The sequence below is a fragment of the Abramis brama genome, assembly GCF_963993115.1.
Source record: "Abramis brama genome assembly, chromosome: 21".
Taxonomy (NCBI): Eukaryota; Metazoa; Chordata; class Actinopteri; order Cypriniformes; family Leuciscidae; genus Abramis; species Abramis brama.
The window spans coordinates 29,384,972-29,673,329 of NC_139983.1; the positions used below are offsets into that span (position 1 = coordinate 29,384,972).

Below are 288,358 nucleotides of genomic sequence, written 5' to 3' on the forward strand. Positions count from 1 at the left end.
AGAAACCTGATTTTTAAATCCTTTGCATTTAACTTATATAAAACCATACAAATCTTATGAATTATATCATTTCTTATAGATTTCCCAGATTTCATGCTTTCTAAAGCTGAATAACTATCAGATATAATCACTGAGTTATTTAAATCATTTCCCTCTACCCATTCCAAGGCTAACAAAATTGCAACCAGCTCTGTTGTGTATACGGATAAATTATCTGTTATTCTTTCCTGACATATTACCCCATTCGTTGGACTATATACTGCTGACCCAGCATGTCCTGTCTTTGGATCTTTGGAACCGTCTGTAAAAATGAATGTATATTCAGAAAAATGCATATCCAGATAATATTTAACAATATCCCTCACTGCTACTTCCTTTGATTTATTTTTGATTTCCTTATGAAGGCCTAAATCTACATCTGGTATAGGGAAAAACCATGGAGGAATAGGAGGGACTGAAATTGTTGAACAATACTGTAACTTATGTAACCCTATATTCTCAGCTTTCACATCACCAATCCACCCAAAACTTCTGAAATTGGACTTACTATGTTCCCAGCAGTCTTTTAAGATAGCTTTAGCTGGATGGCTATCAACTTGTCCCTTCACATTAACCCAATATGCTAACATCAGTTGTACCCTTCTGATCCTCAAAGGCATCTCACCCATTTCCACTTGCATAGAAGACACTGGGGATGTTTTAAAAGAACCACTACATATCCTTAGAGCCTGAGCTTGCATGACATCCAATGCTTTGATATTAGACTCTGCTGATGACATATATGCTATACATCCATAATCAAAGACAGACCTCATTAGTGCCCAATATATATTTTGTAAAGATGCCCTGCTTGCTCCCCATGCTTGTCCTGATAGACAGCGTAGTATATTAACAATCTTTTTACATTTATTAACCATTTTTTCCAAATGAATCTTCCATGTCAATTTTTCATCAAACCACATCCCAAGAAACCTAATAATCTTCTTTTGCTCCAGAGGCTGACTATACAATTTTAAGGATACAGGTGTAATCTTATGCTTTTTTGAAAAACATATGACTTGTGTTTTAGACACTGATAATCTAAATCCCCATTTATTTGTCCATTTTTCCACTTCATTAATTGCATCTTGCATTTTTGATTTAACATAAGATTCATTACGGCCACGAAACCATAATGCTCCATCATCAGCATACAATGATTTCCCAATTTTATGGTCAATATTTGAAAATATATCATTAATCATAATGTTGAATAATAATGGGCTACATACACTCCCTTGTGGAGTTCCATTCTCAACTGTATATACCTCAGAGAATTCTGCACCTACTCTTACCTGTATTTTCCTATTAAACAAAAAATCCAAAATCCAATTATATACTTTACCACCAATTCCTAATTGTTGTAATTTAATTAATAACCCTTCTTTCCAAAGCATATCATATGCTTTCTCAACATCAAAAAATACTGCTATTACCACCTCCCTATTAGTCTGAGCTTTCCTAATATCTGATTCTAAACATAATAATGAATCCATTGTACTTCGGCCCTTACGAAACCCACTCTGATATGGGGAAAAAAGGTCATTGCTATCTAAATAATGAGTCATTCTATCTGTAATTATTCTTTCCATTATTTTACACAACTGCGATGTTAAAGCAATTGGTCTATAACTAGACGGGTCAGATGGATTTTTCCCTGGCTTTAAAATAGGTACTATAATCGCATGTTTCCACACTGATGGAAGCTGACCAATTTCCCAAATTTTATTAAAAAATTCTAGTACTATTTTTAGTGTCTCATCTGTCATATTTGCTACCATTTTATAACATACCATGTCTTTTCCTGGAGTAGTTTGTTTTGCATTAAAGACTGCTTTTTTCAACTCAAACATATTTAAAGGTTCGTCTAATGGATTTCCTGAATGTTCTTTCTTTTCTAAAACATCTGGGAAACTTTCTAACACTTTCCTTCTGTTCACTTGCGCTTCCTTAGTAAGGTTCTCAGAACTATGCACTTTCCTAAATGTTTGAGCTAAAACTTCAGCCTTTTCTAAATTATTAACTGCCACTTTATCACCACTATTTAATACAGGTAATTCATAATTCCTTCTAACTCCTCCCATCCTCCTTATCATTCCCCATATATCAGATAACTTCACATCCCTTCCTATACTATTACAGAATTTCCTCCAAAAATTTCGCTTTTGTGTCTTAATTGTTTTCCTTACTACTGCCTGCTTTCTTTTATACTCTATCAAAGCATCTTGAGAATGATATTTCTTAACAAATTTAAAAGCTTTGTTTCTTGCTTTAACTGCTTTACTGCACTCATCATTCCACCATGGTACATTCTTACATTTCCTATTTCCTTTACTTTTAGGTATTGTTTCCTCAGCTGACAATATTATTTCATTTACTAATGCATTATTAAACTCATTTATTTCTATTTCTTTAATCTCATTAAGTTTTAGACATTTTGCTGCACAAATGATCTGAAAAATTTCCCAATTTGCATTCTCTATTTTCCACCTTGGAATGTTCCTAATCCTTTCTTGACATGTCCCTAATCCAACTTGAATTAGAATAGGGAAATGATCACTACCTATTGTAGTTTCCTTATCTACATTCCATGTACTAATACCTGCTATTACACTGGACACAAATGTTAAATCAAGTACTGATTCAGTATTATTTATACTGTTAAACCGTGTTCCCTCACCATTGTTGAGACATACCAACCATTTATCATCAATATATTCTTCTAAAACTAAACCATTTGCATCTGTACTATTGCTTCCCCATAACGTATTGTGTGCATTAAAATCCCCACACCATATTACCTCATTGGTTGGTGATCCCACAATATTTTCCAAAATACTACCCTCTATTTTCCCACAAGGATTATAATAATTGATTACATCTATAGAACCTTTACTAGTCCATATCCTTATCGTAATTGATTCATTATTTTCATTTATATTTATAATTTCATAACTTAAACCATTTTGTATGAAAGTTACTAATCCTCCCCCTCTACCATTCTCTCTATCTCTTCTGACTGCTGAATATCCTTTAATAGTAAAATCTAACTCTGATTTCAACCATGTTTCTTGCACACATATTATATTAGGTTTCTCTTTTACCTCATCTAAATATTTCTTAAACTCTTGGCCGTTTGCTATAAGACTTCTAGCATTCCATTGTAGTATGCCTACATTTATCACCATTTAATCTATACCAGCATTGTGCTGGGTAGACTGAGTGTCTGTACTTAAGTTATCCCGAACTGTTTCCCAAACCATTCCTTTTATCCCCAAGTATTTTTCAGCTGCTTTCACAATAATTTTAATCCTTTCAGTACGACTCGTTGTCTGTGCAGAACAGTTGATAATTTCAACCATAAAAATCACAAAATCATGTTTGCTGACAACTAAATTGTCTTTTCTTATCTTTCCATCCTCATCATTTATTATTTCATTTCCAATGCCCTCATTTTGATTTGGCATTACATTCACTCTGGGGACCAACTTTACTGCTTCAGAGTAGCTAATACCTTCAGTTACCTTAATTCGTTGTACCTCTTTGGCTCTTTTACTAAATTCACATCCCTGATATGCTGCACTGTGCTCCCCTCCACAATTGCAGCATTGATTGCGAACTTTGTCACATTCATCATAATCATGATCTCCTCCACACTTACTACACCTCTTCTTTCCTTTGCATACAGCCGCGATATGCCCAAACCGTTGACATTTATAACATCGAAGTGGTGGAGGGATGTACAACTTAACCACATAACTCATAAAACCAATGAAAACCTTATCTGGTAACGTTTCCCCTTCAAACGTAAGCATAACTGACAAGCTGTCACAAATGTCTCCAAATCTCTTAGTTTTAAGTCTTTTGGCTTCACATACTTTAACGTGCTTAATGTTTGCTACTATAGCATCTGTCTGTACATTTACCGGAATGCCAGTAATGACTCCTCTAACTAACTTTTTGTCATTAGCCTTTGTACATTGTACAATTTTGCCATGAATTTTACTCATCTTAACTGCTTTTTTGAGTTGTTCTTCACTTTTACAAAACACCAGTAGTTGTCCATTTCTTAATATTTTTGCACTCCTTACCTCTCCAATTTCTTTACTTAGACCTTTTGTAAGTTGTATCGGATTCCACTCTCTGAACGTGGTACCTTCTTGCCCTAACTTAACAAATACCTTATATTGTTCCCCACCATCCTTTAAAGAAGCACTCTCACCACAATCAGATGTATTATTCTTTTTCTTTTTACTTTGATTTATATTCCACTCTTCGTTACCCTCGCTGTCTTCCAACTCTCCAGTGCTCCCCATCTCTCCTGTCTCACTTCCTACTCCGTCACTTCCTTCCTCCATCTCCTGACCATTCCCAGCCCAGCTGTTGCCATCCACCTGACACGGAGTTAGTTTCCGTTTGCGCTGACGTCCACCCGCCATTCCCTCGCCTCGTAGCCTGTACGAGCAGTCAAAGAAACGCTCACTTTATCTACTAAATTTGTGTCATTATGTCGTTTTAAAACATTTTAAATCCTGCATTATCTTTTCATATGGTATTTTCATACACGGTTATATATTCATTTAGATTTTTTTTTTACCTGCAAGTTGCTCTTTAAGGTAAGAACAGTCGAGCAATTTTGCTGATCTCATATGACTCTAATATCCATATAGACGGCGTTTTTCTACATTTTCCCACAGAAAGAAACTGAATGCTGAGAATGGCTGCACTGCTAACACACATCTGTCTGTTGGCATACTGGGTGGAGGTCACGTGGGCAAACAGCTGGCAAAGCTTTTCCTGCATTCATCCGACCTCAAGCCATGCAACATCAACATCTCAACTAAAAGACCTGAGACCTTAGGTTAGTGAGTATAGTATAGATGTACAGTTATGTTCCACACAGTTATTTTGGTGGAGGGAAACGATACTTTTTTTAGTTTCTTTCAACATTATTTGTTCTTCAGACATTGCTCTTTAAAAGTATCAGCTGTATGTAAAGTGACCCACATTTGGTTTTTCACCACTGAAAATGTGTACAATTTAACTATTTACTCACTGAGATCCTTATACATACATAAATGTGTGTGTGTGCACACATTTATACAATTTATATTTAAATATAATGATAATATATACACACACTGTCACACATATATTATATAAACAAAAACATTTATGTTAGATGCAATTAATCGCGATTAATTTAATAAATGTAGCCGTTGTGAGCATAAGAGGCAAAAATTCTTATACTGACCCCAAACTTTTTGCAGCCTAAATGCATTTTTTTATTAAAAGACTGTAGAAATTCATCTAGTTGCATATATTCTGTTCCCTAAATTATTAAAAGATGTCAATGAAACATAGTGCACAAATATCTTTAGTAGGAATTCTTTTATTTGTGAATCATTTTTTTTACATTTTTTATTTTCATAGCTGCTTAACTACACATGAATCAGTTCTCATAGTCCTTACAACGCTGTGTGGCTGAACTGATCTGTGAGTGTGTTGATCTGTAGGATGGTGCACAAACACATGTGAAGGTCCAGCGCCTGCGACCCGCTGGCGTCCTCTTGTCAGGGTGATTACTGATGCAGTCAGGAGCAGTTTCCACTCTAATGCTTCACATCTCCCGAGTCTGGTTGTCATTAAGATTAAAATCAGACCTGGTTTTACATCTGACGTTGTGGGACTGGTGCGCCCAAATCGTTAAGCCTGTATTTTCATCAAGGTCTACTGGTTAATACTGTCTTTTCTTTCATTGATCCACAGGGGAAATTTCAAACTTTGGCGTTGAGTGTTACTTTGACAACATTAGACTGGCTAAACGGGCAGGCTTGCTCTTCCTCTGTGTCTTGCCCTCTCATCTTCCTCAAGTATGCTCAGACATTCGCTGCCATCTGTCTTCAGACTGTCTTGTGTACAGTTTCACCTCAGCAGTGCCATTGAACAGGTACTTCAGATTATTAGCTTTATTTCGAATAATACCCACCCACTGTTATTCATTATGGAATAAGTCAAATTTCCCGTGCTTTGATATCTGTTTGTTGATTGAATCTCTGCCAGATTTTGGTTATAGAGTGCAGCAGTCGCTTCCGGAAGTGGACAGCCCTATTTGTTTCTGCTGAAGAAGTAGATAAAATAATCGTGTTGGAACAGCTGAATTCCTGGTGAAAAACTACATTACCCATGATGCTGTACAGAAAATTACATCAGTCAGAGAGTTGAAAGAAGATCTCTTTAGCTCCGCCCACTCCCATGAAGCACTGCGAATGACGTCGATCTCTCTACGCTCTCAAAATACTGAAATGTTTGTGTATGCATATTTTGCAATAAACTTAAAACATATTGTTTTTATACATATAATCAAAATTCGTAAATGATTAGTTTTATATTTCTCCATATTTTTAAATTCTATTACGCTGTTCGCAATGCTTCATGGGATTGTAGTTTTTTCCCTCACTAAAGCTGTTAAGTACCTATGTCTTTTTGTCCAATTTTTTAAAAAGTTTTGCTTCATAAATATCAAAGTTTGAAGTGTTTGGATTCACCTCGTAGCTGATTGGCTTGGTATATGGCTTATAACTCTTTAACGAAGACTCTTTTAAAATCCCTATTGGAAAAACGAATGGAAAAGATACTTCCGGAACCAGCACCTGAAAAAGGGAGAGGGAACTGTTGCACTCTATACTTCCAGAACTTAGATTTTGAGGGAAACTTACAATAAAACATTTCTGTGTTAGTTATTTTTCTTTTTTCTTTTTTTTTAAATAAATGTATTTCTATTTTATTGCAAAATTATTATTTTATGTAAATATTAATTTATTGACCTTCACATGTAGCCACAATATGTCACACAATAGTTAAGCATCAGCTTATCATCTTCTCAAATCTTTTTTTTTTTTTTTTCAGGCTCGCCATGCTTCTTGAACACAGTTTTATTATTAAACCTCAGTATGAGTTTGTGGTTTGTGATGATGTCACTACAATTTGGCTCCTCCACAATCAAGTGTCCGCAGCTTTAAAGCACAAGGAAGTGCTTTCGGCATCACTTCCTCTTTCAATGAATGGTGTGTAAAAACTAGGAGTATCCTTGACAATACATTTGTATTTCCCCCTTTAAAATGTTTATACCCATCTGTCATTTTTACAGACATTAATATATGAAGACATAAGTAATATTATTTATATTATTATAATTGTTATAAATATTAACATATTTACATGAACCAGTCAAAAATCTGTCTTATTTAAATATATAAAATAGTAATATCCAAGTAAATATTTAAAAAACGTAAAAAATGTTATAGAAAAAAAAATATGAGATGGGAGGAAAAATTATATTTGCATTCTCTCGCAAACATTTGTTTCCACAAAAATATTAACTGTTTACAACATTGATAGTAATAAGAAATGTTTCTTGAGCATTAAATCAGCATATTATAATGATTTCTGAAGGATCATGTGACACTGAAGACTGGAGTAATGATGCTGAAAATTCAGCTTTGCATCACAGGAATAAATTAAAATTTAAAATGTAATAAAATAAAAAAATAGTTATTTTAAATTGTAATAATATTTCACAATATTACAGTTTTTACTGTATTTTTAATCAAATAAATACATCCTTGGTGAGCACTGACTTGGTGACTTGTTACAGTGTAATTATACATTTAAGTACTCCGTAATATTAATTTACATGTACTTACTATAAGGTTAGGGTTTAGTTTAGGGTTATTTGCATGTAACTATGCATAATTTACTGTTAACACTGTAGTAGTAAATGTAACATATGTAACATGTCAGCATACTTTTTATTTCCCCTCAAATGATGTCTGTATCCATCTGTCATGTGAAGTCAATAGCGTGTGGTTTTCATATGGCGTGCTGTAAGAGTCCATTAAGTAAACGTTGAGTGTTTGCTGAAGGTGGGCTGTTCCTGGATCAGAGATGGGTATCAGCTGTGCTCTACGCTCTCCTCAACATGTGCTCGGCTGCCAAACTGGGGTCCGGAAAGACTCTTCTCCTGCTAAATGAGCTGTTTGAGACCGCTGTTTCAACAAAGACATTTACTTATCACAGTTTTGTAAATTCACCCAGCGCATCTGATCCCAATAAACCCGAAGAGTGAGTCTAGAGCTTTTTTTAATTCTGTGTTATTTTAGTTTAATTAGTTAAATATAGCTTTTATTTGTACACTTTCATGCTAACTTTAGTTTAATTTTTTGTTCTTTTATTATGTGCTTTTGTCATTTTATTCTTTTTTTTTTCTTTTTTAAATATTGCTGTTTAGATTTGATTTATTTTTATTTCAGTTTTAGTTTAATTTTTGTTTTTCTTCATTATCAATTAGTGCTTCACCTTATTTCAGTTTATTGTCAAGGCAACACTTCTAATATTCATTTAGTTTAATAACAACCCTTTTCCATAGTAGTTGATTGATATTCATATTGACTATTATATAAACCAAGTTTTATCATTTCGTTCATAACATATTGTCTCTGTTGTTTTACAGCCTTTTTCCGTGGATCAATTTGGTCGACGCACAAACTAAAGACACTCCATTGACTGATTTGGTGTTGAGAAATAAAGGTTTGCGAGACTGCATTTCAGTCATGTACTACAATGTATTTTCAAACCTAGCAGAAGGATAGGACGTGCTTTTGTTCACTGAGACAAATCAATTCAATTGTGCAACATTTTAGTTTCAGTGTGTAAATTCCCGTGTTCATGTTCAGTCTGTTTATAATTAACCAACTGTATGTGCAGATGTGTGCAAGTCTCTAAAAGAAGTGCTAATTAAACTCAGGGGAGAAGTTAGTATGTCAGCTCAGCTGAATCCCTGCTGCGTTACTGCTATATTTGTGTTTTATCCTCTGCAGACTTTTGCCACACAAGGCCAAATTTTCAAGTACATTTCAATGTGCCAAGATAACTAGAAAAAGGCAAATCAAGGAAATATTGACTAGAGCTAATAAACAATAGAGCTGTTCACTTATCTCACAAAACATGTAATGCTACCAATGTAAAATAAATATATATATTTTTGTATTTAAATTTTTTATTTTGTAGAGTGATTCAGAGGTACACTATGTAACTTGTTTTGTTCATAATTAACCAAATTTACATAAAGCAATGCATCATCAGTCCTTCTTCCAAAACGTGTTTTTGTCTTACCCTGATTCACTATGGGAAGCCTGTTATAAGTGTTTATATTTTAGACCTGTCGATATGGTTTTCTCCGGCTATTTTGGCGTGTGTATGGTGTGGTTAGTTGTCACAATGAGCACCATCCCTACTGTGAAGCATGGGGGTGGTAGCATCATGCTTTGGGGGTGTTTTTCTGCACATGGGACAGGGCGACTGCACTGTATTAAGGAGAGGATGACCGGGGCCATGTATTGCGAGATTTTGGGGAACAACCTCCTTCCCTCAGTTAGAGCATTGAAGATGGGTCGAGGCTGGGTCTTCCAACATGACAATGACCCGAAGCACACAGCCAGGATAACCAAGGAGTGGCTCTGTAAGAAGCATATCAAGGTTCTGGCGTGGCCTAGCCAGTCTCCAGACCTAAACCCAATAGAGAATCTTTGGAGGGAGCTCAAACTCCATGTTTCTCAGCGACAGCCCAGAAACCTGACTGATCTAGAGAAGATCTGTGTGGAGGAGTGGGCCAAAATCCCTCCTGCAGTGTGTGCAAACCTGGTGAAAAACTACAGGAAACGTTTGACCTCTGTAATTGCAAACAAAGGCTACTGTACCAAATATTAACATTGATTTTCTCAGGTGTTCAAATACTTATTTGCAGCTGTGTCATATAAATAAACAGTTAAAAAATCATACAAAAAAAAAAAAAAAAAAGATTGTGACAGAGCTTGTAATAAAACAAGAATCAACATTGGCTTGGCTTTTCAGAGATGGCGAGAAGTGAGGGATTTGAAGTGTTGCAAAGCGACGCGGAGATGGTGTTTTTATTACTCAACAGGTGAGTGAGGTGTTTTATTGAACAGATAAATTAGCATATGTAGCTGTCTAACAGTTTATTGTAAAGCATCATCTACTGTGAAGGGTCATTTCATTATGGTTGTTGTGGCGCTGTGCTTGAATTTATTTTCAAGTGTTTATTAATGGGTAAAGCTACAGTAATGTCTTCATCTTGAGATCTTTTCCATCTAAACTGGTTATCGTATCGAACCATATTCGAATAGTCTCGCAGGACAACAAAACTATTCTTCCACAAAATGCATGCAGTCTTGTTTTTAACCACTAGAGGACCGTTAATGTGACAGTAAGAATAATAATAGAAAAGGATGACAGATTAATATATATTTTAATAATGTCATATAAGCATAGGTACTGTAGTACTAAATATCAGCTTGGCTGCTATTAAGTGTGGCAGTACAGCTGAACCATTCATGCTGGTATTCAGTACTGCAGCACTCTGTGATATTGCTTTAACACAAAAAGTTATAAAAACAAGTAATTAAGTTAATTACTATTAAGTTAAATTAATAGTAAAATATGCAGACAAAAATAATTTTGAATCTTCTCCGCCAATGAAAATTGTTTGGAGTGATACAAACAGTGCTGATACAGTCCCAGTGCTGTTTACTAAATATCAGCTCATTTGGAACGCCACAATTCCAATCAATATATATATATGTGTGTGTGAATATATATATATATATATATATATATATATATATATATATATATATATATATATATAGATAGATAGATAGATATAAAATGTATGCATATATATATAATGTATGCATATATATATATATATATATATATATATATAATGTATGCATAAATATATATATATATATATATATATATATATATATATACTTAACTATACTAACTATAATTATTTATATAGTCTATATAATAGAAATAATAGAATAGAAAGTACAGTATAATATAATAGAAATAACAGTATTTATTAAAAACAGAAATAATTTAAAACATAAATGTATTTGCTGTCACATTTAATCAATTTAATGCATCCTTGCTTAATAAAAGTAAATTCCTCATTTCTTTTAAAATATTCTAGCAAACTTTCTAATAGCATTTTTAGCACAATTTTCCAACGGACAAAATTGCGATTGTTAACTCATGATTTCTGTTCTGTCTGTGCGCACCAATCTTGCACTTCTATCTCCTCCTCAACCAGACCACGACTTCGGGTTTTCGGCATTATGTTAAGGAAGGTCTAATCTCGGGAACGCACACACAAAAAAAAAAACAAAAAAAAAAAACATAAAAAGATTTACTATCTCTTAGTGTTGTGATCCCATGACGTCAGAAAATTGCGCTAAAACACTCACTGAGTTTTTATTACTTGTTTATATACTGTTTACAGTCGTATTTTTTCATAGGACTTTTATTATATATTTGTCTGTGTCTGGCAGCCAGTGAGAAAAGACTTGTCTCTTCTGCCTTCACACACAGTACGTATTTACAAATGAACGGACTTCCTGGGGCGTTAAACGTTATTTGTCAAGCAAGCAACACTGTTGCTTCCACAGCATCACAGGGTCGCCGGAGGTAAGAGCATGAACATATATTATGAAACAATACTGTACGTGTGGGTTTACCACACACGGTGGGTTTGATTTGAATGCAAATGCGGTTTATGCTGTTTTTTGTCTTCTGCTGAGATTGATGATTTAATGGCGAATGACACTTTAGTTACGCGACGTGTCAAAACTGTTGCTGTGATTCGTATAAATGTCAGTTAATGACGATTACATATTAATGTAGTTCAAACAGCCTTACTTATATTGACAGATGTCTATATGTATTGTTAAAAACCCAATTTTATTTGTTCTTGTAGATTTTGTTTCATTTTTTAATGAAGTTCATTGAAAGACAGTTCGTCAGCTGAAAAACTCTTACCTGTTTCAGGTGAGTTTTTTATTAGGTATTGTGATGAATATGATGATTTATGTATGTCATGTTTTTTTGTGCTCTAGAGATGGAGAAACTAGAGACATCAGAGCTTCAATCTAGACTCTCATCCCTGTCTGTTTCTTCTTTCCCTGGTATAACGTCAAAAAACTGTGAAACAAACCTTTTAAACAGGTGTGTGCATGTTTATATGAGTTTAAAAAAAAATGTTATTTTAGGGTTCAAGGGTATTTAAACCTCATCCTTCTCACTGTCAATTTGAAGTCTTCAAAGCACAGACCTTTCCCGGACAGTAATCCAACCGGACAACCAAAGCAAAATGGACGATAACAGCAACAACAAAGAATCTCCACAGTCTACTGAGGTATATTGCATTCAAGCCTGTCCGATGTATATATAAATAAGTGAGCTTTAGTGCTGTATGATTGTATGTATCGTGCTGTTGTCAATAGGAGCCCAGCGCATCTCTGGGGAAGGCAGAAGCGGGTGACACACAGGAGAGCAGCACTTCACACTCAGGGGAGAAAAAAGGTTAGCACATCCCCTATAGAGAGGTGAAGCTCAGCACAGGAAAGCTTCTCATTATGTTTCATCATTGCCCCTCGAGAAGGAAGCTGTCAGAAAAAAGAATGTTTATGATGTTTGTAGTGTGCTATTTATAACCTTAAAAAACTATACCACACATGTCATTTTTAAAGTCAACATGCAATCAAAATTGACAATTCTTTTTTTTTTATGGAACATTGCCGTTTTTATTATAAATTATTTATTCTTGCACATCATTATTGTTTAAAGAGGTCATAATATGCCTTGATTTTGTTTTTGGGGTCTACTAGAATAGGTTTTAATGCTCGTTTGTTCTAAAAACACATTATTTTACACATATTTTACATTGTCCGTCAGAAACGCTCTGTTTAGTTCCTGTCTCAATGAAGCTCCTCCTTCTTGAAAGCGCAATGTGCTCTGATTGGTTAGCTTGAGCAGTGTGTTGTGATTGGTCAGCCGCTTCCAGGGTGTTTCGGAAATATCACACCCCTTACCGTAGGGCTGGGCGATATGGCAAAACAAAAATCGAGTTGTTTTTTTTTTCAAAACGATTGACCAATTCACGATTTCGATTTTTTATTTTTTATTATTTTGTATTTATTTTTTTTATGTTTAACTGGTCAACTACAATATGATTAAAGTAAAATTCTCTTTATTAACCATCTTGTTAAAAAAGTTCTATTCCACGCCTGAAATGATCAACATGGTGTAAATGTAAAATAAATATCTTTGCAGAGAATATGAATGAAATATGAAGGCAAATATTGTACAAACTTATCTTAAACATATCCTATATACTCAGGAATAATATAAAAAAGATATGTATTTCTCAGCCAATAACACCAGTAATAGGCTATTATTAACAGTAAATTCTTTGTAAAAACAGAAAATAACAGCACCCTTCAGCCTGTCACCATCATGCAAAGATGAAATATCAAACATACAGTAGTAGTTCTTTACAGGTTTTTGCATTCCATTGCGAACGTTTGGCAAAACGTGTTTGGCTGTTGCACTCATGTCTAGTTTTTTTCAACGCAAAAAATCTATATATAACATGCTTTACCTGAATAAGCATATGTGCATTTTCTTCCAATTCACCATAGGGCAGGCGATCATGTGACTACTTTGTGCTGTATGGTATGCTTTTTTTTTTAAATAGCATGCAGTGTACAGTATATAGGCCAGGTCTTATAGTATGCAGTACAAAAGTTGTTTTATATAGCACATAAGTTCAGACTCTGATTGCATAAACCATGTTAAAAGCTGCCTTAAAAGATATTGATATATAATATAAACAGATATATGCACTCATGACTACTCAATACATTTTTTTATTAATATATATTTACAATTAGCTGAAGTTATACTAATTAACTATTAATTGGTGGAGGAATTTTTATCATTATAATTATTATTAATAGCAACAGCAACGTTATGGGTTCGATTCCCAGGGAATGCATGAACTTATAAAATGTATACCTTGAATGCAAGTTGTTTTGGATAAGCGTCTGCCAAATGCATAAATTATTATTATTATTATACATTTGGCAATGGCTTTATTCAAATCGACTCACATTGCATTCAAAGTATACATTTAATTAGTTAATGCATTCCCTGGGAATCGAACCCATGACCTTGCTGTTGCTACTAATAATAATGATAATAATAATAATATTATTATTATAAAAACAACAGCGGTGATAATAATACAATTAATTAAATCATTGTTTATTTAAATTAGTTTGCCTTTATCACATTGCTGTTGTACATAGTTAATAAAAACAATAAGCAATTTAAGGTCTTGCATTTAAGTAAATTGTTTTAGAATTAAGTTGTTGCCAGGTGAACCAATGTGCAGTCATGCAGCAACATTATTGTGCAATAATGCAATGAAATCATTTTTATTAATGTATACATTTAAATAATTCAAATGCAAAAATATTAAACATTTTCAATAAATATACAGTACATATAATTTTTTTTAATTTCTTTAAAAAGTATCCAGGTAATGAGAATTTTGGGGGAAATGTGCTTTATTTGTACTAAAAATAAAGACATAAAAATAGACTTTTCTTGTTTTCTTATGATTTTGAGCTGATATAAATACATGCACTACTGTGCAAATATTCCCAAGGTGTTAAATGAAAGAACATTCATTGATCGGTCACTTCTCTCTTTGCAGCTCTTCCTCCGATGAAGCCGGCCTCCACGTGGACCTCTGTGGCAGTGAAGGAGCTGAAGACTAAGCTGCGTCAAGAGAAGGACAGCGTGGTGACGGTATATCGCGGAGACATTATGACCGTCCACGTACCCGTTGTTCCTGAGGCCAAGCGAGTGTGCTGGGAGTTTGCCACAGATGGCTATGACATTGGCTTTGGGGTTTACTTCGACTGGTCACCAGTCACTAACCGAGCCATTACCGTCCACATTAGCGAATCCAGTGACGATGAGGATGAAGATGACGAGCTGGAAGGTGAGGGAGTACTTCCTGTCCTGTTTCAGTGCTGTATTTGAGTCCTTAATACGGTTACGTTCACACACAATACGGTTATTAACTCACATCTGTACGTTTTCAGGACTCACAACCTCATTCTCTGAAAACCTGTGCTGTGTGAACATTTATGCGTTTGGCAGACGCTTTTATCCAAAGCGACTTACATTGCATTTCAAGGTTCACACATTCACATTCTTAACAATTAACATAATGAACCGTTATGTTTTTATTATCTTAGAATGAGCCACTTCTATCTACATACACTGCGGGTCCCCTTACATTGAAATGGCCATTTTGCGCCGACAAGTTTCTACAGTGGCCCTAAACGGACAAAGCCCTACAGAGCGCGTTTCGTCACTATGTTGTTCTTCGTGCAAAGAAGCTAGCTAAAGTCAGCGGATACAACACTGACACAATGATGAACAAGTAACAATAATATTCATATCGTAACATATCGTTTTACTGTATAATAAAGTAAACATAATTTCTTAATTTATGTTTGTAAAGAAACCTCGTTGTTTAACTGGCTATTCTCTGCTGTCTCAGACATGACATCACTTCCTGTCGGCCGCCGGTGCAATTCACAACCTCAACACTAGATGGCCCTAAAAATCACACACTGCACCTTTAAGCAACCTCCCCCCAATTTTCATCTCATTATTTGATATTATTATTATTATTATATGAGAAAAATTTATAGGCATACATTCAAAATTGATATACACTATCGTTCAAAAGTTTGGGGTCAGTAAGTGTACGGAAATTGTTTAATTTAGCAAGGATTCATTACATTTATCAATTTTACATTGTTACAATTTTTTTTTTTTTAAATGCTGTTCAAATACTGAAAAAATGTATCAGTTTTCAGAAAAATATTAAGCAGCACAGCATTTTTTTCAACATTGATTATAATAAGAAATGTTCTTTGAGCAGCAAATCAGCATATTCGAATGATTTCTGAAGGATCATGTGACACTGAAGACTGGAGTAATGATGCCGAAAATTCAGCTTTGCATCACAGGAATAAATTCCATTTAAAAATATATTCAAATAGAAAATGGTTATTTAAAATTGTAATAATATTTCAAAATATTACTATTTTTACTGTATTTTTAATCAAACAAATGCAGCCTCCAGGAGCATAAGATACTTTCCAAAAGATTTACTTTACAAAACTGTACAAGGCTTAAAATAAGGAGGAAAACTCCAGTGACAAATGGACAATTGTTTTGTCAAACAGGCCCTGTGGTTCCAGGAGATGTTGAGAAGGGCTCGAAATCAGTTAACAACTCGAACTTGGGAGAGATCCTGCCTGTGTACCGTCAGGACAGTCATCTGGCAGTGCAGGGCGGCAGCCACGAGTTCCCAGGAGACGGCACATACCAGCTGAAGTTTGACAACTCGTACTCGCTCTGGCGGAATAAGACTCTGTTCTACAGAGTTTACTACAGTGCCTGAGGAATCAAGTGCTATTTAAAAAAAAAAAAAATCATCGTATGTATTCAATCACTGTATAATTCTTGCTATTGTTGATTTGTGCTTTTCGTTGTATCCAAGCCCTATCATAGATCAAAAATTTGCTTTGAAATATATATATATATATATATGGCTTTAAAATGTTACGTGCAAGATTATATATTTCATATAAAAGGTCCATATATGTTTTATAATTGTATTGTCTGACACCACAACAGAACTGTGGCATCACATATCAGGAACTACAGAGTAACTAATCAGGGAAAGTATATGGGTGGTGAACCAGGTCGAAAGCTTTTCACACAATTCTACACATTTCAAAGGCAAACAAAGACAGTGAGAAAGTCAATGCAGGTGACGTGGCAGAAGTCACTGTTGATTCAGGTAATGATATACGTGTTTTTGTTTGTTTGTTTAGTTGGTTGGTTTCTTGCTGTTTTATGTCTAATATAATATTACATAGACCTGCATTGAGCAGCATCAGACACTATTTCTTACATACTGCTAATACTGAGTCTCGGCCAGAAAGACACTGGAAGCCACAGCTAGTTAAAATGTATTTGAAACCTCATATATGTTTTTATTGTAGTTGCTTACTCTAGTAAGATGGCAATCACATCAGTCACCAAATGGTTAAAGCCTGCTTGTTTGCAACTTTAAACCATTTCCTGCCACAAAAGCTAATTTGTTGCATAACTGATCCAATATTTACACGTCCCAGGCTCTCATCTGGCGTGATTAAGGGTTGTCTGAGATCTGTATAGACACAATGCAGATGGCCTGTTGAAGACGTTTTATTTACATTTATGCCTCTTTTCCAAGGCGTCTATAAAACTACTTATAGTATATAGGTTTCATGATTCAGATAAGTTCATTGGAAGAGCTTTCTTGCTTATATCACGTGCAATATGTCACGATAAGCGCTGCCAGCAGGAATAGCGTTTAGTTTCCTTGACGACTTCTTGATTATGAATACCAAATCAGCTGCAAACATTTCTTTTTGTACCTTAAATTATTTGCATGTCTTATGAGAATATTGCATTGTGCTGCTGAGGTAGGCTACTTTATTCTGCCAATGTGCTTTTCTGCTCGTCTACCTTTTAGTATGACATGTATATGATATATGTTTATCATCCTTTTCTTGTTTTTCGTTCGTTGTTTCATTTGCTGTGTGTTCACAATAAACGTTGAGGTGAATTCAGTTTGCTGCCTGTTACATATCCAGACTCGTGGTTCCTTCCTGGTCTTCTGATAATACACTGCACTTCCTTGAGAGTAGCCATAAAAAGTGCTTTTTCAGCATTAAAAATGTTATGTTCTTGAACGGCCACATGCACCATTTCCCCTTAAATGAAGATTAATGTACTGAGTCATATCACCATTAGAACGAAGTGCCATTCTTTCTTATTTTAGATAGAGGGCGCTGTTAGACTGACATAAAGACAACATTACAATCCTAATTTAAATCATTCGACTTTCTGCAAGGCCATTGTTTATATTTTTTTATATTTATTTAATATTGTTTGATTATGATTTAATATAATTATAAATCAGATATTAATATTATATCTAATTGCTCTTTTTATAAATAAATAACTTGGACAATTATAAACAAATTCAGGATTACATTTAGTGAAAATTACCATGAGCCCATGGGTTGATAATTTATTTATATATAAAAATATTTATTTCGCTGTCAATGATTATTCCTTTTTAATTACATATCTTAATGTATTTTCTTATGCTGTCACTCCATAATCAAACATTTTTAGTATAAGAAATGAATAAATAGGCCTAGGTCCCATGTTTATTTTTGTTTTAAACATTTTCTTATTTATTTTGTTATCAGGATTTTTCATTTTTTATTTACTTTCACAAAATGTATTAGGCCTACTGGCTTTTTGTAGGTTATTAATTAGGTCTCTTGTTTATTTTTTTTCTAAAATTTTCTAAAATTTTGTATTTATTTTGCTATTCATGATTATCCATTCATTAGCTATACATACATTTTAATATATATATATATATATATATATATATATGTGTATGTATCTAGTGGTTTGAGTCTGAGACAGGCGCATTACAAAAAAAAAAATAAAAAAAAATAATAATAATAATAATATATATATATATATATATATATATATATATATATATATATACAGTATTTGCTTGTTCATAGGCCTAATGATTGTTTGCAGAGCTGTCAGTCCATAATAATCAAGAGGTGTGTTCGACTTGAAGCGGCGCTGCTTTCTTACTTTGGTATCAAAGTACCGCGAGAGCGATTCGAAAGCACACGGAGCCGTATGCTCTCGCGGTACTTTGGTGTCATCCACCGATCGGTCACACCTGTGGCGCGTGTGGGACAGGAGGTGATATATACAGCAGAGGTTGCGCGTGACAGGCTGCTGCTGTCTGCAAGCCTCACACCGAGAGCACTGGAGGAGTTTGACCGAATCTGAATCAACAGTATGGGCAAAGTTCACTTTTATGCCGTCTGGTCCTTACGTGAAGCACCTCGTCAGTTTATACGGTGGGCGCTTTCATTTGATCCACTATATGACCTAATATTAATGTTTTATATGCAGCAGGTTGCAATTAAACAAACATGAAGGGGTTTAGGGTGTCACAATTTTACAGCAATGACTATTTCTCAGGGTAGAAATCTTTTCATTACAAAAAAGTAGCTAAATATGTCCATCATTACTGATTAAAGGGATAGTTCACCAAAAAATGAAAATTCTGACACTTAGTCATCCTCAAGTTGTTCCAAACCTGTATGAATTAATTTTTTCTGCTGAACACAAAATATATTTAGAAGAATAACGGTAACCAAGCAGTTGATGGGCCCCATTGACTTCCATAGTATTGTTTTTCTATAGCCTATATGGAAGTCAATGGGGCCCATCAACTGTTACCAACATTCTTCAAAATATCTTTTGTGTTCAGCAGAAGAAAGGAGGAAGCAACATCAAAAATCCCTGTCACTCACATGATCACACTAATTGCAAACCACAACCATCCAACAATTCAATCAGTTCCCCATGGACAATATCAAGTCCTGCCCATTCGAATATAGTAAACAGTAGGGACAAAAAAGACGATCACAACTTCTGTTTTTTGCCGACTTTAATTATATAGTTGACACGTTTTTTATACAATAGTTAGTATAATTGTGGATCTATTCTAGCCCTTGTGACACCTCCCTGTATGATTTTCATATTTTCTTTAATTTATCCCATTTAGAAATGTCAACCGTACGATGTACCAGGTTCAGATGCCGTTACCTTTACCGAAGCAGCTGATAGTATTTGGTTTAGGGGAATGGTCATCCTTCTCCAGTGACACAGAGATCTCTGTGGAGGTTCAGCTGGGTCCAGAGGTCAAATCACAGGTCATTGGGACTCTTTCACCTCACTCCAGGCAAGTACAGTGAACATTCTCATTATAGGAGTGCCCTGCAGTAAATCAAATTGGTCTAAATCCATCCCGATGTTATTGTTAAAAGTATTAAAAATAGTTTTCAAAAAATGAAATAGAGGTATTGAAAAAAAATCGGATGAAAAACTTAACTTATGACACTAAAAAAATGTGGCATTTTGGCCATGGAAACTAAGTGAAATAGTTCTAAAATGACTAAAACTGGGGGGGAAAAAAGAGAAAGAATTATAGCTACATAGAAATATAAACAAAAACAAAAATAATGGAATTGACAAAAGCACATACATTTTCTAAAACTTCAAATGAAAACTGACATTTTTAAAAGCGAACTCAATAAGTTAGGCAATAAAAAAACACACCAAGTGCCCCGCTACTGGGACACTGACAGTTTATCAGTTTATCTGACAGAAACTTTATCTGTGAAGGTGTCTGATCTGGCAGGGAGTCTGGACTCCTGAACTCCTCACTGAAGCCACACAGAGAGGCAGGAGAGGAGTGTATGCCAAAGTCTTGCTCAGCATCACTGGACAGGTATTTAAACTCTTCTCTCACTGATGCAGATTGTCTTGTTTTTTGCCTTTCTCATCCATCCTTTACAAACTTCTTAGATGATGTTAACCATATATTATAATCAATATGTCGAGATCCTGATCAAATTTACGTCGAAACGATGATGAGCTCTGGACATTTTTACTCAATATGGATTAATGTAACAGCCAATCACACAGCAGAAATAAATATGACATAAGCCAGTCAGTGCATGTCGCTAATACGTGATTTCTGCGCGTCTCTGTGTGAATGAACGGTGCGGTTTCGTCTGATACACACACCCACACACGTGACGCTCATTTTCTGCATCTCAATACATGAGGACATGAACTTCATCTCCAGAACATCTTCATCTCACAAGCGTTTCACTGTTGCATTTGAGGAAAACTACTGTCAAATACACACTGAAACTGAAACTAAACCTGAAAAATCTTCACGACAAACCGTCAAAATAGAAGTTCGGTTTAACTTCAAGAAATTATGACTATATATCGTGACTAAATATATCACTACTGTATACCAAAATGTACCTCTCAAAGTAATAATAATATTTCTAAAGAATATCATACAGCCAAGATAATTTTTCATCCATGTTTTAAATTTATAAAGTTCTGGGCCCGTATTCATAAAGATTCTAAGAATCCTCTCAGAAAACTCTTAATTTAGCTTAAAAACTTTTACGTAGGAGTCTTAGCTTAAGAGCAATTCGGGACCGATCTGAGAGCAACTCTGAGTAAGGAAAAGACAAAAACTTTTATCTTAGTAAGGAGGCGGGGTTGACCCCGTTGCTATGTATGACACTATCTTTTGACGACTGTGATTGGTTGGTTGACCAAGAAGGAAAAAAAGAGTGATTTTAAGTATAGGGTCTATTCTAAGCCTTCACTTTGAAATGACATGCGTAATTTTTCCTATTTGACCGTTCTCACACACACACACACACACACACATTATATATGTGTATATAAATCCTTTTTTTTTTATTTACCATGCTGTTAATTTCCTATAAGGTATTTGATTGGCTTAGAATGATAAAAATTGTTCCACTCTTTCCAATTACACTGATTACTGGCATGTCTATTTAAGTGGTGGTTTGAATGTTGGTTTGAATGTATCAAACATGGAATTTTCCCAGTTGCCAAATATCGTAATGTAGTGATTACTTTCATTTCTGGCGGAGATGTTAGCGTGTCTCTAATAAGATCAGTCACAGACATGATCCCTGCACGATCTAATATATAGCTTCTTATTAACTCACTGTCATCCATTGTCTGCAACACATTTCTTCTTCTTCGTCTTTCTGTCATTTTCTCCTCTGCTAAAGAAACTCTTAAGCCTCTTAAAAGTCCTCATCCGTGCTCCTAACAATTTTGAACTTAAGACCTCTTTTAAGGGTTAAGATGCTTTCTGAATGACTTTTTTCTTTACTAGGATTTTTTCTTTAATTTTAAGAGTAAACGCCCACATTTCTAAGAATTTTCTTAGAATTTTGTTACTAGGAGCTACTCTTTGCATTAAGATTCTTTATGAATACGGGCCCTGTTGTGCAGCATCTTATTTGACAAAAAATAAAAATGCAATGTTTTGTTGTAAATTAATTGTTATATTTCAATTTTATTACATTAAGGTAGGGACACACACACCAAACCGACGCCAAAGAACTAGCGCTGATGAAAGCCGCCTGCATCGGGGGAAAAGCTGCACTTGAACACACCGAGAGAACTACAGCCGGCTGTCAGCTAGAATGCGCGTTCTGCGCCTGCGTGTAAATGAGACAACTGTCTATTTCTGCAGATATATTCGTCTATATTCGTCATTCAAAAAGGGAAACCGGCGCTGCAGATACACAAACCACAAACAAAGCAGTGTGTGCTTACTCTTTTGAATATCAGTCCTGCTAAACACTTTCTTTATTCCACTCCGCTCTTGTTAATATTGACATTCGCCAAGGAACACTCAGGTAAGATGACGTAACATTAGAACAGCCTTCTATCTGTACCGTTTTGACTTTGCTCACTGTTTTGCTATTATTCTCGTGCACTGACTCGTTCACTAAGCTGAATAGCCGATCAGAGTTCTCTCTCTCACCGACGACGATTCAGCCGGAAAAAAGACTTAGTTGGCTGACACACAAAAACTGCCGGTCGGCTTGGTGTGTCCCAGGCTTTAAAAGCATGATTAAATTTAGTTTATATAAATTTATATTAAATCGTAAAACACAGAATCCCCCCCAAAAATAAAATTGATTTGCTGAGCCATTTCAAGTTTTGCTGATTATACTTTCTATTCTTTTTTCCGCCTGCGGTAACTCTGAATGAAACGTCACTTCATCATTGTGTATCAGACATCGACACCTTGAATTGCACTTGTTCAGTCAAAGATTCAATTATTGTTGCGCAGAAAAAATATACTTGCATTGTTACACAGCACACCTCGGGTTGTTAGCGATCCTATACTATTTTTACAAAAAATGAATGGGAAAATGGGCATTCTTTTATTATTATTTTTTTTATAATGAATTGATTGAGGAATACTAAGAAGGCTGATGTCTAACTTTAAAAAATGATTGAGGAGGAGGGTAGTGAATGACGTCCCGGGCCACTTAAGACCCAAGGAATGCATTTTAGGGTTAAAGGTAAATGAATATCGTGATAAATATCGATATCATATGATATTTTTGGCCATGTCGCCCAGCCCTATTTGAAGGTGAGATCCAGTTTTATCAGCAGCACTCCACGAGTGAGGAGGAAACATCTAGCGCTGAGCCACTCCTCCAATCCCTCCAGCACCCTTCTCAGCAGCGGAGAGAGTCATGATGTGAGTCATGCTTTACTGAAGACTTAGGAGAAATGATCCATTCATTGTTCTTCAGTGGATTACAAGGTCATTTCTAACTGAACCAGTCATCAGATTTGTAAGTCATGACTTCACAAATACACAAAAGAATGACTTCTTGTGTTCTATGAAGATCACCCAGAGATCACCTCCCGAGGGAAGCGTCAGCTGTGCGGAGCTGGGCAAAAGCCAAATGGAGACACGGGAAAACACTCTGCTCAATGTTCAGGGTGTGTGGCCAATGGTAAGGAAGGAGTCATCCTCAAACTAGCTCTAAAGCAAGTAGATCATCTCCAGGCAGCGAGAGAGTCTCAAATGTTTAAACTTACTGTGTCTTTGTGTGGTTTTTAAGGATAAAACTCCAAGACGCTCCATTATAGGAATAAAGGGGAATGTTTGGAGTTCTGAAGAACCGGAAAGCCCTTGGGATCCAAACCAAGTTTCAAGCCCGAAGAAACGCAAACTTTGTAAAATGTCTGCAATAGATTTAGAGGACGAGACGACCATCAAACGTGTGAAGAGTTGCAGGGCTGGTAAAGGCTCATTCCTCTGCTCAAATGAAAAATCACTATTTATTTACACACTTGGAATTTTTAATGTTACATTGTGATAGTTTGGCATAGTTTATATTTTTATTACATAAACTATAAATCTTTTGTATCACAATGAGAAACCAAATGCGTGTAATATTTTGAAATACTATAATATGTTGACATTTTGAAAAGAAAATGACATGTTTAACTGTCAATAGTTACTGGTGTTTGCCAAGGTTATCTATTGCCCATAAAATAAAAATTATGTAATTTTCTAATCTTTTGATTTTTATTTGATTTTTCAATTCCCATGTAATTGATAGAAAGTGACCATGAGAATGGCCTCAGTGCTAACATGGCATTAAAATCTCAAAACCCCAAACCCTAAAGTGTTTTATTTATTTCTCAGACTGTCCATCAAAGCGCTGGAGCCACGCAATGTGTCTGAGTGATCCTGAAACGGCCATTCTGATTGGTGGAGAGGCTGATGACCAGGCCAAATGTAAAGACTCTATATGGAAACTGGAGATTGGTACGTTAAACAGTAAATCTATCGACGTACCAGTAATTTTTTTTCCTTTTTTTTTTTTTACAAATATGCATTGTGTAATTAATGTAAGCATTATTATTATATGGAATTATTAACTTATTATTTCTAAATTAACTATACAAGTTTCTTACCACAAAGGGAAGAATTTAGAAATTAATTTTCTTTAACTTTAATTTTAAGTTTAGATTAATTGAAGAATATATATATATATATATATATATATATATATATAAAAAATAAATAAAAAAAATTATATATATAATTTGTATAAATATTATTGTATACAATTATTAATTAATTCAATATTTATTTAAATATTTATTCAATAAATTAAATTGTTTCATACTAATAACTGCAATGTACCTTTAACATGCCTTTAATGGTAATAATTCTCAGACAATGATTTCTGGTTCCCCATGGACGTCGCATCATCTGAGGTCAGTCCACCAAGCTCACAAGGTCACTCTGCAACCTTTGACCCTGAGTCTAAAGTCATCTATGTGTACGGTGGTCTGAGAGACGGCCAGCGGTACAGTGATATTTATGTACTGGACACTATAACATGGAAGTGGAAGCTTGTTTCTGTGAGCATTGGATCATTTATTTCAGTAATAACAGGCAATTCTTTTAGGATTTGTGTATGTGTTGTGTAACGTAATCATTTGGTTTCTGCATACTGTGTGTCACCTTTGGGTTCGGATAGGCAAAGGGAAATATCCCGTCATTGGCATACCACAGTGGCACAGTCTATAAGAAGGAGTTGTATGTATTTGGAGGGATGCAGCCCAGCCGATGTCCTGAAGGCAAGGAGTGCAGTAACGCATTATACATCTTCAACCCAGAACATGGTCTGTGGTATCAGCCGATTGTGGAGGGTGACCGTCCTCTGCCCAGGTTTGGGTAAGGAGTTAACCTTCTCTTTTTCTTTCTTCCTAATCTTCATAAAAGTAGTCTATACAACATTCAGTGACTTGGGAACCTATGGAAGCTTGTTTCCGTCATGGAATAAAACATAAAAAAGGTAATTTTGACTTCTCACAATTTTGAGTTTCTTGCAACGGCGAGTTTGTATCTTATTTATACGTCACAGTCAGAATTGCAAGGTATAAACTTGCAATTACAAGTTATAAAGTCTGAGTAGTGCGAAATAAATGTAGAAAAATTGTGAGATAAAGTTTATTTCTCGGTATTTTGACTTTATAACTCACAATTGCAAAAAGTCCACACATTTTTGAGAAGTCCCAATAACCTTTTTTTTTTTTTTTTTTTTTTTCATTCTGTGGTGGAAACAAGCTTCCACGGGAACTGGATCAGTCTGATTTATCCTACTTTTTCCACATACAGTATGCTCACATAAAGCGATATACTACAGTATATCTCAACTGCCTGATTGTTTATATAGCAGCAAAATACATCGCTAGGCAATAATGTAGTTTATATTTTGCGGCGATATAAACAATCGAGCTGTTGAGATTTGCTATAGACCTCAGTCAGGTTAGACGCCATATTGAATTAAAAGGGATAGTTCACCCAAAAATTTAAATTGTAATCATTTACTCACTCTCAAGTTGTTTCAAACCGGTATGAGTTTCTTTCTTCGGAAGTCAGTGGCTGCCGTCAACTGTCTGGTTGCCAACATTCTTCACAATATATTTTGTTTTCAACAGAAGAAACTCACTCATACAGGTTTAGAAAAACTTGAGGGTGAGTAAATGACAGAATAACATTTTTTTTGGGTGAAGTAAGTTTTTAGCCTAAGATTTTAGTCCATTTATTTGAACTATAATTTGTCCTAATTGTTTGTTGATGTTTATATCAGGCACTCCAACACATTGCTGTCCAACAAGATGATCATTTTTGGTGGGAGAAAAACCGCGACCTACCTCAACGATCTTCACATCCTGGATCTCGGTAATGACCCGGAGCACATGGGTATCTTCTGGTATTCACTGTCTGCTGTTGTTCATATTATCCCAGTCTCGAATACAAAGTATTTTCTTTCTTGTGGAAAAGGCTTCATGGAATACACTGCTGTGAAGTACGAAAACATGCCACCATTGGCTCGTGGGTAAGACTTTAAATTATGAAGGCTCTTCAGACCATCACAACTTATTTTTAAAGAACTTTAGAATACGTTCATAATGAAGAATTTTTAAATGGTTCAAAAGGGAATTTTACTTACTTTAACTGAGTATGCTTGTGTGCTGTGCATGTGTATTGAAGTGAAGACTGAAGTTTTTTTTTCTACTTGATTCAACTGCAGGTTTCACGCTGCTCTACCCGTGTCTGACAACAGGGTGCTGATCAGCGGAGGCTGCAGTGCTATAGGAGCCCTACAGGACCTCCATCTCTTTAACATAGGTCTGTCATTCCCTAACTGACTACATGAAGTACTATACAAATATCTACACTGCCCGGCCAAAAAAAAAAAAGTCACTGTTTGGATCACTGTTGACTCTTCAGTCAAGATCTTGTATTGACAATGCAAGAGTCTTGCACTCTGTAAAGTCTCCTCCAGCACATCCCAAAGACTTTCAATGAATTTAAGGTGCCAATTCATGTGTGAAAATGATCTTCATGCTCCCTCACAATCATTCTGTCACAGTTTGAGCCTGATGAATCTTGACATTGTCATCCTGGAATATTGCCATGATGTGTCTTCATACATGGTGGTTTAAGAAATGAAAAGCTACACACTCCATCAATTAGGGTTAGAAGAACTGTTGCCAAACATATAACATGCTAGAAACATAATAATCACTGCAATACTGATCCAATCATAGACTTAAGTATTTGCATATTTAAATCCAAACAGCGATTTTTGTTTTTTTTTAGGCTGGGCAGTGTATATCTAATTAACATTTAAATAACTAAAAGTACCAACCAACTTGTGAATTGGTTTTAAAACTATGCTGATGGGCTTTTTTTTTTTAAAGGTACACTATAGTGGTAAAAAAACTGCATTTTGCAGAAGAACATTGTTTTGTTTGTGCTTCATTTCGTGACTCTGCGGATGAATATGGTTTTTCTACCGCTCATAAAACATTCAGTACTAGGCTTAAGAGATATAATCAATTTAGATGGAGAGGATCTCAAGCTGACTAGCTGAAGACGATACTGCAACTTTACCCATTAAAGGGTTAGTTCACCCAAAAATTGAAATTCTGTCAGTAATCACTCACCCTCGTGTTGTTCCAAACCTGTAAGACTTTCGTTCATCTTCGGAACACAAATTAAGATGTTTTTGATGAAATCTGAGAGCTGGCTCACTCCTCCATAGGCTTCTATGGGATAGAAACTTGCCGGCCCAGAAAGTTAAAGACATTGTGAAAGTAGTCCAAGTGACTACAGTGGCTCAACCATAAGTTTATCAAGCGACGAAAATACTTTTTGTGCGCAAACAACTTTATTCAACTATTAATTTTTGTCTGTGTGGGCCTGAGTGCATTAACGTAGTGTAACAGCGCAGCGCTTCTGTGTTGTACGTCACACGCATCACACACATGACCAGCGTCGGCCAATAGTGAGTCTACGTGGTGACGTACAACACAGAAGCGCTGCGCTGTAACACTACGTGAATTCATTCAGGCCCACACCGACAAAAAATAATAGTTGAATAAAGTCGTTATTGTTGTTTTTTGCGCGCAAAAAGCATTCTCGTCGCTTGATAAACTTATGGTTGAGCCACTGTAGTCGCTTGGACTATTTGAACAATGTCTTTACTAACTTTTCTGGGCCGGCAATTTTCTATCCCATAGAAGCCTATGGAGGAGTGATCCAGTTCTCAGATTTAATCGAAAATATCTTAATTTGTGTTCCAAAGATGAACAAAATCCTTACGGGGTTGGAACAAAATGAGGGTGAGTAATTACTGACAGAATTATTATTTTTGGGTGAACTATATATATACAGTACCAATCAAAGGTTTGGAAACATTACTATTTTTAATGTTTTTGAAAGAAGTCTCTTATGCTCATCAAGCCTGCAGTTAAAAAAAACACAAAAAAACCCCCAGTAATATTATGAAATATTATTACAATTTAAAATAATGGTTCTCTTTTTTTCTCTTTTCTCTATTTTAAAATGTAATTTATTTTTGTGATGCAAAGCTGAATTTTCATCAGCAAGTACTCCAGTCTTTGGTGTCTTATGATCCTTCAGAAATCATTCTAATATGATAATTTGATACTCAGTTATTATCAATGATGGAAACAGTTGTGCTGTTTAATATATTTTTTTGGAATACTTTTTTCAGGATTCATTGAGTAAAACGTTAACAGCATTTATTCATAAAAACAGCATTTATTCAAAATAAAAACATTTCTAACAATATAAATCGTTACCATCACCTTTTATCAATTTAACGCATCCTTGTTGAATTAAAGTACTAATTTCTTTTAAAAAAAATAGTTATTGTTCCCAAACTTTTGAACGGTAGTGTATATTGTTACAAAAGATTTCTATTCTAAATAAATACAGTTCTTTTTAACTTTTTATTCATCAAATAATCCTGAAAAAAGTATCTCAGGTTATAAAAAAAAATATTAAGCAGCAGAACTGTTTCCAACATTGATCATAAATCATCATATTAGAATGATTTCTGAAGGATCATAAGACACCAAAGACTGGAGTACTTGCTGATGAAAATTCAGCTTTGCATCACAAAAATAAATTACATTTTAAAGTATATTAAAAAAAGAGAACCATTATTTTAAATTGTAATAATATTTCATAATATTACTGTTTTTTTTTTGTTTTGTTTTTTTTTAACTGCAGGCTTGATGAGCATATGAGACTTCTTTCAAAAACATTAAAAATAATGTTTCCAAACTTTTGACTGGTATTCAAAGCTAACAGACATGGACCAAATGTCCCAAATCATTGATTGGTTCTTTACAAGGCTTTACCATTATTAGTCTGAAAGGTTTGATCTAAAAGGATGCGTGTTTGCAGATACCAGCTCCTGGACATCAGTGGTGTCCCCATTGCTTTGCTCTAAGCCTCGCGCAGGCCACAGTCTGATAAGCCTGGCTTGTACGAAGGCTTTATCTTCAGACCCGAGGGATGCGAGGGATCGGCGTCATGGCAACCGCCTCTCTCACCAGTGTAACATCCTAGTGTTTGGAGGGTCCGACTGTTCAGGAACATTTTATAATGACACCATTAAATGCACGGTTGAACTCCGAGTTTAGGATCACGGACTACAGGATTTTTTTTTCTTCTAAGAAATGAATGTAAAAAATTGGAATATAAGAAGCACTTTTATCATTCGTTTTTTTTAAACGGTGCATTGTTGCAGTTTTAGCATGAACAGCTGTTTTACAGCTACTGTTTTTATAATCTCCTTCAAAGCAAGCAAAGGCTTCATTCTCACTTACATGTGTAGTTCAGATTTGTATTTAGTACATTCAGAGACTCAATGTATTTTTGTGCAATAAATGTTTTCTCTTATTTTGCACGTATTTTACACGTTTTCACGTTTGTATTTTTGTCCACTTTGTACGTTTGACATTGTACTCACACATTTTCCTTTAAGTCACTGGCATGTACAGCTCATCTCTTGTTGATGGATGTCTGAAAGTTACTAAAAGCAAATCTAGACTTTTCACCAAAGCAATAAATGCAATACTTTGCGAAAAAACAATCTGAACTGTCTTAACTTTTTAATGAAGAGTCTCACAACTGTTTATCAAAGCGATTTATTGATTTCATTATGGACCATTAGAAAGTTATGCCTGCAAATCATCAGGCGTATCAGGCTGATGTGAGGGATGACTGGCTTTGAAAGCATCGATCTCAATTAAGGTCTGGTTTAATCGTCTGATAGTAGGGAACTGGGACATATCCACCTTGAACCTAAAGGATGGTAGAATTTACATTAATGTTTGTGTTTAGCAAAACTCTAAAGTGCAACAGTGCCCGCACACTTTTTTAGTGGCATTGGTCCAGGAAGTATTTTTTCCCATTAATTTCTCCCATAGAGATTAAAAAAATAATAATCTTTCCAAGTCCATCAGCAGCTACGAGTTGAATAAGAAACATTACACACTTTGATTTGAAGCAAAAAAAAAAAAAATCAGATAAGATGGGTACAAGATAGTTTTACCAGCTTTAGTGAGGTAAAGAACTACAATCCCATGAAGCATTGTGAACAGCATAATCAAATTAAAAATGAGGCAAGGGAGGCAGTGCCTCAAATAATTGGATGAGAAAATAAAACCTAAAAATAAAACCATGCATTTATTACAATATGGCGTGAATGAAAAGACTAATTAAAAGGCAAGTAAACCACTGCAAAAATAGCAGTGATATCACGTCAAAATCAAACTTGAAATGGACTAAAACATGATTACTGTGGGGTTTTCTTAGTGATCAATCCGCTGGGTGAAATTAAAGGTTGATCTTCGTCTGTGAGCAGTGTTTACTGAGCTAGATGACCGATGAACATGAGTTGACTTAAAAAGAACAGCTGAACATCATTTCACAAATAAAATGTTTAAATTGTTTCTGCCTCTAGTTATTATTTTAGATGTAATAATGCTTAAAAACACTAACTTGAGATTAATACTTGGTTTTAATAAATAGAACATTAATAACATTGTAAATGTAAAAATACAAAACAGAATTGTATTTGGTGTCTTTTGAATGTAATTTTTAACCAGGAAAATTTGACAACATTCAATGTAACTGGGACATGAATTTATGTTTGATTTAAAATTTGCCACATCATATATATATATATATATATATATATATATATATATATATATAAAAAATGATATATATATATATATATATATATATATATATATATATATATATATATATATATATAAAAAATGATATATATATATATATATATATAATGATATATATATATATATATAATATATTTTACGCTTATTGCAAAATATGTATGTATATATATATATATATATATATATATATATATATATATATATATATATATATATTTTTTTTTTTTTTTTTTATATTTGTTTATTTGTAAATAAGTGTTTTGAGAGCATAGGAAGACTGTTTTATAGAGGTTACATCATTTTTTCACAGTGCTTCATGGGAAAGAGCTCTTTTGGTACGTTTTGCTTGTTTCAACTGTCTGATTGGAGCAGTTTTCTATACAAGCATCATGGTTAATGGTAGTTTTTCACCACGAATTCTGCTGTTAAACATGATTATTTTAAAACTAAGTTGAAATAATGCAGGCTAACGGCTTCAGCAGAAGCAAATAGTAGCTCACAGTAGGGCTGTCTTTAAAGGTTTATCATTTATCATTAAAAATCATTTTCCCTATGGAGAAACTGACTGGAGTTTTTACTTCCGGAACCCGACCGCTGCAATCTATAATGTTAGCTTTAAAGAGACATGTTTTACCTTTCAGCGTTGTAGACTTGAGGCACGAGACAAATATCTGCCATGGATATCTAGAGGATGAACAGTGTTAATTACTAGGGCTGTGAAATGATTAATCGTGATTAATCGCATCCAAAATAAAAGTTTGTGTTCACATAATATATGTGTGTGTACTGTGCATAATTATTTTGTATATATAAATACACACACATGCATGTATATATTTAAGAAATATTTGCTTAAATATACTGTATATATAATTTGTATTATATATAAATATTTTATGTATAAATAAAAAAAAATCTTAAATATATATACATGCATGTGTATTTATATATACAAAATAATTATGCACAGTACACACACATATATTATGTGAACACAAACTTTTATTTTGGATGCGATTAATTGCGATTAATCGTTTCACAGCCCTAGTAATAACGCCATGATATCAAAGCACATTAAAGTTGAATTTATGATTCTCATTCATCACTGTTTAAAAGTGTGGATGAGAAGATTTAAATAATAATAATACTTTGATTCAGCTAGTATAAATTATATTTAAACATATTAAAACAGAAAACAGGTATTTTAAATTGTAATTATGTCACAATATTATGGACAACATTACACAGTATTTTTAATCAAATAAATGCAGCCTTGGTGAGCATAAGAGACTTCTTACAAAAACATTAAAAATCTTACCAACCCCAAAGATTTAAATATATCATATACTGTGATTTCTTTTGATTACATTTGGTAAAGTATTATTACCTCATCACCCACACAGTATTTTCCTGCTGTCTGCTTCAGGATAGGCTCCAGAGCTTCAAATAACACACACAATAACATTCCATTATACAATTAAAGCAATTAGTTAGCATGTTAGGACAGTAACTGGATCAAAGTTAAAAACAAATAACCTGGGGCCTGTACCATGAAGCCGGTTTAAGTGGCTAGCCAGGTGTGTTTCAGTTTAGTTAGCGCCAACCCTGGGTTTTAGGCACCATGAAAGTGGTTTGGCTTTTAGCAGTGTTCATCGCCATAGTAACTCACGCTCCACGGCTAACCTGGTCCGGGGCAGGCTATGTTCCAGGTAAGAGGTTGCAAAACGAACTTGGACCAATCAGCTGTGAGCAAATTGACACATGACTGATGCGATAGTCACTCCACCTGTTTCCACTCCAAATTAAAGGTCACTACATAGCAAATGATTTTTAAAGACAAAATCGTCAGGCTTTTAGTAATGCTTATTTAGAATAATAAATTTGTGTGATTTAGATATTATTTATGTAATTATTATACCCTTAATTGATCACATGTACAATTTTAGTTTAATTTTACGCAGAGTTTAAATGAATAAATACAGTACAGGTCAAAAATTACTATTTTTAATGTTTTTGAAAGAAGTTTCTTCTGCTCATCAAGCCTGCATTTATTTGATCAAAAATACAGGGGAAAAAAAGTAATATTGTGATATATTATTACAATTTAAAATAATTGGTTTTCAATTTATTATACTTTAAATGATCATTTATTTCTGTGATGCAAAGCTGAATTTTCAGGATCATTACTCCAGTCTATCACATGATCCTTTAGAAATCATTCTAATATGATGATTCATTATCAAAGTTGGAAACAGTTCTGCTGCTTAATATTTTTTCATAACCTGTGATACTTTTTTAGGATACTTTGATGAATAAAAAGTAAAAAAAAAAAAAAAAAAAAAAAGCAATTTTTTTAAAAATAGAAATCTTTTGTAACAACATTACACTACTGGTCAGTAATTTGGGGTCAGTAATTTTTTCCTTCTTTCTTTGAAATAAATCAATACTTTTATTCAGCAAGGATGTGTTAAATTGATAAAAAGTGATAGTAAAGAAGATTTATATTATTAGAATTTTTTTTTTTTTTTTTTTGAATAAATGCAGTTCTTTTTAACCTTTTATTCATCAAATATATTAGGCAGCAGAACTGTTTCCAACACTCATAATAAATCAGAATATTAGAATGATTTCTAAAGGATCATGTGATAGACTGGATGTCACATGTGACACTGAAGACTGGAGTAATGATGCTGAAAATTCAGCTTTGCATCACAGGAATAAATTATTTTTTAAAGTATATTCAAATAGAAAACTATTATTTTAAGTTGTAATAATATTTCACAATATTACTGTTTTTTTCTGTATTTTTGATCAAATAAACATAGCCTTGATAAGCATTAGAGACTTCTTTCAAAAATATAAAAAAACGTAATGTTTCCAAACTTTTGACCTGTACTGTATATAAAGGTAATATAAATACGCTTTAGAATCAATATGACGCAATAAAATGACTACATGTTCAATTCTCTCTATACCTTTATCAACTGTACAAACTAACTTCACAACTTTTACTTGCACTGATATACAGTAGCGAGACTTTTTCTTTTAGTCCTCTTCCATAGACAGCTATTTTCTTCTTGCTGTGTAAATTTGTTTAAATTCGTAATATTTAAATACTTTTATTTAATAAGTGAATTGCGCTGCTTCTCTCGCGAGAAATTAATTTCAGTGAGTTTTGAATGAGTTTCACTCTTTCTCAGCATGTGATTGGCTGTTCGCTACTGATGTCACTCCTAAACTGCTAAACTCAGGATCAAAGCCGGAGTTGACAGAGAAAGTTGATGATCAGCATCATGGTACCAACAAAGCCTGGTTGGACTGGTTTGGTTTTGTCAACTCGAAACTAATCCTGCAACCCTGAGTTTGTTCAACTGCCATCATGGTACAGGCCCCTGACGGTTTATATGACAGCAAGAAGATGTCACTGCATTTAAAAGTCCTTCATGAAAAAACTCACCCTCGAATCCTCGGTTGATGAAATGTTGAGCCCACTGTACCTTCTCTGCTCCAATTTTCTGGATCACATACAGATTCTGAAATATAGCATCATTAAAAATAATGGGTCACTGAGGTTTTTAATGTAATGTTTGACTGACATTCTCTAAATAAAGCACTGATGCAAAAACAAAATTAACTTTTCAATGTGATTGGACATGATTTTTACCTCACGGATGATAAAATGAGCGGAAACTTTTTGTTAAAGGAGCGACCTGGTAGTGATGGAAATATTATAGGGAATTGGGGTTGGTCTCTCTTTATTTATTTATTATTTTTACAAATGTGCACCTTTAAAGTCACTGAAATCAAAATGAACCATTCTTATTTTTCAATGGAATATTACAGTATTTATAATGAATGATTTATCCATCCACATCATCAAAATAACTTCCCCTCCCTCTTGCAGCATCTCTTCTGTTCTCTGATGACACGTTTACTGGCGTGAGGGCGGGATCAACCTGTCACTCATATGACATCACAGCAATAAACCACAACCATCCAATCAAAATGAACAAAATCAAGCCCCGCCCTACATTTTTTCTTGTTCAAAAAGCCGTTTCACTCAGATATACTTCACAATAGAGAAGAAAAACGTCCGTTTCATGCCGACTTTAAAAATGATGTCATGTCTCTCACCTGGAGGGGCTGGATCCCTGATGCGATGATGTCACAAATGATGCGGACGTGAGCTCGCTGCTTTGGGTCTGCAGGCAGGAGGCGGGGCTGTGGCCGAGTTTCCTCAATGTACTGGATAATGGCCAACTGTGATGTTAAATAACAAATCAATGTTAACATAAAATCATGTCATTTCTGTGTGCTACAAAGCAGGAGAAGCCATGTTCTCACCGACTGAGACAAGGTGATGCCATCGATGGTGACTGCAGGAACTTGCTGCATTGGATTTATTGCCTTGAACTGATCTGTGAGCTTGTGAAGAAGATTACTCAGTTAAGAGAACTGAGTTAGTGCCAACATGTATTGTTATAAATCAGAGGCTTTCAATCTTTTAGAGGCCAAGAACCACCATATATGATCATCCTAAAATTGAATCTAATTTCCAACATTTACTTATTTATTTAAAACACATCCAATCTATATGAATCTAATTTGTATTATTTATTTTAATTCAATTTTAATTTCTTCATTTTAATATATTTATTTAATTCTTTTAATATTTTTTATTTATTTAATTTTTCTCTAAAATTCTCCACGGACCACCTAGCACTCCCTTGCGGTCCCCGGACCCCAGTTTGAAAGCCTCTGTATAGATAACGCTAGATAAATATTAACAATCCAGAGCAGAGATTTCTGCAGTATACCTGTTGCCCACCATCCTTGATGAGATTCACTGGTTTTTGCTCATATTCAATGCCTTTCAGTGCAAACGCTAGGAATATTTAAAAACACATTAGAGCAAACCAACATTTGAAATATGCAGAAATAGATTCAAGTAATAGAATTACCTGATGTCTTCAAGACTCACCTATCCGGACTCTCCAAGAGCAAGAACTCCTATAGTATCCATAAAGAACAGGCTAGAACATTAAAAAAAAAAAACAGCAGTCAAATAATGCATTATAAACAATGACTTAATTTAAGATAAGCAACAACATACACCTTCGCTTGTGTCTCCATGGTATTCATATATCAGTTCTGCAACTACTGAAACTATGCAAGAAAAAAACTACTACTACTTGGTCAACCAATGAGATGCAGCACCAAAAATCCTCCTCCTGGCTGAGGTTTTTGTGACTAAGCAGCAACTTCAATGGACTTCGGAAGACATCTGGAAATGTGTGTGCGTTTAGATGTCTATCATCTCCCATCTGCAATAATATTCTCCAAGCATACGGGATTTGTGCGTTTACCTTGATTACACGTGCAGCTGATGCACTCATATTAGATTGTTGGTCCCTGAAAAGAAAGGACTTTGTTTGAGAATCATTTATTGATGCTGGGTGGGTTCACAAACAGTCCTTCTTATGAACCGATTCTTTTTGAGGATTCATTCTGACCGATTCGTGAACCGTTTAGGATGAATTCTTTTTTTACTGTCAACGATTTTTGGAATCATTCCTATAAAATATATTAAAAATCCACATTATTATTTCTTATATTGGAAGTCATTGTTTTGAGGAATCAGTCGAACCGATTCGCGAACCATTTTAAGATGACTTTTTTTGGAGAATAAAATGAAATGTGGGAACAAAGCTGTTAACGATTATTGTAACCATTCATATGAAATATATTTATAAAAAAATACCATTATTATTTCTTATATTGGAAGTTATATTCTTATTTGTGTTAGCAATCATTTTAACAAAAGTGTTTGAACAATAACAAACAAACATGCAACATGATCTAATAAAATCCAAACAGTTACAACACCAAACACCAAAAAATTAACTAAAAATGCCGAGCTGCATGACTCAAGTAAATCGTTTTTAAATATAAAAAAATAACCGTTCGAACGAACCGAATCCTAAAACGATTCAAACTCCTCGATGCACATTGTAGTTCAAAACAATGCATTTATTTGATTTTGCCCTCAGAATAGAAAATACTTCATCGAGCAAAGTGGCGTGTAGTAAATAAAATGTATCAAAAATGAAGATTAAAAATAACGTAGTTAAAAAAATTGTCGAATCACGTAAATTTGTCACGTCTTTCTTTTATGCAATTAACTGACAGGTTTAATACCCTATCACTTTCTAGTCAACAGAGCTCTAGCCTCAACAAACGCGCACTGCTATTGGTGCATCATCTTTTATGTCTAACCAATAGATTTTATGAATTTAGGGGGAGTATTTGGATTCGGCATATAATTGGCTATTTGAAGACTATGTCCCGCCCATTCTTAAAGTGACAGTAGGAAAGGCGATTCCCCTGCAGGCTGCAGGTCTCGGCGGTGCACGACACGTCCTCTGGCGGGGGTTGAACGCACATTGGGGGGTGAATACAACATTAATCTACGAATTCCATCATGGCAGCGACCTTAGTGCGTTCCCTTGTAAAGAAGAGGGTAAGAAACACAAAAAGCATTGCATTTTTTTTAACAACCATGCAAGTAGTATGAGTTTGACGTAACGCAACATCAACTTAGCGGTCAAACACCACGAGCAGACACTTTGTAGCCACCCTGAAAGCAGTTCTATATATAATGCACTAAAAATGGCAAGAAGTTTGTCGCCTAATCGCCACAAAGTTATGACCTTTATTCCTATCAAATAATATAATTTCGCAACAGTTCACTTGGTCATTTGTGCATATGCACAAAGTTCATATGTATGCGCCAAGTGCTACTCGTGTTATCACAGTTCTAGAAAGCATTTGACTTCATGCATTAATCCTTGTTTAAGTTTGAGCTACAGTGAGTCTAAATCAATCATATTTGCTGCAGTCAGAAAAGCAGCTTCTCTGTATTTAAAGAAATATATTTAAAAGCTTAAAAGCTACATAACCCATTCGTTTTATTTCAATGCTGATCTGTGCTTTCTATGAATCAGGTTACGTGTAAGAGAGGTGCACTGCAGTTTTACTGTATATGAGGTTTAATATACTGACTGACATTATCAAATGAAGTTATCTTCCCAGAGACAATAGTGTAAATTAATGAAATACTATTCTGCAGGTTCCTCTTCAGGTGGGACGCATGTGCTACTCCTCCTCCTCTGTGGTAAGTTCATTGGGTATGTGAGCACATATCTGTGCAAAGGGGCTCAAAAGAAACAAGTGGATTAATAGAACATTTGTCTAATATGTCAAATGCATTGCAGTCTAACAAGTAGCGACCATGAGAGCCAAGCAGGCAATTTGATTATGGAAATATTGCTCATATATCTTATCGTTCTAGGTCTTCAACCTATAGTAGTGTTTGATAAGCCTTTAACCTGTAGACAATGTAAACTTTGCCTCATCATTTAGAAGACCACCTCACTTGTACTGAACCTTGTACTAACGAACACTCTGTACGACTCAGATCTGACAGTGACTTGAGAAATCAGTCTTTCATTCTAGACTTTTATTTCCCTCTATTGAGAGGAATAACACTAAATATTATGTGTAAAGGCTGGAATACACTACAGTACGCTCTTAAAAATAATGTTTCCAAAAGGGTATTTTATTGCTATGCAATAGAAGAAGAAAAAAATTAGTGTAAAGAACATTTAAAAAAAATCTAAAGACATTTTTTTTTGCCACTATAAAGAACATTTTGTTTTTGTGGATGTCAGTGCCAATAAAGAACCTTTATTTTTAAGAGTGTAGATGACGTAAAAAAAAGATTTTAAAACACTAGGCATCATACAGTTGCTGTAAATGATTACAGAGAAAAACTGGACAACTGAGGATCACACACTCCAGACTTTGAAGACGTTCATAACAAACCCATGCAGAAACATGCGTTTCGTTGCTTGGAGATGCATGACAAATGAAAACAATACATTCTAACATCAGCTTCAAATATCAAAATGTTTGATATCCTTTGCTGGATGGAATCATAGTCTGAAGTTATAAAGTCGAAGTCTGAGCGATTACCCGTGAAATCATTTAACTCAGATCTGTAGACTGACTCTGACTTTCAGCAACTAGCATCAAGTCCTCCAGACTGTAAATAAATCAGGGCAGAAATTAGTTACACTTTATTTCGATGGTCCACTTTAGACATTCTACTAATGAAAGTAATTTGCAACTACATGTCAGCTAACTCTAATTAGAGTATTAGTATACTGTTAGGTTTGGGTTAGTAGAATATGTAGTTGCAAAGTTATTTATAGTGAGTGTAATGTCTGTTGGGGAGCATCAAAATAAAGTGTTAGCAGACATTAAGCAGACAGTCTACTAATACTCTAATGACTGCTAGATGACATGTAGTTGCAAAGTTACTGATAGTTTGTATGTCTAAAGTGGTCCATCGAAATAGTGTTACCCAAAAATGAGTCAAAAGTCATGTAGTGTATTCCAGCCTTAAGCTATTTTCTCGTCTCTCACTTAAAAAAACAAAACAAGCAAAACATACTAGTGTTGCTGCATCAAACCATTATTTTTATAACTATGTTTTTGTTTTTATAAGTTGTGTTTTATGTTTGCTTTTTACACATACTTTTCTCTGTGTCCTTCCTCAGCCTACCACCAAGTTGTTCATTGATGGAAAATTTGTAGAATCCAAGAGTCCAGAATGGTTGGACATTCACAATCCTGTAAGTTCATACTGTACTAACAGAGACGTCTAATGATTTTGCTGAATTTACACTGGAAGAGATAATGTACTACACCAGTTTAACGGATTACATTCTTCGAACACACTTAGGCCAAGTTAAAACCTATTAGATTAATGTGTTTTAATCACATGTGGCTAAACTACACTGCACCTGCACTACTTACTCATACCAGCGGTCAGTATATACTACAGATTCACTGATATTGTTTGGTGTTTTCATGGTTTTGAAAAGTATTAACTGAGTATTACCACAATTTGGCTTGAGCTTTGGTCTAATCTGCTTTACACAGTAGTAAACAGATGCTAATAACAATTGCTTTTTTGCATTTACACTCTATATTCTAGAAACTCTGAATAATATCTCATTAGAGCAGGTTTTTTAGATCTAATTCTTGTATAATTCGATTGCTATTGTAGATTTAAAAACACAAGTACAAACATAGTCTGACTTCACAACATACATTATGAAATTATAAAGAAAATGAATAAAGAAAAATAAAACTAAAAAATAACACTAAATAGTACATTTTTAGTCTTCACTATGAATGAGTGAATCTCGTGTTACAAAATAATAGTTGTTTTTCGGTGTTATTTTAATGTTTGTAACAGCAAGAAAGCACAACCTTTAACCAAGCAGAATGACCTACTGTATCAGCACTTTGCAGAAAAATGGGCACAAGTCATTATTTACAGATGCAATGTCTCCGAGATTGAATTATAATGCTCGTGCTCTCCTCAGGCCACCAACGAGGTCATTGGTCGAGTGCCTAAGGCCACACAAGAGGAGATGTTGGCCGCCGCGGACTCGTGCTCACGGGCGTACCATACCTGGTCCGAAACGTCCATCCTGGCCCGCCAGCAGCTCTTCCTTCGCTATCAGCAGCTCATTAAAGACAATATTGTAAGTGATTGCTGCTCATCCTCAACCCCTTTGTTTTGATTTCCAGTTCTGTTTTCAGTAACTGGATTATAGTTTAATTGAATTATGCAAATGGTTACTGATAGTGACAATTGATAGTCCTTTATTGATTTGTAATGTGAATAATTGAAATATAGAGCTTTGAAGGGGGGTATTGTGATTATTATTTTGATTAATCGTTCTGCCCTACTGCTAAATGTATAATATGTGATTTGATTTGTGTTTCAGAAAGAGCTGGCCAAGTTGATAACCCTGGAGCAGGGTAAAACCCTGGCTGATGCTGAGGGCGATGTGTTCAGAGGACTGCGTGAGTCTCTTGTGACAATTCTTGAGTAAAATCTCTGTTTGCTAATTCCTGTCTGAATGTTTTAGTTAAGTCTGTAGAACATTAAAAGGCATATTGGGTGTTATTTTCAACCTAATGACCATACCGCAGCCACTACAGACAATCATTTTGACTCATCCTTTATGATATGTTTAGCAAACATGATGCGTTTACAGTAAACAGCCTTATGAAGGAGGCTTAAGCACTGCAAATGTGTGATGGAATACACTGTGAGTGTGTCCAGATATGTCCAGGCTTGTTATTTTTGCGGATCCTAATTGTCAATAGCTGTTTCCATCCACCTATTTTTATGCGCATTTTGGGATATTGCATAAAAAAATGCTGGATGAAAACGCAAAATGCGCTAAACATCAAAAAATGTTTTGTTTTTACACCACATGGTACAAGTCGTATTTCTCAGAAAATGACGAGTTTACACATTGTGAATAAGTTCTACAAGCACGTGAAGGCTTTTTACAGTTACGATTTACAACATGGTGTGAATGCACATCTAGCTCCAACAACCCTAATGAAACACACCTGAACCCAGCTAATCAAGGTCTTCAGGATTTATCAGAAACTTTGTTTTGGAGCTGGTTGAAGATTCTCTCTGCAAGATGATAGGGATATTAGGAATTATATTCGTAATACATAAGAAGTTTCCCTGTCTAACAAAGCACTCCCAACTCAAAGGACAATTAATACTTTATTTTTGGATAAGGCATAAGATAATTCTTAAAATAAGCATAATTGTTTGCTGACCCCAAACCTTTTGAACGATAGTGTAAGCTTCTCATTTCTGCTTCTAAACCTTCCTGATGTTTGCATGCTAAGCTTCCATCATAAATACATTTACTATAAAGATGTTTCCTTTTCTGTTATACACACTGAGAAATAAAACCAACATATCACATGACATAATAGTCATAATGTTGAAAAAAACTGTGATATTCCATTTTTAGTAGGGCTGGGTGAAAATATCGATTTCTCCATTTTAATCGATTCTCATTTTTACGAACCAATTTCGATTCTTAAATCCCAAGAATCGATTAGGCTAGTCATCCTGTTTTCAGTTGATGAATGAATGGAACATTGTAGCGCATCCCATCAAATAAATCACAATAATCTTTGTGCTTTGTTACTATTGATATGAAACAAAGTCTCAGATTTCAAATTACGTCCATTTTCTTACGAAATTTAAAAACATAAATACTATTTTGGCGCTGTGGCGTGAGATCGCTCTGCCTCAGCTCTAGAGAAGCACATGATCTTCTCTTCTGCCTTAATAACACCAGTTACAGTGCGAAATAAACATGAATGAGCATCTGAAAGTGTGTTAAAAGGTAGAGTACAACTTATCGAAATCCATATCATGTCACATGGAATCGCTCAGTGTTTCAACCGTGGAAAGACGTCAGTAAACAATGTCATGTAACGTCACATTTACCTCAGAAAAACCATATCCAGTGACCATAAACTCATTAGTCAGCTAGAAAAATTAACTCTAGAGAGGAGCATTTTGCTAAATATATGCACCATATTACATATTCATTATAATTTTTAATGTTCTTCAATATTTAATGCATGTTTGAGTAAATCTGGCAAGTTTTTATGACAGCCACCATTTAAATGTTTATATTTCATTTAACTTTATTATTATGAAAATAAATAAGTTTAATTTAAGTGTTTGTATACAAATCAGTTATTTTTTACCTTCAGTATTATAGAAGGCTACAACTGACTCCCAGAGTTTACAGCATTAGTTTAGAGATTTGTTTTCCTTGAGAAAATTTGCCATGTATTATACCTGATATCCAAAATAATCAATATTGAATCGCATCGAATCAGAATCAAAATCGAATCGAATTGCAAGCTTGTGTAAAATTTGTGTCAATACCCAGCCCTAATTTTTAGTGCTGTAGATGAGGTGTTGTTGGCTGTTTGCACATTTTGTTTGTGTGCCTTCACATTATTTACTCTATTTGTTGATCTTGCAGAGGTGGTGGAGCACACCTGTAGTATCACATCTCTTATGCTGGGTGAGACCCTCCCCTCTATCACTAAAGACATGGACACGTACACATATCGCTTGCCCATTGGCGTATGTGCCGGTATCGCCCCCTTCAATTTCCCTGCCATGATTCCTCTGTGGATGTTCCCAATGGGCATGGTGTGCGGGAACACCTATTTAATGAAGCCCTCAGAGAGAGTGCCTGGCTGCACCATGTTGCTGGCCAAACTGCTGCAGGACGCCGGCGCTCCAGATGGGACGTTAAACATAATCCACGGACAGCATGACGGTACAGAAAACTGCGCAGAAGGATTACAATTTGGCCGCATTATGATCTAGATTATGTGTGCAGATAACTAAATTATTTATTTTTTTCATGTGTTTTTATAGCTGTGAACTTCATCTGTGACCATCCCGCCATCAAAGCCATCAGTTTCGTCGGCTCCAACCAGGCTGGCGAGTACATCTATGAGAGAGGCTCCAAAAATGGCAAGAGAGTGCAGAGCAACATGGTTGGTTTTGAAGTTAATGCATTTCACAGAAAACCATATTGCATGTGACAGTTCATTTACGAACAACAAAACCATACTCAAGCATCCTCTCCAAAAGTCTTAACTTCTTTAAAGAGGCATTCAGTAGTTCTTTAGCTAGCATTAGGTTCTTTGAATTCATTGGTTTTATGTTAAATTACACAAGCTATGTTTCCATCATCCTATTTTTATGCGGATTTTGGGATATCGCATCAAAAATGCTGAATGGAAACGCCACGATGCACATAAAAATAGGATACTTTTTTTTTTTTTTCGATAAGAAGACGTGTGTAAACTATGATGGAAACACATTTACTAAATAAATCCCTCAATGCGCAACAAAAAAAATAGCGTGACTTTGCCTCAACAGTGGATGTGATTGGATAACTGGACTAACCAGCGGATCAGTTTTATTGTACAGCATCTCACGTGTTGATTTGATCATTCTGAAATTCCTGAGCCAAAGTCTGTCATCAGAATGATTTGGGTTAATTCTCTCCCAAAAGCGTCTGGATTCCCAAACACCAGCATCCGAACGCAAGATAACATGACAGCGACTATTGCATTTCGTTTGCACGCTCTGAGCCATTTATGATGATGGAGGAAAATAGAGCCAGTATCTTCACCGATTGCAGCAACGTTCATTTTTATTACAGATATTTTGCACCAGTTTCCCAGAAAGTGATGATTTTGTTCTCTTGAACGCACGGTGCGGAAATGTTTTATTCCAAACTGCTGAATGCATCTTTAAAAGGAATAAATAATGAATGAATTAATGAATTTAATTCAATCCATGTTGTTTCAAATCCATATTACTTAGTTCCAGGGAATATGAAATGTGAGGTTTTTTTAAAGAATATCCTGGTCGAAACTTTCCAATATGATGAAAGTGAATGAACAAATATTTTGTTGAAAAATAAATTATTCACATCCTATCCGTTCTCTGTCTTTATCGGTCTAAATCAGGGATGGGCAACTTCAGTCCAGGAGGGCCACTGTCCTGCAGAGTTTAGCTAAAATCAAACAAACCTGAACAAGCTAATCAAGGGCTGTGCTCGAAATCATCCCCTATACCCTCATTCACTATTCCCTACATTACTCCACTAATATAGTCCACTTGAGGGAGGAAATTAATGAGAGCACTCGATAACGTCCATTTGCAGTTTCGGACACCACAACAAATGGCTGTCCCCTTAAATAGTGCCCTATTAAGGGTATAGGGGGCGATTTCGGACACAGCTGAAAGCTGTAGGCTAAACTCTGCCGGACCGAAGTTGCCCATCCCTGGTCTAAATGATCGGTTGGTTCCATTGGAGAAGAATTTGTCAGTCAATAACAACTTGGAATACATTGCAGTGCATGAAGCCGTATGGACCATTTTTTTGTTGTATCGTTATGGTGTCTTTGCACCCTTTTTGAAGCTTGATAGCTTTCATATGCGCTTTCATTATATAGAAAAGAGTGGCCAGGATTCTTCCATTAAAAGAAGGGGAGGGGAGTAATTGACTAAAAGCAGTGATGCAACCTTCACGAGCAGCTGTATCTCAGCACAACCGTAATGGCCAGATGATGGCAGCATTTGGTTACAAATGAATCTTCACCATTCTGGTTCATTCCTAACCTCTAGAATGAGGCTGCAATTTTAGTCTGACTCAAAATTTGGGAAGGAAATTTTAGATTACCCCTTTTTCAGACTTTATTGCTTTGACAATTCGCATGACTGACTCACAGATGATGCACAGCAGTGAATTAAGTTAAACTGTAGAAATGTATAAGTTAGCAGTTTACAGATGCCTTGGATTTATCACTGCAGATACACTTCCTTTTTTGAAACCCTATAACAATCCCCTCCACTACCACAATCCTTTTCATTTCTTTGCAGTTTTGCAAATGAACTTGAATTTTACATTTCTTATGCCAGATGTTGTTTACCAGATGTTGAATCTTATGCCAATCTAAAGCTATTCAAGATGGTAAACAGTGTTTTTTTTGCATTTTTCCCTCACTTGTACTTCGCCCATTTCCAATTGTGCTAGTGCTAGAGTTTGTATTTTGATAAAGCTGTAGAGCTGCTTCTTCTGTCCACCAGGGGGCAAAGAATCACGGTGTGGTGATGCCTGATGCCAACAAAGAGAACACACTCAACCAGTTGGTCGGTGCTGCTTTTGGAGCAGCAGGTCAGAGATGCATGGCACTTTCCACTGCAATCCTCATAGGAGAAGCCCAGAACTGGTTGCCTGAGCTGGTTGAACGTGCAAAGGGTCTCCGTGTCAATGCAGGTACTTGAGCTTTATTATATTCCTCAATTCTGATCCTGGTGTACCCCAGTATGTCTCACAAATCTGACACCCAATTTAGGCGTGGAGCACAGTGTCCTAATCAGACACAACACGATAAAGCCCAAAATGCACTCTGCTTGTCTGCATTCGGGAACAGTGCACATGATGTAATCATCATCAGCATAGTCCGCTGATGTTTGCACATGCTATTCGCATCCCGCCTGACAACTGCACTTGCAATAATTGAATACCACTAGGTTAGGTGAATGCACCTAATGTGTCCGTTTGCACGTGCAGTGGAATATACTATGAAAGTTTTGTTCGGTCTCTTTCTGGTGGAATGATCTTCCCAACCCTAGCCTGACAGCCGAATCCCTGACAATGCTCATCTCTTCCGTGAGCGCTTAACTGCATCCTGGAGAAAACAAGTTCTACTTCTATGCTTTTACTATTCTTTATTCCTTCCTTATTCTAGCTTTTACTATTCTGAACAAAACTTCGTTTTACTAGCATTTCTCATGTTTATTGCCCCTTTAAGATGAATCACTTGTTGTATTCCTCATTTGTAAGCCGCTTTGGATAACGGTGTCTGTTAAAATGAATGTAAATGTGAAAGATTTGCATGTTCAACTGTGTGTGAGAAGGAGCAGAATGCGGAAAAAAACCCCGAAATGGACAAAAGGATTGTCAATCTAGGCTTTGTCACTTATAATTTTGGACCAATGAGATTTTGTTGCAAACATTAAATTTGTTCTGATTGGCTGTGGTTCTGTTGGGTCCCATAATATAATATTTTAAAGGTTTTGTTTTGTTTTTTCATGCCAGTTAGAATACATGATAATGAATATTGACCAATTGACCCTTCGCTAAGCCACGCCCGAAAACCGCCACAGGCCAATCGTGGCTTAGCAACCGTAACTAGGCGCGGGAGGTCTGGCAAGCTTTCGAGCGAGAGGGAAATATGCCGCTTTGTGCGTATGGATTGTGCAAATCTGATACCCGGTATCCTAAAAGTTTGGACGGGGTGGTGGATTTTGTTCCCTTCCCAAAACCTAAAACCCAAGGGGAGAAATGCCGGGCGTCATCTTCATTTATATAGCGCTTTTAACAATGTAGATTGTTCTAAAGCAGCTTTACATTGATAATAGGAAATTGAAAGTAAAGTGTTTTGGCTTTATAGCAGCTCTAGAATAAAGTTATTGTCCAGCTCGTGGATCAAGCAGTGTGATCAAGACGGAGGCAAGACGGAGGCTCACTGACATAATTTAACGTTACTTAAAAATATAGTTCAGCATTTTGTTAATCGACGGCCAAACTAGTAACGTTACCCCAATCAGATCGCGACTCTCCCGGTGTTAGTTCTAGTAAAAGTAAAAGGTAGTTAGTAAAAGGAGGGAACAACACGGGGCTTGCCGGAGATCTCCAAGGAAAAGGTTGGTATGCAAACTTAATCAGTTCATAACAGTAAGTTAGTCCGACGTGTGAGCAGTAGCGTTAGCCTGGCGCGCTAAAAATACAAGCGGGAGAATGTTATCATTGCAAAGTGGTCAGGCTAATGTCGTGTGTTTATTCCACAATACATATGGATAAGCTGTTTGTTTTATAAATATTAGAATATTTTAAAATTTCAGTTACCCTGCTGGGCATGCACATAGCTGTTCCTCAAATTTGTGCGTTTCCCATTTGAATGGTCGGCTGCTGCTTGCGCTTGGACCTAACGCTTTAACTACAATTTTGATGAAATTATTCTCTAATCGTTTGCATATTATGTCGTGGATATAGCCCTCGAATGCATACTGCAGTACTGCACTCTCATATTTTCACCTGTTCGGCAAAAATGACTAATTATCTCCTTGGGAATGTCTGAAACCAGTGCATTCATACTGTAATAGACGTGCCAGGCGCAAAAGCTTGACAGGCGTAGCAACAGTAACTAAGGAGGGCGGGGCTTAGCGAAGGGTCAATTCCGTTTTTTGCGTTTCCAGTCAGGTTTACAGGTGTAAACGGGGTCTAAAAACATTTTAAGCTTGTCCACTTTCGACCACTTCCAGAGGTAGTCGAAAACTCATTCGACCGGATTGCTTTCATATTGTAAACGCTCATGTGGTCGAATGTGTTTCGAATGTGTGGCTGATGTGAACAGCCACAAAAGATGCCTACTCTCTGCCTACTGACCTTATGCGTAAACATTATGGGAAGCGCGCTAGCCAGACGGGATTTAAACTTTGTCGGCTGAAGGCCCAAATTTGGTTTGAAGATGAAAAACATACCAAGCACAATGTTCTCTCATCATTCCTGATTTCTAACACACACTCATAGCGTTCAGCATCGTCTTGCGGCTGTCAGAGCAGAAACGAAAATAAATTGCATGAGCTTATTGCGCCCATTAGATCGAAAGATCTTAAAAAGCCCATTCATTTACCCGCCCATAGACCCTCTCCTTGAAGAAATCAGGACAGAAGTGGTTGAAAGTGGACAAAAGACGGATTTAAACACCAGTTGTAAACGGGTATGTGTCTCCCTCGTCTACTTGTGATCCGATCAACCAAAGCATATCTTAATACCAGGTGTAAACGGGGCCTATGATAGACCGTACCATAAATGTCACCTTAGAATATTTTTTCCTGATATTTATTGAATAAAGTCTCTCTTCCACAGTTTCACTGTTTTTTTTTTTCTCTGAATTTTTTGCTCTATCCCTCTTTTTTAGTCTTTTTGTAGACCACCCATGCCTTCATGACCACACCTCTCCCTGAGCAACTTAAAACATGTTCAGCTCACCCAGAGGAGAGACGCACTATTTTTCTTGGTCATGCCACAAAGATGAAGCACATTTTGTGGTATAAAGGGGACCAGAAATTAGTATGGGCCGATCAAATGTTTGAAAAAAAGTTTTGTAATCAGAGGAACTAAACCGCAGCAGCTATTCTGAAACCTTAAAACAGCCCTCTAAGACAAATGGCCTTAGGGTATCTAAAATTGTGTGTGTGGCTGTGTGTTTATTCATATGTGTGTGCATGTATGCGTGTGCAAGTGCATTTGGATATGTCAGTGTTTGCCAGTCCCTTTGGTTATAACCCAGTAAAAAAGGGCAAATTAAAGGAAAGTCATCCTCTTCATCCATCTATTCAGCGAAAATCAACAAAACGACACAGAAACCCTTTCTCCAGCATTATGGATGTCTAAACTTCTGGTTAACCAAGTAAATTGTTGTTTGGAAGGGAAACCGCAACATTTTCTGCAAACTATCCACCTAAATCATCTTCACTACAGTAATGATTCAGCAAATGAGTGCATCTCGGTTGTGCGCTGAATTGTTAACATATGAATTCACACGGTTTTGTGGTCATCAGATTTCTGCTCATTCATTATGTAATGAATAGTGTGTTCATTCAGCTTTCGTTTCAAAGTGCCACATGTGATGACAGTTAAAACTAAAAACATGTTAACAAAAATCTAATTATTATCAGATATGGCTGTGGTTTGGGTATGTTTTGCAAAAAAACATACTGTAAGGTTTCTATTCTGTAAGGTGACCAGCCCGGAGCTGATGTGGGACCTCTCATCTCGCCTCAGGCCAAAGAGCGAGTGAACAGCCTTATTCAGAGTGGTGTGGATGAGGGCGCCAAGTTGCTGCTTGATGGCAGGAATGTGAAGGTCAAGGGTTACGAAAACGGAAACTTCGTAGGACCAACCATCATTAGCAATGTTACGGTAAGAACCACTATTTGCGCATGTTCATCCCACTTATTCATGTTGCTCCAAACCTGTATGCCTTTCTTCTTTGGAACATAAAAGAAGATATTGTGCAGAATGTTTTGGTGTTTTTTTTTATATTTACAATGAAAGTTAATGGGGTTTAGAGTCGTTTTGGACCTCATTAGCCACGTTTCCACTGTCGGTCCAGTGCGAGCCAGGGCTTTAAACGGGTGTTGTATCTAATAGCCTCGAGCCAGTAGCACCGGGCCCAAAATCTGCTGCTTTTCCACTGTCGGGCCAGAAGCCCCACAGCGCTTCACTAAAACATGCCCGTAACACGCCACTCTGGAACTACGTCACACTAACCCATCTTTTCACCTAAAAATGGAAGTTTTATCAGAAAACTAATCAGAAAGAAATCACTGGAAACAGCGTATCGCAAAAACGAACATGATAAAAGCGTTTGCTGGCATTTTTGTTGTTTACTTGAATATTTAAAATCCAAGCATTGATGTTTTACCACAGGTTTACAATAAAAAGTGATACGATGATCATAATCAATTAAATTTGTCAAAATTGCATATTAGTCACACAGAAATAAATTACCGTTAGGTCTATTTCACAAAAGAAAGAGGACACATATGATAGTTCGGTATAAAGAGACGAGACGTAGGCTACTGACAGATAAAATTAAAACATGATTGTGATAGCCATTATGATTTGTCTGATTTCTTCAAGTGTTCGCTATGTTTACTATGGTAATGGTTATAGCGTGCACAGACTTTTGCATCGCGTATAAATATACAATGCGACGAGCAGGGCCAATAACCTTGAGCCACAAGGCCAAAATCAAGCTGTGTTATCCACTGTCAGGCCAGTAGCCCTGCAGCGCTACCCTAAAACCCGTCTTAACACGCCTCTGTAGAACAGCGTTACACAACCTCACCAATTCACCAGCATGGGGTAGCTAGCTGACTGAAAACTAGCTAGATCACAAAAAAATTAACATGACAAAAGAGTCCAGCATTGGTATTTGACCATTATTCACAATAAAAATGTTACATTGACAGTTATTTATTAATTTGTGCGCATTAATCATGTTGAATTATACTGCATTTATCGTTATTGCACATAAAAAGAGACACGTAATAGCCTACTTATACAGTTGACACTGCTTCCAATTATTTGTGATCAAAGGAATGCACAAAACTCTGTTAAGGCTTTTAAGTCCAAAGGCACGATTATAATCGTATATGCTTTGTCTAAGTTCTTCAAGCGGTCTCTGGTATTCCCCATGTTCATAGCTTTTGGCCCGGCAGTGGAAACGCAGCTATTGACTTTCATTATATGGGCAAAAACTGTTTGTAGCATGTAGGTGGTTAAATCCCTACTAAAGCCGCTTTCCGACCAAGTAGTTACAGGAACTTGGTTCTAGGAACTGTCCACTTCTAAACAGTTCTAAGAACTACTCTCCCCCAAACTCGGTTTTGCTGTTTGCGTTCGCACTGGCCAAGTGGCCATAGGAACTGGTAGGAGGGGTAAGGGAGTGACGCAAGCACGGTGACTTTTATTTTGACGGTGCGACGGACCTTTATTTTGGCGGCGCTGAGAACGCCAGAGCAAACAATGATTATCTGTGTTTATTAGTTAGCGATCTGTCTAACAGTACTGTTTAATATGTTATTAGATTGAACTGTTATAGAAAGTAGACAGTATATGAAAAAAAGGTTATTAGCCTATGCCGTGTGGTTGATGTCCAGTGTTGCTAGCTGGGCAGATAAACATAATCATGTTTGGCTTGGTCCCCTCAAAGTTGCGTTGGATTTTCTCTTCAGCATAAAGGTTTAGAGACCCATCTATCACTGTTTTCCATGTTTGTATAGTTAGTTTATGGAGTAAATATATAGGCTATAATCTGTGTGTTTACATTCTAGCCGTTTTAAAAATGGCAGGTGCTGGTGCTCCGCGTGCGTTCGGTCAATCAGCGAACACTAACGTCACGGGTAGTTCCTATAGTGCTGGTTTAGACCCTACTCTGAAGTAGGACCTAAATTAGTTCCTCCAAATGGAGTTCCTAGAACTAAAAACGTTCCCAGTTCGTGCGGTGCGAACACGCCGACATCCGGGTACTAAGTTTAGCCAATAGTTCTAGGAACTGTGAAAAGGTTCCTCCGGTCGGAAAGCGGCTTAAGTTAGAACATGTCAATAGGATGCAAAGGCTATGTAATGTTATACACCTGCTGTTTGTGCAACCTCAATTTCAGACTGACATGAAGTGCTACACAGAGGAGATATTTGGACCTGTATTGGTGGTTGTGGGGGCTGACAGCTTGGATGAAGCCATCAAAATGGTCAATAAGAACCCATATGGCAACGGAACTGCCATCTTCACCACCAACGGTGCCGCAGCACGTAAATACACCCATGAAGTTGATGTTGGTCAGGTGAGATCTCTTTCAATATTGACAATATTTCAATATTTCTTTCAATAATGGGTTTATAATACACATTGAGATGCATCAAACTGTCTCAATTGAATTGCAGCCTAAACACAAGAGATATCCCATTAAGAAACTGGATTGCAGCCTAAACACGAGAAATATCCCATTGTGAAACTCTGGTTTTAGAGTTTATGCTTATTGGGTTGAACTGGTTCTTTTTTGGACTGCAGGGAATGGGAATGCTTGTATTAATGCAATTGTGAGAAAAAGAATTGTGGTATATCAGTATCTAATTATATACACCCATCCCTACTAGTTATTCCACCATGATAGTGCCATTTAAACACTGTTGAAACAGTATCTGTGTGACCTGAGATGGGTGCATGCAAGAGTCAGAACTTTGAGAGACCTCTGGACGTCTGGAAAACTCCCTCCTTATAGACAGTGTAGACATGTTAATGTTCAGTTGTGTCGTATTGGGCACCTCCATATGTCAAGTAGACTCTTGACAAGACCATTGTAGGTAAAGAGTCCCAGGCACACACCTCTAGAGTCAATATTAGAATGTGAAGTAAATGAAATGTGTAAAATCCCCTTGGCGCCACTCCTCGACCGTTTCATATGCAAGTGTTGTCTCTTTAGCTGCCATAAGTAACACAAGGCCTTCTTTTAAAAATGTATGTAAAACCTTCCTGAACTTACCTTGTTTGCCACATATTTTAAAATGTACAAAATACAGCGGCTACCACAAAACATGCACACTACAAATAGTACACAGCAAATATGTGCTTTTTATTCAAACCAGCACTATGCCAAAATATTTAGCTGGTAGAGGTCTGAGTCTGAAATTAAACTCAAAAGGGATCCCTTGCAACCTGTTGATTATGCAAAAAACAGCCCCCTTTTACCCCGTTTGTTTGCCAGTGGCGAGCCGCTGTGCCGTGTGTTTGCGATTCACATGCTGGAGTACACGGCACGGGCCATGTGCTGAGCTGGCCTCTCAATCCCCTCACACAAGAACCTCCTTTTGCCTTTTTTTCTCTCCGTCCACTCCCTCACGAGTCACCTTCGGCCAGAAGGCTCAAATTGTGCAACCGCATTAAAAAAAAAACTCTGCCAGTTTCCAGCCTCACCCCATCCCAAAAACAAAATGTTTTGTTTAGTTATTCTCTGCATCCATTACTTTTCTCAGCTGGTACACAAACAAATGATTGTGGCTTTCAGTTGTGTGTCGACTGCCTCGTCAACTCTTTCAATAGAATGAGCTGATTGTTCCACACTTTCCATACACAGTTGTTGAAGCCCTACAGTAGCTTGTTCCCAAAGCAAAGATGTGCATGGGTGTTTCTTCAACTTCAGGCACTTTTATGTGTCAATAACCATTTAAAGTTCATCAATTATGAAACTAGTTAAATTCAGCTATAAGCAGCTCTACAGAAGACAGTAGTGTATTTATTCAGTGTTGATTCAGTTTAGTTCAATAAGTGTTGAGTTTGGAAAATTCATCAGTCGAATCAGCTATAATGCAACTCTGCAGAAAACAGTGGTTTCATTGTCCAGCTCAATTCAGTTCTAGTTTTGTTCTCATCCAGTATTGTCAGTGCAGTCAAATGGATAATGCAGTATGACTGAATACTATAAGGGTGTGTTCACACTTGGCATGTTTGGTTTGATTTCAACGAACCCTGGTGCAATTACTGTTAGTGCGGTTCATTTGAATAAGTCTGAACGCTGCCATCTGAACCCTGGTGCACCAAACAAGCAGACATCGCTGAAAAGATGGGTCTCGTCCGCTTCCAAACCAACTCTGATGCGGTTCGACTGAAATATGAACGCAACATGGACTAAAGACATGTAAACTAACCAAAAATAGGACATGATGTCACAAGATGTGACCCTAAAAAGGACAGAATGCTCAAGCATACATGTTTTTTCTCGTCATAGTCGGTACAGGCATCAGAACCGCGTCTCCTTGCAGCAGATCTTTGTTTGTGTGTGATGGAGGGATTCCTGCCACTTTTGACTCCTTTACACATTTTATAAGCTCTTCACGAGTTCTCAGCTGGTCAAAATACCATCATATGTCAGCTACGCACATACAACGAGTGCATTTAGCCCAGAACACAGTAAGTTCTGTCATGAAATATACATAATAAAAGCCAACCAATCAGGTTGTGAACATATCCCTATGTCTTTAGGTTCGGTGTTAAAATACCAATGTAAACGCTTTTTTTTTTTTCGTCCAGACCAAACGAACCAAGCAAACCGAACTACAAGTGTGAACATACCATAAGTGTTGTTTAAACCTCAACTAAGCAAGCCAGAGGTGACAGTGGCAAGGAACCCAAACTCCATCAGTTGACCGAAATGGAGAACAAAACCTTGGGAGAAACCAGGCTCAGTCAGGAGGAGGCTAGTTCTTCTCTGGCCAAATAAACAAACATGATGTGATTTATGATTCCAGGCTTCGTCACAAGTCAGATTGTGGATAGATATCGTCAAGCCATCATTAGGTGGGAGCTGTAGTCTGTCCGGCAGGGCTGCAGTTTTGCCTGTAGTGGACGAATAGCACATCAATGACTGCAGGCATGACGAAACTGCGTTGTGGTCCTAGCAGGTCCTGGCATGGCGGGTTTATAGCTGGCCATCTGGGTCTGTGCTGAGGAGTCTGTGATTGTGTGTATTCAGGATACAGAAAAAGGCTGGCTATGAAATTTGCGAAAAAAAGGAGTCGGCCATTTTGTTCCAAAAATGTAATTTCCATTACAGAAAGCTATTAAACTTTGAAAATTACACTGTGGAGGGAATTTACTTTACTTTTAGAAAAAATTACAATTCTTTGAAACAAGCATGTTAGACGTTAGCAGATTTTTAAGAAAGTTTAGGGTTCTTTTTACAATCCACAAGGCAGATATTCTCACAGTGGAAGAAACCCATGTCAGAAAAAAGAAACGAAATCCACTGGGATGATTATCCTGTTTTCGCTTGCTATCTAGTAAAGGTTAACACTACATTTAAACTGTAGTTATGTTAAACTCCTATTTCTGGACTTTAATTGCTACATTGACATTGAAGCGCAGTAGGCAAGCTCTTCAGTACACACTGGAAAGGTTGAAGCTACACTTGTATGGTGAGATTTCTAATTTTACATTGAGCAGGGAGACGAACGTGAAGAGGTAATGTATAGAATTTACAAACCGTCACTCCCACATGGTGTCTAGCGACGTGAGGAAAGCATACAGCTTTCTGCGGCAGACAAAAATGCATTTGCGTCTGACGGGTATGCTGTTGTCTTAACTGTCATCAGGGTGTGAGTGTGTCAGATATGTGAGATGCAGTGAACATGACTGCTCAAGAGGGCAAACACAGCTGACCTCTGAGACGTCTGTTAATATGCTGCTCCTCTTACAGATTGGAGTTAATGTACCAATCCCCGTCCCACTGCCCATGTTTTCATTCACCGGTTCCAGAGGCTCCTTCAGGGGGGACACAAACTTCTATGGAAAGCAAGTAAGTATTCATCACTGGATATATATACACTATATAAATATACACTGGATATATATTTCAAACACTTAAAGTCAAGTAAACAGCCTGTAATAAAATAATAATAATCAAACTACAAGCAATAGCACAAATAAAGACCATAGAGCAAAGATGCTAATTAAATAAACTGTGCTTTTCAGGTAGATCTAACAGTACTTGGATACAAATTAGGCAGATTAGGTACAGAAATTGAATCAAATGTAAAATAACTGCATAGTCTTCACTGTATAATTAAATAAAGATGCTTCCTTATTAAAGTTACAAAAGTTATTCAGTCAAAAGCATTGAATGATTTTTTTGTTTCTTTTGCAGTGAGTCTGTTGTATGATTAACATTAAACACAGGAATATTAGGCTGCTGTCACTTTAAGACAATGCATAGATGCAATATACTGATACTGTTACACATGCGTTTTCTTTCTCAACTGTTTACGTTTACTTAGGACATAACCAACTATGTTTACTAGGATATTTGCCAAGATGGGAATTTTAACATAATTTTGTGCGGAATTGTCTGTCAAGCGCAAGAAGACGTAAAAGAGAGCTTCGTATGTACAGTCCGAGTATAGCGTGTGAGTTATCTTTTGCGTCTTCTTGCGTTTAACCCCTTTAAATTAATCAGATGGTAGAAAAGTAGAACATTTGACAAGAAACAGTTTTTTAAATAAAACACAGAAAAGACTCATTTCAATTATACAAAATAAACAAAACAAAAAAATTGAGACATTGAGAAGAGACATTTGTTTCTGCCTTGATTGGTCACGTCATATCTTCCCCAGATGTCAAATGAACCATTTAAAATCTGTTCACATGTTGACATGGTCCATTTGGTTTACCATGTTTTGTCTCCAGAGTTTGGCTTTAAAATTTGTTTTGGTATAAAATTTCATCAGCTGTAGTTTGTCATAAAACTATGACTGACATGTTTTGACACAAGTGGTTTATTGCTTTCGCCAGCATACGTTTGCCAGCCACCTGCCATTTCTCATGTGATGTCATTGTCATTTTGGGAGGGTATTAAAAAGATGACTAATCTTGAGTCATTGTTTAGTCTTAAGTATTTTGGTATTCTTTCCATCACAGGGCATTCAGTTCTACACACAGATCAAAACTGTTACCTCACAGTGGAAGGCAGAAGATGCTACGCTGAAGTCCCCTGCCGTGACAATGCCAACAATGGGACGTTAAGTGTTGATCACCTGTATAAATTATGCCCTGCCCCCCAAAATCTTCAAAACCTCAAGTTTTAACTACTGAACATTGATATTTTCAAAATAAATTGACCTTTTCTCTGCTAAAATGTTCTATGTAGTTAAATAATTCCAAAAAATGTGATTTTTCTTTTTCTTCTTCCACTCTTTGATAATTAAAAAAAAAATCAAATAAATGTAGCTCATTTTGCTCTTTAATTGTATAAAACATCTTACATCTGTCAAATGGTTGGCAGTTTCTTACCCTGATATAGAAGAAGTTTCTATGTTTCATAAGAGAATGACTCCACATTCAACAGTAAATTTAGTTTGAGTGTTGACAAGCTGTATTAAGTCTACAAAAAAAGGTTAAGTGCTACAATATCTAATATCTGTAGCTAACTGGCTTTTCTGAACTGTTCAACTAGTATTATCTCTGGTTATGAATGTCTATATACATATGCAAAATTTGTGAACTGTTGATGAATAGAAGACTGTTTTAGGCTGTTTGCCTCAATAAAAAAAAGACAATGAATTTGTTCTTGTTGAAGTTATTTATTTTTAGTAGCACTTGCTAAGGTAAAGCCGGATGCACACTATGATTTATAATAGTCCTTTATGTTGCTTGTCAAACTGTACGAACATGATTCCTGCTGGATGCCATGTCACACTGTAGGATCTCAGTTGTCATAATGTCAGACTCTATGACATTCAAAAACGGACGCATGCAAGAAGACTCGTCCAGAGTTTTACATTATCAATCTGTGACGTGTTCAGTGACGTGAGCTTCTATGAGGATGCTTCAGATGTGTAGAAAGGAACCTTCAGTTAACATGCGGGAAAGAAATGGTGGCTAGCAAACAAAAACAGTCTCTTGCGTTCATTTTGATATTGGCCTTTCTTGAAAAGAAAACTGTATAAAATGAAGATGGTGGAGCATGTGGAGACACACTGCAGCATTGCACCTCAACTTCTGACACTGCCAGAATTTAGTTGGAGGTAAAATTTTATTGCAATGGCCATCAATCGGCTGTCTGCGAACATGCTAAACTAGTGATAAAAGACTTTGGCCTAGGATCATAGGAATCTGTTAGGATTCACCAAATTTGTCTCAGACAGCCAAAATCGTACAGTGTAAATCCGGCTTCAGTTTCACTACATATCCATAAGTATTAAATTTAACTTATGTACTTATTCAACTTTAAACTTGAAAAATTGGTGGAAAATCATCTGCAAATTAGGTGGGCAAATGAAGTCAGAGGTGATGAGTTGTGTTTCCTGGGTTATAGAGGTCTTATGATGCGATTCCTTAACATTCCGGTTTGGGAGACAGCACTCTGCAGCACGCCATTAATTATGGTGAACCAGCACAGGGAAGATGCAAAGCTGAGATAAATTACTCTAGATCTTCTTCTTACAGCTTGGCTGCTCTGTCTGCTAAACAACCAACCTCATATGGAGTAAATCTTGGAGATGCTTTGTAATTTGCATGGCGTCCTCTGGCATGCTAGTGTCTAACCCTGGCACCCTTGGAAAAAGCTGACAAAGCCAAGAGATGGGTTGGTTTCTTATGTGGTGGAAGAAAAAATGCAGAGACGACATAAAACATTTTTAACATTTATACACTACCTGGGTGTTACTATGAAGCTAATTCCACTGGATACTAAACGTTTGCTCCCAGTACGTACATTTCAAATGGCTGATCCTAAAGAAACATTTTACATTGTTTGCAACTTGATAAATAACTAAAGCATCAGTGACATGCTTTAATTGACCAAAGTCTAGCACAGCAGAGATGAAAATTCCAAACTGGTATGGCTTGCTTTCTTCTGTAAAATACACAAAGAGAGAAGATATTTTGAAAGTAGGGACCCTATTGAGGGTGTGCGTGAATAATGCCAGTTCTGGGTAAACTATCACTTTAAAAGTACATTTTTAAAAACTGAACCCGGTTATCTGAAGGTTACCACAAAGTAGTGTGATATAATCTGTAAATTATGCCTCTGCAAACTTAACCCACAGAGAACCAACCTAGAAAAGTAGTTCCAGCTCAACAACTTCATAGCTTAATAAAAAACATGTCTTGTACTAAATAATTCATGTAAGTGCTACTACGAGCACGAACTACGAGCTTCACATATCTGCTTTTAAACCATTTGTCCCACTGACCTGCTAAGCTTCCACAGCTACACAGTCCAGTATGACAGTAAATGCTTTTTCCGTTCATTTTTACAAGCTGAGGGATGAGTCAAAATTCTTTTCTTAGGTAATCATCAGCATGCCACAAATGCTGGCCACTGAATATTCTTTGGGTATGCCAGTGTCCGCAACACAAATGCGAGCATGATCTAATTGCGCTACCCTGCTTTCTCTAGATATCTACAAATAAGTTGAAAGCACAAAATGTGCATGTGAAGCTAAGTGGCATGTTCAAACTCAGCATGCAGATGTTTCTTGCGGTGAGTTATGTCAAGGCCAGTGCAGCCGTATTTTTACCCTTGACTCCTGGTTTTGTATAACTCCTCATCTATTTAGCTGAATGTACTGTCAAAGCCAATTTTGCATCATGTTGCCATCGCATTTACCCTGAAAAGAGAGGGGTACTTGAAGAGAACCCAACTCCGGGAGTTAAACTTACAAACGACTGTGATATGCATATTTTAAAAAGAGATTCCCAGGTAACACTTCTCATCAAGAAGCCTTGCTCTTTCAATTTTTATGTTTTCCATTAAACAATTGCATTGCATGTGGTACCACTAAGCTCCGTTTTCCCATGTCGGACCCAAACTTTGGAATGATCTCCTGCTTTCTATAAGGTCAGTAAAGTCACTACCGAAATTTAAGGCCATGTTCACTAGCAAGGACCACGCCACAACTATGTATAATTAGCTTTATGGAATGAAGACGGGTTGAAAGGGATGGGGGAAATGATGTTATGGTTCTCCGTCTGGCTGATCAGGGAGTCTAGTCCAGGGAGACTCAGAGTGGGGGCTTCGTCTCGGTAGGTAGTAAGCTGGGTTACTTGAAGACCCCCCTGGATGCAGCCTGTGGAAGTAAAACGGGGGATGTTAGAAATTGGGGGTGGGGGGATTGGGGTCGGGGGGAAGTGGGATGGATGGATGGATGAGTTGGAAGGGGAGGGCTGGGTAGGGTCGAGAAACTGAGACAAATGGTGCGGTGAAGGTGGGTTCAGTGTAAATATACAGACGGCGAACGAGCTGATTAGTTGAGGCGTGGCCTTGCTCCCGAACCTCAGTTAACTTGTTAACTACATTTAAAAGCACATCTGCTAAAATCTTCCTGGGCATCTTCATGATGGGTGTTTGATCATTATCTTGTCTGTTCTGTGCGTTTCCACATTTATTTTTTTATTTTTTTATTTCTTTCTTTCTCTGTACTCCTCTTATTTGTGTGTTTTATTGGTGATTGTGAAGCACCTTGGGCAACTGCTGTTGCATTAAATGTGCTATATAAATAAACAAATGAAATAGAATGAAACTAAGCTGACCGTTAATTTTGTCGTCTTCCCAAATGGCAGGTAGCTCCCTGGTCTACGTATAACTTTGCTGCCATGTAATCTTCATTTTTGTTTCTGAGTCTATATGCAAATGGTCTCCATCATCTTCGTTAGTTAGCCATGTTTATTTAAATCTTCATCTGAAATTGCACAGAGTAATATGTCTAAATTCACAGTATTTATATAACAGTAGACAAAAGGCACCTGGATGATTGTTTGCACTGAGATTCTGATATAAGTGTGTGCAATATAAGATATAAGATCAATATAAGATCTGATATAAGATATCCAGTGGACAATTTAATATCCCATAAGGCCACCTGAGAAGATTTGTGATTGGAAGTGACACAACGCAACCAACATTGATACTGCAGGTCACATGATAATGACAGTGTGACTAATGTAGTATTACGTTCATACTATACACATTTATACTACACAGCAGTCGAGACCCACCTCCAAGAAAGTTTTTGACATCTTCCTATTTAACACACTTACAAGCTTACTCAAAAGAAGTACCTACGATTTCAGACGGAGCCATATTCATCACTACGACACGCATCCTTTGTTCACACAGACACATTTTAGCAATGTATTATCACTAGGGTCTAAAGCTGTGATTGTATTTTCTGGTATTCCGGCTTTGCTTGTATTCACACTGAATAATTTCCAGCAATTTGCACCAAAAAAATCCAGGATTAAAACTCTGGCTGAATGCACTTGTGTTGAATCCTTAACACAATCACAAAATGCACACAGCTGGAAAAATATGTGGACTAGGAGTATTGTCAGTGGTTCTGCAAAATGTTGATGCGTAACAAACTGAAATGTAAGCACAGAAAATGATGGACTTGGACACACATGACTATATTTAAAGCTAATCTTAAGCAAGCTGTTTGTGAATAAAATTTCACCCTGTAAAAAAATATTTTCCACCAGCACCAGCTGCAGACAGCTCATTTGAGATGAGGTGCAATGACTGCCAGGACATTTTTGAATTGCTTAAAGTTTATCCTCCTCCTCATATAGTCACAAAATTGTCTACATTTATGGTAATCTCTAAAAATCCATGGTACCAAATTTTGCTATGCCTTTGCCAGGGTGTCTGCTCCTGAAGGGCCACCTTAGCTCCAGCCCTAATTAAACATAAATAAAACCTGAACCAGCTAAAATTGGTCCTCCAAGAGTGGGATTAGACACCCCTGTTCTAAGGTATATATACACCACTGTGTCTATGGCCCTGTTTACACCTGAAATTAAGATGAGTTTTAGTTGATCGGATCACAAGTAGACGAGGGAGACACATACCCGTTTCTTTTGTCCACTTTCAACCACTTCTGTCCTGATATCTTCGAGGGGAGGGTCTATAGGAGGCTAAATGTATGAGCTTTTTTTTCTCAGATCTTTCGATCTAATGGACAAAATAAGCTTGTGTAATTTACATAATAAACGAACACAGGGACGACAGAAAACAGAACGGAGAGCAGCAGCTTTCGTTTCTGCTCTGACAGCCGCTAGAACACACCGAACGCTATGAGTGTGTGTTAGAAATCAGGAATGGTGAGAGAACATTGTGCTTGGTACATTTTCATCTTCAAACTAATATTAGGTCGTGTTCGGACAAAGTTTAAATCCCGTCTCACTAGCAGCTTCAGTGTTCACGTGTTAGGTCAGTAAGCGGAGAGTAGATGGTCTTTAAGCTGTTTGAACGCATTCGAACACATGAGCGTTTACACTGCGAAAGCAATCCGGTCGAATGCCGGTTTCATCTACCTGTAGAAGTGGTCGAAAGTGGACAAGCTCAAAACATTTTAGACCCCATTTACACCTGTATTTAGCGCCGTCCACTTGTGATCCGATCAACAAAAAAACATCTTAATACCTGGTATAAACAAAATGTAAGTCTCTGATATTTCCACTGTTTTAACTACCTGCCAGTAATAGTTCTGATCATTTAGAAATGTAATGCACACCTCTCTGCAACCTTATGCATTTGCAGTTGTAATAGCAATACTTGCATTAGCAAGCAAACCATTTTAAATAACTTAGGTTGCATGGAAGCAGAATGTCTAGGCTCTTTCAAGTTCTGGGAACAAGTTTATAATAATATATTATATATTTTGGTTTGTGTGTAGGGTATTCATATCTCAGATCGAAGCGTGTGCTTGGTACCAGTGTGTCCACAATTACCATCTCCCACATTTGCATTTCCCAGCAAAAGGTCCAAGGGCAACAAAGGGATTAGAGAACTGTCGGCTTGGAAAGCAAGAGCTTGGGTAAGAGTGCCAAGCGCCAGGCCACAGAGACAGAAGACTGCCTCCTACTGTGGAGGTGAAGGGAAAAAGCTACCACAAGCAAAACAAATACACAGGACGGTGCAAATAAATACCTTGGGAGGGAATGCCGTATGCTGTGCCCACCAGAGATCAGGAACTTCCTGAATAAGAACATTTAGTGAAGTATCGCTGTAGGCTACATCTATAAATAAGTTTGCTGTAGCTTCAACAGGTTTGTTTTTGGCACCAAGAGGACTTCCCATTCTGTGGAACATATTTAAAAAATGCACACGTTTCATTCCAATTCATTTTCCTTCAATGGACATCAGGAAGGTGTCTGGTCAAACAAACCCTATGTTAGAAAACGTTGGAAATAGAGCTTGCACACCAAACTCATGGAAAGAATACCTGTTATAGGGCACAGCTTGTGCTTCCAGGTAGTGTGTGTTCTTATTTTTCAATTAATGGAAACTTAAATATTTATTGAAGTTCATTCAATGTTCATTTCAAAACAAAAACAGAAATGTAAGCTATACCTGCAGCCTTTAGAGCCACTGTGGCTCTTTTCATATATTTAACAAATTAGCATGTGCAGACAAAACGCTCTAATGTTAGCAATTGGCGATGGTTTGCTAGCAGTTTTTTTCGAAGCGCATTTATGCACTTTTAGGAATATATTTGATTCATGTATTTGTTATATTATATTGTTATATTGTTTTTGTCAATGAAATAAAAAAAATTGCCTTCCCAGTCAAGCATTTATCTAGCCTGGAAATCCAGACCCAAATATGAAAGATTACGGGTCTGGCATTGAGTAATGAAAATCGCCCCAACTCGAGGGGCGGCACCAAGCATGCATTTGAAAATCTCACTGAACGCAATTGGATAACACTACGACCAATCACTGTCGTGATTGCGCTGTCACTTGCGATGCCGTCATCTGTTTAGCTCGCCTCTGGCCCGCCTATATCAGATACACCGATGTGATTGGTGCAGCACGGCTACAAGGGCATAGTTAATGAGCATCATTACTCAATGCCAGAGTAACTCGCTTAACAAATTCAAATTGTGCTCTCGCGAGAACTCTGGATTTCCAGGGTAGCATTTATCTGCATTTTGGACTCAAATCTCATTTTGGATTTTAATCTCATTTCAGTGATTAAATTCAGCATTGTAACCCAAAATTTGCATAAAAATTACATTTTTGTTTTCTCTGGATGGAATAACATTCACAAACTTGGTGAATCCTGCAAAATAACATATATATGAGAAAGGAAATAGGGTCAATTTTGATTTAATGTTGACTAATGCCAGGTCACTGAGCGAGGAAATTTGCAAATCATCCATCTTAATTACCTTGGGCACTGCGAAATGTGTCAGAGGCGAGACCAGATGATGCAAAATTGCCATGGAACTCCCACAAACTGCGTTTACATCCCACTAAGTTACAATTCTGGGGCATTGGGCTGGTCTTGGCTCTGCTTAAGTCTGACTCATCTAATTGAATTAGGCTAACCTCAAGTGCTAGGTTTGGGGAAGCAGGTGAAGGATTGCCCCGTGGAAATACTCCAAATCTCCCTGGCAAGAGGCTTCCACCCATTTCCACATAAGTGAACTAGATAGGTGTTTTGCTGACATGGCTTAGGTGAACTAATCACGTTAAACTAACATGGTTCTTAGTGGCTATGAAAAGCTAAACACAATGACATTTACTATCATAATCAAACGCATGCCAGTGCTTCCCACACTGTGTTTGGAGAACAGTCCCATCCGGTCAAGGTAATCACTGGTTTAGGTGATGTATACCGTCTCCAAGGGGGAAAATATAGAATGTCACAATAATAACCTTTTTTTTTTTTTAAACATAGGTTATTTATTTTCATTTACTGTATGACAGTGCAGTTTGATGTGTAAAATTAGCCTATAATTGGAAAGAGGGTAGAATAGTGGACTGTAAAGTGCTAGCTGGGCGATCTTCACTGCTTCCTTCTGTAAGCAAATTTCTATACAAAGACACCATTTTTGCAGTGTTTTTTTTTTCTCTTCAAAAACCCACTCTTTTTTTTTTTTTCACTCGAGCTGCACTAGACTGTCTCCACAAGTTTATTTTCGAGAAGAGGTGTTCTATCACGTATTAAATGAAGGCTGAGTAGAAAGGGCTAAAATAATGCTACTATTATATGACATTTCTATGGGTGTCTAAAAAGTGGATGTTTCAAAGGTTGTTATTTTTTGTTGTTCTTTAAGCTTTCCTGCTGTTGTGCATTACCAGAAACTAAGGCGGTCAGGTTTTGGGACTGACAACCGCATTTCCTTACAGGTGTGAGTCTCAGCAAGAACCAATGAGGTTCATTCTCATGTTACGCAGCACATTTGAACTCCATCAAGAACCAATGAGGTTCACTCTCGTGTTACGCAGCACGTTTGAGCTTCATCAAGAACCAATGAGGTTCATTCTCGTGTTACGCAGCACGTTTGAGCTTCATCAAGAACCAATGAGGTTCACTCTCGTGTTACGCAGCACGTTTGAGCTTCATCAAGAACCAATGAGGTTCACTCTCGTGTTACGCAGCACATTTGAACTCCATCAAGAACCAATGAGGTTCACTCTCGTGTTACGCAGCACGTTTGAGCTTCATCAAGAACCAATGAGGTTCACTCTCGTGTTACGCAGCACATTTGAACTCCATCAAGAACCAATGAGGTTCACTCTCGTGTTACGCAGCACGTTTGAGCTTCATCAAGAACCAATGAGGTTCATTCTTGTGTTCCGCAGCACGTTTGAGCTTCATCAAGAACCAATGAGGTTCATTCTTGTGTTCCGCAGCACGTTTGAGCTTCTGTGAGAACCAATGAGGTTCATTCTCGTGTTACGCAACACGTTTGAGCTTCATCAAGAACCAATTAGGTTCACTCTCATGTTACGCAGCACGTTTGAGCTTCTGCGAGTACCAATGAGGTTCATTCTCGTGTTACGCAGCACGTTTGAGCTTCATTAAGAACCAATGAGGTTCATTCTCGTGTTACGCAGCACATTTGAGCTTCATCAAGAACCAATTAGGTTCATTCTTGTGTTACGCAGCACGTTTGAGCTTCATCAAGAACCAATGAGGTTCACTCTCGTGTTACGCAGCACGTTTGAGCTTCTGCAAGAACCAATGAGGTTCATTCTCGTGTTCTGCAGCACGTTTGAGCTTCATCAAGAACCAATGAGGTTCATTCTCGTGTTCCGCAGCACGTTTGAGCTTCATCAAGAACCAATGAGGTTCACTCTCGTGTTACGCAGCACGTTTGAGCTTCATCAAGAACCAATGAGGTTCACTCACGTGTTACGCAGCACATTTGAACTCCATCAAGAACCAATGAGGTTCACTCTCGTGTTACGCAGCACGTTTGAGCTTCATCAAGAACCAATGAGGTTCATTCTTGTGTTCCGCAGCACGTTTGAGCTTCTGTGAGAACCAATGAGGTTCATTCTCGTGTTACGCAACACGTTTGAGCTTCATCAAGAACCAATTAGGTTCATTCTCGTGTTACGCAGCACGTTTGAGCTTCTGCGAGTACCAATGAGGTTCATTCTCGTGTTACGCAGCACATTTGAGCTTCATCAAGAACCAATGAGGTTCATTCTCGTGTTACGCAGCACATTTGAGCTTCATCAAGAACCAATTAGGTTCATTCTCATGTTACGCAGCACGTTTGAGCTTCTGCGAGTACCAATGAGGTTCATTCTCGTGTTACGCAGCACATTTGAGCTTCATCAAGAACCAATGAGGTTCATTCTCGTGTTACGCAGCACATTTGAGCTTCATCAAGAACCAATTAGGTTCATTCTCGTGTTACGCAGCACGTTTGAGCTTCTGTGAGAACCAATGAGGTTCATTCTCGTGTTACGCAACACGTTTGAGCTTCATCAAGAACCAATTAGGTTCACTCTCATGTTACGCAGCACGTTTGAGCTTCTGCGAGTACCAATGAGGTTCATTCTCGTGTTACGCAGCACATTTGAGCTTCATCAAGAACCAATGAGGTTCATTCTCGTGTTACGCAGCACATTTGAGCTTCATCAAGAACCAATTAGGTTCATTCTCGTGTTACGCAGCACGTTTGAGCTTCATCAAGAACCAATGAGGTTCACTCTCGTGTTACGCAGCACATTTGAGCTTCATCAAGAACCAATTAGGTTCATTCTCGTGTTATGCAGCACGTTTGAGCTTCATCAAGAACCAATGAGGTTCACTCTCGTGTTACGCAGCACGTTTGAGCTTCATTAAGAACCAATGAGGTTCATTCTCGTGTTACGCAGCACATTTGAGCTTCATCAAGAACCAATTAGGTTCATTCTCGTGTTACGCAGCACGTTTGAGCTTCATCAAGAACCAATGAGGTTCACTCTCGTGTTACGCAGCACGTTTGAGCTTCTGCAAGAACCAATGAGGTTCATTCTCGTGTTCAGCAGCACATTTGAGCTTCATCAAGAACCAATGAGGTTCATTCTCGTGTTCTGCAGCACGTTTGAGCTTCATCAAGAACCAATGAGGTTCATTCTCGTGTTCCGCAGCACGTTTGAGCTTCATCAAGAACCAATGAGGTTCACTCTCGTGTTACGCAGCACGTTTGAGCTTCATCAAGAACCAATGAGGTTCATTCTCGTGTTCCGCAGCACGTTTGAGCTTCATCAAGAACCAATGAGGTTCACTCTCGTGTTACGCAGCACGTTTGAGCTTCATCAAGAACCAATGAGGTTCACTCACGTGTTACGCAGCACATTTGAACTCCATCAAGAACCAATGAGGTTCACTCTCGTGTTACGCAGCACGTTTGAGCTTCATCAAGAACCAATGAGGTTCATTCTTGTGTTCCGCAGCACGTTTGAGCTTCTGTGAGAACCAATGAGGTTCATTCTCGTGTTACGCAACACGTTTGAGCTTCATCAAGAACCAATTAGGTTCACTCTCATGTTACGCAGCACGTTTGAGCTTCTGCGAGTACCAATGAGGTTCATTCTCGTGTTACGCAGCACATTTGAGCTTCATCAAGAACCAATTAGGTTCATTCTCATGTTACGCAGCACGTTTGAGCTTCATCAAGAACCAATGAGGTTCACTCTCGTGTTACGCAGCACATTTGAGCTTCATCAAGAACCAATTAGGTTCATTCTCGTGTTACGCAGCACGTTTGAGCTTCATCAAGAACCAATGAGGTTCACTCTCGTGTTACGCAGCACGTTTGAGCTTCATTAAGAACCAATGAGGTTCATTCTCGTGTTACGCAGCACATTTGAGCTTCATCAAGAACCAATTAGGTTAATTCTCGTGTTACGCAGCACGTTTGAGCTTCATCAAGAACCAATGAGGTTCACTCTCGTGTTACGCAGCACGTTTGAGCTTCTGCAAGAACCAATGAGGTTCACTCTCGTGTTCAGCAGCACGTTTGAGCTCCATCAAGAACCAATGAGGTTCATTCTCGTGTTACGCAGCACGTTTGAGCTTCTGCAAGAACCAATGAGGTTCATTCTCGTGTTCAGCAGCACGTTTGAGCTCCATCAAGAACCAATGAGGTTCATTCTCGTGTTACGTAGCACGTTTGAGCTTCATCAAGAACCAATGAGGTTCACTCTCGTGTTACGCAGCACATTTGAGCTTCATCAAGAACCAATTAGGTTCATTCTCGTGTTACGCAGCACGTTTGAGCTTCATCAAGAACCAATGAGGTTCACTCTCGTGTTACGCAGCACGTTTGAGCTTCATTAAGAACCAATGAGGTTCATTCTCGTGTTACGCAGCACGTTTGAGCTTCATCAAGAACCAATGAGGTTCACTCTCATGTTACGCAGCACGTTTGAGCTTCATTAAGAACCAATGAGGTTCATTCTCGTGTTACGCAGCACGTTTGAGCTTCATCAAGAACCAATGAGGTTCACTCTCGTGTTACGCAGCACGTTTGAGCTTCATTAAGAACCAATGAGGTTCATTCTCGTGTTACGCAGCACATTTGAGCTTCATCAAGAACCAATTAGGTTCATTCTCGTGTTACGCAGCACGTTTGAGCTTCATCAAGAACCAATGAGGTTCACTCTCGTGTTACGCAGCACGTTTGAGCTTCTGCAAGAACCAATGAGGTTCATTCTCGTGTTCAGCAGCACGTTTGAGCTCCATCAAGAACCAATGAGGTTCATTCTCGTGTTACGTAGCACATTTGAGCTTCATCAAGAACCAATTAGGTTCATTCTCGTGTTACGCAGCACGTTTGAGCTTCATCAAGAACCAATGAGGTTCACTCTCGTGTTACGCAGCACGTTTGAGCTTCATCAAGAACCAATGAGGTTCACTCTCGTGTTACGCAGCACGTTTGAGCTTCTGCAAGAACCAATGAGGTTCATTCTCGTGTTCCGCAGCACGTTTGAGCTTCATCAAGAACCAATGAGGTTCACTCTCGTGTTCCGCAGCACGTTTGAGCTTCATCAAGAACCAATGAGGTTCACTCTCGTGTTACGCAGCACGTTTGAGCTTCAGCAAGAACCAATATTTGTTCTCGTGCGTCAAGCAGGTTCGGTTGAGCTTCTGTTTATGTTCACTGGTCAATGTTTATATGTGAATAAAAGCCTAAATTAAATCTATTCATCATATTAAGCGATCGAATCTCTTCTGTTCTGAAAACTCAGTTCATATGGATAGTTTTACGATCTCTTTATGAACTTTTTGAAGTGTCAAAGTGGTAGTTTTAACTTTTGGGTGAACTAACCCTTTAACGTGTTTAAAGCTTAATTTTTCGTCAGAGACTAATTTGCAGTCTACTGCTACGCAGTTGCGAAGTCCCCTTGTTTAAGCAGCAATGAACATGTGGCGCTAACAGAGACACTAACGCACACATATTTTTACATTAAATAATACATTTCATTTCATATCGTATACCCCCAGAACACTTGTAATATACGACAAGTATATTTAGACATGATACTTTAGCATCTTTTTTTTTCTTTTTTTTAAACTCCTTTTGTGGTCCATAAAAGAAAGAAGGACATAGGGCATTAGAACAACACCAGGGTGAATTTATTATTTAATTTTCATTTTAGGGTGGACTATCCCTTTAAGGACTCAATACAGGACTAACAACCGTATTCTTTTGCTGCGTGAACAAACATTTATTTGTTCACTGCTAATATGGAAAAGACCTTGAGGGTTTATTGCCTTTTCTGTCCATGCAGAACTTACAGTATAACTTTGCTGTAGTCTTTATTTATGTAACTTCAAGCTCAATGACAGTGTACGTTAGTGCAGTGTCATCTAACAGTTAGTCATTACAGCAAATATGGAGTTCTCTTTCCTGTTCCAGAACCAAAACGTTTAAAAGAAAATGTTTGAGAACAGAATGTAATTCTACAAAGCCAGTACCGCAACCTAAAGGGTTACTGGGATAAGTACAAAGTCTGACCTATGGCCTTTTCCTGTGATTCTGGGCAGAGAAAAGATAGTTCTTCAATAGCAAAATACCAGCTACCGATTCTATAATTAAAGACCTTATATTCTGTGCTTTATATTTTATTGACCACATTTAATGAACAACACTTAAAATTTCAGTTTAGAACTTTTACTGGAGTAAATTAAGTTTCCGCTGACTGGATCATCACTTTTATCACAGATTCATTCTGTTTTTGTTTTATTTTTCACATTCCTTTTTGTTCCATGAACAGTGTATAAAAAGGGACTGGAAACCTTCCAAAAATGTTAATCATAATAGATTTTTTTGGTAACACTTTATTTTCGATGGTCCACTTTAGACATTCTACTAACTATCAGTAACTTTGCAACTCCATGTCAACTAACTCTCAATTGAGTATTAGTAGACTGTCTGCTTAATATCTGCCAACACTTTATTTTGATGGTCCACTTTATACATTCCTCTGACTATAAGTAACTTTGCAACTGCATGTCAACTTATTCTACTAACTGGAACCAACAGTGTACTAACAGTCTACTAACACTCTAGTTAGTTGACATGTAGTTGCAAAGTTACTTATAGTTAGTTGAATGTATAAACTGGACCATCAAAATAAAGTGTTAACGATTTCTTACACTTTTGCAAAAATTTCAGTAACTTTCCAAAAATGTTGATAATTTATATAATAACAGGTCAATTTTTTTCCTGTAATTAATTGTGATTAATTGCCCCTAATATTAAAATTTCAAATATATTTTTATATTGTAATACATATTTTCACATTGAATCTCCAAATAAATGTAGAAACAATAAAGTATACAGTATAATCGAAAGCCATCAGTAACATTTAAAATATTATATAAAATGAACAGATTGATAAATGTAACATTTAAATGTATAAAACAAAATGTGATTATTTGTGGTATATGATGTTATTTCATAAGAAATGTTACTTTCTTCGTAGCAGGAAAAAATTGTGGGACCGAGCTAAATAAAATTTGTTGAGTAAAACTGAATTCAAAAACATAATTCAGACAGAATACCCATTATTAAAGAGCAGTCAACCATCAATCAAAATAATCTTTTTTTTTTTTTTTATGTGTGTGTTTTGGTTTGAAACACTGACACAAATTGAATCATAGCTGCCACTGTCTTAAGGTTTTGACCGTACTGTCAAACTGAATTAGGAGATGAATCTCCACATCAAAGGTCAATTATTCTGTGGTTGAATTTCATGCCTTTCTCTCTTCCTTTGCCTTTTCTAATTGCTGTCAAAAATGGCTGGGTCACAAGAGACACAGCTGGAAAATCCTTGATGAAATAACAGTTTGGCTGACTGAATTTCACCCTGTTTTTAGTCACATGTCAGACAACTTCACTTGTTAAAAAAAAGCAGACACTCACGTTCTATCGTTTTGTTTCCATTATCTAAGCTCTCTCTCAAATGTTTTATCACATAACGTGAATGCCAAAGGAAGTGGGCCTGGAAATGACATCTGAGCCCACCACAACAATACATTTACCAGGATTTTGCTAAATTGGCAAATATGAAATTTCCACGAGTGTCTAAAAAGGGGTGTTTTAAGGTTGTCCAGACCAAGCTTCTTGTTTTCTCTCTGCTGAACACTTATTGGGACCCATTTTTACCAGTATGAAGTAAGGGATGGTAAATGAAAAACAGCTGTTGACCAAAACAGCTCATTTTCAAACTTTAAAACGTGTGGTGTGATGTTACACTTCAATGAGCATTTGCAATGCATTTCATGATTGAAATACTGGGTTCATAAAACGCTTGCCTCAGCATAATAATAACTTTAGGGTTCAAGTTTCTTTGTGAGTTTTCTTTTGTAATTTGCCAGTTGCCACCACCAGCTCATTGGACACGTGAGGGACACAAAAACTAAAAAACTAAAAATGATGTTCATAATGTAATTCAATGTTGGCAAACATTGTCACTGAACATTCATGCTGAAACAAATAAATATAAAGCAAACTGAACAGGGAACATTCTCCGGTGACAGGATTATGGACATGTGGGTATTGAAGAATCTTTGGTCTCATTATTTTTTAGATGTGTTTTGAGTTTTTACTATGACAAATGCAACATCTCTTGAGTTTCATGTACAAGTGGAAAAAATAAACAGGCATTATTACGCACTTTATCTATGGGGAAAAACATGCAAGTTCCATGTGAAAATATGTGTATCATAACAGTTTTGGGGAAGCTGCTAAAATGTATTAAAGAAGGTCATTAGTGTTCATGTATAATGGTGAGTTTTGTAACTTGACAAGCAGTTTTATGCCTGCTACAGACTTCGATTTCGGCAATACTATAAGATCATTACAAATCATACTGTACGACATAGATCTAATAAACTTGGGTATGACATGTATGTAGACTGACTGTACGATGTTGACACCGTTGTTGACAAGTTAATATAGAAGAATAAAACACCATCACCATATGCTAGTGGTAAACAAATAGAGCAAGATAAATCACACTTTGGCAATTGAGGTTTTTATGTGCGCTGAAAATAAGAGAAGTAAGCGAAAGAGGAGAATATGGACACGGCCATTTCTAAGGAAAAGAAGCCAACTTGGCATGCCTATTTTGTAAATGGAGCTTGAGGTAAGTAGTTTTAAGTTTTAGCACCCGTCGCTTTGATCAATTATCGCAGGCTATCTTTGGTCGCAAGACCGCAACAACAGCAGTCTTTGAACCTCTCTCACTGTACGACGTTTAGGAGCCACGACCACAGAAATCACCACGATTGGTCATTTTTCATCTGGGACAGCCCAAAATCATACAATGTGTACCAGGCATAAGAAACAATTATATTTTGTTGTAGTTTACTGATTTATTTCTTTGCTGACAGTGCTGCTTAGTCTTTAGATAGAATCTTATTTTGATATTCATTCAATCAAAAGAGATTGGTTGTCATCACCCTATGATTTCATTTGAAAAACTGTTCAGTCTGTGGGGACTTGTGTATAAAAAAGGGGGTCACGGAATGGTCGGCACTCTGTTGTTTGCAACACTAGGGTGTAGCCTTCAGAAACCAAAGAATTGAGCGGTAACCGAGGCTGCATAAGGTTATGTAAGCAAAAGGGGTTCACTTCCAGTTCTTCTAGAGGAGAGCAGCTTCAGCCAGTGATTGACATACCATTGAGCCACCAAACAAATTTAAGATAAAAGCCAGTATTGCATAAGATTTGGATTAGCCACAAAACTTAAACAAAATTGCAGTTGACTTAGCAGATTCTCAAGGGCCACGCTTCTAAAAAAAAAAACAATGTAAACATAGCACAGAATCATTTTGAATCCATCCAGCAGCACCACCCTCGCATTGCATGCCTTGTACTCAAGTTATTTGCCGGCTTCCCAGCCGGTCATTTCTGTTCCGTTTTTGATGAAGCTGGAGTGTATCCATAAAACATTCCACAGGCAGAAAAAGGCTAAAGAACATATGTCAAAATGTCAGGGTGTAGCTACTATAACCTTATGGCGGCTCTTGGCTTTAAGTTCGTCTATGTTGTTGGGCAACTAAATATAAAGCTAATTGCTATGACAGAGATGAAAGAAGAGACACCCCTCTCCCACACCCCCCATATACAGCTGTCATTATCATCAAATCTGTCATTACAAGAATTGGTCTCTTCATTACGAGTTCTTGGGCCGGACACCTTTCACTGGGGTTGTACCTTTTCAAAAGATAAACTTTTGTTTCTTTTAGGTACTAATATGCAGCTTTAAGTTACCAATATGCACCCTTTAGTTACAAAAGTATATCTAAAAGGTATCACCAATTGTAAATAAAAATCTAAAACAATTTTAAGTGAAAGATGGGTGTTTTGATTGCCAAATAAAATTAATTTACATGTACATTCTATACTGGATCTTGTGTGAACATGTGACTTGCTAATGCACACAGGAGGGATTTTTCATCAAAACTGATTGTTGAAATTGGAAAATGACAATGAGTTAGTGTAAAAGCGAGTCACAGTGTACCGCCATTGTATTGAAATATCCAACATTCATTAAATGATCTACTTTTGCGTTTTGTAGAAGAATTAATACATGAGGATAAGTAAATGATGACATTTTTATTTTTGGGTGAACTATTACTTTAAAAAGCAATGCATATTCCATAAGGAATAACACATTCAGTTCATTTGCGCATGATCAAACCTCACAATTTTGTTGTCATATTTTTGTTTTATGCACTATAAAAGTACCCTATTGTTTTGTAACTCTGTTATAATTTAGATTAAAGAATGCATTGCGCATTCTACTGGGCTGGCAACGAATTATTCTAAATTATTATTGTTTCGTTGTGGCAAAACATGTTTCAGTCAACACTGCACAAATGGTTTGGATTGCGTCTGGCTTTGGCGCTCATCATGGCTTATTTTTTATTGCATCAGTCAAACATTGTACTGTAATTGCCCTGCTTTATGCCATAAATACTGTTTATGATGTATGTGATAATTCCATGCATGTACAGACTGCCTTGTCAGTAATTGTCTCAGATATGTGTGAACATAAGTGCTTATTTAGAGACCAAAAAAAAACAACAGCTGAGGGTGCTCTTAACAGCAGATGTAACAGTCACCATATTGTGGAGTGGTGCCATATAGACCTGTCCAGCCTGAAGGACAGAAATCCTCATGAAGCATCACAGCCTGCATATTTTTTATGACACTTGCAAGCCAGCCACCTATTAAATTAGTTCATAGATGCACTATACTGTTGCTATGGCACGGTTCAAAGTGTTAAAACGGTTGAAACTTGTCAGAAGTCAATATGAGGGCCTGCACATGCATGCTTGGCACGGGAGAAAAGACCATAATGGGGTACCGCAATTTGAAAAAAGAAGAAAAAGAGGAAAGAAAGTGTAATATTTTTAGTTCCAAATTACAACGTTGGAACTGTTGCTTTGCTCAGCCGACTGTCCGGGGACTGGAATGGCATGATGGGAGCGCAGCCACTGCCAAACTCCACCCAGGTCCCCTCCCTCCTTCCCTCTGCCCTCTCTGTGCTTCTCATCTCCCCTCGAGGCACTAAAATCGCAGACCTGGCTCCACCGCCCCTTATTTCTCCTTTTCCCTGTCCCTCAGCTGGGTCTCACCGGCAGTGGCAATGAAAGCCATTCTTAACTCGACGTGCGGTGAACCACTTTCATTAGTTGCAAGTGAAAGAGAAAAAGACATGTCATCGTAATGCAACCCTTCCATCGGGCCTGAATTTTTTAGGATTGCACAACAATTCATTAAAGCAACCCTCCTTGATGTGAGACCAAGGTTCACAGAGTCGAGAAAATCCCTCTATAACCCTTCTGTTCAGTTCATATGAGATTTTCAATGGTGTCTGCTCCTGCACACAGGATCTGAACCCTACATGTTTTTTTCTGTCAAAACCAATAAAGAAGAAATAAAGAAGCTTTGCAAAAGCTTCTTCCACCAAAGAAAATGCAATCCCTCATACGCTTTCTCTCTGCATAGTCCTAAAATATCTTCTTGCCTGGCTACAAGTCTTTGAAAATAAATTGAAAAGAAAATAATTTAGCCAATTTAGTCATTTACCTCTGAAACTGTAAAGTGTTTTGTGTCTAAAATGTGACCCTACGTGTCCTGAGTACAGGATCTTCCACTACTCTGTGGGCACTGAAAGTACACAGACACAGAAGTTTACCATCTGCCGTGCCAAAATACCTGGCAACTGATGTGAAAACAACACAAGAATCATTTGTCTACCCTATGCTTGAGCTCTGAAGTTTAATGATAATAATGCCATTTTATATCCTTGCCACAAACTCCTTCAATAAATTAGATAATGTCTACATCTCTTTACACCTCTTTTAAAGCGAGCAACGGAGGGAAAAGCCCTATTTTAGAAATTACGAGACAAATAACTCAAATTAACTACATGTAACACAGAATCTCAAGATCCCAGTTAAACGGTGGTTTAAGATTCTTTAGAAGCCAGTTCATGATATAACTACTATTCTTGGAAAGGAAACTGGCTTGCAGCAATTGGAAGCTTTTGCATGAGTAGGTTTTAATGCTTGTTAGGAGAAAGAAAAAGTGGTGAAGTAACAAGACTGGCCGTAAGTAGAAAGTAAAGCTGTAAGTTTTAATTAAGTACACCCATAAAATGTATTTTTAAACCAATGCATTTACTCCTAGCAATCCAACTGGTTTGAAGTCTTAATATATACTCTCTTTTGTTCTTCTGGAGACATTTTAGCAGCATCTAAGCCACTTCAGATGATGGGGGAGGGTATTGCCAATTTGAACGCCTTGCACGTAATTGACGAGAAAGAAACAACACTCTTTAGCAGGTATTCCATGTCCATTTTTTATAAGTAAGGGGAGGGGATGGTGGAGGATGGATTTCAGAGGGCTTGCTATGGAGAGGCTCAGGATTGGTGGATGCCGTTGTTTGGCATGGCCCCCTGCCAAGAACTTATGTCTTTATATACTGTAAACAGATGACCGACCAGTCCCGAGTGTGTCTCTGTGTTCACCCTCTCTTTCTGGGCTCTCTCCATCTTCTCTTTCTGCCCTTCTTCATCTTTTCTGTAGACTTTCGCTGCATCTGCACACCCTTCAAGACTTTCAACAAGACCGGGCAAAAACAGCAAACACATCCTCCTCCATAAAAACTCTTGAGTCACTTTTCGACAAACCGCCAGTCAAGCCTTCAGCTGTTTGTAGTGTCGGCGTGGGAGAAAGAAACCATGTCTCAGCAGATGTTGCTCTTGACGGTGGTGTCCATGTGGCTTTTTGCCGGGTACTTTCTGGCAGAGGCAACATATTCCAACCACCATATGCACAACCGCTATCGTGCGTTCAATTACCATACCAACATGGACAATCAGCTTCCTCCAGAGGTACCTGTGGTGAAGGAAGCAGTGGCCCCTCGTCCGGTCAACTTCAGTCGCACCTTTTATGGGATCATGTTTGATGCTGGCAGCACCGGCACCCGTATCCACATTTACAGGTTCATTCAAAAAGACCCAGGTAAGTCTCTCCATGTCCTTTCGCCATATCCCCTTTTTACGCACTAAATGAGCTCTGCAGATCCCCAGGTTACCTACTTGCTCCTCTTGTAGCCAGAGTTTCAATATTTTCCTCTCCAGATGTGTTGCTCTGATTGTCCTGACTCACATCCATGCTTTGGTGTAGCTTAGACCATGAACTCAGAATGATCTTGAAGAGTCCCGCCTTGCACACTCTGTGAACGGCTGCCCTCTTCATTTCTCTCTTTCTCTCTCTCTCTCTCTCTCTCTCTTTCTCTTGATTTCTTTCTTACTGCATCCCTCTCAGGAGCCTGTGGCTCATAGCACGTCTGCTTACTGTGTCTGTGTTTGCCGTGGTTTATTCACTGCATGGTGTGAAGGCAAACAGAAACACAGGGGTGGGAAGAGGAAAGAGGGATGGAGAACGATGGGTAATAAGCAGCTGCAGTTTCATTTAATAAATTGCAACCCTGAGCAATATGTTAAAGATTATGGGTTTGAGCTGATAATGCAGTAATCGGTTCCCCAAAACACCCATCAAATGGAGACATGGCATCACTCCTGATGAGGTAAACTCTGAGCCTTGAGAAACTCTTAATTTGCCTGTCTGGAAAAATCTTGGTGGTCGCCATTTGTGGTAAACATACAATAACCAAAAGTCTCTGCTCATGCACAATAACCTTTTAAGAGATGGAGTCAAGTTGCCCACAGTCCATCGCTAATGTGCACCTTCTAATAGCATACGTCTTCAATTGTCCCCTCTGACATTTCTGTCTGTCTCTGTGTCCCACAGCGATGCTTCCAGTGCTTGACAATGAGATGTTCCATGCCGTGAAGCCTGGATTGTCAGCGTATGCAGATATGCCTGAAGTGGTAAGCCACTAACTTTCTTATAACATCAGGGAAAGTTATTTCTATTACATTCTAATGTCTTTGACTTTTTCCAGTCTTGTCTGTGCAGTGCAGATGGAGAAAGCATATATATATATATATATATATTTCCACTGAAGATAACTCAGCACTATGGAATTATAGACTGTGCAATGATTCTTTACTTTAGTTTGTGACCACACAGTAATTTCTCTTTTTGCAGATGTACTTTTTGCAGATGTTCTAATAAATAAAACTGTTTTATGCCAGTATTCTACTGATGGGTTTTTCTCCCCATGATCAACTATGTAGCCATGAGCCAAGGACATTGAAATGGTTAATTATTCTGCTCTCCATTGAAAGACCTTGTAGCTGGTAGACAAACAAGATGCCAGTTCAGCCTTTTATAGATCATATTATGTTACAGGACAGGGCTAGGATGGTTCCTTTGAGTTCTCTTTGAGGAACTGTGGTGTATTTGCAATAATATGTACATTTTTTCCATTTGCTAGGGGGGAGAAACCCTTAGGCAACTGCTGAAGGTGGCAAAGAAGACGATTCCCAAAGAGGAATGGATACAAACACCTGTGGTTCTGAAAGCCACTGCCGGCTTGCGCCTGCTGCCTCAAGAAAAAGCCAAAGCCCTGTTGGATGAGGTAAGGCTTCCTCTCTTTCTCAGACAATTTGGTAGAGAAACCAACCATCCCAAAGGGATGCAAACCACGTTGTGTGCGAGACAGAGAGAAAGAAAGACAGGAAACGTAAGAGAGAAGAGAAACCAATACTGTGCAAAAGCAGCTGTTCTGAGGCTGTCTGGAGTTAAAGGAACCCAAATGCCTTTTGAATTATCGTATTCAATGCCACCACACCAGCCGCACTTGTGGTTTCTAGCTTGCCCAGTTTCAGACAATTTTGCCCAAGATTGATTCAGTGCGCTTCCCGTTGACTCCAGATAAAAAGAGCCGGCTTGAATATTTATGTTGTAACAACCAAATGGTTTCTTTTCTTTTTTTTATGGTGCACACTACAGAGGAACACATGAGTCATGAACTCTTAGATTTCATTACATTGTAGAGTTGAAATTGTACACTATGGTTAATACATGTAAATTCTGGTTTGTGTCCTTAGGTCAAAGAAGTTTTTGACGACTCTCCTTTCTTTGTGCCAAACAACAGTATCACCATAATGAATGGCACCAATGAAGGTACTATAACTTTTCTCTCTTTAACATATCCAAGATAATGAAGCACAAATGTAAATTAAACCCATGATGCAATGCACAGACTTTGAAACATCCCTTTTACCCCAGCTTTCCTGTGTCTGTTATTGTGATAGCGACCTGAGTATTTAATATAGCTGTCTGGATTAAACCTTGTCTGGAAGCCTCCCACGCGCAATATAAAATAATCCTCCACATTTTTTAATTTAAGTTGACATTCGTTTCACGCAAACCCAGACATTCGCATACTTGTCCGGTGGTTTTATGAGGTGTGACTAATTTCACATCTCAGACATGTTTAATTACCTGGGCTGTTCTTTGATGGCCCCAACATAAGATGTATACTTTCTATGAAGACATTAGTGACAAAAACCTTAATAATGAACATGCAGTACTGTATTTACTGAATATGTCTATAAAAAAAAAACACTTGCAGGTGTCAGATATCAAACTGTTTCAAATGTTAAATAATGTCTGAGTGGTGACTGGTGTTTACCATATTATTTAGAGTTAAAACTTGATTTTTAGTATTCAAATTATGCATCTCAGTAACATGGATTCTCTATCTTACAGGGGTATTGGCATGGGTTACAGTAAACTTCCTCACAGGTAAAGTATTGCTAAAAATATGTTTTTCATGGATTTGGATGACTGATATTAAAGTTAATTTTACACAAGTTTATTATACTTTTGTATTGCAGGTCATTTGTATGCTAAAACAAAGAAAACTGTTGGGATCCTGGATTTGGGTGGAGGTTCAACTCAGATTACGTTCCTTCCTAAATTAAAGGTATAAAGATAAGACAAAAGTTGGCATACTGGCTAATATGTTTCAGTATTACACTGCCTTACATTGACACTGTTTTCTTTCACAGAAAACTGTGCTGTCTGCTCCTCCAGACTACATTGCCAAAATCAATATGTTCAACAAGACTTATGAGCTGTATACTCACAGGTCAGATAACTTGATGAAACAATAGTTATGTTGTCCCTTTTCAGACAAAGACAAACAATATGCAACAATTTGCATATTCATCGTTTTTACTCTTTTTCCCATTTGCAGTTACCTTGGAAATGGATTAATGGCTGGCAGACTGGCAACTCTTGGTGCTCTTGGTGCTGATGGTAAATATTAATGTTTTTTTGTTTGTTTGTTTACTTTATGTTTTATAATTGATGATTAATATATTTTCTCACAATGTTCAACCTTCAGGACTTGACTGGAAAGTTTTCAGAAGTTCTTGTTTGCCAAAAAAATTCAGAGAAGACTGGAGCTTTGGTGACAACACCTACAAAGTCAGTGGAACCCCAGATGGTGAGTGACCTCAGATTAAGAATAGAATAAAGTTAGAATGAATCAATGTACTTTTTTTGCATACTACAAGTATTATTGTGATCAATTCATTGTCATACTCCAAAGTTGAACAGAGACTGCTTTTCACGATTCAATACATTTTCAATAGATAAAGTCTTACAATACATATCTAGTCCTTTTTTATTTTCTATATCCTGTTACACAAAAATGTCACACTCACATTGACTTCAAGCTTCCATTTATGAGTCAGAATATAACAGAATTTAAAATCAATTTGATTTTACCTTAGTTAACTTATCTGGGGGTTTTCCTCTATATTTACCGTCATTTCTGGCTCCACAGAAATACTAAAATGAACATTGTATCAAAGCAGAGAGAAAATAGTTCACTCAACACTCTTGATTCAACACTCTCATAGGAATATAAAAATTAAACTAGTTCAGTTACGGGCTTGACATTTAGCCTGCCCCTTTCTCCCTTCAGCAATGTTGTAGTGCAGATTTACCAGTTATGATGGGCCTTGTTAAGCAGTCCATATGGTTTCCAACTGGTAGAAATGACCAACCAGTTCCAGCTCCAGGTCATATGAAAGCTGCCTATTTGGAGCTTCCTGGGAGGAAATCTTTCCCTGGAGTATTTGAGAGAAAGGACAAAGTTAGGTTTATGATAAAGGGCAGTGAGGTAAAACTGCAACTGCAATTTACGAGATCTCAGTAACAGGAGTATAAATACATTTGGTCCTTTATTTCCAGGTTATGCAGGGTACAAGTTGTGCTACCAAGAGGTGACGCGAGTGGTGAGAGGAATTGTGCACCAGCCCTTTGAGGTCAAGGGAAGCAGCGTCTTCTATGCCTTTTCCCATTACTATGACAGAGCTGTGGATACCGGTCTCATTGGTGAGTAGGATTACATTAGGGATAAGGGTCAATGTTACGGAATGTCTACACATGCATCGTCTTTAAAAATTATGCTGAACAAACATGTATTGTCTCAATCCTTTAGACGGATCTCGTGGTGGTACTGTGGAAGTCAGGGATTTCAAAAAAAAAGCCAAAGAAGGTAAGACCTTGGACATTCTCCCAATCTCCAATGAACACTCGGGTCAAAGTCTTGCCGCACACATTGCACAAACATAAACCCTTGGTGCTTATTTGCATTTGAGGTTCTCGACAATCACACTGGCTTCACAAAATGATAGCTCTGCCACCACATAAACATAGGTTGCGCCTCTCCCACACAAATACTTCTACCTTCTTTTGTAACTCTCCAACCCGCTATCTCAGCTTTTCCATGCCCTTTGCGTAGAAGATTATGTTATGAGTTCTTGTACAGAATGTGACGCATACGTCAGTTTGAGACCTGAAACTGATTCATAGAATATGGCTCACGTGGAAGATTGTGTCAAACAGTAAATGTCCACAGAGAAGATTTATCACTAGGGGGAATGAGTTGGCGCCTTATGTAAGGCGTTTATTTGTACACTGACACTGTCGCATGGTCCCGATGAACCACATTTGGCACATTGGTTATCCCAATGGCAGCAGCCCTGTGGGTACTCCCTCCTCCCTGACCGTGAGACAACACCTAATGCCCAATATCTAACTGGAGGCAGGCAGGACTTAATGTCCCACTCTGTGTGGGAACACTTGCTTGGCATGTCTCATGGTTTGGAGCACGATCAGCACACGTGTATAAAATTATTCTTTTGTTCTTCCCCTCTTCCCAAACTTTCACAAGTCACCTTGTCAGCTGGAGGAAAAACAAAACATTGGGAAGACCTGTTTCACAAAGATGTGCTAGACGGTTGTAGCAAACACAGTGCTGGTGCCTCAATGTCTTACGTAATTTTCCCCAGACTCTGACACACAGTAGCCTGACAATCAACAGTCTGTCCTCACTAGATAGTGTATACACTATGCTTATCTCATGTGGGAGTCTTTTAGTCTTTTAATCCTGTCTTTATGTATTTTTATTGCCCAATTCTACACTCACAGAGTTACAAAATGTTTACATTGTCTGTGCAAAACTCATTGCCATTTGCAAAGGTTTTCAAAGTAGTTATTAGTTCTAGGGTGTTCTGGGTACTGGGTAGTACTTTTTACTCAACAAGCCACCCAATTTGAGGAATAACTCATACAAACCGTGTGGGAGGATAAATGCGTCAAGGTTTAATACTAAGGCTTAAGCGTTTTTGCTTAAAATCCTTAACTGTATGAGCAATCGTTGCAGCTTCCCATAGCAAGCACAGCTAATTATAGTTATTTTCTTTTTCTTAATCAAGTGTGCAACAAGATGACTAAATACCGCCCAATCAGCCCCTTTTTGTGCATGGACATGACCTACATCACATGCCTACTGAAAGAGGGATTCGGCTTCAAGGATAGCACTGTTCTGCAGGTGAGGCTGAAATATTAAAACAACAATTTAAAAATGGGAAACTCCTGTGAAGCTTGAACAAATTTACAGGAAATACACTATGCAGGAGATCTCAAACCTGTTTTCTGTACATTTTTGATAGTGCCTAATTAAAGTGCCAAGAACATTCCTTGGCGGCACAATTTTAGTCATAGATTAATGATCTTCTTTTTCTTCACAGCTCACCAAAAAGGTGAATAACGTGGAGACAAGCTGGGCACTCGGCGCCATCTTTGATCATTTCCACAATCTCAACATTCATTAAATCCTGCAGTTTTGTGGATACCAGCATAAAGGGGGAGCACATGGGGCAAGCAGGGGGGAAATCTCACCTGGTCAAGCAGTCTCCCCCCTTCCTCCTCCCCTAAAACTCTTAAGTGGGTTTCAGATCTGTCCTGCACTGCAGCCCTGTATCTCAACACTCTCCTTCCTCACCAACTAAACACCCAAAGAACTGTTCACAAAGAAATCACTATATTTTTGTAAAGATGGCCAGGCCAGTCTGCTATTTCTACTGTATGTTTACATTTTTTTTTCAGCTGTCGTCTTAGACCCATTCAAAGCTCTTGATTCATGCTGTTGTGCAGGGTATTGTGCAGTGTGATGCATGTAAAACTATTGCGTTGAGTAGTGTAGCTTCTGTAGCTTCTTCTACAGTTATCTGTTATTAGTAGTGCTTGCACAGTAGTGTAGTGCTGTTTTAGGTTATGGTGAATTATATTGAAATTTCCATGTAGTGGCACGTAACACTTTAACGTAGCTGGAAGAGCTACAGCCATCGGTCAATGTTTTAGTTTGGGATCTAAACTTAAACTGGGGATGATTGGACAGGTGCGGATCAGAACAAATCAAATATAGTCACTTTACATGGGCACATGAATGCTGTTTTACATATTAATGAATAATGCATGTATTTACACGTATCTGTTTGAATGGTAAAGAGGTTTCCATAGCTGAGTTGTAGAGCTGAGGTGGAAGCTTTTCAGATAGATATCATTTTTGGTGAAATTCTATAGGTGCTTTTTTTAACCGAGGTCTAACCAACCATGGTTTTTAACACTGAATGGCATGCAGTTTAATACACTTGCACTGCAGCCATCATCAAATTCAAAAGGTATACAAATGCTTACATGGCTAAATCCTAGTATAAATGGTCTACTAAAATATAACTCAAATGACTACTGGTCAGAGGTTATTAAAGTAGATATTATTCATTACTGTATTTAAACAGTTATTTTTACAACAACATGCAAACAGAGTTTAGAGAACCTTCAACCTCTTTTATGTCTTTAAACTTGGGTTAGTTATTGTGGATGGTTTTAGGTAGTTTTAAGGGGTCATAATGTGGAACAACGTTAAAAAGTTGCTGCTGTGTATGCACAGATGCTCAGTTGTAATTGGGCAAAATTAAGTCAGATTTTGTTCAACGTGACAGGTGCATACTGCTGACAGATTTAGGACCAGTGTCAGAAAGTAAGTCTTTGCTCACTTGGCAGTGTCATGTTAAGTGCGTTTTGTGAATTATTGTACAAATATTTATTACATGGATACTTGCTGAATATGCTGTGTGACGTTGTTGCATTTCTTAATCCATCAGCTTCAGTATACCTTTATATGTCGGTTTTCTACGACTGTATATATCAGTAATTTACTCTTTTTTTTTTTACCAATTGTGTGTCATAGTTCAACATGACATGGGATTATCATGTATGCTTCACCATTTTAAGTGGTATTCTCTACAGCAAATGCTATAAATATGCTTTCCAAATCAATGTTGTGTATATTGTACATGTATGAATAAAACATGAATAAAAATCTGTTGTTGAATACATTTAACCAACAAACTTGATCTTTTGGATCATCAAGTAACTTATATAAATTCAACTTGAAGTATTCTTGAACTACTGATATTTCTCTTTATTATTCTCTCAGTGTATAGTTACAGTGTAGAATGATAATGAATGTAATGAAAATAAAAACTTGATGTTCGTGTGTATCAGAAACTAAATCATATCATAGACGATTATTGTTGCTTACCTACTAGCAGTGAGTTGAATGCGTCTCCTTGTTTAACAAAATTGAAAGTTCCCATGATTTAAACATCCAAAAACAGTTCTGTAGTGTAGGCGATTCAAATGCGCACCATTTCTGAAAATACCCCCCCTGTGTGACAATCATCGTGAGTGTTCGTGAATTGTCGCGAGTTAAAGGGTTAACTTAATTAAATAAACGGTTGCTAATGCGATCTGAAATGCGAACATTTATTCGTCGACATTAGTTTATGACTTAGGACATTAGATCCCCAGTCAATTTAAAAGGTAAGTTTATGAGATACATTTTCATCAGCTTGTAAATACTTCCCACCAGAGTTCTGTTGTACAAGAAAAGAGGCCTTACAAATGCATCCTTTTGTGTGTGTGTGAAAATCTTTTAATATGTCATGGCTCTAAAATCTATATTAACAACCAAGAAGAGTGACATTGTACATAGAAAATATTTATCGAAAATTGATGTTCTTCCTAATCATAAATTAGCATTTTGGCATTTTCTTTTAAGTTTTTGACAAGCCTAAACATTCTTAGGGATGATATACGTTTCCTATACAAGGAAAGCATGATTTTCCTTGAAATTACATAATTATTTTAAAAACATGCCTTTATTTATCCTTCACAACTTTAATACCATTCAATGGGCCATTTTTATAGTATGAAAGTAACAGTCTGAGAAATTTGGTAGAGCATATTTACATGTTCAAGAAGGCAGAGCAGTAGGAGTTATATCTTATATAACATTGTCATATGGGTAATTGGAAACAATGGCATAAAAATGTTTCCCACATAGACAGAGGAATAAAATATAATTTATTAATTTACACTTATGAACAGAATCTTCATAATAACAGAGATCCAGCAAATATCCAGTGTGCACCAAGTGTTTTACTTGCTGGCGTAAGCCATGATCTGTTCCTGTGGGTACAAGAAAAAAATATATAATACAGGTAAGTGACATTCAGGAAAGCAATATTTATAAGCAACAAGTGATGTTTCATCGTCTAAATGAGGGAAATGCAGATCTTTCCCGTTTTTGAACATGAAGGGTGACACAAGTCCTCCTTACATTGTGAGCCACACACACACTAGGCTGTAACGTTTATAATAGAATCACAGAATGTGGGAGATATCCCTCAAGGCTTAAGACAAGTTCCAACCTCTGGTTGGAATCGCTTAGTAAAGGAATGAAGCCATTTCATAAGAGTGGCCTGTAATAAAAGGAGTGTGAAAACACAAGCCAACACCACCATGCACAGCCCTGCAACCCCACCCACACACTTTGGGTAACAGTAAATTTAGGGCTAAACATAGCCATAGTAGTAGCTCCTGACCATGTAAATTACAGGCACGGATAAGAGTAGAAAGGCATGTAATCAGAGGACAAGCTGGGGGGAGGGGGGATAGAAAGGGGAAGAAGTCAGAAGAAGAGTGAAAGAGGGAGCAAAAGTTGGAGAGGTGAAAAAAGGCTGGAAGTACAACAAAGCGAAGAGAGAGGCACGGATGACAGAAAGGAACGAGAACACGAGAGGAACGCCACAGAGCTGAAGAAAAGAACAAGATCCTAAGTAAAGGAATACAATGGAGGAAGGGAACAAATTGTACAATAATTTCAGACCAAGAAATAAAAATAACATTTTGAAGAATTTGTGGGAAGAAAAAGAGATGTGATCATACTTTAAGTGGTGGCAGTGCATTGGTAGCCTGAAGGCCGAAGGTTCTCAGTAGAACCATTGGGGCAGCATTAGAGGAATACATCCTCTTCATGAGGTCAATGGCTGCCATCATGGGAAGATTGTGTCGCTGACGTTCAGTCTCATACTCCAACAGATGCTGCATGGCTCCTAGAGGTCAAGGATCAGCAGTTAAACCATTTGCATTTGAAGTACAACTTCTTTCTTTTTTTCTTAAAAAGTTGACCTTTCTGTGATCAATTTGGTACTTGTTGCCATTCTGGAGATTTTCCTGATTAAAATACAATGTTTACCATATGGATGAATATAGAAAATGTCAGTTACTGCTCTTTTTAGATATTTGATTTTCTGAGAAACTGATGTCAACAATTCCTCATAAGATTTCCATTTGTGGCTACAAAGACATTTATTAGCAGTTCTTGGCAGGAGTGACTAGCAAAACACTATACACTGCTCCAGGACAACCAGTTCTTTTTTACTAAAGACCACCCCCAATACAAGGAAATGGAAAAGAGCTTATGAAAACCCACAGATAGCTCCACTGGGCTCTTCTGAACCAAAAGTATGATACTTCAGGTATGAAATAAGACCTAAATATACATAGAGCAGAATTCCAAACCAACAAAAGGCCTTCATGTTTCTTTGTCACGTTTCTTCAACGTGAGGTAGTTCTTCACAATATAGCTGATAAAATTTATGAGTTTTTGATTATGCTTTTCGAAAAAGCACATTAGATGATTTTATCTAATCCTTATTAGATAAAAATATTTGATGTGTATATTTGAAAATTGTCACACAAGTACAAATCCGGTGTGCACATACATTCGACTTGCTTCTGATGTTGGAACACTTACCAAGGTCTTTTCCATTATACGCTGCTTGGCTAAGTATTTGTGTGAGATAGGCCACATCGCCAAAGCCTAGATTGGCACCTTGGCCTGCTAATGGATGGACTCTATGTGCAGCATCTCTGAAATTAGAAAGATCAGGAAATATAGAGAAGAAACCTCAAGAGTCGGTAGCCATATTTAACAGGACTGGCCAAAGCTGCTGAAATTTCCTCCATGTGGCCTCTATTTTACCTTAGATCCAATGTAATATCTCCAATAAAAGCAAACCTAAATACATCATCACATAGGTTTAACGTCTCAGACAACCACATAAAGATTATGGCTGAACTATAAACCTAACATATAGAGCGCATTTACATGCACTTTCTTAACCCGATTATGCTTAAGGCGACAATGCATGTGGAAATGCAAACGTGTTAATCCAGTTTCCTTTATCGCAGGTCAGAATAGAATAGTCAGATACACGAATTAGTACATTTTGTTGCCACTAGTGGGGAATAAGCTGATTATTTAATAAAGTCTTCTAAATGTGGCTGGGTTATATTAGTTTGCATGTATTTCAATGAACTGATTTTTGAAGGTTATCAGCGTATTGGTATACATGTAAACATGCTCATTGAGAGATATCTCCTTTACCTATAAATAGGACTGCACTTATGGATAAATCCTTAAATTCTGAAAAACAAATAGTCAAAACCTAAAGTTGGTTAATGCACTAACTTTGCAAACATACCCTATGAGTGCCACTCGGTGGCGGATGTATTCTGTGGCATGACCCATGCCTAGCGGGAACATAACCCGGCTCTTTGGGCCAATGCCTGCAACGCTTGGTGGAAGCTGACGTGCAGAGCCGCTGTCAGGCATCAGGACAGATAGAGCCGTCCGGAACACAGAGCCGGCAGTCTCCACCAGCTCAGAATGGTTCTCATTACTCCACTGAACAGAGTGAAACAGAGAAGAGAACAGCAGTCAATGGCAACAGAGGAAAGATACGTGTAAGAATCTCTATTCATAATATATTTGTTAAGCTCAAACTTAATGGAAAGATGAGTGAAGAGAAGTGGAGAGGCCAATTAAAGGAAAATAGAAAATCATTGACTTATGCTAATGTCATTTAAAATCCAAATCATGACTTTGTTTTTTCTATCTAACATGTAAAAGGATGAATTTTGAAGCACTTCTGAATGCTGGAAGTGGAACTTCTCAAAAAAGGACTAAAGATAGCACCATAAAAGTAATCCATACGAGTCATGTGCTCTAATCCAAGCAGGTTTGAGAAATCATTCAGAGTCCTATATTATAAAAAACGCAGCCAATTGATTTGCAGTTAATTTTTTTTTTTTTTTTTTTACTGTCCCACTGAAATCTGAAGTTATCTCATCTCATTATTTGACAGGGTGCTGTAAATGACAGTAGGGATTGTTTTCCAAAAATCTGCCCAAATTCTGCCTCAAAATGAACATTTGTTAATAAAACTGTAAAAGAACCAGAAATGAATTTGGAATCAGAATCTTTACATTCCTTTACGATTCACATCGAAATTCGTTTGAGCACCACAGAAGGGGAAGATTTTCACATAAAAAAGAAGAAAAATTCTTAAAACGGTGTAGAACAGCCTGAAGCAAGCTTTAGAGCAGTATTTTTTAACTAGGGAGCTGAAAACTGTAATCACTCAATTAATTGTTAATTACTATATCGACACTCCCAGTTTCACAGTCCTGTCATAATTACAGCAAAAATAGTGGAGGAAATATCTTACCCTATATTAGGAGGTCTTTGAATATTACTTTGGACAATGGAAGGCCTTCGGGTCAAAAAGGTTGAGAAGTACTGCTTTAGAGGACTTGGAATAGAGTACATGATTTGTATGGACTACATTTCTTGACACTTTTATAGTCTGTTTTTTTCTTGGATCATGACAGACCCTGGTCACTGTTGCTTTTTATTGTATGGGAAAGAGCTGTGTAAAGATCCTTCAGTGGAACACCGCAATTTTGAAAATAGTCATATGGGTTTAGAATAACATGAAGGCAAGTAAATTATGACATAATTTTCATTTAACGCCATCTTCATCTTGACATCTAAAGGTAAACTATACCTTCTTCATTTTGTGCATTCAAAGCAGTCTTAAAAGACAAGGTATTTTAACAGAGATGCAAAAAGCATGCCTAATTAAAGTAAAATGCCGACCAGGCCACAAATTTGAGTTTGGTCTGCAGAAAAAACATTCTGTGGAGTAATGACCAACGCTGGCAAACCTTGGGCTTAATTAGCAAACCAGTTCTGATGGCAAGCGTGACTCAGATGCAAAGGCCTGTGACCAGTAAGGCCAGTAAAAATAGCCAGCTTGGGAAAAGAGGAGTTTCTTTGATGGAAACACAAACAAAAAGAAAAAAAGGGTGTGAGGGTTTGATGGGTCAATTTAAGGGCATTCAGCCGAAATGAAGAGAATGCAGAGCAATGATATGACATGACATTTCAATCAAAAACCACTGCTTTATTACGTTATTCTACATACGGAAATTAACTTTTGTCGAGAAATCTTGCAATAGCACAGCACAGTAAGCTGTTCGGTTTAAGGTGGTGAACCACAAGTGTGAAAAACAGGGTTAGTGTTTACTTACAAATGCAGAGTTAATGGCATCCACAAAGCTCTCCTCATCCAGCTGTAGAAGTTCTTCAGCATGCTGATGACTGGTGGACCAGACCAGCGAGCTCTCACTGTCTGACAACTGCACAGCAGACACATATACACCACGTCTGGGCATGAAATGCATTTTCCATTTGACCACTAAGCGATATCATGACGAGCCAATAAAACAAATCAAGCACAACTGACATCATTTACAAGTAAAATAAACACAAGTTTAGCTCACAGGAAGCATCGCAATGGGGCCAGTTGGGAGGAACCTCTGCCAGGCCACGTTATTTTCTGTAGGCTGAAAAACAACAATGCAAATACATTTTTCTTCCGTAATGTGGCATGTGAATTCAAATAGGTTGACAAGTACACAATAAGACGCAATATGATTTGAACTTCAAACTGGAGGATCATCATACCTCAGACAAATGCAGAACAGCGACGACTGCTGACTGATCGTAATTCCATTTGACCGTGGGGATGCCCGCCTCTCTCCGCACCATTGAATTCGGCCCGTCGGCACCAATCTGAAAGAGCCAATCACACCTACCTTCAGAAATTCTGAGGTTTTGCTTATGTAGCTGTGCACTGTTCGGTTTCTAATACCAAATGAAACACCGGACATATTCTACATACCAGCAGTTTGGTGTGGATGGTCTTTCCATTCGCTAGAGTCACCTGAACCCAAGGGATGGACTCAGAGACTTGGTACGGACGGGGCCAGGTGTATTTTACCACTTTTGTTCGGTACTGCACGTCAACATGGTCTAAAAAAAAGCCAAAACATCATAACACATTAAAAGGAGCATTAGTCCAAATCTTGTTCAGTTCCACTTGAGAAATGGGAAAAAATCCAAATATACATGGTTTGGCTGTGACAAAGTCAAAAATGAAGGCTCGTCAAGCCTCCTCATAAAACACAAAGTTGTTTTCCTTCCTCTGGCTGAGGCTTGCTAACATTGACAATTTTCTTGATGGCTTTGGCTAGTCACTCACAGCTTACTAATGGTGTTTATCTACAAGCAGGCCATGCAATACATGTGACCAGCTGCCAATATCCTGCACACAACATCGAACAAAAGTAAAGGAAGCAGAAAATCCACTTTACTTAGAATCACTGGCGGTCTAGCACATGAAAAGATCCAGAATTACGACTACGTTTCGGACTTGGAGTCCCTTTCTGTCCACAAAATTGAACACTAGTTCTTGCACACAACACGGGTGAGAAATATTGGCTTCTTGCTGATTTGAAAGCAGAGTAACGGGAAAAAACAGTTGGCTAATGCATGTACTTTTCATCTAGTACTTCAGCAGAAATAGAAGACCGTAAAAAAACACTAACTTGACAAACACGTGAACACGCACGTGCTAGCGCACATCTGTTAAACGTAAGATGCGTTTTTAAAAAGGCCTGTTTTTAAAAATATGCAGTTTTACAGAGCATGGCATGGAAAAGCCAAATGCGGAGCCTTGGAACAGTTTAGTTAATTACAACAAAACGTTACAGTAAAACGCTGTCCGTGCTCGGCACCCCGAGCGAGCGAGATGCTACGGCTGGAAAGGAATGTGGTTTCTTTAAATGGGTCAATAGACCACTGCACGTGTCCGAACAGGGTGGCAATTCTCGTGGAGCTTCTAACTCCCATCAAAAGCAATGTGCTGGATGATCGAAATAGCAGGAAAAACACGCATATGTCCAAAGAAGTGGAATCTGTAGGAAAAAAACATGAGAAGAAAGATGTTCAAAAGGAGTACAAATAAACATTTTGCCAAGACAGGAAGGAATGGCTTGTGGTGACATCATTTGCCAAGCCATCCCTAAAACTAATTAACAGGAAGCCCACTCGACAGTGCAAGCCACTTCTGGAAGAAACATGGGAGGAGCACAGCGAAAGCAACGATCAAGGATATATCATCATGTAATGATCAAAGTTCAGTGAGCAAAGCAATGATTATAAAAACAAACACATAAATAAATGGATCCATATATCAAACATCAAAATGTGTCTGTCACCAGAGAGAGTGTGCAGCTGTTTGGTGAGGGCGGCCACAATGATGTCGTTCTCAACGATGTACGCCATCTCGTCCTGCAGATTCTCCTTATCAAATGTAATCAGGGCATCTGAACAAGCATCCCAAACCTAAAGCAAAGAGACAAATTATTTCTGTGGTTTACAACTCTATCCTTAAGTGACCGCTCGGGCTCTATTTATGGATTTCCAGAAAGCACGTGCTTCACTGAACTTGAACACATCAAAGCTGTTCGACTGAGCCAAGAGTTTTGCCAGATACTCTAACCAAACATCAAACTAGATTCAACAAAAGCCACCAACGGCCCTTGAGGTTGCACGCCTGACTTTGTAAACGCACTGGGGTGAGGAAGAAATGTAAAATGCCATTCTTTGTGGCGATTTATGCTTGTATTTATAGTTAAGCCAATAATAAATAACAAATATGCTAACATTACTGTCGGGCTAAGTTTGTTTCATCCAAGTTGCCTTGCAACTTTGTTAATAAAACATGCAGCTGGTTTTTAATGCAAAAAAGTCTTGGTGATTGACGCAGCTATTTTTTAAAAACCTAAAATGACTTGTAACTAAGGTGACTTGCAAACAATTAAATACATGTGTAACATGGATTCAGAAGGACTGTTCTATCCTTGTTATACAGCCATGCTAAAACCACTAATAGTAGTGGTTTTGCAATTTTTGATACATGGTTACGTGGAAGATTTAAAACGTGACCAACCCACAATTATGAGGATTTTACACATTGGAAAAACACAGCTGTTGATAAGTTTTGGAGTTGCTATGCACTTCAGGTCATTGCCAAATTAAAACATCCCTTGCCAAAATAACCCATTTAACATGATAATTTCTGCAACAAAGATACCAGAAAAGGTTCAGACCACTATGGAGGAGAGAAAATCTAGCTGATAACACTTTAGGGAACCTCCACACTCCACAAAAAAACACCTTTTTCTGGTACATGGCACTTCCCAAACCCGCTTTAGTTGCTTTCCTCTAACCGCTTGAGTTTAATTGGAGAGCAAGAGGGAACCTAGCTCATTTCCCTCGGAATTTCATCCTTGCTTGGCACTCACAAACAAACAAGCAAAAAAAATCTTACAGGAGAGGTATAATGGGTGAGGTATATCACTATAAAGCGCACTCTGATGACATCCCTTAGTTTGCCCAGAAACCACAGGATTTCATTCTGGCAGTGAAAAATCCACATCTTACAGTTGAAACCCCACCACAGCATAGAAAACGAAGGGTCCTTTTACTTGTGATCTCCACAGATTTTAACTCTACTATCCCTGCGTCGCACATGAATCTTCGTAATTAGTAGACGCGCACAGGGCTAGATTTATGTAATCTCGCTAAATAAGACTCTAATAGATAAACTGTGGCCGCAAGCAAAACCGAGCTTAACTGTCACGTTGCGATGTGGAGTTTGAGGTTCTGCATCTCTAATGTATGTTTTGTATTCGAAGGCTGTGGTTCTGTAGCATTAATTTATGGGTGGCTGCTTACAGTGTGATGATAGGCAAACAACGATGAGCAAAGCACGATACAGCTGTTTTTAATGGAGTGGCTTCCTGCCCTCAGGAAAATAAGCAGGTAAGGTCATAGTAAATGACTGTGTTGGTTACTCAATGTTTTGCTTAAGTATTTACTTGTTTTTAAATGATGCACGTTTCATTTAGTGTGATATCTGATTACTTATACAAGTATTAAAAAGGTGTTTTGGTTGACATTCTATGAAGCAACAGGTAATACCGTGGTGTGCGAATATGATGATCATTTCGTAGCATATCATTGCATATTGGTACACCACTAGTAATCATTGTGTTACAACATACTGGTTTTACTGACCTGCATTTTATTATACGGCTTGCATCTCATATTTACAATATGGTCCCAAGCACCAAGACCTGAAACACAATAGGATACAATTACAAAGGCACCACATTTGTTCCTACTCATTCAATGCCAAAGATAAATGAATACAGCAATGGAAAAAAGTACACCGCACGTCAGAGAGAGCTACCTACTGACCTACTTCCTGGTGAATCTTTCATATACAAACATTATACTGTAAATAGGTATAATGACAGGAGTGCAGATTCAGAGCTTTGAATGGAACAGATGTACTTATCCTCGCCACAGGCCTTTTGATTGGATTGTGCCCCCACATTACCCAAAGTACTGGTTCTAAATGATGCCCAACATTGCCCATTATGCAAACATGCATTCTGTGGACACAATCAAAAGCATATGTTTCATCCAACATAACACACTGTGTAGCCAGGCAACCGAGGGCAGTTCAATGTCCTCAGCATCACATCTACTGTGCCACTAAAATCTATTGTTTTCTTGTCAACCACATTCTGTAAGTGTTTATTTCAGAATCTTAGATAAAGAACTATATCAACTATATTAAAGGTAAGAGATTTGATATGCAGTTAATTTTTAAGGTAAATGCTGAAAATGAAATGGTAAAATCACTAAGGGCAAAAGTGATATTTTCCTAAATTTTCTCCAGGGAATAAAAGAAGTACTACCCTATCACATCCTAAATGTTAGTCCTCACTAGTGTTATTTTAGTATCATTTCTTATTACAGTAGTGAATCGTATTTTGAATTAGCTTTTATTTTTATTTTATTTTTATTATATTTTTGGTTTTTTATAATTTAATATTAGTTTAAGTTTTAGTACTTTTGTCATTTTTTAATATTTCTATTTAGCTTTATTTTATTTATTTTATTCAGTTAGTTGCAAGGACAACATTTCTCATTTTCATTTACGTGCGTATATAATATATATAATATATATTATATTTATATTCCATTTTATTTCAGCTAAATTTCAATTAACTATTCAAATAGTTAACAATAACAACACTGTTCATCACACAAAGATATGGTTTCAGTAGACTCTGAATCAGTGTTGGGTGTAATGCATTACTAAGAAATTAATTACTGTAATTTAATTACTTTTCCCATAAAAAGTTAAATAAGGAATTACTCTTAATTTTTCTGTAATTTAATTACAGTTACTTCTGATGTTATTGCATTAAATACGGACTACAGAAAAAAAGACTACAGAAAAAGTTTAGGTAAAACAATAATGGATTTAACATCAAAATGTAATGACTAATGTTAAAATGTATGTTTTCAATGTCACTTTCTCCCTTTAAATACTTTGGTCAATTCAAGAATATTTTACATTATTTATTTGAAAGAATTTAGAGAGCAGTTTCATGTCTATCCTTGCATTGTTCAACTGGTCAAGGTTGATGGGATTTAGAAAGTAATCTAATTGCACTGCTAAGGATGTAAATAGCTCTAGTAATTAATTACTTCTTAGAGTAACTTACCCAACACTGCTCTGAATATAGTGCGGCAGTTGTATGGACTACTTCTATGATGTAGGCTATTTAATGATGCTCTTTGTTCATTTTTGGAAGACATGGGGATGAATAAATGAAGACAGAATATCATATTTGGATGAACTATCCCTTCAAAGCCACACTAAATGGAAGTTGCAAAAGTCTGTCCTTCCCTACTGTGATGCATATCAAAGTGATTTAGAGATCTCTGATAGGTGTTCCTCTATAGATCCATGAATGTTATATGAAATAAACATAAAAAGCTATAAAAGTCCATACCACTAAGAAGTGTTGCTGAGCCTGGACTGATGGAGCTGACCCTTGTACTGAAGGTCTCAGGAACCTTGTCCATCTCTTTTTTGTGACCAGCTTCCAGCAGAAGAATCTTCTTCCCTGTTAAATTAGGATCTAAACCTGAAAGAAGAACAGGGATAAAAATACAGGATGATTTATTTGCTTTGCAATATCACCGTGGGGTTGATTCTCGCATTTTGCATGATTTTACCAACACATTTGCATATGAACTCGTTCAAGTTCAACTAAAATCTGTGCGTTGATTGCACACTGCTTACTTTAGCATCCTACGGCATGAGAACGTCACATTGCAGTGCCACCGCAATTGCACCCTTCACCTCCAGCTAAAACACTTTCATCACACAAAATAACAACTTCTCCTTTGCGTGAAAAAAAAAAACAAGGGGTGAAGGAAAGCAACGGGAGAGACTTTATTACAGCTGGGAAGTTTGCACACACTGTGCTTATGATGAAGCGTGGGAGAGTGCAGAGTGAAGCTGAGGGGCGAAAGCGGGTGCACCGTGCATGCATGTCTCTCTCTCTCACACTCACCCAACGAACATGCCATAGCGGTGCCCACCATTCCCCCGCCAGATATTATAATGTCAAAGAGCTCGTTTTCAGATGTGCTGGATTCCTCATCGCACGCGGAGGACGCGAAGCCTCTGCGCGCCGCTAGCGCTCCATTGAGTGCCCTCACTGAAACACACTGCCGTCCTATCCCGAACACACCGAGTCTAGTCAACATTCTAGCGGAAAAACAGACGTGAAACAACTTGTTGCAACTAACAAGCCTGAAAAGAAATATCTAACAGCCCCCGTTAAATCTGTCCTGTTATTGACAATAAGGGCGAACTCTTATCTGTCATCCAGCCATGTTGTTGTATACGTAAGAGTTCTATTTGCTACAGTTCTTCCGGGTGCTAAAAGCCATTGAAATAATGAAAATGGAGCATGGGCATTCATAAAACATTTAATTTTGACCCAAGTGAGATGTATGTCAAATAGCACTAGTACTTAAGTGTAACACGTGTATTTTTAAATACTTTCACTTCTTTCTCAGAATCGTTTGAGAACGTACTGTTGCATGATGGAAGCATGTTCCTTTTAGCGCCATCTGCCGTCGTGGAGGAAAAACAAGCGCGTTCGGTTTATTTAAAGAATGTACTGTCTATCAGTCAACAACATGTACTGTATGCGTGTTTTGTTGCTGCATAAAATATTTGCTGTGAAAAGATGGTATTTTGTATGTAACATTCCTGAAGGACATGCTGTTTAGGATTCTGTGTGCGTGTTCAGCCGCTGGTGGGTGGAGATTGTCATCGGTGCAGAGATCATATATTTGCCGATTCCAAGGAAATGGAGTGTGTCTTGATCTTTAACAGTAAATGGATGAGTGTTTGAATGATTTCCTCATAGCGGGCCTGATCACACCATGGATCAGAAGACGATGGTGAGAATAAAGCAATGATGTCGGAAGAGGTTATACGAAACCAGAGTGTGCGTTCAAATGAGAAACAAGTGTCTGATATATTTCCAGTGCATTTATCGATTTAACAGTGATTAATCCACTTGTTTTATTATTGTGTAGTTATTTTGAATCGCTTCTAACCGCGGCGAACAACAATAACAGAGCGTAACTATGAGTGTTTGGGGTTGCCATAGTAACAACAACATGCTGTTGACATTCATTTCAACAGGGCTCCTCTAGCTAAGAAAATCAACAACAAGACAACTCAATATTTTGATGACATTTTGTACAGTGCTGCTGGGTAGTAACTGATTACATGTAATATAGATTATGTAATCAGATTCCCAAAAATAAGTAATTGTAATTACATGTACATACTTGCAGGCTAGTCAGACTAGTGGCTTTCTTATTGATTATGGCTAACATTAACTCTAAGCCTAACCTTTACAGAAATCATTTCACTTTTAAGAAGTGCTGTTTTCTCAACATTGCAACATCACATATCAAATTAGCTCCTGACGAACACATTAATTATTATTTGAATTATCACTCATTTAACCATGTATTACTGTCTTTGGAAGGCTTTTGTCTTTTAAACACGTTACAATGTACAAATTCACATCATTTCATATTTACATACAGACAGTGCAGGGATTCCCCAACCTTTTTGTCAGCTTAATCTCTTTGACCTGAAAGTACCCCTGAGATTTTAAGTTAAAGGGATAGTTCACCCAAAAAAATTAAAATTCTGTCATCATTTACTCACCCTCATATCGTTCCAAACCTGTTAGACTTTTGTTTATCTTCATTCATCCAGTCCAATAGGTCTAACAATATGTAATGCAGTACAATGTTCCGTGTAGAGTAGACTATCAAAATTAGTTTACAGTAGTTTTAGTTATATTGCATGCCATAATGCACATTTAGGGGTGTTTTTACATGCTAAATTACATATCTTCATGGCTGACTGTGTCATTTACATTTACCCATTTAGTAGACACTTATTCAAAGCAACTTACAAATGAGGAGTGATTCATCTTAAAGAGGCAATAAACATGATAAGTGCTAGTCATACAAATTTTCAGAAATCGCTCTTTCATCTCCTTTAGTTCATCATTTAATCAATCAATCAATCCAACAAACAAACTAAATACATATTGTCTGTCCAGATCTCTTCTACTTTAGCTATCTCTAGATCTGAAGAGGGAGACAACGTGCACGTTTCGGAAAGCCTGCTGTCCTTCAATGAGGACCGGAAGAAGTCTGAACTATCTCTTGAGGTGCATTTGGAGGCTCTGAAGGCCAAACGCAAGCAGCAGCTGGAGAATTTGGAGCTTCAGCATCAGACCGGGCTGGAGAAGCGGGTCCTGCAGAACTCACTGCTCACCAGCAGCACTGAGTGGATGCTTAAAGCCAATATACTGCAGCCGAGCATCAGAGATCATGATGGCCGAAACTCTGAGAAACGCAAACACCACAGGTAATTCCAATCTTAAAGGGTTAGTTCACCCAAATATGAAAATTCACCCTCATGTTGTTCAAAACCCGTAAAACTTTTGTTCATCTTTGGAACACAAATTTTTTATTTAATACTTTTAATAATTTAATCAAATCTGAGAGCTTGACAGTCTACGCCACTACCACTTTGACGCTTCAAAAAATTCATAAAGAGATTGCAAAACTAATCCATATGAATTGAGCGGTTTAGTCCAAATTTTCTGAAGAGACTCGATTTATATGATGAACAGATTGAATTTAGGCTTTTATTCACATTTAAACATTGATCAGCAAACTTAAACAGAAGCTTAACCATACATGCTCAACGCGTGAGAATACACCTCATTGGTTCTTGCTGAGCTCAAATGTGCTGCGAATATACGTCAATGAACAATACAATGAACCTCGTTCTCACTCGTCAAGCAAATAAAGCAATCAAGTCTCTTCAGAAAATTTGGACTAAACCACTCAATTCATATGGACTAGTTTTACTAGATTAACTTTTTGAAGCGTCAAAGTGATAGTTGTGTAGCTGTCAATGGAGGGAAAGAAAGCTCTCAGATTTCATCAAAAAGATCTTCATTTGTGTTCCGAAGATGAACGAAAGTAGAAGAAGAAAGAAAACCATACGGGTTTGGAACCACATGATGGTGAGTAAATGATGACAGATTTTTTTGGGGTGAATTAATCCTTTAAATGTGATAACAATGTTTGGCTTGAAACATACATCTACCACTCTTGTTTTCAGCTCAAAGCTGATTCTGCAGAATTTTACCCCAAGTGGAATCAAGGCACCAAGAACTTCTCAGGGAACGGTGACTGAGAGACAGAGGAAGCCTCTCCCTCAAGATTCACAAAAAGCCAAAGAGGAGGCAGACCTGGTTGAGTGTCAGAAACAGTTTTGCGTTGCTCCGGTCCCTGAGTACATCTCTAAGCCTCTTTATGAAAACCTCATCCATGATCAAGAGCGCTTGAGGAAGGAAGGTCGTGAGCAGAGGAGAGATTTCCTCTTGACCATGCAGAAGCCCTTCAGGTTCCACAAGAGGGAGGAGAAGAAGAAGGAGATGGGCTCTGCCAATAAAAGTGAAAAAACACAACCAGTTTGTGTGAGGAAACCTATTCCCAAAGCAGCCTCAGACCCCAGGTTTCCTGAACAGTTGAAAGGTGCCATTTATATGAACATTTAATCATAATAATGTAGAACATAGTTTTTTATACTATTATACTATATACTCGCACTATGGGTCAAAAGCATATTAGAATGATTACTGAAGGATCATGTGACACTGAAGATTGGAGTAATGATGCTGAAAATTCAGCTTTGCCATCAAAGGAATAAATAACCCTTGAAAATATATTCAGAATTTAAAGTATATTCAGTTATTTTATATATAACTATATTTACCAAATAAATGCAGCCTTGGTGAGCATAAGAGATTTCTTTCAAAGCATTTTAACCAGTATATATTAGGGATGCACAATAAATCAGCCACCATTTCAGTATATGTTCATTTTAATGTTATCGTTATCGGCCCAATAAAAAAAATTTGGCCGATATATTAAAGCTAGGGACATGGATTTTAATGGTGAGACTTTTGTTTATGTAATCAGGCTCTCAAAAATTATATAAAAACTTGGATTTAGATTTATCGGACAATATATCGGTTATCGGTTTTCAAATATAAAGAATTAACGGTTATCGTACCGGCCATAATTTTCATATCGTCGCGTCCCTAATATATGCATGCACGAAACACCATATGTAACATATTTAATTGATAATTAAACATATTTAAATGAAAACAAAAATACAAAAAAATAAATTCAAGTTTAATTTGAAGAATGTACATTTATTTTCAATTTAATTAAAATAAGCCATAATGCACTCGCCCTCATTTTACTCTGAAACTGTGTTCATGTGATGGTGGCTCAGAACAGGAGCAGCAAAGGAAGTTTCGCATTCATCTGAGAGCCCAGGAGACTCTGAAAGCTTCCTCAGCACCCATTCAAAGGAATGAAGCCAGTGCAGATAGCCAGACCCGCAGTGCTCAGAAGAGCAAAAACAAGATGCTGGGTTACCTGGACCAGAAGTTGTCCTTCAGACCTAAAACGAACGCCGCCGTGCCTGACTTTGACAAGCTCTACCAGGCCTTTCAACAGAAGGCAATGGAGACAGCAGAGAGGAGAGATGTCACTCAGTGTAAACCCTTCCAGCTGCGCACATCTGCACTACAGCCTCGCCACAGGAGTCCAGAAAACCCACAGGTCGCCATTTTCATCTATTGATTTTAGTGGCTTGATGAACTTTTGAAGATTCCTTTAACATCATTTTTTTTTTACTTTTCAAAACTAGAAATCTACAGACAAAACGAGTCTAAAGAGAAGCAGTTCATTTGGTGGCCTGACATCACTGTCTATGGATACTCTTCCGACTTACATAACAGATGCTGCCAGGAAAAGATCCATGGCTGTAAGGTGAGCCTGTTGCTGCTTACATTTTCACAATTTTATTAATGATTAATTTCCAATAAAATCGTTTTCCTGTATAATACACTCAATCATAGTCTCTCTTTTTTTTTTAAGCACAATTCATGACTTCACTGTATTTCAAAGAAAGAAAACATATTCGTATTTTTTTTTAAATCAAATCTTATTCCACCAAATCTTATTCCACCATCTTATTCCAGAATAAAATAAATTATTTAAAGTAATAAACAATAATAAAATATTTAAAATAATGGGAAATTTGAAAAATATGTAGCTTAGAATATTAAAATTTATTATTGCAGAAATAAAATGTGTTCACTTAAAATTTTTTTTTAAAATTTTGTACCATGTTTGCACCATATTTTGGCTTGTTATATTTTTCATAATGAACTGTATAACTGTATGTTCCATAGATGTTACTGTATGTATGCACACATCATTTTATTAATTCCATTAAAAAAGTGTTGATTTATTTAAAGTGCCTCATAATATTTTTGAGTTGAGTAAAAGTTCGGCAAAGTTTCAGAAATCAAAGTGCATGATAAATGGAGTTATTGTCCCCTAAAAGAAATAACCGATTCTGAACTGCCAGAAACGAGTCGTCAGTAATTCCAGTCTTACTTCCTGCATGACCCTATATAGGTTTGTAATACATTTGCATAATGCCAGCCTATGATCTTCATTGGCTGCCCGTGAACAATGTCTACTTTGCCCCGTCCTCAAACACTGTAGTTGTAGCTGAGACTGGAAGAGTTTGGTTCATGTTGCCGAAATGTCGAGAAGATGCTTTTTTCTCCGTTGCAAAAGCAAATCCACTTTGCATGCACTTCCAAAGGATGAGGAATTGACACAGTAAAACCGACGCCATCGTATGGAGCTGAAATTCAGATTTGGTAATGGACGTTTCATTTCTGACACACACTGTAAGCGGTAGGCCAGTCACAACAGACTGGGCCGTCTGACCAATCAGAGCAAAGTAGACTCTCGAAAAGGAGGGGTTTAGAGAGACTGAATTCTTGATTGAACCATTTCAGACACAGTGTAATGCTGCAGTAGCCTGGAAATCCAGACCTAAATCTGAAAGATTAAGGGTCTGGCATCGACTAATGAAAATCGGCCAGCTCGAGGGGCGGCACCAAGCTTGCATTTGAAAATCTCACTGCACGCAATTGGATAACACTACGACCAATCACAACAAGCCACAAATGCTAAGCTACCAGCGGAGCTAACTGGTAGATTAGACTCTTGCCTTATCCGGTCGGCAAAACAGCAAAAACGTCCTTCTTGCAAAGGAGCACCGTCTTCTGTTCCTGTTTTAAATAAAAAGCCAAGTCTAGCTCGTTCATTGTAGCGGCCAAAGCCGTTTAAAAAAACTGGTGTTCATCCATAGCCATCTTGCAATGTTTACTAATGACTTTGACGTCACAGCGCTGTCGTCATCTGTTTAGCTCGCCTCTGGCCCGCCTATATCAGATAACCCGATGTGATTGGTGCAGCTCGGATACAAGGGCGTATTTAATGAGCATCATTACTCGACACCAGAGTAACTCGCTGAGCAAATTCAATTTGTGCTCTCGCGAGAACTCTGGATTTCCAGTGTAATGCTGCAGTGTATAATATGAGAAAATGAAAGTGTTTTTTGACCTTGGATGCATGTAAACCTGTTGTAGGGGACCTCCAAAACAAAATCAGTAACATTTAAAATGTATTATCCTAAAAAAAAGGTGATGTTTAATCTGCCTGTCATACAGGAGATCTCTGGAGCTGAAGGACCTCAAGGAGCAGGAGAACGCAGAGTGGATGAAGCAGCACAGAATCAGATCTCAAGCCATTAGCAGGGCAGTGGCAATGAGAGCTAAAGCAATGGACCCCCATAAGAGTCTTAAAGAGGTCTACCAGGACAAACTCAAACTGCATCGGTGAGCACTTTGAAAAATAAATGTCCGATGACTTTGATGAATGAAGAAGCCATAATGAATGTAATAACTGATTATGGGTCCTTGTGAATGTAGGCAAGCTGATCTGGAGAGAATGAAAGATTATCAAAAAGAGCTGAAGGAAATCAAATCACGAGTGACAGCTCGCCCGTACCTCTTTGAGCAGGTGTCGCAGGTACACTAATTGAAATTCAAAATCTATTCTTTTCTAAATAATTCAACATATTTAAATTTTACTGTATGCATATATCTAATGCTTTCAGGAAAATGCCAAGAATAATGTTGAACGCAGATATAGGAACACTTTGGAACAAGCAGGTTTGGATGAAAATTTCGTGAGATCAAAGGGAGAAACAAGTAAGACAAACCATGTGGACAATGAGTCTGTGGATGAGGATCATAACAGCACTGAAAGCGAAACCCAAAAGAGGTATGGAGACACATGAATGGTGGGGGTTTAAAATAAGTGTGGCCAATGCAAAGATTTAACAGTGTGTTAAAGCGTTTATAGTTTTGATGAAAGCTTTGACATTACTTCCTCTCTTGTGACCCATTCAAACTAAAATCATCTTGCTCAATGGAAAAATAATAGATGTGGTTTTCTTTTGACATATGAGAAGATCTATTTATCAAAGATCTTTCTTTTTAAGATTTTAAGTCATCCATGAATAAGCTTTATTGTCACTGGCATAGTGAAAAAGTAACCATGCAAATATTATGATGTAGCAGTCACATGGTTCTACTATCGTTTTATTTACAGTGCAGGAAGTGGGGAAGACAGTGTCACAAATGAGGAGGAAAAAGAAGGGAATGTGGAAACCAAAGAGGAAGAGTTGTGCTGACAAAAGACATGTTTGGAGGCCAGTGTATTCCCTCAATATTCCATATGTGCAGGGGAGACTGTGGTCAGACAAAAAATCGCTGGTAGATCATTTCAGTTTTGAAATATTATGTTGTGTATGTATTTTTTTTAACTTGATTGTAGATTTGTTTTATACATATTGTGCTAATGAAGCAGTGTGGGTATTTAAACAGCTGAGACCTCTTGTATTTTAATGGATTTACAGTACAGAGGGGATTATGAATATTCAAGAAATTCCATATGGGTGTCAAAAGATTTTTAATAAAACAGAAATCAAAGGCAAGTTTAATTTTATGATTCTAAGTATGTTAGGGGGCTACCGACCCAACAAAGAAAGAAATAACCACAAAAAAACCATTGGCAACCATATTAAAAGCTGTATATTTGCCTTAGTTCTACTTACTGCACATTAAATCATCTTATGAACCACAGAAACAGCTCTTGGGTCTGGTGTTGGGCTCCTTAAAAGTTTGCAAACGGTAAATTAGGGAATCCTTGTCTTAGCACAAACACATCTTCCACCTAGAGTCTGTCAAATGCGGCTTTGAATGTCTGCTATAATTATAAACTATAACTGTCACAGAGGATAGCTTTATTCATGAAACTCCATCTGAAATTCTCATTCCTGAAGTCAGACTATTTTGAGAGAGTCAGCACTGGTTGAGTAAACAGTCCTGTGTATTTATCCGCTATTGAAAAAAGATTTTGTGCTAGTGCATTTGGCCACATAAACATCTTTTTACTCCAACCGGCCTTCTTTAGGGACATTTTCTTCAGTCATAGTTGAATTTTTTGTGTTTATTTGAAGGAATTTGTGTTTGGAATGGGACGTTTTTGCTTATTTTAAAGATTTTAAGGCATAATTTCTGCTTTTGCTTTGACTTGATAATCTTTAGATGGAATTACTTGAAACGAGCTGTGTAGCATGCAGTGCATTTTATGGGTAAAAGCCGGCTTTTGGAGAAAATATGATATGCCAGCCCTGTCAATTTCAGAATAAAGTTGTTTATTTTATGGTTGAAGGAGTGATAACACTGAAAAATCCCTGTGCTCATAGGGCTGAAATCTAAATAATTACTGGTCACATTTAAAAATGGCCTCCCAGTTTCACCTAATGATACCCATTCATTTTGTTTTGGAAATACTTTTTTTTTGTCTTGGTTAAATGAGGTACAGTAGGGCTTAGAGTATGCATAGAAGTATGTACTTCACAGGTAATGGGAATGTCAGGGGGTCAAGATTTGTTAAAGTCATGTCAATTTTTTTTAATAAAAACAGCAAATTGTACAAGTGATAAACTGTAGATTTTCTTTTAGCCCTGAGTTGGTGTTGGTGTGACACTAGCTATGTTCCCTTCCACCAACATGGGATGGAAACGCTGCTTTATTTGCATGTTTTATGCGATATTCAAATTTTGTGATATTGTAATTTATGCGATATTCCAATTTTAACTTAAGCATTTAAAACAACAATAACAACAACAACCACAACAATAAATGCAAAAATGTCTCAAAACTCATTTCCAGGTTTTAGGACTCATTCCTGTAGCACTTTATGGATGTGTAACAGGTTCAAAATAATGCTGGAAGGAAGAAGACGGGGTCGGCTTGAGATGATCACAACCAGAACCAGTAGATCACACAAAAACATAAATCCGTGCTGCGGGCGCTTTCAATAACTCAGTCCACCAGAGCTCTCCAGAGCTTTCTCAGTCCTTCAAATACTCAGTCCACCAGTGCTCACCAGAGCTTTCTCACACTGGCTGCTAACGAGTCTCAGTCAGTTCCTCTCTGCCGCTTCTCATCTCCTAGGTTGCTTTTTATGGTCTCTTCACGTCAGTTACTGAAACAAGACACAGGTGTTTGTCATTTGCATTTGATCCACTTACACCGCGCTTGTCCTCCTGGAGAGGAAGTCAGCCACAGCCATCTGTGCCCCCGGCCTGTGGACCACCTGGAACTTAAAGGGCTGTAAAGCCAGATACCAACGGGTGATCCGCGCGTTGGTATCTTTCATGCGGTGGAGCCACTGGAGGGGCGCGTGGTCCGAACAGAGGGTGAATTCCCGACCCAGGAGATAATATCAGAGGGTGAGGAGGGCCCACCTGATGGCTAAACACTCCTTTTCAATGGTGCTGTACTTAGTCTCTCTCTTAGAGAGCTTGTGACTAATGTACAGCACCGGCTGCTCCTCTCCCTCTATCTCCTGGGACAGGACGGTTCCCAGCCCCCTGTCCGATGCGTCAGTCTGCAAAAAGAAGGGAAGAGAAAAATCAGGAGAATGTAAGAGTGGCCCACCACATAGAGCAGCTTTTACCTGGGTGAAAGCCTGCTGACACTGCTCCGTCCACTGGACCGGATCTGGTGCTTCCTTTTTAGTTAGATCAGTCAGCTGGCTGGCGAGGTCCGAATAATTAGGCACAAACCTTCTATAATATCCCGCCAGCCCCAGGAACTGTCTTACCTCCTTTTTCGTCTTGGGTCTCGGGCATGTTGCAACTGCTTAGATCTTATCAATTTGGGGACGCACCTGCCCGTGACCCAAGTGGAAACCCAGATACCTGACCTCCACACGCCCAACCGCATACTTCTTTGGGTTGGCCGCCAAAACCCAGCCAGTGTCAGTGCTCTCAGGACAGCGCGCGCATGCTCCATATGACGCTGCCAGTCATTACTATAAATGACGATGTCATCTAGGTAGGCAGCGGCATATGCAGCATGCGGCCGGAGAATTCGGTCCATGAGGCTCTGGAACGTGGCTGGAGCCCCGAACAACCTGAAAGGAAGTGTAACGAATTGGTATAATCCAAATGCTGTTGTAAAGGCTGTCTTTTCTTTGGATAGAGGCGATAAGGGGATCTGCCAGTACCCTTTAGTTAAATTCAGTGTCGAATAAAAACGAGCGGTGCCCAGCCGATCAAGCAGTTCGTCAATCCGCGGCATTGGATACGCGTTGAATTTCGACACAGCATTAACTTTGTGGTAATCCACACAGAAACGAAGAGAGCCGTCGGTTTTAGGTACTAAAACTATCGGGCTTGCCCAATCACTGTTGGATTCTTCTGTTACCCCCATCTCGAGCATCGCCTCTAATTCAGTCTGAACCACTTTTTTTGTGTGTGTTCAGGTAACCTAAAAGCATTTCCAGATGGCTTTTTGGTACTAATAACTGGGTTGTATTTTGTTTGGTCCGAGTGTCTTGAATCACTCGATACAACTGATCCTTTAAAATAGCAAACTAACGATAAGAGAGTGGACGAGCAGGCTGGAGGGGTTGACCGTCAATAGAACGGACCTGTTCAAATGCATGTTTTAATGACTCATCCTGAGACTGTTCCAGGGCAAAGTCATCGCACTCCGAGAGGATCAGCCTCTCATTTGTGCTCTGTTCCCCTGGCTTTGATCTCAGTGGTCCCGGCTACGCCTTTCCGACCTGCACGGCCGCGCCCCTTTCCTGTTTTTCCTTTCCACAAGAGATATCCGCACATAAATACCCCAATAATTCACTAAAAGCAGGCCAGTTGGTTCCCAGAATTAGCGGATGTCGGAGGTGCGGGTTAACTGCGACCTCTACATTATGCTTTTGTCCCCTAAATTGGATAACAGCGGACACTATAGGATATTTCACCACGTCCCTGTGCACACACCATACCTGAACCATGCAGCTCATGTGCAATGCCTCGGACTGAATCAGGATCTGATGGATTGAGGTTTGGTTACATCCTGAATCCACCAGAGCCGCATAGGTACCCCCTTTATAATCGCAGGTATTTGGTACCAGCCAGCCTGACCGGGGGCAGGCTATGGGACATCCGGGACCTGGATCATTGTCCTCACCTCCATCACCGGACACCTGTCAATGAAATGGCCCGGGTCCCCGCAACGCCAACAGGCCGGCCCAGACCTACCCTCCACTCTAGTGGTAGGAAGTGGATCAAGCGATTGGCGTGAAGAGAGCAGGGGAGAGGAAGTGACATTGGTTTCGGCAGTGTCCCCCTGGGTGGAGCTCGCGGGCCACCAGCATGGTCCAGACCAGATCCAGACTCTAGGCGGGCATGAAGGACGGGAACTAGGAAGAGGGACAGGTCGAGGGGAAGAGGGAGAGGGAGAAAAAAAAGTGTGAGAGAGAGAGACTGCTGGAAGGGGTTCGCTGACCCCTGGGCACGCCACCATATGGTCCTCCGCCAGTTGAATGGCTGAGTCTAGCGACGTCGGGCGGTGGCACTGGACCCACTCTGCCATCTTCCTGGGCAGGCGAGTGACGAACTGCTCCAGTACCACACGGTCGATGATCTGTTCAACGTCGCTTCCCTCAGCCAACAGCCATTTGCGGCAGGAGTCCCGGAGCTGTTGGGCCATCACAAAGGGTCGGGCACTCTCGCCCAGATCCAGCATTTGAAACCGCTGGTGATGTTGTTCTGGGCTCCGGCCGACCCGCTGTAAGATGGCCCTTTTCAGGCTGTTGGGCCTGGACCATCGCCTGGAAACGACGCTCCTGGTTGTTTCTCATGTCCAGCAACGCCTGGTGTTGTTCCTGATGGAGGGCCGCGAGGGATGAGATGACATCCTCAAACGGCGTTCCTGGCGGAGATTGAATGGCAGCAGCTGTTTCTTCCTTCCCAGGTTTCGGGACCACTGTAACAGGTTCAAAATAATGTTGGAAGAAAGAAGACTCGTGTTTTATTTCACAACCAGTAGATCACACAAAAACATAAATCTGCGCTGCGGACGCTTTCAATAACTCAGTCCACCAGAGCTCTCCAGAGCTTTCTCAGTCCTTCAAATACTCAGTCCACCAGAGCTCGCCAGAGCTTTCTCACACTGTCTCAGTCAGTCCCTCTCTGCCGCTTCTCATCTCCCAGGTGGCTTTTTATGGTTTCTCTCTCCTGTCATAGACCTCGCTGAACCAGCCCCCCTTGCCACAGGATGTTTTGGATTAACTAAATGGTAACTGATTAAAAGAAGGTGCATAGTCATCTAGCTCAACCAAAGTGATTTGAACAACCTGACAATAGGTGTGTTCAACTCTGTAGGACATCAAAGTACAGCGAGCGATTAGAGAGCAGACGGCTCCATGTATGCTTTCGAATCGCTCTTGTGGATCTCTGGCTACTACCAGCAAAAATTAGATTTTTTGCATATCCAGATTTTTTTATCCAGATGGGTTTTTGAAAATGTGGACAGCAAAAAATGCATGAAATCTGATTTTTTCAAATAAGATTCAAACCTTATATGGAAGTGGTTCGATGTGATTCCAGTCAGATTTTTACAGATGTGTCTCAGTCTGAACGCTCTGGCTGCTCAAATCAGATTCCACCCTTTACGTGACACAGCAATAACTTCAAAACTGGTGACGGAAATGGTGTTCAAATGATATGTCCAAAGATTTCATTTTCCTGTGCGACGGAGGAGTTCTGCACCGAAACTCAACAGGATGCTTATTTGGAGAGTGAGATGATGCACCTCCATTATTCCTGCATCTGTTTTGAAAGCCTCATCACATACAGGTACGTGTATATTCCTACATTATTAGCTACCAAAGCAATCCATGCAGATAGATTGTTTATGTCTGGACTCACAAATCGTATTTGATTACTTGCAATTAATAGTGTGGACAGTCTGCCTGAAAAGATCTGATTAGGGTAAGTTCACACTTGTAGTTTGGTTCACTTGGTTTGCTTGGTTCGCTTGGTCCGGACCAAAAAAAACAAACATTTAGTCCTGGGCTGCGTTTCCCAAAAGCATCGTAAGCCTAAGTAGATCGTAAAAACGATCGTATGACTGATCTTAATATTACTGTCTGTTTCGCAAAAGCATCGTAACTTAAGTAGCACTTGAAAATCATGGTAGATCTACGAGTGTTCTGGAGTAATCGTAAATCCCCAAGTGCATCGCAAGAAGACAGAGTTATGAGGTCACCTCCAGGACAACCGGCAGATTACACTTTTAACTTTATTCAGATGCAATGTGATTATAATAAGGTTTTGATTGTACTTTATTGTACACCTTATTACTAGTTTTGGTTAAATTAATGTATAAATTAAATAATTAAAAAGGGCAGAAAACAAACAAAAAAAAATTATAAATAATTTAATCTAATAATTTTAATCAAAATTAAATGAATGAACAAAAAAACTAAAAAAAAGATGTAATATGCTTCAAAGACTGGGAAAAATAGGGATGAACTAAAAAATATCTGTCAATGACTTGCTGACATGCATGAAAACCAGCCATGTATTGGGCATTTCTTGTGTGGCCATTATGTGGTCCGTCCCATGCCATCTTTGTCCTCCTCCTCCACCACCTCTTCATCTTCCTCCCTGTTAAGTAAGGACACTCTCATATGCCCTGACTACAACAACATTGTGGCTGCAGTCTGGACAACAGAAGATGGAGGCTGAGGCCTGGGAGGGTTGTTTGGAGGACTAGGAGATGGTAGGTGCTGGGAGATGGCAGATGAAACTAATGAAGGACCTGACTCAAGCTGTGTTACTCCTACTCCTCCATGGATGTCAATACCACCACAAATGCCATTTGAAGCACTTGTGCCAAGCATAGACAAGGCCTTTTCTTCCTCTGCTGTGAGAAGGGGGGACTCATTGGTCCCACCACCTGTTTTATTAAATGTTGCCCTCTGCAGAGCCCTTTTCCTTTTAGCAAGGCTTGCCACTTCTTCCTGACCTCCTTCCCTGATCTTTTAATGCCCCTAGTTGCAGTCAGTTTTCTAGCAAAATCCTCCCAGATTTTTTGTTTTTGTTTATTTGTATGACTTCCCTTAAACCTTCTGAAAATAATATGTTTGTATAGCTCCACCTCCTCTAAAATTACCTCCTCTTTTTTAAAAAAAAGGTATTTTCTTAGTTTTTTTTGGTTCAGCCATTTTGCTGGTGTTTCCACTTGTAGGTTTGTGTTTTTATAGATGATTGGCTTCGTAAAAAATGCACATCAGGTGAAAACAATTAGGTTAAACATTCCAAAATGCAAGCGTGTGCTACAATTACAAGCCATTCTACAAGGTTACATTTCAGCACTTTGACAAATGGACAGCGACTCCAAAGCACAGCTGCGTGCGATCGTGCTAAGTGCGTTTTTGTGAAACGCACGTGAAATAAACACGAACGTTCGTAAAGTCGTTCGCAGAAAATCCTCGTAAGTGCTAAGATCCATCGTTATCTGGAAACGCAGCCCTGGTCCGTTTAGCATTCACATTGCCATTTTAACACCAAACCTAAAGATACCAAACCTAAAGGCATAGGGATACGTTCACAACCTGATTGGTCGGCTTTTATTATGTATATTTCGCGACAGAACTTGCTGTGTGCTGGGCTAAATGTGCTTGCTGTATGTGCGTAGCCTACATATGATGGTATTTTGACCAGCTGAGAACTCGTGAAGAGCTTATAAAATGTGTAAAGGAGTCAAAACAGTGGCAGGAATCCCTCCATCACACACACAAATGAAGATCTGCTGCAAGGAGACGCAGTTCTGATGCCTGTACCGAACTGTGATGGGCAACGTCGCGACTATGACGAGAAAAAACACGTATACTTGAGCATTCTGTCCTTTTTAGGGTCACATCTTGTGACATCATGTCCTGTTTTTGGTTTGTTTACATGTTTTTGGTCCATGTTGCGTTCATATTTAATTCGAACCGCATCAGAGCTCATTTGGAAGTGGACCAAGACCCATCTTTTCAGCAGTTTCAGTCCGCTTGTTTGGTGCACCAGGGTTCAGATGGCAGCATTCACACTTATTCAAATGAACCGCACTAACAGAGCAATCGCATCAGGATTCGTTTTAATCGAACTAAACATGCCAAGTGTGAACACACAAATGCACTATAGCCCTTGCTGGTAGGTGCTGTAATTACACCATGTTTGCAAAAAGCATCTTTCTCCAGTGATGACCATTCAAAAGTAGCCATATATTCTGATGAAATGTATATTTTTGCGGTTTTATGAAACATTTACACTGCCATGTCATAAAGTAGTGGCTTGATACAACTGCATTCCTGGTTGCAAGTTTTTTTCAAACTTTTTGGGTCTATAAATTTGACAAAAAACTGCCCTGGCAGCTCCAGCCTCACATTCTGAAAATGGTGCAAATCTAAGGATACCATCCTAAGAAATTCATTTAATTTTGTCATGTGTCAGTGGAGATTTCTGTTAAATTTGTAGCAAGATTTAATAAAGTTGACTGGCAAACTCTATGTCTATCTATGTTTCATGCACACACCCAAAATGACTTAACTGATGTGTCAGTTTCAGAGGACAGAACGCTGCGTTTGAGTGACAGCTAACTGAAAGTTCAAGTGCTCCTGCGAGGTCACCATGGCAACTGTGCTCTCTCCTGTGCTTTGGGTCTTGCTGTCACAACTGAATGTCCCTTACATTGACAACACATTAGATATAGCTCTGAATCAAGTGGGACATAATGTGCAAATAATTTAGGGAATCCCTGAAAAACATATTTGATCACCTTCTACATGTGATCAAGAAGAAAATATAATAAAACAAAACAAACATTAACTGATTGACTAATATCTCTTAATAAGCATAAGAACTCAGTCTTTGTCTATTTTAAATGTTTTTGAAAGTCCATTATGCTCACCAAGTCTGCATTTTTTTTTTTGGATAAAAAATGACTAATATTGTGAAATATTATTACAATTTAAAAGAATGACTTTCTATTTTTATATATTTTAAAATGTACTTTATTCCTGTGATGCAAAGCTGAATTTTCAGCATCATTACTCCAGTCTTCAGTGTCACATGATCCATCAGAAATCATTCTGATATGCTGATTTAATGCTCAAGAAACATTCCTTTTAGAGAATAGAAAAGATCGAAATAGAAAGTTCAAAAGAACATCATAGAATTTTTTTTAACATTTGATTAATGCATCCCTGCTGAATAAAAGTATTCATTTCTTAAAAAAATTTAATCTTACTGACCTTAAACTTTTGAACGGTAGTGAATGTTCTACAAAGACCAGATGAAAGATGTTCATTTTTTCAAAGTATCGGGCTCTACGGGGAAAAGTTAATGATGTTATATTGTATAGAGAGATGCATTTATAGATTCTTCAGATGGTTTGGGTTCTGTAGCGCATAAATGATTTTCTAAAGAACTTTTTCATGGTTTTCTAATGGGCCGAAGTTCTACAATTCTAATTGGTTAATTGGAATCTTTATTTAAGTAAAGAAGAGATGCTTTTAAGAAGAGATGCACCGATGAAATGGCATTTTGACGCTCTTAAATGTGACGTGACAGATTGCTATAGTATGTAGCACCTCAGCTATCCTCAATCACCTCAGTTCAAGCAGCAGCGTGAAGCATGAGTCTTTTCTTCCACTTTAAATTAAAGTGTTAGAAAAGTCTTTAATACAAGCTCGAAAAAAAACACAAAAAAAAACATGCATGAACATCAGAAGGTATGTTGAAAGATAAAGTAGGCTACATCTTACAGAAATGAATCTCATGTAATCGCTCAATTAGTGTTTCAACTGCTGAAAGACAATTTCACTTAAACTTGCATTTACCTCAGGAAAGTTGTTGAAATGTTAGTTAGCTATATATAAACACTAGAGAGGAGTTTATACAGTAATGATATATGAATAGCCTAAATTTTACAATGAAGATAAGTGTTTTTATTTAAACATTTCAGTTTTTATTTGATTATATTCATTATTATATCTGATAATAAAGAGCAGTTGAATATAATAGCTCTATTGTTAATTTTAACCTCTAATATAGTAATGTACCAAACGAGAGGGTTCCCTGTATAGTTTGCAGCATTATTTGGGAGAGTTTTTTTTTTCCTTAAGAAAATCAAACTATCTCTATTGGCAGATATCATTCTGAATAATCAGCTATCGTATCGGCTGAGAAATTTAGTATCGTGCATCTCTACTTCTAAGCACTAAGAATGCAGTGATGCAGTTAATTTAACTTATTGTGTGCAAGAATACCACCTCATGCAAGCCAAGGAAAATATTTATTTGATGCTTTACAGTTAGGCTATTCGAAAACAAAGTACTTTGAATCTTTATCTTCTTTCACTCATTCATTTTAGATCTCCTTAAATGTTTTCTTTGATTATATGCATACGGAGTGCATGAAGGTGTTGTTATTTTGTTGATGGCCAGACTCTCACCTGTAGGAGGAGCTATGGCTCGTAACATGGTACTATTACTAGGAGCAGTGGAGATCAGAGATATTTCCCTTCTATCCTTATTTATGTCCATATGAACACAATATCACAAGGATGAGAACATTTAGGACAGTTACAGTGTGATCGATTAAAAATAGATCTATACGTTGTTGTTTTTTATGCAGAAAATGCAGAAGATTGCCAACACGGTCTCTTCATCTTAGTTTGAATGCACATCAAGCAGCATCTATGAGGTTACATGCAGCAGAAAGGGGAGAGGGAGCAGATAGAGGGAGAGATAAAGAGAGAGAAAGTGAGTGAGTGTTTGCATGTGTGTGAGAGAGCGGGGGGAGCAAAGAGGAAAAGAGAGAGGAAGAGAGTGAGACAAAGAAAGAGAGAGAAAGAGAGAGAGCAAACACAAGGATAGCAGGCTTGACATATACATATTCGCAGTGAACAAACAGACGTCCTAATGCCAGAGAAAGACAGACGAAGCCAGTGAGAGAAGAAGGTCACCTCTAGAGCAGTGAAGGAACGGTACGTCGGCTTCACACACTGTTTATTGTGACCATAAAGTCAGGGCTAAGTTAGGTTTCTTCTCTTCTAGATGTTGAGTGCATGAAGCATTTGTCGGAAAGCGTTGGCAGTAAAATTGATTACAATGCATTAATGAAATGTATTTGAAAGGCTTTTGATTCTATAATCCCTCATGCACGCTTCTCTGATAAGTCTTATTTGTCCTGGGCGAATGATATGCACTTCACAGGGGGGGTCATACCTGAAGACTGAACTCTGGAAATGGGAATTCAGGAGGTCCTGCTTTAAACTGAAGAACACATTTTGATGCCACGACGCTGAAAGACGACCAGGAATCACAGCATTACCCGAGGGTCACAATGGAGAAACTCTCTGAAAAAGAAAAGGGTCTGATCCGGGACAGCTGGGAGAGTCTGGGGAAGAACAAGGTGCCACATGGAATTGTTATGTTCACGAGGTAATGTATTTGTCGCACTGCATGCTGGCTGAAACTCTTTTGCAGTCAGGGATAATGCTATTTGACTTAGTCTGCATGTTTATTTGGAAAGTTGCAAATAGAGTTGTGTGGCGCACTTCATTTACATCTACAGTACATTGTGGTTTTTTTAGTGTTTTTTTTTAGACAGAAGCATTTGTCAAAATAATTTAATAAAAATAATAAAATTCATTTACAATAATTAACTATTTTTAAAATGATTAAATGGTTTGTTTTTTATGTAAAGCACAATGCATACAGTATAGTAATTGGCAATCAAAATGCAGGATTGTTGCTTTTCATAACTCAAAGATTGTACTAATCATGTAGGTATAGCAAATTAACTAAAACTAAAGCGTAATCTCTTTAAATCCATCAAAAATTCCCCATCAGTCTCCCGCTGTCTGTTCCTCTAACCGCAGCTCAGTAAGAGGCTTGACTTGTTGCTTGGCGACAGGGAGCAGCAATATCATTTTCATCAGAATCACCTTGTCGGAGGAAAGATGCTACCAAGTATCACTTTCCTGAGTATTTCTCTTTAAACTCACCATAAAGTCTGAAAATGACTTTCTTTGGGGGAAAAAAAGTGAAGGGACTTAAAGCTACAAAGAAAAAAAGAATACACATTTTTCTGTTTTCTATTAGTCACGGTTAAATGACTTAAATTACCTAATTTAATTTTATGTGAAGTAGTGCGATTAATCGTATCTAAGATACAAGTTTGTAAATATATGTGTGTTGTATGTATATGTGTATATTTATATATATATATATATATATATATATATATATATATATATATATATATATATATACACCCACACATATATATTTACAAACTTTTATTTTAAATGTGATTCATCACGATGAATCGATTTGACAGCACTAGAAATAGGCACCTGTGGTTGAAGATCCATGTCAGTGTACTGCTCTGTAATGTTGACTGATTAAGTGTAACATTTCTTGATAGGTTATTTGAGCTGGATCCAGCACTACTTACTCTCTTCAGCTACAGCACAAACTGTGGGGTCGCACCTGAATGCCTCTCCAGCCCAGAGTTCCTCGATCATGTCACCAAGGTGAGCTCAAAGGTCAAATCTGTAACAATTGTTAAAAAAGTAAAAGTGCAGGAACCTACTTTTGGGCCATTTCTCAATATGCGTTCTTATGCGATCTTGCATCCTTGTGTTCTCGTTCAACATTATCATCAACTTGCCGAAGTTCAATTCCGATACTCAAAGAATGCATGAAATTACCTGGATGTGTTCTTGATATCGAGGATGCATTTAATGTAGACTTGAGAGAATCAAACAGTTGGAAATCCCAGAACTCATTGTGCGTGGACGATAAATGGAAGGCTGTGTGTGTTTAAACAATACAAAACCGCTACAAAAACACAAACGTGCGGTGGCTCATGAAAGTAAACATTTGTCGTTTTGTTTTGTGATAATGACATGGAGAAAGCCTTCAGTACATTTTATTAGCATATTTAAAAGTATCTTAGGTTACAATGTATTTTAAGGTGTCTTTGTTACAGTGTTATTATACATTTAAGTACTAAGTAATATTAAGTAACTGCAAGTACTTACTATAGGGTTAGGATTAGGGTTTGGTTTGGTTTAGGGTTAGTTGCAGGTAATTATGCATAATTTATAGTGCATGTAACATATGTAACAATGTTACTGTAAAATAAAGCATTACCAAATCTTAATATTGGCAAAACATAGGCAATGTTTAATATACACACTCCTTTACACAAATACCCATGGTAAAATTATCTAAAAAAATAACGTAAGTAGTTAAACAGGATCACAGCACATCTCAGTTCTCACAAAGATGCGTTCCGTGTCCTCGTGTCCTTCCGAGCTCTTTCAAGGTAGCCTGGAAAGACCAGTCTTTGCATTCAGATAGAACTGAGAAAAAGCTTTGCTGTGGCGTCGTTGCTAAAGTGGAGATGCTAGGCCGGTAAAAGGTTGCTGGTTCGATCCTCAAGGAGCAAGGGTTTTGTCAAGATGGACAGATTAATCCTAACCCTACACCTGTGGTACGAAATGCACTTTTAAGAGTTCCCATAGGGTGAGGGTAACTATCTACAGAAGTAAGCCATGACCATGATGCATTTCAGCAAAGCTTGCACTCCGAGCTTGCTTCAGAGGTATTGTAATAAATTCACAGCACCACTACGCACATTTGGCCGCTAATTTGTCGAAATCTGTCGAAAGATCATTGATATGTTTAGTTGTTGTTTATTGCACCATAGAGCCACATTGATCATTTAGGGCCAGGGTGTTTGATCCTGCTCCTGGAGGGACTGCAGAGTTTAGCTTCAACCCAAAATAAACACACCTGAACTAGCTAATCATAATCTTCAGGATCACTCGAGACATCCAAGCAGGTGTATTGGCACAGGTGGAAGCTAAACTCTGCAGGATGTTGACCTTCCAGGATTGGACACCACTGATTTTGGCAAATGAACACTCATATCTTATGCACCAGAGAAATTTTGTGTTTGAACTTAGCTTAAGTGGATTTACTTACTGTAGAGTTAACAAAAGTTATCATGAGCATTGTAATTTTTGAGGCGGATGTCATAACAAATAGATCGGGAAGATTTTAAAACGAGCGGTTCATTCATAAATCCGTAAGATCTTACCGTCATGCTGTGGAAATACAAACGGGAAGGCAGAACACAACGAGCGCAGCGCTGAAACGGGGTGGGGTGTTTATTTTTATACTAATTTTGGTCCAACTCCTGAGTTTACAGAAATATTAAACCCAGCTCAAGAGTGGTTGTATATCTTCCCAGGTCATGTTAGTGATCGATGCAGCCGTGAGCCATCTTGATGACCTGCATACATTGGAGGACTTCTTGTTGAACCTGGGCAGGAAGCATCAGGCAGTTGGGGTGAAGCCCCAGTCCTTTGCTGTGAGTACACTTCAAGGTCTAGTCATCACTTCCTAGTGATCTATGATGACAGAAATTAGAAATTGCAGCTGTAACGCGCAAATGTCAAAGAAGACCTTGAGATTGACATTGACACAGTCATTGTGATTTTTCAGACCATTGGTTGATTGATTGGATTCTTTCATGTGTTCATTAGGTCGTTGGAGAGTCCCTGCTCTATATGCTTCAGTCCAGCCTGGGTCCAGCCTACACAACACCACTGCGCCAGGCCTGGCTCAATATGTACAGCTTCGTGGTATCAGCCATGACCAGAGGCTGGGCCAAGAATGGTGAACATAAGTCCAACTGAGAAGGAGGTTACTATAGAGGTCACCAGATGTATCTTCTCAAAAATCTTTTTTAAAGAGTGAGGGACTTGGATATGGGACCACCAAAAGGGAAAGTAAGTTCAGCTGAGTTGTGTTTTGGCTCCCTGAAAAGTCCTAACTTTTGGTAGCTTGGTCTAACTGTAGACTGAGATTGTAGTTAGAGATGACAAAGCCTGTAAGGTTAAAGTATGCTTTTCAAGAGTCCAGGACATAGATAGTTTATGGTTGAAACTTCAAAAGCAAAATTTGCTTTGTACATATAGTAATGACTAAATGTATTTCCTCAAACTATCTTAAATGACTGTCTTGATGTATTGATGTTTCAGTGTATTGAGGTTTGACTATGCACATGTGAGCTTGGTCAACTTGAAAAAGTTGTTTTATTCTGTCGCCTCTTGGAATCAGTTTAGATAAAGGCATTTGGAGTCACTACAATTTCACTTTAACCTTAAATTACACCGAATTAATTCAATAGTCTTGCCTGTGCTATGTTAGTTTAAGTTTAGTGATGTTCAGTAAATTATCTGAGCATAGTAGTATTTGGCAATATGGTCCAAATGATAGTGTCAAAGACAATAAGCAATCAGTAGCCATAATGTTTTGATGCCATCCAAATGTTCATGTGAAATTTTGTTCGCCACATTCATCAACCATTATCAGTCTTTCTGGCGATGAAAGTAAATGACGAGAACTGTTACATCCGAAATAGCTTTTGGAATTTTCAGACTGTTAATTTATGAACCTGTGCCATGTCATAAATTTACATTTCCATTGTATGGGATTATAATCGAAGCACTCTACTCCAAGGCTTACTTACGAAAGACTTGTGTAGACTGTTACTTAACATAAAGTGACTGTTATATCACAACCAGATGATTTGTTCACTTATTTAGAATTGTAGATAGTCAAAGAGTGTTTATGATAAACGATCCGCTCCAGTGGGCGTTAGCTATATATAAGAATCTTTATTTCAGAGTTTTTGTTAGCAAACTTTCTGAATAATATTTTTTAAAAATAGTAAATTGCATTAGTTGGCTTATTACAACCTTGTAAGTTAAGAACATACACACTCTTATCTAAGATAAGAATATTTGTTGCCATAATTATGAGCTATAGAAAAACGTTAAAAGCGATGACAACCGTTTTGCTGCTATCATTAAAACATTAAATAGCTTTGTAGAAATGTTGTCCTCTTTATATGAGAGATATTTCTACATTTTAAATGGTTCAGGCCAAGTACAACCGTCACAGATATTGAAACTGCTGGTAAATTTTACATGTTACTTTATATGACAATACCTACTTTAGGTATATAGACTTTTCTGTATATTTAGGTGTATGTGGATTGATTATTTAATTTCATGCATTGCTCAATGGTGTACTGATACTTTTTTTGTGTAAAAGGTATGATTTTTTTTCTCTTTCAAAGACTGTTCTCTTTTTCTGAATATGTACCACCTAATGGCTTTTCTATAACCTGTCTTAATGGAATGATCCGCTTATTAGTATTGAAAATCTTTTACAAAGATGCAATGGTTATAACATTTTCAAGTGAAAGTGTTCCTTTGTGATAATCTATGTTTATTGACCATTGAAGAATTGTGTGTTTGTGTGTAGTGTTTGCTTTTGTGCTTTTTCTCTTGATATTCTGTGACTAAATTGTCTCAATGTCTACCTCACTGAAGCAGCTGATATTAAACAGCGATGTTATGACCTGGCTACTCAGTAACCAAAAAAGTTATATTTCACTTATACTGTACATCCTGTTTCTTTGGCCAGTCACCAATCTAACTAGAATCAGGATCAGTCAAGGCTCTATGTAAACACGTGTTTGAAGCTTATTTGTAATAAACGACAGAAATAAAGAATAACTTGGTTATAGGTCTCTGCTGGAAATTAATGAATTGAGTTTCCATTTCAGCATGTTTGAACTCTCCATAGATATCCTTTTAATAGGCTATTTATAATATTTATCGATCAGTTGATCAGCAAACAGTGGATAACTGCTGAACTTAATAAACTTAAAGGGACGTATAGTGACATTTGTCCATGGTTATTTCTTAAAGGGATGGTTGAAAATAAAAATGAAAATTCAGTCATAATTTACTCACCCTTATGTCGTTAAACCCATTAGACTTTCGTTCAACTTTGGAACACAAATTGTAAGTTTATAGTATATAATAAAATCAGAGAGATTTTTGTCCCTCCATTGACAGACTACGCAACTACCATTTGATGCAACATTGAATCCCAAATAAGTTTCAGCCTTGCTGTGGCTAAAATTAGTTATTATAATTATTTATTTATTTATTTATTTATTATTATTAACCTTAAAACAGTATTTAAACATTATTTCAACCCTGTTAATAAATTAATATTCTTATAATCAGAACAAACCTAATGCCTAGTTCTGTCATAAAACTCTAGATAGCTTAGGTTGATGGGTGGCCCTTATCGCAGCTGATGATATTTACAGTGTTAACTACTGGGCACAAGCTGATTGGTAGTGGTGGGCAGAGCGAGGCTTCGAGGAACACTAAAACAGTTGAAGCAAATGTGCCGTATTGTGTCGAGGCTTCGAAACAATCCGACACCGGTCTCCAGGGTGACCCCTGTTTGTCAGTTCAGTGGAAATGCAACAAAACTCAGGCCAAACATGCAAAAAAACACGTTTTACAAACCCATTGCAAATGTTTAATTGAAAGTGAAATCTATCAAATGCAATTAACTAAATCTAATACGATTAAATATCAAGAAGGCCTATATGTGTAATATATGTTCTTTTATCAATTTCCAGGGTTTGTTTTGTTTGTTCCATGGATGGCTCAGCTAAACAGGGCAATAAGACACTATTAACTAGTATTATTCCTTTTAATTATACTAATGTCTAATTAAAATGTGTACAAATGTATAAAACTGATCAGAGATCAGGTAAAACCCATAAATTCATGGGTTTACAGAGATCGGCCACCAGCGGTGAACCATTGAAAGTACTAAACGCTTTGAAACAGTTATGATGTTACGAAACCATGTTTACTGAAATCACATGACTTTGATAGTCTTGATACACGCTCTGAACCACTGATTCGAAACAAAAGATTCGTAAAGGTTTTGAAGCTTCATGAAGCGTGTTTTGAAAGCGCCCATCACTACTGATTGGTTCATGTCAGCCAATGAGCTTGCTGCTCAACATTGTAATGGCTGGTTAGCATTCACTATAGCAGTTTGCAGTGCGCTTTCAGAGTTTGTCTAAAACCCTCCACCTTCCCCAGCTCCACCTGTATAGCTATGCTAAGGGTAATTGAAATAGGATATTTGTGCAGCAGCAGCATGTCTACATACTCACAGCAGCGTATCGGCGTATGTATTGGCAGTAGCAAGTTCCTGTACTTGCTCTGCAGCAACAACAGCAATAATAACAGCAGCAGCAGTTGATTATCTATTCCGACAAGACCAATTACATTAACATTGTCATTATCCATTATTACCATGCTAAAAATATCCAGAGAGTTGTCATGCTAGAACTACATTTCTTGGTGTTGAATGTTTTTTTGCAAAAATGTCTAATAATGGGCTTATGCACATATCACTGCACCACACAACATTATTTGCAGTCAGTATACATGTATACATACAACTGTGTCAGTATGCAGTGCTGGGTAGATTACTTACAAATTGTTGTCCGTTATACTGATTCCAAATTTCATGACAAAAATTGTAGTTAGTAACATAATCCATTACATTACTCATTTTTGGTAATATAATCAGACTACTTTTTGATTACTTTTAGATAATAATAAAAAAGTGATAAAAAAGTGCTCCCTTATTACCCATTATTTTTAAAACAGGAAATTTTACAGCATAACAGGGTTTAACAAAAGGTATTTCTCAGAAAATGCATAAATAAAAACTAGACAGTTCATTGAATTCCAATGATTTGTCTTAATATATAAATAACATGTCTTTTGCAGCATTTATTTGTTAATTATATCAATTGTAAGTTATAGGGATGTTGTTTCATGAGGATGATCCTTATATAACGCTGGCACACTGGCTTGAAGTATAAAGAAATAGCATTTGACTTATGTTATTCTTCACAATGTCCCAGTTCCAACACTCAGATGGTTATAAAAGAAAAGAAAAACTGTTCACACCTTTGCACTCTCTGATGTGACATTGTCAGAGTGGATGAGATGGAGGAAAACTCCAGAAGCGAGAGCTACTCACTGGGTTTGTGGATTCAATTACACTGCATTATTGTAAATGTCTTGAAGGCTGACTGTCAAGTCTAGGCACATTCTGCCTCGCAAAATCTGCCTCCGCAAATACCATCGTCTATCCAACACTGCTATATAACACCATTATTTTAGTTTTTTTTTTATAATTTATGAGATTCCTATTTGGAATTTATATGATACCAGATTTATAATTAAGAATATTTCTGACAATACAAAAGAATAGAAGCCACAAACACTTGAGCTATATCTGTCCTAAAAGCTAAATAAAGTGTAAAATTGAGAGACAATCAGACAGCAGGGGAGAGACGGCGATAAAAAGGCATAATAATTATAATAATAATAATAAAAACATAACAGACTAAAAAAATCATTATTTTTAGAAAGTCTGCAATGTGTTGGAAGCAGGGCATTGGAAATTACCATGACAACCATGACAAGCACAGTGAGAGAGTGTGTGGAGTGTTTGTATTTTAAGACTCAGACAGTAGAGAAGAGTTGTTGAGGACAGGAGTGTGCTGGAGTGTGACTTTGGGATCTTTTAAAGTGTTGACTGCATTCAGTTCACATTTACTTGTCACAGTGTTCTGGTTTATCATCAAAAGTATAAAGCATTTCATAATGACAAATCTACAATATCTTCACAATTCCTGGCTAATTTTACTCAGTGAAGTACAGTATTTAAGTAAATGTAATTAGTTACTGTTTTTAAGTAGCCTATCTTTTTGGCTACTTTGTAATTTTACTGAGTATCAAAGATATTAGCAACTTTTACTCTCTACCTGACTACATTTTTTAATAAGTATATGTACTCTTTACTCTAATACATTGGTGATGAGTAATGTAATTATTTGTTACATTTTACATGGCACCTAACTTTTTCTGCAGCAGTTTATTTCTGCTTTAAAAAAAGCGATATCGCCATCTACAGGATATTGAAGGTACTATATCTTGTGCGTTTTGCCCTTACGCACCCAAACTTTTCAACAAGGCTACTTTAAGTGAATGTGATTGCATTAGCAAATAGTGAATCACAGGTGTTTCATTTATGAGATGAGGACATGACTGCAGCTGAAACCAGCACGTCCAGTGCAAGTACAGTAGGCTTTGACTATTTCATTTTACTAATCATAATTTTTTTATAATTTAAAAAAAATTATAATTTCTTAGTGTTAAGAACATTATAATAATCGGAAGAACCATTTCCCATAAGAACCTTTTGCCCAATGCAAAGGTTCCATGAATGTTAAGGGTTCATCATTGAAGCTTAGATGCAAATAAAAAACTGTACATGCAAACAAAGTTGTTACAAACAGGGCGTGAGGAGCACTGCGATGGAAAGCAATGCAGCTTTTCCCAACACACTGCGGTGTATCATGTCAGAAATATGTAAATACCCAAATATGTGAATGCCCTGCAGCAAAACTGAAATTAAAATTTTTCTGATGTGGCATGAAAGCATCAACATTCTCACACTTTGCACGACTCGCTTATCCCCACTCTGCGAATCACCAGTGGGTTGTGAAAACCGCTGGTATGATCTACATGATGAGACTTTTAATGGTGATTTTCTTTTTTTTTTATGGAGCTTGACAGAATTTTAATCTTTAGATGAATAAGTCAATCACTGCTGTGTGGTAAACGATATCAAAGTTTGAACATGAGATTGAACAGTCAAACTTTCACCCGTAATCGTAAAAGTTGTGGGTTAGCTACAGTAGGATCAGTAACTAATGTGGCACCTTACTGTACATGGTGTTGATGTTCCCTCTTCTAATGAGAGTCCTTCTGTGACACAGCCTCTGCCAAAGTCTTCACACCTCTCCTCGACATCTCCACTAGTTTCCCTCAGGATCCCACTAATGACAGGAAATACAAGACTGTACACAGTAAGTGGTCACATGGTTATCAGATACTCTCTGCACATTTAAAGTTGTCATAGTGTGTTTGCCAAGAAAATTGCAGCAGACTGTAACTGTAAATCCAAGAAAGAGTTCTGACACTACACATTTATGCCAAAATTCAAAAAGCAGTGCGTCTCGACATATCTGGAAGAAGATGAAAATTAAATTACTTTAAAATCATAGATTTTTCCTGCTCTTTTAAAATAAAAGAGCTTAATGCACTATGTATTTACACTGACATTCACGAGGTAAGGCTTCCTTCCCAGTCCACTCGAACCATTTGTGGAAATAATGCTGCTAAAATGGGTCATTCATAATAAATCACCACAATTATGAAGTTACAACCAAGAGCATGTTGACATATGACCATCCATATTTACATAACACATATATTCAGTATTCAGTATAACTTGGCCTGCACGGTTAAATGATTAAAGTTAGTCAATTATTGTCACGTATGGTTGAAGTAAAGCACATGAAGAAGGAGTACAGAAAAAATTATAATTAGAAGAAGATACACGTAAGAGAACAGGATAACACAAACAAGCAAAACTAAGACGATGCCGGGCAAGGAAACCAAGGAAACACAGGGATTAAATACATGGAGAGGGTAATCAAACTGAACAGAAAAGTGTGAGGGACTAATTAACAATTAACAATCAAGGAAACTAACTAGGAATTCAGGCAGGTAAAACAGGAACACAGTGGCTGCATCCGAAATCTATGGAAGCTTGTTTCCGCCACAGAACATTTTAAAAGATAATTGCACTTGCGTGTTATAAAGTCAGAATTGCGAGATATAAACTTTTTTCCTCAGAATTGCGACTTTATATCATGCAATTCTGAGAAATGTAAACTCGCAATTGTGAGAAAAAAAGTCAGAATTGTGAGATAAAAAGTCGCAATTACTTTCTTTATTTTTTATTCTTTGGCAAAAACAAGATTCCACTGAAATCGTATACTTCCCTACTATATAGTAGGTGAAAAACATTATGTAACAAAAAAAAGTATGTCCAAATTCACAGTACTCATAAAAGAGTAGGAAAAAAGTACCCGGATGACCTACTACTTCCGGCGAGATTCTGAAGTGTGCAAAAGATCCATGAGGCATCGGGAGAAGATTTGTGAATGCAGGTGAAGCGACGCAACTGAAAGTGGCATCATGTAGGTCACATGATAATGACAACATGGCGAATGTAGTACATCCAGATTACATTCATATTACATACACTCATACTATATAGAACCATACTTTAGCGGTCGTGAAGTCATCATTTACTCACCCTCATGTCATTCCAAACCTGTATGACTTTCTTTCTTTTGTGGAACATTAAATAGAATATTTTGAGAAATCTCATTGTTGTTTTTTTATGTCCATACAACGGCAGCCAATGGAAACTGTTGCGTCCTAAGACGTATTTCTTTTTTATTTGTAATTATGTGCTTTGTGGTGTTTTCTTTTGTTTCTTCTATGTCTACTGTCACCATGCTCATGCTGGTGATTAGGATCACCTGTTGCTGATTTGCTGCCCATTAACCTCAGCTCCACTGATTGGCTGCAGTCGGGAGAATGTCAGCATATAAAGCCAGCACCATCCCACAACAAGGAGAGAGAGAGGGTTGCAGATGCTAACTTGCCACATGGACTTCTTTTCCCTTGTTCCAGATAGCGTCATCCTGTTATGTTGTTGAAATCTGTTAACCACTGATGCAGTTGTAGATATGGTTGAAGACTTATGGTTTTGTTAAGAATTTAAGATTTTCTTTTAAGGAAACCTGTAGGGAGGTGGGTGCCATTTTTGTTTGAATTTGCTTTTCTCCTGGTTATGGGTAGCTAGGGAGAAAGGGAACTTTATTTGTTATTTATTTACTTTTTGTTTTGATGTTTAGGTAAGGTATGGTTAAAACTGAGTTAGAAACCTTTTTGTTTGTTTTGTTGGCCTTTGCCCCCTCCTGAAGTTTGTTTCCTTTTATCCTTTTTCTTTTGATTCAATAAATACTTTTTCTAAGCTCACTAGTTTTGGATGTGTGTTACTGGGACTAGAGACAAGAAGTACCTGTGCGCTCTCTCTCCAAAACTTTGTTACTGCTATGCCTAGTTCCCCTAGACTTAAAAAAAGGCTAGCACGTAAAATCCCAAAATGTAAAATTGGTAGCGAATGCTATTTCATGTTTGACTATAAATGGTCAAGCATATAGTAAAAGAAAGATTAACTTGATCAAAATTCCTGTGCAAATGAAATGCAAGTATTCCAACATAACAGCTTGGTTTATAACAAATCAAGCTGTTCAGATGCACATGCACAGCAGGGGAGACAAACACAGGTAGCAGTCAAATAGGGAAAACAGAAGCAGTTCTATTCCAAGCATATGGCACAGAGGAGGAGAAAGCAGCGTGTTCTGTTCCCAGGGGTATTCACCTTCTGAAGACTGCCTGCTCAGGAAGGTTGCTTAGGAGACAGAAGGAAAATGTCAAGCTGATTTCTTTTTTTCCTCCTGTGTTGACACTTGTGGCAGATGTATGAAAAATTGCTTTCTCCACCGCTCCCATGAGTGCAGCACATTACTGATGAAACGTACCTGTGCTTGGTCTTATTTTGCTTTCATTTATACAACAAGGACATTTTTTTTTCATTGTATATTGAGAAAGGAGGCATTTTGTAACTATACATTGAAGGGGGAGGATTGGAATCCACTGCTACTTCAATGTATAATGAGTGATTATAATCAAGGTATTAATCAATATTTTTCCTTCTAAATATCACGAGTTGAATGACTTCTCTAGCCTTGTGAGATTTTACTTTGTTATAGAAGTAACCAGTGTGATCACTGAAATGTACTTTTCATGTATTCTCTAATGTCTGTATTTGATATGAATGCAGTAACATTGCTTGCTCATTTAGCCGGCTTCCAGAAATGAAATATGGAAAGATGTTTTGTTTGAAAAAGGTCTTCAACATGTGTCAATACATACATCTGTTTTTCTAGGGTACTCTGACAACTATGGTCACAGGGGTCAATGAAGTCTATAGTTTAAGGGACCATCTCTTTGTTAAAACCTTACTTTCCAGTTAGACTAAAGTGTAGCTCTCCTTGAGAGAAAGAACGCATTATCTTGATGTTTTCAGACGATTTTCCTGTTTATAGTTAGAGCCGGGCCAAATCCAACCTTGGAAATGTCTTAGCCAATCAGAAAGCAAGGACGTAGCTTAGACCTTGGTGAAGGGTATAACTGCTGTGTGTGTGTGTGTGTGTATGGTGAAGGGTATAACTGCTGTGATCTTTGTAACTGTAAGCGGGGCGGCCTACGAACTCACGTGTGAGTCTTGAAGCTGACTTCTGCTGATGAAACTGCAAACTATCTTCAGTAAAACTTTTCTTCAATTTATTATAATTCTGACTCCGGGTCTTCTTTCAAACATCTGGTCCTCTGGTCCTTACCCCCTAACAACATGTCTTAAAATATCTACCACTGTCTATACATTCATGAGTTTAGTGTCAACTTTTCTAAAGTGTTCAACTGTTTAAGAAAACAGATCACATGACCTCCACTATTAGAAATGCCATTGGTACACACTACTCATTTGCATAAAGCTAAGAGCCGTTCACACTGGACCGGAATTTTCAAGTAACCGGAAGATCTTAGTTTTCAATGGAAGTTAAATGACTACAGTTGATAATGGATCAAAGTTTAGCAGAGATTAACGGTAATGCTAGGTGGCAACAATTAGCTTTTGTGCATGAGAATCGACAAGAAACATTTCAGAACGGGAAACATTGTGATTCCTTAGTTAATACATTAATGCTGCTTCATTGTTGCATTATACCTTTCGTATACTTTTATGCCACTTCAAGGTGGTGTTTATGTGCCACATTTTCTGTGTGAAATATAATATTTAGATTCATGTGATGCAACATTTGAACAATAGTGCAAAACCATGACACTAACTATCATTTAAACTGCCAACCGTCCATCTCTCTATAGAAATACACACTCACACACATTAATAATTAGGATGACTTTATGCAGGGCCAGCCCAAACTGCAGTAATTAGTATGCAGACTCACTGCTCTTCACAGCCTGTCATTAGAGAGGTGAGCTGTGGCATATACTCAGCCACATTTGATGCTTCCAACATATTAATCACTTCAAGCATCAGGGAATTCTCTCCCCGCTGAAAGGTAAACATCAGTGTAATTAATCCCAAAAAGCCCTGGCAAAGAAAAGTTGTCCTACTATGTCCACAGTGGATTATTTTAATCGGAACATTTGAACTTTCCCACTAAAATCAGTTAAATAAGTGATTTATCTATCTATCCATCCATCCATGATCAGGTCAGTGTCCTCACATAAGAACATCTCAGCACATGCATACAGACCGGTGGCACAAACAAACATACTAGTATAGAATTATAGAATGTTTTTGTCTCTGGGTTGTTACTTCTGGAAAAATGTTTAGAGATTTAGATGTATCCACATTTTGGCCTTCTGTCAGATATTCCTGCCAGTTCTGCAAAAGAAAGGAAAATAATAGCTGAGACAAAAACCGCTGAATACCCTAAATAAACCAAAGACTGCTTGTGGATCGACATTCACAGTGATTAAATGGGCAAATCAATTAAATGTATCAAAATATCTTCCATTTTTATGGGTTTATTTCATATTTCCACAATCATCTGATGGTGGGACACATGGAATTCCATGTATCTGCACTACTCAAACTATGGAACTTTCCATATAGAAATGGAAACTTTCATAATTGAGATCCTGGAATATACGGTAACTTGATTCCTTTCTAGTAATCTACAGTTGTGGTCTTTGTAACAAGTCTAAAGAACAGATATTTACAGGAGAAGAAATCATGAATTTTAAAAGGCAGTGTAGAAGAAGCTCATTGAATAAGAACATCAGAGTACACATTTTATTTGGCCATATTATGAGTAAGTGCACGTCCTACATTTTGGAAATATTTCTCATGTGCGGCTTCAGTTGTTGTGCTGCTGTGGTGTCCCATAACACTCAGATGGTAATGACATCTAGTGTGCAGGAAAAACATAATTGGCAGTTTTCAAGCATTGACCAGTCAAGTGACCACTGGCTGTCTTCTGGCACGGCAGGAGATTTAATTTAAGGGCCGACATTTCATTTTTAGAGACAAAATCTTAAGAACACTTACAGGAAAATGTTTTGAGACTGCAGCATGGAACAAGAAAAAAAAGAAATCTGAAGAAAAAAAAAAAAAGGAAAAAAACCCTGCTTTCTCATTGCAAAGTTGCCACCAAGATGCAAGGGTATTGTTGTGGAAGGGCTACCTTGGTTCCTAAGGTGTTCTGGGTGGTTTCTAGTTGGTTACTTACAGGCCCAAGTCAAAAGATACCGTCACGTTTATTCATATAGCACTTTATACAATAGATTGCTTTAAAGCAAGCAGCTTTACAATATTAAACATGAAACAATGCTAGTGTCACTTTCAAATTTCTACTATAAATCAGCTCTTCATGTTTTCACTTGCGTCCGATTTTGACGGACTTAACAGAAGAAATGAACGAAGATTTCCACATCAAAGAAGGAGGAGCCACAAAGCACACAAACCTATTATGTAATCGCCATGAACCTGGTAGTTTGAAGGTGTTTACCAGCCAGAGCGAACTACTCCAGAAAGTTCGCTTCAGCAAGCTGTTGCGAACTCTCCAAACGAACTTCGTATTGGCCTGATTTTGCTCGAAATGCCATCACACCAGTTTGCTCGATTTTGCTTTAAGTATATTGGGGCCCTTAGGGTTAGGAATTTTTTAATAAAAAATAAAGACACAACTTGACAGCATTGATTTTTTGTAAATTTAGTTGTATACCCTTAAGAGCTGTGTTGCAGCAATTTAACAAGGTGCAGCAATTTACTTTGTCATAAGCACCCCATCACATGACAGTGGCACCTCAAGCCACATTTCATAAACCGAGGGTACATTTACACGACAACTATGTGCTAAAAACGTAAACGTTTTTCCTTTCCATTTTCCGTGCACACGGCTCCACAAAAACGACTAAAAACGCTGTTTTATTCATGCCAGGCCAGTAGTTGGCGAAAACACTCCGTGCCTTTAGACTGAACATGTAATATGCATGCGCATGTTGTCACCATTTTCACAAATTCCCCTTTTTGTAGTTTACACAGGGAAGATAACGATCAAGCGTAGCTTCAGTTCTGGCAGGTCACGTTAGTCAAGCTCGCATCAGCTGACTCTCAGCTGATCCACGTCTACTTATAGGAATACGACGCCTATCACCGTATACATATATAAGCTCCTTCAGTATTATCAGCAGCTATCGCGTTTCTCAGGAGCTAATTACCCTCCTCCATCCCCAGCTCCTCCTCTCGTCAGTCAGGGTTTGGCATTCTGATTCCCCTTGAATCAGAATAAATTCTCAAATTATGTTGTACTTTAAAATCTTGAATTAATGATATCTGCAATACATTCATGTTGGTTCTGTTCTGTTTACCCTAAGGGGGGTTATCGCTGCTCTCCCTGCTCTTATCCATGCTAGACTGCATGGATGTGCAGGGAGTTCTTGCCCAGAACAGGACCATACTGCCAATGCAAACTGTATGCTAATCGTCAATTGTATTTGACGATAGTGGTCCTGACAGAAATATAGTTTTCAAAAACTTGCACTTTGAAACCATTTTCAAAAGTTGAGTTTTCAGGCAGTCAAAGCGCCATTGTCCTGTAAATGAACAGCCAAAGCACATAAAAAGTTTTACGATTTTAGTTGAAAATGGCGTCGTGTAAACGGCCCCAAACACTGAATAACACAGTAGTACACATCAACAGCTTGAGAATACAAACAGAAAAGTAAATATCAAAAAGTATCTCACAATAGCAGTTTGTCAGGTAGATATTGAAGACATTGACGTAAGAGTGTTTGCATATGTTTGAGTATTATTTACCTGTTTTTATAGATACTGTGATTGACCATACCAATGAAAATTGGTATGAATTAGATGCGATTGGGATGCAATGGTTTTGAGTTGCTGTTAAACAGTATGGCCAGAAACATACTTTTACACAAGTACACAGACAAATATTTGGTCAGCGCATTTGCCCTATTGAATATGCTTAGCGTGCTAACAATGAACATGTAAAACCGCTTACAAAATGTAACTTGCTCAACAAGATTCTCTTCAAACTGTTGCTCTGCCATCAAAGTAATGGGCACGAAGGCAACATTTTTGCAACAAAAAATGTTTTACAACATTTAGCCTATTCATAGAGGTATTTAGAACGCCAAGAACGCAATGGATTTTAGCGTTGTTATCAGTAGTGCTCTGACACATTTCCAGAAATCACTTAGCTGCTTAGCAAGAATCATTTGCATACTTGCAAAGAGTATGTTTCAGGGCAAAGTCAGTTTTACACGTTAGGAATCTCTAGTGAGTCATTGGTGGAATGCACTTTAGAATTTAGCTCCTTTGTCTTATCTTGCTCTGTAGTCCATGCAGCATATTGCAGGTCATGCTGGATTGTCAGACATAACATGTTTTTTTCTATTTTCTTCCTAAGATCTGTTTCTTCAAGGCACAGCAAGAGAGCACGGTACAAATCACAACTCATTTACATTCAGCTTGGCAAGAAAACCCTCCACCCACCCCTTCCCTTCCAGTCCTAGAACCACTAGCAGCAAAGACCAAGAATACAAAATTTACTAAGAAAATTGGTGTTACAGAAGCCAGAGCAACGCTAGACGAATCTAAAGAGAGCTGCAGGCTGGTTTGAGTGTGTGACAGAGTAGAAGAACATGCAGTTGGAGACTATGATTTGAGTAGCAGGATCAACCAATGTGCCATTTTCAGTTTGTGTTTTCATAAATGATTTTACCCTAAAAATATTTGATAACCTTTAAAGAAATGTTCTGATTTTAATACGTTAAGCTCCATTGATAATTGAACTTTAACTTGTCCGCCAGTTTGTAAAAAAAAAAAATCAAAACCAAAAATTAGTTTACAGCAGTGCACTTACTATAAAAGACTGTGGTATAAGCTTGGCACCAGAATACATGTTAAAATACACATGGTTTCAAATGTATAGCCACAAAATGTAATATATGTTATCATGAAACTATTGTGACAAAATAGCTTACCTTGTTTGAGCAAATTGTTCAACTGTCATGACCATGTAAATGTATTTACAGCTCAAATAACACAATTTAGGGCTCCAGACTGTGAATAAAATGCGCAACAATCATTTAAAATTAAACGCCCTTTTCCCGCTCGAAAGCAGTTTCGTCAGACATGTCTGGTTGGAATGCGCGCCAATGTTTCATGCACGTGACGGAACACAGAGCGTGATGTCTGTTTTGCGGCTAAATTACTCTTGTGAACCGATTCTTTCTTTGAAAAAGATTCACGAAAAAGCCACGATTTAGCTGTTTAAATCAGACTCGGTCAGGAAATTGTTCAGGGCTGCGTTTTCCAAAAACATCGTGGAGACCATTGCCACTCTCTCACTGAATGTAATTTTTTGTATGTTTACACAATGGAGTGTGTTTTTATGGCAAAAACAGAGTGACAACAACTGAAACGAATTTTTACTATAAAAAAATCAGTTTATAACTTAAATCGTTATAATCTGTAGGCCTATACTATTTTCCTCACTGCATGCAGTAGTATGTTTGTATGTAGTAATATTGCAATAGTGGCAATATTAAATCTCAAAAATGATATGAACTCAATGACTGAACAATCATCTTTATCTAGCGATTCTAAAGACAATGTTTAATTGTTTCGGAGCCAGTGGCTCTCTCATCATATATTTTGTCTGGAGCTCTAATATTAGTGATTTTTTTTTAGCTTCACAATGCTTTAAACCCTCTGTATTGCTCTATAGACTTTAATTATAAGTGCATTACTGTAGAAATTAGGAGTCAAAATTATGCTGCCGAGAGCTTAAGTCTTTTCAACCATTGATTTAACAGATCTTCTTTTTTGTTTATCTTTTTTTCCTACAAATTGATTGTTTTGCACATTTTTCAGTTCATTATGCAAGTCTGCTAAATAAGACTGCATATTAGTCAGTAAAAAGCTTCACTTTCTAATGTCCTCTCACATCTTCTCCTTAGACCAAATTACTGATTGAACAGCACAGAAATAAAATAGAAATTATGCAATGAGTGTCTCTGACTTTGAAATATAAATGTAGTGCCAATTGACTGCAGTATGTACAACACAACTGCTGTTGTCACTGAAAAACAAACAATAACTGGGAGCGATTGACTCGCACACTGCAAAAAAAGGTTGAGGGTGTTAATAACAGTAATAATAATCTACTAATAGAAAACACATGAAAACAGCCTCTCAGCATAATGTTGCACAATTATGTACCATTGCTAAAATACAAGTACTGAATAAAAATAACAATAGTAAGCACACACTGTAACAACAGCAAAAGAAGTATTAAGCAAATCGGATTTGCAGATCTGGAGCATTGCCTAAACTCTTTAAAGCTATACGATGTGACTATGCATAAAAAAGTACATCAAAAAAATCAGTCAAAATGCAATGTTCCAAGCTTCAGTCAACCAAACCGCCAGACACCCATTAACATCATTAGAGTGAAAAGAAAAATAGAAGAAAGTAGAAAGCATAGTCTGAGCAAGAGAAGTGGACTGGTCTCATTTTTTGACAGATCTTTGCTTTTATCCACTTCAGATATTTCTTTGAAAGCTCAAGTCCTCAGAACTAAAACCACCATGTCAGTGAATCCCCAACAAGCTTTTAAAGCAGTTTGCTTGGATAGATGCAATTTGTTGTCTTTTACACTTAAAGGGAGGTTCTAGAGGAAAAATTTTGCAGCATAGTGCCTCTTTATCAGCCACTAGCTAAGATGCGGCATGGGCCTCGAGCGTTAGTTAGGGAATGGGAATGTTGGGCAGGTTGGTCACTGGAAACCCACAGGACTGTCCATGAGCGGGCACGGGCAACTGGGATCTGTGTCATCCTTGAGTTCAGTCTCCAAAGTTTCCTCCAGATCCTTTTCCTCCACTCCTTCAGCATCACCCACTGAACTCTGGCTGTTCCTCATGGTGCCGTAGCTCTGGTGGGCCGGAGAGGGCATGGGAGTCAGGCCCAGCTCTGGCTCCAGCAGGACAGAGGCTATAAAAAGCTGAGGAGGGAAAGAATGAGAGGTGAGTAGGTGGAAAGCAAGAGTGCCATTATTTTAAGAGCTTCTTTTTTATGTTTATGCAACATGCTACATGTGAAGTGCCTTTGACATGGTGAGTGGAAGCCTTAGAGGAGATGAGTGGAAAGAGAGAAATTAATTTCATAAGAGGGACTTGAAATGAGTGTGATGAATTAAATGAGCTGTGACGGGATAAGCAGGTACATTAGCTGTGGTTGTGGTGGAAACAGTGCTTCTCTCCGCATCACTGAAGCCTTCTTCTGTCGTCTGATCGGACATCTGAAACAAATCAGGATAGCAATCACTTTTTACTGCCTGAAGATATTATTCTGCTAAAAGCATCTTTAAGAGCTTATTCTCAAAGCCTATCTTGTGTTGACAAATGCATCTAGTTGTAAAGGTCACAAGCATAAACGTTACTGTTTTCCAACCATAACTGTCAATATAGACTATATGGACAAAAGTTCTGGGACACCTGACCATTACACCAACAGGGACTGTAATTACATCACATTCTAAGTACATAAACATTAATATGGAGTTGATCCCCTTTTTGCAACTATAACAACTCTTCTAGGAAGGCTTTCCAAAAGATTTTGGAGTGTTTCTGTGTGAATCTTTGCCCATTCATCCAGTAGACCATTTGTGAGGTCAGGATCTGACAAGACATGGCTCGGAATTTCTGTTCCAGTTCATCCAAAAGATGGGGTTGAGGTCAGGAATCTGTGTGGGCCAGTCTAGTTCTTTCACACCAAACTCATCCAACCATATATTCATGGACCAAACAGAGAAGCGGGATTCATCACTCCACATAACACGTTTCCACTGCTCCAAAGTCCAGTGGCGGTGTGCTTCACACCACACCATCCGACGCTTGGCATTGCACTTGGTGATGTGAGGCTTGCATGCAGCGGCTCGGTCATGAAAACCCATTCCATGAAACTCCCGCTGCAGTTTTTGTGCCAGTATTAATGCCGGTGGAAGTTTGGAGCTCGACTTTTACGATGCGCCTCAGCACTCAGTGACCACGCTCTTTGACGACTTCCGCTTTGTGGCTGAGTTGCTGCTGTTCCTAAATGCTTCCCATTTCCAATAATACAATTTTACAGTTGACCTTGGAATATCTAGCAGTTATGAAAACTCACAGACTGACTTATTGCAAAGGTGGCATCCTATCACAGTACCAATCTTGAATTAACTGAGCTCTTTAGAACAATCAGTTTTTTTCACAAATGTTTGTAAAGCAGAATGTATGGCTAGGTGCCTGATTTTATACACCTGTGGCGATGGGTCTGATTGGAACACCTGAAATCAATAATTAAGAGGTGTGTCCCAATACTTTTTTTCATTTTTAGTTTGTGCACTCCCTGGGACTCAAACCCATGACCTGGGTGATATCTGCCCCATTAAATTTGCAACAGGGCAGTTTTTTCTAAACTTAAAATTGCCCCTTTTCAACGGAACTGAATTGACACGGAACTGACTTTAGCTGAACAATGACACTATTTTATTTTAGAGCTGCTGTACAGCCGAAACTAGCCGCGTTTCCACCTCAGTAACTTTCCCCAGGAACTAGGAACTTTGGGGTGGTGGTACTCTGTGTGTTTCGACCACAGGAACCAGGGTCTAAATGAAGTTCCAGGTAAAAATTTCCCGAGGTAGTACTTTTTCAAAGTTCAGGAACTTTCGGGGGTGGGACTTGGGCCCTAAACATGCTGATTGGTTGAGTTCATGCCGCATTTTGATTGGTTGACTCCACGCAGCATTTCATTTCAATCACCATTTTTATAAATCTGTTGCGGTACGAGCAGTCCTGCGTCACCGGACTAATTCGCCTAATCTTTACGGTACTTTAGACCGTGGTGGAAACGCAGAAAGCAACGGGTCTGGGGGAAAAAAGTTCCGGGGACAAATTGTTCCGGGTAATTTCGGTGGAAACACGGCTTCTGTTGAATAATTTTCCTGTTATCACTGTAAAGCTGCTTTGAAACAAGCTGCGCTATATAGATTTAGGTGACTTGACTTGACTTACTAAATGGTCATTTAGGAATGAAGCACGTGACGTCTTTATGAATGAGTCATTGAGTCATTCAGTCAATCGATTCTTTTAAAAATGGCAATTCATTCAGTAAGGAAACACCACTTTATGCTGCTCGGAGATGCACAACGGTAATGCAGTGGCAATATTGTGTCTAAAATGTAAGTAACTTAATATTAACTTCCAAAAAAATTAATTAATTAATTAAAATACATTTTTAATCAAAAAATAATTTTTGCATTTAAGTCTTTTTGCATTTAATAATTTTGGGGGGAAATGTGCAAAAATATAATAGCTTATTCTTTTTCTGATGATTTTGCCTGAATTATAACCTTGATGTTCACTCATTAACTTATGACCATTACTATTTTACAAGCATATGCATCATGTTTCTACAAAACATCAAGATCAAGTTTTTTACATGGCTGACCTGATAGCTTGTTGATCTGTCATGTCGTAGTTTTTTCAAACAAAAGCCAAAGCAGGAGAAGACAATACAGCACAGGAGAGTTATGAAGGTGAACAGAGTGATGGGCTGCATTGGACCTGCACAAGAGATAAAACAGGAGGTAATGCTTTAATATGGAACAGAGCTGGAGACATGATTTTGTGGTCTTGGTCTTAAGATCTCTCAAAACCACATACAGTAAACATGGCTTTGGTCTGGGTCTGGGTCTCATTACTAGTCTCTTGGTTTGGGTCTGGTTCAGGAAATGTAGTTAATAATATCCTTTGACAAAACCACAGTCTTGCCTGCAATTTCCAAAAAACTGAATTTACCTCAGGCAAAGGTCAGTAAAGTGTCTTAACCATTAAAAAGAATTTGCAAGGATTGTCATGTTCTAATTGGCTACTGTCAAAGTGGCTCAGCATTTGAAATTAATGCTTTAAAAAATTCAACATTTTCTCCACTTCAGTTTATTGAAATGGACAGTCTGGTTCTTGGTCTGAGTATTGGGGATTATATCTAGGCCTTGAGTGGTCTAGTCTTGATCTGAGTTGGGGTCTGGTATTGGTCTGGGTCTTGGAGTGTCTGGTCTTGACTCAAAGTGAACACATGTTCTACAGTGACAGATAAACACACCCTAATGTCAGATCATTCAGGTTTCCATTTTAAGTTACACAGTTATTATAGCAATACTTCTTTTTTTTTAACTTAAGACAGTATTGTATTTGACAGATTTGTTTTTTTTTAATGTGGTTTGGTTCTATTTAAAATAATAATAATGCAAGTATGTTAATGCAATAATGCATTGTGTTAATGCAATGTGACACAATCACAGCTGATCAGAACATATTTAGTTTAGTACACATTTATGTGGAACATTGTGGACCAATTTGGGAGGGGCAACCCAGTTCCAATGTGACAGAAATTGAAACCAAAAGCGAATGACAAAATGTCCTGTTGCTCATTGATTGCCACAGCCATTGTACATAATTAAAGATACTGTATGTAATACTAATTCTGATTTATCTTCCAAATACCTAGTGTTCTTGGTAATACCCCAGACTATACAGTATGATAAAAATTGTCCATAAACCCAGGAAAACTGCAACTGACCTTGATAGACAGCAGTCACCTGGCACTTTTATAGTTTTATAGAAAACAACAGCTTTCACATTTTGATAGCTGTTTTGTAAAAATATTGTTGGATTCAATATCCACTTCCAAAATCTGAGGGGGTACAACTGGGAATTTCGTTTCTGTGTGAACCTACCCAGTCTGAGCACAGAGAAGAACAGCAACCAGAACATGCAGAGAATGGGCGCCACCACCACTTGACTGATGGCGGCCGAATGGATCCGCTGGCTGAGCTTTGTGGGTATATAGGCGTAGTAGATATTATACCGATCTACCATATGCTTCAGCACAAGGTAAAGCAAACCTGCAAAATGAATAGAGCTGGAGTTATCAAATAAACTTTGATCTTTCTAACTTACATTGTCATTTTTAAAAGCACTTTCAGATGATCCAGCAGCAATGCTCTGTAGGTAAAGTCATCTTATAAGAAGTTTTCCTGTCCTTTTATGCTACTGAACATAATATTTATACATTTACCTGTTTACATAGACCACATGTGAGTGCAAGTTGCCAAATTAATTAAGAACTAAGTGAAAAATCATGATGATGGATGTCAGCGAATAGTAAATAAACAGTCATGGTGTGTATTGGTGGCAGAACAGGCGTGGAGTGGGCGTCTGGATCTCGGCTAGACGGGTCGGAGCGTCTGGAAGACTACAGCGGGTTCGCACCTAGCGGCCATGTCACACCGCGATACTGAGATGCTGTTGGAGATACGGCTCAGACGCCCACACAGACTGAGGACGGGAACGAGGTATTAGAACATGCACAGAGGTGGAAATGAAGAGTGACGGAAAGAAAAAAGAGCTGTGGGTAAAAAGGAACAGAGAGAATGAGAGGAAGAGAAAAATATGAAATAAATGGTGCAGTGATGCAGAGATTACAGACAAATGGATTCGAGTGCAAATTAGGAGGAAAGTGGAATAAGGGAGGGGAACAAGAAATCCTAAAAGAACAGTCTGCTTGTTGAAAAATAAAAACCCTAAAATTACGCAGACTCACCAAAAGGTACAATGATGGGGCAAGTGATGCTGTAGGTCATACTGACTGAAAATATGCACATGGTCCAGGCATACTCAAGACCGAACTGAAACTCATAGGCCTGACTCTGAGGGTGAGAATGGAGAAATAGGTTGTTAGTGTATTTTAATGCCATTTAATGTTAAGTTTCGGTGATTGACAGTCACTAAGAACAGCCGCTGTATGGAAAAGAGTTGTGTAAAGATTCTTTAGATTCTCCTTTAGTGTTACACAGTAAAAATAACAGTGAATGCATTTGGAACGACATGAATGTGAATAAATGATCAAAAAGTATTCTTTTTATAGCAGAACTTTTCCATTAGGGGCAACGTTTTCCCCCAAAATTACCTGGAGAAATTTGTCCCAGGAATTTTTTCCCCTCAGACCTGTTGTGGTCTGCATTTCCATTGCGGCCTAAAGTACTGTGAAGATTAGGCTAAATAGTTGGGTGACGTAGGACTGGGCGCGACTTTCCAGTTCCCGCTGGATTTCGTCCTCCACATATAAGCCTTAATAAAGCCTGAACTTCATCGTTGGTCCACCGGTCGTATTTTTTAAACTCCATTGTCGATTTGAATAGCCAGCAACTATTACTGCACAGACCGCAATAGCCTTTTAAAAATGGTGGTTGAAATAAAATGCTGCGTGGAGTCAACCAATCAGCATGTTCAGCGCCCAAGTCCCACCCCCGAAAGTTCCTGAACTTATAAAAAAGTACTACCTCGCGAGCAGGGACTTTCTGAGAGGGAAATCTTTACCCGGAACTTCATTTAGACCCTGGTTCCTGTGGTCGAATACCACCCCAAAGTTCCTAGTTCCTGGGGAAAGTTCCTGCGGTGGAAACGTGCCTACTTATCAGTATAACTTTATTTCTGTCAGGACCACTATTGTCAAATACGATTGACAGTTATTATACAGTTTGGATTGGCGGTATGGTTCTGTTCTGGGCAAGAACTCCCTGCGGATCCATGCAGTCTAGCATGGATAAGAGCAGGGAGAACAGCAGGAACCCCCATTAGAGTAAACAGAACAGAACCAACGTAAATGTATTGCAGATATCATTAAATAATAAAGATTTAAATTTACAACATAATTGAGAATTTAGTCTAATTCAAAGGGGAATCAGAATGCCAAATCTATTTCCATTATCACAGGAATAAATAATATTTTAAAATATATTAAAATAGAAACCAGTCTTTTTTAATTGAAGTAGTTTTTCATTATATCATTGTCACGCTTCCCTGTGTCTCTGTGTTCCTGGACTTTTATTTTGATGTTATTTTGTCTTGTATTGCCTGTGTGTCAGTTCCTGTGTGCTTAGTTCCTGTTTCCTTAGTTTCCACAGTTATTCATTGATTAGTGTCTCACCTGTTTCTCATTATCTTGTGTATTTAAACCTTCAGTTGTGCTGGTATGTATCTTTATAAGGTTCCTGGTGTTTATTAAATATTTACATCATTCAGCTGCATCAAGCATCTTTGTCAGGATTATCAAGTCAAGCCAGTCCATGACAAGTATTGTTTTTACTTGTTTTCACTGTACAGGTTCACTCACTCTTTTAACGTGGATGCGCTCAGCTTTAGATTTGGCAAAGCAAAGGCGAAGAGAGTACACCAGTAGAGCAGGAATACGCAAAAGCTCCATGGCCGTTCCGATCAGACTGGACGTGATCACGTAGTTCAAAAAAAAAGCTCCGTTATCAGGCAAAAACACACACCTGAGTGGACAAAACAAAGTGGGTCTCATCAAATTATGCATGTTCTACATAAATTAACCAACAGCTGTAGATTTAGGGAACAGTAAGAACTTACTGAAACTTTACATCCGTTTCATCCAGGAAGTGGATGTCAAAAAGCCACCTGAAGAACAAATCCAAGCTGGGGAGCAGACAAGAGAATACTGTATATAATATATAATCCTGAACATTATATGGACACTTTAAACTGTGAATGTCTCAGCCTTTTGTTTAGTTCATTTTAACCAACTGGTCTAAAGGTGATTTTTAGTGGATGTGTGATGTCAGTTTAACCTTAAGGTGTCCTAGAGTAACCACCGGTGTAGTTTATCACATTAAGGGATAGTTCACCAAAAAATTTAAATTCTGTCATTAATTACTCACCATCATATTGTTCCAAACCCATAAGACATTCCTTTGGAACACAAATGAAGATCTTTTTAATGAAATCTGAGAGCTTTATCCCTCCACTGACAGCCTACGCAACTACCATTTTCAAGGCCCAGAAAGGTAGTAAAAACATTATTAAAGTAATCCATGTGACTCCAGTGATTTAACCTCAATTTTATGAAGCGATGCGAGTGCTTTGTTTGTGCAAAAAAAACATAATTTACCACTTTATTTACAAAACATGAATCTCCAATATGCGTTCACACAACAACATCAACAACGTGGTGTTCTCGTGAATGCATGTTGAAGATTCATATTTTGTAAATAAAGTGGTAAATCTATAATAATTAATGACAGAATTTTCATTTTTGGGTGAAATATTCCTTTAACTATGAACATGATCCACTAATGTTTGGCAAACATACGTTTCCAGATAGATAGCCTATATCTATTGTTTTATGTTGTGAGATTAAACAATTTAAAAACGAGGTTCATAAAAATTATTCTTCTTTTATTAACATTAAAAAAAATTGAGTTGAAAGTCATTTTGAGAATTTTGATGGGCTTTAAAATCAAACATGTTCAGATGGCGTAACTGTCTGGGGATTGTGAAAAGGAAAATAGCCTAATTAACAAAAAAAATTGTTATAAGTAGGACATCCTTATTTGTCACTGTCATTGACCCACATACATACTGTATATAGTACTGTATATACAGAAACATTTTATTCTGAGACAAAATGGCAGACCAAAAAGGTATTTTTTAAATGAAAACCTTGAAATGCTTTTATCAACGTGTTATTATACATATAATTATTGTAAGATGATTACCTGGATAGACCCAGTGATGGTAGAATGATTACCATGAAGACAAGCAGTAAAAAGCATTTGTGCATAGTGACCTGATTCTCACCGGACCTGAGAGAGACACACATTACAAGAAGTTTCAACTGATTACAACTGAACCAAACAATTAGAATAAATATATTAAAGTCACCATGAAATCAAAATTGACAATACTTTTTTAATGGAATATCGCAGTATTCTAAATTACTTATCCTTGCACATCTTTTTTATTTATTTAATTCATGTGCCCACAATAATCTTTAATCAAAATAACTTCCCCTCCCTCTTGCAGCGACATATCTTCTCTTCTCTGATGATGTGTTTACTGGTGTGAGGGCGGGACAATCTGTCACTCACATGAGATCAACCAATAGCAAACCACAACCATCCAATCAACTCCCGATGGACAAAATCAAATCCCGCCCTACATTTTTTCTCATTCGAGAAGCCGTTTCACACAGATATACATCACAACAGGGAAGAAAAGATTATTGCAACTTCTGTTTCATGTCGACTTTAAATGAATAATAATAAATAAATAGATTTTCATCTTTTTACATGACTTTACCATTCCATTCTTTTCCATTATCACACCAGTTCCTGGTTAAAGTGTACATAAAACCACGATGGCAGCACAATCCTGACAGCCTAATGTGACTATTTCAGAGTCAAAATGTAAATTAATTTCGAAAATACTCAATTCTGATTTCATGTTGACTTTCATGTCGAGTGTATATTAATCATTAAAAGTGTTTGCACTGTAAATACAACAGGTACACAAATGTTTTACTGCAGCTGCACAATACAGAGTGTTTGATCCACGTGAACTATAATGTGACTCTGTGAAAGACGCCGCCAGTCTGCATATGATTATTCCCATGTTGTGATCACTATGACAACAAGCCTGGAGAGGCAAGCAGAGAGTGCAAGAGAGAGGGACACCATGTAAACGTGTTGTGCATGGGTGGGTGGGAGACTGAGACTGGGTTGGGGGTTGTTCAGCAGTTATGCAATATGTTTGTGCGCTGATATGAACATGTTTATGCAATAGATTTAAGCTGCGTTGCAAACTACCAACAGCATTGGGACCCTGGTCATTGGGACAACACCATATTTTTGTAACCATCATATGTGTGTATGAATGTATATGTGTATGATTGTGGTGTGTATAGGCTTATTAAAGGGATAGGTCACCCAAAAATTTATATTTTATCATAATTTACTCACGATCATGCAGTTCCAAACCTGTATGACTTACATTCTACTGTGGAACATAAGGGAAGATATTTTGAGAAACCAACATTCTTTAAAATATCTTCTTTTGGGTTCAACAGAAGAAAGTAAGTCATATAGTTCTGGAACTGCATGAGCGTGAGTAAATAATGACAAAATGTTCATTTTTGGGTGATCTATTCCTTTAATGTAATGTGTATGTGTGTGTGTGGGGGGGGGGCTTGAATCAAGCAACACCTTACCTCCATTTTTCATTACCATAATATAGGAAAATTCCATTCTCACTAATAATATATTATATAATATATTAGTTTTCTTAACTGCTGTTCGGTTTCTATACAACAACACGTCTATATTACTAAAAGGGGACTATGGCTCTACACTGGCCAAGAGGGGACTAGTGTTTCTGGTCATTTTGAAGAAACAAAAATGACATACAAAATTTTCTTTTTTCATAATATAACTTGAAATACGCATTTTTTATTTTTTTAAAAACATGCCAAGAGGGGACCTGCAACTCTGACCTATGTCTACCTATCCAACAAGGGACCTCCATACCCTGCAATGGAACTGTGTGTGTGTGAACAATGAAGTGAACTGGCGGTGAAGTCTGTCTTCATTATGTAACTTATATATACACAAACACACATACACACACACACACAAAAAATCATCAACATGATTCGAAAAGGTTGAATGGTTCAGAAAAAAAGACCCACTTGTATTGTTCAAGGTCAGAAATGACCGCATTGGAAATTAATGAAAATCAAATTTCATCTAGTGGAAACTTTTGGTACTGCGCCCAAACAACATCTGAAAGCTAACTTTTTGATCAACCTCAAATTTGGAACACAACTTGTGTATATTTATGATTTAGTTTTTCTCACAGAGTAAAACATGTTTTAGAAGATATATATTTCATACAAAATTTAAAAATAGTATTTCTTTTTTTGCATTTTCATAATAAACTTAAACTTCTATATTTTTTTTACTTTACTTTTTTTTTCACATCAGCAATAATCTGCCAAGTGTCTTCTTAAGTCTGTGCTCCAAAGCATTCAAGATCTATTTATTATTTTTAATGTCTATGCTCAAAAAGTGATTAACATAACTATTCCATAAATATAATTTAGACATTAAAAAACAACATTAAAAAAAAACATTATTGAACTAAAATATTGTACATTGATTTTATTGAAATAAAAAAATAAAAAACATGTGAGCAGTACCAGAGGGTTAAATGTTTTAATATATTGTGGTAGAATTTGTTGTATATTATGGAAATTTAAGTTTTAGATTTAGATTTAAAATATTTAAAAATATATATACAATATTATTCAAAAGTTTGGGATAAGTAAGATTTTTTTTTAAATAGGCTAAATGAATACTTTTATTCAGCATAAAATGCATTACATTTATCAGATTGATTAAATAGACAGTAAATACTTTTACAATGTTAACAATAAAAGGCTGCAAGAAATTCATCTTTGTCATCACAGGAATAAATTACATTTTCAAATATATTTAAAAAGGTCAGTTATTTAAAATTGTAGCATCATTTTACAATATTACTATTGTTTACTGTATTTTTGATCAAATAAATGCAGCCTTGGTGGGTATAAGAGACTTCTTTCAAAAATAATAAAAAAATCTGAATGGTAGTGTATCATCCAAATGCATTATGGTAACAAATTCAAGTTGTTATAACATCCGACAGGGAACATATTAGTAATGAGTATTAAATGAATTCAATAATTGTGTTAATAAAACATAATTTGAATCATATTTACAGATGTCATCAGTACAAATCAGTCATTTGAATGTGTACTGGAGTAAAAAGACCTCCCTGCTGTAGCTTTCTCATATTTATACACAGTTTAAAGTCAGACGGTGGAAACGGCATCATACCTGGTCCAGTGGTACTCAAAGAAAGATGAATAGTACACAATGAAGGGCAGGAGAATGGAAAAGGCCCACAGGAGCAGGGTGGGGAAGAACTGGGTAATTACTGGGTTCTAGACAGTAGAAGACAGTAAAAGATCAAATTCAAAACATCCAACTTCCGAAAACAACACAAAAAAGCACTTTCAGTTTTATTTTACATTCTAATGTGGCGTAATACAGCCGTACGGTTATAAAACGTCTTTGATGGTCACTGACCCTTAAGCTTTCAACTGGCCGAGTGACGTTGAACTTGTCCATGGTGTTTACGATGATAGCAGGGGTTGTGAGAAAGAAGAGCAAGAGGAAGAGCGTCATGTTGAGCAGGACGCAGCGGAGCCACCAGCGAGAACCGCACACTGACAGATTTTCCCTAAATGAACACAGGCACCAATCAACAAGACAAGGTTTTAACAACAGTTACAGGACTGAGAGTGTGTGCTCGCCAAGAATAAGCGGGATGTTCAGCTGCTGTTACATAAATGGGAAGGTTTGTGTTGGAAAACACAGCTTTAGCTGGTTAGCTGGTCTCCCAGACTGACAGAGCTGGTTTAGCTAGTGGTCTTCCAGCTCAAAAGAGCCCAAAACTCCTTTAAAACCAGTAAAAGTGCCCCAAACCCCTCTGAAACCAGTTTATGCCAGTTAAAGATTGTTGGGTTGTTTTCAACAGGGATGTTCTATGGGATAGTCTACACTTAAAGTCTGATATATAAAATAATAGTTAAAAAAAAATAAATTATACTACCTTTAGACAAAATCTAAATAATAATTGAAAAAAGTTTGTATATGTGTTCATATTTGATACGCCTGGCTTTTATGGCTCATAAAGTATGATATAAGAGAATATGGAGCTCAAGGGGGAAAAAAAAACACCTAAAAAATGTTTATATGGTCAAAAAGTAAGATGAAATAATTCTAGCTTGTAATGATCTATATAACAGTATAGCAGACTGCTTATGTATATAAATATCAGTTTTCATGTCTTAGTGAGATGAGAGATTTAAATGCTTAGTTTACAATACAATGATTATTGAGAGATGAACAAATAAATGTTCCTCAAATGTATCATATTTGATACTTACATTTTATCATGATTTTTCTAAAGAATGATGTATGGATAATCAAGTAGTAAGTTACTTCTTCAGACCAGTAAGTGTTCATCTTGATAGTATAAAAGTATTACTAACAACAGAAACAATATAAAAATCTTACGTTTACTTTATAAAAAATCAGTAAAGACTTCAGAGCAAAAAGACACTTGTATCACGACCTGAAGTGGGATGTTTTCAGAATGATACTAAAAGGACTTTTACTTGCTGTAAAAGTATAAACTATCAATCAGACGACAGAAGGCATGCAGTAGATTGTGTACAACAGGTTTTTCAGCGAAGTTTTGATCATTTGATCATGTCTAAATTTTGATTATTTAGAGTCCTTAGAATTTTGTGTATCAAATATGATACAGTAGGTTTTAAAGAGTTAAAAGGATTGTTCACAAAAAATTACATTTATGACATTATTAAGGTTCATTTCGTTCCAAACCTTCATGACTTTATTTCCTCCGCAGAACACAAAAGAAGACATTGTGAAAACTGTTTCTGGCCATGTAAAGAAAGTCAAAACAACACTGAACCTCATTTACTTTGATTGCATGGACATTAAAATAAAATCTTTTATTATTATTTTTAGTTCTGCAAAATAAAACTCTCACACACTCTTTTTAGATTTTGGTAAACTGAACTTAATTTACTGTTTTTCCAGTTGATTTCCAATGTATTTAAAAATAATAATAATAAGAAAAAAAAAATATATATATATTAGGGCTGGGTAAAAAATATCGATTTCTCGATTTTAATCGATTCTCATTTTTACGAAACGATATCGATTCTTAAATCCCAAGAATCGATTAGTCATCCTGTTTTCAGTTGATGAATGAATGGAACATTGTTGCACGCATCCCATTCAATAAATCGCAATAATCTTTGTGCTTTGTTATTATTGATATGAAACAAAGTCTCAGATTTCAAATTACATCCATTTTCTTACGAAATTCAAAAACATAATTACCGTTTTGGCGCTGTGGCGTGAGATCGCTCTGGCGCAGCTCAAGAGAAGCAGCAGCGCGGAGCGCACATGATCTTCTCTTCCGCCTTAATAATACCAGTTACTGCGCGAAATAAACATGAATGAGCATCTGAAATTGTGTTAAAAGATAGAGTACAACTTATCGAAGTCCGTATCATGTCACATGGAATCGCTCAATCAGCCCTAATATATATATATATAGGCCTATATATATATATATATGTTTTTTTCCCCCCAATTTATATATATATATATACCCAACTCAAATAAGCCCATGCAAAAAAGGGACAAAATATAATGAGTTCAGATTTTTTTTTACAGTGCAGGTTTGGAACAACATGAGGATGTAAAATGATGAGTAAATGATGACAGAATTTTAATTTTTAGGTGAACTACCCGTTTAAATAAAAGCAGGGCACATGAAAGGCATAAAAATGAGAATTAGGTTTGCATAAAGTCCAAACAAATACCTTTCGAAAGTAATCGTTTCCACTCTTTTCCAAAATTGCAAAACCATTTACTCTATAAATGCAGTGCTACAAAACACTGAACTCATGGGCTACACTGAAATGGAAAACATTCACACTTCAATAAATTGTTTTAATAAGAAGCAAACATGCTACACATTAGGGCTTGCATCCATAAAAAAGAAAGTCTTGAATTCAGAAAAACGCGCACACACACACACACACACACGTCCAGTCAAGCAGAAAGACGGACTGACACTGTCCCCCCCCTACACACACCCACACACACTAACACTCACTCAATATATGATTCTCAACACATATTATGTAAGATATATAATGGCTTTCACAGTGGCTGTCTAGGCACACACTCAGATTGAGACTTAATTAATCCAATTTCATCTCTCAAATGCAAGTGTAATGGCCTGGAACAAAGCATGTCATGAAAAATATATATGACTCCAACTTTGCAGAACAGTTAACATAACTGTATACTTAAAAAACGTTAAATAAAACATCACATAAAACATTGTAAATCTGGATCATTTCATAAAAGCATTTGCTCATTGCGGTTATTTCTATACTTTTTCCTATTTCAAGATATAGATGTGGCTATCGTGTCGACTTACCAGATGATGTCATTAGGGGCAGGGGCATAAGAAACCCCCCACTGATGGGAACGCACCACTGTGGTAATGCTGGACTGCTGGGGTCTGTGGCGGCAGCGAGCGCGGCTGTAGTCTTTCACAATACTGCACAAACAGAAGCACAGAGGTTTACATATTTAAACAATAAGGTATGAGAGAACATGTGAATATATATTTTTCAAATGTAGTCTACTTAGTAGAGTACCGAATTACTAAATTGTGGTTTTTAACATACTGTATTGACCAATCAGAAGCCAGCACCAGAATTTAGTGTTGTATAAACTTACATATAAAGCTGTTTAGTGTAGTATGCTAAATAAAAGCAGTTCTAAGTTGCAAAGGTTTGGTAGGAAAGAGTTTCTTCATTTTTTTTTTTGGTAAGGGACAGTATTAATAATGAGCATGGGATAATAAATCTATACTTCAGACAGGATATGTCTCAAAATCATTTTTTTTTTTTTTTACTTAAAAAACTAGTCTGATAGAAATCAAACTGATTTCCTGTCATACAATCCAGCACCAAACTGCCCAAAATTTCAATTTGTGAGTTTTTTAATTAGTTAATTATTAGATGAAAAGCTAATAATCACAGTAATTGAATAATTTTAAATTAAAATATTTAGTTTGTTAGGATTTTATTTGTATACACTATCAGAAAAAAAGCTGTCACTGGGACTGTACCCTTTCAAGGTACTAATATGCACTCTTTAGGGGTAAAGTATGATGCCCGAATGAGCTCAGCCCTCTGCAACTGAAGGAAACACATGCAAATATAAAAAAACACATGCAAATTAAGACAAAACCTTCATCAGTTTGATGACAACGTGTGCTGCAAATACTCACAACATAACAGATACAGAAACGCACTGCAAATACTCACAACACACCAAATACAGAAATGCGTTGCAAATACTCACAATGCACCAAATACAGAAACACACTGCAAATACTCACAACACAATTAAATACAGAAACACACTGCAAATACTCACAAAGCAACCAAATACAGAAACACACTGCAAATACTCACAAAGCAACCAAATACAGAAATACTCACAACGCAACCAAATACAGAAACACACTGCAAATACTCACAACGCAACCAAATACAGAAACACACTGCAAATACTCACAACGCAACCAAATACAGAAACACACTGCAAATACTCACAACACAATTAAATACAGAAACACACTGCAAATACTCACAACGCAACCAAATACAGAAACACACTGCAAATACTCACAACGCAACCAAATACAGAAACACGCTGCAAATACTCACAACGCAACCAAATACAGAAACATGCTGCAAATACTCACAAAGCAACCAAATACAGAAACACACTGCAAATACTCACAAAGCAACCAAATACAGAAATACTCACAACGCAACCAAATACAGAAACACACTGCAAATACTCACAAAGCAACCAAATACAGAAACACACTGCAAATACTCACAACGCAACCAAATACAGAAACATGCTGCAAATACTCACAACACAATTAAATACAGAAACACACTGAAAATACTCACAATGGACAATATGATCAGGATTTTAAAATAAACAAAAAACTCACACCTCAGGTCATCAACAACACTTACAAGGAGACAATGAACAATAAGCATGGCCCGTTTCTGTATTTGTTTGCGTTGTATTTGCAGTGTGTTTCTGTATTTGTTTGCGTTGTATTTGCAGCACATGTATTGTCAAACTGATGAAGACGTTTTCTTAATTTGCAGGTGTTTTTTCTATTTGTATGTTTTTTCTTTAGTTGCAGCACGTTGAGCTCTCTCGGCCACTTTAGTAATGGGTACAAACTAAAGTCTACCCTTTAAAAAGGTCCCGCACCAGTGACAGCTTTTGTACCTTTTTTCTGAGGGTGTCTATAACACTTTACTACATTTCATAATGCTTAAAAAGTCATTAGTTCGAATGTTAAAATTAGTTAACAGTGATTTTTATTCTGTGTGTTTCATACTGTATATGTTCCACATGGACCCCTGGACTACTTTTAGGGAACTTGAGGGCTCTATGAGACTAAATATAGTCACAATAAATTAAATACATTGTTTTCTGATAGCTACAGTAAAGTCTAGTGGTTCAGCTGTCAGCAGATTGATAAAATGTTTTTTATAAAAATACTTTTATAGTCTTAAAATCTATGTATTCATTACAGGACCTCTTGACGGATGATGCCGATTCTCAATAATCAGCCATTTACCCCCCCACACTTACACTGCAGTCATCCTCTCATCTCTGAAGGTAACAAAGGCAATGCCCAGCCTCTTCATAGAGATCCGGTTCTTCTCTGCATTAAACTCATCGGTCAGTTTCTCCTCCAGCTCACTGTAATACTGCTCTGCATCCACCTGATGAGAGGACAGTGACATAAGAGTGTCAGATCTCCTCACAGAGCAGTGCATGACTGTCAGTTGGTGTGTGGTGGTCTCCAGTGGCCAACATGAAGAGGTGCAGCACCAGTCACATGACTATTCTAACAAATATATCCATTCTGACAACTATAACGAGTGTGTGAGGGATATTTACCTGTTCAAAGCCACATACGTCACAGCAGAAGATCTGTGCACAGGGGTGCGTCTTTATCATGATCCTGCCTTCCTTCTGAGCTTTGGTTGCGAAGTACAGCCTTCCTTTCATTGCTTTTCGCCTGTACAGGATGTAGTTTTAAGGCCCGTTCACACAAAGAACGATAACTATAACATCCACACCAAAGCATTAAATTATTCTGTTTCTCCTAAGCAGTTTACGAGCTTTAATGCTTTAAATGCTTGAGCTCATTAAAGTATGTTTGGCTGTCATAGTTTTTATCATTCATCCGCTGGAAAGAATCATTCTGACAGTGATTGTATATCGTGGTGTGAACGCTGCTATTCTTTTATATTTAGAAAGATTTCTAGAAATATATCTTTACCATTATCGTCCTTAGTGTGAATGTGCCTTTAATATGGTTAAATATGCTATATTTTCGAGACTCAGCTCTTAGACATTCAGGAGATGTGCGAATGCAAATGACCTTTCTAAGTCCAGCTTCATTAGTTTGTGTACGTCAAAGCAGAACCGGATGTCTGTAACGGTGCAGCTGGGGTAGGCTTCACTGTTTGGAGATAGAAGAGACGTTGGCTTTTACACAAGTGAAAAATGAATGGCATCAGTTGTGTTGACATTTAATCTCCAATATGCTGAAGTATGGTTGAAATTCTGTGGATAACAGCTCTGTGCTCTTCACTCACTGCAGGTGTTTGGTGATCAGGCCGGGATCAGAGATTTCTCTTGGAATTGACGTTATCATTAGAGTTCTGGCCACCTGCAATAATAATAAATCAAAAATGAGAGCTAGAAGTGTATTTCATAAAGCAAATCTTGGTGGTTGCAAGACGGCAAAAGAACAGTGTTGCTTTTTTGGTAGGAACATGCTCAATTAAACCTTCTAATGAATCAACATCACAGGTATTATCTGAATGGTGAACACTGTATTAGTACAGTACAAGTCAATGAAAGACTATAAAACTTTTATTTAATTTCATGTAAATAGCATATTTTTCACTTAATTCACATAATTGTAATGCATATATATATATATTTATAATATAATTCATAAAGCATTTATATATCATATGTTGTAGTAAATTTATTTTCCATTTTGATTTTTGAAATAAAATAAAATAAAACGAGTATACAGTTCGTTCCCATGACTTACTAATACGTCAGCACGCTTTACTAATTCCTTCCCTTGTCTTAAGTAAATCGCATGCACGATATAATAATTAATTCCCTCGATTTATTTATGAATTCCCTCGATTTATTAAATCATGGCCACATTTTAACAATTCGTTCCCTTGTTTTCGTTAAATCACAACGAGGGAACCAATTATTTCAATGCAGACAATTTACTAAAACGAGGGAATGAATTAATAAATCATGGGGACTAATTCTTTCATTTGTAGCCATGGTTTAACTAAAACGAGAGAATGAATTCTTAATTCGTGACCACAATATATATATTCTTGTCCGCATATCATGTGCAGGGCTCCGTGAAACAGTGTCCAGACAGGGCGATTTTCATGAATGTATTAACAGAATCTAATGAAAATTACTGAGAGTAATGAGAAATGCAAACTAACAAAAGTTAAACATCTGAAGGCATTGCTGAAGTAAGTATAGAGACGTCAAAAATAATGTCACAATGCCAAAAATCCAAATGTATGTAAAAACAGGCTTCCAGCAAAATACAATGCAGAATTGAATTATTTATTATAAATGACATTTCTCTTTAAATTTAAGAGGAAATCAGGACTTTTTTTTCTCTTTTTTTTTAGATTCACTGGCTCGCCTTGCAAGCACTGTAAAACGAGGTGCAGAAATGAGGTGCAATAACACGTATGCACACAATACAGCTGTTCACAGACCTTCTCGTCCTCTTTGTATTTCTGTTGTGAGGAGTGATGGGCCATGCACAGGACAGTGATCACAAAATACAGCAGAGCAAAGATACTGTGCAACCACAGAAATTTGTTCCTAAAGCAAGAAGAAGAGAGTTATTAAGATCATGCCAACAACTTCATAAATATGCACATACACAACAAGGTAATGCTTTTCAGGTGTACATCCATCATAATAAACAAACTTACTGTGCAGGGACATTAACCACTGTTGTTCGGCCGAAATTCTGTGGACTATCTCCTGAAAAACATAGGAATAAACAAGTCCTGTTAAGATTTCATGCTCTTCTCAAATACCAGTGTCAAAAATAAAACTCTGAAAGTAATTTGAGGCCTGTGAATGTGGAATAAAAGAACTCTCTACACCCAAATCACTATGCATTGGGTTTGGTTGCTAGGACAAATTTGTGAACGTGCTGGTTTATTTCACAAATACAGTGTCAATTTGTTGCATAGAGATGACAGTCAGCATCAAAACCCCCAATTTATTGTAACCAGCCGGCCCCGAAGCTGCACCGCAAACTGGTCTACCACACATCCACATTTAACGCTTTTAGAAGGCCACAGTAAACTTCTGCCACCGAGGTCGCATGAAAAGATTATTGCAGGTCTGAGGACAACACGAGGTAAAGCTGGTGGCTTTTCACAATGTTCTTCTTGTGGCGTGGACAGTCAAGGCCTTTCCCATATTTAACTTGGCCCTTCTAACCCTCTATCGTGCCACCCAACCATCTTCAAACACTGTAGGGTGGTCTGAATTATGCTTTTACACACGTCCACTAATAGAGGGTTAAGACGGAGCCCTTCTACATCTTCCTGAGTTTTCCCAGGCCTTTCCTAAAGTCGTTCATCGGCAGGCCCACACGGAATCTGCATCTGTAGAACTCTGCAGATTTCCAGCCATACACAACGTTTTTTTTCCCCAAGTTCCCTCAAAATCAGTACAAAAAAATGTACACTACTGTTCAAAGGTTTGGAGTCAGTACGATTTTTTTGGGGGGTGTTTTTAATGTTTTAATGAAGTCTCTTATGCTCACCAAGTCTGCTTTTATTATTATTTTTATACAGTAAAAAGTGTGAAATATAATTACAATTTTTTTAAATGTAATTTATTCCTGTGATGCAAAGCTGGATTTTAAGCATCATTACTCCAGTCTTCAGTGTCACATGATCCTTCAGAAATCATTATATATACTGATTTGCTGCTCAGAGAACATTTATTATTATTTTTATTATCAATGTTAAAAACAATTGTACTGATTAATATTTTTGGGTACACTGGATTTAAGGATTATTACATGAATAGAAAGTGCAAAAGAACAGCATTTATTTGAAATAGAAATCTGTTAAAATGTCTTAAAACTGCCACTTTTGATAAATTTAATGCATCTTTTAAGTTTTTTTTTTAGCTTTTTTTTATTACTGACCCAAAACTTGTTAACAGTAGTGCACATATATATATTTATTTTTTCACTAGCACTCTATTCCGAACATAATCAATGTTTTAAAAGCACCACAGATCGATTTTTTTTACACTCTAGAAATGATCCTATGAATGTCTTAAAGGTTTTGAGAAAGTATTTTAACATTGACAAAATTGCATACTTAATCTTTACATTTTATTTTCCTTTTAGAATGTCCTTTAGATCAATGTCAGAGCATGGCATCATGCATTTAACAGTCATTTCAGGTCACCCGAGCCAAATTCTATCTGAGAAAGAAACTCTAACACTAACAATCTGTCAAAACTGATTCATGAGATTATTCTAAAGAGTCTGTTTTTGGGTGCATGCACACTGATGAATTAAGATGTAATGCTGGTGTAATGCTTTATTCAAGTATACTGCCTTTTCCTGGATACCAAACGTGTTGTGTCTGTTGTCATGAATCCTTTATGGCCGAGCAAAACTAGAGCAAATAGTAACCAAGCATTTGAGGATCTGGTGGAGGTACCGAGGAGGTTCCCGGAGAGGTTGACGGGCAAGATGATGGTGAGCGACAGCAAACACACCACCATCAAGAGCACGATGATGTGGCGCTGGAAAGACAGGTACGTGATCGCGTCAATGCCACATTTACTGCGGATCTCCTCATCCCTGTGGGAGAAGAATAGGGACAAAATAATTACATTTGCATTTTTTTCATTAGACCAACATGTTCATCCAAAGCAACTTACATCACATCAGTATGAGGGTCAGCGACATTATTACAACAACAAAAATACATTAAAATGCGCTTCATAGATTTTTTATCTTCTGATTTAAAAATTATTTTAAGTCTTTTTTAACAAAAAGTTAAAGTATAAAGTAAAAAAATAATAATTTTAACTGTCAACGGTTCTGATACTGTAATGAAGAAAAAAGCCAAGAAATTAAGAAAGAAAGAAAACATTATTAAAGGCTTTGACATAATTGTCTGTTGTGGTGGATCAACTAACATGCAGAAACATAAAAAAAAAATAAAAATAAAAAAACAGAAAATGATATTAGGACCTCTTCTAATTATTTATTGCCATTCTGATTTATCATCGTCAATAAATCTCTTAAAATGTCAGATAATTTGACATTTTTAAGTAGAGTTAATTTTGTACAATGTCATGTGGCGCGACTCTCCAAAAACGCACGGCACATATTTATTAGTTGACTTTCACTGTCCCGCTGGCGGGATGCTTGTCTCGCTTTATTTAATGCTCTTTTTTTTTTCGTATCACATATTTTAGTAATCATCATAAATTAGGTATCACTCGAAAGCTTTAACACTCAAAATTCATCCTGTGAAAACTGTTTTGAAATTGGATATTGCATTACCATGGAAACAGTACACAGTGGGCTCCTCCCCCTAGTGGGTGGTGTCATGTTTTATTTCACAATATTACAGTTTTTACTGTATTTTTGGTGAGTATAAAAGTCAAAAACGTTTAAAAATATTACCGACCCCAAGCTTTTGAACTGTAGCCTACTGTATATTAAAGTTTTTCAAAACAACATGAAACCAACATGAAGACAAACTTGGCACCCGTTTAAAAAAAAATGTCTTTCTTTCAGATTTTTTTTTTTCCTTTTGAAATATTTTTTTATTTTCTTAACTCTTACATGTCAATGACCCATGTGAGTTCTCTAATATTACAACCTATAACCCAACTAGTTTATAACTCAACTAGTTTAACTAAAATTACAAAGACTGACTTTGTGAGAGTTTTCAGTGTTTACAATGAGTTATTGGCTTCAGTCAACAATATTCAGTATGTGTAGCAGTCTTTTTAAAAGACCACACAAATACATAAAGGCGTTGAGGGCTATTATAATTACAAGGAGCCCTCATTCACACAAAAACACACAGCCTCGCCTCACACGGAGTGAGGAAACTCTCAGCATGGCCTCTCAGTCTCCGGAGAGATCAAGAAGCTTTTAAAGGAACCAGCTAAATATGGCACCAACATGCCATCCGACTCGTCCAAATAACATCTCGGCAACCGTGGAGACAGACTCGCAGCCGGTTTACGGTTTCTGAAAGGCTTTTGAGCGTATCCAGGCGTTAGAAGCGCTGGTAAAGTTCCCGGTCCACCTTCACCCTGTGTTTTCCCTTCTTAATGAGATATAACATGAGCAAACAGGATGCTGGTTGATGACATCACCACTTTCTTGCACACTTACTTCATGTGGGACAAAGATGTGAGCCAGGAACAGAAGCCCTATAAAGAGAGGGAGGGAAGACAACGGTGTCATAAAAAGGTCTGGCATATAAAAACACAGAGCGCGTCTGGCTAGCTTAGCATCTGTCAGAATCATTTGTTCTTTAAGTGAACATGGATAGCGTAACAAGTGGAAAAAGCCATGCAATATCTTTAACGTGGCTGTGATGTCTTGAACTGTCATTGCACATAAAACGACAGGAGACAGAATGAGGTCAGGATTTAAACGGACAGATAGTGTGCATAAAAGAAAATAGGGTCTAAGTGCACAGGCTATTTTATATGACATCAGCTCTGGGGCGATGCTGAGTAACAGCCGCTGAGTAATCCACGTCGACAGATTGAACTTTATGTGTGCCTCTTTATGTCTTCACGTATCAGCAGTTGAAGATTTGCATCAACATGAAGACGATAGTGACTTTAAAAGGGTCATGACATGGATATGTTTTATTATTTTAATATGTTCCTTGAGGTTCACTTAAATACTTTTTTATATATTATAAATAATAATAAAAAAAAAAATCTATATATATACAGTACATATATATATATACCCCCCCCCCCCAAAAAATGGTTTTAAGTCAGTAATTTAGATCTTTTGCTGTAGTGCGTCAGTAGGAAATATCAGTTTACATTTCCAAACATTCTTTTGCCATTAATTGTAATAATCCAGTGAAATTTGTGTATGCACAAGGAATCTGACAACAGCCGGTCTGATCTGATCTCACCATCATCGAGTCCGTCTGTGATTACATGAAGAAACAGAAAAAACTGAGACAGACTTAATCCAGAAGAACTGCGGGAACGTCTCCGAGATGCTTGAAGAAACCTTCCTGCAAAGCTACAGTACTGTGAAAAGTACTGGCACTTGTGTTAAAATGCTGTAAAGTGAGAATGCTTTCAAAAATAAAATCACAAATTTAATTTATTTATGATTTAACTTCTATTAACTAATTCAAATCAATATATGGTGTAACGACCCTTTGCGTTTAAAACGGCTTTTCCAGGTACACTTGCGCATAGTTTTCAGGAGGCTTTGCAGGAAGGTTTCTTCAAGCATCTCGGAGACGTTCCCGCAGTTCTTCTGGATTTAGTCTGTCTCAGTTTTTTCTGTTTCTTCATGTAATCACAGACGGACTCGATGATGGTGAGATCATATCATACCGGCTGTTGTCAGACTCCTTGTGCATACACAAATCTCACTGGATTATTACAATTAATGGCAAAAAGAATGTTTGGAAATGTAAACCGATATTTCCTACTGACCACTACAGCAAAATATATAAATAACTGACTTAAAACCAATTTTCTTTTCTTTTTTTTGGGGGGGGGGGGGGGGAGACATTAACATGCCTGAGACTTTTGCACAGTACCGTATATATATACCCTTTGTCTGAAATGATCAGTTTTTAAGGGGCGCTCCTTTAAGGCTTGTGAGTAAACGGCCACGGTTATGATTGGCTAACATCACTGCAAACAGTATTGTGCACACGAGTAAGTGTTTTGAAAACATTTTTCATATAAAACCGTCATTTACAGACAAAGGCTTATGAAATCATTACTTACGGTTTGTGATGCAGCTGCTGTCAGATTCAATAGTTGGCTGCTTCATCTTTCAACAAAAGATTCTCTCCATTACATTGTGCCTCGTTACGCAAAGACCTCATATATGTCAAAAGATCAAGGCAAATTTGATTTCTCACGTCATGACACCTTTACAAAAACACTATCTATTCATTTTACTCGTTTCTAGGTAGGGTTGGCATCGATAACAAAGTGCAGGCCTTGTGATGTGAGAGGGATTTTGCACTGCCAAATTTAGTAAATTCTAACGAAGATCCTGATCAAACGTTTCTTAAATGTGTGTGATGCTTTTTTTCTCTCACCGTGTCCTTGGTCTCTGAGTCTGATGGGCTGGATTCTGATGGGGTTTTCTCCTTCTCACTTTGTTCTCCATAGAATAATGATGTCAAGCTACAGAACAAAGACAAGCAATAAAATGGACAGGTAATCATTTTTCACAAAATACACTTAAGAAAACCTCACGTACTGTTAGAAATGTGGAAATATTATTCCCATGTTGAATTATACATAGACCAGGGCCAGTTATAACACTTTTTACACCATATTTTACAAGATGGGGATATTTTGTTTCTTATAAATATAAAAAAAATGGCAACAATTGGCAACTAAAAAGCACAATTGCCAGCTAATTTAACACACATAACAACATAATGTTTAAAATATGAGTTCTTTATAAATTCAAAGACAATACAAGATATGTGTAATTAAAATTACATTTATTTAGGCCAGAAGAAATGTATTTAACTGAATTAATTCTATAATTAACAACATACTGTATAAACACACCTTCATCCTGAGAACACAGCTGAACTTTTCAGTTAAAATCTACTTTCATTATATAGTAGTAGACACATGCTTGAATGAATCTTATTGCGGTTTTACACTAATTTGTATACTAATTTTTCATTGTTAGTTCATGTTAACTAATGTAGTTAACTAATGTTCACAAATGGAACCTTACTGTAAAGTGTTACCAACATGGTTTTGAAGAAAGAAGTCTTTGATAACCACAGATAAACCGAACATTAACTGAACGTTTGACCGAATAAGTGAGATATAAAAACTCTGAAATCTTCCCATGTGATAATTAGACCTTGTCTTATCTATATATCATGTCAGTCAGTGACAGTATTTTCCTGCCTCAATGCCTGTTTCAAAATTATTCAAGTATAATTAGCCTCAAGATCAGAAAAGAGCAAATATTTCAGCCCACAAATCTATAGGATCAAGTGAAATTCTAGTGTGCACAAATGTAAAAATATTATTACTGTGAGGGCCGGCGCTTTCTCTGTGGGCTGATGCAATGCTTTGCAAATATACACACTGAAAATCACCGGCACATTCGCATAAACAAAGACTTTAATGCTACATGCTGATGCAGAATAAAGCAACACTGCCAAACCTTTAGAGTTATGATTTAAATTTCACCCACTGCTCCCACAGGGACACTGTGTGTGTGAGCTGAAATGTTTTAATAATACTAACATACTGTACAGGTTTCTCAAAACTAAGCAAAAATTCAATGGTATGCAAAATGAATGAAAAATTGTAAATGACAATTTAAACACTATGTATATTGTATATTATATAATCATTTTTATAATGTATTACATATATCATATCACATATATTAATATATTCCATTCATATCATAGTGTTGAGACTGCATTAGTTAAGATCTCTAATGACTTATTGTGAGCTAGTGACTCAGGACTTATTCTGCTCGACTTGAGAGCAGCATTTGATACCATTTCGCACAGGATTCTGTTAGACAGACTATAGAGTCTATTGGGATCTTTGGTACCCCCTTCGGATCTTATCTTACGGGTCGTACTCAATTTGTACAGCTGAAGCAGTTTCGATCAAATCCTTCTCATGTCACTACTGGTGTTCCACAGGGCTCCGTCTTGGGCCCTCTCTTATTTATTATTTATCTTCTACCTCTTGGTAATAGTTTTAAAGAAATTTGGGATTCAATTCCTTCTACTTTTCCTCCATCTATCCTTTCAGATTGCTTAGCTGAGATTAAAGCTTGGTTTACATCCAATCTTCTCAAACTTAACAGTAGTAAAACTCAAAATTCTTCTTGTAGGTTCAAAAACCAATCTGGCTAAATCAAATTGTTCCTCTGTGAACAATGATAATTTTCCAGTGTTTCTGTATAAACAGGTCAAAAGTTTTGGTGTCATCTTTGACAGTACTTTATAATTTGAAGCTCATATACTAAATAGAGTCACTCAATCTGCATATTTTCACATACGTATTATTAATCGACTTCGTCCTGCTCTCTCAGTGAAGAGCACTGCTATTCTTGTTCATGCTTTAGTGATATCACGTATTGATTATTGTAACGCTCTTTCCTACGGCCTTCATGCGAAGCTTCTCTACAAACTTCGGTTAGTGCAAATTATTTGCAGAACTTCTGTAACTGAAAATATTACTCCTATACTACAACACTTGCATTGGCTCCGAGTTAAATACCGTATTGATTTTAAAATCCATGGCACTTAATAATCTTGCCCCTTCAAGTCCTTCACATCTACACCCCTACTCGTATCTTTAGATCGTCTTCGGCACTCACTCTTGTTCTCCCTTGAACTCGCACAACTTCTGCGGGGTCTCGAGCCTTTAGTCCCTAATTATGGAACGACAGGATGTGCGAAAAAGTGAAAGTCTTCTTGTTTTTAAATCTCATCTTAAGACTCATTTTTTAGGCAGGCTTTTATGTAATCGTATTTGTATCCAGTCTGTCCAGGCTGTAATGAGGATAATTTATTTTTTATTTTTTATTGTTTTATTATGTTTGTAAGGTGTCCTTGAATGTCATGTAAGGTGCCTATAAATAAAATGTATAATAATAATAATAATATCATGCCAAATAATATAATGTCCTAAGTAACCAGCAGGTGGCGCCAGGATCTCACACTGACCTGCTAAGCATTCAGTTCACTCAACCACCACACACACAGTTGTTCAATTATTTACATCTTCAATGCATTCTGCAAACAGTCAACAGTTATGAGATGATACCTGTCATTTTCCATAAGAAGAGCCAGACGGCCGTAGTCCCATGCTGCCTTCCTCAAACAGGAGAAGATTAGAAGCAGGAACTACAATAAAAATAAACCAAACCTCAGTGATATCAGCATACTGTTCATATCATGTTCAAGATATGAGTGACCTAAATAAAAACAGCATAACTGCTAGTAAATTACATGCACAGTGAACAATATCTGATGCTCATGCATTTTAAAAGATGTGATATATTCCAGAATATACCCAGAAGACATTGTGCCACTTTAAATGTGTGCCAAAGCTATTGGTATAAAAACAGAATAAGAACTATTTGTGTAAGTAGACCCTTGCACTCACTAGACCCCTGAACTGCAGTAATAATTAGCCATTTCTTTGGCCGGATAGAGACGAGGTGTGTGGTTGTCTTGGAAACTAACAGGCTGTGCGGTCTACATGCACACTTGTGTTCATAATGAATAACAGTCAATGAAAAGACAACAGAAAGCGCTGACTACTGGGAAGCTACTAGTCTCTATTTAGCTTCCTAGGTTGCTGGTTCTAAACTTAAAGGTGAAGAGTGTTATTTTTTCCTCACTATAGCGTCACCAAAAATAACTGCAAAAAACACTCCCTCTGTTTATAATTTAATCATGAGCGATTCAATGTTGAGTTCAACTCAAATGTGCTGTATATAAACTACTGTTTAAAAGTTTGGGGTCAGTAAGTAAAAAAAAATTCAAGCATTTCAATTTAAATGCTATTCTTTAAACTTTCTATTTATCAAAGAATCCTCAAATTTCAACACTTCATACTTTTCCAATGCAATTTTAAGCCGTGTTAACTGTTGCAACATTGATAATAATAAGAAATGTTTCTTGAGCACCAAATCAGCACATCAAATAAATGCAGCCTTGGTGAGCATAAGGCCAGCTGAAAACGCTATGCGCTCTGCTGAAAACGCCTATCTGTGGGCGCTTGAGAGCGTTTTGGCAGCGTTGCGTTTTTTTTTTTCAGTTGAGACACTTCGCTTGTTATGATACGGAATATCCGCGAGATTGTTACTAGTATCTCATTTCACACATATTTTGTTTCTGTGTTGATTCTACATAACAATGTTGATACAATGTAATGTATTTTCTCTGGCTCTTGTTTTAAATGATTTTGTTCCGTTATTATGCTTGTTGTCATCTGTTGACGTTGTACAAGCAGAATGTGGCGGTTGGTCGGTGTGGTATTAGTCCCGCCCCTCCGCCACTGTGATTGGATGGTTGGGTAAAAAGTGACAGTGATGAGCGCTGCGTTTTACCCAAAGTTGACCATTCTTCAACTCTCGGCGACCTGTAAAAAACACCGAGCGCTCGGCGCTTCAGCGTGAAAAAAACGCTCAGCGCCTCGCTATGCTCATGGCGTTTTAAAAACGCGGTGCTCCCATTGAAAACAACTGAAAAAACACGCCAGCCGCATGAAAAAACGCTTTGGTGGACACACGGCCTAAGGCCGCGTGTCCACCAAAGCGTTTTTAGCCAGCTGAAAACGCTAGGCGCTCTGCTGCAAATGCCTAGCTGTGGGCGCTTGAGAGCGTTTTGCCAGCGTTGCGTTTTTTTCAGTTGAGACACTTTGCTTGTTATGATACGGAATATCCGCGAAAGTGTTACTAGTATCTCATTTCACAAATACTTTGTTTCTGTGTTGATTCTATATTAAAATGTCAATACAATGTAATGTATTTTCTCTGGCTCTTGTTTTAAATGATTTTGTTCCGTTATTATGCTTGTTGTTGTCATCTGTTGACGTTGTACAAGCAGAATGTGGCGGACGCGGTTGGTCGGTGTGGTATTAGTCCCGCCCCTCCTACACTGTGATTGGACGGTTGGGTAAAAAGTGACAGTGATGAGCGCAGCGTTTTACCCAAAGTTGAACATTCTTCAACTCTCGGCGACCTGTAAAAAACGCTGAACGCTCAGCACTTCACCGTGAAAAAGACGCTCAGCGCCTCGTTACGCTCATGGCGTTTTAAAAACGCGGCGCTCCCATTGAAAATAATTGAAAAAACACGCCAGCCGCGAATAAAAACGCTTTGGTGGACACACGGCCTAAGAGACTTCTTTCAAAAACATCCAAACCCTAAACCTTTGAATAGTGTTCAGACATATACAGTATATACACTACAAAAAGTGGTAACCTGCGACTGTTACTTTAAAAAGCTAATTCCACCTGATTTAACCCATTTAATGTAGTTTTGGTGGTATAAATCAATGTATTTAGGTTTATTTAGCAACATTACATAATATTATTGACTTGAATAAAACGCCTCGGTTACGACTGTAACCTCGGTTCCCTGAAGAGGGAACGAGCGTTGCGTCGAGTTTGACGCTATGGGAACGCTTTGCGTGATGACGTCTTGAAGCACATGTAAAATCAGTCCAATGGTGTGGCAGAACGTCAGAGGCGGGTGACGTCACGTACCAGGAAGCTATAAAAGCCGGCCCGAAACAGAAAACGAAAGCTTCGTAAAGTCTGAAGTCGTGTTGACAGGCATGAAGGAGATATGGCAAGGTGACGCAACGCTCGTTCCCTCTTCAGGGAACCGAGGTTACAGTCGTAACCGAGGCATTCCCTTTCAAGGGAACTCGCGTTGCGTCGAGTTTGACGCTATGGGAACGTCTATACCAACGCCTCCATAGCTACAAATGTCTGTCCTGTGTGAAATCTGGTGAGCAGCACTAGGAAGACAAAACATGAGACCCTGGAGCAGAGTCTAGATCCAGAGAGTAGAACCTGACGAAAGTGTGCGGTGAGGACCAGCCTGCCGCATCACAAACGTCCTGTAACGAAACTCCTGATATAAGGGCCTTAGAGGCCGCCATACTCCTCGTAGAGTGCGACCGGACAGCCAAAGGAGAAGGCTGTCCAGCCGCCTCATAAGCAAGTGAGATAGTCTCAACCACCCACTTGCTCATCCTTTGCTTAGACACTGGACCTCCCTTGTTAGGGGAGCAAATGTCACTTTTACGCCACAGGGCAGCTCTGTGGACATACGCGTCTAACGCCCGAACAGGGCAAAGCAAATTATTCGCCTCCTGGTCCGATTTCGAAAGGGAGGAGGACCTCCAAGTGCCACGAGGGAAACGAGATACCAAAGGGGTCTTTCCCCACAGACATTCCACCCAAAGGACTGTGGTAAGCACCTACGGCCGCCACATAAACCTTTAAAGTGGACGGGGTCAGACCTGCAGTGAACCGGTCCTGCAGGAACTCCAGAACTGTACCAATTGGGCAGTTGACTGGATCCAACCGACGGTCACTACACAAAGAGGTGAATACTCTCCAGTTCAGGGCATAAAGTTTCCTCGTGGAGGGAGCTCTGGACTGTAGAATGGTCTCAACAACCTCAGTTGAGAGACCTGACTCTATGAGCTGGGCCCCCTCAGAGGCCAAGCCCACAGGTTCCACAGTTCTGGTCGGGGGTGAAAAATCGAGCCCCCTGCTTGGGACAGAAGGTCCCTCCTGACGGGTAGCTCCAGAGGAGGCCCGTCGAGGAGGGACACAAGATCGGGAAACCATACTATGCCCGGCCAGCGCGGGGCTATAAGAAGCAGGCAAACCCGGTCCCTGCGAACTCTTTCCAGAACTCCCGGGAGCAGAGCAACTGGGGGAAAGGCGTACAGACGTAGCCTCGGCCACGTCTGTACCATAGCATCCAGTCCCAGAGGAGCTGGATGCGTGAGGGAGAACCAAAGTGGACAGTGAGACGTCTCTCGAGACGCAAACAGATCCACTTATAATTTCCATATCAGCTCCACCACCTCGGGGGTGGAGCCACCATTCCCCGGGCCTCGGCCCCTGTCTCGACAGAGTGTCTGCTCCTATATTCTGGACCCCGGGGATGTAGGCTGCCTTAAGTGACAGCAACTTCCCCTGGGACCACAAGAGGATATGGCGTGCCAGCGCAAACCCCCTTGATATAGGCGACTACCGACGTGTTGTCCGTATGTACTACACATGGTGTCCCCTGAGACCTGTGATAAAGCTCCTCAGAGCCCGGAAGACAGCTAACATCTCTAGGCTATAGAATGCCAGGAACGATGATGGTCTTCCCACAGACCTTGAGATGAGCGACCCTCAGGATCGCTCCCCAACCCGTGAGGGAAGCATCCGTCGTTAGCAGTTTGCGACAACAAGGAGCTCCCAGCACTGGGCCCTGGGACAGGAACCAAGGTTTCTTCCACATAACCAAGGCACGTAGGCATCACCGCGTGACCTTGATTGTGCGAAATGGGTTGCCCCTCGGGGAAAAACCCTCTGGTCCTGAGCCACCACTGCAGGGGCCTCATGTGCAGCAGTCCAAAAGGTATCCCGTTGGAAGCTGCTGCCATGAGACCCAACAGTCTCTGGAACTGTTTGACAGTGAGTAGCTGGCCTAGCTTTACACTTCTCACAGCTGCCAGGATCGAAGCGTGGCGATGACAGGCGCGCCTGCATCGACACTGAATCCCAAACCACGCCTAAAAAAGTGGTCCTCTAAAATAGAGAAGCACACTCTTCTTGGCGTTCAGCCGTAACCCCAACTCTTTCAAATGGGCGAGAACAACATCTCGATGTTGAACCGCCATCTAATGCGACTGAGCTAAAATCAACCAATCGTCGATGTAGTTCGTGATGCGAATACCCCGGAGGCGCAGAGGCGCCAGAGCTGTATCCACGCATTTGGTGAAAGTGCGGGGTGATAAAGCCAGGCCGAATGGAAGAACTCGATATTGGTATGCTTTGCCCCCGAAAGCAAACCTCAGGAACTTCCAATGACACGGACGGATGGAAATATGCGTCCTTGAGGTCTATCGTGACAAACCAGTCCTCGGACTAATCTGTGGCACGATTGTCTCAATGTTAACATTTTGAACTTGAGCTGCATGACAACTCGAAGACCTAAAATGGGACGCAATCCCCCGTCCTACTTTGGAACTATGAAGTACCGGCTGTAAAACCCGGTTCCCTGTTGGAGGGAGGTACATATTCTATGGCCCCTTTCTCTAACAGAGTGTTTACTTCCTGTTCCATAACCAGAACCTGCTCGGGGCCCACCATTGTGGGCAGGACCCCCATAAACCGCGGTGGGCGTTACTAGAATTGTATCTAATACCCTTTTTCCACGGTCTGCAGGACCCAACGAGAAACATTTGACAGTAGCTTCCACGCTGTCAAAGATTCTACTAGAGGTACCAGTCTCTCGAGACTGGTTTCTGGATTTTGTTGCTGTTGAGTAGTCGGTTCGTCGCCCTGTAACGGCGCACCGGCAGGGAACGACCAAACAGACTGCTCTAGCACCCTCCTCAGAGGGGGCGGGCATCCCGAGGCCACTACGTTTCCGGGTGGACCTTGAGATATGTGCTCGCCGGAGACCGCTGCGCCCTGTAACACCGGAGGCGGCAGGGTTGGCAGAACGGTCCCCTGAGCGCACCGAAGAGAGACGGCACCGTATTTTTCTCCTGCTGTTGAGCAGTCGGTTCGTCGCCCTGTAACGGCGCACCGGCAGGGAACGACCAAACAGACTGCTCTAGCACCCTCCTCAGAGGGGGCGGGCATCCCGAGGCCACTACGTTTCCGGGTGGACCTTGAGATATGTGCTCGCCGGAGACCGCTGCGCCCTGTAACACCGGAGGCGGCAGGGTTGGCAGAACGGTCCCCTGAGGGCACCGAAGAGAGACGGGCACCGTGAAAAGAGGTGTTAACCGCTCTGCTTCGGGGGGACTACCCTCATTTGTCCTGAGCCCTCAGACATCAGGACTTTTTCCCAGCAGCCTTCTTGGCGGTAATAACGGTCCGCAGATCCGTTTTACCCCTCGAAGACTGCTGGGTTTGAGAGCGCCCTCCGTGTCCCCGAGATTTTTGTGGGGGAGCACGGGAGGAAACGCTCTGTTTCTGAGTGGCGCGGTGCTCAGCGCTCTTTTTAGAGGAGTGAGGCTGCTCCCGCTCAGCAGCCTCATAGAAAGAACGGCGGGGGAGAAGTTTCTGAAGTGCAGCTGCCTGTTTTGAAGCTTCTTGTGACTTCGCTACAGCACTATTAACTGCGTCTCCAAATAACCCTTGCGTGGATACTGGTGCATCTAAAAGAACATGTTTTTCTTTGTCCTTTATGTCACTTAAGTTGAGCCACAGATGCCTCTCAGTGGCCACCAGGGCTGCCATAGAGCGGCCGATGGATTTAGCCGTCTCCTTGGTGGCCCTGAGAGACAAATCCGTGGCTCTACGCAGTTCAGACACCGTATCAGCACTAATACCCCCGCCCTCCTCATAATCACCCAATAACTCAGCCTGGTAAGCCTGCATTATGGACATTGTATGTAAACACGCTGCAGCTTGACCGGCGGCGGCATAAGCTTTATGAACCAGGGAAGAAGTAACTTTTACTGGCTTGGATGGAAGTGCAGGAGCCTTCAGAGAAGATGCCGTTGCTGGAGAGAGATAGCTCGCGAGCGTCTCTTCCACCTTCGGCATCTCCCCATAACCATGCTCTTTATAATTGTGAATGGATGAATAGTGTGATGTTTGTGCAGTATACACTCGATATGACACTGGTTTCGCCCACGATCTCGACACCTCGGTGTGGAGATCGGGGAAAAACGGCAGGCTCCTGCGCTGGGGCTGCGCACGAGATGGCAGGAAGCGTTCGTCGAGCTTACTTTTCGAACGAACGTCCTGCCTATCTTCTGGCCACTCAATAGACAGTCTGTCAACAGCTCTAGTAATGACATCGAGCAGTTCCTCAAACGCATGAGACTGAGGTGGCGAATCCTCAGACTCAGCTTCAATACTCACAACATCCAACTCCTCAGAGCTGGATAGTTGCAGTACTGGTACCTCTATCGGGGGGGAAGAAACCGCAGCGCGTGCTTCCACACCCTGATAAGAGGCACTGGATCTATCAGACGGATGCTGAGATAAGGCAGAGCCCGTCTCAACATCCACTGATAAATCCATCTGTGAACCCCAGGTCTGAGATCGACGCCGTGCCTCGGCAGCGGCGGGACCCGAGCCCTGGGGAGCGTGGTCGGGATTGAACCGAGCCAAGCGGGATCGGAGCGTACGCAATGGAAGCGCACAGCAATGCACACAGTCACCACCCTCGAGTGCTGACTGGGCATGCTCCTCTCCCAAACAAACAACACAAAGAGTGTGTGTGTCACCTCCCGTTAAATAACGCGGGCAGGGATGGACACACACTCTAAACTGCTGCTCGCTCGCCATACTGAATATATATATATATGATATAGACAGACAACACCAAATATACAGACAGATTTCACACAGAGCGCAACTGAAGACTCAGAAAGCTTTCGTTTTCTGTTTCGGGCCGGCTTTTATAGCTTCCTGGTACGTGACGTCACCCGCCTCTGACGTTCCGCCACACCATTGGACTGATTTTACATGTGCTTCAAGACGTCATCACGCAAAGCGTTCCCATAGCGTCAAACTCGACGCAACGCGAGTTCCCTTGAAAGGGAACTTAAATGTTAGAATTTTTAGGTCACCATTTTTTTTCAGTGTATATGCGGCAGCAGGTATGCTTTTCTTCAAATTAATTAACGAGTTTGTTTGCCCATAAAATCTTTAAGATATTAGGTTAAACTTATTTGGCTTGCTGTCCACTGAAGAGGGGCTCGATGAAGCAGCTTCAACTCGAGCTCTGATATACCCCCCCAGTGGCTAAATGTAGGATATAATAATTGAAGGGCAAGGAACCTGAGATGAAGGTGGAGTTTGGGGAGGTGGAGGGATACTGGAACAGCTGATACTAGAGAGAGGTAAGCGGCTGCTTATATACTCAGGCTGTTGATTGAAAGATTAGATGGGCTCACTCCTCCCTAACTTACGTTTAGGAACTTCATTTAAAGTGTTAACTTTTCTTTTTTATAAAATGGGGGGAATGTCATGGGAAAGAATATGTCATATTTCACCCAAAAAGCAAATAACTAATTTAGACATTATTAGGACTTTCTAGTGACATTTTGTTCATGACAATTCAGCAAATTCCCCTCCCAAATTCTCATTAATAAAAATAATCCAATATTTTTTTTCATTAAAATGCCCATGAAATCAATATATATATATATATATATATATATATATATATATACACAGTGAGGAAAATAAGTATTTGAACACCCTGCTATTTTGCAAGTTCTCCCACTTGGAAATCATGGAGGGGTCTGAAATTGTCATCGTAGGTGCATGTCCACTGTGAGAGACATAATCTAAAAAAAAAAATCCAGAAATCACAATATATGATTTTTTAACTATTTATTTGTATGATACAGCTGCAAATAATTATTTGAACACCTGTCTATCAGCTAGAATTCTGACCCTCAAAGACCTGTTAGTCTGCCTTTAAAATGTCCACCTCCACTCCATTTATTATCCTAAATTAGATGCACCTGTTTGAGGTCGTTAGCTGCATAAAGACACCTGTCCACCCCATACAATCAGTAAGAATCCAACTACTAACATGGCCAAGACCAAAGAGCTGTCCAAAGACACTAGAGACAAAATTGTACACCTCCACAAGGCTGGAAAGGGCTACGGGGAAATTGCTAAGCAGCTTGGTGAAAAAAGGTCCACTGTTGGAGCAATCATTAGAAAATGGAAGAAGCTAAACATGACTGTCAATCTCCCTCGGACTGGGGCTCCATGCAAGATCTCACCTCGTGGGGTCTCAATGATCCTAAGAAAGGTGAGAAATCAGCCCAGAACTACACGGGAGGAGCTGGTCAATGACCTGAAAAGAGCTGGGACCACCGTTTCCAAGGTTACTGTTGGTAACCTGTTTACTGTCCTGTTACTTTATCCTCTACAGTAAAAGACCTAGGTGTTATACTAGACTGCAACCTGTCTTTTGAAAATCATATTTCATATGTTACAAGAACAGCCTTTTTCCACCTTAGAAACATTGCTAAGCTACGTAACATGCTATCAGTTTCTGATGCAGAAAAATTAGTTCATGCATTCATGACCTCGAGACTAGATTACTGTAATGCTTTATTAGCCGGTTGTCCTGCATCCGCAATAAACAAGCTACAGTTAGTCCAAAATGCCGCCGCTAGAGTTCTTACTAGATCAAGAAAATATGATCATATAACACCAATTTTATCATCACTACATTGGTTACCTATAAAGTTCTGTATTAATTACAAGGTATTGCTACTGACTTATAAAGCCCTAAACGGTTTAGCTCCAGTCTATTTAACGGATCTTCTATCGCCCTATAATCCATCGCGCTCTTTAAGATCACTAAATTCGAGGCTTTTGGTCATACCTAGGATATCCAGATCCACCAAAGGAGGGAGAGCATTTTCACATTTAGCTCCAAAACTTTGGAATAGTCTTCCTGATACTGTTCGTTGCTCAGACTCGCTCTCCCAGTTTAAAACTAGATTAAAGACGCATCTTTTCAGCCAGGCATTCATATAATACTTTTAATCTTACAGTTAAATCCAACCTCTAGTTCATAAACGCCAGAGGAGAACTGGCCCCCGACTGAGCCTGGGTTCTCCCAAGGTTTTTTTTTCTCCATTAGGTCACCTGATGGAGTTTTTCGGTTCCTTGCCACTGTTGCCTTTGGCTTGCTCAGTTGGGGATATTTGGGATATTTAATTTAATTAATCAATCAACAATACTATTGATCAGCATTACCAAACGTGGACATTTTCCACTAGAAACAAGCATTGATGTATTATTTTAATTTAATACTGTGAAGCTGCTTTGATACAATCTGTATTGTGAAAAGCGCTATATAAATAAACTTGACTTGACTTGACTTGACTTAATACACTAAGACGTCATGGTTTGAAATCATGCATGGCATGGAAGGTTCCCCTGCTTAAACCAGCACATGTCAAGGCCCGTCTTAAGTTTGCCAATGACCATTTGGATGATCCAGAGGAGTCATGGGAGAAAGTCATGTGGTCAGATGAGACCAAAATAGAACTTTTTGGTCATAATTCCACTAAACGTGTTTGGAGGAAGAAGAATGATGAGTACCATCCCAAGAACACCATCCCTACTGTGAAGCATGGGGGTGGTAGCATCATGCTTTGGGGGTGTTTTTCTGCACATGGGACAGGGCGACTGCACTGTATTAAGGAGAGGATGACCGGGGCCATGTATTGCGAGATTTTGGGGAACAACCTCCTTCCCTCAGTTAGAGCATTGAAGATGGGTCGAGGCTGGGTCTTCCAACAGGACAATGACCTGAAGCACACAGCCAGGATAACCAAGGAGTGGCTCTGTAAGAAGCATATCAAGGTTCTGGCGTGGCCTAGCCAGTCTCCAGACCTAAACCCAATAGAGAATCTTTGTTTTTTTCAATTGTTTTCAATGGGAGCGCCACGTTTTTAAAACGCCATGAGCGTAGCGAGGCGCTGAGCGTTTTTTTCACGCTGAAGTGCCGAGCATTCTGCGTTTTTTACAGGTCGCCGAGAGTTGAAGAATGTTCAACTTTGGGTAAAACGCAGCGCTCATCACTGTCACTTTTTACCCAACCATCCAATCACAGTGGAGGAGGGGCGGGACTAATACCACAACGACCAACCACCACATTCTGCTTGTACAACGTCAACAGATGACAACAACAAGCATAATAACGGAACAAAATCATTTAAAACAAGAGCCAGAGAAAATACATTACATTGTATCGACATTGTTATGTAGAATCAACACAGAAACAAAATATGTGTGAAATGAGATACTAGTAACAATCTCGCGGATATTCCGTATCATAACAAGCAAAGTGTCTCAACTGAAAAAAACGCAACGCTGCCAAAACGCTCTCAAGCGCCCACAGATAGGCGTTTTCAGCAGAGCGCATAGCGTTTTCAGCTGGCTAAAAACGCTTTGGTGGACACACGGCCTTATCTATAAGCCAGTGTTCTCCAAAACAAAGACAAAATTCGCATTTAGAAGATATAAGCATTCGAAACTTACAGTCTCTCTTTTCTGCCAATATGGATCAATGATTTTGATGATATCACTCTGCACTTCTTCTCATCAGATTTTCTGTCCAATCAAATTCTCTCTAGAATCTGAAGCGTGAAATATCCCGCCCCCTACATTATAAATAGACGCTGATGCTGCAGCTGAAATCAGTTACTTATTCACACATTAACAAAGTGCACTACATAGAGGAAAAAGGAAAGGAGCTGATCGATATGTCTTGCCATGTCGTCCTGTTTCAGTGGAAATTATTCTGATTTCTCTCAACATGGGGACTGCAGAAATGTCAGTCAATAAATGGCAAAACAAAGTAACTTGAATTACTAATTTTAAAAAGTAACTCTATATATTTTGTTGTAAATGTAAAAGTAATATGTTACTGCGCATATTTGAAATTTTATGCAAAGTATTTTTTTCTTTTGATTTTGGTGTGAAAAAGCAACAACATGTTCTTCACCCAGAGACACCGGAGGTCTTTAGGGTTCAAATTCTGAGGATTAAATTCTCAAACAATTAGAGGTTATAACATCATTGAATCACAAGAAAGTGCATAAGATGCACTTGACATTAAGGGCCAGATTTACTAAACAGGGCAAATGAGCGTGAGAGCGCAATTCCATAAAAGCGCAGATGGGAGTGGAAAGTTCTGCGCGTGATTTACTGACGATGTGCAAATCAAGTGAAGTTCACAACGTAATTTCGGGAGGAGTGAACCCATCTAATCTTTCAATTAACTGCTGGAGCATAAAAGCAGCCGTTCACCTTGCTCCGGCATCAGCTGTTTTGGCATCCCTCCACCTCCCCAATTCCACCAACATAATTTAGGCATCTTGCTACCATACTCATCATCTAAGCATTAGTAATCCCACTGGGGTATATCTAAGCTCGAGTTCTAAGCTTCCTCGAGCCCTTCCACTGCGGACAGCAAGCCAAATATGCTTAACCTTATTAGCTTACAGATTATATGGGTAAAGGAACTCGTGAAAGAACACAAACATAATCAGATAATTTCCATAATAGACCAACGCAATCTACCAAATTAGCACTTGGTTTAAGACATGCTTTCTTTGGTCTTTAAATAATGGTGCAAATACCAGTAAATTGACGAGCGCAAACCTTAATAAATCACCTTGCATGATTCATTTAACTACTTTCCTCGCATAAATTTTGCGTCTGAAAGGGAAACTCCGACAAATGCATGCAATGAAGTCCCTGTCCACGCCTTTTCAGCGCTAATTTTTCACTGTGTCTTTAGTAAATCCTGAAAGTAGTTTTTACTGCCAAAAGAGGGTTTGTGCTGGCGCAAGCTCTTGGTACATCTGGCCCTAAATGTCATTCAGTTGTAGATAAACAATGAAATATGTTAGCAGGGATGTTGTACCAGCCACACAACGACGTTGATGGCGAGGACAGTGGGGACTCCTCCAAAGGGCAGGCCCTGCAGGACACTGCTGCGAGAGTGAGAGCGATAACATCTCTCTGCTGTGCCATTCTCCTCCATCAGTGAGCCCAGGAAACTCCTGACGTCCAGCTCCTCTAGAGGACTGCCACCACCTGCAGGCCAGGACTCAAACACCGGCTGAGACGAACCCAACAGGTCAGAGCGCACCGCCATGGCTCAAGAAGCCCTTCAAACTGTCAAAGCATCACTGAGGAGAGACGACAGGGAACAAACAACATCAAACACATGTCGAATATTTGAAAAGATAATAACATTGATGATGTCCACTACTCATTCATATGGAAAAAATACAAAATTAGTCAATCAGGAAACATTTGTTAAAAGAAATGAAGCAAAATAAGTTTAAATTAGATAAGTAGAAGTGCTAACATTTCTAAAACAAAAACTGAAATAAAAATAAAGCTAAATAGAAATATTTAAATCAAAAACTAATAAAAAAATGTCAAGTTTTAAAGTTAAAACAAACTGAAAATAAAAAAGAAACAAAAAGCTAATTCAAAATATTAATAAATAGCATAATATAATATATAAATCTGATCTCTGACTTTTGATTGCAGACTTTGGTATCTTGGCAAATCAGGGCAAATCAAATCAAGACACTGTTGAGATATCTTCTGAAACCTCTGAGATTACTAGGGTCTTTTTTTTTCGCAGGAGAAAGATTTTTTTCCCCAAGGGAAGATTCCTTTTCATCAGCTACTTCCATAGACGGAGTGTGTTTAAAGCTAGAAATCTTAGTCTTCCCCTGGCCATGGGCAAGATATGTGTAATACACTTTTTTCAGCAAGGATGCATTAAATTAAATGTGACAGTAAAAGTAACAAATAAAATCTATTTCAAATAATTGATGTTCCTTTGAACTTTCAGTAACACTTTAGTTTAGGTTCCAATTCTCACTATTAACTAGCTGCTTATTAGCATGCGCATTACTAGGATATTGGCTGTTTATTAGTACTTATAAAGCACATATTAATGCCTTATTCTTCATGACCATATTCTACATCCCTTAATCCAACCCAATGCCAAAACTTAACAACCTTACTAACTATTAATAAGCAGTAATTAGGTTACTAACTATAAATAAGCAGTTTACTGAGGCAAAAGTCGTAGTTAATAGTTAGTTAATAGTGAGAATTGGACCCTAATCTAAAGTGTGACAGAACTTTCTATTCGTCAAAATATCCTGGATGAAAAAAAATATCAGTTTGCACAAAAATATTAAGCAGAACAACTGTTTTCAACATGAATACTGTAAATGTTTCTTGAGCAGCAAATCAACATATTATAATGATTTCTGAAGGATCATGTGACTGAAGACTGGAGTAGTGATGTTGAAAATTCAGCAATAAGTTACATTTTAAAATGTATTAACATAGAAAATACTTGAGATGGCATTAGTGATTTTTTTTAATAACATATGCCTTGAACTTCTGAAGAAGACAGTAATGTAATACGAAGTATACCTGAGCAGTGGAAGCATTGTGCATTCATTCTGCAAAAAGCTGGTACTAGCAACGGGGCAATTTGAACAAACATTTCTAAACCTTTGAACAAACACTGAGGCAGCTTGAAGCACCATTTTCATTCAGTTTAACAGATGTGTTTCAATTACCTTTATGAATATTGCCCTCAAGCGCATTAACAGGAACACACAAAACAACGCTCATTGCTTTCTTTGGTGATATTACAGATAATGTTGTGCCTTAATGATTGCCATAGTACTAACAAACCATCTCCCAACTCACACACAGACTAAGCCACGTCACATCAGTCGCTTACTCCCCATAAAATCACTTTTTGAAGCTACATCATCCTCAAGCCATGCAGACTATTTGACTCTAGAAATTCTAATCGACTATAAAACAAACTATAATTAATGTTGTTTTTTGTATTCTACATTGTTGAAATATACATGGATTAAAGTTAGTTATGATGCTGTCAGTTCCTGTTGTTTGTAATGTCAATCAAATGGCAATTTGCACTGAAAAATTACCTAATGGCTCTGAAATATTATATATTATTGTATAATATATATTATTATACAATATTGCAATAATAATAAATGTTTAAATTGACTAATATTAAAAGAAATTAAAGAATAAAATGTATATATTTAAATAGTTTTACAGTTATAGCTTTTAAAATATAGGGATATCATGCTCAAGTAAGAACAACTAACCATCTTTACAGTATAAAACTACTGGAATCTAAATCGGGTCATACAGCAAGCAATCAGGATGAGTTAAAGCTCGCTTTTATGAGAAAAATTCTGTTGACAGAAAAAAATTTACCATCCCCATAACTCACTAATTTACTGTCAGCTCAAATAAATAACCAATAGGTTTGCACGGTTGCTTCCAGTCGGACAGATGGTGCATAGATGGCTCTTTTGCTTAGTACAGTCTGACTCTCATCCTCTCGCCATAGGTTAGGAAAGAAAAACTAACAGCCATTAATCACAGGTTAAGAAATTATGATGATGAGTCAGCAGTTCTTTCCTCTAAACATTGCGTGTACAGTACACACACACACACACACGGTATAGTATACTATAATATACACTATACAATGCTGTACAACACATAAATAAGTTCTATTATAACTTACAACATTATTTCATAAGTGAATATGCTCAAACAATAATGCTCCAACGCCCCAAAAAATATCACATTTCCTTTACAGCTATTACAACACAAGATTCATGAATATATTGTGTATATAAAAGCGTCTCAGATAACAAAGCACTGTGTATATATATGCCAATACTTCGTTATATGAGATGCTTTTACCCAAATTGTAAAATATCAAAGCAGCAACAACATACTGTGTGAAAATAACCACATGTGAAATGCATACATAAATACTATTAAGGAACAATGTTCATTTTTAAGTGTCAAATAGATCATCTGAAAAAGTGAAGTGTCATCTCACTCTGTTAGGTGTTTTGTAGTTTACTTGAAAAGACTGAGAATGAGTAAAAGAAGAAACACATTTGAGTCCCACTGTTTTGAGGGTGAGCAGCTGGAGATGCTAAGAGCTAAAGCCACCTGAGCTCCTGATGACATGCTGAAAAAAATGTATATGTACAATAGAAATACTTCAGAAAAAGCTTGTTTTGATCATGTTCACAAAAGGGTCTGTCAACTGTGTTTTTATACTATGGGTCAGAGGAGACTGTGAATGGGTCCAAGGGACTACAGATGAAAATTAGCTTTTCCGCTAACTCTGGCGCATTTACATCTTGAGTGTAAACAAAAAATGTCAATTGATGTGCATTGTCCCTTTAAAAAAAAAAAAAAAAAAAAATAATGTGAATAAGCTAACAATGTGTGCGATGTGTCCAGTCAACTATGTTACTGTGAATTTTTTTCTTTTCTTCATTTTTAATAACTAAAGTGCTGCTTGTCATATCCATTTAGAGTATATTTTATATCCAGACAGGTTGGAATTTTGCGTAACATCTCTTAAATTTACCAAATGTGTCTTTAAGGCAGATTTACAATATGTAACAAAAAAATTCTGTCCTTGGTGACTGTGCTGAGAATATCGCAATATCTGCAAAAAAATCTGATTGTTTTTAAATTATTAAAATTATTGTTTTAAAATATTAAAAGCACTTTAATAACACTTAATCAGAGTTTGTGATGGCATACAGTTTGTCTATAACAAATTTACCAGGGAAAACTGTCACATAGTTATTGTTACAGTTTCATTTTCATTGACTTTTAGGGTACGTTTACATGACAATGATGTACTAAAAACTGAACGTTTTTCCTTTGCGTTTTTCACGTACAGACGTCAACGCTATCAAACCGATCCCCGTTCACACGGATCTGCGAAAACGACTAAAAACGCTGTATTATTCATGCCAGGCCAGTAGTTGGCGATGTCACTTTGTAAAGAAAACCAATAGACTGAACACGTAACGCGCAAGTGTCACCATTTTCACAAACTTGTGTTTTTGTAGTTTACACAGGGACAATAATGGTATTGCTTTCATAAACTTGCACTTTGAAACCCGTTTTCAATGGTTTGCCTTTTCAGGCCCCAAAACACAGTTGTCGTGTAAATAAACTGCCAAAAAGCATAAGAAAGTTTTCCATTTTTAGCTAAAAATGGTGTCGTGTAAACAGCCCCTTAGTTTTGTTACGTTGTTTCTCATGTTAGATTACTCGCTTTTGTTTTGTAAAAATAAAGTTTAAGCTGCTAAAAGATCCGCTACTACTTATCTTCCCCCTATCCTGGACATAACAAAAACATCTTTAATTTCAAAATGGTATTTAATGATTAAGTTTGGAAGCTAGCAGATGTGTTACACAGATTAAATATATAAACTGAAACCAATAGTAATTTTATTAAGAAAGCATATACAGTATATGGTTTATTCTATAATTGGCGTTACATTTCACACTAAAAAGTTAATTGCCTTGTTTAATGCTATGTTTAACTTTTTTTTTTTTCCTAAGTTTTTGTCCTCTTGATCTTTTCTCAGAAGATTTTGCAGAGAGAGTTTCCTCCAGAGGATGGTACAGAAAACCACGCACACTATGTGCCATGATGAAATGTTTTTCGTTTTGATATATGAAGCTTTTGGGCCTGGAATTCAATATTAGATTGTCCTGAACTCTGAACCACAAGAATCAACTTCAGTGCATGTCCACAGAGTAAAAGCATTTGTCAGCTGAAGCTCCATTACCTGCTTGAGCAAGCACGTGATTTTGGAGTATGTATGAAAAACGGAGAAAGACTTGAGACAGCAAAAGGCAAGACAGGAATAACACTGTGAACTCTAATCGACCCGCTTGATGAAACTTGTCAAATCATAAGGATAAAGATAATAGAGTGTTATGCCCCCATGAAACGACTAACAATTACCTTCAGTGAAACAATATCAGAGTCTGGTCGCTCTACCGGGGAGAACACTGAGCCATGTTTCAACATGCTTTTATCCTCACAGTGCTTGTTGTTTGTGTTGTGCTTGCATCTTTTACTGCAAAGTCACTGAATCTAGGTTACATTCCTTCAAATCAGCTCTCAGATCCTCAGGGCTCATGAATACAAATGAGTCAAAGCGTCACATTCTTTTTGCATATTCACTTGATGCATTTTGGAAGTATTTTTGCTTCCCAAATAGAGAGGTGCAGGCTATTGCTATAACAGCTTTCCTGTGTTTAAGAATCCAAAAAAGGGCATTCTACAAATAGTTTCAAAAGTAATTTCTAAAATAAATAGCATGTAGTTCAAGAGATGTAATTTCCCTATATATTAAGGATGTAATATTTAACATCCAAAAATCCATACATCCATAGCTTGCTTTCTTTCTTTACTAATATCATGAATTATTAATTCATAAGTATAATTAAGTTTTACGGAGTTGCACCACATGACATTTTATAACCTCTTATTTTTTAAAAGACTTGACATAATCAGGGTCTGCAGGGGTCTTCTCTATATTTTTTCTGTATATATTTCTGCATCTTGTTTGGACCATATTGCATTGATTCTGTGTGTGTGTATATATATATATATATATATATATTTCTGTCATGACAACTCTCAGAGTGTTTGGCATTGTAATGGATATGACAATGTTGATATGTTTTGCTGATGCTGTTATAGAGCAAGTACAGGACTTGCCACTGCCAATACACACACAACACGCTGCTGTGAGCAAGTAAGACATGCTGCTGCTGTACAATATAAGTAACATACATAAATAACCCGTAGCAGATTTACTGTATACAGGTGGAGTTCAATGAGCAATAGCTTTGCTAATGCCAGTACAGTAACATGTTTGTTTCTACCTGTGCTATGCTAGCAGCATACGGTCTTTAAATTGTACAACACGACTCAAAGTCAAATACAAACAGGTCATTTCCGTTCACTCAAAATCACACACATTTGAATTTTTAAAATATAAAAGCATATTTCACTAAAAATATTAAATTCATTGTGTCAGACTAAATAATCTAGGAGATTTTACATGATCGATTCAGGTAGATTGCATTAAAGAAATCAAGCCTTAAAAATTGCTTAAAATATAATGTGTAATATTGTTACCATCATTTTTTTTTTTTTTAAGTAGATAGTATGTAACATTTTTTACAGTGTGCTGTAAATCCATGCTAGGCAGGAAATATTGCATTACTTTTCCCATTTTCCCCTCTCAAACATCAGACAGGAATCCCTTGGCTTGATTCGCTGTGACTGAACAGATGGATTAGCCACAGAATATCCAAGGAGCATCCGGCCAAGATGAAAGAAGCCCTCCTCTAGAGATCCCACCACCCACAACTGACATTCTCATCTTTCAGTCAGTAATCCAGAGATCTTAGTCCTGGGCTAGATTTGGTGGCGTAATGAATCTGTAAAGATCTGTCAGATGACAAAGCCTAGCAGGAATTAAATATGCTAATTGGAATAGGACAATTTTATATAAGCTGCTGTTACACATTGAGGAATAAGAGTGACAGATAGAAATAATAGTTTTTCTCAGGGTCTCCAAGGTGTTCTGAGTGTTATAGCATGTTGCTAAGCGGTCGCTAGGGTGTTCTGGGTAGTTGCTAGGGTGCTTATCGGTGGCTTGTACTGTGTTCTTGTGCACACTATGTGTTCATAGCACAAATGCTGTTGAGCATCAAAGTTTAAAGCCGTGTTACAATTCACAGGGTCCCCACGCAGTTTCACAGCTCCCTAAACTCAGCAGGGGGTGTCTGTAGAAGTTCACTTCACTTGATTATATTTGTTCATTTGGAATGCCCAGCTACATCATCAAACGCAGATGACACTTAAATCACACAGATTAGAGGTGTCCAATATGATGACAATTTATACAGTATATTTCTGTTATGACAACTCTCGGAGAGATTGACAAGATAATGGATATGGTGCTAATGTATTTGGTCTTGGTGGAATAGATCTGCTGCCAATACATTCATAGACATGCTGCTGTGAGCATGTAGAGCATGCTGCTGTTGCACATACAGTGAGGAAAATAAGTATTTGAACACCCTGCTATTTTGCAAGTTCTCCCACTTGGAAATCATGGAGGGGTCTGAAATTGTCATCGTAGGTGCATGTCCACTGTGAGAGACATAATCTAAAAAAAAAAAAAAACCAGAAATCACAATATATGATTTTTTAACTATTTATTTGTATGATACAGCTGCAAATAAGTATTTGAACACCTGTCTATCAGCTAGAATTCTGACCCTCAAAGACCTGTTAGTCTGCCTTTAAAATGTCCACCTCCACTCCATTTATTATCCTAAATTAGATGCACCTGTTTGAGGTCGTTAGCTGCATAAAGACACCTGTCCACCCCATACAATCAGTAAGAATCCAACTACTAACATGGCCAAGACCAAAGAGCTGTCCAAAGACACTAGAGACAAAATTGTACACCTCCACAAGGCTGGAAAGGGCTACGGGGAAATTGCCAAGCAGCTTGGTGAAAAAAGGTCCACTGTTGGAGCAATCATTAGAAAATGGAAGAAGCAAAACATGACTGTCAATCTCCCTCGAACTGGGGCTCCATGCAAGATCTCACCTCGTGGGGTCTCAATGATCCTAAGAAAGGTGAGAAATCAGCCCAGAACTACACGGGAGGAGCTGGTCAATGACCTGAAAAGAGCTGGGACCACCGTTTCCAAGGTTACTGTTGGTAATACACTAAGACGTCATGGTTTGAAATCATGCATGGCACGGAAGGTTCCCCTGCTTAAACCAGCACATGTCAAGGCCCGTCTTAAGTTTGCCAATGACCATTTGGATGATCCAGAGGAGTCATGGGAGAAAGTCATGTGGTCAGATGAGACCAAAATAGAACTAGGAAGAAGAATGATGAGTACCATCCCAAGAACACCATCCCTACTGTGAAGCATGGGGGTGGTAGCATCATGCTTTGGGGGTGTTTTTCTGCACATGGGACAGGGCGACTGCACTGTATTAAGGAGAGGATGACCGGGGCCATGTATTGCGAGATTTTGGGGAACAACCTCCTTCCCTCAGTTAGAGCATTGAAGATGGGTCGAGGCTGGGTCTTCCAACATGACAATGACCCGAAGCACACAGCCAGGATAACCAAGGAGTGGCTCTGTAAGAAGTATATCAAGGTTCTGGCGTGGCCTAGCCAGTCTCCAGACCTAAACCCAATAGAGAATCTTCAGCGACAGCCCAGAAACCTGACTGATCTAGAGAAGATCTGTGTGGAGGAGTGGGCCAAAATCCCTCCTGCAGTGTGTGCAAACCTGGTGAAAAACTACAGGAAACGTTTGACCTCTGTAATTGCAAACAAAGGCTACTATTCCAAATATTAACATTGAATTTCTCAGGTGTTCAAATACTTATTTGCAGCTGTATCATACAAATAAATAGTTAAAAAATCATACATTGTGATTTCTGGATTTTTTTTTTTAGATTATGTCTCTCACAGTGGACATGCACCTACGATGACAATTTCAGACCCCTCCATGATTTCTAAGTGGGAGAACTTGCAAAATAGCAGGGTGTTCAAATACTTATTTTCCTCACTGTATAACATGCATGAAATAACCCCTGTATAGCAGATCTATACAAGTGGAGCTGGGGAAGGTGAAGGGTTTCTGAAAGCGCACTGCAGACTGCTAACAGCGAACAATGCCAGGTATCTGAATGTTAAGCCGCAGCTCATTGGCTGCTGATGCCACAGCGGGAACCAATCAGCTGTGCTATGTAGATTACGATGTGATCGCTAACAAATTGAGTTAAGGGCCTATCAGCCTGTGCCCTCTAGAGTTTAATGACCAAACTAAGTGTATATAAAAAGGACAGTAATTTCATATACATGAATGCATACATTCAAGTTTATTTAAATAATAATAATAATAATATATATATATATATATATATATATATATATATATATATATATATATATATATATATATATATAATATTTTTTTTTTATATATGGCATTCTAGGACTTTTATTTTGTTATTTTTTCTTCTTGTTGTGTCTGGTTTTCATTTCCTGTGGTTTTATTCCTGTTAGCCTTTAGGTGTATTCGGCTTAAGGTTAAAATGCGGCACTGTGCAGACTGATAGGTGTATGACATTTAAAGTACAGACGGCTCTGTATGCTTTCGAATCACTCTCATGGTACTTTGATGTGATACACTGTTCGGTCTGTACAGCGCCGCATCAAGTTGAATACACCTTTTGTTTACATAGATGCCTTTTTTTGTTTCCATGACAACTCATTACCTACACCTGTTCAGTGTTTCATTCCTTGTTTGTCGGTTGTTGTCTTTACATAGATATTTAAAATCCTGCATTTCTAGTTCCCCCATTGGATTATGATCTTCATCTTCCTGGTTGGATTTATGTTTCCTATTTTGGAATATCATGGTTTGTGTGCTTGTGGAATAAATACTGCTTGCAAATAGATCCTTGCCTCTCCTCTTCCCTCTGTAACAATATTGAAATTCTATATTTAAATGAATGACGCAACAAAATAACAATAAATATGGATCTCGTTTATGTAAAAGTAATGTTTTCCTAAGCAAACTATGCTAACTATGATTTCTCATGGTCGTACAGAGGTGCTTTTATCTTTTTAGATCAAGTTTGAATGATGCACATTTTATATAGACTTCCATAAACTGTAAACTGTGCAGTGATGATTATTGTATGTTCTATTGAGATCTATTCTTGACAGAAAGGATGTGAGTCATAAATGCTGTAATGCGACATCTAAGCAGCAATCTGGCATCTCACTCACTCTCTTTCACACACACACACACACACGCACACGCACGCATACAAGCCAATATTAAAGATAAAGTGTGTAATTTTTTGATAGTACAATACTTTCTTCTAACCCAGCTTAATTTGCACAATTCCATGTAAGCCATATTTAGGTTGGTCTAAACACTATCAAAACTTTTCTCTGAGCATCACAACCAGCCAGAAAGAGAAACATTGGCTTAACCAATGGTGTGTGTTTGGGGGCGTGGCTATCTGTTTGACGACCAATAACAAATGTGGGGAGTGTCAAGGAAACAAGTTTGAAAACAATTAAATTTTTTACAATTCCGTTCGGTGCCACCAGAAATTAAAGCCGTACATTACAAGGAACATACATAACTATAACGATGACTATAGCTGTACAATTGAAATAATCATTCTAATTCTGAGAATAGACCACACCACACCACAACTATAACAATAACAACTCAGAGCAGAGGAACAATATCATTGGAATCACTTTCAGAATGATTTTGCTTCCTACTGATGAATGACAAAAACCTACATAGCATACTGAGTAGGTACTACATTTGAATTTACTTAGTCACCATTAAAAAAGTATGTTCTATATAGTATGAATGTGGGTATACGTACATATATACAGTACGTACTACATCCACCATGTTGTTACTGTCACGTGACCTACCAGCGTCAGTGGAGTCACTTCACTTCCATTCATAAACCCTCTCCCGTGGCCTCATGGGATAGTAAAGTGTCCATCAAATGTGTACTTCTTGGGGGAAGTAGTAGGTCATCCAGGCTTTTTATTTTTTCGCTTACTGTTTTTCAAATACTTTGTATTTGGACATACTACTCTTTTGCCATACTGTTTTTCACATTCTAAATATTAGGGAAATATTTGATTTCAGACGCAGTGATTGAAAATTCACTTTAAAAAAACACATAAGCATTTACAGCGACATGCGACACATCACTGTAGTGCGCATTTCTAATAGTTATCATGCATTGGTGTGGATGCTATATAGTTTCGCTATAGTTATCTTTTACACATAATATTTTTCCCCAAAATCAATATTTTCAATAACTCAAATCAATGTCTTTATTTGTTAAAGTTGGCATGAAACTGAAGTTACTTTAGTCTTTTCTTTCCTATTATGATGTATATCTGAGGGAAACTGCATCTCGAACAAGACAAAGATGTGGAGAACGGCTTGATCTCTTTGGTTTTGTCAATGTTATTATGAATATTACTTCAGGGTCATTAGCTTTAATAAGTATCCTTTGAGGTATGATAACTGGCCCAGATGATAGCCATTCATATATACTATCTCAATCGGATATTCTAACCTCTGTCTGATAGCAAGGACACTACTATTTCTTACTTACTTCACTGTTACACTGTGTGAAGGCCTCAGGTGCCAGCATCAGTCTTTTTGTGTATGTGTGTGTGGGTGTTAGAACGAGACAATATTGCACCAAAGATAATATTAGAAACAAACACATATGAGGTCCTTACACTACAAACCTTGCAATGATGACAAAGTACTGACAAATAGGGTCTACATGCCAGCTGTTGGATGTTTCTATGAACGTCATGATGCACAAGGGAATCAATGGAAGACGAACCGCTCCATCTAACCATATCCTACCACTACCTTTGAGAACTTTCTATAGCTCACACTCCAGCCTCTGTACACTTTGTGTACTGCAGCGGGATGTATCAACTTTCAATCTCAGCCAAGTGCACCATCAAATATTCATGCCTGTGCTGCTTAGAGATGCCAGAAACACATTTTACTAAGGATTATTTGTTGTGTTTTCTCAGGAATGCATTACAGGCCTTTGATCACTGAACCACTGGAGAGAAAGCAGCAGTCATAAAATGACTAAGCAACATGTCTACGCCTCTGCAAAAGCACCTTATAGTCACACCTGCTGGCAGGGATGGGCAGTATTTCAGATACATGTATTTAAAATACGTATTTGAAATACAAAATACTATTTTGTATTTTAAAGCCTTTGGAAAAAATCAAATGTAATTTGTATTTAAATACATTTAGGATGAGTATTTTTCTATTTTCAAAATACATAAAATACTTTTTACCAGTCAACCTCTTTATCAGGGTATTGATTTTGTGCATCAACTAGTTCAGACATTCACAATAGCTCATCATTGGATCAGCGATTTTTTTTTTGGAATAAGGTGAGAATGTCATGATCAATTCTACTTGTTGATTAAAGTTAAAATAGTGCATTATTCACTTCAGTTAACATGAAAGAATAAAAGAGCACAGACAAGTGGAAAAATAGCGTTAGCCAATCAGTCTTGACCGGTTGTTCAACTAGCTTGTCAAATGTGTTTAAAGCATTACTGCATGTTAGGGCTGGGTGATATGACACTATATCATAGCGATGATATAGAGTTTGAATTGATGGAACTTTTTCTAAATTGTTTACATAAATAGGCCTATTTGTGGGGTAAGCAAATTTATCCGTGCAGCTTTTAGTGGGCAGGAATTATTGGAACGCTGGAGTGGAAAAACAAGCACTGATGAATGATACACCACAAAAATCTTCAGCTTCAAGTTTTATTGTACATCAAAAATAATAATAAAAAAGGGGTAAATAGTGTCAAATGAATCTAAATTAATTCTAATTTTAAATTGTAGATACACTTTCTAATTTTAATAAACTTATAGAAACAAATAAACTTTACATAAAATAAACATAAAATTACTTAAAGGGGTCATATAATGGTACATGCACTTTTACAAGTTGATTGTACTGAAATGTGTGTTGGCAGTGCCTGTACACAACCATCATAAAATGATAAAAATCCATCCAGTGTTTGTTTTTTTAATCTTCTTATGTTTTCCCCCAACTCAAATCAAGCCGTTCGATTTTGTGACGTCACAAAATCGACGCCCCTCCCACGATTGTTGATTGACAGCAGCGTTTCAACACAGACCCGCCCTCGCTCGTGAGCGAGCTGTCAATCATAGTCCGCGCGGACCGGCGCAGTCATTGTTGATACGCTGGAGCACTGTCTATGAGCAGAATGGCTTCTAAGCGATTGTGGTGTTCTGTTCTTGGGTGCAATAAGGAACACAGCATCATTTTGATGTTCCTAAATCCGAACCGCTGAAGACGCAGTGGCTGAGTTTTGTTTTCGAAGGGAATATTCCCCACGATCAACGTCAATGCTTTCATGTTTGCGCGAATCATTTCACACACCAGACTGCTTTACACTCAGGGTACATTACGGCATGTTTTCTATGTACGATGTTCTCAATATAATTAATAATCCCACGTTTATAATGAACAACACATTATGGTTATTGTGTTATTAAAACTGTGTACGCAGTACGCACAGAACAGAGGGGCGGGGTGAGCAAAGCTCATTATCATTTAAAGACGCATGCACTTAAACGGCGCGCTGAAAACAGAGCTGTTTTTGACCAGGTAAAATGAGTGTTTTCTTACAATACTAATGAGAATTTTTAATTAAAGTATATTACAAACTTTTAATTTAGACCCTAAAGAATCATATTAGCTTGTACAAAAATGGCATTATATGACCCCTTTAAAAAGCATTGGACTACCTGCAAAAAACAAAATACTCAAAAGAGTTTGAAATTCAGTTTATTCTGTGGAATCAAAACTGATATTGAGAATTGTGAAACCATGATACTGTTACTGTGAAATAAAATTGAGATTTTGGTCATATCGCCCATCCATATTCTTTGTTAGATAGCAGAAAAGGTTCCCACAGTTTTACAGTATGATTTTTTTAATAGTGTTAACCACAAGTAATAGACTACATTGTAACCAGAAATAAGTAGCCTATATAAATGGCTGCTTTTTTGCATGCGTTTCTTTGTAATTGCCAGAAAGAAAGAAAGAAAGAAAGAAAGAAAGAAAGAAAGAAAGAAAGAGAGGGCAGAGATGAGGTTAGGAATGAAAAGTCAGTAGGCCTATGTAGTTTCTTCATTCACTGTGACCTGCACTGGATGGCCAATTTCACATGTATTTTGTGTATTTTCAAAATACAAAATACTGTATTTGTATTTAAATACATTTTTTCACACAGTATTTTGTATTTGTTTTTAAATACATTTCCATGTATTTATGCCCATCTCTGCCTGCTGGCTAAAATGAAGGGTTTGGCACAATTCCCAACAGCTGTTTTCGCTGAAGTATTTATTTGTGAACGTCTGCTCACATCTGCCCCTTCCCTCACATTGTATCAATGAGGTTAATATGCTTTTGGTTCATATTTGTCACTGACGAAGAATGAATGATAGATGATAGTGCATTGCTGTTGAGACCATTAGTAAGATGCTAAATCATGATGTTTTATAGATTGCTATCACGGCTTGCTCAAATTTTCTTATTCTAAAGCTGATAAAAATCATAAGATGTCACTGAATCCAATCAGAGATTGCAATAAAATTGTCTATACACTAATGCACTCTAGTCTAGCTCTGCTAACTTGACTAACAACATAAACTTATTATGTAAAAAATTATAATTTTTTTTTATGAATATTTTATGGAGGAGGCAGAAATGCATGGCTGCGTCCAAAAACGTAGGCAGCTGACTTGTTGCCTCGCTGCCTTATCAGGCAATGACTTTGTAGGCAGTGTAACGATTACGGTTAATGATCTACAGCAAAACAGAGAGAGCTTTGGTGATAACTAAGCAAATATTGAATTACTACTATAGTAATTTCTCGCTAGAAAAGACATCAGAAGTGGAAAATTTTGGTCAAAAACACACATTTACACACAAACTGAGCACCAACGTTCAGGCGCCATCATTATTATTTTTTTTGCTTAACTGTTACAGAATGGAAAGCACAGGATTGTGGGATATCAAAGGAAGCAAAGAATACATACAGTACTAACCCTAACCCTAACATCAAAAATTGATCAGTTGAAGAAGGTATCTCAGGAGACAGGAAGTGAAACTAACATTGGATTCAGACGTGCCTTGATGCCTTCCGACCTTGGAATGCGTCCTCTGAAGGCAGCATTTATCAGCATCCATATTTTGCGTTAGTTTCTCAACCACCATTAAAAATGGTAGAAGAAGAAGAAGAATGGTGCATTTTTGCCACCTACTGTACTGGATGACACACAGGGGTAATGAAGTCCCTTACGTAACTGTTAAAGTTACTTAAACAAAGGTTTGTTTTTTGCACTTGGATACAACGGTTTGCTCTAACTGTCTTCTTCAAAAGCTGATAAATACAATTTAAAGCAATAGAGATGTCGCTTAAACAAATCAGCGATTACGATCAAATTGTCCATTCCAGACTATACTAGTGCACTCTAGTTTAATTCGACTAATTTGACTGACAACATAAATATACCATGTTTATATATAATTGTTTACATTTTATGTATGTTTTATTGATGTGGCAGAAATGCCTATTTTGCATTAAAAATGGCAGAAGAAGAAGAGATTGGTGCATTTCCTCCACCTACTGGACTGATGTCTTACATATTGGGCTGTTTTTGCAGTTAAAAATTATCAGCAAGTTGCATGTAGTTTTTTGGTGACACACTTTGGTGCTTAATTTAGTGTTCAATTGAGTCACATTGCTACTGAATTCTTTATAAATTATCTTCTGGTTTTGGAAAGACATGTAATATAAAATTATTTTATGTTCGTTTTTCATCATACTCTTACTTGGACAACATTTCGGTCATATCTGAATCGAAATGAACTTGAAATGATGATCAATGAGTGAGATGCTTTAGTAAGCACTTAGTTAAATTAAAGGGGCATCTCTGTGTCAGCGATCTTCATGATACCTTACAAATAATAATTCTACATGAAATTCTATATTAAATGATCTTTACTGTACTATTGCAGTTTTTACATTATATCAAGCAATGCAAATAATGTTAAAAGCATATTAACTTGATGAGACTTTAATGTACTAGGTTATTAATATAAACATTAAAAAATATTATAGTATGTGTTGCCTGTTGATAAAGCAAGGTAATGCTGATTCATTCGCTTTAATCCAGAAACCATGCAAACATCAAAATTATTTGGAACATGAAAACCAAACACAGAGAGGAGATTTTGTCTGCTTATTTAAGAGATCCACCACACGCCACTGTATACCACTAATATTTCTCCTGTAATGAGAGTAGTAAGGACTAGGAGCTGAAAGAGCCAAAAGCAGGTGTTTCTTCTGATGATTTATTCATGATCCAATTATGAGCTTCAACCAACATTCTGTCACAAGTGCAGTGACATTTCGACTACTATTAATTGCTTTATACAGTCAGTTTGGCAATCATGCATTGCTGAATATCATTCCAAGATGCTCCATTTAGATGGAAAATCTGAGTGGTGCCATAACTGTCTTATCCTTGATAGATGGACACTGGCCATTGGTGAAGACAGCAAATGTCAGGCATTTATCAATTAGTGGGAGAACCTTTTTTTATTATTATTATTTCTTTTACAGATTACTTCTTTCCAAAAGTGTAACGAGTCTTTCAAATGCCACTGAGGATTAGAATCTTATTTAAGCTTGATATAACTTGTGTTGAGGTTGTTTGCTCTTTTAGAGATAATACCAGCATAGTTGTTTGCTAACGTATGTTGTGATTCGACAGCTGGTGTGCAGGTTTGTAACTGCTTTTTTCCCCTACCTGCCATTTTTATTGCTTCATTTTTTTTTAAATCTGGCATGAGACAGATGCTCTGTTGTTATTGTGGCACAAAAAATGATCTGATTAAAGATCTGATTTACACCGAAGACTGATCTTATCGCTGTATCACACCTTGTTAGGACATGGAATAAGACCACATTAGTTGACTGGCTTAACCAGCAAGAGCCCGCTGTTTCATTAAAGCAAAAGGAACACTTTGGTCAACTAGCTTTATCATCTTATAGTTTTGCTGGTGAACAGCATAGTTACACTAGACAAGCAAAGACCGGTTGCTGCATTGAAGTTTACTAAGAAAAGCAACATATATACCGGTGTTAGCATTAGCATACATTAGCCCAAACTTGCCTCCTTCACAACAGCAGCAAACCCTAAAATTCTGCCCTAACAGAATCCCTTTTAAAGGGGTCATATGATGGTTCTAAAAAGAACATTATTTTGTGTATTTGGTTTAATGCAATGAGTTTACGTGGTTTTAGGGTTATGGTTAGGTCATTATTTTACACATACTGTACATTATTGTTGATCCTCTATGCCCCGCCTTTCTGAAACGTGTCGATTTTTACAAAGCTCATCGTTCTGAAAGTGTGGTGTGCTCTGATTGGCCAGCGATCCAGTGCATTGTGATTGGCCCAAAAACCTTAAGCGTGCGACGGAAATGTCACGACCCTTACATTATTTGGAACATCAGCTTCCAAAGCAATAATGACAGGTAATAATGTCCGAAATACAGTTATCAATTCGAGGCTCGAGCCCGAATCAATCTGAACCGGAAAATGCAGATGACCAAGCTGATCAATCAACTTTGCCAGCGCAACTGGACCAGAACATATCAGATAGGTAAGGTTGTATTGTGGACATAATTACTGATTATGATGACTTATATTGTTGTTTTTTTCGCGTCGCACCATGCTATGGGGGGAGGGAGAACACTATGTAAACATAAAACCATTTGTGATCGTAGAAACGACAAGCAAGCGCCACTCTATACTACTCAAAACTCGCATTTGAATAGTCAGTAGCAAATTCTTAAAATATGAAAACAATTACAGGCTGTGTCTGAGTCAGAAGCGCCAGACTGTACTTGCAAAGATGGAAATGCCCCACTTTCTAGAATCAGCCTTTGTGCACAGCAGGCCTTGTAGGCTATGGAAGGCCAAAAGGGCCAAAACGTGTGAAACTGTCGTGTAAACCTGTTATTACGTCTTAACACGCAATTTACGCGTTAATACGTCATTTACACTTTAACACGTAATTAGGTGTTAACGCGTGTTTCACACCTTTTGGCCCTTTTGGCCTTCCATAGCCTACAAGGCCGGCTGTGCACAAAGTCTGATACCTTTTGGCCTTCCATAGTTAACACGAAATTACGTTAATGCGTAAATTGTGTGTTAACACATAATTACATGTTTACACGACAGTTTCACACGTTTTGGCCCTTTTGGCCTTCCATAGTCGAGCGCAGTTGCTCTCCACCGACAGCGCTGATCAAAAGCACGATGGGAAACGACTTGCTGACGACACAGCTCATTGCTCATTGGTTTAAACAACCGTGATGTATTGATCTCTTTTAAAATGTTTGATTTTAAAACTCTGATATCATGTTTTTATGTGTATAAATTATCAGTGAATATTCCCAAACTCTCTGACAGTGCGATCTCTTTATGGGTTATGTGATGTAATTTTTTATTAAAAATATATATATAAAAACATATGTCTGTATTAAAGTAAAATGATTGATAAACACGTATTTGGAAAGGAATAACAAATACTTTGGGTGTCTTGTTCATTATATCTATTTTCATATAAAAGCAACAGAAATGAAATCCTATATCCAGTTTACCATCAACACGGCGCATGAGCGTGAATCCCGTGATATCCGCCTTTGATCTCGTAGGTGTCTGATCCACTACGATTAGAGAGATGCACTTTTTTCACTCCTCCCCTCACTGCAGCCGCCTACTCTCACATACATTTCAGTCGAGGCGAGGGGCATCTCAAACAAGCCTATTAATACAGTGAGAATAAAAATTACGCCTTCTTTTTTTGCGTATACATTTGAAACTCTGCCCCCCACACACTGACGTAGAGATGTGGGGGTGTGTCTGAACGAAGCGTTTTAGGAAGGCGTGGCTGAGCCTTAACTTTTATAAAGAATATCTTTAGATTTGACACTTTGAGCTTTGTAACTCTGCAGATATTATACTTGCACTAACAGCTACATAACACACTAATGAAAAAGGAAAACAAGAAATCGCATCATATGACCCCTTTAAGATCCAGTAAGTAACAGAAGAATAAGCAGTAACACATAGGCAGTCAAAAACACATAAATAAAACAACTTTCTTTGTTTGTTTTGGCTGGATACTGAAAACCCCCTTGACAACAGTGTTATAATATGTATGTAAAAAGGACTTTATTCATACATTTTTTGCTAAAATGTTACAATTTTGCAAAAACATTTTCAGAACATTAAAAGATGTTGTGCGTTGTAACATCGTTTTCATAACAATTCACACTTCCTCCCAGAATTCTCATTCTCATTTGGATGGTTTAATGCATTTTGGACATTTTTCTTTTGAGGTATTTTTTTAATGAATTGCTTTCAATCACAATGATTATTCTTTAAGAGTCTCACTGTATGACTTTTTTTATTATTATTGAAAATGGCATAAATTAAACGAGGTACACAACAAATACTACCATGATGTCTAAATCTAATAAATGTGTACCTAAAATTTATATTTAATAACAATGTTATATCAAAACATTAATATAATTCATTCTTTTTATTATTATTTTGCAATATTGAATGGGGGAATTAACTTAATTGTCATGAAAAAAATAGGCTTCATTTAATTTCATTTAAGCAATATGTATATGTATGTATGTGTGTGTGTGTGTGTGTGTGTGTGTGTGTTGATATGACCTGCACGCGTTCATGACAGGTTCAATATTCACCCTCTAACCTACCTGTTAAAGTCTAATACTTTTTGAATCTTTGATTAGATTAGAGACCATCTTTCTAATTATGAAAGTTATTATGCATCATCACGGCTTCTTGGCAACAGCGTGGAGAAATCTATCCGCCCCCATCCTCTGATTTGTAACGCGCAGCTTTGACTTGTTCCCCATTCAATACATTATCCAGACATTAAACTCCCTGCTGTCAGCATGTGCGCACTCATACAGCCATTATCAGCAGCAGCGGAGCAAACACAACTTTAAGAAGATAATACTATAGGATCCCACAATAAATGCACAACGTGCGCACTCCCATGGCACAATAAAACAGCGGGGCTCCTGGTGATGTTTTACACGAGACGGTAAACAAACAAGCTAAAGAAAACCAATCTAGTGCCATCACAATGTCCATTTAACCTCGAACGGTTCAATTATTTATGTATCACCTCTTCCTCTATGTTTAGCACCCATGCATTGGTCTCTGCTGCAATAGCGTTTTACATAAAATTGCTACAACTGTTAAAAACGCCCACTTTTAAAATCCGTTGAAGTTCAGAATTAATCATGGAATCGTTTGTTGAATCATTTCCTGTACGATATAACTGAGAACAGATCATCGGAAGCGATGTGAATATAACAATAGTGCGGCTTACCTTTGAAACACCTCCTGTGGTTTATGTCCGGTTTGATGCTTCAGTCTGTCTGCATCAGCACCAGCACACACGGGGAGCGCCCTTCTTAGGGACCGTCTGTGAAGGGACACTCCATCAACAAACACGAAAACTAAAGGGGTCATGCGAACTATAAAGTTTTGACTGTTTTTCTGCGGATCACAGATGTGAGCTTGTTAGCATGGCTCACATCATAGAATGCTAACTTTGTCTTATGGCATTATTTTTTTTCTGAATTAATCAATGGAGAGAAAATTAAAGGGATAGTTCACCCAAAAAATGAAAATTCTGCCATTATTCACTCACTCTCATATTGTTCCAAACCTGTATGCGTTTTTTTTCTTCTGCTGAACACAATAGAAGGTATTTTGAAGAATGTAGGTAACCAAACAGTTGACAACACCCATTGACTTCCATAGTAGAAACAATACTATTGAATCAAGGGTGCCCCAAAACAACATTCTTCAAAATATGTTCCTTTGTGAGCAGAACAAATACATTTATACAGTTTTGGAACAACTTGAGGGTGAGTAAATGATGACAGAATTTTCATTTTTGGGTGAACTATCTCTTTAAATAAACGTATCTGTTAAAAAAAAAAATAAGCGTTGGTTTGCACTGCCATCTGCTGGAGAAAGTTGTACGTGCGTGTCGTCCATCCATAATAATGAGTCGACGTGCACATTGTGGAGGAAACTGTATGATTCGGCGGTATACAAAATAGGGATATAAAATCACAAAGCAATATTAAAGAATAAATAAACATACATAACACAAGTGTAGCTATACAGGTTTGTCTGTGAATCTAGTGAAGCTGGATGCTGATGTTGTACCCACACCAACAGGCGGCGGTGCTAAACCACTGAGAGACATTGCGAAGAGATGCGTGCTCAGTGTTACAGAATGATAACTGATTTAGTTTTCTGAATGAATTATATGTGGGTTATCTCCTAGCACGAGGGTGAGGGATGAGCTCGAGCTCCAGTGCTGCTGATCCATCGGCTCCTATTCTGGTCTAACCGGCGTCAGGTAATCGAGCAATATCCTCATCCTGCTCAACAATAAGCGTCTGTTTCAAAGATATATGTGTCGGGCCTCATAGTTCCTTCATCTATTCATTACAAACCCTGTCTAAAACGTTAGTTTGTATAATAATTTAGTATTATTTAGACCTCTAAGAAACATTTACGTTCATTACATTCTTCTCACACGCATTTAGCTTCATGATCACTATTAAAAACATGCTATATGCCTAAAGCCTATATTTACACCCTATAGGATGTAAATGATGTGCTGTGTAACAAATAGTGGTGAGTTTAGTTCCGCTGATATCGAAGCAATATTATGTGTCCGTTCTTTGATATAAAAGCTGATGTGTGCATATTTTTTCCACGTTAATACTTTAGCACAGTTAAATGTGCAGAGACTTTTAAGCAGTCTGTAGATTTATGCTATTTATTGCTTAATAAAAGAAGTATAAACACTGTGGCTGTCAACATTGCTTATTACAAGTCAGACTTAGCAACATGGGCTTAACCAATGGCGTGAGTTTGGGGCGGGGCTATCTGTTTTCCCGACCAATGGAAGACCGGGGAGTTACACGCATCACCTTATAAAATATATTAAAATATAAAAATATATATTTCCAATTATTTATTTTAATTATTTATTTATTATTAATTATTTATTTTATTTCCGTTTTTTTGTCGGCCACACATAAAGACAAGACAAAGTATTTCAGTTCAGTTCGTTTGGACTTGCTTGATAATTGCTGGCACAGTATCTTTGTTTATTAACAGCCAGTCAAAAGTATCTATGTATATATGTAATATCCATGTAATATCTATTTTAAAAAAAAACTGTTCCTGTTCCAAAGTTTACAGTTTCTTTCATTATTATATGGATGAACTACTGATACCAAATCCAAGATGAAATATATGATTTTATCATCTTCAGTTGACTATTTTGTTTTATTAATTTAACAGGTATGTTGTTCAGGATGGTGAAACTCGGACTACTCAACACGATTGCACCTGCATACTTCTACACGGCAACCGTGGTCACGTTCGCCCTCTACTTCCTCCTCTTCATGCCCACTGTATTCCAAAGGCAAGATGTGATGTTAAATCCCACCATGCTGACCCACACTGCCGTCTTTCTATTCTTCATGGGGAACGCGCTGGGTAATTACACAATGACTATCTGGTACCCATCTGAGAGTGCCAACGAAACAGTTATTCCAGTCTGTTCACCCGACTGCCCAGACAGAATTGACGCACACTACCTCCTGAATGGACGCCACTTCTGTAAAGTGTGTAAGAAAGTGATTCTAAAACGGGACCACCACTGCTTTTTCACAGGAAACTGCATTGGGAATAGGAATATGCGCTACTTTATTATGTTCAGCATCTATACGTCCTGCTGTTGTCTCTATTCATTGGTAATTGGGGTGGCGTATCTTACGATGGAGTACTCCATTTCCTTTGAGAACCCACTGACATTCCTCTCTCTTCTGCCACTCTCGACGGGTTACTTCTTCCTGGGTAAGTTTAATGCTGGGTTCAGACTACACGATATTTAATTCACAGTGAAGACTAGCACGATCCGTTTGATGTAGGGTATCGTGGTGATTCATAAGCGACAATGTGTTTTTAGGATGTGAAACTGTCCTACTCGACCCGCTCCGAGCAGGATTTGAACCGTCTCCGGCATGGGAGGCGGGCGCTTACAACGACGCTAAAGACTGTAGTCTCTTGAGGCCAGGGGAGTGAGGTTTACACGCACAACTTACTGGCCTACAACAGTTACAGATGCAAAAATCGATTAGGTGTGTTTGACTTGAAGCACTCAAAAAATGTATTTTTGCCTCTTGTTAAATTTGATGAATTAAAATAAGCTAAAGTAACACGATTGTTTAATATTTTGTCACAACTTAATTTAATTGTGTTCAATCAACCTAATATATTTAAAACTGACATTTACTTAATTAATTTGTGTGAAAACTACATGAATCATTTTTGTTGACAACTAACTGGGCAGTGGATCTGTAGTTCCCAGCATGCTTTGCAAGGGACTGCATTAGGAGGGTAAATTTAGGGATTTAAGTGTTATTTTATGTATTTTTCTGTAAATGGAAAGATGTTGTTAGTTAATGTTAGTGTTTAATATTCAGTTATGTTAGAAACTTAGAGGACTTTCTGTAATGTTTTTGAATTTTGTGGTTACCATTATGCAGAAGAGTGGCGACTGTGTTTAGCTTAGGGCTGTGGACACGAAGTATACACTATACATGCATTAAACCTCTTTCGCAGACCTGCATTAGTAATATTACTCTGTAAAAAGTGGTTTTAATTTAATTGAACACTAGTAGCTTCAATCATTGGAAATAACTGTAGAGTCAAAATAGCTAAAATTATAATGTTGGTGATTTTAGGCTGGGCAAAAATTAAATGTAGTCAACCTGACAAAACTTTATCTAGCAGAAATGACTAAATGAATTTAAGTTCATACAACAAGATTACAATAAATCATTTCAAACAAATTAGATTTTGTTGGAAAAATATAATTCATTTTCGTGGAAAAGTTTTCCTTAATTTAATCAAGTTAGTTCAACAGCTTATTTGTTTGAGTGAGCGGCGCTGCGCAGACCGATCAGTGTATGACATCAAAGTACAGTGAGAACGATTTGAAAACATACGGAGCCGTCTGCTTCTCTGATCGCTCTCATGGTAGTTTGATGTCATACACCAATTGGTCTGAGCAGAACCTCTTCCAGTCGAACACACCTTTTGTTTAATCTCGTATAGTGTGTCAGTGGACGACAACCGACGACACACCTGCAATGCTTCATGACAGAAATACTAGCATGTTTTCATTTTTTTCGATCCTCCATGACGTAAAGTTGACCAATAGGAGCACAGAAGCTCTTCCGTACACAGCTCTCAAACATGGCGAAACGAGAGAGAGAGAGAGAGAGAGAGAGAGAGAGAGAGAGAGAGAGAGAGAGAGAGAGAGAGAGAGACAATGGTATTGGTGCTGCTAGCTAGGTGGAATTATGTAATGGAGAAAAGGTTCGTCGAGCTATGGAAACAATACTCCAGCCTTTATGATGTTTCCTCGAGGGATTACCATGACAGAGTGAAAAAATAAATGCTGGCAAACAATAGTGGAGGCATTTCGCAACCCGGTAAACACTGGAATTAGCATTAAGCTAACACACCGCTTTTGTAGTTTGTTTACGTTCTTGTTTCCGGAAGTCAGTCGCTAGTTCTGCCTTCTCAATGACATCACGCACGTCGTTAAAAGACGCCAAACGATGATTGGTCGGAATCATTGTAGTCTGACATGTTTCTTGTCCACACCACGACAAGAATTTAGGAGTCACAATCGCATAATCTGACACAGTGACTATCGTAACAGACAAACATATCGTGTAGTCTGAACCTGGCATAATTCAGCCTTGCTTGAGGCTTTCTTGATTTTCGTCAAGGATAAGACAATTTATTTTATTTTATTCTTTTCAGGTTTGATTTCAGGTCTCCAGTTCTTTCTTGTTGTAATGCTGTACATCTGGCTGGGTATCGGACTAGTGAGCGCCGGCTTCTGTTGTCAACAGCTTCTGCTAGTAGCCCGAGGGCAGACCTGGTGTGAGCTGCAAAAAGGGTATTTGTCAGAGAGTCGGGGGACCTGGCGTGCCAACCTGACCGATGTTTTTGGTTCCCGTTGGGCTCTGGGCCTTTTCCTGCCAGTTCAGACTGTTGAGAGCGTACCTGGGAATTGGCAGGTCTACCATGATCACAAACATGACTGAAAACCCTATCAGTTTGTTTATCATAATTTGACCTGTGTGGACCAGATATTATGTGTGATAAGGGCTTCAGTTCATAAGACTTGTATAAGCCTGTGCAACTGATCTACCTTTTTAGTGGATTTCTGTCATCGCCGTGCAAATTAGGAGAACATTATGTCACGAAGATGTGGTAACCCCCATATCTATGTCCATCAGCACTGTCCTGAAACTTAATTTGAGCCCTAGGCAGCAGTGAATAGCGGCGGTAACTTCAGAGAATGAGGCCAGGATTAAAGGATAGATTTACAAAACAACACACACTAGGTAATCAGCACACTGTTACACAAGTGGCCTGCTAAATTGTGGGTGACTTTTAGTTTAGTTAGAATTTGAATTTAATTGGCCACGTGTCACAGGAAATTTAATTATTTAATTTGGATTTAATTAAAACAATTCAAAACAGGTAATGCATTGTGGGAAATGTTCTTCCACCCTGGTCCACGAAAATGTATTAAATATGACAAAATATTATTGTCACAATATATCACAATACAAAAATGCAACAATATGTATCGTGGATAGTGACAATATGTATTGTGTATAGTTCACCCAAAATGAACATTTCTGTGTGAGGAAAAAATTCAAGTTTACAGAGTGTCAGTACTACATTAAACTACTATATATAATGTTGAATATAATGTATAATAATGCAATGGGGAAATATTTGTGGGTCCTGATAATGCCAAATATCTTATGTTACCAGTAAAAAGTGGCCTAAACTATTTTAAATATATCTACTGTAGTCAGTGACAGAGTGCAAGAATATTCATCTAAAATAATTCTGTATTTTCAGCTTCAGAATCATGAATATTTTTATTCTGATGTCACCATTGTCCTGTGCATTGTGTTACCAGCACCAATTCTAAGCCTATAATATTTACACTCACAATGTAATATCAAATTTAGCATTTTAATCAACAGTACATTTTTTGTTAACCTTTTACCATATGTCTTGGAGTATCACAATAATACCGTATTGTGAGTTCAGTATCGAATCATGACATGAGGGTATCGTTACACCCCTACAAAATATAAAAAATAAATACTAAAAATAAACATACCAAGTACACCACCCTTCAAAAGTGGTGCAATACCTTTATTCAGCAAGGATGCATTCAACTCAAAAGTGACAGTAAATACATTTGAAATGTTAAAAATAACTTTTGCTGTTCTTTTGAACTGTATATTCATCAAATAATAGTGAAAAAATATATCATAGTTTCCACAAAAATATTAAGCAGCACAACTATTTTTAACACTGATTTTAAAATTAATTTTAAAATTGTATTAATGTTTTACAATATTAACGTTTTAAGGTATTTTAGATCAAATAAATGCAGCCTTGGTCTTCTTTAAGAGATTTCTTTAAAATAAAAAAAACGAATCTAACTTTTAAACCGTAGTGTACACTCCCATGGTAAAAAAATAATAATAAAAAAAATATATATATATATATAATATAAAAAATATAAAATTTAATACAAAAAGCTTACTACCCAAATTACTGGTAAGAAAATGATCAAGAATTAAGTAAAAGCACTCCTTTAAAGCCAGTGCTGTCTCAGAAAACCATCAAAGGCAGAATGATGCTTTTGGCACATTATGGGAAGTTTGATTCAGATTTGGTTCTGCAGAGTTATGTGGAGTTATGATGAATCACGATAAAACAAGAGTTGCATGAAGATGCACCAGAGCGGCGTCTTTGTAGATCCGGTGAGAAATATAATAATAAATGCATCTCTACAGTAAAGCATGGAGGAAGAGTTGTCTTTTTAGCTGTTGGTATTGTCGAGCTGCTTCACTGTGAAAAGTCAATGAAAGCTTTGGAATATAAGAGAATATTACAGAATGGCTTCCCACAATTGAAAAGTTGTTATCTAAAGAGGAATGATCAGATGTTATTTTTTAACAAGACCACGCTCCTGCCCACACTGCAGAAGAAGAAGTGGCTTAAGAACAAGTCCATCAGGCTCATGTTTTGGCCAGGTCCGAGTCCAGATTTGAAACCTATAGGGAATATTTGGTCTCATATTAAACTTGGGAGACATTTTCAACTACTCATGAACTGTTTGAAGCTATTAACACTGAGTGTAACAACACTGACTCTTCTTCCTGTAAAACACCTTCACATGGCTTAAACATTTAAAGAAAACAAAGGGAAATGCTATCCTGTACTAAATTACTTTATCTATCTACATTATTTGTGCAATTCTTGCTAATTTCCACACCAGTGATTTGTGGTTAAAATGGTAAAATGTGCATTTTAATTCCACTTCCATTCAAGATTTGAATTTCTGCATCTTGTTTGCTACCTCAACTAAATTCAATTCAAACTCATTTGAGATACTGAACTGGAATGTGTCCATTTCTGAATTGAGCACACACCGATTTAGCGGTGTGCGATATCACGATTTTAGATTGTGAATGATTAAAATGTCTCCACAATCTGCTTTTGTTGGGAAATTGTAGTATGGTGCTACAGTGCACAGTCTATCAGTTGCAGTTCTGGCACCTTTGTACAAATATTGTGTACATTCACATCAAATGTTAAACACGCAAGGTTAGGGTTACGCTCACATGACATTGCAGTTTTTCACCATCGCGAAAGTTTATTATTTGCATGCATTTTAAAGTCTTGCCTGTTCTGACATAAGCTTTTCTGAGCACATAAATCCAAAGTGCACGCAAGTTTTCTTTCCTGTCTTTTTGTGCTTAACCTGTCCAATACATACAAGGTTTACATAAACACAGTTGTTTATATCTTAAGTGAATGCAAACTGTTTGTATGCGAGTCAGTATATTATGATTATGCATGTATTTCATTATCTGTGCATTAGGTCATAAAGTGACAGCAGCCTAATAAACCTACTGCCGTCTGTCATTAGTGTTAATCAAAAAACTAAATACAAAGAGAAAATCACTCACTGCTCTTGACTGAATAACTTCAGTAGCTTTAAGAATCAGTGTATATTTAATTCACAGTGAAGTCTATGTAGTGTTTTATTTTTACATTTGTTTAATAATTTTTTGAATGCTACTGTTACAGTAAATGCACCTACTGTAGCTGAAACTAGTAATGCACTATTTATTTGTATATTATATTCAATTTGTCCTATTATTTGTAATTTTCATCTCTGTTCTTATTTTTAATAACAAAAATAAAATAATAATAATAAGATATTGGTTGTATCGGCCACCCATACTTTGGTCTAAATGGTCTGTTATTCTTTATATATATATATATATATATATATATATATATATATATATATATATATATATATATATATATATATATACTCACCTAAAGGATTATTAGGAACACCTGTTCAATTTCTCATTAATGCAATTATCTAATCAACCAATCACATGGCAGTTGCTTCAATGCATTTAGGGGTGTGGTCCTGGTCAAGACAATCTCCTGAACTCCAAACTGAATGTCAGAATGGGAAAGAAAGGTGATTTAAGCAATTTTTAGCGTGGCATGGTTGTTGGTGCCAGACGGGCCGGTCTGAGTATTTCACAATCTGCTCAGTTACTGGGATTTTCACGCACAACCATTTCTAGGGTTTACAAAGAATGGTGTGAAAAGGGAAAAACATCCAGTATGCGGCAGTCCTGTGGGCGAAAATGCCTTGTTGATGCTAGAGGTCAGAGGAGAATGGGCCGACTGATTCAAGCTGATAGAAGAGCAACTTTGACTGAAATAACCACTCGTTACAACTGAGGTATGCAGCAAAGCATTTGTGAAGCCACAACACGCACAACCTTGAGGCGGATGGGCTACAACAGCAGAAGACCCCACCGGGTACCACTCATCTCCACTACAAATAGGAAAAAGAGGCTACAATTTGCACGAGCTCACCAAAATTGGACAGTTGAAGACTGGAAAAATGTTGCCTGGTCTGATGAGTCTCGATTTCTGTTGAGACATTCAGATGGTAGAGTCAGAATTTGTCGTAAACAGAATGAGAACATGGATCCATCATGCCTTGTTACCACTGTGCAGGCTGGTGGTGGTGGTGTAATGGTGTGGGGGATGTTTTCTTGGCACACTTTAGGCCCCTTAGTGCCAATTGGGCATCGTTTAAGTGCCACGGCCTACCTGAGCATTGTTTCTGACCATGTCCATCCCTTTATGACCACCATGTACCCATCCTCTGATGGCTACTTCCAGCAGGATAATGCACCATGTCACAAAGCTCGAATCATTTCAAATTGGTTTCTTGAACATGACAATGAGTTCACTGTACTAAAATGGCCCCCACAGTCACCAGATCTCAACCCAATAGAGCATCTTTGGGATGTGGTGGAACGGGAGCTTCGTGCCCTGGATGTGCATCCCACAAATCTTCATCAATTGCAAGATGCTATCCTATCAATATGGGCCAACATTTCTAAAGAATGCTTTCAGCACCTTGTTGAATCAATGCCACGTAGAATTAAGGCAGTTCTGAAGGCGAAAGGGGGTCAAACACAGTATTAGTATGGTGTTCCTAATAATCCTTTAGGTGAGTGTGTATATATATATATATATATATATATATATATACCTTGTAAGGCTAAAAAAAAAATATAGGGAAATTAGTTTGGATGAACTGCTCAGTGTCTTGCAAAATAGTCTTCAAAACCAACATGAAAAAGAATCGTGATAAGATTGTGGATCGTGATCCTGCCTGAAGAAAGGAATTTGTTAGAAAGAGAATTATAAAAACTAACAAATCATTTTGAGTTTGGTGCTATATTAAAATGTTATTTACATTTCCCCTAGACAACGGATTAGCTAAAAAAAAAATTTGTGGTGATTTACAGCAAGCAATAGTTGTGTGTGTATTTTTTGCTGTGTTCCCTTATTCAACACGGTCAAAGTAATTAGTAATAATGCTGTTCTGTAACTGAAACCCTCTTATAAAACAGCAATCCACTATTAAGTTTCATGTCAGTGTTTAAATTATCATAAGTGCACGCTTGCGAGTGCTTCGCTCTCAATCCTGTTTGATGTTTTGAAACATGGTCTTCAACATCTTTTGGCTGTTGAATTGAGAATCATATCTTATCAAAACAACCTAACCCTTCACGTCTATCTAGACCGGATTAGTTGTCTATGTTTGACTTAGTTGTTCAGAAACAGGAGTTTGTTTCCATTGCCAATTGCACTATCAATGCTAAGATGATAATTTTTATAAATATATATATATATATATATACAGTATATATATATATATATATATATATATATATATATATATATTCATTTTTCTACCACCTACTTAGCAGTTATACTCTTGTGAATTAATGCATCTGTATTTGATGCATGGAAAATATGGAATACAATAATGAACCTACATTTTCTGTGATTTATTTATTTCTAATTAGGTTATTCCTAAGGTGATATATTAAGGTCTGGGCAGGCAAACAATCAGTTCTCATAATCAATGTGTTCATAAAAACTTGGGTTGCTCCCGGTCACCAGTGGTGAGAATTTACCAACAGTGGTCCGAGGAGGAACAAACCACAAACTGGTGACGGGGTGTTGGGTGCCAAGGTCTCATCTATGCATGAGGGCAACAAAGGCTATATGTGTAGTCCAAGCCAACAAAAGGGTTTACTGTGGCACAAGTCACAAAATTTGAATGATGGCAATGGGAGGAATATGTCACAACACAGTGCATTAGGGCGCTTTCGCTTTTAGGAGCAATCGAACTCGGGTACGGAACAGGCAGTCGAACTAAGTGTGAAAGCACCCTTAAACTCTGCTAGCCGCAGATCAAACAGAGTGCGTATGAAGACCCCTGTCCACCGTCAAAAGCACCTACAATGGGTACACAAGCTTCGGAACTGGACCTTGGAGCAATGGAAGAAGGTTGTCCCGTTTTCTTTTACATCAAGTGGACAGCTAACATCTTGGTGCCAGATCCTACAGGACATCTTCAGGGTCTTGTAGAGTCCATGCCTCGGCAGGTCAGGGCTGTTTTGGCAGCAAGCGGAGGACCAATATCATATTAGCAGGTGGTCATGTTTTGGCTCACAAATTGATTACTTACAAATTGTAGTTGGTTACTGATTCCAAATTACACGACAAAAATTGTAGTTAGTATTGTAATCCATCACATTACACAATTACGGTAATATAATGCGACTACTTTTTGATTACTTTTAACCTAACTTGTTTATCACATTGATTTGAATAGGATAATCCTAATCCTAAAATCTCAGGGGTACTTCAGGTCTACTTTAGGTCAAAAAAAGTTGGGGAATCCCTGCATTGCATGTAAATATGAAATTACATGAATTTGTATATTTTAATGTGTTTGAATGACAAAAACCTTCCAAAGACATTAATGCATGGTTAAATGTGTTCGTCAGGAGTTTGTTAGATATGCAATGTTGAGAAAACACTTCTTAAGTGAAATGATTTCTGTACATCCAGTGATCAAATGCTGTGTGGGTCTCAGTTTTTAGTGACAGGCACATGAGTAGTAGCTGGTCTGAATGCGCAATTCCACAAACCTGGAAGAACCTCTCAACGTATAAGCACTAGGCTTTTCTAGAAAGAAAAATGTAAGAGATATAAAAGAAGTAGTAGGGAGAATCAATAAATTATGAATAATTTACTGCCATTGTGAGAATAATGTAATCATGTAATCAATAAAAAAGTAACTATTACAGCTGATTATGAGTATTTTAAATTTATGATTTCATTTTTTTAACTTTAGTTAGTTTGTAATGTTGCTGTTTGAGCATAAACAACATCTGCAAAGATACAACGTTAAAAGTTCAATGCAAATAGAGATATTTTCTTTTAAAGTAATTGCTTTTTAAGGACTACAACAAACGTCTGGTAGGGACTACATCACGCTTCTTCACAAACCCTAAAATTTACATCAACCCCGCCCCCGGTGAGGCCATGTTGGGCTGCTTTAGAGAAGAGGAAGAGGAGTTGTGGCTGTTTTTTACACTCCGGAAAAAGTTTGTCCTAAACCTGATGAACTTGAAGAACTTGACGAGAAAGGTTCAATTTATTTTTAACACTGTTCCTGAACATTATAACCTCAACGTTTGTCTGTGCACATTTTACGGAGAACAGCTTCCAGAAGAGAGTACAATGCAGGCTATACGCACAAAAGCTTCTCCTGAAAGACGTAACATTCCCATTTTGTCGGGACAATCTGTTGTTTATGGATCACAACTTGTAAGTATGTCTTATTCATTGTAGTTGTGTTTTCTATTAACAGTTCCCATTATAAGCTTTATGTAGTTACTACAGTAGGATAGCTATGATGTAATTGAAGGGCAATGCTTTGGCTCCGCTAGCCTGCTAACTAACATTGATGTGGTGTTTACTTTAGCTTTTGTAAGCTCTTGCTTTCGTAAGACTGTTTTCTGACAAATATGATTAAATGGTGGATAACATCGTATCTATAAGAAAATTACAACAACAAAAAAACATACCACTCTGAAACGTCCTTTGAAATCCGTGATTGCAAAGTCTGTGCTTGAAATCCATTCAGCACAATCCTCTTGTTCGTTAACATTGTCAGGGTCTGAATCGGGCTCGAAATGGTTTAAAATTGATGCCATCGTTAATATATATGGCTAGCCTGGAAATCCAGACCTAAATCTAAAAGATTAATGGTCTGGTGTCGACTAATGAAAATCGGCCAGCTCGAGGGGCGGCACCAAGCATGCATTTGAAAATCTCACTGCATGCAATTGGATAACACTACGACCAATCACAACAATAAACCCCATATGCTTAGCCTACCAGCAGAGCTAACTGGTAGATTAGACTCTTACCGTATCCGGTCGGCAAAACAGCAAAAACGTCCTTCTTGCAAAGGAACGATTCGAGCGGCGTCTTCTGTTCCTCTTTTAGATAAAAAGCCACATCTAACTCGTTCATTGTAGCGGTTAAAGCCGTTTCAAACAACTGGTATTCATCCAGAGCCATCTTGCAATGTTTACTAATGACTTCGACGTCACAGCGCTGTCGTCATCTGTTTAGCTCGTCTCTGGCCCGCCTATATCAGATAATCCGATGTGATTGGTGCAGCTCAGATCGAGGGGCATATTTAATGAGCATCATTACTCGACACCAGAGTAACTCGCTGAGCAAATTCAACTTGTGCTCTCGCGAGAACTCTGGATTACCAGGGTAATATATGGCTGCATCTGAAAACTGATAAATGCTGCCTTCGGAGGACATATTCCAAGGTTGGAAGGCATCAAGGCATGTCCGAATGCAATGTTAGTTTCACTTCCTGTCTCCTGAGATACCTCCATCTGATCGATTTATGAAGGCAGAATAGATGTATGTATCCTTCACTGCCTTTGATATCCCACAATCCTTTGCTTTCTGTGACAGATGAGCTAGAAAAATAAATATGGCGTCAGTTTGTGTGTAAATGTACATTTTTGATCAACGTTTTCCACTTATGTAATTTTTAGCGAGAATTTACTATTGTAGTCATTAAATATTCACTTAGTTTTCACCAAAGCTTGATCTATTTTGGTGTAGATCATATAAAACTGTTACGCTGCCTCAGAAGTCTGTCCGAAATCAGTTTCGAGACGTACCTTCATGCGCAAACTCTGCCTGCAAAGTCATTGCCTGAAAGGGCAGCGGGGCAACAAGTCAGCTGGCTAAGTTTTCATCTGAGTAGAGCTTGTGGTTATGAAGGGGTGTGACAAGCGCTGCCAATCACAACACATTGGTCAGCTAACCAATCACAGTGCATTTCATATTTCGGAAGGAGGGGCTTCATCGAAAATTACGTGTTCAACCAGACTAGGTAGAGAGGTGCTGTAATAATGTAAAATATGTGAAAATGTGTTTTTTGAACAATCAAGTATGAAAGCATATTTTAGTACACCCCAAAAACAAAATCAAGACTTCATAAAAGGTCATAATAGGACCCCTTTAAAATGTAATAATTACAAGTACTTAATTTGATTATGTATTCCAGATTACATAGTTACTACCCAGTGTGACATGTATATATATATGTGTGTGTGTGTATATATATATATATAGTTTCCTATTTTAAACTGTTTTATACTATTAAACAATTTCATAGTTTCAGAGATCTTCAATCTTTAGCTTCTATCTTAAAATACATTACAACATGATTTACTGAACAAATCATTGTTCAAACTTGAAATAACGAGAGCATAGTTTGAAATTTATTTCAAATGCCTTTATTTTTTTAAGGCACATAAAAAGTCAAATGACACCTACAGAATACAAAACTGCACATCAGCACAACACTAATACTAAGACTATTGCATAGATTTCTACAGCAAAAAAAAAAAAAAAAAAAAAAATTGTGTAGTATCGGGTACTGTTTAATCAACAACTTGTTTATAAAGTACACTAGAGTGTACATGCTATCACATTCATTACGCATTCATTACTCTACTACACCTGATCAAGTACTTAGTACCTGCTTTCCCAAACACAATCAATCTGTATGCATGCAGTATAACAGATTGCTACAGGAAGAAAAAAAAAATCAACCTGTACATTTGCCAATTTGCCCATTCACACCCAAACCGAAAGAGAAAAACCACACTCTCTCAATGCAAACGTCCCACTTAAGAATTCATCACAAGGCATTACAAATAATAACCATTCAAATACACCCTGACTAGCACAAACGGTTATTAGTCCTCTTACTCTTTATTTCCATAGATAACAACAGTAACAAGAACAAGAACTTGGAGATGAGAACACATTATACACATACAAATGATGTTTATTACAAAGACATTATTACAAATCCTCAAAAACTCACAAGGATGAATCTGAATTTCACATTTTTAACAGAATTATAAAAATATTATTAATATTATTGTGTACTTAAGTATAATCTCTTAAAGATAAAACACACAAATATGTGTAATTTGTCAAAGGCATTTATTAGATACAGAGATTAGAAAATAAATGTTTTATTTTCCATTTTTGTCATTCGGAGCAGAAAATATTTTTTTCTTTCCAGTTCCCGTGTTCCAAGGCCTCCTCTTCAAATAGTAACCAATTAGAGTAAAACACGGTTAATAGCTTTATTTTTAAAACGGGAGTACACTGTTTTTTAGCATTATTTCATTATCGAATGAATCACTTTATTTAGAAAAAAATACAGTTGTTACCTAAACATTGTATTTATATACTTTTGACATAACCACAGGTATAAGGAAGACTGATATCAGATAGATAACATATGACGTGATAACTAGATCTCCAAAGTCTCAAATCTTTCCAACTGAATCTACAAAAAGAAGCTGAACATTTCCTAAGCTTCTGAGGTCTAAGCAAATATGGTTATTCCATAAAACCGCAGCAGATGAAATATTAATATCTAAACCTGCTACTACACCACACAACCCGCATCTGAGGTATCCTCCTCCGCATCCTTTAGAGAGTCCACCGGTGAGTCCATTGGCGTCTCCTCACCGTTTCTAGAGTTCTGGAGGACGAGCTGCAATCTGGTCCAGACTTTGGGGTCTCCACTATATATGGCCTCCAAGAAGAGGTCAGTCTGAGCCTGCAGACTCTGAAGTTGGGCCTGGGAACGTTTGTTCTGCCGAATGAGCTCCTTTGTGCGCAGTGTGATGCCCAGCAGGCCTGACCGATTCAGAATATTATACGTGTTGCAGAAGCGTTTGTGTTTGCTGGAACTTGGAGAGAAGTCATCATCACTGCTCTGGGCGACTGAAGAATTGGGACACTTCTGAGGGAATGAAGCGAGGAGGGAGTGAGCGCAGAGTGAGAACGGTGAAGTGGTGGTATGGGGCTCCTGAAGGTCAGAAAGCCTGGATGAGGGGTTTTCCACACCTATGTCTCCCAAAGAAGCAATGTTAGGGTCTACTCCATAACCCTTGAATGTCTCAGAGTCATCCTGCTTCAAAGAGGAACTGTGGAAAGGTTTATCATCATAACAGCGCCGTTGATGTCTACCACTATGACTGTGGTTTGCCCTCTTATGAATGGCACTGGGACCCTGGTCGACTGTAGACCCTTGTGCAGGGTGTGGGACAATTTTTGCAAAGGTGTTTTGCATGGGAACATGCTTTCTGGAAAGTTTCTGCTTGTCAGAGCTCTGGCTGCTACAGTCACTAGTGGGTCTGACTGGCTGTAGGAAAAGCAGCTGGGACTGAGGAACCATATCCAATGAAGTGTTTAAACTCCAAGGTTTTAACGCAGGGGCCACAGAGTTTGGCTGAAACAAGAATTATCAATGAACAATTTTGTAAAACAGATACTCTTTAGTTCTCATCCACAATAACAAGTGGGTCAATGATGTGTCTTATTCATTTATTCAATGAAAAAACAGCCATACAAGCAAGAAGCAAAGTTTGACGCTTATAACGTACCATGGAAAAATGTCAATAATATTTAATTAGTCGCAACTGGCACCAATAAAATAATTTGTTGTGAAATAATCTCACATTATATCAATATGTCAGATTTAACTAAACCAATTTCTGAAAGGGGATGAAAACTTGCTTTAGAGAATAAGTCAAATGTATTTTTTTATATTATTAAATCATTGATTTTGAAACAGATTTAAATGTACAATATTAGAAGTTTCACATTTTTCTTGCCTACTTTAGCTGGCCGCATTACTTTGAGTAATTCAAAGTACATAAAAAACATTCATAGACTAGTTGCAATGATTTACAGACATCTCTGATCATATTCAGCTTATTCTTGGTCATTTTTCTTTCAAGCACTGGAAAGTATTCAATCTAAGAATCACAATGTAATGAGCTGTAACTATCAGCATATTAACTAAATACAGCTTTATGGTTGCACAATACAATTTGCACAACAATACTATAACTCAAACACAGATGTTTCAAGAAAAGCAACTATGGAGTTAAGTGACATACAGAATTGTATGAGTGTGTAATACCTGCTTGAGGACAAGGTTGTTCATTACGATCATGCGAGAGACGCCTGGATGTGAGCCAGGAATGAAAGGCACCCGAGGAGCGGCCGGCATGCTCTGAGTACTGGTTGGTCCCATGTCTTCAAAGTCTGTCTGGTCCAAAGCACTGTAATATCCTGAGCTGGCATCTATGGTAGGAAAATAGTGTTAAAAGTAAAACCTAGGAATTATGTGCAGTTATACACCTATAACAAGCTAATTACAGACACAATTTTAAAAATATAGTCAGTAATGGGGAAATTGCATATAATTACACCACTGAATTTGAGAAAGACAAGTAGAGCACTATATTTGGCTTAAAACCATAATACACAGAAAAACAAGGGCTGTGAAATCGACTTTCTCCTGTAACCTGAGATTTTGTTTGTTTGTTTTGAACACCATGCCAGCTTCTGTGGCTATTTTCATGGCGTGACAAATTTATGGTAAACTATATTAGGTTTTTAAAATCTATTTTTGAATAAATAATTAAATTTTAAATGTATTATTATTTTCCGGAGCCCCGCACATAACGTGGGAAAACAATGTGTGTATAGTGGCCACGAATTTACAGTTTGTTCCCATGACTTACTAATATGTCAGCACGTTTTACTAATTCGTTCCCTCGCTTTAAGAAAATCATGCGCACAATATAAAAATTACAAAATCGTGGCCACGTTGTAATAATAATTTGTTCCCTTGTTTTAGTTTAATCAAAATGAGAAAGCGAATTAGTAAGTTGTGGGAATGAATTCTTAATTTGTGGCCTCAACTTAACTAAAATGAGTGAATGAATTCTTAATTCGTGGCCATGATATATACTGTATAGGCCTATATACCATATATATTTTCACACACATGTGGGGGGCTCTGTATTATTTAACTTAAACTCTAAAATTATATTTAGTCAAACTTTGTTCAATATTTCTTTCAAAGTGTTAACTGAATAAAAAAAGTTTCTCACAGGGTTAAACCCAGCACAATCTAATAAATAAACATGCTTCAGGGTTATAGGATTTGGATGGAGAGAACATGTAGGTGGATCTTCTCCTAATATTAAAAACCTGAATGTCATCCTGGAGTGGCCTATTTGGCAACGGGTAAAAACAATCTTGGGTTACACTATATTTTAAGGTGTCCGTGTTACAGTGCAATTATACATTTAAGCACTGGGTAATGATAACTAACTACATGTACTTACTATAGGGTTAGGATTATGTTTATTTATTTTTATATATATATATAAATGACAAACCTGAATCTTTGTCGATCTCATTGGAGGCTTTCCGTTTGTTGCCCATGTTGGATCTTCTCTGGTGGTCCAATTCGTTTGATTTCAGTCCATCTGTACAGCCCTGGTCTAGGCAGTGACTGAGAGAAGGACAGAGCCATGGATTAAATAAAGGAAAGTCAAAACCCTGAAATATGATAGTCTAGTGTAACATGAGCACATTACTGACGAGTCAATGAAATGCACCTCCGAACTGACTTAAAACTGACTTAAAGACAAAATATATGGTTTATTCGTGCAAAATCCCTTTATCGTGAATTAGGAAACTAAACACAGTTCCTGATAGTAAATAAACAACTAACTTAATGAATGAATAACAAGCAGTTACTGAAAGAGAGACATAAAAACAGCTCTTAAAGCACCGCAGAAATAACACAATACATATCAACATATTAAAATACAGCTTGAAAATAACAGTAGCACCTTATTTTAGATCTAGAAGCGAATAGTTTATACATACGAAGTGAGTCTGAGTGTCGCGAATCAGCTCCTGCAGCACATGATACACGATGCCAAACACGAGACTCTCCAATAAACACTCACGTCAACAACAACAAAAAAACGCACGTTTTTCAATACTTACCAATACAAATTCTCCTCTCTTGTAATGGCTTGTGTGTGAAATGAGGCTTGACGAGTTCAAACTAAGCTTATATTTCTGTTGTTGTGAGAACAAGACTGTCCAGAGTGCAACGTGAGTTTACAAACGTAGCTCCGCCTTCACGGCTGACCCAAATGGCTGTTACCAGGGGAACAGCCTAATCGTCACCTGCTTGACTATGCAAGGCCCGCCTTTCATTTGCATATCGCCTTCTGATTGGTGCAGAGTTGAACCCTTGCGACTGTAAACGTGACTGTGAAATGTGGTGTGCATTTCTCACACGGTGAAATCTGCACTGCAGCGTCAAGAGTGGATCTGGCACGCGTTGCAGCGTCATCATCCTCTCCAGCCCATCATTTCTGATAGATAAAAAAATGTTGTGCAAATAATGGAAGCCACGTAATAAAAACATAGCTATTGTGATTTTTTACGCATTTCAAACGTCAGTGACATCCAAATAAGTTTGCGTATCATAAAGTTAGTAAATAAATAAATAAATAAATATTGGGTGGATGTGTTTTTATTATTGTTATTATTATTTGCCACGGGTAAAACTGTAATTTATTTAGAATTATTAAGTGTTCCTTCTTTTTGAATGGTAATTACAAGTGTCCACTTGGCCCTGATCTCACCACTAACGTTACAAATCTTAACCTGAAAACTGATCTTAAACACAAATGTAACAACTGCTCATTCCACATGGTCATGCCCTAAAGTGGGTCCAGAAATGCCTCTTGGGTAATTACTTCACAAACTCCAACTTCAAGAAGTCATAAACGCCGCCAAAATATGTATTGCATTAAAGTGTAAATCATATGCATCAAATCAATCGAAATTTGGATACTGGACACATGAAAAGAACCCAATAAACAGACCAAACTTTCTAAAAATATTTTATTGGCTTTATTGGTGGTTTTATTGAATTTATTTACTATAATGAAGAATGTGGGACAAGAACAGATCCGTTTACTTTACTTTATACAGCCTAACTGAGATTTAATAATATGGAACATATGTTATTGAACTGTGACTTTAAAAATAGTACATTTAAATCATTTTAAACTACATTTCCCAACCACAAGTTCCATTCACGATCAGATAACAAGATAGAGTAAAGTAGTATGCTCGGTATTTTGGCCCGAACCCAGAGAACTCCCCTCGTATCTCTGGTTAGGATAGTAACCAGACCAGTGTGAGGAGTCGGAGTGGTGGAGCCGTGGAGGGATGAAGAAAACAGTTGAGGAACATAGATGAGTCCTCTCATGCTGATTGGATAGATCATTTGAACGTGTTTACTTTCAAACAATTAAAACATAATTTCTTTGGTCAAGATGACACACACACACACACACACACACACGCACACACACACACACACACACACACACACACACATTCCTTGTACATCTATCTTTATGAGGACATTCATTGACACAATGCAGTCTCTAGCCGCTAACCTTACCCATCACAACTAAGTGCCTAACCCGATCCCTTACCCTAAACCAGGCTTTTAAAGGGGTCTCAGAAAGTGAGGACTGGCCAAAATGTCCTCACTTTACTCTCTTTGTCCTCTCTCCATAATGGTCGAAAACTCAAACTGGTCCTCACAAAGATAGATGTACAAGTACACACACACACACACACACACACACACACACACACACACACACACACACACACAGAGAGAGAGAGAGAGAGAGAGAGAGAGAGAGACATAGGGAGACAGACACACACACACACACACACACACACACACACACACACACACACACACACACACACACACAGACAGACACATAGACAGAAAGACACACACACATACAGAGACACATAGGCAGACAGACACACAGACAGACAGACACACACACACACACACACACACACACACACACACACAGAGAGAGAGAGAGAGACAGAAAGACAGACACACACACAAACCAAATATTTCACAAAACATTTTTAATGTTAATCAGAAATAAACAATAGTCACTCTATTCTGAAAGTTACTCTTAGATTTGTATAATATTAATACATATTAACAGTATTTTATGAAAAACACAACATTTTTATACATTGGGAATTAAATAGCCCTTTGGTGAAAAACCTTGCATTTATATTTAGGGCCCTACGCTCAGTCAGCAGCAGATAATAATGCTTCTTTGGTTTAATCCCGGCACTTTACACACCCGAGTCTAAAGTGTGGGAAATTCAGTCATTTTCACAATAACACAAATACACCAACATTCACTCATATCACGATGAACGTCTGTCTCGGTTCCTGTTGACTGGTCCTTTCAGAGCAAAGTCTTTGTCCTTACACAGTGCACACATCAAATCTTTTATTATTACCATAACTGAAAAACTATAATGATATAAATTATTACGGGATGACTTTCAGATCAGCATTAATCTTCGATGAACACTTTCTGAATGTACGTAAGTAATTATTTTATTATTACCACTAGAGGTCAGTATGTCAATCCACTTATTTGATGCTCAAGTCGAGGGCTAAACCCACAGAGAAGCTTTAAAAAGAAAAATACTACATGAAAACATCACCTAACAAGGTTTTGTAATATAGTCTAGGCATAGTTGTGATAAGACAGATGAAAAAAGAATATCTTTGGCATTGTTTGTTCTGTGGTTCCTCCTGGATTTATTAACAAATTCACAATGGCTTTTTTAATATATTGATTAATGGAACACAAACAGTTGTACTTCAGTGGATTTCAATAAATAAGAGTTGGAAAAGCTGGCTGCTAAACCAGTTCCACTACTATTACTATACTACTACTTCTACTACTACTAATGTTATTAATATAACACAATAAAATAACAGTCTTATTATATTATAATAATATAAGTCCTTAGGGTTTAAGTCAGTCTCAGATTTTAGGTTTGTTTTTCTTCTGTAGAGACAAGCACAACAGGAGTTTCCTGTATAGATCACTGCAGACAGAAGCCCCGTCACCATAACAACTACGCATCTGGGATCGTGGGATGCGGAGCAGTGGCAGTATCCATGAGTGAATGATGATGATGGTGAGGGTCGCACAGAAGGGGGAGGGTGCGTGTGATTGGCTGGCATCTCGGCAAGACGGCGTTTACCTACGGGGAGGCTGACACCTGTGAGAGAGAGCACGTATCAGCGTAAGTGGGCTGCTTACGCTCAGAAAACAATGCACTCTTTGTCCTTGTGATCTTTAAATACATTAAAAAAAACCCTGCTCTTATCAAAATGTCACTGAAATGTGGAGACATCATTTCAGCTTTGTTTTAGAACCTAGTGAGATGATGTTCTTCATGTGGTAATGTCTGAAATAACTGGCTTTAAAGTCACAATGAAATCAAAAATGGAATATTGCAGTATTATAAATGGTTTATCCATGCACATCATTATTTTTTAAAGGGGACCCCAGAATGTGTCTGTTAAAGCTACACTGCGTAGGATTTTCTCCCAACTAGCGGTGAAATTGTTTATGACTACAAACTGAATATTACTTTCTAGCCCCTCCCATTCCGAGGGCGTTTTAACTCCTACGCAGGCCGTATTATTTCAAATCTGCCGGCAGTCGCGAGTAATCTCCCCCTCGCATTCGTCACGGTGCCACTGAGTGTCAAAACGCGAAAGGCGAAGCTTGAATTTCCAGGTATGTCCCTCTTTGGCTAATGTATTTTCAAGATGGAGGCGCAACATGGCTGCCACCATTCGAGCGACTCGCTCGTATTCTAAATGGCAGATTCTACGCTTACGAGAATACTTGATTGAAGTAATTACACATTAATGAGCACATATCATTTTGAAAGAACAAAGTGTTTTTTGCTAAGAATCAACTTAAAAAATACACAGTGTAGCTTTAAGTTTCAGCTCAAAATACCACACATCATTTTTTAGATTTCATTAAATACAGGAAAGTATAGTTAAAAATGTATGTTAAGTGTACTATGCACTTTATGCTTATCTATGCTTATTATAATATTGCATTGTTAGCTTGGTTACAAGCTAATGTAAAACTATCAATATTTAACTTACCTGTCACAGTCTTTCACTCTCTGTTTCTCCTTCCTTTTTCTCCCTCTATTTCTGGGTTTCCTTCTACAAAAACATGAATAATCACTGAATCCAATGTGTCAGTATACCAAAGTGTAATTGCGTATAAGTGTAGTAAGACTTGTTACCTGTCTTGTTTTGTTGTAGGTTTTCTTAGTCTTGGCATCACAACGTAAGAGAAATCATGCAGAGACAAAAAGAGAAGCAGAGGGACTATTACAAACACATATTTCATACTCAATCAATTCAGTTCATCCAGAAAAACACATTCACAATTTCAACATTTATGTTCAATATTCAATTATGTTCAATAATTAATTTCAATATTCAATTATGTTCAATAATCTATAATAACAATAAGAAGCTGTATCACAAAATAGCTGCATGCCAAACATACGGTTACATAAACTGAACTGATCTTTTCCTTACCTACATTCACAGGCTTTGTGCTCCACAAAGGTCATCTCCACATATTCCTGGCCCTGCTCTGCTGGCTTAATCTTTAATAACTGAAAAAGTCAAAATATTAATATCCATCGCAACTGTGAGCCTGACACAGAAAACAATCCTACAGATATAGATACAGATATGACTTTAGTGAAAAAGCAAACAATGCCAAATTTACCTTCAACAATCAAGGCCATTTTTATATATTTAGGTCATAATATAATATAATATAATATAATATAATATAATATAATATAATATAATATAATATAATATAATATAATATAATATAATATAATATAATATAATATAATATAATACACTCACCGGCCACTTTATTACTTATACCTGTTCAACTGCTCGTTAACACAAATATCTAATCAGCCAATCACATGGCAGCAACTCAATGCATTTAGGCATGTAGACATGGTCAAGATGATCTGCTGAAGTTCAAACTGAGCATCAGAATGGGGAAGAAAGGGGATTTCAGTGAGTTTGAACGTGGCATGGTTGTTTGTGCCAGACGGGCTGGTCTGAGTATTTCAGAAACTGCTGATCTACTGGGATTTTCACACACACCCATCTCTAGGATTTACAGAGAATTATCAGAAAAAGAGTGAACGTTTTCCACTGGAAAAAATTTCCAGTGAACGTTGTTGATGCAAGAGGTCAGAGGAGAATGGTTCGAGACTGGATCAGCTGATGGAAAGGCAACAGTAACTCAAATAAGCACTCGCTACAACTGAGGTCTGCAGAAGAGCATCTCTGAACACACAACAATCTCTGAACACACAACAATCTCTGAACACACAACAATCTCTGAACACACAACACGTCCAACCCTGAAGCAGAAGAGTTACAGCAGCAGAAGACACACCGGTGACACTCCTGTCAGATAAGAGGTAACAAACTGAGGCTGCAATTCACACGAGATCAGCAAAGACTGAACAATAGAAGATTGGAATAACATTGCCTGGTCTGATGAATCTTGATTTCTGCTGTGACATTCAGATGATAAGGTCAGAATTTGGCATGAATCCATCCTGCCTTGTATCAACGGTTCAGGCTGGTGCTGCTGTAATGGTGTAAGGGGTATTTACTTGCCACACTTTGTGCCCCTTAGCATCGATTGAGCATCATTTAAACACCACAGCCTACCTAAGAGTATTGTTTCTGACCTTGTCCATCCCTTTATGACCACAGTGTATCATCTTCTGATGGATACTCCAAGCAGGAAAATGCACCATGTATAAAGCTCAAGTCATCTCAAACTTGTTTCTTGAACATGTTAATGAGTTCACTAATCTCAAACGGCCTCCACAGTCACCAGATCTCAATCCAATAGAGCACATTTGGGATGTGGTGGAACGGGAGATTCGCATCATGGATGTGCAGCCGACAAATCTGCAGCAACTGTGTGATGCTCTCATGTCAATATGGACCAAAATCTCTGAGGAATGTTTCCAGCACCTTGTTGAATCTGTGCTATGAAGAATTAAGGCCGTTCTGAAGACAAAAGGGGTCCAACCCGGTACTAGCAAGGTGAAGCTAATAAAGTGGCCGGTGAGTGTATAATATAATATAATATTTAGAGGAATCAAATGTCCAAGTACATTACGGAAGCCAGTTTCCTTGCCAAAGTAAAAAAAATATTTTTTTTACATTTTTTTAGAGAAATGTGAAAATAAAAAAACAATTATGAGATATAATGTCGCAATTACAACAAGATCTGTTGTGCTTCTTGTGAAACAGTAAGTATTGTTGTTCTTACCTGCATAGTGATGTTAGAAGTGAGCGTAGGGTGACACTCCAGGTTCTCATCTCCACAGCAACCAGCGCAGCGGACCAATGGCACGCAGGCAGGGCTGAAGATGTGCTCCACCTCCCCAGGGTACTCCTGAACCACTTCCACCAGCTTCTCTATAGTGCGGCAGAAGCTTTTCCCCCAAACCTCCTGAAAGAGCATCACTGCGACAGACACACAAATATGACACACATTTAAGAGAGTGCTAGAACACACAAGAAGCAATCACTGACATTTAGAAGCAGTCATTGAGCAAACTATGATAGATAAGAACTTTTCACATAATCCATAATTAACCAACAATAATGTGCCTCATTAGACTAGAATCATATAGTTACAAAAATTCTGAACTTATCACTCTGGTTCAACCAATAGTTTCATCTCAAGATACTTTTGTTCTTATTTCGCAAGGCAAATATATACAGTACATGACCCACATTTATATATGCAGAAATGTACAACGAAATAGAAATGTTTGATTTACAAAATATCTGGGAAAGGCAACAAGAAAAATCTCAGCAGTGTGTGTGTGTGTGTGTGTGTGTGTGTGTGTGTGTATCCTGTTTTTCATTTATTAGGATTTCTCAAAAGAGAATGTTCTGTGTGGTCTTGCAGAGAAATGGCTCTATATTACAAATTTTTACTTTTTATTGCCATATTACTCTTACTATTGAGAAAGCCTCTCTCTTACATCTGAAATAGAGGCTATAAATATTTATTTGACAGTAAATTTGTTTAAAAACCTGCCAAAAAGGCTCTACTAAATAAATAACACATGGCAAATAAAATGACTTGAGAGTTAAGCACATGAAAAATGTATATTTTTCAGGGACTGTACACCCCTTTACAGTCCCTGAAAAATATACATTTTTCATCTGTGTCTGATCCTCATAAACAAGACAAAAATGTTAAACAGAGTAAAAAAGATGGGGAAAAACCCATAGAAAGTTCTATATATGAAGCACCTAAAGGAACCCTTTAAGGATCTATATATAACGTTTTCTTCTAAGAGTGTATCATCTAAACAAATAATGTAAAAATGTAGCAAGTGTGTCAACATAAACCAGTGAATCTGATGTATTTGATATGTTTTAAGTCATGAGCTGATTCTCTTACCTTTAGCAGTGCTGTTTACATTTCCTAAGGAAGAACTCTGCAAAAAAAAAAAAAGAGTACAAAAAGACAGAGATTATATAATTGATACTCTATAAAGGCCATGATAAAAAAAAAAAGTGTGAACACACTTCATTAATAAAATAAAAAAATTCAAGAACATGTCATTTTTCATCAGATTGCCCAAAAATGGTTTAATCTTCAGGTAAAGTTAAGATACAATTAAATATACAGTACTTTTCCATTCCCCTCCCCACCCCACCATACCATCATTAGTGATTTTGAGACCAGGCTCTGGTATGTGTGCAAAAAGGTTTATAAAAGCACTAATCCCTGTGAACATATAACAGCTCCGCCAAACAATGCCCATTAGCTTTTCCAAATGCCCATTTACTGTAAACCACGGTTTCTTGGCACCACCATTGCTTTTATAAACCAGCATTAATTCCCTGTTGGTTCAGGCTGGTTTTGTTGGTTGGAGCTGGTGCTGTTCTAGTCATGATTTTCTCAGGCAAAACTGAGCTGGTGTATCTGATCCACCTGCATTCCCACTTCCCATGCTGGTCCCTGCACGAAACATTATGCTGGTGACCAGAAATGCTGGATTTTTCCCTGACTTAAACGACGGGGCCTTTAAACAACAGCCCTCTCTGGTGGCAAGAAACAATAATGCATGTTTCCTCTTCTGTTTTTACATAAGTGTTTTTCCTCTTCTGTGTTTTTAATGTGTGCCAGGACAAGAAGCTGAGCCATATCATGTTCCGGTTAGTGTGTGTCCGTTCACGTTCCAAATCTGCTTCCTGAAGTATAAGATTTAGCTATTTATTTTCCCATTGGTCCACCTCCCTCTGCGGTTATTTTCAATTGAGCTTATGATAAACAGCATGGCTTTTTTTATATCAGCCAGAAAAATGTAGGAATCGGTGTGGTTTTAAGTCAGTGCCTTGAGGGAAACAGCATGCGATACTATGGGATGGGAGATATGAAGAAACTATAAAACAGTATTAGAGTATTAAATTCATCACACAAGTCTCCAAACCTTTTCTCTACAATATATTATGTTATATTGCATTACTGTATACTCTATACACTATTGCATTGTAAAAAAAAAAAAAAAAAGTGTTTACGCTTCAAGTATAGTCAACTTGAAAAGGGAAGTTGTCAATTTAACAACAGACAATTCTGAAATTTGAGTTATCTCAAGTTCAATCCAGAGAAGTTAATTCTGATGCTAAAATTTTAATTGTAATAGCTTATTACAGCATGGTTATTGAATTTTTTTATTTTTTTTTACAGTGAAATATCGCTACAGGCTCTTTGCACAACTTTGTTGCCAGTTAATTTTAGCCTATGAAAGTTATGATGAGGCAATAAAAAGGATCTGGACACTTCACAGAGTTATTATTCACAGAGTTTAAAGGCCTAGTAGGTCAAAGCTTTCAGCAACCACGGCAAGACTAGTTGTGAAAGTGAAAGGGAAATCCTGCGGGGTCAATGTGATTACTGTGTTTGCCATTTTTTATTCTAAAACGAGGGAATTTACTGAGACATTTACAGTAAAGAGTAAGTACTTCCATTAACCCTATGCTATAAAACACAGCTGTTCCCTATTAAAAATGTAGCTTTAACAGCTTAAAGGACCATTAATACAGAATGTAATTTTTGTTATTAAAAATGCAAGATGCAGAGCAGTGGCGATGCTCTCCAGATGCTCATGTGATAGGAATTTGAGAGTTACTTTTGTATCAAAAGACACGAGACACGCTTTAAACGCCCGTCTATGATTACATATAAAACAATGGAAAAGCAGCGCAGTGCAATGAGAAAATGCTAAGAATCCAAGCAACCCTGCTAATGGAACATTTTAATAATGGATTATAATGGATTTAATCGTTAGCACTAAAACATTATACATCGTTCATGGAACGTTATTTTTGTCTGGCATTTTATAAATGTGACTGTTTTGAGAATGTTCAGAGAACAAAAGTAATGCTCCTGTCACAGTCTTGTATTGTTTAGTTTTATTTTATCTTCAGTATAATTTCTAGTCAAAAGCTGTGTTCGAAATCGAACAAAGATGTTGATCCAGGAACACGTTGTAGGCTATACTTGGTAAAATCACATTTACCCATAAAGGATTAGTTCACTTCAAAATTAAATTTCTGTCATAATTTACTCACCCTCAAGTTGTTTCAAACCTGTATGAATTTCTTTCTTCTGTTGTACACAAAAGAAGATATTTTGAAGAATGTCTGTAACAGCTGATGGACCCCATTGACTTACATAGTAGGAAAAATACTATGGAAGTCAATGGGGTCCAACAACTGTTCGATTACTGACATTCTTCAAAATATCTTCTTTTGTGTTCAACAGAAGAAAGAAATTCATACAGGTTTGAAACAACTTGAAGGTGAGTAAATGATGACATTTTCCTTTTTAAGTGAACTATCCCTTTAATTTGTGCGTACAATAGAGATTTCACAGTTAGTACAGACTTTGGCATTAGCTAACAACATGATTCTCCAATAAGGAAAAAAGTATCACATGAAAATATGTGTTGAAGCATTCCTCATTAGATGGAACTATTTTTTTTCTGTGAATAATTTTAAGTATTGAATGAAATATAAATGTATTTATAATTAACACTGCTCTTGACTTAGTGTGCCATCTTATATAATAATGATATAATGTTTTACACTGAGCTTGTCAGAGTGCATTCTGGGATCTCCTGGATAAAGCCTTATGTCTTAATTAAGCTCATAAAGTTGCTGCCAACTCTGGAATATGCTTAGGTTGCCTTAAACGCTGTCTCGTTAGGCAGAGCGAGTTCAGTGACAGTGAGGGATAAAGGCAGGTCTATTCACAGGCAGGTCTTTCAGACACAAGAAGGCAGGCTCTTGGCATCTCCATGCTCCTTTGGTCTTGAACAGAAGAGAAAGGTTCACAAAAACTTGGCACGTTGACTCAGCTATGCGAGGGACCTCACGTAGCACCTCTTTGTCCGTGTGTGTGTAACCAGATGGGCTGCATGAAAGTAAAGTACTCATGAAGGTTCTGTGCTGGTCATAAATACTGAATGGGAATGTTATAGAGAACATCCCCTGTGTCACCACCGGGAATGTACACAAGATCAATGCTTAAAGGTATAGTGTGTCATTTTGGAACCATTAGCAACACCGAACACTATTGGTTAAGTTAAGCAGAGAGAGGGAATTTCAATTTCAATCTCTTTTTTTCTTTCATTAATTAGTAAACCACAAAGCTAAGGCCGTGTGTCCACCAAAGCGTTTATGGCCAGCTGAAAACGCCAGACGCTCTGCTGAAAACGCCTAGCTGTGGGCGCTTGAGAGCGTTTTGGCAGCGCAGTGTTTTTTCAGTTGAGACGCTTCGTTGCTATGATACAGAATATCCGCAGCATAGTTTACTTATAACTGAGTTCACAGATAATTTGTTTCATACTAAAAATGTATTTTTCATCCATTTTGTTCGGTTCTGCTGGTTGATGTCATTGTACAGAAAGAATGTTGTGACAGTTGGTCGGTGTGGTATTAGTCCCGCCCCTCCTCCACTGTGATTGGACGGCTCGGTAAAAAGTGACAGTGATGAGCGCTGCGTTTTACCCAAAGTTGAACATTCTTCAACTCTCGGGACCTGTAAAAAACGCCGAACGCTCAGCGCTTCAGCATGAAAAAGACACTCAGCGCCTCGTTACACTCATGCCGTTTTAAAAACGCGGCGCTCCCATTGAAAACAATTGAAAAAACATGCCAGCCGCGTGAACAAACGCTTTGGTGGACACACGGCCTAATGAACAGTGTAGATTACTATTTACTGTTCTATTGCATTATATTTGTCACTTTCAGTATTTTTATTAAGTGGTAATTTTTCTGTGCTCGATTGTAACTTGTCACCATTATTGTGTTATGTGTGGTTAGTGTTGACGTGTGTAATATTTGAATGGATTCTTGGTCTTTTCAGATTATTTCGATGAGGCCATGTCAGCGCCTTAGGCCATTATTAAATTTCCTGACAGGACAGACTGCCCTGGAAAACACCGTGGTGTGGGAGGATAGAGACTCACTCTGAAATATGGTTCTGAGTAACTCTCCTGGAATAAGAAAGTAAAAACAACAAAATAAGACGAGTGCATGCTAGATTTACATCATATAAGTTAATAAAGGACATAAAACCACCTTTAAATCAACAAATCAGTCAATCAATCAATCAACTAATCTGTCTGTCTATATAATCTATCTACTGTATCTGTCTGACTGTGTCTATTTACCCATCTATCTATCTATCTATCTATCTATCTATCTATCTATCTATCTATCTATCTATCTATCTATCTATCTATCTATCTATCTATCTATATATATCATCTATCTATCTATCTATCTATCTATCTATCTATCTATCTATCTATCTATCTATCATCTATCTATCTATCTATCTATCTATCTATCTATCTATCTATCTATCTATCTATCTATCTATCTATCATCTGTCTATCTATCTATCTATCTATCTATCTATCTATCTATCTATCTATCTATCTATCTATCTATCTATCTATCTATCTGTCTGTCTGTCTGTCTATCTATCTATCTATCTATCTATCTATCTATCTATCTGTCTGTCTGTCTATCTATCTATCTATCTGTCTATCTATCTATCTGTCTATCTATCTGTCTATCTATCTGTCTATCTATCATCTATCTATCTATCTATCTATCTATCTATCTATCTATCTATCTATCTATCTATCTATATATATCATCTATCTATCTATCTATCTATCTATCTATCTATCTATCTATCTATCTATCTATCTGTCTATCATCTATCTATCTATCTATCTATCTATCTATCATCTGTCTATCTATCTATCTATCTATCTATCTATCTATCTATCTATCTATCTATCTATCTATCTATCTATCTATGACTTTGTGGATATGAACAGAGTGATGTGAACTTCAGGGTCTCCTAACATCAGGTTTAATAACTCCGATCTTGCGGTCCGGAGGATGCGAGGCAGGAAGTTTCGAGAAAAATAGGAAAGCAAACAAAATGGTAACCAAACATTTCTGCAGACTTTTGGCTCCTCTTAAAAATGTGGATTATGATAGAAACTGTGGGCATTACAAATGCAAATAGGAAAATGTGAGAGAGGCTGTTTGGGAAAATGTGCTGGCTCCAGTGATGGAGGATTTTATTGAAATACTAGAGGTTCTGATGTCCTCTGTTACACTGTGAACGGTCTTGTGAGTTTCCAGAAATGAATCTTATTTTCTTGAATAATTTGACTCAAGACTGGTTAAAGAAGTAAAAAAAAAAAAAAAAAAAAAAAAATTTAATTAAAATCTATTCTGCTATCCCAACTTATTTTGCAGAGACAATAAGCAATCAGTTTGATTTATAAATCGTGTGATCGCTTTCACTTCCAACTGTAACTCCGCCCAGGTCAGAGCCGTCTAGGATAAAGACCCATCTCTTAAATATTAATCCACAGTGACCTGAAGTCATGCAGAAAGAGTATCCTTCCATCCTGTCTTTTTTCAATTGATCAGGAGTGTGGGAGAGGGCTGGCCTTCTTCGACAGGAAGAATCTGAGTAAACTGAAAAAGAGACTTCAAGCAGACACAAAGTCTATGGGAACTTTTACTTCAACATCACAAATTACAACAAAAAACCTATAAAACTGGTGCCAGACTGCATGCCTTTACTGGCAAAACTAAAGTGAGACAGGGTGGATCACTGGAATATTTCAATGATGCGTAATAACCACAAGCTTCTTTTATTTTTATTAATAAGAACAAAATCCTGTGATCATGGTTTCATGCAGGCTTTCGCTTGAGGTTACATTCATTCAAACTTCACAGTAAAAGGCAGGGGGAAAAAAGAATAATAAAAAAAGCATTTTCCAGAAGAATTTCTGCTATTTTCACAAATATTACCCAACAAAAACAATGCATGTGCTTCTTGCCCAGTGCAAATATGTCAAATCACTGTCTTGTATTACTCTAGCAAACATACTAATTTCAGACCAAATATTTGTGATTCAAATGCTATCCAGCTGTTGCAACCAATTTGTGAGTTTACATAATATAATATTTCATTACAAAAAATTAAGATTTAGATGAAATTATAAGGAACTCTTTTAATTTAAATGTTTTTTGTTAGACTTTTAGATCTGTTCTAACATCCTGGCTAAAATATTATTACTTATATTAACATTATGGTAATATTTTATTGAAATTAAAGTAAGCAATAAACATATAATCTCCCTATCCTTGGTAAAATCACTGTAACATACAGAATCAAGTGCATTACTGCTTTTTAAAAAATGGTGGCAACAGACACTGATGTTTAATAAAACAATAATCAAAAGAAAAGAAACAACGCAAAGGAATACTTCATTACAACTGTTTCAATTTAGCAAACTAATCAAGAATATATCATAATAAACACATTATTACATTACTTCATGCTCAACATATCAATAGTCATTGTACATTAAAATCATATTTGAATGTAGGCCTACATGAACTAAGGCTACTGATCTGTTATGTTTTTTTATGTATTTCTTAATGACGTCTTAATTTCCTTTGAACTTAAAATTCATGACTGATCAAAACAGTCTATTTATTAAAACAACATTATTTTTCAATATAAATGTGTGTAGAACAAAATTTTATAGACTTTTATAATTTTGAAATTAAAATAAAATGATAAATTAAATTAATGTCTGTTTGTAGATCAACATTTTATTTAACATTTTATAGACCAAGTAGTCTAAATAAGGAAAGGAAAATACAAAGGAAATATATATATATCAGTTTGCTTTCGGGTCAAAATGGACCCCAACGCAAAATATGTAACAATTTAGTTTAAATGGTTATATCTCTTAATGGTTATATCTCTAAAAATGATGTGTATTTTGACTGTTTTAACACATATCCAAAGTTAAATTTTCGTAATAAACTGTGGATTTTTAAAACAATCTGATGTACCTCTTCCGGGTCAAAACGGACCCGGATGCATTAGTTAATGAACATTTCTATAAAGTGTTTAGATTATTATTATTCAGATTCCAGTGAGCAAAATCATGTAGGACAACACAAACAATATTTCCTTGCTCAAAAACATCTCCACATAAACTCCCTTGAAATTAGCCAACCGTGGATAATTGTGCTCCTTATTACAGTAAGCCCTGTTGTGGCTATGTAAATGGTAGCAAATTGCCTCCAGATGAGAGATTAAAGCCTACAGAGTGGATGACAGTCCCCTGAGTGCCACTGAAGGAAGGACAGATCCATTTTTCCTGATTGTGATTGCGCCTCGTCCCCTGGGCCATAACCAGGCCCGTACAGGAAAGAGCCAGGGTCCCGTCACCACAACAACTCATGCTACTAACTGAGACGTCTGGAAGCATATGTGTGTAAATGAATGCATGCATATTTCATGAGGGTTTCATAGTTTATCCATAGTTCAGTAGAAGTTTCTTCGTCCTATAGTAAAAATTCAAGCTAACAAGCCTGAGATTCCCAGATGAAATATTTGCTACAGCTGAATTAATGCACTATATGAATTCATGTATTAAATCTTGTGATACTTGCATTGATACAAAGCACAATGATGCCTTTTTAAAAAGATGCCTAAAAAATTGCATTGGTAGTAATGTGGGCATAGAAAATCATTCATACAATATGAGAGGTTTATGCATGTACTAAAAATGGTTAAAAAAATTCATTTGCGTTCTTTTTTTACGTACAGACGACAACGTTGTCAAACTGATCCCCGTTCACAAGGATTTGTGGAAACGACTAAAAACGCTGTATTATTTATGCCAGGCCAGTAGATGGCGATGTCACTTTGTAAAGAAACACTACATGCCTATAGACTGAATATGTAATGCATATGACGTCACCGTTTTCACAAATTCCTGTTTTTTGTAGTTTGCACGAAGATGATAGTGGTATTGTTTTCAAAAGTTTGCGTTTTGCATGGCCCCAAAACGTTGTTGTCGTGTAAATGAACGAAAAATGCATTAAAAAGTTTTCTGAAATTTCCATATAAATTCCATATAAGAATAAGTGGAGCTATTTTTAGCTATTAATTTAAGCTGTTTAAACATACAACATTATATAAATGTAATATTAAAACGACAAAATAAAATACTGTCACTATAATTATTATTATTATGAATGTAATTGACATTAATAATTGTTTGATTTAAGGGTTTTGTATTATTCTTCAAATAAATTGTGTATTTTATTTTTAAAAAACTTCTTGATTACAATTGATTAAAGTATAAATAGTTTATATATTTATACTGTTTATAAATTTTAACATGTAAATGTAACATGTAAATGACATGCAAATGTCTTTACTATTGGTATGTATATATACACATATACATTGGTCAACAATATATATATATATATATATATTTTTTTTTTTTTACCAAACTTAATTAAATTACCAATATAATTCATGGTCACATAACTTGTTATATTAAGTAATACATACTCCAATAATGAAGAAAAGGGAAGAAATTGTATAATATAAAGGCTCGAACACAAATATTATTTCTGTGAATTGTGTTTTCTTCCTCACCGATAGCATCTTAACTAAAAACATACAATATAAACAATGATTCCTTGTGGCCATGATTCAGTTGGGTAGGGAAACTTCAGGAAGGTGTTGCTGTGTGCATGTTGACTCATGCTTTCTTTCAGTGCTACTGACACACAAAGTTGATCCCTGAGGAGATGAGTGGACATGCTTTTGAACCAGGTGTAAAGGACAACAACGCTTGCACACAGTGTAGATAAAATACGATGCAAGAAATGCAATCTGTTCTGAATGTGCTGTCACTAGAAACATTAAGGAAGGAGCATCAAATAATGTACAGTGAAGGCAGTGCTTCGACCATAGTTGGCTAACGGTGCTTTCGGGAAACGCACCCCTGATAACGACGGAAATTGTGAACATAGTTGGCTAACGAAGCGAAGGCTGAGCAGGATCAGTGGACCGTGTCGGCTCAGGTGTTCACTCTGCCAGCAAGTCCGTCAAATGGAACTTGAATAAAAAGCTGGCAGTCGTGTTCTGGAGGCAGAGGAAGCCTGAGCAGACACAGATGGTCGGACTCAAGTATTAGTGTTGACGGAGAGGAAGCACCTGTGCGAGTCTCAGTGCTCATGAGTCAGGAAAACCCCACCAAATAAGGGATGAGAGTTGAGAGAGTGACAGGAGCGACAGCGACAACACTCATTTCTTCAGCCTTTATCTGTATGTTTCTATGGTATGTGTGATGTCTGAGTCACATTCTCAGTCACCTTTTTTTTGTCTGAGACAATTCTGCAGGATTTTCAATGATCTTCTCTTTTTAAATTTCTGATCTTGACTTTGTGAGCAAAACCTTTTTTTCAACAGTGATCGCATCATTACTCCAGTCTTCAGTGTCACATGATCCTTCAGAAATCATTCTGATATGCTGATTTGGTGCTCGAGAAACATTTATAATCATTGTCATCATCGTTGTTCTTCATAATATTTTTTTGTGGAAACCAAGATGCATTTTTCCAAGCTTTAGGTTTAAAAGAACAACACTTATTTGAAACAAATCTTTTGTAACATTAAAAATATTGATAAATTCATTGAATGCATCCTTGCTGAATAAAAGTATTAATTTATTTCCTAAATTAATTGGTAGTGTGTATATATATATATATTAATAATAATTGTTTGATTTTTTTGGTTTTGTATTATTCTTTAAATAAATTGTGTATTTTATTGAAATTTAATTAAGTTTGGTCCACAAAACAAAACAACAAACTAATTATACACTGTATGTATATATATATATATATATATATATATATATACAGTGTATAATTTGTTTTTTTGTTTTGTGGACCAAACTTAATTAAATTACCAACACAATTCATGGTCACAGCACATGTTATATTGAATAATAAATAAATTACAATAATGATGAAAAACGAAGAAATTGTATAATATAAAGGCTCCTATAAAGGAATTTTGTTTTATTCCTTGCCTATGTTATGCAACATTATATCTATATATAATATATAAAATGTAATACATTTATTTGTAAAATATTGCAAATATTTAGATGAACTATGTCAACTATGTGATTATTTAATAGAAACTATATGCATTACTATCCATCTATCCGTCTATCCGTTCTCTGTTGAGAATTGAGATCACCTAATAGACATAAGTTAAATAAAAATGCATGACCTTCAATTTTGAAACTTTGGCAGCTGCAATATTTCTTGAGTTCTGCACTCTTCTATGATGCTGCCTTTATCTGACAAATTAATCTGCATATTTCACACAGATTGCTCATAACTTCCATTCCAGACTGTAACACTGCCCATTCATTTAGTTGTGATTCAAGAATCTGTAGCACATTTATGAATCTGCTCTCCACGTGGATTTATTGGATCTGGGCAACATCACAAGTGCGCTTAGAGGGAACGTTGCCAACAACATCTTCTGACATAAGATCAGATGACCGAAATATCCAACAAAGCAGGAATGATCCTCACTTTTAAAAACAGACACAGGACATTCACTCTAACAGGAAGCTAGAATCTGAATTAACACAAAAGCCTCAAATATTCCAGCACCACTATCATGTCCAGAGGGACTGAGGTCTAAGGCAAACATGAAGAACACCAGAACATAAAGTTACATGAAGGGAGAAAGACAATGTACATGATGCAGTGAGGAAGGAAATGAAAGCTGGCATGTCTCATGACAACCCCAAAAAAGAAAATGTATTAACACTTGGAGGAAAGACTATGGAAGTGCACACTGCAGATGACACCGGAGACAGGAAGGTAAAAAAAAAAAAAAAAGACAGGAAAAGAAGAAAATAGATTGGCTGCAATAATAGCAATGAACGAATGAACCTGCACATTTGGTAAAGTAATTAATGAATATGAGGTATAACAGTGGATGCATTTATCATTATGACCCTGCGGTTTCGCACATCAGTCACACTAACAACAAGGCTAAATACTTCAGCTTTTTTACTAAACATTCAGGGACAACAAGAGGTTACTGACTTTAAGAATCTGTAATTGCATATTTCTTAACTCTTTCCCCGCCACTGACTGACGTTTCCATCAGATCTAGGAGCTTTATACAGCTTTTTACAGTGGATGCCATTCAAAACACGGTAAGTCTATCCCTCACAGCCTCGCTTTCGTTTCAGCCGTGGCGCTGCTCTGAATAAGGTCTATTGACGGAATTTTCCAGCATTCCATGTTTTCACTGTTATACCGTAGGGGGTGGTATTACGCATCTCTGAAAGAGTGCAGAATCTCCGGATCAAACCACAGGCGAAGAAGAAGCAGAACCAAGTAATAGAAGCAGTGCTTATGCACATATAAACAAACACAATCATAAACCATCAAACAGAATATAATTCAAAACTGCCATGAAATGTCGAACCCGGGAAGGGTTAACGACTGTGCGAACTTTAGGGGTGTTGATTGACTCGATCTACTCCATCTATGTTCATGTTCTGAATCTGATCCTGATGTAGACTTTGACAAAAATGTGATTTTCTTTCTGAAACTTACCAACATTCAAGTGTTGATATAAACAAAATAATATTTTGATATATATATATATATAAAATATATAAATGTTTTTTGTTGTTGTTGTTCTTTTGAATGGCTCTTTTGATATATCGAATGTAGATATTCATGCAACAAAATATTCTGGGGGCATAAAAAGTTTTGTGAAAATGATAAAAAATGCTGGCGCTGGCTGGAAACGTAAAAAAAAAAAAAATGCTGGCAGGGAAAGAGTTAATAACTTGGTTTCAGGGGTTCTCAAACTTTTCAGGACCAACTTTGATTAAACCAGGGGTATGCAAAGGAAACATTTTTAGACAAAATCGGCAAAATATGAGAACGTTCTAGAGCCAGTGAACATACTGCACTTAAAGCAGTGAATTTTGTGTTGTGAATTGGGAGTAATTCCTTATTCTCTAATATCAGTGTTTTATTTCTAACATATCGTTCACATGTAAATGCTCACCAAGGCTGCATTTATTTGATCAAAGTTACAGTAAAAGTAATATTGTGTAATATTACAATTTTAAAATCATTGTTTTCTATTTGAATGTATTTTCAAATGTAATTTATTCCTGTGATCAAAGCTGAGTTTTCAGCATCATTACTACAGTCTTCAGTGTCACATGTCCTTCACAATGTCCTTTAATCATTAATATGCTGATTTGGTGATTAAGAATTACATTTAAATCTGTTCACATAAACCGATCGTCTCTTCAGTTCTCCAATTCTTATAGATTAGTTTTACAATCTCTTTATGAACTTTTTGAAGCGTCAAAGTGCTAGGCCAATGAAAGGATATAAATCTCAGATTTCATTAAAAATATCTTTTGAAGTGTTTCGAAGATGAATGAAAGAGTTACAGGTTTGGAAATACATGATGGTAACTAATTAATGATAGAATTTTCCTTTTCGGGTGAACTGTCCCTTTAAATATATATGGTGGCCGAGAGAGCTCAGCTGAAGAAAACACATGCAAACAGAAAAAACACCAGCAAATTAAGCAAAATCTTCATTAGTTTGACATCACACGTGTTGCAAATGCTCATAACACAAGCAAATACAGAAACGTGCTGAAAAAAGCACAGACCACAGCGGAAATGTTTCAAGGGGATAAACCTGACTGGGACATGCTTATTGTTCAATGTCTACTTGTCAGTGGTGTTGTCGATGACCTGAATGGTGAGTTTTTTTGTTTATTTTAAAATCATTTGTACGTTGTGATTATTAGCAGCACATTTCAGTATTTGGTTGCGTTTTGAGTATTTGCAGTGTGTTTCTTGGGAAACGTATAAATAGGTGAGGTGGCCCTTTAAACCTCAGCTTCCGTTACAGACACATCATCATGGGTGACACGTAAGCTTATGCTGAGGACAGCATACACAACAATGACACATGGAAGAATTTCTCCCAGTGCCTGACTCAACATATTTTGGGAACACTCCGCCCGACACGAGAGGGCAGGAGAAGACATTTATAAATGCTCTTCACAACCACATGGCCAATATTTACTTTCTCATTCTGTTTGCTTTTCTCCAGAAATGGTTAACAGTGGCAGAGCAGATGAGACAGGCGGGACGGGCGAGACAGGCAGCACAAAGGAGACATCTCTCCCTAGAGAAGAAAAAAAATGCATGGGAGGGAGCTCACATTATTCAGCACAGACTCTGTCCTAGTCCATTGGGAATTGCATTTCATTCCACCCAGGGGCAAAAGGTAATCTGAATGCAATGCACTGCACCAGTTAGCACTAGATGGCCAGTCTGCAGGTTTAATAAAAATCCAGTATCAGCATCAAAATAGCTTCAACTAAAACTAAAAGGTGTTAAGCCCTTGGTCTTATCCAAACAGGAGAGTGCCCTCGTGTGTGTGCATTGGTTAATTAATATTCACAAACTGAAAACTAATGCTTTATATTTATGCACTGGAAGAACACAGATGGAATACTGGGATAACTGAGACTTTTTTGGCATATTGACCAATTTTTTCCATCAACTAAGCTTGCACAAGTAAACCATTTAAAGGTTATTTCATGCTCAATCCACTGAATTTAAAATATGCATTAAATTACATGCATTCAAGTTCTCTTTATGGAGCTTTTAAGACTGTAATGTAGAGCATCGGTGCATTCTGGCACTAGTTATTGTCTCCAAATAATTGTTTAAAGTGAAAAAAAACTGCTAAAATCAACAGCATTCGTTCGAGTGCCCACAAAAATGTTGGGTTCTGTAACAACCCAAGCGCTCAAGAGGGCCAGATGTATTATTGTGCAAGAATCCTAAGCTAGCTAACTTTAACTTATTTGTTCAGAAAGATTCTTGTCACAATATTTCTTTATTAACCCTCTGAGGTCGACAAACGCGTGGGCGCGTTTTGCTGGATTTTCTCCACATTGTAGCACTATAAACTTAAATTACTCTGTCATTTATGGTCATACAGAAAAAAGAAATATAAAAAAAGAATCTGTGATATTTCTACTTTTGTATGTGTCCACTTACAATCAAATCAAAACATTGTGCTTTTGTAAAATAAAGAAAATAAACAGGGTGTGCGTTCTGCCTCTCCGTAAATAAAATGAAATATTATGGAAAAATAATGTTAATACTGTTTGATAATACTGGCTTGCATCCGAAGTCACATATTTCACTACTATAAGGGAGTCTCATAGGCAAAAAACAGTATGTGAAAAGTAGTATGTTCGAATTCACAGTATTTATAAAAAATGAAAAGTACCCGAAGTGTGCATCCAATGGACAACTTACTATGCCATGATGAGGCCACAGGAGAGGATTTTTTGAATGGCAGTGAAACGCTACAACTGATGCTGGAAGGTCACATGACAATGACCACAATGTATGCAGTGTATGAATGTAGTACATCTGGCTTACATTCATACTACATGGTCATGCTAGCTTTTTTAATGGTCACAAAGTTATTACTTATTTAAAAGAAGTACCTACTCAAAGAGTATGGGTTTTGAAAGCCGCCACTGGAAATAATCCAGTGCCGGTAACTGGCTGACACTCCAACACAGTAGGTGGTAGTATTGCACCTTAGCACTGTTTTTTAGAGAAAAACATAGACAGTAAAAAAGACGGACAGCGTGTCTCTTCTTCCCCCCACCGTAGAAAAATTAAGCCAAAATATCCCAGAAATTGTTGTTGCCTATTAAGTCATGTGGAGCCCGAGTCTCAACCACAAGCACAGCGGTCAATCATGACGTTACACCCCATTTTTATAGAATCAAATAACTAACTAGAACCAAACTTACTGGAAAAATTAACCCTTCAACATACGTCTGTATGACAAGAACTGCCCAAAATGACAGAAACGATCTTTGGAAATAGTTTATTTGAAGTATAATTGGATTTTTTAGTTTGGCCTGCGTCCCATTCGATTACATGGAGAGGTTGGGGTTTATGACCTATACTGCAGCCAGGGGGTGATCAAAATGCTTTGGCTTCTATGCTTCTTGGCTTTTATGTGGTTTTCAAGAAAAGCTCATATTTAACCCTCTGGTGCTTTTCGCATGGCAGTCAAAAATTTGCCGAATATTTTGTATTTTTAGGGAATTATATGGTACTAAATTGTATTTATGCAGTTATAATCCATTTTTTCACTTTTTGAGCATTGACCTGAAAATTATCTTTCCAACCTAAACTGGCATACATATTGAATGCTTTAGCAGCACAGACTTAAGTTTGGTCTCTTAAAGATAACACTTGGCAGATTATTGCTGAAGTGACAAAAGTTTTAAAAAGTGAACTTAAATTTTATAGAATTGTATGTTTATTGTTAAGAAAACTGCACAAAAATACTATTTTCAATTTTTATATGAAGTTTATATTTTCCAAAACATGTTTTACTCTAAAACTGCAAGAAAATCAAAACCATAAATCTAAACAAGTTTTGTTTCAAATTTGAGGTTGATATATAAAAAAATGAGCTTTCAATAAGATTTTGTTTGGGCGCAGTACCAAAAGTTTCCATTCGAAGAAATTATTTTCCCAATCATTTCCAATGTGCTCATTTCTGACCATGAAAAATACAAGTGTAACTATTTTTCCAGGACCATTTAACCTTTTCGAATAATGTCCATGATTTTTTTTTGTGTGTGTGTGTTTGTATGTGTGTTTGTTCTCATAGCAAGTGCCAAAACCTTTACCAAGTTTCGTACCATTCCGTTGAAGTATAAAATTATATAAAAAATGACAAAACGAAACATTTTGTGGACAAAAATGACCGAAGAGCACCAGAGGGTTAAGGGCCAATAAAATGTAATTTCACAAGTTCAATCTTAGATATAATCAGAAAATATGCGTATTAGGCCTGCTGTCCAAGGAGAGGGCTCCGAGCTCAGGAATTTGGCCCAAACCCAGAGCACTCTCCGTCTCCCCTTAATGCCTGGCTGGGGGATCCCAGTAATCGAGAATAATCGAGAGTGAGGAGTTGGGGTGGAGGAGGTAACAGGTAAGTCGGCTCTATAAGCCTCCTCTCATGCTGATTGTTCCGATTATCTGAGCGTGCTCCTCCCGAACTTTGTTAATTAAACAATATGTGGTTTAACCATCAAGCTATCAACCATCAAAGTAGTAGCAAAATGCTCTCTACAGCTTGAATAAATGGAAGTGTTCACATCTTAATTTTAAAAAAGACGTCCATTCATTTAGAAAGAAGTGCTAAATATTTTAGAAGTGCTTAACCTTCCCTTTAAAATAATCACCAGAAATAGTAACTGCAGGTGTTTCCCTAACGGTGAACGTCATTTCCTTAAGTATAACATGTTCCTGGATCAACATCTTTGTTGATCCTGGAACAGCATTCCAACCAACCAATCAGACTTAAGGGACAAGTTTACAGTTTATGTCACGATGATGCTCACAAACAGGGTTAGGAGTTTCTACATCAGTATTATTCACCTATCATTTTAGATTTTTGGGATAAGTTATAAGTTTAGGGGTAGGACAAAAATTTTGACTAGAATGTTGTTCCAGGATCAACAAAATATGTTGATCCAGGAACATGTCTTACTTGGCAAAGTCACGGTGACTGTTTGGGAACTTCCTGTAACTCCTGATATAACGAAGTTTTGATGCAAGCACAAGAGAGAGGGACAAGAGAAGACAGACACACACCCACACCTGGTGCACGGCCAGTGATATGAGAGACGGCATTAGTGTATTTGGGGAAAATGAATAGGGGTGTAAGTCATTTGTGAGGTCCGGAAGAAGTGTGTGGATTTTGGTTTTACTACGCCTGATAAACTTTGTTCTAACCTGCCACTAGCAGGATTAATATTGAATGACAAAAGAACATACACTTTTCACTCGTTTAATGTTTCTCATTGCTCATTTTAAGCTTCTGTAACTAGACAATAGTAGATTTGCAGCAAACATTCCCTTCTCTACTATTCTCTGAAATGATGAACATGATATGAAAGATTGACATAAAGTTTAATAATCAGATGAAAGCTTCAGTTGTAATGGGGATGTAGGCTATACAGCCATTTTAATCTGCTTTGACACAAAGAACTACTTAAGTACTGGTAATAAAAACTGTCAAGCATTAGGTTGAGGGCCTTCCAAATATGAAGTGTGGTGGTCTAACTAACAGTGTTTGGCTATTTGAACTACACACATGACTAACAGGTGCATAAGCCCATTTGTGCATCTCCTCGAACACATTTGTTTAAAGCATGATGAGAAGGAATAGATAAGAAAGTTGAGGTAGACTCTCCTGCCAACATTTCTCCTTACAGTCAGGACTTGAATTAGCCATCTCACATAACATGAGGTGCGATATTTTACCTTGAGATGTGGGACAATTATCTTTTTATTCAACTTTGTGAAACTTGGCATTTCAAAGTGGATAGTTTCGATTGGATATAGACAGCATGCCATTTTTTTCTATCTTAGTAGTTAAAAGGGATAGTTCACCCAGAAATGTTTATTTATTCACCCTTATGTTGTTCCAAACCTGGATGAGTTTCTGTCTTCTGTTGAACTAAAAAGAAGTTATTTTGAAGAATGTTGGTAACAAGACAGTTGACGGTATTGACTTCCATAAAAAAATACTATGGAAGTCAATGGTGCCCCACAACTGTTTGGTTACCAACATTCTTCAAAATATCTTCTTTTGTGTTTAACAGAAGAAAGAAATCCATAAAGGTTTGAAACAACATGAAGGTAAGTATTTTTATTTTGGGGTGAACTATCCCTTTAAGAGCACATGCTAGTTCTTACGACATAATATTGCTCAATTAGTCTCTCATTATCTTTGACAACAATAGAAAGCATATAAATATATTGTCTGACTGTTGATGATTGTGTCATCCATGCATCATTTCTAGTAAGGCGAGTCAGTGTCACACACGCCTGTGGGTTAGTTAGAGAGGGTGCTGCAGTTCGTCACGTTTCGTTTCATGACTCAACGCTTTCTCTTACAGCACTTCAAAAAGGGATCAAGTTATAGAGGGTGTTATAAAAACAGTCGTCTGCTAGGCTTTACTGAGCGCCGTGTCAAAAGTAAACTAACTCATTCATTCAGTCAGTTTTTTCATGACTGTCAGCTGCAAGAGTGCACGTAGACACGTTCAAATCCTCCTGATCCTCTTTTTTAATTCATTCATACTTTGGAAAGGAAGACTATCAATTGAGTAGCCTATCTCTGTTCTGGACACGTAAGCTAACAGCAATACATTCACGGAGCGTTTATACATACAAGTTTATATTCTCACACCCAATGTAGTTAAGGGCCATTCACACTGGACACGTTCTTATTCAGATACATAATATATTAATAGAACAAGTTTTTCTTTAACTTTTTACAGTTGAATTACTTTTAATTAGACATTGAGACCAACAATTAGAAGATGTGCATACTTTTCAAATCGCACGAACCCGCCTTGCGTGATACGCGGCAAATTAGAACGATCAAGCGGCTCTATAGATTAAAATAGCGTTCTTGTAGGCTGTAGTAGCTTGACATCGCTCGCTTGCAGCGTAGCCAATATGGTTTATAATTTATGTAGGTTAACTGTATATATAGGCTATATATATATATATATATATATATATATATATATATTTATTTATTTATTTATAAACAAAAACGTATGCTCACCTGTGCAGGTAAAAGGTTCAACTGGACCGCAGCAACTATTTGTAACAGTGACGTCAAATAACTCATCTCGAATGCCAGGACAAGTCTAGTCGTAGAAAAATCCAAACAGTAGTCCATCCAAATAGTAATGTCAAAACGGAAATTTCAACATATATTCCACAAACAGTTCTGGATGGGCAGCTCGTGCCTTCCTCGAGTGTGCTCAGCTTTCTCAAAGCGTCCAAATAAAATGTAACAATCCGGAAAATGCGCTCAAATATGTTAGCAATATTTTATCTTATCTTTTTGGTTTCATAAAAAAAAATCTGTGGTGATACGTCAATTGCATCCAATCTATATCGCCTCGGGTAGATGTAGGCGAATACCAGCGGTAAAATGTTGAAAATAACCCGTTAATTATAGTTGGCAGGTATTAATCGTCCTCACGCGCCACTTGAAATCCAGCATCTGTTTCCTTGTGCAAGATTCCTGTTCGCGCATTTCCCAAATATAGTGGCACACTTCCACATGAGCGCCCTAACTACCTTTCAACAAGTTGATCATTTAAATCTCCTCCTCCTCCTGAAGCTTGCTCATATTCATATTGTCCTCCCACTGCCCTCCCCTCCATGGACTCACATCTCACACTTTATTTCACTTTGCATAAATCAGTAACTCTATTATGTTTAGAGGCATATTCAACAAAAACTGCAAAACATACACTGAAAAAAATGGTCCCCTGCAAATGTTATGTTAAGGAGCTATTTCTACCTAATCTAATCCTCAAATTTAGTTTATAGCCTACCAATATTGATATATATATTAATATAGTTATCTTTGGTTATACTTAATTACCTTGTTACAGTGTAATTATACATTGTACTGAGTATTATTAATTAACAACATGTACTTACTATATAGTTAGGGTTTGTTTTAGGGTTAGTTACTTGTAATTATGCATAATTTACTGTCAATATTACATGTAACAACGCTGTAAAATAAAGTGTTACCTTATCTTGTTAGCTGCTGCAGTTTCAGTCATGTCCATTTATATATATCTGTAACTGTTTATTACATATTGTACTTTTTTTGTACTTAAAAAAAAAAAAATAGAGCATGTATTGCACAAAAATTCCATTATCATCCTTTATGTTTCCTATTCTCTCCAGCCATAAAGCACTTTTGACAAACTATTTACTCCAGCAAAAGCACAGATATTCCACAATCCGGAGGTACACTTTCATCAATACTTGAATTCATGTTGTCATAAATAAAAAAAACACGATAGCATATAGAGGCCAGTCGCACAGATTTGAAGTGAGTAAGGGTCCAAGTTAATAACCTATGGTGGTTTAAATCCAACGTCAATGTTTTCTAAAGGCTTGTAAACTGCATTTCCCTGTCATATCATACTTTCATGCCACATGTGTCCTAGGATAATACACAAACTTTAAAGTATTTATGTTGATGTTGGTCCATTCAGCAATAGTTTGTGCAGTCAAAAGTCTCAGAATTCATCTAAAGCACTATGGGGTCCACAGTCAGTCAGATCAGAAAAAGTACACGCTCAGAATAGACACCCTGAGAAACAAACACAATCCTTTGCTGAGTGAACTGTATTATTATAAAGTAGCCTACCAATAGTGAAGCGCTCTCATACGAAGACATTTGAGACTGTATTATTACAATAAATCAGACGATGCATGGAGATGTACTGTTCTATATTCTGTCACTGTGTATGCATGCCTATTTGTGTGTGGTTTGGGGTAATGGGGTGAGCTGTAAGGATTCTTTCCTTACTCGCACAACGTTTATATACAAGTATGTGGTGTTTGCAGTAGGGCTGGAATGCACAGGCTGGAGATTCTTCAGTTTCACTGCATTCTTCACACCATGTTGACTGACAGGGCCTCTATGTGCTATTGTAAAGAGCACGCTTTGGTAGATGGTGTCAGCAAACAGTGAGTTCCGCCGTTGCCTCAGATTACCCATTCTCACAGCACTTGCTCTTGGGCACCAACCAAATGGAGGACGTCAGTGAGCGTTCAGCCTGGAAAGGACATTTTGAACTATTCATGCTATTTAGTAAATCTCAACACGAATATAATTTTTTTTAAAGGGAAATATATAGAAAAATGGGTGGTGCCTGTCCAGTTAAAAACTTGCTGCTGCAATGGAATAGGGTGTTTTAAGGGTGTGCGATTGCTCTGTTAGTGTGGTTCATTTGAATAAGTGTGAATTCTGCCATCTGAACCCTGGTGCGCACCAAACAAGCGAATTAACTCTGGAATGTTCGAATAAAATATGAACGCAACAAGGACCAACGACATGTAAACAAACCCAAAACAGGACATGATGTCAGATGCAACCCTAAAAAGGACAAAAATGACGGCGTTTCCATTAACCAATGTTATGAGACTAAAATGTCATTTTTTCCTCTCGCCATAAACAAGTCATTTCAAAAATCTTGGCAACAGATGTTGGTAGGTTTATGAATATCCCAGCCACCGCACTAGCCATTATTTTGAATCAAAGGAGACGTAGGCGTGTAATCCAAGCATTAATGGCAAGGAAAGACCCTTATACTTGGGAGTGGCCAGTATGAGTTTCTCCCTTCTATCTGCTTCAAGGTCTTTATAAATTGTGGCATTTCTTTGTTGTTTAGAATCCAGTAGGCCTAATCCCATGATACTTTTGTCTTTTATGAGTTTAATAAAGAACTCTGTCTTGTATTCTTTCCAAACATACCGCGCCTTCTTTAAAGAATGATCGACTTTTTTGTAAGCCAGGTGATCTGTAACTCAATTTTAGTAAATTTTTAATGACTAAATGTTTTGTTTTTTTTGGTCCGGACCAAACTAACCAAGCAAACCGAACTACAAGTGTGAAAACACACAATGTTTTTTAGAGAATTCTGAGGTATGCTGGTGGAATCTTTGAGGCCATTCACACAAAACGTGTATTTGAGTGGTGCACTGCACTACTTTTCCATAGTTCTTCAATGTAAGCACATGCTAGATGCACTCGTATGACCGCTGCGCTCGCGTCTCGCATCTTCTGCTGCGTCTCGCGCATGACACAGCATTGTGTCAAGAAATGTGGCACTCAAGTTAAAAGAAGTTCAACTTTTAAAAAATAAATTTTTCAGTTCCACTGCCCTGCCATTTTTAACCACAAAAGCATGTTCTGTGTGAACCGGCCCTTAGAATGTTTGTCATAAGAATCTCATTAGAGCCCATCTTCGTAACACAAATTAAGATATTTTTGATGAAATCTGAGAGCTGGATCAATCCTTCATAGGCTGCTAGGTAATTGATATCTGCCAACCCAGAAAAGTCAGTTAAGACATCATTAAAATAGTCCAAGTGACTACAGTGGCTCAACCTTAAGTTTATCAAGCAACGAGAATACTTTTTGTGCGCAAAAATAACGACTTTCACCAGCTGACTGAAAAAAAGCTAGATCTCAAAATAAGCATGTCATAAGAAAATGTTTGGTCTTTACATAAAAACTTAAGATTCCAGCAACGATAGGCTATTTGACCAATGTTTTACAATAAAGATTTTTACAGTGACCGACAGTAATTTATTTATTTGTGTCAGGAGTGCACATCAATCATGCTGAATCAAACTGGTATTTATCATTACACATAAAAAGAGAACACATACATATTCGGTTGCACCTGCTTTCTTTTATTTGCACAGGAATGCACAAAACAACTTCATTTTAAGTCCAAAGGCTTACACATTTAGAAAAACTATTGATAAAATATGTCTACGTTATGTCTTTAGAAAGAGTGAACATTTCTATTAATTTTCCAAGAAATTATGTGATCTGAGGAGGTTTGAACGATCTCTCTCATCTCACTATACTGGTATTCTTTCAGCCGGAGCAACAGATGGGAGCTCAAGGACAGGAAACAGGAGTTATATGAGTTAACCGGAGTATGTGTCATATATGACATATGCGGATGCATTAGTCGGGTATCAAAAAAGGCACTGGGAAGAGACAAATGAAAATGAAACCAAATAAATACACAATTATAATCATATATGATTTGTCTGCGTTCTTCAAGCAGGTATTTTCCATGTATTTTTTATGGCAATGGTTAGCATAAGTAGCCTTTAGCATCGCATAAATATAATACTGCCTCATGTAATCAGAATCCCCATTGGATCTCAATAGGAAGTTATTTCAAACACTTGCTGGTGTCTAATGTCTTAAATGTTGAGGTTAGCTGGTAGCCTGTATGCTAACATGGGAAATGAGCAGCAGTGACTCTCTCCTGTCTTAGCTAAACTCCACCTTTTTTAAGACCACTCCTCAAGCCCCAGTTGGCCCGCTTTGGACCAAGTTAGCCGGCAGGACAAAAATCCATGGTTGTTGGCCCCGAGGAAGCCCGGATGAGGCCCGATCAAGCCCTGGAAGTGACAGTGGAAACGCGACAGGCCCTGGCACGCGCTAACACACTCGCTTTTGGCCTGACACTGGAAACAAGGTTATTGTATGTGTGTATATGATGGCATTTTTACCTTTTGTGATCCCACAAAGATCTGCTGCAAGGAGACTGTGGTTCTGACACCTGTACCGAACTGTAATGGGAAACGTAGAAGAACCAGGTAGACTTGAGCATTCTGTCCTTTTTAGTGTTGCATCTTGGGACATCACGCCTTGTTTTTGGTTTGTTTAGTCCATGTTGTGTTCATATTTCAGTCGAACTGCACCAGAGTGGGTTTGGAAGCGCTTGTTTGGTGCACACCAAGGTTTGGATTGTAGCATTCAAACTTATTCAAATAAACCCCCTTAAGGCAAGGCAAGTTTATTTATAACACATTTCATACACTATGGCAATTCAAACTCACTACTCCACCACAGACCCAGGTCATCAGCATGGTTTCATCTCGCAAGTTCCCCAATTAAGTAATTTATTTTTGTCTCTAACCCAATTCTCAGTGCCATTTGAGTTCAGTATAGAATCAAAAGGAGGAATACAGTGCAATCAGTCGGACATACAGTGGATACAGTTATACAAAGAATTAATGTCACGGTAGGGATGATTGCAAAAAGGTGCGAGGACTCAAGTGCAGAGATATGATGGTTTATTTATAAACGGAAAAACAAATACAAAACAAAACCCACGAGGGGGAAAAACATAACTGGAAAATACAAAACCAAAAACAGAACCAGAACCAGAACTTACTAGGGATTTACAGGGAACAAGAAACATCAGACAACGAACCGACACAGACTGCAAACAAGAGGGGACTTATAAAGGGAACTAATCAAGAGGGAACAGGTGGAAGAATTCAAACAATAATCAGATAACAAGGGGGAGGGATCAGACAATGACATGAGCACATGGCCCAAAATAACAAAACACCCATGTGCAACACAAGACAGGACAGGCATGTGACACTACCCCCTCCCTACGGAGCGGCTATCAGACGCTTCAGACCAGGGCGGGACGGGAGGGACAGACCAGGGCGGGACGGGAGGGACAGACCAGGGCGGAACGGGAGGGACAGACCAGGGCGGAGACTTTCCCTCGGGCGGCCAGAGCGGAGACTCTCCCTCGGGTGGCCAGGGCGGAGCAGACTGTCCATCGGGCGGCCAGGGCGGAGACTTTCCCTCGGGCGGCCAGGGCGGAGACTCTCCCTCGGGTGGCCAGGGCGGAGCAGACTGTCCATCGAGCGGCCAGGGCGGAGACTTTCCCTCGGGCGGCCAGGGCGGAGACTTTCCCTCGGGCGGCCATGGCACTGGAACAGACACCACCGGCTCAGGAACTGGAACAGACACCACCGGCTCAGGAACTGGAATAGACACCACCGGCTCAGGAACTGGAACAGACACCACCGGCCCAGGAACTGGAACAGACACCACCGGCTCAGGAACAGGAACAGACACCACCGGCTCAGGAACAGGAACAGACACCACCGGCTCGGCGGCGGCCATCTTGTCCGAAGACACAGGCTCGGCAGATGTGACGTGAACAGTCTCTGTGGCGGCCATCTTGTCCGAAGACACAGGCCCGGCAGACGTGACGTGAACAGTCTCTGTGGCGGCCATCTTGTCCGAAGACACAGGCCCGGCAGACGTGATGTGAACAGTCTCTGTGGCGGCCATCTTGTCCGAAGACACAGGCTCGGCAGACGTGACGTGAACAGTCTCTGGACCGGCAGACGTGACGTGAACGGTCTCTGGCTGGGCAGACGTGACGTGAACAGTCTCTGGCTGGGCAGACGTGACGGATCACTGGGGTGGCGCAGGCAGTGCGAGCAGCTCGGGCGGGGCCAGCAGAGCATGACGCCTGGGCGGTGCGGGCAGAGCAAGACGCCTGGGCGGCGCGGGCAGAGCAAGACGCCTGGGCGGCGCGGGCAGAACAAGATGCCTGGGCGGTGCGTCAGGGACGGCAGTCGCCTCCGGGATGGTCTCCGTGTTAGGATCCACCGGACTCGGGATCACTGGAACAGGGACCACCGGAACAGGGACCACCGGAACAGGGACCACCGGAACAGTTACGGACGGAGCCTTTCTCCTCCTCCTGCGTCTTGGAGCCACTGGACTCTGGACCACCGGAACTGGGACCACCGGAACTGGGACCACCGGAACTGGGACCACCGGAACTGTCACGGAGGAGGTCTTCCTTCTCCTCCTCCGTCTCGGGACCACCGGAGTCGGGTCCTCTGTCGCCCCTTCCTCCACCTCAGGATAGGTGGCAGATGGGCTGGAGCATTTCTTCCTCCTCCCTCTCCCCGAAGGGGTCATCGGAGGACTGGAGACTTGGGAGTTTGTGAGGTAAATGGGAGGTGGGCCAAGGGGCGGAAGACCACCCTCCCATCCGCGATGGTAAACATACCCCACAAACTGCCAGAATGACAATATCCCCAGCATTCCCATCTCCAGGCAGGCACAGGCATATTAAGGCTGGTGTTAAAAATGTCCTTGAGCTCTGCGTCGCTGATGTTGAGCCCCTCCGCTACAACCACAAACTGGTGAGCAAACTTATAAAGGGAACTAATCAAGAGGGAACAGGTGGAAGAACTCAAACAATAATCAGATAACAAGGGGGAGGGATCAGACAATGACATGAGCACATGGCCCAAAATAACAAAACACCCATGTGCAACACAAGACAGGACAGGCATGTGACAATTAAAAGAGTAATAAGATTACATAAATAAACATCTCATCTGGCAAAACACCGGTGTATCATATTTTGTACAGCTGCTTGTTTTACTATGAGATTTTCCCATGTGGATTGTACTGTGTCTGTGGTGTTCTTTCGACCTGCCAAAAAATCTATTGGACGCCTCCAATAGACCCGATTTTTCCCTAAAATTGGACAGGAGGAGCTGTAGGACTGACTCACGGGGTAACCTCGGCTTCACTGCCCCATCAGTCCAAACCCCAAAAACCCATTTGTTCAGAAGCTCCAGGAATGGAATCAATCCAGTCCGCACCCCACAGAACCTCGAGTTTAATCATGTCAAATTCACTACTCCACCACAGACCCAGGCCATCAGCATGGTTTCATCTCTCTTACCCAATTCTCAGTGCCATTTGAGTTCAGTTTAGAATAAAAAGGAGGATGCAAAATAAAATGCAGTGTAATCAGTCAGACGCGCAGTATAATCAGTACTCACTCAGTAAATGCACAGCTAAACAGATGTGTTTTGAGTCTGGATTTGAATGGGACTACTGTAGGAGCACATCTGATCTCTTCTGGAAGCTGGTTCCAGCTTAGTAGCTAAAAGCGGACTCGCCATGCTTACAGTGAACCCTTGGTATTTCTAGCTGATGTGATCCTAATGATCTGAGTGATCTGTTAGCTTTATATTCAGTGAGCATATCTGCAATGTATTGAGGTCCTAGGCCATTGAGTGATTTATATATCAGCAATAAGATAAGTAATAATTAATGATTTATGAGTGATATATTACGTTATGATACATGATTATATATTAATTTATGATATATTAATTTATTAATGAGTGATTTATATACCAGTAATATAAGTAATAATTAACAGAGCAATCGCACCAGAGTTCGTTTTAATTGAACCAAACTTGCCAAGTGTGAACACATCCTAAGACGCCGAGGTATGCGTTTACAACAAACTTTAACCCTTCCACGCATAGAGGTCACTACAGTGGACAGCCATTCAAAAAAGCCATTTTCTTGTGTATGCATGGGTTTTGATGGCATAGTTGCATATTAACCACTACAGTGGACACTAGTGCATCATCCTATACATTGCCACCAAGTGGCAAGCTGTTGTATGCAAAAAAAATTCCCTCTAAACAAAGATGGCCAACAAGGATGTCACAAAAAGTAACATCAAGTAATATCTATTAGGAGTTATATCATTTTTACATTTTATTGATTTTAGATTGGGAAGAAATTCTGATTAATCATCTGTCCACTAAATTGGACATCATGCATCACTATTTCAGGTACAATTTATACTATTACTGAGACTGTTGTACTTAAATACTTTATCTGCAGTAACTTTTTTGGCTGTAAATAAATGTACTTGTGTTATTAGAATGTAATTTGCAGTTAAATCAAAAAGTAATATGATTACATAATGTACATTACTTTTATATGTCCTACTTTAATTTTACTCGTTACATCAAAAAGTAATCTGATTACGTAATGCATTACTTTACTCATTACACCAAAAAAATAATCTGATTACATAATGCACTTCACTTATAATGCACATCACTTGTAATGCATTACTTTACTCATTACACCAAAAAAATAATCTGATTACATAATGCACTTCACTTATAATGCACATCACTTGTAATGCATTACTTTACTCACTACATCAAAAAGTAATCTGATTACATAATGCACATCACTTGTAATGCCTTACTTTACTTACATCAAAAAGTAATCTGATTACTTAATGCATGTTTAATACAGTATCATTTAAAAACAAAAAATGCAAACTGTCCACTCTCTGCGAAAAAAAAAATTGTAAAACAAAAACACATATGGAAAAAAAATCCTGACTGAGTTTGTCAATATTCATGTATGAAAGGGTTCAGCATAAGTAATTATTTAATTTTAACCATTCTGGCATAATATGCTTTCAATGAAGAAGGAACTAAAGATGTTTCTTTCTGCACTTCTCTTTAGACTCACTGCTGAGAGTTGTTGAAAAGTAATTTGTGAAAAAGGAAAAGTTTATAGTGCCATTCCAATTACAATGTATAATTCTTCACACAGAAGTCCTCAAAGCCAGTTTGCGCTCATCATTACTCTCATTAAAATGCTTGTATTGAAACATGTCGGTAATAATCAGTATAAGAAATGTGTTTGTATATATGCATTTCTTGTGAAGATAAGTTCCTATGGAAAAAATGAATCTTTATATTGGAGATAATCAGTGCATAGTAACAATCATGTGATGCATACAGAATGTAGAAACAAGCACTTTAGCTGTGATTTCAGTGTTTTGTGCCGTCTCATCCAGATGTCAAGAAAACCACATTGCATTAACTCTCAGTACAGAGATCCCTGCGGGGAAATTAAAGTCTTTGTCTTCTTAAAAGAAAGGTAAGCATTGATAATCAATAATGAATCAATTGAAATGTCCATAAAATGTTTAATTTTTATCATAAGCACTGTTGAAATGAATGTTTGAACATGAAATTTGACCATTTTAATATTGTCACATTAATTTAGAAAATTTTAGCATAGTGTTGGACTTGTGTTCATTATTTTAAGGAACTTTTGTATGATTTTGAGTCTTGAAGAAAAACTAGGAACACTGGCCTATAAAACATGTATTTTTAAAATCCTCTCCATTGAAGAGACAACAAGCAGGCACAGTCTATCAGACAAACATCGACTTTCACATTGCTGTTATTATCAGAAGTGTTTTAAGGGTGATCTCAAGAGTAATGGATGGGCTGACTGTATTCCCCTTGGATCTTAATTTTCCCAGATTGTAAAGGGGGAATGCACAATCTACATTAAAGTTATCCATTCATCGTTGTTTAGAAGGTCTGATTTCCTCTGAGGAAGGTTCATTTTACACATGGGAACACTAATCTGAGTCGACATGATAAACATTGGAACGAAATTACCGGATTTCATGAAGCTTAAAGGTATTCGGCAATCTCCATTACCGCAATGTGTTTTGGAGATTGTCATTACCGTAGTGGCCCATCTGGTCAGCACCTCATGTGGATATTACATGAATCAACTTCCTGCAATTGACCGGCCTCGGTCATGTACACGTCTGCGCTCCGTCTCTCCACCTGTTGTTTCCGACGTAAGCACAAATAGGAGAACGGGCAGCTCTGGAAGTGGCCCAGTCTCCAGTAAAACCCCCTCTGCATTGTTGCTGAAAATGGCTTTGATATTATGGCAATAGTTTTGTGTTTTTCCGTGTATCACTTCCTATTTACAAGACTGTGGTGACACTGTTCCTCACGTCTTGAAATGCCGTCAGGTGTTGAGCAGTTTCCTCAGGCATTCCGCTCTATTGTACGGGCTTGGGATTTTTGTTTATTTAGGAACTTCCCCTCAACACGTGCAAAGTGTCTGACGTGCTGTTATTGTCTGACAATGATGCGTCACATTGGATTAGTTCACAGAAACACAATAGCCAAATCAGAACATCTATCAGGTGCTCATAAGTCATATGTTACTGACACTATTTGTCATTTCTATAAAAGTAGATATATAAAATAGAGCAGGTTTGGTCTGTCTTCTATGTATGAGACACATACTGTGCATTGCATACTGTATGTGCCTCATTATTAAATGAACACGCTGACTTTTTGGGACTTTAGCTTATTCACCGTATCCTCCAGAGTTAGATAAGTCCATACATACCCTTATCATCTCCATGCGTGCCGTAACTCTGTCTGACGCACCCATCGCTAGCCTAGCTTAGCACAAAGACTGGAGGTGAACGGCTCCAACTAGCATACTGCTCCCAATAAGTGACAAAATAACGCCAACATTTTCCTATTTACATGTTGTGATTTGTATAGTCACAGCGTGTACAAATAACAAGGTCACATGAGACACAGCCATCTTCTAACCGTATACATACTGGGAACTATATTCTCAGAAGGCGAAGCACTGCTACTTCTGTGGAGTGATTTGCACATATCGTCATTTTTAGAACAACATGAGGGTGAGTAAATGAAGATGAAAATATCCCTAAATGAAAGATTAAAAAAATACACATTTCATGTTCATATAGAAAATGTGAATCAACATATCTGCCCAACTTAAAAACTTTTATTCGTCAAGGATTAGTATTCCCACACACTGATGCCGCAGGACAGCCGCTTAATTGTATTTGTTTTGAATGACATTAGCAAATGCAAGAGTCATACAAAAACATTGTGGTCTTTAAGTATTCTGCTCTGCTGGTGCAGCACTGTTTATTATTGCAGTGCAATAATATGTCTTCTCTCTTCTAATAAGTTTATTCTTCCCTGTGGTGAAATGCAAGAGTTTTAAAAGGTTTCTATGCTTTATAAATCCATTCACAACCACACATACACACAGTTTTTGGGGAATTGCCATTGATATAATGATTTTTATACTGTACAAACTGTATAGTATATCCCCTTATACTAACCCTAATATAAAACATACTCATCACAGAAAACTTTCTGCATTTTTACATTTTCAAAAAACATCACTTAATATGAATTAGAAGCTGTTTTCCTCATGGGGACCAAAAAATGTCTCCACAAGGTCAAGGGTTTCAGATATTGCCATCTTTATGGGGACATTTTGTTCCCATAATGTAGGGTTTACCAGGACCACACACACACACAAACACACACAAACACACACACACACACACACACACACACACACACACACACACAGACAAACACACACACAAACACACACACATTCTGGGTAAAATAAAACATATGATTTAAACAGTACGAGGCATGCTGCCAGTTGTAACACTATTCTTATTTTCTTTCTTTAAAAAGTAAAACTTATACAGTTTACAACTTACTTGGTTTAAAACCAGAAAAGTGAAGCTCATATTTTTAATTTTGGACTCCCTTAGACTCCCATTATAAGTGCATTACAGTAAAAGTGATTAGTCAAAATTATGGTTACACTTTATTTAAGGTGACGCAGTTACATTGTACTTACTCAAATAAGTACTGAGTAATATTAATTAACTTCATGTACTTACTATAGTTACTTTTAGGGTTAGTTACTTGTAATTATGCATAATTTACTGTTATTACTGTAGTAAGTGCATGTAGTAACTACGTCACTTTAAAATAAAGTGTTATTAAAATTATTTTCTGTTTAGCCCAGAATATAAGGTTTGCAATCTGTACATGAACATACTTTGTCATTCTACAATTTATGTTGTTATTTCCAGTCCACTTTTAAGCCTTAAGATATAATTTTTCTTCTGCACAGAGTGACGAAACCCACAGAAATTGAATCCACAGAATCTCTCCTCACAGGAAGTAGATCTAATTATTGCACAAACACTTCGGTTAATCTTTATCAACACAATGTAAGGTTAAGGGAGGGTTGTCAGACTGAGAGCCTCAGCGTATCCCGTAACAAGAGTTTAAAGTAGGACATGCCAGAGGCGAATGCAAGGTGAAATCCATCCGCTGGAGTTGTGTTTATCTGAACCGCTGCCAAGCAAAATTATTTCTCCGAGTTTATTTTTGTTTGGGGAAAGACAACTACCTAAATAGTTATTACCACTGCCTCCAGTTGTAGAACATGAACAGGGGAGGTGGTGGTCTGTCATGGGTCTAAGGGAAAATGGAACGCTGAAGGAACAGGATGATGGGTTTAGTGCTTCGGAAAGTTAATATCTTAAAACAATACACAGTGCAACCGGACGATGAGAATTTGGCAGCGGCGCAACTCCTCACTGTGCCTGATCTGGCTATTAGCGGAGACAAGAGCTCCAGGGCTGTTGTGCACTTGCTGAAACACTGGATTTGATTTCCTCTGATATTGTCTGTTTGTTGCTCCTGTCTCATAATGGACTGGTCTGGTGCCATGTGTCCTAGAGGGCTGGTGAAGAGGACTGGTTCCAAATGGACATGCACCATGAACAATAGTCAAAGACCAACTGTGGAACAGAACATGTGAAGCGAGCTTGGTTTTGGAATTGATTCAGAAATGAGTACACAGATTAATGTTAATACTTGATCTTATTAGTATCAAGAAAGGAATCCAGAACACAACTTGAGTGGGTTTGTTGCCCATTACCAAGCTGAAATTACAGACTTAAAATGCCTGAGTTGGACGTTCTACATATTTGTTTATAAAACATGTACAACTTTTATCATGTTTAAATCTTTTCTCCCCCTCTACAGCTTTCCTGTAGTTTCCTGAGTGTTGCCGCTTGCAACGCCAAGGTCATGGGTTCGATTCCCAGGAAAAGCAAGAACTGATAACAATGTAAATGTGTACCTAGAAATGCAATGTAAGTAGCTTTGGCTGCCAAATGCATAAAATGTAAATGTACTCATAACTGCACAGATTGTGCCCGTCCATTTCTTGACGTATATCAGTTGGACTTCTCAGTCACTTTGCCCTCAATGTGATGTTTGACTTTCCATGACCGGTTCCCTAACATTGTGTAAACAAATAAACAGAGAAGCTCCAGGATGGCGCGAGCAGGATTGTGAGAATGGAGAGGCCTGACCTGTCTCTTAGAGACCCAATGGTTACAAATGTTTGTACTGATTATTCAATTTCAGTCTCTTTGCATTTGTTGAAACGTACAACTTGTATCACTTTTCCTGACTCATGCTGAAAAATTTAAATGGAATGTGTAGAGATTAAATGACAAAAAAGTATCTTATAAATTGCATCATCAAATTGTAGGCAAAAATGTGTCTAAGCTACGGCTGAAATATTCAATTGTTCTTCCTTGTAGAAGGTAGAAATTAGACAAAAGGATTTGTCAAAATGATATAGCTTTGGTCAATGAACAAATAAAATAAAATATTTAATAAGTTAGTAAGATCATGATTTCATTGTCCGCACTAGTTTTGGTACCTTTATATTTTCTTTATCTGTCCTCTTTGTATCTGTATCCCTCATTCTGTGGTAACGCTACACCAAAAGCTACACAGCTTTGGACAATCCAGCTTTGAGCCAGCTGTATTAGACTCTCTCTGGTGAGACTCAGAAGTCATCTCTGTTCGAGACTCATTATAAAGGACGACAGCCATCTTATCAGAGGAACAGGACATGCCCCAGGGCAAAAATCATTACATAACCACACACACCCCAGGTCTCCTTCTGATTATAGGGGAAACTGAATGTAGCTCATAATTGTTCACACACTACTACTTCAGAATAGCAGTCTATTGTCACCCATTATTACATTTGATATTACCTTTTATTTATGTATTTAGATTTATTTAATTTAAGCATCTGGCCGGGGGGGGGGGGGGGGGGGGGACGTTTATGCTAACGTTGGGAAGACATTTGTTTTCATTTATTGTTGAGCAAAGTAGAACAAAGCAGAGATTTTTAGAAAGGTTGTGATTGCGCTTCTGGAGGGTTTATGAGATAATAAACAACACAACACATTTAGCAAGCAGGCATAACAAAGAAGTGGATGGGAGGGCTGGCATTCATCCTGCTAAATTACTTCCAAGGAATAGGGGGCTATTTTAGTAAAAATGTAGGCACTATTTAGAATGCTCCCTTAAACCAACTCTACACCACATGAATAAATAATACTAGGAGGAAAACAACACTCCTCTGCTATGACAAATCTCCAATAGGTGACTAGACACTTTTTAGAGGTGCTTGCTAAGGATCTGAACAAATCCCTTACACCAGAGCTATTCATTCTGTTCCTGGAGGGCCATGGCCAGCAGAGTTCAGTTCCAAGTTAAATGCATCAGAACAAAAGATTCTGCCATCTTACAAGAGATTCAAATCTGAAGGAAGCGAGCACGTTCAGTTGGAAGGGTACTGCAAACGGCATGAGGAATAATGGTATATCACAATGGTACAGCGGATCTCCACAGTACAAGAAGTTTGACTAAAATAAACATGGTGAAAAGTAGTTAAGGCATTTTTTTATTGATTTTAATTAGTCCCTGGTGTTGTTAGTGGGTTGTTAGTACATGTTGTTCATGGGTATGAAGTGCGACATTTACAATGCCACTACTATGTTTATGTCTATGTATTACCTAATTGCGCTTATTGTCATATTACAACAGACATTTATCACTCAGTTTAACACCTTAAAATATGACCGTTTATATTAAATAAATTAATAATACATTTATATTTATGGAAATACACATTGATGTGTTATATACTCATGTATATTACATAAATGTATGGTAATTTATATATTATTTATTTACAAAAATGTATTATGGCATCAAACCTTGAACACCTCAAATATGCATGGCGTCGTCTGTTTGATGATGTTGCAGGGTGTTAATGGACGCTGTGGCGAGCAGGACGAGGCCGAGGGCCGTGAGAGAACGGCACGAGGCCGGTGGCATCATTGATAATGAGCGACACAGAGTGACGCACCGGTCTTGTATCTCTCATGGCGGAGTGGAAGCATAAAAGGAGGAGCGACAACAGTGAAGGAAGAGAGAGGACAGGCCTGGATTTATGTTGTGTTTTGTTTCTGTTTTATTACATGCGGCAGCAGTTGTCCATGAGGGACTGCTGCCCTTACTTTCGTTTTTGTATGCGTTTATTTCTTTATTAAAATACGTTGAACGTTCGCCGGTTCCTGCCTTCTCCTTCCCATAACATCAAACTACGTTATAGACGCGTTTTGTCAAGTGAAGAGAACTTCAACAAGGAGCAGCTAATTGGGATCCTGTAGGCATCTGAAATTGCATACTTCCCTACTATATAGTAGGCGAAAAACAGTATGTGACAAAGTAGTATGTCCAAATTCACAGTACTCGTAAAAGAGTAGGCAAAATTACCTACCAAAAATTACCCAGATGACCTATTACTTCCGGCGAGATTCTGAAGTGTGCATACAATGGACACTTTACTATCCCATGAGGCCACGGGAGAGGATTTGTGAATGGAGATGAAGCGACACAACTGACGCTGGTAGGTCACATGATAATGACAACATGGCGAATGTAGTACATCCAAACTCCAATCAAACTACACACATTCATACTATACAGAACATACTTTTTTAGCGGTCGTGAAGTAATTACTTATTCAAAATAAGTACCTACTCAAGAAAGTATGCGATTTTCGGATGCAGCACCTGTCAATCTGAATGCGGGTAACTTGATTATTACAGTCAGTTGTGTTTGATTAGGGTTAGAAATAAATTCTCTGTCGTGGGCCTCCAGAAACGGAATTGAACGCCCTCTGTCCAGTCCTGAGCAAGTGGCCCTTCCGGAGCAGGATTGGACACCCCTGCAACAAATATGTTTGGCATGTAACTCGCATTGTGTCATGGAAGATGAATGATACCTAAAATCAAGCAACTTGCTGAGAGGAGATGTGCTATTGCTTTTAGAAGTGATCAGACTTTAGCATTTAGTGAACCATAAAATGTGTAAAAAGATATCATGCACTTTCACTGAAGGAGGGATCCGGACCATATCAAAAGCCAGAACACCTAACGATGGGCTTTGTTGAATTGGGCTTGACTTAAGCAACAGCCCAGAAAATCCTAGAAACCAACAAGAACACATTAGCAGCCGCAGCAAGGGCAACCACCCAGAACACCCTAGCATTGTGAAAGTGACTCTTGCAAGAGTAAGGCAAGCACATCTCTCACAATTTGTTTAGATAATGTGAAAATCTGGTTAATTATTATTCTGGCATATCAACTAAATGCAGAGACACTAGAAGCATCTTTCAGGCCTGATAAACAATCTGAGAATCTCTGACTGACTGACCAACCTCATTCGAGGGATCCCAGCCTAATCCTCATGGATTTGGGGGATTTTCCCATACCAGATGAGAAGCAGATGTCTCCATCTCTCCCTCCCTCCATATACTTCTCTTTATCTTGCTCCATGTTAACTTCCCTCACTTTGTCAATTGTCAACTTGTGCTGACGTCAAAGCACGTCCCTCTCTCTTTCAGTCTCTGGCTGTCCTTTACCCTTTTTATTTTGTTCACCCCTACACATTTCCCTTCAAGTTCCCCTTTCCCTGCATTCTGCAGTGCCTCTCTCGCTATCTCGGTCTATCTCAGTCTCTCAGGCCCCCTCCTGAAACCAGTCCCTCAGCCTCCCCATTCCCTGGGGCACACAGAAGGAACACAAGCATCATGGGAAGACCCAAAGTCCACAGAAACCCTGTCACATGACCAGAGCGCCCCTCCTTTCCATGAGAGACACGCAGGGCTGATGGTAAGGTGGAACTGTAAACTTTATGGACTGCATCCAACAGCTCCTGTACTTTCTCATGGAGCAACAAAAAACAAGGCAATTCAGTGAAATGGTCTGTTTTTGGTAATTCCCAGTTGACTATACTCTGGCAGACCTTGGGTAAAAAAAAAAGATTTCTGTGTTTAACCCTAGTCAATTATTTTTCTGTAACTATTGTTGTGTTTGGAGGTGAACTGTGACATTCTTAAAAGGGGGGTTTGAAAATTTATGTTGGGGGATCTGGTATGTACTGTAGCATGTGGGCTATCCCATCTAATGGCCTCTCCAGTTCTCCAAGTATCACCACTTCTGCAAGTACATTCCTCCACTACCTCAAATTATGTGTGGACTCTTATGGACAGTAGCTCTGTGGTTCTTTTTGTTGAGGTCTTTGGGCTAATACTCCTGCCAATGTCCTTAGCATAAACTCTTCTTTTTTTCTGTGGGTTCACTCTTTCAGAGTAGTCACAGGGCTGCTGGACAAGATGTCTGTAAACAAGGGTTTGGTAGAGGGAACAGGAACTCCCTATGGAGTACTATAACAAAGATGGAGGGAAGTTTTCAGTTTGTGTATGTTTGTGTATAAAGGGATGAGATATCAGTCACAACAGAGAAGCATTATATGGGTGTTTTGTGCTACTTATGTAGCACTTTTTGCTGTCAAAAAAAATCTCTTGATAAGAGAAACACATATTCATGATTGGGGAAAGAAATGGAATACTGTAAATTAGGAATACACTATTGAAAACCCATGGTGGTTTACCTCTAATCTGATAAATGGGGAAGTAACATGTCCAACATTATTTGGTCTCATATTTTGTTATCCATACAATAAAGTTCATACATACATTTTTGTATGTATGCCTTTGTGTTTGGGAAAAATAATCAGATTTATAAAGCTTTCAGCTAATAATAGAGATGTACATTAGAATGACTTGAACAAACAAACTGTTAAGCTTCAATTCTGTTTGCAGTTCGAATCCCATGAGTTCACACAGTGGCAAAGATTGGTTGATACAGGGCAAACCAAAGGATATTTCAGTCGGACCTTGAAACCACATCAGTCCCTTACAATGAGCTGAGGGACTGGGATTCTAAAGTAATACTTAGATGCATTGGGAAACTTCTTGGCAAAACATCTGGCTCACATCTGCGTCAGAAAAAGCAAGAGAGCATGGTCTTGTTTCATGGTAAAAGTGCAGTCAGGACAGGTTCACCTACTTTTTAGATAACAATTGCTCACTGGAAATTGTAGTTTTAGGTAAGGTCATTTAGAAGGTTTCCTACATGCAATATTTGATGTGGTTATCTTAAGTAGAACAACACCAGATCTTACTGAGATTACTAATAAGGGCTTTAGCTTAATTGCTTTTTAATGAAGCAGGATGCATTGGCAAAGATAAATAGTAAAAACCCTGTCACCCGTTTTCTCACTGGCTCAGATGAAGGCACTGAAAAAGCTGTCCAAAGCAAACAATCAGTGCTACACTTCTGAACCAGTATTACTGGTACCCTTTAAATGGCACAGTTCCTCTCCTAATAGCATGGTTGTCAGATATGGGAAGGAGAGGCTGCATACAGTGAATGGCACATCAGAGGCGACTGATCTCTGGAAAGAGCGACACTTCCAAGGATGAGGGAAGCTCTTTGAAATGAAGTGAACTTCAGTGGCTGCCTGCAGATTATTAAAAAGAAAACCATATACAGTATCATGTTACTGCTACTTTTTAGACTTTGCTTTGTAGCAATTTTCAGACATTTCCAGCTCTGCAAGGAAAATAAATGAGTTTATTTTTTTTATCACAAATGTTTTCCGAGAAATTTCAGAATCTGATGTTGTAGAAAAAGTTATAAAGTGAATAACTTCTGATCAAAAGAAAAGATAATTTTCTTGGTAGCAAAACAACAAAGCTTTGTGTAGCAAACATCACCACATAATCTTTACCATCAGAGGTTAAGCCAGCCATAAAATATTGCAAACAGTTAATCATTTCACAATTTTAGATAAGTTGGCTCAGTTACGTATGTTTTGTAGCAACAAGACATGCACAATTTGGCACTTAAATGTGTGTGTGAATGTAAAGCGAGGAAGAGAAATAATGAACAAGCGATACAAATCTAAGAATGATAACAGTGTGCGTCAAACACGAAACGAGCATCTGTAAGCTGCTAACAATCTTTACTAGCATACAACAAACAAGGGCAGCATTTGTATTGGGAATGGGATATTATAGATTATTTTACTGCGCAATCACAATCGTTATTGATTATACTTCTCAAAATCCCTGACTAAAGTATAACTTGGGCATGTAACTCCTCAGTGAATGATCTTGCAAAGTGATTGTACAGTTTTCATTCAGGTGTGTTAAAATAGATGAAAAAAAATCAGTTTTCAAACACCTGACTTGCGCGGAGACCTGGAGGGTAAAACATCCATAGAACTGCAGCACTGTCAATTTTCCATCTGTTTTATGCCAAAAAATATGTATATCACCTTTTAAAAGAAGAAACACCAAGTGAACTAGCTGCAAGTCCATTGTAACACTCTAAAATGCTTAAAATGCCTTAATGTACTAAGACAGTGATCAGTGATATTAAAATATCAAATTCAGTATAAACCTTATTGATGATGCATAATATATACAGGCAAGCAGATGAGCCCAGAATATCTTTGCTAAATTGCACATTAAGCATTTTTTTTTAAGATGGTTTTCGAAAGGGTAAAAGCTTATCATAAAACTTTATGCTTTGCGTTCATATTCTGTGCGGCTCTGCGTGCCTGTGTATATATATGCATCATCAGCAGGGCTTGACATTAACATCCACCAAATGCGGGTTGATTTCAGCAGTGGCGCCACTTTGGAGGGTTGTAGTCTTTTAAAAGGCATCTGAAATACTAAACTACATGCAATGTAGTGTTGTTAAAAATATTACTTTTGATACATATCGATACTGAAATATCTAAACGCTACCAATTCTCATTTTCCACAGAATAGATACACGATACCAGCTGCGCTTTCTCGCTCTCTCATCTCTCCGACAGCGAGTTACACACAAACCCTCCGTCCCTCACTCACTCGTTTCATTTGCTCCGGATGAATATTGTTAGTGTTGCAGGGCTTGAATTTGGGCGTGGGATTGTGCGTATTGCGCATAATTTTACTCATTCCTGCAGATTTTGTGCTCTCACCCAAAGAGCTCACACATAAGGCCACATCACAAATCTCATTACTAAATTGAGTTCTTTTTCGCTGATTATTGCACTTGAACAGTCAAATACACACAAAATAATGTCAAAATGCCTTGGTGAGTTTTCATGTAAACAAAGTAAGTTATGTTTTAAGTAAACGTAAACAGTTGAGATTAGATCCATGCGCCTGGTCTTAAAGTGACAGCAGATTATGACCAAATTATGAGATATTATTATTTTATTTATTTTTTTAAATATAATATATATATATATATATATATATATATATATATATATATATATATGGCAGTTTTTCCCAATGGTATCGATTTTAAAAATGTGGCCAGTGAAAATGCTGAGTGGCTAGTAACTTTGGAAAACCACTAGCCACAGTGGCTGGTGAGAAAAAAATTAAATAATGTCAAGCCCATATTATAAGTATAACCATAAGTAGTTTTAATACTAATTAGTACAAATCTGGTAAATATATATATATATATATATATATATATATATATATATATATATACACATTTTGCTGTCCAGGAGGGCTTCCTACAAGGGTGTTATGTCACATAAAAAAACTATATGTTGAGTCCCAAAGAGAGTGCTTTTTACTAAACAAATTTGCCATTTTGCATTTTAAAGAGGTAATGTTTCAAATACAACCTATATGCTGCAGCTAGCCAGGTACTCAGAGCACTACCCCAGCATTTTCAGGGTTATTATTACTCACATTACTTATACCACCAAATGCCATAGAAAAGTGATGAAGTATGCAAAATGGGACTCACCTAGACTGAAAAAGGGACCCTAGCTTTATCTAGGGGCCAGAATATCAAAAAAGAATATAATTTTGGTTGGGATCTTTTGACTTGGGAATGTAAACCCCTACCTAGCACCCATAACACCATACCAAGCACTTAGAAACATCTTAGCAACCACCCACTACATCCTCATGTACACATCCTACATACTCACATTTCCTTAAAGGAACACGCCGACTTTTTGGGACTTTAGCTTATTCACTGTATCCCCCAGAGTTAGATAAGTCCATACATACCCTTTTCATCTCCGTGCGTGCTGACGCACCCACCGCTAGCCTAGCTTAGCACAAAGACTAGAGCGAACTCTCTGCTCCTCACCACAGGGTTTCTCAGGCGCTGTGAGCAAATCACTCCGCCCAAGTTGCAGTGCTTCGCCTTCTGAGAATATAGTTCCCAGTATGTACGGTTAGAAGATGGCTGTGTTTCATGTGACCTTGTTATTTGTACACGCTGTGACTATACAAATCACAACATGTAAATAGGAAAATGTTGGCGTTATTTTGTCACTTATTGGGAGCAGTATGCTAGCTGGAGCCGTTTACCTCCAGTCTTTGTGCTAAGCTAGGTTACGGCACGCACGGAGATGATAAGGGTATGTATGGACTTATCTAACTCTGGGGGATACGGTGAATAAGCTAAAGTCCCAAAAAGTCGGCGTGTTCCTTTAAGAAACGTAACACTCACATTTCCTTAAGAAACTGCATCTAGTCTAATACACTGTACCACACTGTCAAGAGCATGGTTTCTATCAATATCATTGGCACTTTGCCTTATGTCCCTTGCAGTCATATCACCCTCTATTTTACTTCCACACCTGCAACCTTAATTACTCAAGGTATTGTTACTCAGCTGTAGTTTTAACCTCGGCCTGGAGTAATAGGCGATAGCACTTCACACCTGGAAAGCACAGAGAAGCTTTACATCTCTGGAAGCAATGAACATTGTTGATGTGGGTGAGAGAATGATGTATGAACTGAGGAGATGAGCTGGTCATAACACCACAACTACAAAGATGTCTCATGTCTGCTCCTCTTGTCATGCACATTTACTCCTCACGGCCACGGTTGCTCTTCCCACACTAGCAGCCTGGTGCTAGGATCTGGTGTCGTGACTGCCTGCATTTCCAGTTCAGAGATAACCCAATAGGTCCCAACAGGCTCACAATCCCCCTTCATGACCCTCAAATCCAACTAAGCCATCTTAAGACATTAGTAGTGACAAATGGGACTTCAGTTGGAGTGCTGGCTGCACGCTGGTGGAACTTTGCTCTGACTTTGCTGTTATCTTTTTGGGATAAACAGTTGGGAGCCGAAGAGTGTGCAGGGACTCAAGGAAATGCCTCCTTAACAAGAACACCGATGTTTGTACATTGTCGCTCTCCTTTTACTCTCTCCCCCACTGATCCAGCTGCTTTTGCTATCCTCTATCTCTTCACCTCCATTACTCTTCCAGTGCACTCAGTTTACACACTGTTCAATTCCACATTAAATTCTCTCTCTCGTTCTCTCACTCTTTCTCCTCACAAAGGTTTAAAGTGATACGGGTGGCAATTACATTCTTGCAATCATTAGCTTGATTCTCCCAGCCCGAGGCTAAATTGTGCCTGTGTAGCGGACGTCAGCTGATCGTCACAGGAAATCGACTGCATGAGAGTAATAAAGCAGTTGCAGAAGCACAGGAGCTGTTCGCTTACTGTCTAACATGCAAACTCATGAGAAACATGTGGACAGTTTGGCCTGTTGAACGGACAGATCAGCAGATGTACAATGAACAGCTGGAAAATGTTTTGAACTGTTGCCATGGGAAATTCAGTTATATACAATGAGAAATGTCAAAAGCGTTGCTCAAGGGAGTTTAGCACTGCATATGACATTAATAAGTATTAGTCAGAACAAGCAGGTTCATACTACATAAAACATTTGTTCTGCTTTTAAATATTGCCTATTCCATGAAATGCCAAAATCAACCAACAGCAGTGGATATCTTGAAAAAAATACAAGGATCATACATTCAGCAACATATTTACCCTAATACAAGACCATTAGACTTGTGATTTTCACCTAGTGCAGTCATGTAGTTCTCAACTAGAGGGCCTCGGCAAACTTCCTAGGGGACTCAATAAGTTTTAAAATTAATTACATTTAGTTATAATAACAATTCTAATAACAATACTATAGAGCCCTGCACATAACATGCAGAAACAAATATGTATATCGTGGCCACGAATGAACAATTCATTCCCACGACTTACTAATACGTCAGTCGTTTTAAGTAAATCGTGTGCACAATATAAATCGTTCCCTCGTTTGACCAAATCATGGCCACGTTGTAATAATTTGTTTCGTTGTTTTAGTTAAATCAATAGGAGGGAACGAATTAGTAAAACTACGGAACGAATTCTTAATTTGTGGCCACGATATTCATATTTTTGTCCACATTTCATGTGAGGGGTTTTGTACAATACTAAACAAAAACACACAAAAAAAAAATGAACAACATTAAACTGACATCATATGCTTATGAGTTTATTTATTTTTATGACAACAGAAGTACCAGAGGTCAGCTTAGACAGGACGGCCTTTGAATATAGTCTTGAAAAAAAGGTGAACTTTGGAGTCAAAAAGGTTGAGAATTAACCTTAAAGATGGATAAACATCCTACACACTTGAATTGAGGGACTTAAACCATATTTAGGGTCTAGAGGCTTGGGGCTGGGCTCATTTGACTTGGGCCAGTAAGCAACAACCTAGTAGCAATCACCCAAAAAACACATATCAATGTGGAAAAACACTTAGCAACTTGGCAAAATTATGGTCCATTTTACTGGGTAATGAGCAGAAGGTCTTTTGGTTGAATTGTTACCTAATCCAAATGATAACCCAATAACTGAGATGATGTCTGAGCATGTGAAATGAGACTATTTTTCAAAGAAAAACATTCACTTGTTTTGACTGCCGGAGTTTTGTTTGCATGCAAACTTGTTTCTGGCAAAGCAAAGCAGAAAATCAATCTAGACTGTTTATGGAAACTTCAAACAGATCTTTTCATCTATCAGAGGTCAAGAACCAGAGGATCCAGAAGATGTTGACACTTCTCACTCTTATGAATACTTTAGATCTATTTGGACCATAAAGCCATGTTTAACTTTACAGTCGTCAATGGCTTCCTATCTGGGTTTGGGTCTACACTTATGCAAGTTAGTCAGATTGTGAACTATACTGGATTCAAGAAGAACTGCACCTTAAATCACATTCAAGTGGACTCAAGTGGATGAGTTCAGACAAGAGCCAAACAATCCCAACTCTGACGTCAAACTCAAGTCCGTACCAAAAGGTCCAATTTGAAAGCATCCTTAAAGAGGCATCCACCAGAACTCAAACAGCTTGCTAACAAGTCCACCACGTTGTTAGTGACAGCTGACTTGGTCGTGTTTGTCTTAGAAGGCAACTTTCCTCTGTATAATTTTACAGCTTTACCTTTTCATTATTAGGAATAGAGGAAGTAAAGGCGTGCTTGGAAATGTCAGCACAGATGCGACTATTCACAAGACACATTATTTCAAAGCACTCATCCAAACCAGATGTTTGCTCATCATAAACAGGACATGGGCAGAGAAGAATTACCAATATTGTCTAATACCGGTTGAATTCTGCTCAGAACTGCTCTTTGTTTACAATGAATGAACCGCTCAGTGCTTGGCCCTTTGTAACACATGACTATCGGTTCATTCATTTGAAAGGTTTACCAGACATTACAGCTTTCATTCTTCCTGCAAGGAAACCATGCAACCATCTTGTACTTGCAAACTTGACAAATCTTGTCCTTATACTGAAAAAAAAAAAAGGTAAATTATGACAAAAATATAAATTACAACAACTTAGGGCAAATTTTCAAATTTTTGTATCAACTATTCAATTCAAATCTTAAATTTACTTGAGAAGCAAGTATCTTATCTTGTTTTAAGGATACGGCCTGGTTTCACAGACAGCGTTTAGATTAAGCCAGGATTAGGTCTTAGTTAAAATAGGACATTTAAGTAGTTTTTTTTTAAACATGTCTTTTTTAAAACATTACTGGTGTGCATCTTGAAACAAACAATGGCACAGATTTTTTTAAACGATAACTGTCGCCAAAATGCAACCTATGGTCTTTTTGTTAATCTACCTGAGGCAAACTTTTAAGTTTGACCGTATTTTAGTTTTTCGGTCAAATAGCCTTTTGAATGGGAGTGCTTGGGGCACGACTATGATAGCATCAAAAATCACTATTTTTAAAACACTAAGAAGGCTCGACACAACATGAAACTTTGCTTGAAGTATCACCAGGGGCTCTACACATGAACTCGAGCATTGAGAACATTGTGTACACAGAGTTTATATAGGAATATCCTTTATAGCAAAAAAATTATAGTAAGACAAATATTGTTTCAGATGCACATTGGACAGTCTTTTCATTCAAGCTGCATTCCTCACACTTTTCTCACACGCAAGATTAAATTATGGTATTCAAAGTTTGAGAACTGATTTACACACAGAATTAAATCAAGGCATGGCTGTTGGGGAGTTTTAGGTTCATCTGTAGTGTATCTGTAGTGTATGTCTGAACTTGAGCTGGGAAAATGTATAATAATAAAAACTAAGGCTTTAAAGATTTGACAGATTGCCAACTCATGTAACTGAGAAACAAATCAACTCATTCCCCCATAACATTGTTCTGGCAACCTGCTGCACATCCTTGGATTTAAATGCACATATTGGCAAAGGCATACAATCTGTAAAGATCAAACATAACACTAGTGTTCCTCTCAGAGGAACTAAGTTTAGCAGCGTATTTTAGTCAAAATTCCACATTCAAATATAATTGCATATATTCCTTTTCCCTAAATAACTTGGTGACCATTACAGCAGGAAATTGCAATTGTTAAATTTCAAAAACGATGGTTTATTGTGCAAACAATTCATTTTGAATAAGCTTGTGATGACAGTAGATTCAAGGTGCATTTAGGTCTGAGGTTTTCAACTGATGGGCCTCGATCAAAAAATGGACTGTTCTGATAGGGCCATGGACAATAACATAGATGGATTGATTAAACTGCCTTCACCCACAAAAACGATGAACTAACTTACTCAAAGTAAAGAAAATAGGACCCAGATCAAATGTGGGTCCAATTGCAAAAAGGAAAAACATTGTTTGTGTCAACCACATGTTGAATTATGCCTGTAGAGAGCATCAAATAATTGTATGCCTGCATGCAGAGAGCATAAAACTATTGAAATTCAAGACACATTTGGAAAACAATCATAATTTTTAATATAGTTGGGCATGTGCAGTTCATAATGATATTATTCGAATTCAACATCTGAAGGACATTTTTTGTTGACTTTTGTATCATGAACCATTTTGATGGTCGCCACTTTTCCAAAATTCCAAGTACAAACTGGGTCTTGAAGAAAAACAAGTTGAGAACCACTGATTAAGGCGAGTTGACACTCAACTAACCTCATTTTCCTGTATCCATGTGTTCGTACAGTATGAAGGCGGTGAGCGTCAGTGATGTGAGCTCCCTGGTGCTCCCGTTTCCTCAGACAGCTGAAGAGAAACTCTGGTGAAGGACTTTCCTAACCTTACGGCTGGTTTTATGGAGCCCCAGGGTTTAGGCTTTGGCTGATGACTTTAACAGGCAACCAGGTGGGGACGAGCAGTGAAGATGGGTAATGATGAAGTTACATAACTCATCTGTCCTGTGGGATCGGAGAAGTGGTTAAAAAGACATCTGTGTCTGTCTACAGTACATCCAATGAAAGTGATATTATATCGCAGTGTAATAGTAGCTTTGATTATGATACAGTCAAAGCAATATCCCAGTCACAACATCATATTGTTTAACATATATAATACTGTAAATGTGAAATGGGGGTTTCCACATCATTATTTATTAAAAATCATGTGACCTTGTAATCTTCAATCAAAATAGCTTCCCCTCTCTCTTGCAGCAACATCTCTTTGATGATGTGTTTACTGGCGTGAGGGCGGGACAAACCTGTCAATCACATGAGATCCACCAAGAGCAAACCACAACCATCCAATCAATTCCCGATGAGTAAAATCAAGTTCTGCCCTACCTTTTTTCTTGTTCAAGTTTTATAGTTTTATGTTCTTTAAATATAGTCAAAGGTCTGTTTTGTGTACTATAGCTTTTACTAATATATATTATTATATTATTAACAGTCACTTTCATCGTATAGGTCCATATATTATTCAATCCCTCTTGTGAGGAAATGCCTCATTTCATATCTTAGTTCAGAATGAGTAGAATCATTTTAAACTCAGTTGATGTTTTCAACAGAATATGTAGTGCATTCTATACAATTTATTTACAATTTATTTTATTTTAAGTTGGGAATGGGATAAGATAATTTCTTGCTGTACTGAACAGACTCCAAACCTCTCCAAAAAAGCTTTCAACTGAGCCTCGGCTAAAAGAGACAAATGTTTTGTGGCTTCCTTCCACCATCAATTTGGGTTAAATATCAGGGAACCTACAATCTACACAACCTTGAATATACCAGAATGATGTCAATTAAAAGTCTAATCAGAATGGATATGTGTCTGTAGCATAATTGCTTTGTACATTAGAATGACTGTTATACTTTGAAGCTCTTTTTAAAAAGAAACCAATACCAAAGAGACCAGACAAGCAGGCCTACTAATTATGGAAATCTAGGAAATTCAACATTTGCTGCTTTATTTATGATCTTCTATCAGCATCAGGCTGAAGTTTCATTTACATTTGTGGGTTTATACTGTACTTTGATAAATATCACTCCAGGAGAGTGGGAAATCAATGTTGTTTTAGGACCACCACAAATACCACTGATACCCACTGGAGGGCAGCAGAGTAATGCTTATGGCACAAAATTACTTTTTGGCTTGGGAATATCATACAAGTTCTCAGGCAATATATTATGCGGCACCAGATGTGTTTCTAGCTGATGTTTCTACAGTGAGAAAACAATGAGCTCAAGAGACTCTCTGAAACTCCCTCATCTGCTGGGGCCAGTAGAGTAAACATTCTTCAAAACTAGTCAGACCAGAAATTAGTTGGGGCTAATCAGTCTTATGCTACTTTTTGGATTCAAATTAGACCACTCTACCTCAACGTTATTTATAGACAACATAATGTGTTGAAGGGACCATCAAAATAAAGTGAATGCAACGTTTCTTGCCTCGTCGCATCAGTTACGAATTAGGCCTACATGAATCATGTAAATATAATAGTATATTCAATTCAAAAAGGTGAAATTACATTAAAAAGTTGAGTAGTTTGCATCATTGGATATCACTGTTGGTCGCTGAACATTTCTCTATTGAAAAAGTTTTCAAATATTAGGCTACTTACATCTTACCACGCGCTCTTTCAACTGCGAAAAGCAGGGCCCGCCTTCTTTGATTTGATTGGCCATCTCAATCATTTTGACAGTTTTGACGAGCGCTGTTAAGAGTGCTAAAACAAGCCTAAAAATTTAACTTTTAAAACAAATTCTAAATAAAGCAAAGCTTTGAGTAATGGCGTGCAGCAGAGCAGCATCAATAATAGGCCTACCAAATATTATGGGGAACAATTTGGGCCAGTTTATGGGTGGTTGTGCCCTATAGCTACACATTATTTGATCGTATTTCTTAAAGTTTGTTCAGCTTTTTTTGTACTATTGATTAACCACTGAATCTGCCCCAGTAAAGAGTCTAGACACCCATATTCTGCACTCAAAGCAATTTTTATGATCTTATGATTAGGTACAAGATCATTTTTATCGGGTTTCATCACAAGGTGTTTTTTTCTAAATCATTGAGGAGATCTATGCTGGTTCATGCTCAGAAGAATGATCAGAGACAGTTATTACGCAATTTATGAACTTTCATTACAAAGCCAGGAAGCACAAGCTATCTTATGAACTAGCATGCAACCTCACATAACCTCACACAACCTGTCACGATCCCTGAACTGTCGGCTCCGCCCTGTCCTGCCCCAGTCTCCAGGCCCTCTTCTGTCTTGTGTTTTGTAGGACTTTTATGAATTCTTTGTTCCCCATTGTTTCTGGGTTCACTTCCTGTGTTTGGTTCCTGTTTTGCCTTGTACCTTGTTTGTCACCATAGTTACCCTTATTAGTTCCCATGACATCAGTCACCAACACCTGTCCCTCATTAGCCCCTTGTTAGCCTGTCTATTTAAACCTCTGTGCTTCAGTTGTTGTTTGTCAGTTGTTACTGCTGTTTATGTTTTCCAGTTGTTGTTCTCCTGCCTTCTCTTTGTGGATTTTACCTTTGTTCCTGGATTATTTTGCCTTTATGTTTGTCTATTAAAACTTGTGCTTGCATCTGGATTCCCTCAATTCCCTCTGCCTTGTCCCTGCTTACATGTTACATAACCAAAATCTCAAAAACATAAATAAAAAATTACAGAATTGATTAAATTTACACTAAAAATTCTTTTTAGAAATGCTTTAAAAATAAATAGTACTAAAATGAATAGTATAAATATGAATGTTTAAAAAAAAAGTAAGACATTTTTTTTCAAATCATGCAAACTCTCAGAGGAAGACTCCAAACATTAGCCTAATAAAAGCAGTTTTATTTGACATGGTAATGGTTGCCTCATGAGAGCTGACATGTTAACATCATATGACCAGCTTAATACTACGAACAATGATTTCTTGCAATAGTGAGTGAAAATCAGTCAAATATTGAGATTGAGGGAAATCAGCAACAAGGCGTATTGTTGTTTTCTTTAATCACACACATCTTCATATGCACAGTTCCTTGATTTTACCACATGTAGGCTAGACACTCTCGCACACAATGAATGCATTGGACATGTTTACATTTTTTATTTAACTAATCTTTTAAGTGTGTAAATTAATTGAATTTCCTTATTTTCCAGTTCAGTCAAAACATTTTGAAAATTTGGCTAAAATAATGCTCAGAGACCCTGAAAACATTAACGTTGGTCATACTCCTCAGGTTAGAAAATATGGATATCCGTAAAATTACATGGAAAATCACATCGCTGGTTAACTAAATGTCCATCGGGGAAACAGAAATAGGTTATGACTGTTTCTCAATACTCTGATTGATGAGTTTTCATTTCTTTGCTCCTCTGTACTCAATTCTGGAATCTGGAAACCGACTGAAGTCCAGTAACATGAAGGACATATCAATTCTCGAAATGCACTGTAAAGACATGAGGAACGAGGAGAGAGAAGAGAAGGCTGTCAGAGGAAAAACATGATGTGACTGTGTACTACAAAGTTAAGTTTACACACTACTATACATTAGTTTGGAATAATTAATATTTTTTAAATGTTTTTGAAATAAGAAAAATAATTTTTTTTTTGTCAAAACCGTAAAATTGGGAAATATTATTACAAGTTAAAATAACTGTTATAATTTAATATTTTTTCAGCATCATTACTCCAGTGTTCAGTGTCACATGATCCTTCAGAAATCATTCTGATATGCTGATTTGGAGCTTAGCAGTTATTAGATATTATTGGTGCTCGATTATTAATAATGGTTCTTATTTTTATCTGTATTGGAGAACTTTTTTGCTGCTAAATATTTTTGTGCAGATTGTGATACAACATTTGAAATAGAAATATTTTATAGCATTATGTATTTACTTTCCCTTTTGATCAATTTAATGTGTTCATGCTGAATAAAAGTATTAATTATTAATCTTACCCCAAACATTTGATTGGTTTATCACAGTTTCCACAAAAATATTAAGCAGCAAAAACGGTTTTCATCATGATATGATAATAAGAAATGTTTCTCGAGGACCAGATCAGCAAATGATTTCTGAAGGATCATGTGACACTGAAGACTGGAGTAATGATGCTGAAAATTCAGCTTTGCATCACAGGAATAAAGTAGAATGGCAGAACCACATCATAAATCTTAAATAGCAATTCCAGTGAGCATGGCAGGAATCAATCATCGACAGGTCATCAATCATCATCCATTACAGCATGAACTTTCTGTGAAGGACATGAGCAACGGTCAATAAGTGTCAATTTCATACCAGGCCACACTTTTGGGACAGATTAATCTGCACACATCCGTTCCTCACTATTCCCAGCATGTCTGCTTTGGCAAGCAGCGAGAGAAGGAGGCCGGCCAATGACAAACGAGTTAAATTATCCCAAATGTGAATTGGAGAGATGCTGTGTCTTGCGCTGAGACATGCATTGCTTGTGGGAAGAAGCGATCAATAAGAGAGGCAGCGAGATGGGGTTGTGAATAGTGTGTAGAGGTCCACTGAAATCAGGGTCTTCATTCAAGTCACACTGTGAAGAATGGCGTCGTTTCACTTCATACATGAACATGAGCTCCATGTTAAGAAAAATATATAAGAAATTAACAGTATTTATTTGATTTTAAAAAAGCCGTAGAAGGGTGAGAGAAAACAATTAGTGACACTAGGAGATAAGTGAATGAGATGGGAAGATAAAAATCTATTGATATATTTGTTAAGAATAAAGCCAGGAGAATACAGGGTTCAATATTAGATTAACCAGTCTGTCATCAAGCCAAGAAAGGAGCATTGATTAGCAAGGGAATTTATAAACCCTGAAGACATTAACAGCAAGTATAGATCAGCTGGAATCTCAGGACTGGTGAAAATGAAATGCAGGAAAAGCAATGAATATAAAACCTCCTGTGCATTCTATGGGTTCCCTATAAGCTTTTCATTATCCTTTAGATATTAGTGCCAGCCCAGCGCCGGCTGGATTTATTATATCATATATAATATAGTGGGTAAAGATTGGACAGATGTCACAATAGAAGACGGAGGTTGTTTTGAGAATGCATACAAGCAATCTTGTTCATCTTTCCATAGCAATGGCAGTTAATGTCTTTCTTCTGCAATTACATTTTGGAAAAACAGACTATCGGGAAGCAGACAGTTGATGTGATGGGTTTTGCCCAATGAACATGCATAATTTTGTGAGCATCAAGTCAGATGAAACAGGGACAAAGTACAAAGCATATTAGTTGCTGACTCAGGCAGTTCTGGTTTTATGCCCCATATAGTAGAATATTAATTTCACATTTAGAAAAAGAAAGTTCAATGGGGTTCTATAGAATCCTAGGGTTCTTGACTCAATTTTAAAGAACCCTTTATGCCTGGTTCTATAAAAGGAGAAATGTCTTAAATGATTGCATAAAATGTGTTATTTAAATGTGTTCTAGTGATAAAATGTTTATAAGCTGTTTAAATCATAAAAATTAATTACAATGAATAATGAATTAAAACAAAATCCATAAAAACACCATCATGGGAAACCCAAGGTTCTATATATGAAGCACTTGACAGAACCCTTTAAAGTGTTATTCCATCGATTTTCAACCTGCTTTGTATTGTTACAATGTTGTCGGCAGTATATTTATCTATCACCAAAAGAATTTTGACAGCTCCAGGGCTTTTGTGAAAACTATGGATTATAATTCCACATTTTTGTTACCCTGCCCACGGACAGTCGACAGAGGATTATTAAAGGGGAGCTATGCAGTTTTTTTTAGCTTAATTTACCTTGACTGAACAGCTTCTGAGTCATTGGAATGGTTATATGACTTTTTTGGGGGAGTCGCCAACGAGTTTTTACGACAGTGTTGTTGAATATCTATTCCGAAGCTGTAGGGGGAGCTCTATAGAGAAACCCGCGAGCAAAAAGCGAGAAAACAGCAAAGAAATTGCCAAAACTGCATAGCGCAGCTTTAACAGAACAGTTATTGTAAGACAGGTTTATCACTGAAAAATTGTATCGTACTTTGTCTACTCTTTAAACAGCACAATGGTAAAAATGTAACACCCGGCAACAGCTTTATTACCTTTATGTGACGGAGTTTAGCTGATGGAACCGTTTCTTTCAGTTTTTTCCCCCTCCGTTTGGCCTGAAACACTTTGTTCGTTGCCATTCAGTTTGAAATGTTGACTACAAAGATTTTCCATCAAAGCAGATGTTGTTATTTATATGGCCAAAATATAAGATGACATCCTGAAAGCTTGTAATGTAAATCAATGAAATATTTATAACAGTATAGCAGACTACTTACATAAAACGCATGTAAATATTAGTTGCCACTCTAGATCTACCAAATAATATGTCTGTATAACGCTGGAGCAGATGAGATGGCAGACAGAGACACGGATATAAACGGGGAACAATCTACATTCATCCATTGACTGACAAAATACAAACAGAGAATGTCTAATAATGGGAGAACTTCCACTCTCAGTAAACTTACGGCTTCTGAACTGGTTGCAGTTCCACTCTGGTTTCATATGAGGGCGCTCACAGGACGTGTGCAGAATGAATGGAGGTCTGTGGAGCTATACCCCTCAAAATCCACTTTTCTCAGGATATCATTTTTTGTCTAGTAATTTGAATGTTGTATTCGAAAGGAGATCAATTTCGTGCTTTTGCGCTCTGCACTTTCTTTTCTCTCGAGGCATCAACAACACAGCTGACACAGGTAAATACACGTGCTAGAAGAGTTTTTGTTTTGTTGTTTTAAAAGACCACGCCGAAAATACACACACACACACACACACACACACACACACACACACACACACAATGCCATCAAGCGGTATCTCTGGTCGTAATCAGTCCTTCACTGACCAATCAGCGTTCATTAGCAGAATGCTAGCGTGTTATGGGAAACAACAACTCAACCTGTAAGAAATCGAAAGGACATAAGTACTTGTTCATTCAACTTTCAACCTATAACCCATGTTGAACTTGCAAAATCTACAATCAAATCTGAGATTTCTCAACGGCAATCGGGTGAAGGAGACAAATTTAGCTGTCTAGAGCCATAGACTCCCATTCATTTTGCACTCATGGGTGATCGCCCCCAGTGGAACTCTGGTGGAACTACAACCAAAATTCGGTACAATAGGACTTAATAGGGTGTGGCCAGGCTCTCCGTAGACGGGCTCTGGTACAAAGGAACTCAAGGGCTATATATACACACACACACACACACACACAAGGAAAAACAAGCTAACAAGACACACCTGGGAACAATCAGACTAAACAAGGAAAACTACAAAGAACTGCAAATATGGCACCAGGAACAGGAAACAGGAACATAGACGTATGACAACATTGTCTAAATGATCCCCAGTTACACGGATCCGTGAAAACGATTAAAAGCACTGTATTATTCATGCCAGGCCAGTTGTTGGCAATGTCACTTTGTAAAGAAACACTACGCGCCTATAGACTGAACACGTAACACTCATGCACATGACGTCACTGTTTTCACAAATTCATGTTGAAAACGGTGTTGTGTAAATGACTCCCTAATCGAACACATCTTGTTCAACTCAACAGTTCATTAGTAAAAACTCAGATGAGTGTGTCAGATAAGAGAGACATTAAAATGTGCAGGACCATGGTTAGGAACCACTGATTTAGAGGCCTGAGAAATACACAAATATGATACAGTAGTCTTTAAAGTGTTCAAAGTCTCATGCAGTGACCCCAACAAAATCACACTCCACTTGCATCTTTTCACACCAGGCTATGTGAGGACAGTCTCTTTCTTTCTCCCTCTTTTCAATCCTTATCTTCTGCTTGATGGAACAGACACAAAAGCAGTGCTGAGAAAATGGCGAATACAAGTGAATCTGATGCTGATCAAAATAGGCACAGCAGACATTTACTCAAGAGGGCATTCAAATCCAGACATATTTGACCAAGGGCATGAAGAGAGTCCACCAAGGGTGCAGTGTGTGCTCTACTGATGCAGAGAAAAAGCGAGAAAACCCTGCTGACTGTGTGAATATTGCATCAGAGAACATTACGCAAGTATAAATGAAATTAAGAACCACAAAGACACGTGTTTGCATTCAACTGCAATGGTATTGACTTATGAATTTGCACATGGTTTGTCTTAAACCATATTAAAAACACCACATAGACATTAAAAGCTTGATTTAAATATATGCTAAGAAAGACAAAACAATATCAGGATATTTGATAATATCGGGATATAAAATCAGAAATAAATAGGATTTCATGTCGACTATGAACCCCAACAAATCCAAATAATCAGTATCACTCTCATTATGCAGTCTGACAATAAACTTTACAAAAACAAATTTCTTATTTTTTGTGATTGCAAGATAATCACAATGGAATAATCAATAATAGATGAATGGTTGTCATGTTTACAACCCCTAATTATATGAGCCTTTGGGCAAAAAGCAAAACACATCTCCTTTGCAGATGCTCTGTTTATGTTGAAAATAACTCTCTTTATGACCTCAGCTCCATTATGTGTTACTGGAAGAAGAGCATTTCATGTAAATGTGATGACATTTAAGTGTGAGGTCTGTGATTAACTCATTATTTCTCATAATGTAATCCTCTAAGTGCTGGAGGTGGACATTACTGAAAGAAGCTCTCTTACTCATATTATTTGCTTCACCATCAGAGCCCACAGTAACAACAGGCTGATAAGATGGTAAATCTCCCAGGAGAGCTGTCATAAAGTATGATTGGAAGGGGAACAGAATGAATTGCCCAACTCCCTGCATCTGGGGTCTGTCTGCCTTTTTGGCACCGAGATAATAAGAGAATGGCCTGACGAATGTCCCTTCTGGCTATGCTGGAGGAAGTGTATACTTGAAAAAGTGGTGTGGTCTAAATCGATGGTCTTGCCTGTTCAATTAGATAATTGACTAATTGTGGAGGTTTTACAGTGATAGTGAGATTTACAGCAAGTGTACATGTCTCAGATGAGGTTCAAACGGCACGGTGGAAATGTGACTCAGACGCAAAGAGGATTTGTTTATGATCCACCACTAAGATTTTGGTAACACTTTATTTTGAAGTTACTAAATATAAACTACTAAATATAAGTAACTTTGCAACTATATGCCAAATATTAAGCCTCGTAAGACGATTTTTGTGCATATCCGATTGGAAACCGATCATATTTAGCAAGTGTGAACAGCAAAAAAGCCTTTTACGAAGCCATTTTGAGCTACATTCATACAGTATGTGGTATGCATTTCTAGAAATGCATTTCAGTCTGACTGCTCTAATCGGGTGTCAATTTCTCATGCCACGTAAAATGTAAACAAGTCAGACGTTGTTACAAGAAAGATGCTAAAAGTCGCTGCTAAACAAGGTTGTGTTGTTGCATCTTGAGCATTGTTTGGGATGTTCGTTAAGTTCCGTTGCAAAATATATATCATAAAAGCGAAGTTTTTTTGGTTTTATTTTGTATCTTCAGGTTTTGTTTTAAAAAAAGCATTGTGAATGTTAAGCGAACCAGGACTAAATGTATAATTTTATTTTTTGAACCAAAAGAACCAAAAGAACCGAACAATTGTGAACACATCCTTAATTTCTTGCTTTCTGACTTCTTTCTTCTTCATGTTGGTTGCGCCACATGACTGGGAAAGCTCCCAAACTTTGGTGTGTAACTGGCATCTCACTGTTTATGCTACAGATATGAATGATATCTCAAATGATGTGGCTTGTTTAGGAGCGGTGTGCTGTTACTTTTATAAGCGTCATCTACTACATGTGTAATTCAGTTTAATACTTTCTGGCTGCCTTTGTAAAGAACGGTTTCTACAGGTGCACATGGGCGGAGAGCTGGCAGAGAGAGATTGTGTTGGAGAAGTGCCTTAACTTACAATCATTCTAAGAAAAGACAGAAGTTCCAGAGCTATAAAAATACTATAGCTGACAGGACTCAAGACAGTATAATTGCCTCATAAGCAGTTATCTTGAAATATAGTACACTTGCTCATAGCTCACCTGGTATATCGTTTGCAATTGTGATACAGAGCACTCGGTTACAAACACTGTAAAAAATTTCTAACCCTCCCAAATCAAAAATTTCAAGTGACCGATAACATATACATTTTTCAATTGGCCCAAGTGAAATTCTTGTTGCAATAGTCTTTTAACATTGGCTCAATGAAAAATAATACGTCAGACTAATTGAGAAATTTAGATGTTATCGGTCACTTGAAATTTTTGACTTGGGGGATGTAATTTTTTTTTTACAGTGAATCCTGTGAAACACAGTCATGATAACTGAGCTCAAAGACTTAAAAGCAAGCTGAAATGCATGGGCGTAGAATAATACACTGTACTTTTTAGGGGCAAAATGTGTTAATGTAGAGGTTTTCAAGGGACAATGTGAATAAATCTAGATTTCAATTCTAAGAGACAAGATTGTTTATGTCTATAGTCTGTTTTATTCTTATCCAAAACGAGGCGATGTCAACATTATGTAATGGAGCGCTAAACAATCTCATGGATGTTTCACTCATACTGGATAATAACTTATGTCGGCCCAGGAAATCCCTTATATGGACAAAGCAATTACTTTTTATCTCATGTCTACTTTTGTTAACACAGTCGGTTAGGTTTAGGGTTTAGTGCAGGTGTTATTTACAAGACAAAGCATTATACATCTAGCGACACTCACTGGATATTTTATGTCCGGACTGTCACAATACATACAACATAGATAAAACTGAACTCACTTTTACCTCCACTCACTGCACAATTCACTTCAAAAGTGTGCAAGAATCCTTCTCAATAAGCCTGGTTGGCTGTTTCACTGTGAATACACATTTTGGAAGTAAAATGGCTTGCAAATGCCATTTCATGTTCACTGCAACTCACCATTCCACAGACAATAGCAATTTAGTGGTTACCATTCATCATTACAGACATTAAAATAGGAAACTAATTTGAGTTTGGCAAAACATTGGCATCGTCTCATCAGATCCAAATCCATCCTTTCTCTAGAGCCCTTACAAGATGCCCATTTGTTGTTACTAACTGAATTGTCTTTCTCCACCTCCATTACCTTTTCTTCTAGTGCCCCCTCATCCATCATTCCAGTAGTGGGAGAGGCAGGGGGTGTTCGGTTTGACCTTAGAGACATCTAAATATGTTACCTTGTGTTATAACTCCTCATACCTTCCAGCTAAAGGTGTGTTTAACTCAGAAGACAGCAGCCAACAACAGCATCATGTAACCCCCCTTGTACACAGTCGGATACATGAGATTAAACTTCATTCTTCCGATCCAGTTCATTGCATGATGTTTGCAGAACACCAACTCTGCATGGTGTCTGTCCTGTTACCTTTCAACAACGTGCATCTATCAACATGTGAAGTGAGGCTCATTATTTGCACTGTAAAAAATTTGCTGTAGTTTTGCAGCTGTTTGCCAGTAACTTACTGTAGATTTAAATTTATGTTATTTACTGGCAACAGTTTGTTCAAAGTTAAATTAACATTAAACATTAACAAGTCTTTGTCTTTACAGAATACAACTATAAAATAACAATCTAATGCAAAGCATTCTGGGAACCAGAAATCTTCATCAACCTTTTTCTGTTTTTTTTCCTTCAGATTTTGGTTCCCAGAATGCTTTGCATGAGGCTGTTGTTTTAGTTTTATTCTGTAAAGATAAAGACTTGTTAATGTTTAATGTTCATTTAATTTTGAACAAATTGTTGCCAGTAAATAACATCAATTTAAATCTACAGTAAGTTGGCAAGTAGCTGCCAGTAATACTGTAATTTCTACAGATTTTTCTAACAGTGTGGTCTTAACATGTTTGTAATATATCTTGCAGTATGACCATTGGGCTGTAAAATAAATAAAAAATAAAGAAACTGCATAAAAATTTGATTTCATAAAAAGTAGTCCTACAACGATGCCTACTTTGACCCACTTCTTTTGTCGACTTGTCAAGAAGACACTGTTTTCTGAGCTGCGAAAGCAAATTCTCTTTGTATACACTTCCAAAGAATGAGGATGTGAAGAGTCAATGTTACAACGATACCACAGCAGTATAACGCTATCCTTTTTTTTTGTTTGACTGCTTCTCAAATCTTGGCGAGATCAACATGGGATTGCGAAACGCTTATCCATTAAACACTGGGCAGTACCCACTTTATTTGGACCAACTTGCTTTTCTCAATCACAACCTGTAAGTTTGATTAATTATTGATGTATATACCAAGCGTTCAAAATATATAGTTTTGTGTTAGTACACTTAGTGCACAGCTGTACGTTTCTGCTAACCGGCTAACTCTCATTACTGTCTCGAAATAGTTCTGCTAATCATCTGTGGGCCCACTATTACCTAAAATTGTGTTGATTAATGCAGATTGTACCTTGATTAATGATAAAGAATGGAGCAAGATTTTGGTTTACAAACTGTAATGTTTCATCAGTCATTCGTGTAAGTACTCGGCTAACGCATGTACTGTTTGGGTAAGTGTTTATTTAGCTGTGGGCATGTTTTGCTCACACAAGGGTAATACAAAGCATTCTTTCTCTGAGTCTTTATTATTAGAACAGAGTAAAAGGGACTATTGTACAAGGACTATCTGTACAATAATAGGATGTAAAGATATAAACACTGTCCACTTTTGTCCTTGCTAACTTGCTCAAGTACTCTCTCTGTAAACAGCACCAGTATGTCCAACTTACCATTGATAAACGTCCTGCTCAAGTCGTGCTTGCGATGGAGGTTCGGGTTGATTAACTACTTCTTCCAATGTTTCATTATTGGACTCGCGCTCAAATTGATATGGTAAAATCATCATCATTACTGTCCTTAAGACCCCAATATACTTCAAGTGAAATCGAAGAACTGATGTGATGTCATTTCAAACAAAATCAGGCCGAAACGCAAGAACCAATGAGGGTGAGTAACTGTTTGTATTTAGAAGATGAACAATAGTCTTAAGGGTTTGGAAGGATAAGAGGGTGTGTAACTGATGATGGCATTTTAATTTTTGGGTGAACTATCCCTTTAATGTCTATCTAAATATAGAGAGAAATGAACATTTAAGAGAGATGACCCACATCTAACACAATGTCTAAATAAAGTTGCTGTACAAGCCATTTCCTACATTTGCAAGATTTATATTGCTCTTGGAAGAGCTGCGGACACTAAGAAGCAACGTGCGGTAAAGTGCCTGTAGTTTTGAGGAAAGGAAAGAGCCATTCAGGTCTTTCATTCAAATCCACAGAGGAATTCTTAAAAGGGTTAGAATCACAGCTGTTTCTGCTCTCTATCCTTGCTGTGTCCACCAGATTGCTGACCTGTACACAACAGTAAAAGACAACCCATCTGAACAACACAATGTCAGTTTAAGAAGTTTGCCAAACTAAAGGCCATTTTAGATGTTAAGCCAAAGCTCACTGACACCTACATGCTGATCAGCTGGTTTAAGGCTTAGAGATAGAGACATGTGGTCACTAACGAGAACATGAAATTAAAATTATACACATCGTGCCTTATTGTGCACGATTCATCAAAATGTAACAGCTTGCTCTGCCTCTGAAACAACTTCATCTAAGCCGCACAGGTTATTGGCTAATATTACCTAGTGCCAACTAGCTATTTAGGCATGCTGGGGTCCCCACCAGTTATTGTAACCAGCTAAACCAGCAAGATGTCCATGGTCAACCAGCTTTGTTAGTATGTTTATGCAGCAGAGAGATGATCTATGGGGTATTTCCTCAGTCAGGTAAATTGTCAGATCATTCATGCAGACCTTCACTGAAGCAAAGCATCAGTTTTTGATGTCTGTCTAGAATGAAGATGATTGGCTAAGCATGTGAATAATGTTTGATTCTGAGACGTTTTTTTGCAACGTTCCTTAACGTTATTTAAGTGGAGGACAGCATTGGGGCTCTGCATTGAGGACACATATATATGGAAGGCAGAGCACTTGTCTTTATGTGCATAATTTAAAGAATCTCGCCCACTATTTGAAAGCTTGTTCAAACATGCATCAAAGCACACTAAAGGGCATGAGATGGAACTTTGATGCATTAAACAGCATCAAATCAGAATAACTGATGTAAACCAACACCAGCCAGGGATACTGAGGGTATAGAAGTCTCTCCAATTATTAGAAGTCAATATTTTCTTTGTTATAAATCACTGAGCATAATCCTCTGATTGGCCTACAGTCTGCAGCAATTGATAGTACATGTCTTATTTTCTTTTTACACATTTATTTGTGGGTCAGGGAACATGATTCAATTTGTAAAAAAATGTATATGTTATGTTATTTTTATATTATTATATTTAAATAACAAGGACAATCCTTGTATTAAGAAATTATGACTTTAAATAAAACAATCAGCATTTATTCCTCTTGTTTCTCTGCCCTTTATCAGCAATGCATAACTCTTGTCTGAGTGGATCATTACACCCCAAAATACCACCGTTTGTCTTCTGGAACACCTAAGGCATTATCCCAATGGCTCCTTACAAACACACCACAATGTATTTAATTAAAACCATACATTGCTATCTGTGTGTGCAAGTAGCCACACATATTAAATATTTACCAGCTCAACCATATGTGCAGTAATACTGATGCTGCCTGAAAACCTTCCCATTCTCTCTATAACAGCTAAGTGTTATCTTTATAGCACACATGGAATATTTATTCCAGCTGGAAGTGGCTGTGAAGACACTGATTGTGAAGGTGACCCATCAAGTCTGGGAAAGAGAAAAGAGACTTCAGGTTACCGCTCTCCTTCAAGTGTCCCTGCACATGAAATGTGTGATAGCCATACTGTATGACAGATATTAAAACCTCATAGTCGATACACATGACATCAGAGAGCTCTGAAGGCATTCTATGTAATGCATACATACGTTTGGGAATTGAATATTTAAATATGAAGAGCACAGCACCGCATTCATGAATTGTTTGAATACGTATGTATATTTTATACATAAATCATGTGAGGTCTGACTGATTAGAAAAGGTCTGCCTGATTAATTTGCCTTAAAAGATTGCATATCCAATACCATGGCCCTGACAGTTCTAAATATAGAGGCTTAACAGCCATCTGCCTCATTAGCCATGATAGCTCTGACCGAGGAACATGCTATTGGCTCCTGGAATCAATGGAAGTTGAATTTTAATCTCCTCACATTAGCGTTTTGGTGAAGTGCAAAAGAAGGGCGTATAGAGCAGATACTTTGAGCAGAGTTGTGATCTAATGCCAGTACTATAAATCCAACGACTCACAGAACAGAAGGGTCAGCAATATTTTGAACAGAATCACTGTGCCTTTCAAGTACTTTATGCCTTTTTCTGTTGAAAACGGAGGGAAATTAGCCTGGTAATACCAAACTCTGCTACTTCGCTTTGCTTCGTAGACAGAGTCTGGCATGGCATAATTGAAAAGCGTTTTCTTTCTCGCGGGGGGGGGGGAGGCGCTTGTCTGAAGTTTAAAATCATTGGTTACCCGTAAGCCAATCACATAACGTTTGGTTATGGCGTGTGTTATGCGCATGCTCAGCCGCATCTAACTTCCACTGTAAACACATGTATGATGCGAAAACAAAACCATCGAGCGAAATACCGGAGTGAACATGGCTGTGAACGACTTTTGCAGATTTTGTGAAGTAAATCTACGCATCCACGGTACAATCAGCGTCTACGTCACGGCTCTCAGCCCGCCCTCTGTTCGTTGATTGGCCGGCTGTTTTCAGGCCGGAGGAAAACGGAAAGCTCTGACGCTGTCTCAGACTGAGTACAGAAGCGAAATGAAATTGAGCGAAGTACGAAGTCTGACGTAGTCAGGCTAGAGGGAAATGACTTGTGATACAGTGGACTCATTGGAAACATGTGCCTGTGGTGACATTATATAACGTTTCTTGTACGTTTCGCGTCACCGTATACGGCGGCGATAAAAGCGTGTTCGGTTGAATGTGAATCTGGCAATGTTTTATTACATTGGCTGTTGTACGTATCGCAGCAGTTAAAGGTATTGCAGCAGTTAAAGGGCTTAAAGGATTAGTTCACCTCAAAATGAAAATTTCATGATAATTTACTCACCCCAATGCCATCCAAGATGTTCATGTCTTTCTTTCTTCAGTGGAAAATAAATTAAGTATTTTGAGAAAAACATTTCAGGATTTTTCTACACACAATGGACTTCAATGGCAATTAGAATGTTGAAGTTCAAATCAATGCCGTTTCAAAGGGCTTTGAAGTGTTTCAAAGGGCTCTGCACTATCCCAATCGAGAAATAAGGGTCTTGTCTAGCGAAATGATCGGTCATTATCTAAAAATAAAAAATAAAAATGTATATACTTTTTAAATTGTTCGTCTTGTGCTGGTCTGCGATGTGCCACGTATTACGTCATCACGTTGGAAAGGTCACGAAAAAAAAGAAGAAAATAATAATAATAAATTAAAACAAAGATGTCGGACGATTTTGAAGTTGGAAGAGAAAATGAGATGGAATTTTTCACCCTTCCCTACCTTTTTGAACCGGAGTACACAGACAAATAACTTAGAAAGATGACGTGACTCGTGACCTTTCCAACGTGATGACGCAATGCGTGGCGTGTCGCAGACCAGCACAAGACGAACAATTGTGGTTAAAAAGTATATACATTTTTATTTTTTTTAGAACATGACTGATCGTTTCGCTAGATAAGAGCCCATTCCTCAGCTGGGGTTGTGCAGAGCTCTTTGAAACTGCACTGATTTGAACTTCAACATTCTAGTTGCCATTGAAGTCCATTGTGTGTAGAAAAATCCTGAAATGTTTTTCTCAAAATACTTAATTTATTTTCCACTGAAGAAAGAAAGACATGAACATCTTGGATGGCATTGGGGTGAGGAAATTATCAGGAAATTTTCATTTTGAGGTGAACTAATGCTTTAAACGTTAATTCTCTATCTAGTTTGAAAAGAACCAGGTACACTAAACCATACCCTAAACCTTACTGATAGTGTTAACGAAAGCAAACATGAGTTAAAAACACATTTGCTGAAGCAACCATGGCATTTCATCTTCTTTGTGAGTCTTTGTCTTCAAGCTTTTTTATAGTGACTCATGTTTCACGGGACTCGTACACAAGCGCTCCGCATCGCAAGTGCAATGCTGCCCAAGGTAAGCTACTGTTTAAGATTACCAAGTCAAAAAAGTCATACATATGGAGCTGATTATGTGATGCAAACGCCAAAATTTATTAGTTTACAAATCATGCACTATGGTAAATTAGTAAATTAGAGTTCATAACATAGTATTGTGCAAGAAACCACACAAAATAAGAATTTATTAATCAATAATCTGCTTTGTAATAATAAATTGTGTTAAAAGGAATAAATGTTGTTGGTGTTTTACTGCCACTTGTGTTCATTTCAACTGGAAATGGCAGTGAATTGTATAAATAGATACATTTTTGCAAAAATATTGGTTGGCATGCATGCATGCTGCAAAAAGCCTTATGATAAAGGATGCCAACTAAAGTCCTCTATGGTCCTGGGGGCCCACAGGACTGTACACAGACAATATTAATGAACTAAACTTTATTATTGTAAGACATTAGCTAATTTAGCATTTAATTCCCCTGCCTGACAAACCAAGCATCCACTATCTTCCTTTCAAAGATGGCCTATTGACTAGTTTGTCATTAGAAAATTGGTTTCTAGTGTTTCTACTTGCTATGCAGTTGCTGTAGCCTATTATCATCTGTCAGGCAAAAATCATAAGTTTGTTTAAAAAAGTAATAACATACCTCTTCTCAATAAGATGTTTAATTTGAGGTATAAGTTATGTCCGTATAACACAAATGGTGCAGGATATTGTGTCAATACTTACAAATCCCTAACCATGATCAACAGTAATATGCATGCATCAAGGGCAAGGCTATTTACTCAAGATCTGATGGACAAAAAAGCAAAGAGGCTAAATCAAATTGAAAATGTAAGCATAATCTCAGACGTTCGTAATTAGTCTCTCTCTCACTAATTTAGTTGGAATCAATGTAGGCCTAATGACACTTCCGTATCTCATTACAATAGTCTCTCTCTCTCTCTCTCTCTCTCTCTCTCTCTTTACAGAAATTCATTCCTGCGGCAGCTGGACAGACATCTCAGGCTCCAGTCACGCACTGAATGTCTGTCTGGGGTGCATTTCCCGAAAGCATCGTTAGTCCGTTAGTTCCGTCGTTATCAGCATAGTTCAACGAGTCTGTTCTTCCCCCGAAACCATATTCCAACCAACAGTTGTGTGGTTGGACGAACTACAGCTCTTGACCTGTGGTTTTGTTTGCATGACATGTGGACTTAACATCCCCCTGTGGTGAAAATCACATTTTTAATGTTGTTTATATGCCTATGTGGTGTTTTTAATATGGTTTAAGACGAACCATGTCCAAATTCAAAGTCGACACCATTGCAGAGCATTTTCTCCTTAAAACTGCAGTGAACCAAAGACAGTCTCAAAAACACGTTTTGAAATCGCAGGTGTTTCTGTCGTCACAAACTACCTTGTAACCAATCACATCAACGTGTGATTATCAACGAGGGGATCTCTGAACTGGTGTGAGTGAGTGGAGGCAGGGCTAATTTGCATATTCATAGAACCGTATAATAAATGAGGCAAGGGTGTCGAGGTACATTCAAGCTATTTTAAGGCATGAAGACATTTTTTTTCAAGGAAAAACGTTTAAAAATGTCATGTTGGTGATCAAAGATTAGTTTTAGGGGATAAAATTATTGACTACAGGAGGACTGTAATGAATCCTTATCTTGAGCAAAATAAGCAAGCTGACATTCAGTACAATCTATCTTTTATTTCGAATACGTCTTTTAGCTTGTCAAGAGATTTACAGCACCATTTTTTGAGAGAGTGCGCATACACTGTGCGATTTTTGTCCGCTTTTGAGCTGAATTCTGACTTGTGCGACTTGAGTTGGGCCGATTTTCAGTTTTGTTGTGCGTCGTTTGTCGTGCAGTGTTCGTGCCGACCGGCAATTGGATGGTCGGATGAATTTCTGGCATGTCCGAAATTTTGGTCGCCCCTCGTGAGGGTATCGCACAGTTGAAGCAGAGCTAATAACCGATTGACCTAAACTCAGTTTTTTTTCCCTCACTGCGCCTGTGCGAAAACAAAAGTTAAACCATATAATTTTTAATGCAACAAGAAAGAAAATGAAGAGGGAGATCTTTAAGTTCTGTAGCTATCAAATAGCTGCAATTTCGCAAACTGTTGCTCCAGTTTATGCTTCAAAATAGATAAACCATATTACCCACATCTTCCAAACCAACTGCGTGTTCATGGTACAGTCCTACTATGGCACCTCTTTTATTAATTTACATTAATTTACTTCTTTCACTTTTCACTAATTTCTTTAATATTTTTGCTTAATTTTCATTATCACGTGAAATGTGAACGGTTGTCCATCATCTCGAAATTGGTGCTATAAAAATATTGGAAATTTTTCCATTTTAAACCATGAAGATGAGTTAGTGGGTATCACACAAACAAAGTGCAAACTTTGCGTGAGAGTTATGCCTGTGAAGAAGTCTCAAACCCCAGCCAATTTTTCACTATAGACCTACTGAATTACACTTCGCAAGGCTGTGCGATCGAATATGCTCACGTGCGTGTAAAAAAAACGAAGTAGCCTATACTTGCTTTACGCCGTTGCACGGGAAACGCATCCCAGGAAGGAAGATCTACAGGAGCAGGATTGGGCACCCCTGATCTAGCATTAGTTCGATCTCAAGCATATTCATTAAAAGAAGTTATTATTAGTAACATCATTAACCAACATGGTTGAACAACAAATTTGCAAAAATATACCCTACGGTTAGCTGATTTTTCTAACGTGACTAGCTGATTCCTTCAATTATGATCGTATAGTTAAGCAGCGAGTTACGTTGTTGTACAGGAAACACACCCTTTCTCTTTTTCTGATGATGAATTTTTGTTGATCCTCTCCCTCAGAGGGCAAATGACAAAAAAAGTAATAACAGGAAGAAGAAAGAGCAGGCAAACTCTATTGCCCTTGAAAAGATATAGTACGTTCACCTATTGATTTATTGACTTAACTATGTCTCTTCTCTGGGCAGAGAATCCATGGTGAGTGAAGAGGACAGTCATTTACGTCCAACCCTTATTATCATGCTGAAGACCTCTTCGCTGAAGCAATCTGCCTGACAGCACTCTTACAAAACAGACAACCACTATTTCTGATTACTGCTCTTATTTTACACCAGTACTCTTTGAAGCATGAATGATAAAAGGGTGGTTACAGTCAGTGAATACTAAGTAACATTTATTGTCAAGATCCAGAATATGTTTGACAAAACCAAAAGGGCTTAAAATATGCTTTTTAAAGGTGGAGTGTGTCATTTCTGTACCATCAGCTGCCCTAAATGAATTATAAAAAATAATGGCAAACAGGTTTCCCCAACACAACAGTACTTCACTGCTTAGTATATTATTTGAAAAACTTTTGTGGTTTACACTTTATTATAAGGTGATACTGTTACAGTGTAATTACACAAATAAGTACTGTGTAATATTAATTAATTACATGCATTTACTATAAAATTAGGGTTTGGTTTACGGTTATAGTTGCTTGTAATTATGCATAATTTACTGTTATTACTATAGTACGTACTGTATGTAACATGTAACTATGTCATGTTAAAAAAAAAACATTACCCTTTTGTGTGCCAAATCAAAGTCATGCAATTTGACCAAAATGCATAAAACGCATGACTCCTCATGACTGCATGTCAAGGTAAATAATCTATTAAAAATATCAAGTAATTTGACTTTTTTTGTATGACAAGGCAAGGTTAGTCCAGATTGTAAAATGCCATGTGGTGTGACACTCCAGAAATGTGGTGATATTTATATATTCATAATTCATGATAGCCTATTTGTCAACAACAACAAAAAAATTCTTACCTTCAAAAATATCTTTGAAAATATTTTGAAAATAATGATTAGACAAATAATTCAATTATTTACATGAATGATTTTCCATTATAAAATGTTTAAAATAAATGTAATTGTATTATATGTTTATGTTTTACCAAAACGTAAAGGTTACATTTTAAGTTGTCCTTATTACAGTGTAATTATGCAATTAAGTACTGAGTAATATTAATTAGCAACATGTACATAGTGTTAGGGTTAGGATTAGGGTTTGGATAAGGGATAGTTAATTATGCCTAATTTATATACTATAATAAGTATGTGAAACGAGGACACTATAAAATAAAGTGTTACCCAAAATTTCTTTGTACTGTACAGTATATCATTGGCTATTCAAAAAAAACGAGCTGAAATGGAATACATTCTGAATGGTGTAGAAAAGTTCTGGGCTTGAGAGTCATAAGTTGCTGTTCTGGCCACCAAACAATACCAGCAAGTGTGAAGAATGGTACGAGACAGCGATAGCATAGCAGGCTGGAAGGAGAACAAAAGGAAACAAAGCAATGTGTAGAGCAGATAGGTTTAGCCAAGAGTGAGGGTAGCGAAGCTGAAAGAGTCTGGTGCAGTAATTGGGCCACATATGAAACTCAGCATGTGTCCTTCTCTCATAGAAAATCCGAGAGCACCGTGAGAAAATTCTCTCATGTGCCGGAGATCGATTTCACACAGAGTGCTAAAGATTTGCTACAGAACCATATGGAGTCACTGAAATAGACTTGGCTTGGGATATTGGACTAGGTTTGGCCTGAACCTCAGCACTTTTCGACTGGATGTTCTGTGCAAGAAGCATTGGTTTTGAGCAGAGATGCGCAAAGCTGAGACCAGCAACTCAAAACTTTTCAGAGGCATTTTATAGTGCTTTGCTCTAGATTAAAAGTTGTGTACTTACTGGCATGGGAGAGATTCAAACTGTGTGGCTAAAGTGGAAGTGATAACAGTTTACAACAACTGTGCCTCTGTGGCTTTAACTAAAACATGAATTAGCCATTATTGTATCAAAACAAATGTTATATGTTGGACAAAATAGCCTTGTGGCACCATCTCACTCTCAAAGGCAAAGCCTCGTAAATATTTGAAGAAAACAATATAGAGACACAGCCGCATGCCTCTAAAGTATTAAAGTGTAACATATGTGCACTAAAACAGAGAGAGCAATTCAAGAATGGACAAACAATGTATCTTCACTTTTGCTAATCATGTCCAGGCAAATCTATCTATCTATCTATCTATCTATCTATCTATCTATCTATCT

The 288,358-nt window shown here is 37.7% G+C and overlaps 13 protein-coding genes across 17 annotated transcripts; 8 read left to right on the top strand and 5 right to left on the bottom strand.

The window, feature by feature from the left end:
* Positions 1-4,740: 4,740 nt before the first annotated feature.
* Positions 4,741-9,927, top strand: noxred1 (NADP-dependent oxidoreductase domain containing 1; the record flags this gene model as incomplete). Its single annotated transcript, XM_084096322.1, has 5 exons — positions 4,741-4,900; positions 5,809-5,989; positions 6,949-7,106; positions 7,965-8,163; positions 8,552-9,927. Coding segments are annotated over 5 exons (837 nt in total), but the record flags the coding sequence as incomplete, so codon positions are not given.
* A 1,532-nt stretch (positions 9,928-11,459) lies between these two features.
* tmed8 (transmembrane p24 trafficking protein 8) lies at positions 11,460-17,672 on the top strand. Its single transcript, XM_084096283.1, has 6 exons — positions 11,460-11,592; positions 12,021-12,129; positions 12,220-12,319; positions 12,408-12,486; positions 14,684-14,974; positions 16,236-17,672. Exons 2-6 carry the CDS (start codon positions 12,023-12,025, stop codon positions 16,451-16,453), a joined length of 795 nt encoding a protein of 264 aa, XP_083952409.1. The 5' UTR covers positions 11,460-11,592; positions 12,021-12,022; the 3' UTR covers positions 16,454-17,672.
* A 1,162-nt stretch (positions 17,673-18,834) lies between these two features.
* On the top strand, positions 18,835-30,017 carry LOC311072420 (kelch domain-containing protein 2). Its single transcript, XM_084097420.1, has 13 exons — positions 18,835-19,007; positions 19,721-19,897; positions 20,341-20,446; positions 23,159-23,281; positions 23,433-23,543; positions 23,652-23,832; positions 24,242-24,364; positions 24,779-24,966; positions 25,086-25,282; positions 26,202-26,293; positions 26,396-26,450; positions 26,646-26,743; positions 29,336-30,017. Exons 1-13 carry the CDS (start codon positions 18,946-18,948, stop codon positions 29,572-29,574), a joined length of 1,752 nt encoding a protein of 583 aa, XP_083953546.1. The 5' UTR covers positions 18,835-18,945; the 3' UTR covers positions 29,575-30,017.
* A 48-nt stretch (positions 30,018-30,065) lies between these two features.
* gstz1 (glutathione S-transferase zeta 1) lies at positions 30,066-85,058 on the bottom strand. Of its 4 annotated transcripts, XM_084097427.1 has the most exons (12): positions 84,907-85,038; positions 80,960-81,082; positions 80,739-80,801; positions 36,507-36,552; positions 36,122-36,173; positions 35,958-36,025; positions 35,485-35,565; positions 35,275-35,400; positions 34,598-34,673; positions 32,528-32,580; positions 31,775-31,824; positions 30,066-30,238 (listed from the first exon to the last, which is right to left on the bottom strand). In XM_084097427.1, the coding sequence occupies exons 4-12, from the start codon at positions 36,534-36,536 to the stop codon at positions 30,112-30,114; spliced, it is 663 nt and encodes a 220-aa protein (XP_083953553.1). In that variant the 5' UTR covers positions 36,537-36,552; positions 80,739-80,801; positions 80,960-81,082; positions 84,907-85,038; the 3' UTR covers positions 30,066-30,111. The 4 variants fall into 4 exon arrangements, with proteins under 4 accessions (XP_083953553.1, XP_083953551.1, XP_083953552.1 ...); XM_084097425.1 differs by lacking the exon at positions 80,739-80,801 and having other exon boundaries at positions 84,907-85,058; XM_084097426.1 differs by lacking the exons at positions 80,739-80,801; positions 80,960-81,082; positions 84,907-85,038 and adding an exon at positions 55,435-55,557.
* Positions 37,485-57,330, top strand: aldh6a1 (aldehyde dehydrogenase 6 family, member A1). Its single transcript, XM_084097421.1, has 12 exons — positions 37,485-37,660; positions 38,270-38,314; positions 39,762-39,836; positions 40,596-40,757; positions 41,004-41,082; positions 43,098-43,400; positions 43,502-43,623; positions 45,731-45,920; positions 49,453-49,634; positions 51,884-52,063; positions 55,472-55,570; positions 56,689-57,330. Exons 1-12 carry the CDS (start codon positions 37,622-37,624, stop codon positions 56,791-56,793), a joined length of 1,581 nt encoding a protein of 526 aa, XP_083953547.1. The 5' UTR covers positions 37,485-37,621; the 3' UTR covers positions 56,794-57,330.
* entpd5a (ectonucleoside triphosphate diphosphohydrolase 5a) lies at positions 76,533-84,874 on the top strand. The gene is made up of 13 exons (XM_084097423.1): positions 76,533-77,051; positions 77,844-77,923; positions 78,433-78,576; positions 79,049-79,124; positions 79,713-79,748; positions 79,841-79,929; positions 80,015-80,094; positions 80,203-80,264; positions 80,353-80,454; positions 81,207-81,350; positions 81,457-81,513; positions 82,736-82,851; positions 83,051-84,874. Exons 1-13 carry the CDS (start codon positions 76,769-76,771, stop codon positions 83,132-83,134), a joined length of 1,353 nt encoding a protein of 450 aa, XP_083953549.1. The 5' UTR covers positions 76,533-76,768; the 3' UTR covers positions 83,135-84,874.
* Positions 85,059-85,709: 651 nt separating the features above from the next.
* coq6 (coenzyme Q6 monooxygenase) lies at positions 85,710-96,853 on the bottom strand. The gene is made up of 12 exons (XM_084097422.1): positions 96,345-96,853; positions 95,778-95,912; positions 93,982-94,040; positions 92,118-92,244; positions 90,740-90,870; positions 90,523-90,630; positions 90,339-90,401; positions 90,087-90,194; positions 88,196-88,398; positions 87,466-87,581; positions 86,595-86,761; positions 85,710-85,835 (listed from the first exon to the last, which is right to left on the bottom strand). Exons 1-12 carry the CDS (start codon positions 96,538-96,540, stop codon positions 85,806-85,808), a joined length of 1,443 nt encoding a protein of 480 aa, XP_083953548.1. The 5' UTR covers positions 96,541-96,853; the 3' UTR covers positions 85,710-85,805.
* A 237-nt stretch (positions 96,854-97,090) lies between these two features.
* fam161b (FAM161 centrosomal protein B) lies at positions 97,091-105,338 on the top strand. The gene is made up of 9 exons (XM_084097093.1): positions 97,091-97,245; positions 98,433-98,743; positions 99,509-99,924; positions 100,694-101,025; positions 101,114-101,235; positions 102,999-103,166; positions 103,260-103,359; positions 103,448-103,614; positions 103,945-105,338. The coding sequence occupies exons 1-9, from the start codon at positions 97,228-97,230 to the stop codon at positions 104,024-104,026; spliced, it is 1,716 nt and encodes a 571-aa protein (XP_083953219.1). The 5' UTR covers positions 97,091-97,227; the 3' UTR covers positions 104,027-105,338.
* A 9,144-nt stretch (positions 105,339-114,482) lies between these two features.
* ngb (neuroglobin) lies at positions 114,483-120,359 on the top strand. The gene is made up of 5 exons (XM_084097491.1): positions 114,483-114,734; positions 114,964-115,191; positions 116,180-116,288; positions 118,016-118,135; positions 118,311-120,359. The coding sequence occupies exons 2-5, from the start codon at positions 115,094-115,096 to the stop codon at positions 118,461-118,463; spliced, it is 480 nt and encodes a 159-aa protein (XP_083953617.1). The 5' UTR covers positions 114,483-114,734; positions 114,964-115,093; the 3' UTR covers positions 118,464-120,359.
* Positions 120,360-131,380: 11,021 nt separating this feature from the next.
* tmem63c (transmembrane protein 63C) lies at positions 131,381-194,141 on the bottom strand. Of its 2 annotated transcripts, none has more exons than XM_084097865.1 (23): positions 194,045-194,141; positions 173,907-174,174; positions 161,555-161,634; positions 158,827-158,914; positions 156,903-156,940; positions 155,203-155,345; positions 153,439-153,490; positions 153,217-153,325; positions 152,041-152,114; positions 151,824-151,904; positions 151,337-151,457; positions 151,025-151,158; positions 148,764-148,886; positions 145,802-145,955; positions 145,550-145,656; positions 142,394-142,480; positions 141,249-141,314; positions 140,992-141,154; positions 139,420-139,525; positions 138,554-138,721; positions 137,266-137,381; positions 135,002-135,076; positions 131,381-134,779 (listed from the first exon to the last, which is right to left on the bottom strand). In XM_084097865.1, exons 2-23 carry the CDS (start codon positions 174,138-174,140, stop codon positions 134,555-134,557), a joined length of 2,544 nt encoding a protein of 847 aa, XP_083953991.1. In that variant the 5' UTR covers positions 174,141-174,174; positions 194,045-194,141; the 3' UTR covers positions 131,381-134,554. The 2 variants fall into 2 exon arrangements, with proteins under 2 accessions (XP_083953991.1, XP_083953992.1); XM_084097866.1 differs by lacking the exon at positions 194,045-194,141 and adding an exon at positions 193,925-194,019 and having other exon boundaries at positions 134,406-134,779.
* Positions 194,142-194,961: 820 nt separating this feature from the next.
* Positions 194,962-202,082, top strand: zdhhc22 (zDHHC palmitoyltransferase 22). The gene is made up of 3 exons (XM_084096953.1): positions 194,962-195,091; positions 196,048-196,605; positions 198,586-202,082. Exons 2-3 carry the CDS (start codon positions 196,050-196,052, stop codon positions 198,870-198,872), a joined length of 843 nt encoding a protein of 280 aa, XP_083953079.1. The 5' UTR covers positions 194,962-195,091; positions 196,048-196,049; the 3' UTR covers positions 198,873-202,082.
* A 6,130-nt stretch (positions 202,083-208,212) lies between these two features.
* On the bottom strand, positions 208,213-212,860 carry cipca (CLOCK-interacting pacemaker a). The gene is made up of 4 exons (XM_084097867.1): positions 212,716-212,860; positions 212,097-212,212; positions 210,827-210,990; positions 208,213-210,130 (listed from the first exon to the last, which is right to left on the bottom strand). The coding sequence occupies exons 2-4, from the start codon at positions 212,140-212,142 to the stop codon at positions 209,282-209,284; spliced, it is 1,059 nt and encodes a 352-aa protein (XP_083953993.1). The 5' UTR covers positions 212,143-212,212; positions 212,716-212,860; the 3' UTR covers positions 208,213-209,281.
* Positions 212,861-214,674: 1,814 nt separating this feature from the next.
* pgfb (placental growth factor b) lies at positions 214,675-239,388 on the bottom strand. Its single transcript, XM_084096457.1, has 7 exons — positions 238,892-239,388; positions 220,152-220,188; positions 219,003-219,199; positions 217,214-217,293; positions 216,913-216,942; positions 216,767-216,829; positions 214,675-215,859 (listed from the first exon to the last, which is right to left on the bottom strand). The coding sequence occupies exons 1-7, from the start codon at positions 239,006-239,008 to the stop codon at positions 215,838-215,840; spliced, it is 546 nt and encodes a 181-aa protein (XP_083952583.1). The 5' UTR covers positions 239,009-239,388; the 3' UTR covers positions 214,675-215,837.
* Positions 239,389-288,358: the final 48,970 nt, after the last annotated feature.

Coding starts and splice junctions, on each gene's coding strand:
- tmed8 (XM_084096283.1), top strand. CDS start 12,023: ATGGAGAAACTAGAGACATCAGAGCTTCAATCTAGACTCTCATCCCTG. Junction 12,320..12,407: donor AATCTCCACAGTCTACTGAG/GTATATTGCATT, acceptor TGTTGTCAATAG/GAGCCCAGCGCATCTCTGGG. Junction 12,487..14,683: donor ACACTCAGGGGAGAAAAAAG/GTTAGCACATCC, acceptor CTCTCTTTGCAG/CTCTTCCTCCGATGAAGCCG.
- LOC311072420 (XM_084097420.1), top strand. CDS start 18,946: ATGGGCAAAGTTCACTTTTATGCCGTCTGGTCCTTACGTGAAGCACCT. Junction 23,282..23,432: donor GCAGCGGAGAGAGTCATGAT/GTGAGTCATGCT, acceptor TGTTCTATGAAG/ATCACCCAGAGATCACCTCC. Junction 24,967..25,085: donor GGAAGTGGAAGCTTGTTTCT/GTGAGCATTGGA, acceptor GGGTTCGGATAG/GCAAAGGGAAATATCCCGTC.
- aldh6a1 (XM_084097421.1), top strand. CDS start 37,622: ATGGCAGCGACCTTAGTGCGTTCCCTTGTAAAGAAGAGG. Junction 37,661..38,269: donor GTTCCCTTGTAAAGAAGAGG/GTAAGAAACACA, acceptor ACTATTCTGCAG/GTTCCTCTTCAGGTGGGACG. Junction 43,401..43,501: donor AATCCACGGACAGCATGACG/GTACAGAAAACT, acceptor GTGTTTTTATAG/CTGTGAACTTCATCTGTGAC.
- entpd5a (XM_084097423.1), top strand. CDS start 76,769: ATGTCTCAGCAGATGTTGCTCTTGACGGTGGTGTCCATGTGGCTTTTT. Junction 79,930..80,014: donor CGTTCCTTCCTAAATTAAAG/GTATAAAGATAA, acceptor TTTCTTTCACAG/AAAACTGTGCTGTCTGCTCC. Junction 80,265..80,352: donor TGGTGCTCTTGGTGCTGATG/GTAAATATTAAT, acceptor TTCAACCTTCAG/GACTTGACTGGAAAGTTTTC.
- gstz1 (XM_084097425.1), bottom strand. CDS start 81,039: ATGACCTGGAGCTGGAACTGGTTGGTCATTTCTACCAGTTGGAAACCA. Junction 36,553..80,959: donor AACAAGGCCCATCATAACTG/GTAAATCTGCAC, acceptor CTTTCTTTTCAG/GGACCAACAATCTAATATGA. Junction 36,174..36,506: donor CAGCTGCACGTGTAATCAAG/GTAAACGCACAA, acceptor TTAATGTTCTAG/CCTGTTCTTTATGGATACTA.
- coq6 (XM_084097422.1), bottom strand. CDS start 96,540: ATGTTGACTAGACTCGGTGTGTTCGGGATAGGACGGCAGTGTGTTTCA. Junction 92,245..93,981: donor AGCCGTATAATAAAATGCAG/GTCAGTAAAACC, acceptor TCTTTGCTTTAG/GTTTGGGATGCTTGTTCAGA. Junction 86,762..87,465: donor GTATAATGGAAAAGACCTTG/GTAAGTGTTCCA, acceptor CTTGACCTCTAG/GAGCCATGCAGCATCTGTTG.
- fam161b (XM_084097093.1), top strand. Junction 98,744..99,508: donor GAGAAACGCAAACACCACAG/GTAATTCCAATC, acceptor TCTTGTTTTCAG/CTCAAAGCTGATTCTGCAGA. Junction 103,360..103,447: donor TCTTTGAGCAGGTGTCGCAG/GTACACTAATTG, acceptor TAATGCTTTCAG/GAAAATGCCAAGAATAATGT.
- ngb (XM_084097491.1), top strand. CDS start 115,094: ATGGAGAAACTCTCTGAAAAAGAAAAGGGTCTGATCCGGGACAGCTGG. Junction 116,289..118,015: donor TCCTCGATCATGTCACCAAG/GTGAGCTCAAAG, acceptor ATATCTTCCCAG/GTCATGTTAGTGATCGATGC. Junction 118,136..118,310: donor TGAAGCCCCAGTCCTTTGCT/GTGAGTACACTT, acceptor TGTGTTCATTAG/GTCGTTGGAGAGTCCCTGCT.
- tmem63c (XM_084097865.1), bottom strand. CDS start 174,140: ATGGCGGTGCGCTCTGACCTGTTGGGTTCGTCTCAGCCGGTGTTTGAG. Junction 138,722..139,419: donor CCCCATCATTGTACCTTTTG/GTGAGTCTGCGT, acceptor TTCATTTTGCAG/GTTTGCTTTACCTTGTGCTG. Junction 135,077..137,265: donor ACAGATCAACAAGCTATCAG/GTCAGCCATGTA, acceptor GATTTGTTTCAG/ATGTCCGATCAGACGACAGA.
- zdhhc22 (XM_084096953.1), top strand. CDS start 196,050: ATGTTGTTCAGGATGGTGAAACTCGGACTACTCAACACGATTGCACCT. Junction 196,606..198,585: donor GACGGGTTACTTCTTCCTGG/GTAAGTTTAATG, acceptor TATTCTTTTCAG/GTTTGATTTCAGGTCTCCAG.
- cipca (XM_084097867.1), bottom strand. CDS start 212,142: ATGGGCAACAAACGGAAAGCCTCCAATGAGATCGACAAAGATTCAG. Junction 210,991..212,096: donor TGAGATCGACAAAGATTCAG/GTTTGTCATTTA, acceptor TTCCTACCATAG/ATGCCAGCTCAGGATATTAC. Junction 210,131..210,826: donor ACAACCTTGTCCTCAAGCAG/GTATTACACACT, acceptor TTCTTGTTTCAG/CCAAACTCTGTGGCCCCTGC.
- pgfb (XM_084096457.1), bottom strand. CDS start 239,008: ATGGACTACTGTTTGGATTTTTCTACGACTAGACTTGTCCTGGCATTC. Junction 220,189..238,891: donor TGAACCTTTTACCTGCACAG/GTGAGCATACGT, acceptor TTTTTTTTGCAG/AGTTCTTCCTTAGGAAATGT. Junction 215,860..216,766: donor AGAGTGAAAGACTGTGACAG/GTAAGTTAAATA, acceptor TCTCTCTCACAG/GTGTCAGCCTCCCCGTAGGT.